Source organism: Ptychodera flava, chromosome 17, assembly GCF_041260155.1.
Source record: "Ptychodera flava strain L36383 chromosome 17, AS_Pfla_20210202, whole genome shotgun sequence".
NCBI lineage: Eukaryota > Metazoa > Hemichordata > Enteropneusta > Ptychoderidae > Ptychodera > Ptychodera flava.
This window is the reverse complement of record NC_091944.1, coordinates 39,914,486-40,202,843: the sequence shown is the minus strand read 5'-3', so window position 1 is coordinate 40,202,843 and position 288,358 is coordinate 39,914,486. Positions and strand designations below refer to the sequence as shown.

General features: G+C 38.4%; 4 protein-coding genes and 3 long non-coding RNA genes across 14 annotated transcripts; 3 read left to right on the top strand and 4 right to left on the bottom strand.

Moving 5' to 3' along the window:
- Window positions 1–4,532: 4,532 nt before the first annotated feature.
- LOC139116318 (AF4/FMR2 family member lilli-like) lies at window positions 4,533–8,050 on the bottom strand. Of its 3 annotated transcripts, none has more exons than XM_070678950.1 (3): window positions 6,618–8,050; window positions 5,533–5,753; window positions 4,533–5,432 (listed from the first exon to the last, which is right to left on the bottom strand). In XM_070678950.1, the coding sequence occupies exons 2-3, from the start codon at window positions 5,679–5,681 to the stop codon at window positions 4,967–4,969; spliced, it is 615 nt and encodes a 204-aa protein (XP_070535051.1). In that variant the 5' UTR covers window positions 5,682–5,753; window positions 6,618–8,050; the 3' UTR covers window positions 4,533–4,966. The 3 variants fall into 3 exon arrangements, with proteins under 3 accessions (XP_070535051.1, XP_070535053.1, XP_070535052.1); XM_070678952.1 differs by having other exon boundaries at window positions 6,710–8,050; XM_070678951.1 differs by lacking the exon at window positions 6,618–8,050 and adding an exon at window positions 5,933–6,577.
- Window positions 8,051–10,735: 2,685 nt separating this feature from the next.
- On the bottom strand, window positions 10,736–14,184 carry LOC139116317 (uncharacterized). The gene is made up of 4 exons (XR_011548282.1): window positions 12,694–14,184; window positions 11,892–12,129; window positions 11,615–11,790; window positions 10,736–11,037 (listed from the first exon to the last, which is right to left on the bottom strand). It is a non-coding gene; the product is annotated as an uncharacterized lncRNA (long non-coding RNA).
- Window positions 14,185–34,500: 20,316 nt separating this feature from the next.
- Window positions 34,501–35,740, top strand: LOC139116316 (uncharacterized). Its single transcript, XR_011548281.1, has 3 exons — window positions 34,501–34,583; window positions 34,685–34,861; window positions 35,440–35,740. It is a non-coding gene; the product is annotated as an uncharacterized lncRNA (long non-coding RNA).
- Window positions 35,741–36,298: 558 nt separating this feature from the next.
- LOC139116315 (uncharacterized) lies at window positions 36,299–42,400 on the top strand. Its single transcript, XM_070678949.1, has 3 exons — window positions 36,299–39,856; window positions 40,717–40,937; window positions 41,036–42,400. Exons 2-3 carry the CDS (start codon window positions 40,789–40,791, stop codon window positions 41,511–41,513), a joined length of 627 nt encoding a protein of 208 aa, XP_070535050.1. The 5' UTR covers window positions 36,299–39,856; window positions 40,717–40,788; the 3' UTR covers window positions 41,514–42,400.
- Window positions 42,401–59,129: 16,729 nt separating this feature from the next.
- LOC139116309 (DNA repair protein XRCC1-like) lies at window positions 59,130–275,483 on the bottom strand. 6 transcript variants are annotated; one of them, XM_070678935.1, is made up of 15 exons: window positions 275,342–275,483; window positions 239,407–239,499; window positions 236,825–236,929; window positions 218,347–218,505; window positions 217,812–217,892; window positions 213,936–214,047; window positions 209,129–209,211; window positions 140,237–140,417; window positions 128,136–128,295; window positions 125,723–125,839; window positions 125,139–125,311; window positions 124,681–124,774; window positions 101,438–101,671; window positions 73,968–74,043; window positions 59,130–61,964 (listed from the first exon to the last, which is right to left on the bottom strand). In XM_070678935.1, exons 1-15 carry the CDS (start codon window positions 275,390–275,392, stop codon window positions 61,854–61,856), a joined length of 1,830 nt encoding a protein of 609 aa, XP_070535036.1. In that variant the 5' UTR covers window positions 275,393–275,483; the 3' UTR covers window positions 59,130–61,853. The 6 variants fall into 6 exon arrangements, with proteins under 6 accessions (XP_070535036.1, XP_070535037.1, XP_070535040.1 ...); XM_070678936.1 differs by having other exon boundaries at window positions 125,139–125,305; XM_070678937.1 differs by lacking the exon at window positions 59,130–61,964 and adding an exon at window positions 68,852–72,388.
- LOC139116308 (uncharacterized) lies at window positions 232,311–235,485 on the top strand. Its single transcript, XR_011548278.1, has 4 exons — window positions 232,311–233,541; window positions 234,107–234,344; window positions 234,446–234,622; window positions 235,201–235,485. It is a non-coding gene; the product is annotated as an uncharacterized lncRNA (long non-coding RNA).
- A 6,132-nt stretch (window positions 275,484–281,615) lies between the features above and the next one.
- LOC139116312 (uncharacterized) lies at window positions 281,616–285,945 on the bottom strand. Its single transcript, XM_070678947.1, has 3 exons — window positions 285,648–285,945; window positions 284,885–285,237; window positions 281,616–283,250 (listed from the first exon to the last, which is right to left on the bottom strand). Exons 1-3 carry the CDS (start codon window positions 285,663–285,665, stop codon window positions 282,386–282,388), a joined length of 1,236 nt encoding a protein of 411 aa, XP_070535048.1. The 5' UTR covers window positions 285,666–285,945; the 3' UTR covers window positions 281,616–282,385.
- Between the last annotated feature and the right edge of the window lie 2,413 nt (window positions 285,946–288,358).

Genomic DNA, 288,358 nt, shown 5'->3' with positions numbered 1-288,358 from the left:
TCATATTTGGTATGATGGGACACCTTATGACAACATATCCTGTACCTCAATAATTATGTGCATATCTAATTCTGAGCCAGCTAATATAGCTGGAGGTCCGATTTTTGGTATATAGGGATAACTTAGCATAACAATTTTTTTGACAAAATGTCATGTGACCTCGATGACCTTTGACCTTTAATATACGTATATGTCCACAACTAAGTAAGCACAAGTGCTACACCCTTCATATTTGGTATGATCGGAGACCTTATGACACCACATCGTGTACCTCATTAAATGTGCACATAATTAATTCTGAGGCAACTAATAGAGCTAGAGGTGTGATTTTCGGTATATAGGGATAACCAAGCAAGACAATTTTTTTGACAAAATATCGTGTGACCTCGATGACCTTTGACCTTGAATATACCTATATGTCCATAACTAAGTACTCACAAGTGCTACACCCTTCATATTTGGTATGATGGGAGACCTTATGACACCACATCCTGTACCTCATTCATTGTGCTGATATCTAATTTTGATCAAGCCAATAGAGCTAGAGGTCTGGTTTTTGCTATGAAGGCATAACTTAGCAATACACTTTGTTTGACAAAATGTCATGTGATCTCGATGACCTTTGATCTTGAATATACGTATTTGTCCATAACTAAGTATCCACAAGTGCTACAGCCTTCATATTTGGTATGATGGGATACCTTATGACACCAAATCCTGTACCTCGTTAATTATGTGCATATCTAATTATGAGCCAGGTAATAGAGCTGGAGTTGTGATTTTTGGTATATAGGGACAACTTAGCAATACACTTTTTTTGACAAAATGTCATGCGACCTCAATGACCTTTGACCTTGAATATACGTATATGTCCATAACTATATAACCACAAGTGCTACACCCTTCATATTTGGTATGATGGGACACCTTATGACAACATATCCTCTACCTCATTAATTATGCGCATATCTAATTCTGAACCAGCCAATAGAGCGAGAGATCTGATTTTTGCTATAAAGGCATAACTTAGCAATACACTTTTTTGACAAAATATCATGTGACCTCGATGACCTTGAATATACGTATATGTCCATAACTAAGTAAGCACAATTGGTACACCCTTCATATTTGGTATGATGGGAGACCTTCTGACACAACATCCTGTACCTCATTATTATGTGCATATCTAATTCTGCACCAGCTAATAGAGCTAGAGGTCTGATTTTTGGTATATAGGCATATTATAGCATAACAATTTTTTTGACAAAATATCATGTGACCTCGATGACCTTTGACCTTGAATATACGTATATGTCCATAACAAAGTAACCACAAGTGTTACACCCTTCATATTTGGTATGATCGGAGACCTTATGACAAAACATAATGTACCTCATTGATTATGTGCATATCTAAAACTGAGCCAGCAAATAGAGCTAAAGGTCTGATTTTTGGTATATGGGGACAACTTAGCAATACACTTTTTTTGACAAAATATCGTGTGACCTCGATGACCTTTGACCTTTAATATACGTATATGTCCATAACTAAGTAACCACAAGTGCAACACCCTTCATATTTGGTATGATGGGAGACCTTATAACACCACATCGTGTACCTCATTAAATATGCGCATTATTAATTCTCAGCCAACTTATAGAGGTAGAGGTCTGATTTTCGGTATATAGGGATAACCAAGCAATACAATTTTTTTGACAAATGTCGCGTGACTTCGATGACCTTTCACCTTTAATATGAGTATATGTCAATAACTAAGTACTCACAAGTGCTACACCCTTCATATTTGGTATGATGGGAGGCGTTCTGACACCACATCCTGTTCCTTATAAATTATGCGCATATCTAATTCTGAGCTAGCCTATACAGCTAGAGGTCTGATTTTTGCTATGAAGGTATAACTTAACAATACACTTTTTTGACAAAATGTCATGTGACCTCGATGACCTTTGACCTTGAATATACGTATATGTCCATAACTATGTAACCACAAGTGATACACCCTTCATATTTGGTATAATGGGACACCTTATGACAACATATCCTGTACCTCATTAATTATGCGCATATCTAATTCTGAGCCAGCCAATAGAGCTAGAGGTCTGAATTTTGCTATAAAGGCATAACTTAGCCTGACACCTGACATCACTTCTTGGTCTTCTGGCCAGAGGTCCATATATCTTTCTTTCATGAATGTGACTTTTTTTGTGTACCGTCTATTTACTGTCTGTTCTGTGCTGTTTTGTGTCTATGTTTACAACTATTGTCTTCCGAATTCCGACCTACTGTCATTGGATTATGGATTGGTATGATTGCGATTATTTTAGCAATTCACTTTTTTGACAAAATGTCATGTGACCTCGATGACCTTGAATATACGTATATGTCCATAACTAAGTAACCACAAGTGCTACACCCTTCATATTTGGTATGATGGGAGACCTTATGACACAACTTCATGGACCTGAACAATTATGTGCATATCTAATTCTGAGCTAGCCAATATAGCTGGAGGTCCGATTTTTGGTATATATCGATAACTTAGCATAACAATTTTTTGGACAAAATGTCATGTGACCTCAATCATCTTTGACCTTCAATATACGTATATGTCCATAACTAAGTAACCACAAGTGCTACATCCTTCATATTTGGTATGATGGGAGACCTTATGAACACCACATCCTGTACCTCATAAAATATGTGCATAATTAATTCTGAGCCAACTTACAGAGCTAGAGGTCTGATTTTCGGTATATAGGGATAACTTAGCAATACAATTTTTTTGACAAAATAGCGTGACCTCGATGACCTTTCACCTTAAATATGAGTATATGTCCATAACTAAGTAACCACAAGTGCTACACCCTTCATATTTGGTATGATGGAAGACCTTATGACACACCATCCTGTACCTCATAAATTATGCGCATATCACATTATACAAGGGGGATTTTTAAATCAATTACAATAAAAAATACTGCTTTAAAGGTAATCATTTTACGAATAAAGACAGTTTTTATTGCCAAGTAAAATACTTGTAGTATTTAAAGAACATAATGTGAAAATTGTGGAAAAATTGGAATGGGAGAAAAAAGAAGGTCAGGAAGTTGGGTGATTTGCATAAATTAACTTTTGTATCATGCATATTATGATTGCTTGACAACCAATATTTAAATCTTGAGTCAACAAATTAATTAAATTAAATAAATATTCGCAAAAAAAGTGATTTTTGAGCAAAGTACGCTGTGTTTGGTGCAGCTCCCCCTCAATTACCCATCTCCGCCAACGGGGGTTAAAAGCCTGTTGCCAAGATGATTTCATTATTGCTATGGAAGGGATTTTCATGAGCTTAGACAAGGGATGGATTAGTATAAAAAAAATTGTTGCCAAATTTTATATCACTATCAAGCTTTGTGTGTGATATTCCTGCTGGAAATTTTAATGAGTGCATTTATATTTCAGTCTCAATTACACTCTCTTGCATCTATCATCGAACGCTCAACTTCATGTGAATATTGATACATCTCATGAATTCATCAGTGTGTTTCCTTTGAAACTTCATGAGTTGATAGGGAAGTTTCCTAAGAAGTTCCAGACGCCGCCGCGCTGGCGATAAGTTTATGTAAACATGTAGATACTGTGTAGCTGACTGTGGGCAATATGATGCAGTGAGATTAAAACATAAGTTTCAGCCAAGTAAAATTTATGCGTGAATTTCAATACCACAACTGAAATGCGAATATGGTACATGATAACAACAGTAGCGGTTACAAAAATAGTTTGGCTGCATAGTTGACAATTGCAACATTGTACAAGTGCCTGTCTGCATGCACAGTACACACTTCCACCGACAAAATACATTGTGGTTTTCCGATACCATTTCTGACGCGAAGGCGCATCTTAGAACTTCACTTGAAAGGTGTTTCTTATGGTGAAATTGCATCGACGACTGGAATCTCTAAATCAGCAGCGCACAGTGTCTGCTGTGAGTACGGGAGAACAGGCCCTGACAGCCGGTGATAGACCAGTGCGATTACGCATCAGAGTTGTGGACAACATATCGAGTTCTACAAAAGGCGGTAGCCAAGTATTTACTTACACGAAATCAGAAGAAAACTTTTTGATGATAACGTATGTACAGCCGAAAACGTGCCATCGTATCGCTGGCGACAATCCACCGAGCGATAACCAAATACCTGAGCATGAGTCGAAAGAAAATATCGTCTTGCCGCCGAATCAATGACTCCAGCTATCGAACAATACACACTGGAATTCATAGAAACTGTTTCTGACTACAATATAAATCAAATTCATCGGTTTGATGTGTCTTCGGTGATCCGAACTGCAGGCAATCGTCGTTTTAGACAAGCAGAAATCAGAACACCGGCAGCTGAAATAGCGATCTTTCACTAAACGAACGTGAAAAACGGACGAGAACGTCGTGTTTCCAAGCATGCCATTGGTCCGCTTTCGTCACATTTGCATGTCTCGTTGTAATTCTGCAACCGGTTGGACGGTGGCCTAATTAATTAGTAGCCGAGGAGGACTTGTCCGTTCCTTTCGTCGTCTCTCGTCTCATTATAATATTCAGACGCTGCTCTGTGTTGCCGCCACGGTAGCGCTTGATTCATGCCTTCCAATCAGAGAATAGCTTCGCGTATGACAGGTGGATGGCAGGACTGTGAGTGAGTGTCGATATTAATGCACACCTGTCCATCGTGTTCCTGTAATTCTAGGGATTTGTCATTATGAAAGCATGTGGGTGTTACAAGTATTGTAGGCTGCGCAACCTGTTTAACTCGAGTCGTCCCTTAATACATTCACGGCACCTTTAATCTCGGAAAATTACGTTGCATATCTATCACTTGTTTTAAATGAAATTTAAAAAAAATAAGAATTGTTTCTTCATTGCTATAATGGAGGGTTTTTGATATCTATTTGGTGTTCAATGGTCAATCGATCGGACGAAAATTTGATTTAAACGTTCGTCTAAGCGTTGCAGCATCTGGTCAACCAAATCCAGGGTATGTGGCAATCTGTCCATGATGTTCAAATATCGTTCGTTACACTCCCTGATTAGAGTATGGAGAGGACGACGATTCCCCTCATAACTCACGTTGTTTGGAATGGGAATGTGTCCACCAATCACGCCATCACCGTCGCCATGGTTTAACTCTTGACCAGCAATATGTTGTTGTTGTTGTTGTTGTTGTTGTTGCTGTTGTTGTTGTTGCTGTTGTTCTTGTTCTTGTTGGTGCTGCTGCTGTTGCTGTAGTTGCTGTTCAGGGGGAGGAGGAGGTCGTGGGGTTGGAGGAGGTGAGTGTGGTGTCATTCGCTGTCTTCTAGTCCTCCTTTCCTCCGGTGTACCCCTTTCAGCGTACCGCATTTCCCGCTCTCTCACAGTCCGCTCGCTTTGGAAACAAAATGAAAGAAAGAAATTAGAAATGAAAACATGGTTATCAAGTGATAATAAAAAATAAACAATGAAAATCTACAGAGAAGTGAACTCACTTTTCCACTCGAGTGCCTATAATATCTCGCACTCTCCTCCGTAGACAGGCCTCAGTGCTTCCCCTGTACAACTCCGCAGCGCTATTGTTGAGCCTCCCCGTCTTTCTTCTAAGGAATGTTACAATTCTGCTGTAGTTGTTGTCATACATTCTATATGCCTCGAAAATCAAATTTCGTTCATCTTCGAGAACTCGGACACCAGCAGCTCGCGTGCGTTGTTGCTGATAAATGAAGTAATGATTTTATTAATTTTGCTGATTACAGATTAACATACAGGTGCGACTTTAATGAAAATGGAACTCTGAATAACCAAACAATTTGAAAGATGTAAATTGATGAAACAACGTTTGATAAAGCCACAGACAAATAATTGTAAAGTTAAAATGCCTGACGTCCCGACCTTGCTGCAGCAATTTTTACGTTTGTTGAAAGATCGCTACTACAACGGCGTGCATCGAACGCTACGTACACGATCAACCCACAGGCGTGATGTTTTCTTGGTACTTTCTATGAGGTAGTTTATTCTACGTTTCGACGTTCTCTTCCGTAGCCTAATCACCAAGGTAAGAAACAGAATTATCCGGCCTGCCAAGAAAACTGCCCGTTCTAGTCCAAAAATAAACACAAATCCTTCATTGAGTTACCAAGTTAGATGCGGAAGGATCTCAGCTGTCCAAAAAACACACTCATGTCACGATAAAATGAAAACTTTCGAAGAAATCTGCCGCGTTTTGACAACATCGGCGTATCTGAAGGCCACCGTTGTAATAACGCAACTCATTATCATAATGGACGGTGTCTGCACATAGAAAGTGGTGAATCTCAGTCTGATGCCGTTGATGGCGTTGCTCACGGACCAATTATGATAATGAGTTGCGTTATTAGAACGGTGGACGCCAGAAATGCCTAGTTTGTCAAAACACGGTAGATTTCTCCTAAAGTTATCATTTTATCGTGACATGAGAGTGGTTTTTGGACAGTAGAGAGCCTTCCACGTCGAACGAGGTAACTGACTGTAGGATTCGTGTTTATTTTCGACTAGAACGGGCAGTTTTCTTGGCAGGCCGGATAATTCTGTTTCTTACCTTAGTGATTAGGCTACGGAAGAGAACGTCGAAACGTAGAATAAACTACACTCATAGAAACTACCCAGAAAACATCACGCCTGTGGATCAACCTTGCCAGTGCTACGCGCCTGTGAGGAGACAATCCCCGTTTAACCATCAGGTCAAGACCACAGCCAGACACAGGATGTCGGAGATAAACGTCAAACTTTATTACAACTGGTACAAGACTAACACAACTACAACATTGCGATGCGGAGAGAGAGAGAGAGGGAGACGCATGCGCATAACAACTAAGTAAAGAGTAAAGAGCCGACGCGAGAGGGCGACATAACAAAGCAACAACACATAGTGGCGTGACCACTTTTTTTCTCTACACAACAAGCCTGAAAGAAAAATAAAGAAAGAAACTACAAACTACGGTCAACTGCGCAAGACACAAGGGGGGAACGCGTAGAACAGAACAACTCAAAACAACTCAAAGTCAAGAGTCAAGTCACTTAAGTGTCAAGGGAACTTGTATTTGCGTGAAGATCATCTACAGTCATTGGCATCATGGGAGGTGTCACGAAAGGGACCGCAACCTGGAAGTGGTCATAGAACATTGTCGTTACAGGCTGGCTCTGATGAGGAAGGAGGTGGATCTGTCCTCTCCATTATGAGAAATGCCACAGTCCTTACGAAGCAGGTTGTCCTCGACAAATGCTGTCAAGCGTTGAAAGAGGGGTCCCCTGGCCGCTCGTCGGGTTGAAGATGAATGTCACAAAAGTCCAGAAGATGTGCTCCGGTGGACTGAAATCCATAGTGAAGACGTACAGTTTGCCAGATATGGTCCACTGATGTTGACTTTCTGACTATTTTGTTACGAGAGATGATGGGGCAATAGTTAGCGATCTGACCCAACATAAGTTCAATGGCATTGATGACCTTTTGTAGTGTTGTACGACGTGAAGCAGCAGAGGTGTCTTCGTCATCGTCGTCGCTAAATCCTCTAAGAGGAGAAGACTTGGTTTTTGCTTTCCAAGTGGTGCTCTCTCCCAAGAACAGTGCAAAGTGTAGCTGAGATTTTGGCGCCAGCTTTCTGACTTACTCAGGCGCCACTGCCTTGGAGCGCCATGCTGAGTGTAGCCTGAGAGTGTCCGAACGTCCGTGATACCCAGTAATATTACTGACTGGCTGTCCACCTATGCGTGAAGTCTAGACGGCAGCTGGTACGGGAAAGGTCGGTTCGAAAGCTTCATTATTTCGTAAATGGCGTGTAGGTCCGTAAATCGCTGCCACCACGCCAGTGAGGAGACAATCCCCGTTTAACCATCAGGTCAAGACCACAACCAGACACAGGATGTCGGAGATAAACGTCGAACTTTATTACGACTGGTACAAGACTAACACAACTACAACATGGCGATGCGGAGAGAGAGAGAAGGAGACGCATGCACATAACAACTATGTAAAAAGTAAAGAGCCGACGCGAGAGGGCGACATAACAAAGCAGCAACACATAGTGGCGACGGGTGTCGATCATTCCGATGTGATCATTGGCACACCAAACGGGTTGGAGTTACTGAACTCTTTCTATGAGGCTGTTCAATTAACGGATAATTTGGAAATCTTTGTTTGGCCGTCGGTGACTGTGTGATTATGGATACTTGCGGTTTCCACCACGTGCGATATGTTGAACATTGAATTTCATAAATCGTCACTCAACATGGCGATGCGGAGAGACAGAGATTCTGTTAAGCACGTACATTTGTGCAGGCGTGAGAAAATGAACCAGCGCGATGATGATACAAACAACTCAATTAGATTCTGTTTTGTACAAATCACTCAAGAGGAGTTTCTGTTCTACAAATAACTCAGAGTGTCTCTTGCAGAAATTACTCGATTAGAGTTTTTCTTGTAAAAATTGATGAATTTAAGTTATTCTTGCATAAATCACACAATTGGAGTTTTTCTTGCACAAATAAAATAACTCAATTATAGTTTGTCTTGTACAAATCGCTCAATCGGAGTTTTTCTTGTACAAAGTGCTGAATTTAAGTTATTCTTGCATAAATCACACAATTGAAGTTAGTCTTGGACAAATCGCTCAATTGGAGTTTTTCTTGCACAAATAACTCAGAGTTTGTCTTGCATAAATCGCTCAATTGGAGTTTGTCTTGTAGAAATCGCTCAATTGGAGTTTTTTTGCAAAAATCACTCAATTGGAGTTAGTCTTGTAGAAATCACTCAATTAGAGTTTGTCTTGTAAAAATTGCTTAATTTGAGTTCGTCTTGCATAAATCATTCAATTGGAGTTAGTTTTCTCTGCACAAATCATTCAATTGGAGTTATTCTTGAAGAAATCACTCAATTAGCGTTTGTCTTTGTACAAATCGCTAAATTGGAGTTTTTCTTGCACAAATAACTCAATTAGAGTTTGTCTTGTACAAATCGCTCAATCGGAGTTTTTCTTGCACAAATCACTCAAATTGTACAAATCGCTCGATAAGCTTTTGTTTTGATACATACTACTAAATTAGATTCTGTTATGTACAAATCACTCAAATAGGAGTTTCTGTTGTACAAATAACTCAATCTGAGTGTCTCTTGCAAAAATCACTCAATTGGAGTTTTTTTCGTAAAAATTGATGAATTCTAGTTAGTCTTGCAGAAATGACTCAATTTAAGTAAGTCTTGTACAAATCACTCAATAAGGGTTTTTCTTTCAAAAATTGCTGTATTTGAGTAAGTCTTTGCATAAATCATCACTCAATTGGAGTTTGTTTTGCACAAATGAGTCAAAGTGAAGTTTGTCTTGTACAAATGACTGTTACAGTTTGTCTTGTAAAAGTTGCTGAATTTGAGTTAGTGTTGCATGAATCGCTCAATTCGAGTTTGTCTTGTACAAATCGCTCAATTACAGATTGTCTTCTACAAATCGCTCAATTGGAGTTTTTCCTGCACAAATCATTCAATTGGAGTAGTCTTGAAAAATCACTCAATTATAGTTTGTCTTGTGAAAATTGCTGAATTGAGATAGTATTGCATAAATCACTCAATTTGAGTTTGTTTTGTACAAATCGCTCAATTGAAGTTTTTCCTGCTCAAATCATGGAATTGGAGTTAGTCTTGAAAAATCACTCAATTATAGTCTTTTGAAAATTGCTGAAATTGAGATAGTATTGCATAAATCAATTGGAGTTTGTTTTGTACAAATCGCTCAATTGGAGTTTTTCTTGCACAATTAACTAAATTAGAGTTTGTCTTGTATAAATCGCTCAATCGGAGCACAAATCATTCAATTGGAGTTAGTCTTGAAAAATCACTCAATTATAGTTTGTCTTGTTAAATTTGCTGAAATTGAGATAGTATTGCATAAATCACTCCATTTTGTTTTGTACAAATCACTCGATTGCAGTTTGTCTTGTACAAATCGATCGTTTGGAGTTTGTCTTGTCAAATCAATCGCTCAATCGGACTTTTTCTGCAGAAATGAGTCAAAGTGAGTTAGTCTCGTACAAATCACTGTTACAGTTTGTCTTGTATAAGTTGCTGAATTTGACTTAGTGTTGCATAAATCACTCGATTTGAGGTTGTCTTGTACAAATTGCTCAATTGGAGTTTGTCTTGTACAAATCGCTCAATATGAGTTTTTCCTGCACAAATCATTCAATTGGAATTAGTCTTGAAGAAATCACTCAATTAGAGTTTGTCTTGTAAAAATTGCTGAAATTGAGTTAGTGTTGCATAAATCATTCAATTGGAGTTTGTCTTTTAAACATTGCTGAATTTGAGTTAGTCTTGCGTAAATCACTCCAATTTGAGTTTGTTTTGTACAAATCTCTCAATTGGAGTTCTTTTGCACAAATCACTCAATTGAAGTTTGTCTTGCACAAATCGCTCAATTGGAGTTTGTCTTGTCAAATCGCTCAATTGGAGTTTTTCCTGCAGAAATGAGTCAAAGTGAGTCAGTCAAACAAATCACTCAGTTAGGGGCAACATCAAAAGTTCAATATAATAAATCTAACTTAATTGCTTAAGTTTGGCCCCAGACCCCCCCACCCCCCCTTCTAACTTAACTGACCTAAAATTGAAAAACATTGCGGACTCATACTCTGTACTATTTCTTTCAAACGACATACCAATGTACCATTGAATTAAATAAAAATCGAAAAACCATAAATACTTTTATTGCAACCCAGAACACAATAATAACAACAACAACAATAAATTTGCACATAAGTCATAGACTCTCCACAGACGCTATGCCTTGATTCAAGGATCAGGCAGAAATCTCTACTGGTCTTTGCAAGAATGTCAAGACGCTGAGATTCCGGTCTCCGCGTGTTCCAGCTGATACACAGGGAAGAATCAAATGGCAGGATCTCTTCCAGACTAATAAAGTCACTAAGTGCTTGGACACAGCTTCACTTCGGAATCAGCGAACCAACATCAGCCCCTGCACAATGCAAACAAATTAATATTATACAATAAATATTCAGAAATATGGTGCTTCTAAAATGTATGAATAGCCATGGAAATATGAATTAGGTTCCTAAACTTACTGTACAGTGTACTGGTAAGGAATATAATTCACAATTTCATAGCTATTAATTCATATTTTTCCCAGACATGTATCAAAATTTTGAAGGTTACATAGTAAAATTAGATATACTATGACACTGATATATCATCTAATTACGTTTAGTGTTCGCCAGCACAGTTTGAATACTTGAAGGGTACAATGTATGTCCACGCATGGACATGTGGGAAATAGAATACAGGCATTTCCCTCACCAATGTACATGTGAATTTTTTACAAGTCATTGAGCAAGTATCTAAAACTACTATTTATGTTGAAACTAAATTTCCATTAAACTTTTCATGCAAGTTACTTTTACTGGCAATTTTAAAATATACTACAATGTACTACCCTATGTTACAAATTTCAGAATCCTGAGGAAATCCAGAACACAGATTAACATTCAAATATGTCGTGTAATACTATGCCAGAGAACTGACAAAGTATAACTTACCTTGTGCCTGCTAGAAGCTTGAAATTGACATGCTCTCTCTCACTTCTGGTTTCACTGGATCATTACAGTACTTCTTTTCTTGTATTTCTTCGCTCATAATTTAGAGTGGTGGGTGGATTGTCTCTCAAAGTGTTGTTTCCTGTTTGTGTTTTCTTAAACCATAGTAGGTTTGACAGCTGAAAGAAAATATATATATATTTGAATTAGTATCAATCATGTAAATATCTGCAATAAACAGTTCTTTTTTAAAAAAACAAAGATGACAAGTTTTTCATACCTAAACTGACACTGCACTCCATCCACCAGTCTAAATTTACACACCCAGTCATGATCACTTCTGGTTTCATTTGCATTTCTCTTTCTCTCTCTTCTCTTGGTTTGAAGCTCATTCTGCCTCTCATTGTAATGAACCAGGAGTTCATGTCTTTCCCCATCAGTTTTGGATGATATTACATACATACAGCTCCGTGGACACAGCTTCACTTCAGACAGAGATGGACAACCAACATCAGGACCTGAACAATTCAAACAAATAACAATTATATAATAAATGTTTCAGAAATATGATGCTTCCTGAAATATATCAATAGCCATGAAAATATGAATTGTATGATTTTTAATTGCACTATTAAGAAATACAATTCATATTTTCATGGCTATTCATGCATTTCATAAAGCATCATATTTCTCAGACATGTACAAAAATTTTGAGGGTTGCATAACAAAATTAGATATACTGTGACACTGGTATAACATCTGAGTAGGTTTAGTGTTTTTCAGCACATTTGAAAATTAGTAGGGTATATGTACAATGTATATCCCATGGTAAATACATGTTGAATACATGCATTTTCCCTTACCAATGAACAAGTAAAATTTTAACAAGAGCAAGTATGAAGTTGAAGCTAATTTAAACTTTCATGCAACCTTTTGTGTTGTTTACTTTTACAGGCAATTTTTATAATATACTTTTGTTACAAATTTCAGTAGCGTGGGAAATCAAGCACACAAATGAACATTAATTCAAATCTGAAATGGAAACCTACACTACGCCATACAACTGAAAAAGTACAACTTACCTTGTGCCTGCTCTTTTAGGTGCTTGATATGATTGGTCACTTCAAAAAATGTCATGTAATGACCATTATGGACGGCACTGAGAGTTGGGGTTGGTAGCTTGTTCCCCATACTCTTAATGCAACTCATTAGAGTTGTAGCCTTGATAGGGTTTATTGAACAGTGAGTGCACATTGGAGAAGTACATTTTGTGAATTCCAACATATATGTTCTCCTCACACAATGTCTTTGGAGAAATATAGACTCTTTTCAAAGCCTTTCCAGAGCTGGTGTCGCTCTGATTTCACGGATTCCCTTTTTAAATACCTTTTCCACATTTTCATGATCACTGTATGGTGTGTTTGTTTTCCTTCAAGGCACAGGAACTGGTATTATAGGAAAACCATCGTGATCTTTTCTCCAAAACTTATTCAACATTGAAATGGCATTATCAAACACATCTGCATTTTTTTCCAGTTTTTCTGCCACAGATAAATGACTCTGCTGACATGAAGGTTTACTTTCTCCAGGTAAAGTATTAGGGAGAGTTACAGACACCAACATTTTAGAAAGGGGGGACCATTCTGCATAACTGGTCGTCTATGACAGTTCTCAACTGTTGGAAACATAAAACCATCTGTTTCAAAAGTGCAGCCCTTTCTACAGCTGTCTGAAGCATACCTTTAGAAATAGTATTTAATCTAAGCTTAGAAACGTTTGCAAATTGTTTTTTAGATCAGATACTGCTGTGTAGATGGCGGTTTCATTTGTTGATACTGTTGTTGAACCCTTTCTTTAGGGTAAAGTTGTATGTAGTCCGCCATGGTCTCCATGTATAGAAAATACGTCGCTGCTATTGTCCCACAATGGGGACATGAACGATTGGGCACCGACAACATCGGGGGTTAAAATTCCGATGGACCGAGTTCTAAATCTGATAGGAAACTCTGAATCAATCGCAGTCGGCTCTCACTAGTAAATGCATCCTGTCGTGATTGATCAAAACGAACGCCACTGGTATTCGGGGCTTTTAGGGGTGTACCTTCCGCATTTGAAATGGGAGACCTTCCTGACTACGCTCATCTGACTCACGATTACCAGTAGCCCTGCGTACGATGCTGTGTGTTCCGCTACAGCTAATCGCCCCGCTCAGCATCGTACGCAGGGCTAGATTACCAGCAACACGTTCATCGGAAAAATATTTCAAAATACCGGTAGACTGTTTCGGCTCGACCTCCTGGGACAAAAAAACTCAACCAAAGATCGTCGGTCATTTTGAATTTGGCATGCCACAATTTCGTTGCGCTCTCCTGTACATCAGCACGGGATTTTCCCTGTTGTTTTTTGATATTTAACTCCCAAATCTTGTTCGTTAGTTTCTGAAAGTCGTTCGTAGGGCATTTATACATTGTGTGAGGAGAACATACGCGAGAAAATTCGAACTCACCAAATGTGCCTCACTGTCCAAACCCGCAGCCGCTCAGCGTTTCTCAAGGCTAAGTTATGTGTGCGCACGTGCACGTACACACCGGAAACCACCGCGTCCAAGACCCCCATTTTGTAGCGCACATCTCAAATCTCGTATGCTGAACTTCGACCGGGTGGCTGGATCGATTTTAGTGTACAAAAAGCAGCCTTGAAATCGTAAAATTTGCCAAAAAAACGTTAAATCGTTTTTGACGGCACAGAAATTAATTTGGTCAAAAACCCCCCACCCCCAAACTTAGCAATTAAGTTTTTTTTCAAACATCGATCTTTTGACGGCGTCCCTAAGCTACCCTGGTCCCGACGCTAACATCTTTATTCACTCTCATCTGTACGGAAAATTGTCTATTCTTTATCGGATACAGCTGTCACTGATTCCGCCGTCCGACTTTGTAGTCCTCGCCACTTTTAGCGGTCAGCATTGTCAAACCTTACCGAGCATAATGTCCCCTTATTCCTGATACTCGACAACATCATCATCATCATAGTTTATTCGCTAATGTATGTTTAAAAATAAAAATACACCAGAAATCTCATTGGCTCGTGCTCTAAACCACGAAGAATACAATTAAAACATTTACAATATAAAAACAGGATCAGCAAACACCGATAAGATACAACACTCAATAAAAAAAGTTACGAACATCTGGCTAAAGGGTCCATCCCATTCAGTTGACGGACTGCTGAAGGGTAAAAACTTTTCCTATGACGTTCTGATTTTGCTGCAATAGAGCGGTAGGTACGTTTCCCTGATTGCAAAAGCGAAAACTGACCGAAGGCAGGATGGGAAGAATCGGAAAGAATAGAATTTGTTTTCTTTTGCATCCTAGATCTGTAAAGGTCATCTAATTGAGGCAGATTTACACCAATAATGCGCTCGGCAGAATGTATCACTCTGTTTAATAGGCGACGATCCGCAACAGTAGAACTCCCGTACCAGACAACAATGGAGACTGTCAACACACTCTCGACAACTGCCCGATAAAATTTTATCAGGAGATCCCTGCTAAGACCGAAGCCCGCCAGCCTTCGTAAAAAGAACAATCGTCGCTGAGCTTTCTGAACACAATGCTCGACGTGCGCGTGCCAGGTTAAATCACTGGAGATGCGGATGCTGAGGAATTTAAAGGTGTCAACTATCTCAACATCTGTGCCATTGATAGACAATGGTGTGAGAGGAGTCTTATTCCTTCGATTCCAATCATAGGCCTACATCCGTTCTGACATGACTTTGTTAGACCACTCAGGAGCAGTAAGAGACTTTATAAAGCTTTTATCAGCTCGGCCGTAAACTGCCTTAGGGAGAATATTAAAATCCCCGTATAACCGTGCCAGTCCAACACATCACTACGCATTTATCCCATTACATTTATGCTGACTCATTGAAATGTAAATTTCATTTAGAAAAAAAATCAATCTAAATTCATGTTTGCCAGGTATAGATTATTCCATCTGCGGTAAATGTAGACGCAGAACAAAATTTGTACATTTTTGTCTTCAGTTACTTTTCTAACAGGCGATTCGTAGTACTGCAGCGGCCTACTTGACGGTTTTGCCTGTATATGACCATTGAAATTGTCGTACTTTAGGTACGGAAGATAGTCAGTTGTTTATTGAGCACTTGTCACACGCTGCCCCCATAGAGTCAGTCAATTTCACGGCAGCAGATTGTCAATCCTTTTTGCGGGTAAAACTTTCACTAACTGTCCGCTGACAGTCATTCCGCTCTACATTCTTTTGGTATGGAAAATGACCACCCTTTTCCGGGCACACTTGTGGTCTGCTGCAGGTTGACAGCGATTCCAATCAAGGCGCTTCTTATACGGGAAATTTTCAATCTCTTTCACGTTATACCTGTCTCCGGCAGCAGATTCAGTGCAATTACAATCGTCGCACTTTAAGTACGTGTAATTTGTGGCATTTGAATGAGTGCATCTGTCGCCCAGTCGCCATCATCTGACATTCAAATAACCGTACTTGGGGTACCGAAGTTTGTCAGTGTTTGCCGCACAATATTAGTATCTTCCGTACCTAAAGTACGATGGTCATATACAGACAGAAGCCATCAACTATGCCGCTGCAGTATTAAAATGTATTGGGAAAATGCGTAGTGATGTGTTAGAGTGGCACGGTTCTACGGGGATTTTAATATGCTCCTCGAGACAGTTTACGGCCGAGCTGATAGAAGCTTTATAAAGTCTCCTACTGCTCCTGAGTGGTCAAACAAAGTCATGACAGAACGGATGTAGGCCTATGATGTCGAGTATCAGGAATTAGGCGACCAATATGCTCGGTAAGGTTTGCCAATGCTGACCACTAAAATTGTCTTTGACAAGAAAGTCGGACGGCGGAAATCAGTCACAGGTGTATCCAATAAAGAATACACAATTTTCCGTACAGATGAGCGTGAATTAAGATGTCAGCGGTGGGACCAGAATAGCTATTGTGCGATAAAACATTGACAAACTTCCATACCCTAAGTATGTTATTTTAATATCAGATGACGGCGATTGGACGACAGGTGCAATAATTCAATGGCCACAAATTACATGTACTTAAAGTGCGACGATTTTAATTGCACTGAATAGGCTGCCGGAGACAGGTATGCCGTGAAAGAGATTGATAATTTCCCTTATAAGAAGTGCCATGATTGGAATCGCTGTCAGCGCGTAGCAGACCACAAGTGTGCCCGGAAAAGGGTGGTCATTTTTCATACCAAAGAATGTAGATCGGAATGACCGTCAGCAAGCAGTTAGTGAAAATTTTACCCGGAAAAAAGATTGACAATTTGCCGTATCTAAGGTTCGTGAAAATGGCTGACTCTATGGGGGCAGCTTGTGAAAAGTGCCCAATAAACAGCTGACTATCTTCCGTATCTAAAGTACGAAAATTGCAATCGTCATTAAAGGCAGAAGTCATCAAGTATGCCGCTGCCTTACTACCAATCTCCCGTCAGGAAAGTAAATAAAGACAAAAATGTACAAATTTTGTTTTGCGTCTACATTTACCGCAGATGGAACACTCTATACCTGGCAAACATGAATTCAGATTGATTTCCCTCTTTAAACAAAATTTACCATTCAATGAGTCAGCATAAATGTAATTTGGGAAATGCGTAGTGATGTGTTAGAGTGGCACGGTTCTACGGGGATTTTAATATTCTCCCCGAGACAGTTTAAGGCCGAGCTGATAGAAGCTTTATAAAGTCTCTTACTGCTTCTGAGTGCTCAAACAAAGTCATGATAGAACGGATGTAGGCCTATGTTATCGAGTATCAGGAATTAAGCGACCAATTTGCTCGGTAAGGTTTGCCAATGCTGACCACTAAAATTGGCTTTGACTAGAGGCAATAGAGAAATATATATGCAATAATGGGGAGGGCTATGGTAGTGTTTGTGAAATCGAAGTCAAAGGTCATCGAAGTGATTTTGTTAAAAGAATTGAATGTCATAGTTATCCCTATCTACCAAAAATCAGACCTCAAGCTCCATTGGCTTGCAAAAAATTAGATATGTGCATAATTAATGAAGTACAGGATGTGTCGTCATAAGGTCTCCCATCATACCAAATATGAAGGGTGTAGCACTTGTGGTTACTGAGTTATGAACAAATATGCATATTTGAGGTCAAAGGTAATTGATGTCATATGACATTTTTTTAAAGAAATTGTATCCCATAGTTATACCTATATACCAAAAATCAGACCTCCAGCTTTATTGGCTGGCTCAGAATTAGATATGAGCATAATTAATGTGGTACAGGATATGTCGTCATAAGTCGTCCCATCATACCAAATATGAAGAATGTGGCACTTGTTGTTATTAAGTTATGGATATATATGTATATTTGGGGTCAGAGGGCATCCAGGCCATGTGATATTTTGTCAAAGAAATTGTATCTTATAGTTATCCCTACATACCAAAAATCAGACCTCCAGCTCTATTTTTATGCCAAGAATTAGGTATATGCATAATAAATGGGTTGCAGGAATATGCCAAGGTCAAAGGTCAATTGGTATCCCAAAAACTGTGGAGGGCAATTGGTCCCCTACTTGTCATTGTCGAATATACGCTGGTATTCTCGGACTTTAACATAGGCCAGAATAAGCCATTGCCATACCTTAGCTGCAAAGGTATAGGGGAGGTCAAAGGTCAGTGAAAAATCAGGGAGCATTCGTTTTTTACAGGGAGGGGGGTCGGTGAAAATCACGGGGGTTGACTTTTACAAAACCGCTTTTTAAGGGGGATCAAATTTTACAATCAATGATTGAAGGGGGGGTCAAATTTTACAAAGGTTTGTATTGAGTTATGGAGAACAAAATTGACTTTGGAATTTCATCGAAATGTTGCTTGTGTAACCGATGTTTCGAGACAGCAGAATGATAACCGACCAAAGCTCAGCCAAGTTTATTTCTCTAGCATGGCCAACAAGTCCGAGACTGGCGTTAACCTCTCTAGAGCAGCAACAGAGCATGTAGCCCTGAGTACAGGTCTGTGTGTTCCTGGCGTTATACGGCCTCCACCACAGCCCTGCAACGGTCTGTGGAGATAACTGGGGTCTCTGCAGCGAGATTCAAAATGGGGATCTCCATGGGTAAACAACTTGTCGAGTACGTTATGTTTCAGAAAATGAGCGAATTTCGACGTTAGATGAAGTCAATCGCATCGTTTCTGGGATTGGTTAGGAGATAAAGGTAGGCAGGGAAAGGATTTTGCCCCAATAGAGCAGAATTTCGGCCAAAAAAGACCGTTTAGTCTTCAGTGCGGTCCAGATCCAAGCCGCAGAGACCTCAGTTCTCTTCATAGACCATTGCAGGGCTGTGGTAGAGGCCATATGATGCTGGGATCACACGTGCACAGACCTGGCGCAGACGCAGGGCTACAGAGCATTGGGCATGAAATGAGGAACCAACACACAGTCATATAATGTAACAAACAACTTCTGTATATTACTATATTGTGTCAAATATCGGGGTCTACATATAAAATAGTAAAACCGTACTTCAAAACTATAAATATTACTCCATGGTAACAATAACCGTACTGATCGACCCCCGACGGCAGGAGTCGAACACACTTTCAGAACAAAAACTCTGTTCAAACCCTTTCTAAATGCTTAACAATTTCCATGGAAAACTTAACGTTAATGCAGAGGTACCTCAGACTTGACCACGCGGCTCGGAAACACAAATAGTTCTCACGCGACTTTAACTGAGAAGGAGATTTTTAAAGTATTATTTTTCCGATTTTTCATTGACCTTTGACCTCCCCTATACCTATGCAGCTAAGCTTTGGTAATGGCTTATTCTGGCCTATGTTAAAGTCCGAGAATGCCAGCGTCTATTCGACAATGACAAGTAGGCGACCAATTGCACTGCACAGTTTTTGGGATACCACTTGAACTTTGACCTTGGCATATTCCTGCAACTCATTTATTATGCACATATCTAATTCAGGGTTTCAAACTGAAGCTTTAGGTCTGATTTTTGGTACATACCGCGAACTATTGGAGCAAAGTTTTTCAACAAAATGTCACATGACCAGCCACTTCCTCTACCTTATTAATTATGCATATACCTAATTCTGGGCATAAAAACAGAGCTTTAGGTCTGATTGTTTGTATATAGGGATAACTATGAGATAGAATTTCTTTAAAAAAATATCACATGACCTGGATGACCTATGACCCCAAATATACATATATATCCATAACTTAGTAACCACAGGTGCCACTCCTTTCATATTTGGTATGATGGGACGACTTATGACGACACATCCTGTACCTCATTAATTATGAACATATCTAATTCTTAGCCACACAATAAAGCTAGAGGCCTGATTTTGGGTATATAGGTATAACTATGGGATACAATTTCTTTTTTAAAATGTCACATGACCTCAATGACCTTTGACCCCAAATATACATATTTGTTCATAACTGAATAACCACAAGTACTACACCTTTCATATTTGGTATAATGTTAGACCTTATGACGACACATCCTGTACCGCATTAATTACGCACATATTAAATTATGAACCAGACAATAAAGCTAGAGGCCTGATTTTTGGTATATAGGGATAACAATTGGATACAATGTTTTTTACAAAATGTCACGTGTCATCGATGACCTTTGACCTCAAATATACATATATGTTCACAACTCAGTAACCACAAGTGCTACACCCTTCATATTTGGTATGATGGGAGACCTTATGACGACACATCCCTTATCTCATTAACTATGCACATATCCAATTCCAGGGCAAGCCAATGGAGCTATAGGGTCTGATTTTTGGTATATAGGGATAACCATGGAATATAATATTTTCGACAAAATATCACGTGACCTTGATGACCTTGGACCTCAAATATACATATATGTCTATAACTCAGTAACCACAAGGGCTACATTCTTCATATTTCGTATAATGGGACACCTTATGACAACATATCCTCTACTTGATTAATTATGCACATATGTAGTTTTTTGCAAGCCAATGCAGCTTGAGGTCTGATTTTCGGTAGATAGGGATAACTATGACATTCAATTCTTTTAACAAAATGGCAAATCACCTCGATGACCTTTGACTTCGATTTCACAAATACTACCATAGCCCTTCCTCTTATTGCATATATATTTCTCTATTGACTCTGTTGACCAAAATGTCTCGAAACCCGGTCATTGCTGCTTTGAAGCAATATTTATTATTATTATTATTTATTGCTAATGTTGCCTTTCTTAGTTTTTCTTGTCCCACATTTAACTTCCTTCGCATTTCACATGACTTTTGGAAAGAAAATTTGTACATTTTTGTCTTTATTTACTTTTCTAACGGAAGATTGGTAGTACTGCAGCGGCATACCTGACGGCTTCTGCCTATATATGACCTTTGAAATTGTCGTACTTTAGGTAGGGAAGATAGTCAGCTGTTTATTGGGCACTTGTCACACGCTGCCCCCATAGAGTCAGTCAATTTCACGAACCTTAGGTACGGCAGATTGTCAATCCTTTTTGCGGGTAAAACTTTCACTAACTGTCCGCTGACGGTCATTTCGATCTACATTCTTTGGTAGGGAAAATGACCACCCTTTTCCGAGCACACTTGTGGTCTGCTGCGCATTGACATCGATTCCAATCATGGCGCTTCTTATGCGGGAAATTTTCAATATCTTTCACGGCATACCTGTCTCCGGCAGCAGATTCAGTGCAATTACAATCGTCGCACTTTAAGTACGTGTAATTTGTGGCATTTGAATGAGTGCATCTGTCGTCCAGTCGCCACCATCTGACATTCAAATAACCGTACTTGGGGTACCGAAGTTTGTCAGTGTTTTGCCGCACAATAAGCTACCCTGGTCCCGACGCTGTACGGAAAATTGTCTATTCTTTATCGGATACAGCTGTCACTGATTCCGCCGTCCGATTTTGTAGTCCTCGCCACTTTTAGCGGTCAGCATTGCCAAACCTTACCGAGCATAATGTCCCTTATTCCTGATACTCGACAACATAGGCCTACATCCGTTCTGACATGACTTTGTTAGACCACTCAGGAGCAGTACGAGACTTTATAAAGCTTTTATCAGCTCGGCCGTAAACTGCCTTGGGGAGAATATTAAAATCCCCGTATAACCGTGCCAGTCCAACACATCACTACGCATTTATCCCATTACATTTATGCTGACTCATTGAAATGTAAATTTCATTTAGAAAAAAAATCAATCTAAATTCATGTTTGCCAGGTATAGATTATTCCATCTGCGGTAAATGTAGACGCAGAACAAAATTTGTACATTTTTGTCTTCAGTTACTTTTCTAACAGGCGATTCGTAGTACTGCAGCGGCCTACTTGACGGTTTTGCCTGTATATGACCATTGAAATTGTCGTACTTTAGGTACGGAAGATAGTCAGTTGTTTATTGAGCACTTGTCACACGCTGCCCCCATAGAGTCAGTCAATTTCACGGCAGCAGATTGTCAATCCTTTTTGCGGGTAAAACTTTCACTAACTGTCCGCTGACAGTCATTCCGCTCTACATTCTTTTGGTATGGAAAATGACCACCCTTTTCCGGGCACACTTGTGGTCTGCTGCAGGTTGACAGCGATTCCAATCAAGGCGCTTCTTATACGGGAAATTTTCAATCTCTTTCACGGCGTACCTGTCTCCGGCAGCAGATTCAGTGCAATTACAATCGTCGCACTTTAAGTACGTGTAATTTGTGGCATTTGAATGAGTGCATCTGTCGCCCAGTCGCCATCATCTGACATTCAAATAACCGTACTTGGGGTACCGAAGTTTGTCAGTGTTTGCCGCACAATATTAGTATCTTCCGTACCTAAAGTACGATGGTCATATACAGACAGAAGCCATCAACTATGCCGCTGCAGTATTAAAATGTATTAGGAAAATGCGTAGTGATGTGTTAGAGTGGCACGGTTCTACGATGATTTTAATATGCTCCCCGAGACAGTTTACGGCCGAGCTGATAGAAGCTTTTCAAAGTCTTGTACTGCTCCTGGGTGGTCAAACAAAGTCATGACAGAACGGATGTAGGCCTATGATGTCGAGTATCAGGAATTAGGCGACCAATATGCTCGGTAAGGTTTGCCAATGCTGACCACTAAAATTGTCTTTGACAAGAAAGTCGGACGGCGGAAATCAGTCACAGGTGTATCCAATAAAGAATACACAATTTTCCGTACAGATGAGCGTGAATTAAGATGTCAGCGGTGGGACCAGAATAGCTATTGTGCGGTAAAACATTGACAAACTTCCATACCCCAAGTATGTTATTTTAATATCAGATGACGGCGATTGGACGACAGGTGCAATAATTCAATGGCCACAAATTACATGTACTTAAAGTGCGACGATTTTAATTGCACTGAATAGGCTGCCGGAGACAGGTATGCCGTGAAAGAGATTGATAATTTCCCTTATAAGAAGTGCCATGATTGGAATCGCTGTCAGCGCGTAGCAGACCACAAGTGTGCCCGGAAAAGGGTGGTCATTTTTCATACCAAAGAATGTAGATCGGAATGACCGTCAGCAAGCAGTTAGTGAAAATTTTACCCGGAAAAAAGATTGACAATTTGCCGTATCTAAGGTTCGTGAAAATGACTGACTCTATGGGGGCAGCTTGTGAAAAGTGCCAAATAAACAGCTGACTATCTTCCGTATCTAAAGTACGACAATTTCAATTGTCATATACAGGCAGAAGCCATCAAGTATGCTGCTGCCTTACTACCAATCTCCTGTCAGGAAATTAATTAAAGACAAAAATGTACAAATTTTGTTTTGCGTCTACATTTACCGCTGATGGAACAATCTATACCTGGCAAACATGAATTCAGATTGATTTCCCTTTTTAAACAAAATTTACCATTCAATGAGTCAGCATAAATGTAATTTGGGAAATGCGTAGTGATGTGTAAGAGTGGCACGGTTCTACGGGGATTTTAATATTCTCCCCGAGACAGTTTACGGCCGAGCTGATAGAAGCTTTATAAAGTCTCCTACTGCTTCTGAGTGCTCAAACAAAGTCATGATAGAACGGATGTAGGCCTATGTTATCAGGTATCAGGATTTGCCAATGCTGACCACTAAAATTGGCTTTGACTAGAGGCAATAGAGAAATATATATGCAATAACAGGGAGGCTATGATAGTGTTTGTGAAATCGAAGTCAAAGGTCATCGAAGTGATTTTGTTAAAAGAATTGAATGTCATAGTTATCCCTATCTACCAAAAATCAGACCTCAAGCTCCATTGGCTTGCAAAAAATTAGATATGTGCATAATTAATGAAGTACAGGATGTGTCGTCATAAGGTCTCCCATCATACCAAATATGAAGGGTGTAGCACTTGTTGTTACTGAGTTATGAACAAATATGCATATTTGAGGTCAAAGGTAATTGATGTCATATGACATTTTTTTAAAGAAATTGTATCCCGTAGTTATACCTATATACCAACAATCAGACCTCCAGCTTTATTGGCTGGCTCAGAATTAGATATGAGCATAATTAATGTGGTACAGGATATGTCGTCATAAGTCGTCCCATCATACCAAATATGAAGAATGTGGCACTTGTTGTTATTAAGTTATGGATATATATGTATATTTGGGGTCAGAGGGCATCCAGGCCATGTGATATTTTGTCAAAGAAATTGTATCTTATAGTTATCCCTACATACCAAAAATCAGACCTCCAGCTCTATTTTTATGCCAAGGATTAGGTATATGCATAATAAATGGTTGCAGGAATATGCCAAGGTCAAAGGTCAATTGGTATCCCAAAAACCGTGGAGTGCAATTGGTCCCCTACTTGTCATTGTCGAATATACGCTGGTATTCTCGGACTTTAACATAGGCCAGAATAAGCCATTGCCATACCTTAGCTGCAAAGGTATAGGGGAGGTCAAAGGTCAGTGAAAAATCAGGGAGCATTCGTTTTTTACAGGGAGGGGGGTCGGTGAAAATCACGGGGGGTTGACTTTTACAAAACCGCTTTTTAAGGGGGATCAAATTTTACAATGAATGATTGAAGGGGGTCAAATTTTACAAAGGTTTGTATTGAGTTATTGAAAACAAAATTGACTTTGGAATTTCATCGAAATGTTGCTTGTGTAACCGATGTTTCGAGACAGCAGAATGATAACCGACCAAAGCTCAGCCAAGTTTATTTCTCTAGCATGGCCAACAAGTCCGAGACTGGCGTTAACCTCTCTAGAGCAGCAACAGAGCATGTAGCCCTGAGTACAGGTCTGTGTGTTCCTGGCGTTATACGGCCTCCACCACAGCCCTGCAACGGTCTGTGGAGATAACTGGGGTCTCTGCAGCGAGATTCAAAATGGGGATCTCCATGGGTAAACAACTTGTCGAGTACGTTATGTTTCAGAAAATGAGCGAATTTCGACGTTAGATGAAGTCAATCGCATCGTTTCTGGGATTGGTTAGGAGATAAAGGTAGGCAGGGAAAGGATTTTGCCCCAATAGAGCAGAATTTCGGCCAAAAAGACCGTTTAGTCTTCAGTGCGGTCCAGATCCAAGCCGCAGAGACCTCAGTTCTCTTCATAGACCATTGCAGGGCTGTGGTAGAGGCCATATGATGCTGGGATCACACGTGCACAGACCTGGCGCAGACGCAGGGCTACAGAGCATTGGGCATGAAATGAGGAACCAACACACAGTCATATAATGTAACAAACAACTTCTGTATATTACTATATTGTGTCAAATATCGGGGTCTACATATAAAATAGTAAAACCGTACTTCAAAACTTTAAATATTACTCCATGGTAACAATAACCGTACTGATCGACCCCCGACGGCAGGAGTCGAACACACTTTCAGAACAAAAACTCTGTTCAAACCCTTTCTAAATGCTTAACAATTTCCATGGAAAACTTAACGTTGCTGCAGAGGTACCTCAGACTTGACCACGAGGCTCGGAAACACAAATAGTTCTCACGCGACTTTAACTCATGTTCGATGATGAGCACAATTTTAAGTCCGGTGTAATGTCTGCACATGAAAGTCGGCGACAACACATGCAATTCACTGCTAAGCAGCGTCCAGTTCAGCTACCACGGGAGCAGACATCTTAGATCTTTGTTTACTTCCGGTCGTGACATGCCAAACTGATCTGAAGTCTTTCTCTGGTAACTCCGCGCATCGACAAAAGTTCAGTGGAACAATCATAAATAATGTTCTCATGACAATCTCAGACATCTGACTGAACTCATAAACGGAATAAAGTTCGCAGTTAACACACAATTTGCTGCAGAAGATCAGCTTTGAACTTGAGGTGATACTATCATCTCAGCGTGCAGTGCGTATTGCAAATATACGGCACGGCTTTCATTTGTGTGAGCAATGTTCGTTCGATTGACTAAAGTAGAGGATGGCGTACGGTTTAAATAAACAGTCCGATCCGCATAAAGTTCAATCTCTGCCACTCACCGGTTTCTTTACATATCTGCTGACTTGAGTAAAACTCAAAGTAGAGAAATATCTGACTTAAAAAGCACACGCTGACACTCAAACCTTCCAGTGCCAGTGCAGCATGCAACGTAAAACACTCTCTGGAAAGTTCCCATCTTGGACTCCCTAGGTATACAGTGATAACACACAAGAACTCCCAGGCAAAGTAGAAAATACACAAGTCTTCCATACATAATCTATGAGAAGCTATGAATAATTTCTTTTACATACAAAACTAGCTAAATCTGTGTATTTATAGACTCTTGATTATTGATATTAATGTACTTGATCAGACTAGGGTAGTTACCAGTGCATGTGTGAGCAAGAAATTTGATTTGGAATTTCACCGAATTGTTAATTCACTATCTTGTTAGAGGAAACTATGAATAATTTTTTCCATCACAAAACTAGTTAAATCTGTGTGTTTATGTACGCTTGATTATTGATATTAATGTACTTGATTAGACTAGGGTGGTTACAAGTGGATGTTTGTGCAAGAAATTTGATTTTGGAATGTCACCGAAATGTTGATACACTATCTTGTCTATGAGGAAACTATGAATATTTTTTTCCAATATAAAACTAATTAAATCTGTGTATTTATTTACTCTTGATTATTGATATTAGTGTACTTGATTAGACTAGAGTGATTACAAGTTCATGTGTGTGAAAAAAATTTGATTTTGGCATTTCACCAAAAATGTTGATTCTCTAGTATGTGAGGAAACTTTTTCAGCCCGGGGCCACAGGGTGCGAAGGGTTAACGAATCAAATCTGATGAATTTTTTTTTCATGGAAGGGGGGTCACATTTTACAATTGATGAATTAAGGGGGGCTCAAATTTTAAAAATTTGATTTGGAGGGGGGGATCGCTTTTCACGTTTCATTTGTCGCTCAGATTCCACCGGCCCCCCTCCCCATTAAAAACAAATGCTCCCATATACTTTAAAAATCTTTTTTTTTTCAAAATTGGCAGTGCCTTTGACCTTGATATTTGGCATGAAGGAGCCTAGGCCTATGGTCTACAAAAGTTGTTGAAAGAATTTCAATTAATTTTTATGCAAATGAAAGTTTATTTGAAAGGTTATTTTCAATATGGCTGCAAGGTCACCTGACCAATTGTCATGGTAAAGAATCAAAAAATTACTTGAGAGGAGTTTTACCTATGTGCAAAGTTTGAAGTGTCTAGGTACAACAGTGTTTGCATGGCAGTTGCATGAAGAGGAGGGAAGAAGAAAAAGAATAATAAATATAGCTGCAAAGCAGCGATGAAGGGTTTCAAGAAAATGAGCAAATGGTTACAATATATAACATTATGAAGAATGATATATAAAACTGTATTGTAAAGCAAATAATTAGGTGCATAATTGATAAGGCTCAGAATATGGCATCATATTGTCTCTATCCTACCAATAATAAACAATACATCTCTTTTGGTTACTGATATATTGGTAAAAACTTATTTTTGAGGTCAAAGGTCATCTAAGTCACGTGACATTTTGTAAAAAAAATGTATTGCTAGGTTATCCCTATATACCAAAAATCAGACCTCTAGCTCTATTGGCTGGCTCAGAATTAGATATGCACATAATTAATGAGGTACAGGATGTTGTGTCATAGGGTCTCCCATCATACCAAATATGAAGGGTGTAGCACTTGTGGTTACTTAGTTATGGACATATACGTATTTTCAAGGTCATCGAGGTCACATGACAGTTTGTCAAAAAAATTATATCGCTAAGTTATGCTTATATTAGTCCAGGGTCATTTGTCGTGCTTTTGGCTTCCGTGTGCATTTCGTGAAGACTCTTGTCAACATATATCATTTTGTTCCTTAATACCGTTACAGTCCAAAAAATATTGTTGGCATTTTTTCTTTCTACTTTGTCAAGGTCAAATTCAAGGTCATTCATTGCTCAACAAATTCTATTGATTAAGCATTGTAGTTCATACAAATTGGCTATAATCATTGACCAAACTACTTTATAATACCTTCATTGGTGTAAGGGAACTCAACAGCTCATAAGAGATTTAAAAATCCTTGTTTGAGGCATTATTGGATCTGTTATTTTGCCGTTTTATATGGATTTATATACAGTTACAAGGATTTGCTTTTGTTGCAGTTTTATATCGTTTCTTATGCACTGTGTTAAAAATAATGACACAGATCAGTTTCTGATATGCACTGTGCTTGACAAACTACATCATAGACATTATTTTATCAATTTCCGTGCATTTCAACGTAATTACCGTACGCCGTCTGCAGTATTACCAGCTCTGCAAGGTTGTAAAATCCAGACCTCTGTGAAGAATCGAACGAGTGTAGACTGGATTACTGTGCAGCTAGCAGTGTATTCTTTACTTTTAGTAAGAGTAAGTCATCCCTTTTCCTCGCATTTCTCTCCAAGTCATGTAAAACGATTTGGATGTTTCCTTAGTAACAATAGCAGGGATTAGAGACTCGTTGCTAAACATAGGCTACATGTAGAAGCCATTCATCAAAACTGAGCCTCTGCGCAGCCACACTGAGAAATATAGGCTATTACCTGTGTCTTTTGAAATTCAACTGCAGTACACACAATGTTGTACTAACCAAGACACCCATTATCAAAACATCAATGCCGAGTACGAAAAATGATTCATTAACAATGAGTTGATCCTTTATTTAGACACAGGGAGTCCGTAGGTTATTTAGGGTTAAAGAGATGAGATAAGTCACATACGGTGTTAGTAGTTTCTCAGCAACCGTTATCCAAAGGCTCTATGCTAAATATTTTATTGTCACGGAAAAGTCAACATTTAGTGGTTGCGTTTCACATATAAATATTTCACATAACTGACATTGCATGCAAGTAACTTCGTCAAAATTTTCAGTATGGAGAGGGCGTTCTTAAACAGACTGCAGACTTAGTCTGTTCCAGAACGTTCTCTTTATGCCTGATACGTCAGGAAGCAAGTGGTGAGCTTGTGTCAAACCCCACTGCATATGACACAGTGCTGGAGTTTGTTCATCAGAGAGGTGAATTTGGTGATAGTGTCTTTCAAAAAATAAGTTCAAGACTCAGTGATGATGATTCTCCTTTCCCTTCGAGATTATGGTGCTAGCTGGCATAGGAAATACTATGCAAATACTTGCCACAGAGGTCGACTCAAGAGAGTAAAATTACACCATGGAAAAAGCACTAAAGCAAGGTTATAGCTCTGTATTATTAGGTAAAGCAACTTTAAACCTCATCTACCATGGAAAGTGCTGGTTCATCTGAACCTAAAGTTCCTTTCACTAGACCATCAGCTAGTACATACGACAAAAGCATGTGTTATTTCTGTCAACAATATAGTTTTTTGGGGGGACCTCTCCATTCAATGCTGGGGAAAAACTACATAGAGCAGTAAACCAAGGGAATTCAAACTTGTTAAAAGTCAGACTCAGAGGTGCAATAGATCCAAATGATGCTAGAGCCATTGATATTAAATATCACTAAAGATGTTGGACCAAAAACGTTGAAAATGTTTTGCGAAATTTAAACACAAATGCAGACTTACACCCATTATGTGAGAGTGCATCTGCAAATGTAGGTAATGACAATACTACCATGCTTGCTGCAGACATCGAATTTTTTCCTTGTTGGAAAATTCTTTCCCTGAAGGAGCGGTGTTAAACCTGGGAGAAGTACATGACTAATATTTGGCAATACATAGGGAACATGGAATTGTGTGATCGTATTACTTTTATAGCTAACCTTTCTTCAGATTAGAGTTATGGCATTAAAAGTCATTGACCTTTGACAGGAAATGTTAGGGACCGGTCAGTGTATTCGGCCTGGGGGCGGTGGATTATTTTTGCCGGTGTCAAAAAGTGGCTGACCTCCCTATTCCAACTTTTGAAAACAGGGTGACTCCGTGTGCACGACAAAGGTAAAATAAAAGGTAGTTGTCATGTTAGTTGTAAGATAGGACCTTAAAAGTCAATTCTATAGTTTGAATACAGTATTTTGAATGAGCTGTGAATATATTCCAAACTTTTATGCATAACCAGATCTCCAGAATTGTTATAAGACAAATGTAAAATTTGTGAATTTTCAGTGCATGTTGCTTTCTATAACTGAATAGAGGAAACAGAAAAGTATCAGGAAATTGTCATGTTATTCATATGAACTGCAGATTTCATAATGATTAGTACACATTGCAAAACTGACTTTCAATTAGAGACACCAAGATATTTCTGACATATATCTCTGATATATTAAAATACTGCGCCCTAAGGGCGCGCCGAAAAATATTAAACATCCAGATATCTCTGATATATGATATATGAAAGTCATGCGGATGAAGGGCGTGCTGAAAAAAATGTTTGATATTTTAAAGTAACGCACCTAAAGGGCACGCTGAAAATCTTTAAACATATATCTCTGATATATATTGTCTGATATATTTAAGTATCGCGCTTGTGGGGGGCTCTCAAAAACATGTCTTATTGTTATCAAAGTTACGCGCCTAAAACGCACTCCGAAAATGCAACTCAATGATGAAATTTATTGCTTGAAAGATGCATTTTAGGCAAGTATGACCCCTTGTCAACTCCCTATTTGGCATTTCAAAAACAGGGTGACCCCCTGAATCCACTACCCCCGAAGGCCAAAGAATCTGACCGGTCCCTTAGACATCTGATTTCCTGACACTGTTATATAAGTTTTATGAATCTGAAATTGTATACAAGATAATCAATGTGATGTTTAAGATATGGAAAATCAATGTGATGTTTAAAATATGGTAAAATTATAAATTTCATACTGACCTTTAATTGACCTTTGGTAAAGTAGTTCTATATATTCTTAATGCAATAGCCGTTTTCTTTTCAACAAACTTAAGTGTCAATGATTGTAAGGAATAATCCATAACAAAATGCATGTTTCCAAAAATAATTTTGTTGCAAACTGGACATTAAAATCTTTCTATAGCTAAGAATAAATGATTTTTGGTAATTTTAAGAAAATAACCTTGAAATGACCTTCACAGTTGACAGAAAATATGCCAAAATGTTTTTTGAAAATATTGGCCATTAAGTAAATCAATGCGCTAGGTTGGCAAAAGTCTCCACTCAAAACACACGGAATGACAATTGACCCCGCACTATATACCAAAAATCAGACCTCTAGCTCTATTGGCTGGCTCAGAATTAGATATGCGCATAATCAATGACGTACAGGATGTGGTGTCATAAGGTCTCCCATCATACCAAATATGAAGGGTGTAGCACTTGTGGTTTCTTAGTTATGGACATATACGTATATTCAAGATCAAAGGCCATGGAGGTCACATGACATTTTGTCAAAAAAAGTGTATTGCTAAGTTGTCCCTATATACCAAAAAATCTGACCTCTAGCTCGATTAGCTGGGTCAGAATAAGATATGCGCATAATTAATGAGGTACACAGTGCATAGTCATAAGGTCTCCCATCATACCAAATATGAAGGGTGTAGCACTTGTGGTGACATAGTTATGGACATATAGGTATTTTCAAGGTCAAAGGTCATCGAGATGACATGGTATTTTGTCAAAAAAATTGTTATGCTAAGTTATGCCTATACACCAAAAATAAGACCTCTAGCTCTATTTTCTGGCTCAGAATTAGATATGCACATAATCAATGGTTACAGGATTTGGTGTCATAATGTCTCCCATCTAACCAAATATGAAGGTTGTAGCACTTGTGGTTACTAAGTTATGAACATATACGTATATTCAAGGTCATCAAGGTCACATGACATTTTGTCAAAAAAATTGTATTGGTAAGTTATGCCTATATACCAAAAATCAGACCTCTAGCTCTATTAGCTGGCTCATAATTTGATATGCGCATAATTAATAAGGTAGATGATGTGGTGTCATAAGGGACGCCGTCAAAAGATCGATGTTTGAAAAAAAACTTAATTGCTTAAGTTTGGGGGTGGGGGGTTTTTGACCAAATTAATTTCTGTGCTGTCAAAAACGATTTAACGTTTTTTTGGCAAATTTTACGATTTCAAGGCTGCTTTTTGTACACTAAAATCGATCCAGCCACCCGGTCGAAGTTCAGCATACGAGATTTGAGATGTGCGCTACAAAATGGGGGTCTTGGACGCGGTGGTTTCCGGTGTGTACGTGCACGTGCGCACACATAACTTAGCCTTGAGAAACGCTGAGCGGCTGCGGGTTTGGTGAGGCACATTTGGTGAGTTCGAATTTTCTCGCGTATGTTCTCCTCACACAATGTATAAATGCCCTACGAACGACTTTCAGAAACTAACGAACAAGATTTGGGAGTTAAATATCAAAAAACAACAGGGAAAATCCCGTGCTGATGTACAGGAGAGCGCAACGAAATTGTGGCATGCCAAATTCAAAAATGACCGACGATCTTTGGTTGAGTTTTTTTGTCCCAGAAGGTCGAGCCGAAACAGTCTACCGGTATTTTGAAATATTTTTCCGATGAACGTGTTGCTGGTAATCTAGCCCTGCGTACGATGCTGAGCGGGGCGATTAGCTGTAGCGGAACACACAGCATCGTACGCAGGGCTACTGGTAATCGTGAGTCAGATGAGCGTAGTCAGGAAGGTCTCCCATTTCAAATGCGGAAGGTACACCCTAAAAGCCCCGAATACCAGTGGCGTTCGTTTTGATCAATCACGACAGGATGCATTTACTAGTGAGAGCCGACTGCGATTGATTCAGAGTTTCCTATCAGATTTAGAACTCGGTCCATCGGAAATTTTAACCCCCGATGTTGTCGGTGCCCAATCGTTCATGTCCCCATTGTGGGACAATAGCAGCGACGTATTTTCTATACATGGAGACCATGGCGGACTACATACAACTTTACCCTAAAAGAAAGGGTTCAACAACAGTATCAACAAATGAAACCGCCATCTACACAGCAGTATCTGATCTAAAAAACAATTTGCAAACGTTTCTAAGCTTAGATTAAATACTATTTCTAAAGGTATGCTTCAGAGAGCTGTAGAAAGGGCTGCACTTTTGAAACAGATGGTTTTATGTTTCCAACAGTTGAGAACTGTCATAGACGACCAGTTATGCAGAATGGTCCCCCCTTTCTAAAATGTTGGTGTCTGTAACTCTCCCTAATACTTTACCTGGAGAAAGTAAACCTTCATGTCAGCAGAGTCATTTATCTGTGGCAGAAAAAACTGGAAAAAAATGCAGATGTGTTTGATAATGCCATTTCAATGTTGAATAAGTTTTGGAGAAAAGATCACGATGGTTTTCCTATAATACCAGTTCCTGTGCCTTGAAGGAAAACAAACACACCATACAGTGATCATGAAAATGTGGAAAAGGTATTTAAAAAGGGAATCCGTGAAATCAGAGCAACACCAGCTCTGGAAAGGCTTCGAAAAGAGTATATATTTCTCCAAAGACATTGTGTGAGGAGAACATATATGTTGGAATTCACCAAATGTACTTCTCCAATGTGCACTCACTGTTCAATAAACCCTATCAAGGCTACAACTCTAATGAGTTGCATTAAGAGTATGGGGAATAAGCTACCAACCCCAACTCTCATTGCCGTCCATAATGGTCATTACATGACATTTTTTGAAGTGACCAATCATATCAAGCACCTAAAAGAGCAGGCACAAGGTAAGTTGTACTTTTTCAGTTGTATGGCGTAGTGTAGGTTTACATTTCAGATTTGAATTAATGTTCATTTGTGTGCTTGATTTCTAACGCTACTGAAATTTGTAACAAAAGTATATTATAAAAATTGCCTGTAAAAGTAAACAACACAAAAGGTTTCATGAAAGTTTAAATTAGCTTCAACTTCATACTTGCTCTTGTTAAAATTTTACTTGTTCATTGGTAAGGGAAAATGCATGTATTCAACATGTATTTACCATGGGATATACATTGTACATATACCCTACTAATTTTCAAAATGTGCTGAAAAACACTAAACCTACTCAGATGTTATACCAGTGTCACAGTATATCTAATTTTGTTATGCAACCCTCAAAATTTTTGTACATGTCTGAGAAATATGATGCTTTATGAAATGCATGAATAGCCATGAAAATATGAATTGTATTTCTTAATAGTGCAATTAAAAATCATACAATTCATATTTTCATGGCTATTGATATATTTCAGGAAGCATCATATTTCTGAAACATTTATTATATAATTGTTATTTGTTTGAATTGTTCAGGTCCTGATGTTGGTTGTCCATCTCTGTCTGAAGTGAAGCTGTGTCCACGGAGCTGTATGTATGTAATATCATCCAAAACTGATGGGAAAGACATGAACTCCTGGTTCATTACAATGAGAGGCAGAATGAGCTTCAAACCAGAGAAGAGAGAGAAGAGAAATGCAAATGAAACCAGAAGTGATCATGACTGGGTGTGCAAATTTAGACTGGTGGATGGAGTGCAGTGTCAGTTTAGGTATGAAAAACTTGTCATCTTTGTTTTTTTAAAAAAGAACTGTTTATTGCAGATATTTACATGATTGATACTAATTCAAATATATATATATTTTCTTTCAGCTGTCAAACCTACTATGGTTTAAGAAAACACAAACAGGAAACAACACTTTGAGAGACAATCCACCCACCACTCTAAATTATGAGCGAAGAAATACAAGAAAAGAAGTACTGTAATGATCCAGTGAAACCAGAAGTGAGAGAGAGCATGTCAAATTTCAAGCTTCTAGCAGGCACAAGGTAAGTTATACTTTGTCAGTTCTCTGGCATAGTATTACACGACATATTTGAATGTTAATCTGTGTTCTGGATTTCCTCAGGATTCTGAAATTTGTAACATAGGGTAGTACATTGTAGTATATTTTAAAATTGCCAGTAAAAGTAACTTGCATGAAAAGTTCAATGGAAATTTAGTTTCAACATAAATAGTAGTTTTAGATACTTGCTCAATGACTTGTAAAAAATTCACATGTACATTGGTGAGGGAAATGCCTGTATTCTATTTCCCACATGTCCATGCGGGGACATACATTGTACCCTTCAAGTATTCAAACTGTGCTGGCGAACACTAAACGTAATTAGATGATATATCAGTGTCATAGTATATCTAATTTTACTATGTAACCTTCAAAATTTTGATACATGTCTGGGAAAAATATGAATTAATAGCTATGAAATTGTGAATTATATTCCTTACCAGTACACTGTACAGTAAGTTTAGGAACCTAATTCATATTTCCATGGCTATTCATACATTTTAGAAAGCACCATATTTCTGAATATTTATTGTATAATATTAATTTGTTTGCATTGTGCAGGGGCTGATGTTGGTTCGCTGATTCCGAAGTGAAGCTGTGTCCAAGCACTTAGTGACTTTATTAGTCTGGAAGAGATCCTGCCATTTGATTCTTCCTGTGTATCAGCTGGAACACGCGGAGACCGGAATCTCAGCGTCTTGACATTCTTGCAAAGACCAGTAGAGATTTCTGCCTGATCCTTGAATCAAGGCATAGCGTCTGTGGAGAGTCTATGACTTATGTGCAAATTTATTGTTGTTGTTGTTATTATTGTGTTCTGGGTTGCAATAAAAGTATTTATGGTTTTTCGATTTTTATTTAATTCAATGGTACATTGGTATGTCGTTTGAAAGAAATAGTACAGAGTATGAGTCCGCAATGTTTTTCAATTTTAGGTCAGTTAAGTTAGAAGGGGGGGTGGGGGGGTCTGGGGCCAAACTTAAGCAATTAAGTTAGATTTATTATATTGAACTTTTGATGTTGCCCTAACTGAGTGATTTGTTTGACTGACTCACTTTGACTCATTTCTGCAGGAAAAACTCCAATTGAGCGATTTGACAAGACAAACTCCAATTGAGCGATTTGTGCAAGACAAACTTCAATTGAGTGATTTGTGCAAAAGAACTCCAATTGAGCGATTTGTACAAACAAACTCAAATTGGAGTGATTTACGCAAGACTAACTCAAATCAGCAATGTTTAAAAGACAAACTCCAATTGAATGATTTATGCAACACTAACTCAATTTCAGCAATTTTTACAAGACAAACTCTAATTGAGTGATTTCTTCAAGACTAATTCCAATTGAATGATTTGTGCAGGAAAAACTCATATTGAGCGATTTGTACAAGACAAACTCCAATTGAGCGATTTGTACAAGACAACCTCAAATCGAGTGATTTATGCAACACTAAGTCAAATTCAGCAACTTATACAAGACAAACTGTAACAGTGATTTGTACGAGACTAACTCACTTTGACTCATTTCTGCAGAAAAAGTCCAATTGAGCGATTGATTTGACAAGACAAACTCCAAACGATCGATTTGTACAAGACAAACTGCAATCGAGTGATTTGTACAAAACAAAATGGAGTGATTTATGCAATACTATCTCAATTTCAGCAAATTTAACAAGACAAACTATAATTGAGTGATTTTTCAAGACTAACTCCAATTGAATGATTTGTGCTCCGATTGAGCGATTTATACAAGACAAACTCTAATTTAGTTAATTGTGCAAGAAAAACTCCAATTGAGCGATTTGTACAAAACAAACTCCAATTGATTTATGCAATACTATCTCAATTTCAGCAATTTTCAAAAGACTATAATTGAGTGATTTTTCAAGACTAACTCCAATTCCATGATTTGAGCAGGAAAAACTTCAATTGAGCGATTTGTACAAAACAAACTCAAATTGAGTGATTTATGCAATACTATCTCAATTTCAGCAATTTTCACAAGACAAACTATAATTGAGTGATTTTTCAAGACTAACTCCAATTGAATGATTTGTGCAGGAAAAACTCCTATTGAGCGATTTGTAGAAGACAATCTGTAATTGAGCGATTTGTACAAGACAAACTCGAATTGAGCGATTCATGCAACACTAACTCAAATTCAGCAACTTTTACAAGACAAACTGTAACAGTCATTTGTACAAGACAAACTTCACTTTGACTCATTTGTGCAAAACAAACTCCAATTGAGTGATGATTTATGCAAAGACTTACTCAAATACAGCAATTTTTGAAAGAAAAACCCTTATTGAGTGATTTGTACAAGACTTACTTAAATTGAGTCATTTCTGCAAGACTAACTAGAATTCATCAATTTTTACGAAAAAAACTCCAATTGAGTGATTTTTGCAAGAGACACTCAGATTGAGTTATTTGTACAACAGAAACTCCTATTTGAGTGATTTGTACATAACAGAATCTAATTTAGTAGTATGTATCAAAACAAAAGCTTATCGAGCGATTTGTACAATTTGAGTGATTTGTGCAAGAAAAACTCCGATTGAGCGATTTGTACAAGACAAACTCTAATTGAGTTATTTGTGCAAGAAAAACTCCAATTTAGCGATTTGTACAAAGACAACGCTAATTGAGTGATTTCTTCAAGAATAACTCCAATTGAATGATTTGTGCAGGGAAAACTAACTCCAATTGAATGATTTATGCAAGACGAACTCAAATTAAGCAATTTTTACAAGACAAACTCTAATTGAGTGATTTCTACAAGACTAACTCCAATTGAGTGATTTTTGCAAAAAAACTCCAATTGAGCGATTTCTACAAGACAAACTCCAATTGAGCGATTTATGCAAGACAAACTCTAATTGAGTTATTTGTGCAAGAAAAACTCCAATTGAGCGATTTGTCCAAGACTAACTTCAATTGTGTGATTTATGCAAGAATAACTTAAATTCAGCACTTTGTACAAGAAAAACTCCGATTGAGCGATTTGTACAAGACAAACTATAATTGAGTTATTTTATTTGTGCAAGAAAAACTCCAATTGTGTGATTTATGCAAGAATAACTTAAATTCATCAATTTTTACAAGAAAAACTCTAATCGAGTAATTTCTGCAAGAGACACTCTGAGTTATTTGTAGAACAGAAACTCCTCTTGAGTGATTTGTACAAAACAGAATCTAATTGAGTTGTTTGTATCATCATCGCGCTGGTTCATTTTCTCACGCCTGCACAAATGTACGTGCTTAACAGAATCTCTGTCTCTCCGCATCGCCATGTTGAGTGACGATTTATGAAATTCAATGTTCAACATATCGCACGTGGTGGAAACCGCAAGTATCCATAATCACACAGTCACCGACGGCCAAACAAAGATTTCCAAAATTATCCGTTAATTGAACAGCCTCATAGAAAGAGTTCAGTAACTCCAACCCGTTTGGTGTGCCAATGATCACATCGGAATGATCGTCACCCGTCGCCACTATGTGTTGCTGCTTTGTTATGTCGCCCTCTCGCGTCGGCTCTTTACTTTTTACATAGTTGTTATGTGCATGCGTCTCCTTCTCTCTCTCTCCGCATCGCCATGTTGTAGTTGTGTTAGTCTTGTACCAGTCGTAATAAAGTTCGACGTTTATCTCCGACATCCTGTGTCTGGTTGTGGTCTTGACCTGATGGTTAAACGGGGATTGTCTCCTCACTGGCGTGGTGGCAGCGATTTACGGACCTACACGCCATTTACGAAATAATGAAGCTTTTCGAACCGACCTTTCCCGTACCAGCTGCCGTCTAGACTTCACGCATAGGTGGACAGCCAGTCAGTAATATTACTGGGTATCACGGACGTTCGGACACTCTCAGGCTACACTCAGCATGGCGCTCCAAGGCAGTGGCGCCTGAGTAAGTCAGAAAGCTGGCGCCAAAATCTCAGCTACACTTTGCACTGTTCTTGGGAGAGAGCACCACTTGGAAAGCAAAAACCAAGTCTTCTCCTCTTAGAGGATTTAGCGACGACGATGACGAAGACACCTCTGCTGCTTCACGTCGTACAACACTACAAAAGGTCAATGCCATTGAACTTATGTTGGGTCAGATCGCTAACTATTGCCCCATCATCTCTCGTAACAAAATAGTCAGAAAGTCAACATCAGTGGACCATATCTGGCAAACTGTACGTCTTCACTATGGATTTCAGTCCACCGGAGCACATCTTCTGGACTTTTGTGACATTCATCTTCAACCCGACGAGCGGCAGGGGACCCCTCTTTCAACGCTTGACAGCATTTGTCGAGGACAACCTGCTTCGTAAGGACTGTGGCATTTCTCATAATGGAGAGGACAGATCCACCTCCTTCCTCATCAGAGCCAGCCTGTAACGACAATGTTCTATGACCACTTCCAGGTTGCGGTCCCTTTCGTGACACCTCCCATGATGCCAATGACTGTAGATGATCTTCACGCAAATACAAGCTCCCTTGACACTTAAGTGACTTGACTCTTGACTTTGAGTTGTTTTGAGTTGTTCTGTTCTACGCGTTCCCCCTTGTGTCTTGCGCAGTTGACCGTAGTTTGTAGTTTCTTTCTTTATTTTTCTTTCAGGCTTGTTGTGTAGAGAAAAAAGTGGTCACGCCACTATGTGTTGTTGCTTTGTTATGTCGCCCTCTCGCGTCGGCTCTTTACTCTTTACTTAGTTGTTATGCGCATGCGTCTCCCTCTCTCTCTCTCTCCGCATCGCAATGTTGTAGTTGTGTTAGTCTTGTACCAGTTGTAATAAAGTTCGACGTTTATCTCCGACATCCTGTGTCTGGCTGTGGTCTTGACCTGATGGTTAAACGGGGATTGTCTCCTCACTGGCGCGTAGCACTGGCAAGGTTGATCCACAGGCGTGATGTTTTCTGGGTAGTTTCTATGAGTGTAGTTTATTCTACGTTTCGACGTTCTCTTCCGTAGCCTAATCACTAAGGTAAGAAACAGAATTATCCGGCCTGCCAAGAAAACTGCCCGTTCTAGTCGAAAATAAACACGAATCCTACAGTCAGTTACCTCGTTCGACGTGGAAGGCTCTCTACTGTCCAAAAACCACTCTCATGTCACGATAAAATGATAACTTTAGGAGAAATCTACCGTGTTTTGACAAACTAGGCATTTCTGGCGTCCACCGTTCTAATAACGCAACTCATTATCATAATTGGTCCGTGAGCAACGCCATCAACGGCATCAGACTGAGATTCACCACTTTCTATGTGCAGAACACCGTCCATTATGATAATGAGTTGCGTTATTACAACGGTGGCCTTCAGATACGCCGATGTTGTCAAAACGCGGCAGATTTCTTCGAAATTTTCATTTTATCGTGACATGAGTGTGTTTTTTGGACAGCTGAGATCCTCCGCATCTAACTTGGTAACTCAATGAAGGATTTGTGTTTATTTTTGGACTAGAACGGGCAGTTTTCTTGGCAGGCCGGATAATTCTGTTTCTTACCTTGGTGATTAGGCTACGGAAGAGAACGTCGAAACGTAGAATAAACTACCTCATAGAAAGTACCAAGAAACATCACGCCTGTGGGTTGATCGTGTACGTAGCGTTCGATGCACGCCGTTGTAGTAGCGATCTTTCAACAACGTAAAAATTGCTGCAGCAAGGTCGGGACGTCAGGCATTTTAACTTTACAATTATTTGTCTGTGGCTTTATCAAACGTTGTTTCATCAATTTACATCTTTCAAATGTTTGGTTATTCAGAGTTCCATTTTCATTAAAGTCGCACCTGTATGTTAATCTGTAATCAGCAAAATTAATAAAATCATTACTTCATTTATCAGCAACAACGCACGCGAGCTGCTGGTGTCCGAGTTCTCGAAGATGAACGAAATTTGATTTTCGAGGCATATAGAATGTATGACAACAACTACAGCAGAATTGTAACATTCCTTAGAAGAAAGACGGGGAGGCTCAACAATAGCGCTGCGGAGTTGTACAGGGGAAGCACTGAGGCCTGTCTACGGAGGAGAGTGCGAGATATTATAGGCACTCGAGTGGAAAAGTGAGTTCACTTCTCTGTAGATTTTCATTGTTATTTTTATTATCACTTGATAACCATGTTTTCATTTCTAATTTCTTTCTTTCATTTTGTTTCCAAAGCGAGCGGACTGTGAGAGAGCGGGAAATGCGGTACGCTGAAAGGGGTACACCGGAGGAAAGGAGGACTAGAAGACAGCGAATGACACCACACTCACCTCCTCCAACCCCACGACCTCCTCCTCCCCCTGAACAGCAACTACAGCAACAGCAGCAGCACCAACAAGAACAAGAACAACAGCAACAACAACAACAGCAACAACAACAACAACAACAACAACAACAACAACAACAACATATTGCTGGTCAAGAGTTAAACCATGGCGACGGTGATGGCGTGATTGGTGGACACATTCCCATTCCAAACAACGTGAGTTATGAGGGGAATCGTCGTCCTCTCCATACTCTAATCAGGGAGTGTTACGAACGATATTTGAACATCATGGACAGATTGCCACATACCCTGGATTTGGTTGACCAGATGCTGCAACGCTTAGACGAACGTTTAAATCAAATTTTCGTCCGATCGATTGACCATTGAACACCAAATAGATATCAAAAACCCTCCATTATAGCAATGAAGAAACAATTCTTATTTTTTTTAAATTTCATTTAAAACAAGTGATAGATATGCAACGTAATTTTCCGAGATTAAAGGTGCCGTGAATGTATTAAGGGACGACTCGAGTTAAACAGGTTGCGCAGCCTACAATACTTGTAACACCCACATGCTTTCATAATGACAAATCCCTAGAATTACAGGAACACGATGGACAGGTGTGCATTAATATCGACACTCACTCACAGTCCTGCCATCCACCTGTCATACGCGAAGCTATTCTCTGATTGGAAGGCATGAATCAAGCGCTACCGTGGCGGCAACACAGAGCAGCGTCTGAATATTATAATGAGACGAGAGACGACGAAAGGAACGGACAAGTCCTCCTCGGCTACTAATTAATTAGGCCACCGTCCAACCGGGTTGCAGAATTTACAACGAGACATGCAAATGTGACGAAAGCGGACCAATGGCATGCTTGGAAACACGACGTTCTCGTCCGTTTTTCACGTTCGTTTAGTGAAAGATCGCTATTTCAGCTGCCGGTGTTCTGATTTCTGCTTGTCTAAAACGACGATTGCCTGCAGTTCGGATCACCGAAGACACATCAAACCGATGAATTTGATTTATATTGTAGTCAGAAACAGTTTCTATGAATTCCAGTGTGTATTGTTCGATAGCTGGAGTCATTGATTCGGCGGCAAGACGATATTTTCTTTCGACTCATGCTCAGGTATTTGGTTATCGCTCGGTGGATTGTCGCCAGCGATACGATGGCACGTTTTCGGCTGTACATACGTTATCATCAAAAAGTTTTCTTCTGATTTCGTGTAAGTAAATACTTGGCTACCGCCTTTTGTAGAACTCGATATGTTGTCCACAACTCTGATGCGTAATCGCACTGGTCTATCACCGGCTGTCAGGGCCTGTTCTCCCGTACTCACAGCAGACACTGTGCGCTGCTGATTTAGAGATTCCAGTCGTCGATGCAATTTCACCATAAGAAACACCTTTCAAGTGAAGTTCTAAGATGCGCCTTCGCGTCAGAAATGGTATCGGAAAACCACAATGTATTTTGTCGGTGGAAGTGTGTACTGTGCATGCAGACAGGCACTTGTACAATGTTGCAATTGTCAACTATGCAGCCAAACTATTTTTGTAACCGCTACTGTTGTTATCATGTACCATATTCGCATTTCAGTTGTGGTATTGAAATTCACGCATAAATTTTACTTGGCTGAAACTTATGTTTTAATCTCACTGCATCATATTGCCCACAGTCAGCTACACAGTATCTACATGTTTACATAAACTTATCGCCAGCGCGGCGGCGTCTGGAACTTCTTAGGAAACTTCCCTATCAACTCATGAAGTTTCAAAGGAAACACACTGATGAATTCATGAGATGTATCAATATTCACATGAAGTTGAGCGTTCGATGATAGATGCAAGAGAGTGTAATTGAGACTGAAATATAAATGCACTCATTAAAATTTCCAGCAGGAATATCACACACAAAGCTTGATAGTGATATAAAATTTGGCAACAATTTTTTTTTTATACTAATCCATCCCTTGTCTAAGCTCATGAAAATCCCTTCCATAGCAATAATGAAATCATCTTGGCAACAGGCTTTTAACCCCCGTTGGCGGAGATGGGTAATTGAGGGGGAGCTGCACCAAACACAGCGTACTTTGCTCAAAAATCACTTTTTTGCGAATATTTATTTAATTTAATTAATTTGTTGACTCAAGATTTAAATATTGGTTGTCAAGCAATCATAATATGCATGATACAAAAGTTAATTTATGCAAATCACCCAACTTCCTGACCTTCTTTTTTCTCCCATTCCAATTTTTCCACAATTTTCACATTATGTTCTTTAAATACTACAAGTATTTTACTTGGCAATAAAAACTGTCTTTATTCGTAAAATGATTACCTTTAAAGCAGTATTTTTTATTGTAATTGATTTAAAAATCCCCCTTGTATAATGTGTCGTCAAAAAAATAAATGATTCTGTCACACGAGCGCCGAAAATAATACATCCGATTTTGAATATTTTGTGAATTTTGCAAATGCTTAGCGTGTGTCAAAATGCGCCCTCTACGGCGTAAGGGGCCCGTGCTTTCGCTTGATGGGGTACACGGCAATGAAAAAAGCCTGTTTTCGATTGGTTGGCGCTCCAAGAATATCGCATTTTGAACCAATCAACAGTATTTGGGATTTGAATATGACAAAGGAGTAATGAAATCTGTGAACTCTTCTTTAAGTAATCCAAAATGGATCATTTGCATATTTCCATATTAATGACTCATGTGACCACAGTTGATAAAAGCAACCATAATAGGTTAATTATATGTGCTGTCTAGCCATGTAACTTGAATTTGGAAAACATAGGGCCAAAGTCCCTGAAGTTACTATAGACATGGATACAAAATTAAGTATTTCCTGACTGTATGAAATTATCTCACTAAGGTCATCCTAGGGACCTGTAAACCAAATATTAAAGCTGTCTGACCAGCGGTTTTGAAAAAACAAGCGACTCAACAGTTGACAGAGCTCTGCTGTGTTATGTAGGGAATAACTTTTTGTGACACCTGTATTGATGAAGAAGGTGGATATCTTTGATAGCTCATTTCAGGAGGGAAAAAAAATTCCGTAAAAATACAGATTTGCATATTTCATCACAATTTTAACAAATCTAAGTTGGGTTATCCCTAGGGACCTGTATACCAAATAATCTAGCTGAAGAAGATGATTTTTTACCAAAAACGCCTTTTTGGCACCAATTTGCATATTTTCAACAATATCAAAAAATTAATAAAAAGAGTTTCTCAAAATCATATATTTTATCCACACAACAAATATCAAATCAGTACTGCAGTTCTCTAGATATTTGAGTGGATGGACGCCTCACAAACGGACATACATAATACATACATACATACATACATACTGACAGTGCACGCCGGACAGATACCCATCCCAATAGCTTCTATAAGACTATATTAGTCTATAGTAGCTAATAAACGAAACTTAATTACATTCTAATTAAAGTAAACAGACTTGCTTAATCAAGATTTTCGTCATAAAAAACAGTATATCTGTCTGTTATAAAGAATCTTAAGCTGGTTATTTTATCAGTATTTTCATCCAATTAACCAAGCACATTTTAACTTTCAAATTAACATTGCAAGTAAGTTCTGTTGAATAAGTTGAGCCTGTAGGTACTCAGAGAAAGTACACTGAAGAGACATGTTTGAAACTTGAGAAGTTCAAGGTCATCAAAAGCATCATGTAACACTTTCATTGCACTTTTTACACAGATTGCATAATTGCTATAAATAGCACATGAGGAATCTTACAGCCTAGCTTTACCATAAAAACCCTATCACTTTCACCACTCTTTTAATTGACCACTCTATTTTTTCCTCAAAAAGTAATCTTATTTTATCCTTACCAAGTCAACCATAAATGGAAATTAGAACTTTCTCTATCTCTATTTATTTGACCACCCTATCATGACACTATTATGAGCAATTTCTTTTAGATAACATACAGGGCACAATAAATGACAGTTCAGAATATGTCAAAGTTGGGATTCAGGAAAGTTGTTTTAATCCTGCAAGATGGTAAGCATTTCATTATGAACTGTCAAAAAAAGTTGAACTTTCTGATAATTCTACACTAAAATTATTTTGGCTTTGATGATTTCCTAATTAATTCAATTATTTAAAATCATATTAATTATTTTTTTCTGGGTGAATTGATAAGGTTTAAACAGTACAAAGATTACATACAATGTAAGTCAAATTTTGACCAAAAATAACAAAAAAATTCCTTAGAAGTTGAACCACGGAATAAAATGTGTGTTGTAGCAGAATTACAGAACACATCGTGTCTGCTTGTCTGTCCATCAGTCACACCAAGACGAATTTCCCTTCGCCACAAATATCGATACTAAACGATACTAGAATGACTTGCCCTGTGCCTTACAGTTCTGGCCAAACCCGACTTCAAAGGACTGACTCTAGCTTCGATACTAGACGATACTGGATTCTGTCAAATCGCAAGTAAATATCCGAATGTATCAGAGATTTCACCACCTCACACTTCTTGCCAAACCCGACTTCCAAGGACTGACTCTAGCTTCGATACTAGATGATACTAGATTTTGTCAAATAGCAAGTAAATAGATATCGGAGATTTCATCACTTACAGTTCTGGTCAAACCCGACTTCCAAGGACTGACTCTAGCTTCGATACTAGACAATACTAGATTCTGTCAAATCGCAAGTAAATATCCGATACATATCTAAGATTTTACTACCTTACAGTTCTGGTCAAACCCGACTTCTGAGAAATGACTCTAGCTTCGATACTAGACGATACTAGATTTTGTCAAATCGCAAGTTAATATCCGATATATATCGGAGATTTCACCACCTTACAGGTTTGCGTCAGGGTAGCGCCAGGGTTCAGGTGTCCGAATTTAACGTGTTCATCGGGTCGATGGCATGTTCAAGCCGAAAATACCGTGATGTAATATTTTTAGACTCATACTCTCGTCATTGCTGCATTGGTAAGGTTGAAAAAATACGCGGAGTCTTTGAGGTCGGCAGTAATGCTCTGTCTTATTTATTGTTGACAGTACAAAAAAAAAAAAAAAATAGACCCACCTTCCTTGAGTGATTTTGGTCATTTTTTGTTTTATGGTAGATTTTGAATCTGTCTAATATGGCCTTTGAGTGGATGATAAGTTTGAAACCCTAACACACTCGGAAATGAGTTAGATTTTAACAAAAATTAACATTGTAGGCCAGTTCGCGTGCCGTGTTTTTCTTATGTCTTAACGGTTTCAAGATTAGTCAACGCTATTTCAAGAGCGTAAGTAGATTACGTTAATTCCGTCCGGAGGAGTGCGCATGCGTCAGTCTTCTTCCCAGCTGCCGGCAGGAAGTATGTCGCGGCTACTGAACATGCTGAAGGTAGCCGTCGATTGCAAAAGCATGATCCTCAAAAGCGAAATATCAAGCATATGGCCAGGAATGAGAGAACAGTTAAAATTGTCAGAGTAACAGTCAGGCTTAAAACTCCAGTTTGCGATGCGTTGAAAAGGTGTAAACTGGAAATGGTCGCAAGCGAGGACTGCATGTAACGCAAAACGCTTACTCATTCAACAAGTTGCCTGTCCCGTTTTTCGAGAGGGTCTATGACTAAACTGAGCTTCGAATAAAAACTTGTAATACATCTTGCGCACAACAGAGAGGCTGCTCGTTGTAGTTTTAATTATTTTTCCTCGTTTTCCTATGACACGTATTTAATAAAACTGTTCCCGTATAAAACAAATAACGGCCGAAAATCCAAGTAGTAGGTCCTTGTCTTTACATGTTTGCAAAATAAAGTCCAGCACTAGTCAAAATTAATCGCCGCCAAACCAAAACGTACATTTGTGTCCGCTAACAAATGACGTGGACTCAATGCAAAGTATAGTCTGACATTCAAAACTGACCCCGCCCAAATCAAACTAGGCTACTCCGAAATCCAAAAATTACGTCTTTTTCTGATAACAGTTTACATGTTTGTTTGCACCTAATGAAGTCCGACATTCAAAATTGATCCCGCTCCGAACTAATTGCGACTGATGATAAAAATGTCAGATGATTTTTTACGTCTGAAAATGCCCAGCGAATTCCGGCAACTAAAACTGTTACCGGCCCCGCTTACGTTACAGTTTACACGTAAAGCATGCAATGAAGATTACGTTCCTGTACGTCACCACAAGTTTTCTATATTTTTTGTGAAAATGGTTGCGACGTCTTTTTGTCTCGACAGTTGGGCGAGCAACATTCCTCTCAGTAGAAATTAGAAATAAGGCAATAGTTCGAAATTTTATAACGAGAAAATCGCGCCGGTGTCTGCTCTGCCCGGTTTGGAAACGTAAGCCAATCGTTTTGTAAATTCTATGCGGGCACAGAGGGAACGTGATGCGGATAACGCACGTACAGTTTTGCTATATTACATTAGAATGATGCCGTGATTTACAATGTAAACACAATGTGGACCTAGCATTTGTTTTTTTTAAATTTGTACCGGAGCTAATCATACAGCTGACATAATTTGTTTCGATCAACTGAACTTTCATTTGGCGGACTGCTCATGCAGTGAGTCGAAGTCCAGGGTCGAAATCAATCTCGATTGAAAAGTATGCGATATTTCACAGCACAAATTCATGTCAGTATAGCTTTAAAATCATTGCGATTGAATTGTTATTAGGTAATTATAAACTTATGCGGTAAAGTTAAAGAAACCAAAATTGAAAATGATAGAATAATTTCCATGAACTTGAAAAAATTTAACAACCATGAACGTGCTTTGTTCGAATCAGCAACTACTTTTTCCTGTGAACATGCTGTGAATAAACTCAATCACGCTGAAAAACAGCGTGCTGCTGGTCTGTCTATCGTCGTTATTATAGTAGTTCAACGTACAGTCGCCACCGGAGAACGACGAATGCTCGTTTCCACATATCAGCCAACGCGATATTCAACTGTTTGACTGAAGTTTCACGCATTTCATTACTTGTACGAAATTCGACCGTCGCGATTTTAGAATGACGCATTCAATTTAATATCAGCGTGGTCACAGATTCACATCTGTTTTAGGTACTCGCCTCCATAGTACTCGCGAAGCCAAAACAAGTCGCTTTTTGAATTGTTCAAGTTTCGTGTCAGAATCGATTTATTTGAGTTCTTCGCCAACTTTTTATCTTGCCATTAGGAAATCGTTTTAGATACCAGATATTGTCAGGTGTTATATTTAGTTTAGCCTAACGATGGGTTAACCTGGCACAACACAAAGTTAGCCCGGCACTGGTGCTTCTGAGGCCGGAAACCGCGTTCATGTAGCTGTCCGGTTTTAGCTCCATGCCATATTGTTCAAGGCGGACTGTGGTCGTACTTCAACATGCAGTACGGAACGTAAAAGCTAACGTACACAACACGGCGTCTGAATGAACTTCATCTTTGTCGGTATGTACCACATTGTAAATTCATTGTCACGTGTCTCTCTCCGGGCAGGAAGCTGAAAACGCGGTTTGACGATTGCGCAACTAAAAGAGAGGAAAACAATGTCATCGGACTTGGCATGCAAAATCACATAATTTTTACGCAGTATATACGCAGCCAGCCATTTCTTCGCTTGATAATCAAATTAAACTGGTACACTACAGTGCACAGTTAATACGCTAGTTTGTATTTAGCAAGAAGATTATCCCCAGATTTAGCTCGGAATGACAGTTGTGTAAATAAAGCGTAACGCTTACGCCGCGAACTGGCCGTTTCAGTGTTCATTTTCTTCCAATTTTCACGTCATGTATAATTTCATTCATACCACAAATTCAGACAAATGTGTAAAAAGTCCTGTACTTCATTATGGGCTGGGAATTTCCACCGAAAATGCGATCGAACCATGCCAGAATTTTAGCTGACTTTGTGCGACTCCAAGGGTCGCATACACATTTCTGCGATTTACTCCGTTCCGTTTTTGGCAATGTATCGCAACTTCTGGAGAGTGTAACTTGGCGCCACGTTGACGGATTAGCCTCATCTTTGCACAGGTTGTAGTTAGTGACTGTTTCTACAAAACCGTGTCTCAGAATTCCGATAATGTTCCAGAAACAAAAGATATCGTGACAAACGTGGACAAAAGCCGTTAATTTATTCAGAATCCACCACTTCTCACTTTCAAGGCTAATTGTGCAAAAACAAAGCGGAGTATCAAAAATCCAAGACACGGTTTTTTACACACCTTACCCTGCTATCGATTGCAGTAAACGGCTCACCAATTGCCATCACCCTCTCGTACTTACACTTTTTTAAGTGAAAAAACTCAAAAACACACATTTTTGAGCAAAACAAACACACGCAAACAGATTTTGAAATATTTTTACAATTTTTATAATCTTCAGTTATCAAGCTACCCAAACATATACTACATGTCGGGTTAAAGATTCATTTTAATGGTGAAAAATCAGGTTAAAGATAAGTGTCTACGAATGTGGGTCTCCCCCTTAATTTTGAATGTCTGAAAATTTTCAACGGTGAGTTTTAGTTACACGTTCAGTATTTTACGCGTGCGCCCCTTCGGAAGCAAAAACTTCCGACTTTTATACAAGCTGATAACTTGCTCCAGACCATGACAATAATTAATTAAGTGTCTAGTTATGACGTTTGACAATTTCAAGATTAAACTGCAATGATCATTTCGACCACACCCGATATTGACACAAGAGAGAGGAGAGAGAGAGAGAGAGAGAGAGAGAGAGAGAGAGAGAGAGGAGAGAGAGAGAGAGAGAGAGAGCGCGAATGTTACGTATTTTACTGGGAAATAGCCACTGCGTTCAGTTGAAATATGTTTCAACACCACCTTTCTTACGATCGACTAAGTCTAGGTTGTTGTAAACGTAAATGCACAAAATGTCTTTGGCATCCTACATGCCTGTCACAGAGTTTATGTTTATCTCAAGGCTGATTCACGATGCATGCATAGGACGGTGATGCATATTCGTTTTACAGCAAGTGATTCGGTCGCGATGTGTTGCTCGCCGATAGATTGCTTGTTCTAATCATCAAGTCGTTGGCTTAAAAGTTTCAGAGCCAGACGGCACAATCATTTCCGCTACAGACAATCAACGTATGAATGTGATGCAATTCAGGTCGCAGAGCTTTCTGATTATATAGTATGAAACAAAGGAGACAGTCAAATTTCTATCTATGACTGGTCAATCGCTGACTACACAGAGATAGCTATGATTTCTGTGACAATATAATTGACCATGGGATTGATTCAGTGAACAACATTCGAGGGCTCGTTGACCAAAATGGCATTCTTTATTGAGGTAAAATATCCATCATTGTTAACAAAATGTAAAGGTTACAAGCATTCATGACCCCTGATATTCTGATGAAACCCTGATATTCTGATGAAATTGATCTTTTGAAATGATTATCAACTTTGTGTACAGAGAAAATAAAAAGCATACTGTCAGTACAAACGTAAAAAAGAATTTGTCATTTGCTGTTGTCTGATTTCTCAGTTTTAGTAGCAATTGAATTTTTTTATACTCAAAAAATCAATCATAGAAAACCAGACAAGTCTCCAAAAATACATTTTCCCATGATCTTACTTTATCTGGTGAACAACAAGCCACTCTAAAATTTCTTCAAAAAAGTTTCCTCTTTCTTCGAAAATTCTCCGGCAAAAACTCCGCATACGACGTCATGTCGGATTAGTATCAGAGTTCACGTGCCCAGGTCGTGAACTGGTTTAACTGAAGTTACATTTATCAGTCACGCTATAGTCGTGAGCTTACAATGGTACCAGAAGAAGTATCGCTCGCTTGAGTTGCATGTATTTATAATAAAAAGGATATCTGTGATATTTGAAATGCAATGACTAACAAACACGAAAAGGTTAACGAAAAAGACGGAAGTGATGTAATGGGTCATGATCTGTACGCAGGTCATTGTGTACTCGTTCCGCGCTCAGCCGTTCAACTGTTCACAGAGCTGTGCCGCGCCGCGACCTTGTTCTGGAGATAGTAAGTTTTTATTCAACGTTGAAAACGACTTTGACTCTCATTTTTCGTATGTCTGAGCCCGAATTTGATCGGTTCAAGGCGCCCCTCACTTCAAGCCCTCACATTCGCTCGCACTTCGATTGTGAGAGCCCTCACTTCAAGCCCTCACATTTGCTCGCACTTCGATTGTGAGAGCCCTCACTTCAAGCCCTCACATTCGCTCGCACTTTGATTGTGCTGGCCCTCACTTTGGCCCCGCACTTGTCGATTTCCGGCACCCTTACATACCTCTGATACATATCCAAATTATGGCTCAGGACATAACAAAATCATAACAAAATGGCCACAAGGCAGCATCGGATTGTGAAACCAATGGACATGCATATTTATGACATAGGTCAATGTCCATGTACCAACTTTGAATAAAATCCAATGATACATGTTTGAGTTATGGCTAAGGACATGGCAAAATTGTAACAAATGGCCGCCATATGGCCATATTGGATTTTGACGTGCATATGTATGATATAGGTGAATGTCCTTGTACCAACTTTGAATAAAGTTGGTTGAGATGTGCGTGAGTTATGGCTCCGTACATGAAAAAATCGCAACAAAATGGCTGCACAGCGCCCATATTAGATCATACCACAAAACAAATGAATGTGGATATGCATGACATTGGTCAATGTCCTTGTACCAACTTTGAGTAAAATCGGTTGAAACGTGCCTGATTTATGGCTCTGTACATAAAAAAATTGTAACAAAATGGCCGCCATATTGGATCATATCATGAAACAAATGGGCGTGCATATGTATGATATAGGTCAATGTCCTTGTACCAACTTTGAAAAATAGCGTCAATGATGATACTGTGCTCCTCAGTGCATTTAGCGGTAGGGATGCAAGGAGAGAGGTTTGGGGAATGTTGCTGAGAAAGATGCAAAGAAAGGGTTGAAATGTGAAACTGTAATAAAACCTATTGTTTTTTAGCAGTGAGCGTCCAGCTTGGTAAACATGCCATCTTGTACATGAAGGCAAAAAACATAATTTTCACATGTCCACCAAACTTGGAATTTGCATAGATGTACATAGATCATCCAAATTGATTTATCTGCAAGATTTTGTATGTTCCTTGCTACAAAATTCTGACCCAATTGAATTATAACAGGAAAACATGCACGCATGATTGGACAGTGTGGACTGTGTATTGCATGCACTACATCTGCCGTGATGATTGATTGCCAGACGACCACACTGCATCAAAGAACTGTAGTTTAAAACGAAAATATAATTCTAAACAAGTCATTGACAATGACATAGTAATAGGAGTATTAGTCTTGATGGGGCAGGGAAATGTGGTCATTAACAAGTATCACTGGATTGACATGTTGAGATCTACCGGCACATAGGTCTATGTCGTTGTTTCCAATTTGAAACACATGAGGCATGTCTAAGTTATGGTTCTAAATTGGGAAAAAAGATCAGACCTGTAGCTGTATTGGCCAGCCAAGAAATACATATGTGCATAATAAATGAGGTACAGGTCTTAAGGTCTAATATCCTATCAAAATTGAAGGGTATAGAACTTGTGGTTACTGAGATATGCATATATATGTAAAATCAAGGTCAAAGGTCATTGAGGTCACGTGACATTTTGAAAAAAAATGTATTGCTAATAAATCCCTATATGCCAAAAATCAGACCTCTACCTCTATTCGCTTGCCCAGAATTAGATATGTGCATAATAAATGAGGTAAAGCGTGTGTTGTCATAAGGTCTCCCATCCTATTAAATATAAAGGACATAGCACTTGTGGTACTTATTTATTGACATTAACGTATATTTTAGGTAAAAAATCAAGTCACATGACATTTTGTCAAAAACTTTCTATCCTATAGTTATCCCTATATATGAAAAATCAGACATCCAGCTCTATTGGCTTGCTCAGAATAAGATATGCACATAATTAATGAGGTACAGTATGTGGCGTCATAAGGTCTCCCATCATACCAGATATGAAGGGTGTGGCACTTGTGGTTACTGAGTTATGGACAAATATGTATATTTGAGGTCATTGAGGTCACGTGACATTTTGTATTAAAAAATTGTATTGCTAAGTTATCCCTATATACCAAAAATCAGACCTCTAGCTCTATTGGCTCGCTCAAAATTAGATATGTGCATAATTAATGAGGTAGAATATGTGGCGTCATCCCATCATACCATATATGAAGGGTGTAGCACTTGTGGTTACTGAGTTATGGACAAATACGTATATTTGAGGTCAACGGTTACCTAGGTCACGTGACATGTTGTCAAAATGTCTGAGATATCTGTGTGAAAGGATGGACGAACGGATGGACGAATGCACACAATGACCCGGACACCACAAGCCCCCTGGACTTCATCCGTGGGGACTAAAAACTGTGTCACTGCATCCTTTTTGCACTAGAATACGATGAGAAACTAAATTTTTATTTTTCTTGGCCTTATACATGGGCGTCTACGGAGAACTGACTTATACATGGGAGTCTATGGAGAACTGCTTTTACATGGGAGTCTATGGAGGACTGCCTTATACATGGGAGTCTATGGAGAACTGCCTTATACATGGGAGTCTATGGAGGTGTGAACTGAAAAGTCCTCCAAGTCTAACACGGCCAAATTTGATCGCATTGTGAAACAAATCAACGTGCATCTGTATGGGGTAGGGTAGTATCCTTGTGCAAAGTTTGAAAGAAATTGACCAGGGCATGTCTGCGTGAACGGACGGACGGATGGACATACGCACGCATGCACGGACAGACGGACATGACCAAATCTATAAGTCCCCCCAGACTACGTCCGTGGGGACTGACAAACTTTCTTTGTGTCATTGATAGCCTTGATTTTCTTTGGATATCGAATGGACACATTTATTAAAGAGTAACTTGAAACGCCTCGCCTGAAAGAAAATTTCATCCCGTTTCACAGAAACTGACTGCGTATTCGAGCGCCACAGCAATGAACGAATGGTCGGGGAATCCCCACGAAAATCGCTCTCACTACGTACTCGTCCAAAACATTGATTATTCACTTTTTAGCTGCATGATTCGCTTGCCAAAAATATTTTTATTTTGTACATAAATAATTGAATTTCTCAGTTTATTTCGTTTGTTAATGAAAAGTCATTTTAATGTTTTTAGATGCTTTAAAAATTTCAAAACCCGCTAAAAAGCGACTATTTGGCCAAAATTCAAACAAAAAACAGGAAAACCAAGCTCGAATCATGGGCTCTTTCTGTAAGAATACTCTCAGTCTCTACTCTCGCCGATGCACGATTTTTGCATCGAAATTTTTCACTCATTTTCGTTGGTATGACTTTGAAACTCCAGGAAGCGATTGAGAAGAAAGGGTTACCTTGAATTATTGAGGTTTTTCTGATAATTTGCCAAATTAAATGAGATAAAACACTAAAAAAATTTCCACACGCTTACACACTGAGTGTTTCAGAGGCCTTTCATGTTCGTGTGGTACAACATGTGATCATGGAGCCTCGGAGGTAGTAGGAGACTGAGGTTTCTTGCACGGTCGCGCCGATGAAATGGGAAGCTGAAATTTTCGCTCGTAATTTTGCAAATGAAATCGTAAATCCACTCAAGACTTAGTATTTTTTTTACATATTTGAAACCCATGAGGAACATAATTCATTCTCCCCTGCACAGTAAAAAGAGAGATCGAAACGACATGCATGTCAGACAAAGACCAAACGCACGCAAGATGTCCATCCACATCCACCAATCTCGTAATTTGCACTGACAGAACAAAAACAATTTGATCGAGCATGGACGTTCTAACGTAAATGCATCGTCTATCGCATTTTCATGTAAGCCAATACACTCACACGTACGCTTGAAGTTCAATTATATGTCAATCCAACACGATACTATTTTCGCTGATAGTGAGTGTGCAGCGTGAATGGTATGCTATAGTCGTTAGATAACACTGATCACGTGGTGTGACAAAATAGTTTTACGTTAGTGGTGATCACGTGATGTGACAAAATAGTTTTACGGAAGTTGTTGACAGAATGACGTCAACTTTGCCTCTCCCAACTCTATAAGCTACCTCAGTTATGTAACTGTCGCTATCGGTTGAGATGTGCCTGAGTTATGGTTCCGTACATGAAAAATCGTGACAAAATGGCTGCACGGCGGCCATATTGGATCGTATCACAAAACAAATCGAAATGCATATGTATGACATATGGAAAAATCCTTGTACCAACTTTGAATGAAGTCACTCCAGGCATCTCTGAGATATCTGCGTGAATGGACGAACGGACAGACAGATGCACACACAGACATGACCAACCTATAGGTCCCCCGGACGGTGTCCGTGGGGACAAACAAGGATGACAAGTGTTGGTCAATCAGTTATCTCTAGAACTTTGTTTGATATTGTATCTTTGTGATAATCCAAATTGCATCGTACATGGTACTTCTATATTGTCATATTACAAAATGTCCAGACTGGAAACAATCTATGTTTAACTATAACAATTTTTTCTATTTTCCATTGTAGCAACCAAATTTTTAGGTATTCATTAAAAGGCTTAAAACTTTTCTGAAACAAGCAAACAAACAAAAAAATAGCGTCAATGACACTAGCTCCCATCCTTGACTATTTAGTTTTTGTTCTCTGGTCAGATATTTGAACATGTGTGAAAGGGATAAAGTGCATGAAGTGAAAATACTTAAATGAAATGTACTGGAGACAGTGAAATATGTTTAATGTAATTATTCAGAATATAAATGGAAAAAATACAGAATTAGATATATCGAATACTGTGATACAACCATTAACTCAACAAGTCATTTACAATGACATAGTCCCCACTTGTAATAGGAGTATTAGTCTTGATGGGGCAGGAAAATGTGGTCATTAACAAGTATCACTGGGGTGTATATGTTGAGATCTATGGGCACATAGGTCTATGTTGTTGTTCCCAATTTGAAACACATGAGGCATGTCTAAGTTATGGTTCTAAATCGGGAAAAAAGATCAGACCTCTAGCAGTATTGGCCAGCCAAGAAATACATATGCGCATTATAAATGAGGTACAAGATGTGACATCTTAAGGTCTAATATCCTATCAAAATTGGAGGGTATAGAACTTGTGGTTACTGAAATATGCATATATATGTATAATCAAAGTCAAAGGTCATGGAGGTCACATGACATTTTGAAAAAAAAAATTATATTGCTAATTAATCCCTATATGCCAAAAAATCAAATCTCTAGCTCTATTCGCTTGCCCAGAATTAGATGTGTACATAATTAATGACGTAAAGCGTGTGTTGTCATAAGGTCTCCCATCCTACTAAATACAAAGGACATAGCACTTGTGGTTACTTATTTATTGACATAAACATATATTTTAGGGAAAAGGTCATCGAGGTCACATGACATTTGGTCAAAAAATTTCTCTCCTATAGTTATCCCTATATACCAAAAATCAGACATCCAGCTCTATTGGCTCGCTCAGAATGAGATATGCGCATAATTATTGAGGTACAGTATGTGGCGTCATAAGGTGTGCAATCATACCAAACATGAAGGATGTAGCACTTGTGGTTACCGAGTTATGGAAAAATATGTATATTTGAGGTCAAAGGTCACCGAGGTCCCGTGACATTTTGTCAAAAAAATTGTTTTGCTAAGTTATCCCTATATACCAAAAATCAGACCTCTAGCTCTATTGGATCGTTCAAAATTAGATATATGCATAATTAATGAGGTACAATATGTGGCGTCATAAGGTGTCCCATCATACCATACATGAAGGCTGTAGCACTTGTGGTTACTGAGTTATGGACAAATATGTATATTTGAGGTCAAAGGTCACCGAGGTCACGTGACATTTTGTCAAAAAAATTGTATTGCTAAGTTATCCCTATATACCAAAAATCAGACCTCTAGCTCTATTGGATCGTTCAAAATTAGATATGCGCATAATTAATGAGGTACAATATGTGGCGTCATAAGGTGTCCCATCATACCATACATGAAGGCTGTAGCACTTGTTGTTACTGAGTTATGGACAAATATGTATATTGAGGTCAAAGGTCACCGAGGTCACATGACATTTGTCAAAAAAATTGTTTTGCTAAGTTATCCCTATATACCAAAAATCAGACCTCTAGCTCTATTGGCTCGCTCAAAATTAGATATGCACATAATTAATGAGGTACAATATGTGGCGTCATAAGGTGTCCCATCATACCATACATGAAGGCTGTAGCACTTGTGGTTACTGATTTATGGACAAATATGTATATTTGAGGTCAAAGGTCACCAAGGTCACGTGACATTTTGTCAAAAAAATTGTTTTGCTAAGTTATCCCTATATACCAAAAATCAGACCTCTAGCTCTATTGGCTCACTCAAAATTAGATATGTGCATAATTAATGAGGTACAATATGTGGCGTCACAAGCTGTCCCATCATACCATATATGAAGGGTGGTAGCACTTGTGGTTACTGAGTTATGGACAAATATGTATATTTGAGATCAAAGGTCATCAAGGTCACATGACATTTTGTCAAAATATCCAAGATATCTGCGTGAACGGATGGACTCACGGGTGGACGAACAGACGGACATGACCCAATCTATAAGCTCACTGGACTTCATCCGTGGGGACTAAAAATTGTGTCACTGCATCCTTTTTGCAATATGAATACGATGAGAAACTAAATTTTATTTTTCGTGGCCTTATACATGGGAGTCTATGGAGGTCTGCCTTATACATGGGAGTCTACGGACGTGTAAACTAAAAATATGCAAATTTCACCACGATTTGCCCAAATTTGGGAAAGGTCACTCCTATGCACTTCCATACCAAGTTTCAAATCAATCGGACTTGTGGTTTCAGAGCAGGAGATTTTTTGACAAAAAATGGGAGAAAATTACAAAAAAATTCATGAAAAATAGCAAGTCCAAGATACTGACCCAAGATGTGCACAATCATTTCATATCAGCCCAAAGTACTTACATGCTAATTTTTCATGTAATCTGCTCAGTGGTTATCGAGTTTTTTCAATTTTGACTGTTTTTACATTTTTTCACTTAATTTGCATATTTTTGGCAATGACAACTTCATTTTAACAAAATTTCATCTACAGCCCATCATCCATGTACACACCAAATATCAAGATGAAATGTACAGCGGTTTTGGAGTTTTTGATGTTGACGGACAGACATACAGACATACAGACATACAGACACACAGACATACAGACATACATACATACAGACATTTCCCTAGCCTATAAGAATAGCTTCCATTGCCATATATACATATGGCTATGGGAGCTAAAAACTCAAAAGTACAAAACGGAAAACAAGCCCCTACTCATGCATCCTAAATTAGAAGTCAAAGATTTGAAGAATACTGTTCTGGACCTGTATTGATAACATCATGGAGATGGTAGTACTGTTCACTCATTTGACCTTTCTAAAATATACACTGAAGTAATGTTTTATATAATTGATACAGAGGTTTTTTACTCATGATGATACATTGTCTGTGTTGTACATAGTGCATGTGGATAATGTCTTTGTATAATTCTTAGTTGCTATATTATCTTCATGAACACACTGGTCTGGAAAGTAGCTGTATCCACGCGTGGTCACGGTCCCTCTATATAGAGGGACCGTGGGGTGGTGGATATATTGCAATATTAATGAAATGCAGTTGGAACTATAATGTTATCAGTATTCAAAGGCCAACCATACAGTTAGTAGTTTTCAGTAGAAATGAAATGTTGCCACAGTCAATAATTTAGTTTTGTCCTGGTTAAACTCATGAAAAATGAATGACACATAAACTGTGTTGTTTCATATTCTTTAGAAAGAACATGGAAACACCAAAGCTAATCAACAGATGTAAGACAAAACACTCAACACTAAAACTGCCAAAGAGAGAAAGAGAGAGAGAGGGAGAGAGAGAGAGAGAGACAACATGAATATATAAGCTTATCATATCTGTATAAATTTTATTCAAATTTCTATTGGCTATTCTATTATTTCAATAGACACTAACAAGACAGACATCTCTTCAGATTTCATAAAGAAACATACAAAAAATGCAGTATCATTCTTACCATGCATTTTTTCAAAATGGGATTTAACAAAATCTTTTAAATGTTTATGGTCAAGCAAGTCTTATCAAATCATAATAGCCTTGAGAATGCCTAAACTCAAACTGTCAGAAAAATGCTTGACAAAAGGTAAGATTTCCTGGTTCAAAAAAAGACAAGAGAATCAATAAAGGTGATCATCAGGGTAGTTACTGCTACATTCTGCCATTTTTGTGATAAAATTCTGCCTTGGTGTACAAAGATGTACCAACTATTTACATTAACATCTTCTCACATTGAGATAATAATTTTGAAGGCATACTGACAAATATAAATTTCATTAACAATTGCAACTGACTGAGGCTTTTATTTCTGCCATGGTATGGTTCACAGTACGATAAATTACCCACAATTCTCTTTGATTTGTATCCATGAAGGTTACTTTTCTAAAAACTTTTTCAGTTCTGCATGTAAGCACTAATGTTCAGCATCAGAATAATTGTTAAATAATATCCAGTAAAAGTACGTTTAGAAATTTCAGCAAAAGTTTCAAAATAACCATTAAACAACCATGGAAGTCAAGTTCTGTAGGTACTACAAATGCCATACTTTTTAGGCAGCAAGTTATGACGAACTGAAGGGGTCATTCTCCGAGAAAACGTAGAATGCAAATTTCTTTTGTCATTTCCATTGGAAAAAATCAATATCCTTTTGTTTCAAAAAACAGGTGCAACTGGTCTCCCTACTTTCCATCACATTATTCTGTATGGCTGAAGACACAATCAGTGGAAAATTTTACAAAAATGCTATCTCCTCTCTCAATCTTGCATAATTTTCCAAATCATCTAAAATGAGAATTGAGAAGAATGGTGTTCTTAAAAGTACGTTTTCAGAATTGTTACAACTAGTCTATGAATTTGTCTACACATGGGAGACCTGGTAGACTTCTCTGGGGAATCTCTGAGGATACAAATCGCAATGAATTATGGGAAATTTACAGTCCTGTGTGGTTGTCACTTCTACAGTGGAATCACAACAAAGGGCTTTTATGGATGTCACTTCTATTATGGTATCACAACATAGGTTTAGTGTGGATGTCACTTCTGTGGAATCATAACATACAATTTAGGGTTGGTATGGCTGTCACTTCTACTGTGGTATTATGACAGAACCCCATGGCCGGTGAGTGCAAGTGCGCCATACTAGCGGTATTTGCACAAGTGCTGCGGTGTATTCAGTGGCAGTCCTTTCATGAGCACAGCGAGTGAAAGGACAGCCATATGTTCTATCTTTTATTTGCATCATTTATCGAGAGAATCGACGATTAGTCGTGCGTACTACTTGTCTGTCAAAGCTTCAGGGCGACCCTGCGGAGTTATATAACATTGACATATTGTAATGAGGCATCGAATCAGCTTTCACTTTTCATTGGTCAGCGCCGTCACACCCTCAATTTTGATTGGCTAAACTATTGTTTACTTGTTTATCAAGGATGACATAAGAGGAACGTCGGAGGGCTCGAACTCTGCTTGCGATAGCTATACGTAGCCACAGATAGCCAAACGAAGAGAACTTTGAACATGGAAAGCTTTTGATTTTTTCTCATTTTGAGCTTGAAATTCTTCTAAATGATCGATACAAATAACAGTTCGAAGATTTTTACGGGAAGATACGGCAAACGTAACTTGTCAAATGACCAAATTTCAGTGTTTACCGTGCACAGCAATCACTGTTATCATTAGCGTGTAGGACACACAAGCACAGAGTAAACTGCATGCAAAAGTGACTTTCTATTGTAAACAGGGAATGTCCGGTGAGAAAACTACTGGCAAAAACGTCACTGAAAATGTTAACTGTTTAATTGGCTCTGCTGCGTCCGCAGTTACGTGTGTTTCATTGTATGATGGCCGCCATGGTACGGCGGCCACCGTGTATCCATGGAACTAGAAATGGACGTTGCCAGTTGTCAATGTTTTTGCTTTGCTGACAAACAAACTGCTCTTCCGGATAATAAAAATCATCCTCACTCTATAATAAGTACAGACAATTTTCTTTGTCGTAGATTTTAACTGGTAATGTCATACATTTTACTATAACTAGCATCGAACCAAAGTGAAATGAAATCTTGTAGACAACATTTTTTGTATTTACAAACAAAAATAGTTCCGGGTCAAAATTGGTAACAACTCATTAACATAAAGGAATGGCATAATGTTTTTGGTATTGCACTGCAGTGCAAATACCGGTAGTACGCGCCCGCTTCGATGCCAATAAACTGTGGTACATATGTAATAATATAAAATAGGGTTGGTGTGGCTGTCACTTCTGCAGTGGTATCACAACATAGGGTTGATATGACTGTCACTTCTACTGTGGAATCACAACATAGGGTTGATATGGATTTCACTTCTACTGTGGTATTATAAAATAGGGTTGGTTTGGCTGTCACTTCTACTCCGGTATTACAAAGGGTTAGTATGGCTGTCACTACTACTGAGGTATCATAAAATAGGGTTGGTATGGATTTCACTTCTACTGTGGAATCACAACATAGGGTTGGTATGGCTGTCACTTCTACTCTGGTATCACAACATAGGGTTAGTATGGCTTCACTTCTACTGTGGTATCACAGCATAGGGTTGGTATGGCTGTCGTTTTTGTTTTTCATAGCAATCATAAATCCACTTTGGAGTCACAAATGACAACGTTGCATTCTCTGATAAAGCCTGAAAATCAAAATTAAAATTGTCAACTGTGTTATGAAGTGGTACCATAATGGAAGGGATGATACAACAATTCTTCTACTAAAAATGATTAAAACCTCCAGTGTGGTTGCTTTTCAGCCCATAGAGAATACATGAGGCATATCAATCTTTGAGAAAAGGCAAAGTTCCACCAGTATATTATTGAAAATATATTTACCGCTTTACGCCATTAAAAATATATACAGTACTCTTGTGTAACAGACCTTTACAATTGTACAACTACACTTTTTCAAATTATCGACCAATGGCATAAAGCTGCTAGCTAGCTGCTTTACCAACATAATGTATCATCTCTTCCGTTGAACGCAACTAGTAGTAATGAACCCACAGTCAGTATGATGGAAACATTTGTTTTTAAACCTTCTTGCGACCATATAAAATTGATGTCACCATACTCACACCGTTTGCAGAAAGTTTGCCTAATAATGACAGCTAATTTTTTTCTAAATCTAACAGTATTAGTTTTATATAAAGGTTTAATTGGATTGAGTGAAGGGCTAAGACTCATTGCATCTGATAGGGCACATACAGTTTGGTGTGCGTGATTGATGCAAGCACATATAGCAGATTGCCGCAATTGTAACTTTTTCAAAAACGTTATTTACTTACAAATTGAATATCTGTGTCAGACTGTAAGGATGTAGTAAGCATCAGTTTTTTACATTTGATCTCTTATATTGCTTTTCATGATCATAAAACTGTGTGGAATTTGGTGTCACTGTCTGCTGTGTTAGGCATCAAATTTCAAAGATAGTGCCTGTTTGAGAAAATTCAATGCTACAGCTATATCCTTTTACCTGCCCAGTTCATATTTCACCATCAGGGTTAAGTTGGTTAAAACTAGTGAAGCAAAACATGTCTCTTAAGGTGCATTTTGACAAAGACTTGAAGATTTGAAGGTCCCTGAAGACAGAGATACTGTAAACATGATATTTACAGATTTAACCCTTTCACCCCCAGTTCCCTGTATACAGGTCCAACTTTACCATAGAAAACAATGGATTTGGGACAAACCATGGTGGTGAAAGGGTTAAGCTGGTATAACATAAGCCAAGTGGGTGAAAATATATATGGTTATGGCTCAATAGTACTAATTACTGACCTGGCAGATGGGGAAGTGATACTGTCAGGCAGGTAAAGAGATATAGTCACCACGATTGTAAATCACAATCTTAGCTAGACAAGTCTTTTACTTTACTGTTGTAATAATCATTAATTTTTGACATCTTTGTTTTTGTTTGCTTAGGTACAATCAAGTAGCAACATAGATTTTGCTAATGTTTGCTAATTTAGGGGCCTGTTGTCCTCTTTCAATATGGTCTGAAAGGTAACAGTAGCAGTTGCAGTGATTATAAATTACTTACATGTACAGTTTGTTATCACAGTTTAAACTACTGAGTTTGAAATTACTAATTTAATTTGCATTAATTTTTGAGATTCAATCTTCAGTTTTGTTTATTATCATACATGCTATGCATGTATTGCCATTCTCCTCTTGTTTAGACGCTACTGATATGAACCCGTATTTTAACTAGTTAAAATACGAATTTAATTTTCACTGTAACTGAAGTACTTACTGCTACGCATACTCGTGACCTTCGCTGGTATGTTCATTCACTGTAAAACAGCTGGGCGAATAAAACTTGTGATACTTTGAAATGTCATTGTGATTATGGTCAAACATTTGCTGTTTGCAGTCAGTTCATGGGCATTGCATTTAGGTACAAGTACAGTTGTACCACGAACGCATTTAAAATTTGTATGTTTTGCCGACACCTGTCATGATCGTTCACGGCTGGTCCCATATGGTGCAGTATTTTCATGTTGTCTATGCTGCTGACGATTATAGTCCCGGTTGACAGTGTACATGTATCAATGATAGAACCGCTATATGAGTAGTTTCCTGTAGGTGAGTTTAATTATCTAGGTGGTGAATTACATCATTTACAGCCATAATGAGCCACAAAAATCCAACCACACTGAATATCCTCGCTACAGACATGGTGCACATATCATATTTCCGATTTGTACCTTTCAGTGAGATTCACAGGGTTTTGGATACAATGTAAGATACTCGGGAAAGTCAAACTTTTGTTTAGGTTGTTAAAAGAAGTTTAGTTCTATTTTGGCAAGCCAGTAACGAAAATATATGAGCAGACGATGTAAATACCTTTGAAATGTTTTATTCATGCTGCAACAAAATCACGAAGAAGTTACGGCGCTACAGCTTACAGTGTACTCACTTCACATTTACCCTAATCCGCTGAAATTCCTTCGGCATATTTGATGTCCGAGGACATGTATAATTCTTGGAAATAAACTGACTGGTATGGCTACTAAATCCACTGTGCATTCACAGATGTCGCAAAGCTGCTTGCTCTAACTCTATGCTCTCAGCTGTTCATACTTGATCAAATTTGAAATCGAAGGCTGGCGCGGTGCGAGTATTTTGACCCGATTTTAGCGGGCCTCATAACTTTTGCAAAGGGATGACATTATGTTTCGAAACACGAAAACACACTCATTTTACACACTGCCTGTTTTACTTCCAGCGCCATTTTACACTCAAAATAAATCTTCTTCAAATTGTGAAAACCTGTGTTGACATCTTAATCCCTTGGCTACCTTGAACGCTGGATATATCCGGCGCCATTTTGAATTACCATATACCTTTAGTGTCAGAAATATCCGGCACAGTTAAATAGGCGTATTTGCTTCGTGTTTGTCCCTAAAAATCCCGTAATTTTGGCATCGGCACACAGCACGACAAAGATAAATGTATTCTGACCTGGCCTGAATGTGATTGCGCCCCTGTACGTCCGAGTACGGCCAAAATCTGGAAGTAAAGGTCGTAACCCATGACCTCGACCCTAAAAGGTCAAGCTGATCATAGAAGCGTCACGATGATTGTTAACAATTTTGCAGAAGCTGGTTGATGTCATTTACTTGCAAGATTTTTATCGTTTGTTTTTTTTGAATGAAATGAAATGTTTATTTATTGAAAACAAATGATTAATATATAAATATGTACTATTAACAGCAATATTCTGTTAATAAAACTGGAGGAAATATAATTTGTTACTATAACCCAGTGAAATTTTATAGTAGCCATACCCTTAACGAAAATTATTTCTACTGCAAATTTGCTGTAAGTTTGCTGCAAATATGCAGCAAGCATATAGCTTGCAGGAAGGAGTTACAGAAGTTTGCAGGTAGATGTGACCCTCCTGCAAACCCTTAAGTCAGTTTGCAGCAAATCTGCGGCAAACCAGATTATTGCTGCAAATATGCAGCAACACATGATTGACATATTGCCCACTATTTCATTACCAGGGAGTAAACGCTACACACTGAGTACCGTTGCACATGTGTAAGCAACATAAAATTGATCTTTCATTTATATTTTATGTTTATTTATTTCATAACAGACAATCCAGTTTTTAAATTATAATAACTGGTAATGCTAGATAATGAACAGCTTCAGTTACGCTGGTGAAAGCATTGCATGGATATTGAGTGCATCTATAGTATATACTGTAGTGACATGATGTAATAAAAGTGCCCTTTGACAATCCGGTTGGGTAAATTATGGTTGGATCGAAAACTGAATTTTTAGGGAAACAAATTTTTTAAAACAGGGACTTGTCTATCTTGCAAGTTACACCCTGTATTTTCTGCGAATGATACCAAAATGCAAACAGTTTTGAACGAAATGTGCGTTTAATGATGGTATGTAAGGACACGTCGTAGACTTTTGTTACAGTCTGTGTCCCATCCATGCCGCTGACAAAATCTCGCCTTCTGACAACATGGGTCGAGGTAAAAGGCTTTTGTCCATGTTTTCAGCGTTAGAGTTATATTGCCGAGCACAAATTTGAGGTTTAGGATTACACTCCATCCCGAGTCGCTGTACGAAAATTCAAAGCGCCACTTCACCAACGTCCAACCACAGGGTCTCGCGAGCAATATTCGTCTAGAAGTTATGAATATGATCAATAAATGTCTTGTAATAAACTATTTTTCATTATACAAGCCTTACCTGTGTCTAGTGTGTGCCTATTACTTTACCCTAGCTATCTGTGTATAGCATTTCAAAGAAAACAGTCTATACCTGTTAATTGCCCTCCCTTATCCCCTTCATTAATTTGTTCTGCCGATCACTGACGCGGGGGCTTATCGCCGAGACCAAATACCTTGTTAGCAGCTCATAAGGTAGTAGACGGAAAGGGCTGAAACTCTCAGGGTCCGTGGCAAGAGGATGGGAGTAAAGTACCTAGACACTTAATATATGCACCCATGCATAAATAGACAGGAATAAACAACGTATACTATTAGGTATGCATGTATGCGCGAACGCCATTACGAAATGCTCAATAGTTCAGCAGCGACGGTGTCCGCTTTGAATTTTCATGTAAAGTAATGGATACGAACATATTGGAGTCAGGAAGAAATATTTTATCCCCTGATGTCTTATAAAAATGTGAGAGAAAATCAATTGATTATGAAGCGTACAGGTTTCTATGTTACCTCCAAGGCGTACGATGTAGCAAGGCTTTCCAAGCTCCACTGCACAATCTACGCGACATGTCTGTGCTGCTTCTATTTCGCGACAACCTTACAACTGACGCGACAGTCTGCTGAAGTTTATTCCTGTAATTCTATTTCTCTGTTTTGATATCTAAATGCAACAGACGTCAGACTTAAGCAGGCGTAGCTACTTCCTTTCTTTACATCGGTCATTATACAGACCATGGAGGTCCCTCCTTCTTTTTACTTCCAAGCATACAGACCACGGTCCCACCAGCGGACCGTGTACAGACCACGTACAGAACAATGACGAACTATCTTATGACGGAGTGTCGCGCAAACGGTAAAGGGAATTTAATTGAATTAAAACAAAATTAAGGCTGATATTCTGTTTTTTAGTACCTCCCTTGGTACAATACACCATGGTTGTAAAAATATACCATTCTTCCCGATAGAATTTCATAACTTTTCAAGAACATTTCCCGAAGTAAACATCAACATCCATCATTCCACGATGAGTCACCGCTGAGTTTACTTCTTGACTTTGGAGCCGGGTCAATGGGGAAAGTCAAAATGGATCAAAATATTCTCGTTTTTTCAAAGGTTCATCACTTATATATATCAAACATTTCTTTGCGTAACTCTTGATTCGAAATGTATCTCCGTTCATTTATCCAAAGGAGGGAACATAATGAACGACACAAAGATCCAGTAATGTCAATGAATCTGTAACACAAGCAATTAAATCAACGAAATTGCGAAGAAAAGCAAAAATCACCAGGCAAAAAATCAAATGAACCTAGAGAGTCACTATAACAACAAGCATAGTCGGCTTCTTGGATACAGTTTCTCTCTCTCTCTCTCTCTCTCTCTCTCTCTCTCGTTGTGTATCATCTATCAGACATACTGGAATGTTTTTGAATGTTGCAACTATATAACAACGAAATTGTGGTTATTCCATTGCCACAAAGCACGCTGCCGATCATTTATTTCACGATGATGTCACAGCAAAATCTCAGACAAATCAATGTATTTTAACCAAAACATGTCTCCAGCTACAATAATTTTACTTGGGTCACATCAGACAGTTGATATTTTAGAAGGGCTGTGGCTTGCAAAGAGTCAAAAGAAAAAGTATTGTGTTTCATAACATCGACAACAAAAAGAAGTCTCGTCAAATGAGTAATTTGCAGATCCGAGTTGCTTTCACTGACATGAGAGTTTTCCTAGTGATAGTATTGGTTTTTCTATTCATGTTAATTATCACACCCTATGGCTTTCCTTCACGATAAATCTCTACAACTCAATTTACTTTTGGCCAACTTGAGCCTGCTGCAAGAAAATTCAACGGGATTCTTTCTGTTTGCTGATCAGACACGAGCAGACATCACTGTCAAGCCATTGGCAGTGGAACTGGTCTTCCACACTGCACTGTCTTTGGTCAAATCATCAACAGACAGGCGAGTTCATTTCGATCCAAGAAACATTCGTGTTTTTTTAGAAATGTTCACTAGATTTAATCATGATTTAATCATCCCGACTTTGCACAATCGGTACAAACACTGCATTTACTTCATACGGTAATTTTAGTGCTTGTGGCTTAGTAATAGTAGTGTTTAAGTTGTGTCTTCCGAATGAAAGCCTGGGAAATTTGAATTTAACCTCCCAACTTTGATGCCGGAGCATTTTAATGTACTAAAACACAGTGGGGAGACTTAATTCGAGCATGATTCGAGTAACTGATAGTATATCAATCGACCTTGACACTCAGCGAAGCTTTTGTGCGAGTATGCAAATTTTGTTTACAATTTGCCCGTTTGCTCGCTCCCGTAAACAAGATATGAGCAAGCATAGTGTCAAAGGTCGCAACTTCCGTCTTTCGGCGTTACTCCCATCCTCATGCCATCGACTGGTAGAACCACTCGATCATTGTACTCCGTCTTCGACCATTGGAATCCTGAAAATAACTAGTCAGCGTTCTTGCTTGCTTAAGTACAAAGCTGATGCCGACTTTTTTTCGAAAATTTACGCCACCTAACCCTTCGAAAATGAAGATTTTATGAAATCGGAGCCTGAGAGTTTCAGCCCTTTCCGTCTACTACCTTATGAGCTGCTAACGAGGTATGTGGTCAGGGAGATAAACCCCCGCGTCAGTGATCGGCAGAACAAATTAATGAAGGGGATTAGGGAGGGCAATTAACAGATATAGACTGTTTTCTTTGAAATACTATACAGAGATAGCTAGCGTAAAGTTACAGGCACACACTAGACATAGGTAAGGCTTGTATAATGACAAATATTTTAAAATAAGACATTTATGGATCATATTCATAACTTCTACACTAATAATTCCTGCCACGCCCTGTGGTCCAACACGCCCTGTGTATCAGCTGCGAGCAGTCGACATGTTTACACTCTCCGGTCACGGTTCATCAAGGTCAGTTCGCGCATTGATATTGATTCTTCATGCTGAAAGAATTTTTACTATCTTTTTAGTCTTTCTATGATAAAAATAACCATTTTCATTAAACTAATAAATTAAATGCTATATTAAGTATGAAATATAACGGATTGGTGCAGATGTAGAGTCAATTCCAGCGTTTAAAAACGGGACTACATTATCAATCGCGTAATGATTTATAGATCGCACTTCCGTTATCGTCATGAGGCTTGATCGGCACGAAGTTAGATTTTAGTACCATCGGCCAGTGTCGGCTGCGTACTTGTGATCAGGGAGTTTTCTAGTGGACAATTTCGTGATCTTTCTATGGAATCGCCAGCCAAACGATATCACATAGTTGCAAAAACGTGTATACAGTACCAGGGACAGGCGGAGTTCTAAATTTGTGAACGCGAGCGGCAGTAAAGATGCCGACTATATTTTCTGAGTACGGTATTTACACACAGCACGGTGAGACCTGCAACTGGGAATCGTCCAGCGTCTGCGAGCCATTCACAAATGTACGTCAATGTACCGTTCGTCTGTACATCGATCGCTATTATGTTCTGTAATCGTTGTATTGCAATGTTTACCTAAAGATAAATTTTCGTTGAGTACTGATTCATACTGAATTCACTTTCGTTTCACAACAGTTACTAAGTGCTGAGATTTTTGCAGATTGTCGCCGTCGTGTATGTAAACAACATAAGGCGAGTTGTCCGCTGTCGGAAATTTTAGTCATTATTAATTTAATTTTGATCATGAATATTCATGCATTTTCTGCTTCAATTTTTCAACTTAATTTTGTCTCATTTTCAAATAATTATTGATTTCTTTCATGAAATTTACAATGTTTGGTCAAACGGTAAAGACTTACACTCTTCCCTGAACGATTTATATTTTTCAGAATCAATTGCTGGTACACTAGAAGGGACAAGAAATTCAGAGAACAGAAAGCCAAATCGCAGCCTTTGACAGTAATGTAAATGTTACATGAAACTTCTCAAGTCAAAAGAAAATCTTGACATGATCATGACACTTATGTGGCATGAAATGAACATGGCATATAAAAGAAATTGTACCACAATCGAATTTAACCTTTTTTTTCTCTGTCATCTTTTTATTAATAATAACTTTATTTGCGCTGACCATTGTTTCTCGTGAAACTGGTATTTCAGAGTTTAGTTGGATAAAACACATCTTGTGCTGTCCACAGTCCGCCTTAAGATTTGTCAGATTTTCATTCTCAACCATGTCACTGACATTGGCCATGTCTACACAAGTGATTCTACAACTTCTGTGTACATATCTGAAATGAACTTATATTTTTGGAGAAGATAGAAATTTATAACTGGTGGTACAATACAAGAAATTTTGCTGTCACTTAATTGTGTTACTTCTTTGGTTTTCAGTTTCTCTTGTCTATTATAATGTATTTAGTCTTCTTACTATAACTGAAATTGGTAAAAGTTTATTCCAGAGCTGACTGTTGTAGTTAACTTTTGAAGGAAATTTTGTATGTGTAATTTGTAATATGCAGTAACATGCAAAATAATTTGCTGTATGGAGTTTGCGGCAAATTTTCAGTAACATTCAAATAAATTTGCCGCAAGTTTGCTGCAAGGATTGTGCCGCAAATTTGCTGCAAAGAGTTTGCTGCAACGTTGCGGCAGGGAGTTTGCTGCATATTTTCAGCAAGTTCACAAGAAACCTAATTTGCATCTGAAAAATGAACCACCCGCATATTTGCGGCAAATAGTTTGCTGCAAATTTACTGCAAAGCTTGCGGCAAATTTGCAGTAACAGTTTGTGGGAGGCCTAAAATTTCGGTAAGGGTACTGTCAATATGACTGGCCACATGACTGGTCATTTAATTGGTCATGTGATAAGTTGTTCCCTAAAATGCATTTAAAATATTGTCAATTATTTTTTGATAAATCATAATCATTTTAGATGCATGTTTCTGCAAGGAAGACATAAAGAAGGTATTTACAAATAAAATGTGTTGATTTTCAAATACAGAATTATGTCAGATGCTGATGTTTGTTGTTCATTTACTTTGCCTTTTATGAGAAAATTCTTAAACAGGTACACCTATAAACAAGTCATCGTTGATGACGCAGTCCCCACTTGTTAATGGGTACTTTGATTACAGGTCCTCAGAGAGGATAGAGTCCTCTTCATTAGGTCTGTGATAAAAATACTTTTGAATAAATTCGCTTGATACATGTGTGAGTTGTAGTTCAGGACATGGAAAAATCGTAATAAAATGGCCACACGGTGGCCATATTGGATCGTATCACAAAACAAATAAATGTGCATATGTATGACATAGGTCAATGTCCTTGTAGCATATTTGATTAAAATTGGTTGAGATATGCCTGAGTTATGGCTTGTACATGAAAAAATCATAACAAAATGGCCGCACAGCAGCCATATTGGATCGTATCACAAAACAAATTAATGTGCATATGTATCACATTGGTCAATCTCCTTGTACCAACTTTGAATAAATTCACTTGATACATGTCTGAGTTATGGTTCTGGACATGAAAAAATGTAATAAAATGGCCGCACGGCGGCCATATTGGATCGTATCACAAAACAAATCAATGTGCATGTGCATGACATAGGTCAATATCCTTGTACCAAGTTTGAATAAAATCGGTTGAGTTATGCCTGAGTTATGGCTCTGTACATGAAAAAATCGTAACAAAATGGCCGCAGAGCGGCCATATTGGATCGTATCACAAAACAAATTGATGTGTATAGCTATGACATTGGTCAATGTCCTTGTACCAACTTTGAATAACATCTGTTGAAACATGCCTGAGTAATGGCTCTGTACATGAAAAAATCGTAACAAAATGGCTGCATGGCGGCCATATTGGATCGTATCACAAAAAAAATTGACGTGCATATCTATGAAATTGGTCAATGTCCTTGTACCAACTTTGAATAAAATCAGTTGAAACATGCCTGAGTTATGGCTCTATACATGAAAAAATCATAATAAAATGGCCGCCTGGCAGCCATATTGGATCGCATCACAAAACAAATTGACGTGCATCTGTATGACATATGAAGTAATCCTTGTACCAAGTTTGAATGAAATCGCTCCTGGCATCTCTGAGATATCTGCGTGAACGGACGGACGGACGCACGCACGCACGGACGGACGCACGCACAGACATGACCAAACCTATAAGTCCCCCCGGACGGTGTCCGTGGGGACTAATAAAGTAAAGGGTAGTTATTATTACATATATGTAAAGACAATGCCATGAAAATTGCAACTGTATTCAAATTTGAGTCATTTTATGGATTCAAAACACGTCCTGATGCTTCAAATATTCTTTCCCAGCATATTCTTTGCCAACTCTGGTCCCATGATGAGTCATGTGACCAGTCACGTGACCTGAAAATACAAAACTTATGTATTAGAAAGTGGGAAATTTCATGCCGATTCAGAAAATGTATGGTTTATTGGTACTTACTTAATTTTTACTCTAAGCAGTGTTGTTGCAATGACCACACCCTGGATTTTATCAATATTTACATAAGGGGCCTGGTATATAGGAATACATTGGCCTTGGTAGTCAAGGGGTTAATGTTTAAATTGTTCGCTTTAAGAGTGTGCCACAAACCCTCCCTTGAAGTGGAATGGCCCAACAGCGGAATAATATCAAGAAGTGATATGGTTGTCATCACTTCTAGGCAATCAACCTCTTATGTGTACGGCGAGGGGCAAGCAAGGTTGATTTCAGTTGATTTCGTCACTACTTTCAGAACGTCCATAGGAAAACAGTCATAACCAAAGCAAGCATGTATGATAAACGGATTATTACACAAATTTTGGGCGATACCACGTTGTATTCTTGTGATGTATCCGTATTTTGACTTGTTGCTGTGCAACTCGTCAAAATACAGACACAGCACTCGAGTATGATGCGGTATCACCCAAACTTCCTGTAATAAACCCTAAATATTACAACAGTCTATACAGAATTTTGTGGTATTCATTGTAACTTGACCAAACTCATTTCAAATATGGTACTCGGTCGCAACATGATCAAATAAAGTCTACAGCTACAGTTGCTGTGATCTTCAATTACATAGAAGTACAGTTTGATATAACAATGTTAATATTATTTGACTTTACCATTGTAATTATCACAAACTTTTGATAACTGCAAATTAGTGTGGTTTTGTATGATTATGCACTGACGTAGATTTTGCCATACTCATTAAAACCTTGTATTTCTGAGTAATCTTTTACACCATGTCTGTTTTGTCTCTTTGTTACAACGTTTATCTATATTTTTATAATTATAATATGCTTCACTTGAATCTGGCCATCTGATTGGCCGGATCCCGGGTTTATATTCTTATATTCCTGCATAACATTTTTTGAGATCTCAACACGCCATCATATCAGACAGGTCTACGGCTTGAGGTTGATTTTGACTGTTAACTTTTGTGTGATGCAGCTCGATAAAGAGCTTGTACAAGCAGTGACAGCGATGGAATGACAATAACTATTTTTCAATTTGTTGTTGTCTGCCTTTCAAGCAGAATCTTCCATTTTGGTGATTTTAATTGATGCATCCTGTTGCCTTATTGTATGGAATCCACTCTACATGTGCTTATGTCGCTTGTACTGACATGTACTTTTAGACACTGTGCTGAAGCGTCATCCCAACTTCATGTCCAAAATAAAAACATTGTATTCAAGTTAACCATATTAAAATGAGGTTATAAATGATGCTCTTGACATTGTCACCACCCTTCGCTCACCTCCCTTCTCTCAGTGATAATTTTTCGCTAATTTTCACCCCAGAGATCTTATATTCATAACCAAATACCCAAGCGGATCATTTATAACCTCCTAATGTTCTTCTATAGATAGTCATTGGCTGGAAATAATCATTAATAAATAAATAAATAAACAAATGAATAAATAAATAAATAAATATATATATATATATATTAAGTACCTGATTAAAATTGCTATCCCATTCCGAGTAGGTCACAACAAACTGTACTTTATCACTCATGTATTCTTCAATTTTTCTGTCAGAATAACAGTTAAAATCAAGAGAGCATAAAATTAGAATGTCATCAAATACTATGTTATTGGTGAATTCTCACGAAACGACAAATACTGCAATATGTTACTAGTCAAAATATCAGTCAGCAGGTCAGCAAATGTGTATCTATACATAGTGTTTTAAATACCACAATGCACAACACAGCCCCACCTGTACAAAATGGCAGTAAATCTGAACGGAGGCATGTATGTACTGGAAACTGAAGTATGGAGCTAAAGTATGGGCATGTCACTTCACACAGGACATGGGGATTTCCACCATACCATTATTGAGACATATTTGCATAGATCAGCCTATTAATATAACCTTGCTGAAGAACAATACTCCGACTTCTGCTGTACAAATGGGTGTTCTCTGGGGAGACTTTATAATGCCAACTTTAAATAACCATGTCGTGCTGCATCAGTCGATGGCATTAAGCATAGATATGCCCTAAAATATAACTCAAGATATTTGATTGTGAAGACCTTACTTTTGCTTGAGTTCATGGAAATATTCCATTAGAAATAGAGTTTATAACAGAAAATGATCCAATATCCTGTATCCACTCTGATGCACATGTTATCTCGTGCCTACCAAACAGCATTTCTGTTGGGGGAGCTGTTGATCAGAGGCCTATTTGACTGTCTGTGTCAATTTTAAATAAAATATTTAGTAAATAATTACATTATTTACTGCTTTTACCACTGCATTTCTCAGCAATTTTTTATACCATTTTTATACCATTCAGCTTTTAAATATTTGCTGCTTTGGGTTTGTGACAAAACTTGGCTTGTTCAAGCCTAACACTTGTGAAAAAGAGAATGATGGTGTTCTCCAGTCATTCAAATCATTAGACGTAACATTTATCTCTCCAAAATCAACAAAGAGTAAGGCAACCATCTGCGACTTATTTCCAAATTTTTTACTCTTTTGCAAACAGCCATATCTTCCTTGGGGCAATCTCTTAATCACTTGACACCATTTGAGAATACTAATTCAACTGACACAAGCAAGCTGACACTTGGGAGCCTACAGCAGCATGTTGAGATATCAACAACAAGCGACCTAGCGGCCGATATAGCTCTGCTGTGTTTGTGTAGAGAATAACTATTTTTGAGACATGTTGATGAAGAAGGTGGAAATCTTTGATAGCTCAATGCAGTGGCCAGAAAAAAAGTGGCTAAAATAGCTGCAAAAATACACACTTGAAGATTTCATCATACTTTGAATATATCACATCGGATCATCCCTAAGAACATGTCAACCAAAGCTATCTGATGAGTAGTTTTTTGAGAATGAAATTTTCTGACCAAAAATGGCAACAATTGCCCCCAAAAATAAAAATTGCAGATTTCATCATAATTTCAAAAGATCACTTTTAGTTCATCTATAGAAACCTGTATACCAAATTTCAAAGCTGTTAGACCAGTACTTTTTGAGAAACATATGTTTTGACCAAAAATGGCTAAAATTGCCCCAAAAATTCAAAATTGCAGATTTCATCATAATTTCAATAAATATCATTTAGTTTATCTATAGAAACCTGTATACCAAATTTCAAACCTATCAGATGAGTACTTTTTGAGAAACACATTTTTTGACCAAAAATGGCTAAAATTGCCCCAAAAATACAAAATTACAGATTTCATCATAATTTCAATAAATATCATTAAGGTGATCTGTAGGAACGTGTATACAAAATTGAAAGCTATCAGATGAGAAGTTTTGGAAATACACATTTTTTGACCAAAAATACCAAAAATTGCCCAAAAATACAAAATTACACATTTCATCAGAAATTCAATACATTTTACTTAGTTTACCTATAGAAACATGTATACCAAATTTCAAAACTATCAGACCAATACTTTTTGAGAAATACATTTTTGACCAAAAATGGCAAAAATTGCCTTAAAAATGCAAATTTGCATATTTCTGCACAATTTGATCCCTAGGGACGGATGTACCAAATATCAAAGCTATCTGACAATTAGTTTTGAAGAAGAAGATCTTTAAAGATTTTTTTTACCAAAAATGATAAAAATTGCCTTAAAAATACAAATATGCAAATTTCACCACGATTTGTTCAAATCTGACTGAAGTTACCCTAAGTAAACTGCACATGTAAGTTCAAAGCAATCGGAGAAGCGGTTTCAGAGAAGAAGATTTTTTTACCAAAAACAGCAAAAAATGCCCCAAAATTGATGTTTAAACTTAAACTAATTTCTGTCATATAATTACCTACCTGTTTGTACTTATAGGACTTCTTCTCTTGATGCTCTCTAACCGCAGATAAGATCTTTAAATCTCGCCTAACACCCCCTTGGTCTATGAATAATTACCCACGATACACCAGTTTTAATCTGCAGCATAATGTGAACTCACTAGCACACTGCATGTATCAACCTTTCCTGAAGGTGAAAGTCACCCAGAAAATAGGGGTAATCAATCAAAATTTTACCATGAGAAAATAATAACCAATGGAAATTACACTCACGGCAAATAAATACACACAAAACCGTGGGGAGGAAGGGCGGGAGCAAACAGGTAGGTAATTATATGACAGAAATTAGTTTAAGTTTAAACATCAATTCTGTCACCAATTACCTACCTTTGTACTTATAGGACAAACAACAATATACCACGGACCTTAGGAGGCTGGGACAAATTATTTGCCTGAAACTACCTGTTGACTGACTGACAGCGGGCCAAGAGAATATAAACCCTCTAATTCCGAGGCCATGTCACGTAAATAAAAACTGATGAAGGAATTAGCTGACCGCCAAGTTCCTGCACGAATGACTTCGTCTGCAGGCACTCCAGCTGATAAAGCCCATGATGTTGACAGGGCTCTAACCTCATGAGCGGTCACATTTGAAAGTCGTAAATTAGTAGAAGAACTTTCCGAATATGCCCAACGTACAGCCGCAACTATCCACTTCGATATGTCGGCAGCTGAGCAATCTGTTTTAGGAGACGGAGGAAAAGGTAGAAACAGTCTAGTTCTACCTGCTCGAAAATGCTCAGTCCATTTTAAGTACCAGCGGAGGGCACGGACTGGGCACAAAACTCTCTCCTGTGGTTCAGGGCCTGTAAGTGTGTCAAGTGCTTTGATGATAACAGGCTGTGCTACTGAATCCAGAGCTTGGTTCTTGGCCAAGAAACCTGGTCTAGTGCGCAAAACAGCTTCCGTTTTGCTAATAGACAGCAAGCCCTCGTCCACACCAAAAGCATGAATTTCACTTCTGCGTCTACCTGACGCCAGGGCTATAAGAAACACAGTCTTATACGTTAGAGCCTTCAGGCTAGTAGTATGTAGCGGTTCAAACGGGGGCTCCTGCAGAGCCCGCAACACCAGTGACAAACTCCACTGAGGGACCAATTTTCTTCTCGCTGGTCTCTCAATCATGAAGTTTCTGATCATAGCGGAGAGAGAACTATTATGACCAAAGTCCTCACCTCCTAAGCCTTTAATGGTAGCTGAAATGGCAGTACGATAAACAGCAATCGTACGGGGAGAAAATTCTTTGTCTCTAAAGAGGAAAAGAAAAAAACTCCGCTAACTGTTCTACAGAGGCTTTGATTGGAGTAATCTTCCGTTCACCACACCAATCACAGAACTTCTGCCATTTGTCTTCATAGGTTGCCAGAGTACTGGCTCGCTGTGGTCTGGCGATAATGGCGGCAGTTGCCTTAGAAAAGCCTCTCTCAATGAGGGCTTGCTCGACAACTTGAACGCGTGAAGGTGGAACACGCTTGGTTCCGGGTGAGTTAGAAGTGTCCCCTGGGATAACAGATCTTTTCTTTGAGGCAGTTTCAAAGGGAAATCTATTATCAGATCTAATAGTATCGGAAACCAAGGCCTTTCGGCCACAGTGGGGCTATTAGAGTTATAATTGTCCTCTCCTCTGCTAACTTCTTGAGTACTAGTGGTAGCAGTGGTAGAGGGGGAAACGCGTATGCTGTTATGTTCTCCCAAGACATTGATAGGGCATCCACTCCTACTGCTCTGTGATCTGGTATCGGTGACACAAAGAGCGGGAGCTTGCGATTTCTGAATGTCGCAAAAAGGTCTAACATTGGAGTTCCCCAAATTGCAAATATTTGGTTCACAATGGTCTGACGTAGTGCCCACTCTGTTGATTGCACTAAGCAGTTCCGCGATAGGGCATCCGCTATGTGGTTTCGTTGGCCCGGTAGATGCCGGGCTTGGAGGCGAACATTGTGGTCTTTGCACCACATCAATAGATTCCACACCAGGAAACAAAGAGTGGGAGATCTCGTCCCCCCCATTTTGTTTATATGGGCAACTACCGTGGAATTGTCCGTGTTGACGACGACACTCTGGTTGGCCACTGAAACTTCGAAGCGCTGAAGAGCTAAAGAAAACGGCTTGCAGCTCCAACCAGTTTATGTGCCTCCTGCCCTCGGCCACTGTCCACTGACCTGCTGCATACAGGTCGTCCAGATGCGCACCCCATCCTGTGGTAGACGCATCTGTAAAAAGGAACTTGTCGGGCCTGACAGTTTTCAGCGAAACACACCGCTGTAAATTTTTCGTGTCTTCCCACCATAATAGGTGGTAACGCAGGGCAGGTCTGATAGGGATCGGATATGATATGGCATGCCAATTTGGCCGCCACATTGACAGGAGGTACAGCTGAATTGGGCGTAAACGAAGTCGAGCCCATGGGACGATGTCTATCATGGACACCATCGTCCCGATTATGCCTAATAATATTCTGGCAGGGACTGACGGCTGTGGGAGAATACCGCGTATTAGAGACAGGAGTCTGTCTATGCGATCTCGGGTCGGTGATACTATGCCTCTGTCTGAGTGCAGTCTCATCCCACGAAAACCATGTCCTGCGACGGTGTCAGAGACGATTTCTCCACACTTGGTATGAAACCGAGGCGGAGAAGAGTGTTCCAGGTCAACAAGAGATGCTTCAAGAGAATTTCCTTGGCCTTGTTGCGGAGAAGCCAGTCGTCTAAGTAAGGGTGTATTTTGACTGACTGTCTGTGTAGGAAAGCAACCACCGGATGTACTACTCTGGTGAAAACGCGTGGTGCCGTTGCCAACCCGAAGGGTAGAGCCGTGTACTCGTAAACTAGTCCGTTTACTATAAAACGGAAGTACCGGCGAAAATCCTCGTGGATTGCAATGTGAAAATGCAATATGCATCCTTCAGATCGATCGAAATTAGCCAATCGTATGGTTCTATAACAGCTAGGAGTGACCGATTTGTCTCCATCCGAAAGGAATCTACCTTTAAGAAACGACTGAGGTATGTAAGGTTCAGGATTGGCCTCCACCCTCCTGTCTTTTTTGGCACAAGAAACAGGTGGTTGTAAAACCCTGGACCCTCCAGGGATGGGTTTACACGTCTTACCACATTTTTGGACACTAACCCCTGAACTGCTTCGGTGAGTTGAGGGGCGAAACTACTGGAGTACAAGCCAGGGGGGGCGGATGTGTGAACTCTGGCTTGTAACCCTCCTTTACTATATTCAATACCCAAAGGTCGTCTGTTATGGCATCCCACTTGGGGCCAAATTGACAGAGCCGCCCTCCCACTGGAATGTCCAGTGATGGTAAGGACGGGAGGGGAGGGAGCCCGTCAGGACTGCTGGCTGGGGTGACCCATTCCCCCAGGGGTAGAAGAGGGGAAAGGTTTCTTAGCTTTACCCCGATTTGATTTGTTAAAAGGCCGAGTACGCGATTTCTGTGACTGAGGGCGTGCTTTGGCCCCTGTGGCTCCACCCTTAAATTTGTTAGTGGGTTTCGACACGTTAGTAGCTTTTGAACCACTCACTTTCTGTTTATTCCTTTCGAATAACCAAGCATTATTTTGGCACTCCTGGGTAGCCTGCTTGGCCAGGTCTGGTAAAGTGCCAGCAAACAAGTTCTTTGGGGAAAAAGGTGCTAATCGAGCCTTCCCTTTTAACTCATCAGACAATTGAACGGAGTGGCGACTCAAAAATGCATCGCGTTCAATAAGATGTAAGGCCACATGATTTCGGACAGCAAACTCAGAGAGATGATTCACTGAATTAGCGAGCGCCCTAAGAGACTGCTTAGCTTTATCAGGGAGTTGCAAAGCTTGCAATTCACGCACAGTTAACCCCAAAAGCCAGTCAATATATGATGCTGCACAGATGGTCATATTAACTGTGTCACCCAGCTGGCGAAACATAGGCATATCAATCGAAATGGTCTTAAAAGACGATGACTGATTATCCACAGTATTGGCGTCTGTTTATCCAAATGCGAAAGTCCCCCAGAAAAGAGAGGCATGAGTCTTATAATATTTATTTTTTAAACTAGACCTTGCCCATGGATACTTGCCGATTGGCAAAGGGTTAGAATCTTGCACTTCTCCTGTTACTTCTCTCCTAACTTTTTCGAGGTTTGAAGTGATAACTCAAGAAATGGGTAACGACCTGTGAGCAACCTGCTTCTCTGGGCCATTAGACAGTTCCGAAGCAGTGACTGACTCAATCTGGGCAGGTGCCTGAGGCTTCGGACAGTCACTACCAAAAGCTTCATATACCCAGGAAATGCACTGTGCAAAATTTGATTCCCTAGGTTTAGCTTTTGATTCTGCCACGCTAACCTGGTCCTCTGGCAAATCGGAATCATGTTGCGGTGCCTTAGCTATAGTCTCGCTAATGACTGATTGCGTGGTAATATTATCCGACTGATAACCCTCCAACTCGACATCCACTGAAGGGATTATCTCTGGATTGTGATCTCCCTCCCCCTTTGAAAGTGAATGGACTGGCCCTGAAGGCTCACCCTCACTTTCTACCGGGGAAACATAGCTCTTATGAGGGTCCCTTGAGAGCGAATTCTCAGAATTAGCATGGGGACCAGACAAGGAAGGGCGCGGCTGTAATTCGATCGACGCGTTCTTACTGCCGGATGCCGCGAAGTGCTGAGTCATTGTCCGGGCGCCATCTTGTTTTTTTCCCCTTCCTCATATCGCGCGAGAGGGAAAAATCACTAGCGCTACAAGTCTCTTGCCCCCGACGCAGAGTGGTACGTGCATCACACGACGCTCCCACTCGGCCAGAATCTTGGGGGCTATGCCGAGAAGGCATTCTCTCAGTGAAAAGAGGCTGCGTAGCGGTACCACCCAATCCAGCATTAATCAGCATTTGCTGCTGAACTGATAGTGACTCCGCTATGGCGTGCAACGCCCCGCTCAAGTCGTGGTCCCGTTCAAAACGCCTAGAGGTTGAATATCGACGTCTGGACCTCGGGAAATCATCATCGGAATCAGAATAGTCAGAATGATATAACCCTAAATTGATGATAGTAACCGGCCTCTCTCTCTGGTGAACGGAAATCGTGTCTAAAACGCTTAGGTTCGCGTCTAGATCTTTGGTGTTCGACCTTTGGGTCGAAGGTCGGACGGTCTGGAGAGCTCAATCGAGCCCCATAATCGTCATACCGATAGGGCGATTGATCACGCTCCCTGTAAGTTCTGCAAGGGGAGCGATGACGTCTACCCTCCAAACGCTGAGGCGGAAAATCATTACGACGTAAGCCTCGACTGGAACGAGAGATATAATTCGGACTAGAACGTCGCTTCAGAGATCTTTCGCGGCATAAGTCCTGTCTAACTTCAACGTTAGGTTTGCCTACACTAGGTACCGCGTGACCTCTTGGGTTTCCTTGGTACTACTGTCGGACATATCTATCGTTCTCCCTAAACCTGAACCACTTACCTTATCCGCCTGACCAATCGTCGAGTCTTCCAAATTCCGGGAAGCCGACTGCCGGTCGGAGGGATAAATATTTTCGTTGGTCAGAGTCATAGGAACTTCACCGCCATCTGAACCAACGATTCTGCGTTCCGAACTTGGTAGCGTAGATGGAGAATTCACAAATCGTTGGCTAGCAAACGCAGTGGGAGAAGAAGTATTGTCCCATTTGAAATCAGACCAATTATGACAAATGTCACAAGTATTGGACCGATTACAAGCGCGGCAAAGATGGCACTTGTCGTGCCGATTGAGGTTCGACATTTCATGTCCGCAAACACCCTCGCGTCGGACTTGCAAACTCATGACGTAAATAACAAGAAAGCTGGCCGACGAAACGAAAAGAAAAAAACGAGAATGGAAATTGGGAAAAAACGATACGTCTGATAAACCAAAAGGCGGGAACGGCACCAATTGCCGGGAAAACAATTAAGAACAAAGTCTTCAAAGAAGAACAAAGGCGATGTGAAGAACACAAAAAACGGCACAACAATAGTGAAGATACACTTAGCTGTCTAGTGAGTTCCCGAAAAAAAACACCGAAAAGCAATCTAGAGTGGATAAAATCCAAGCGGTAACGAGAGCTTCTTCAATACACGTCCAAGTGTAATGAGCACAGAGAAAAAACTGGTGTATCATGGGTAATTATTCATAGACCAAGGGGGTGTTAGGCGAGATTTAAAGATCTTATCTGCGGTTAGAGAGCAGTTAGAGAAGAAGTCCTATAAGTACAAACAGGTAGGTAATTGGTGACAGAAATACAAATATGCAAATTTCACCACGATTTGAACAAACGTAAGTGAGGTCATCCCAAGTGAACTGCATATAAAATTTCAACGCAATTGGACTTGCGGTTTCAGAGGAGAAGGCAATTGTTGACGGACGACGACGACGACGACGGCGGACAACGACGGACGATGACGGAAAATCAATCTATTTGATAAGCTCCGCGTCGCTGACAGCGGAGCTAAAAAGGGAAGGCTGTACATTAGATTTGCTTATAACACATTCATTAGGGCAATCGCTTCACTCCATGAAATCAGACAATTCACTCCTCTGAGCATGGCCTCTTACATTTTGAGTGAATGTTCAATGACCAACCAACAACAAGATAACAATATCACACCATGATGTACAATGAACATTGACAATCTCAATGACGTTCTCTTAGTCAAAATGATTAGTCATCTTTGTAATACCAACCAAGAAAATTTGTTTGCATAATTATTTCCAAAGGGCTGTGTACACTGAGGTCCTCAAAACTATTGCCCTTGTTAAAAAGTAAATTGATCATAAGCAAAGTGCATGCACCATGGTTCTCAGAGACAGAATCAACTTTGAGAAAAGATGTTCGTAGACTTGAAATGAATAGGTGTATATAAAAAAATACCGTAAAGGACACTGTGCTAACATTGGGTTTGAATTGGTCAATTCAAGAAATATTTAAATTAGAAAAAGAAGAATGACTCCAACTTAGGTACTGGAGGTCATCTTTAGGAACATGCATATCAACTTCTATAGCAATGGGACAAGCAGATCCTAAATACATAAGCAAATGTCAACAAAAAAGTCAGCCAGAGAAGGCTTGACAAAAAAGAAAAGGTGGGAGAGTAGGGGAAAAAAAAATACCGTCAAGGACACTATGTGCTCACATTTGGTTTGAATTGGTCCATTCGAGAAAAATTTAAACCAGGAAAAACAAGAATGACAAAAGCAAATAAGGTCTCCAACTTAGGTACTGGAGGTCATCTTTAGGAACATGCATATCAACTTCTATAGCAATGGGACAAGCAGATCCTAAGTACATAAGCAAATGTCAACAACAAAAAACAGAGAAGGCTTGATAAAAAAAGAAAAGGTGGGAGTGGGCAAAAATTGCACAAGGGATCTGGTAAAAAAGTAATGCTACATCATCAATCTTCTACACCCTACCCCCTCCTGAATATAAAATGTTCCACCCCTTGGTATTACATAAGACCAAATGACAGGAAGTACATTTACAACCTTGAATATTTTTTAATTAATGCCATGAGTGTTATCATTCTAATGTAAACAGCACTTAAGGTAGTAACAGATAGTGAAATGCCTTCCACTGTGGGCGGTGATTACAACATCTGGAATTATCCTGGATCCAAATTTCTCATCGGTTCTTGTACGTCTTACATAGAAAAGTTGCAAAAATTGGTCCAAAATGAAAAAAATCACCTTAGCTTTGTTTTCTGGATCAAATTTTCCTACAAAATGATACCAAACATGACAAAATTATGTTAACAGCCTTCAAAATTGTCTCACAACATATCCTGGGTTGGTGTAGGTCATTTAAGGTCACAAACTGAGAAAATTACCTGAAATATACAAATTTTGGGGTTTCCCATCACTTTGAGCAGAAAATTTATCTAATGGCATCTTTCGGGACTTTATACCAAATTACAAAGCTACCAAACAAGGGACTTTATACTAAATTACAAAGCTATCAAACAAGTAATTTTGAGATAAAGTTTTCTTGACCAAAAATGACAATATTGTCTTAAAAATACAAATTTGTATATTTCAGGACAATTTCAACATATCTAACTATTGTCATCTCTGTACGTCTGTGTACCAAATATGAAAGCTGTCTGTCCAGGGGTTTTAAAAAGGAAATACTGTTCAAGATTTTTTGACCAAAAATGACAAAATTGCTCAAAAATAGTAATTTTCCTAATTTTGTCACAATTTCAACAAATTAGAAAAGTAACACCCTTGCAAAGAGACAACCAAAATTTGAGAGCGATTGGGCTGGCAGTTTCAGAAAAGAAGAATTTTTACTGAAAATGAGAAAAATCACCAAAAAATTCAGCAAAAATACAAAATTAAGGATATTATCACAATATTTATAAAACTGTATAAGGTTCACCTAAGGTACTTGCACACAAATTTTCAAAGCAATCAAAAGAGCGGTTCTTGAGTTATTAATGCTTAAGCATTTTCACATTTTGTAAGCTCATTTGCATAATTTTGGCAACGCAGACTTCATTTGAACAAAATCCCATCTATAGCCCAGGATGCATCGACACACCAAATACCAAGCTGAAATGTGCAGTGGTTTGCGTGTTTTTGATGTTGACGGACATACTGTACATACATACATACACACATACACACAGACGCCATCGACTTCAGCCTACACGATAAACTCACATTGGTATAACCAAATGTGAGCTAATAAAGAGAGAGGAAAAAATGTACAAAGGATCTAGTAAAAATGTAATGCTACCTCATCAATCTTCTAGACCCTACCCCCTCCTGAATATCAAATGTTCCACCCCTTGGTATTGACCATGTTTACTTTAAAGAGCTACAATGGCCAGATGGCGGGAAATGTACCGTATTCCTCTGATTCTAAAACCCCCTTTTCAGAATCAAAGGTGACGGAAAAGATGTGGGGGTCATATAAACGGATGTCACCGCGAAATCGAACGTCGTATTAATTTATGCTAATTAATGCAATGTTACGCACATTTTATTCCAATGTTTTTTGATTCACGCTAGCGGTGCAGCCAACTCATACTTTGTGATATCGACTCATGGCCATGCCGTCGATACTGGCAGTCGAATCTGTACAGTATAAATTAATGGAGATCGACAAGTTTTGAAATTTAGCGTATTTGCCATACTTTATTTTGCTAAACAATACAATAGCAATAAATCTTCGTATTTCATGTACAGATAATCACCACGATAGCCTACTTCGTTTCAACAAGTACGCTCCCCAGCACAGCAGCAGCAGCTAGCTCCCCACAGCATGGCCGCAGAAGGTCAGACAGTGAGTAAAGTTCCGCTGGCTGTGATTGGTCAATTCACGCAATAGGTCAAAGGTGTCAGTGCATGAGGTCAGGGTAAAATTCTGTTCAGCACATGCACACAGTGTGATGGTGTCCGCGCAATGTTTTCTATTTACGATTTTCAATTACTGTACTCCTTAAAATAAACGATCAATTACACGTTGTGAGTATTATTTTGCTTCTACGGTAGTTTCAAAAAGTCTAACAATATCTCGAAACGAAAATGTGATCTTACAAACAGGCAGGCTCGAACTTTTAAAGTGTTGAAGCATCTGCTGGCCGAGATGAAAGATTGCTAAGCCAATCTGCTTACAATTTGATGTTCATTGAATTTTTGGCAATAAATCTTTGAAGTTTTTTTTTTATTACTTGTATAGATGAATGAAATGTATCTTGATGTGGAATATTCAGTCATATATGATCTACTGTTCGGAATATGGTACGAACATGCACGTTTTTGTTCTAACTGTAAGTGTATAGGGCCGTTTATGAAGTTAGAAATGCCGTTCAAACAATAAATACCTTTATTACATGAAAAAATAGCGTCAATGACACTGTAGCTCCCATCCTGGACTATTTAGTGTTTGTTCTCTGGTCAGATATTTGAACATGTGTGAAAGGGATAAAGTGCATGAAGTGAAAATACTTAAATGAAATGTACTGGAGACAGTGAAATATGTTTAATGTAATTATTCAGAATATAAAATGGAAAAAATACAGAATTAGATATATCGAATACTGTGATACAACCATTAACTCAACAAGTCATTTACAATGACATAGTCCCCACTTGTAATAGGAGTATTAGTCTTGATGGGGCAGGAAAATGTGGTCATTAAGAAGTATCACTGGAGTGTATATGTTGAGATCTATGGGCACATAGGTCTATGTCGTTGTTCCCAATTTGAAACACATGAGGCATGTCTAAGTTATGGTTCTAAATCGGGAAAAAAAGATCAGACCTCTAGCAGTATTGGCCAGCCAAGAAATATATGCGCATAATAAATGAGGTACAAGATGTGACATCTTAAGGTCTAATATCCTATCAAAATTGGAGGGTATAGAACTTGTGGTTACTGAAATATGCATATATATGTATAATCAAGGTCAAAGGTCATCGAGGTCACATGACATTTTGAAAAAAAAAAATTATATTGCTAATTAATCCCTATATGCCAAAAAAATCAGATCTCTAGCTCTATTCGCTTGCCCAGAATTAGATGTGTACATAATTAATGAGGTAAAGCGTGTGTTGTCATAAGGTCTCCCATCCTACTAAATACAAAGGACATAGCACTTGTGGTTACTTATTTATTGACATAAACATATATTTTAGGTAAAAGGTCATCGAGGTCACATGACATTTGGTCAAAAAATTTCTCTCCTATAGTTATCCCTATATACCAAAAATCAGACATCCAGCTCTATTGGCTCGCTCAGAATGAGATATGCGCATAATTATTGAGGTACAGTATGTGGCGTCATAAGGTGTCCAATCATGCCAAACATGAAGGGTGTAGTACTTGTGGTTACCGAGTTATGGAAAAATATGTATATTTGAGGTCAAAGGTCACCGAGGTCACGTGACATTTTGTCAAAAAATTGTTTGCTAAGTTATCCCTATATACCAAAAATCAGACCTCTAGCTCTATTGGCTCGCTCAAAATTAGATATGCGCATAATTAATGAGGTACAATATGTGGCGTCATAAGCTGTCCCATCATACCATACATGAAGGGTGTAGCACTTGTGGTTACTGAGTTATGGACAAATATGTATATTTGAGGTCAAAGGTCACCGAGGTCACGTGACATTTTGTCAAAAAAATTGTATTGCTAAGTTATCCCTATATACCAAAAATCAGACCTCTAGCTCTATTGGCTCGCTCAAAATTAGATATGCGCATAATTAATGAGGTACAATATGTGGCATCATAAGGTGTCCCATCATACCATACATGAAGGGTGTAGCACTTGTGGTTACTGAGTTATGGACAAATATGTATATTTGAGGTCAAAGGTCACTGAGGTCACGTGACATTTTGTCAAAAAAATTGTTTTGCTAAGTTATCCCTATATACCAAAAATCAGACCTCTAGCTCTATTGGCTCGCTCAAAATTAGATATGTGCATAATTAATGGTACAATATGTGGCGTCATAAGCTGTCCCATCATACCATATATGAAGGGTGGTAGCACTTGTGGTTACTGAGTTATGGACAAAAATGTATATTTGAGATCAAAGGTCATCAAGGTCACATGACATTTTGTCAAAATATCCGAGATATCTGCGTGAACGGATGGACTCACGGATGGACAAACAGACGGACATGACCCAATCTATAAGCTCACTGGACTTCATCCGTGGGGACTAAAAATTGTGTCACTGCATCCTTTTTACAATATGAATACGATGAGAAACTAAATTTTTATTTTTTGTGGCCTTATACATGGGAGTCTATGGAGATCTGCCTTATACATGGGAGTCAATGGATGTGTAAACTAAAAATATGCAAATTTCACCACGATTTGCCCAAATTTGGGAAAGGTCACTCCTATGCACTTCCATACCAAGTTTCAAATCAATCGGACTTGTGGTTTCAGAGCAGGAGATTTTTTGACCAAAAATGGGAGAAAATTACAAAAAAATTCATGAAAAATAGCAAGTCCAAGATACTGACCCAAGATGCGCACAATCATTTCATGTCAGCCCAAAGTACTTACATGCTAATTTTTCATGTAATCTGCTCAGTGGTTATTGAGTTTTTTCAATTTTGACTGTTTTTACATTTTTTCACTTAATTTGCATATTTTTGGCAATGACAACTTCATTTGAACAAAATCTCATCTACAGCCCATCATCCATGTACACACCAAATATCAAGATGAAATGTGCAGCGGTTTTGGAGTTTTTGATGTTGACGGACAGACATACAGACATACAGACATACATACATTTTCCTAGCCTATAAGAATAGCTTCCATTGCCATATATACATATGGCTATGGGAGCTAAAAAACTATGTTACAAAATGGATAAAACATTGAAGAAAGAAATTCAAAGAATTTTCATGTCATGCGTGGAAGAAACTTCAGATGTCGCGTTTGTCGATACAATTGCCCTCTTCATCGAAGTCAAACTCGTCGAAGACTATATCGTCATCTTCCCCCTCATCATCAAACAGGAGTCCTACAGCTTCATTTGATAAGTCGTCATCGAGCACCGGAATCTCCTCGGAAATCATGTTGTCTTCAGTTCTGTCGAGCCATTCGCGATACCCGTGGAAAGGAATGATTTTTTCACCACGTGAAATGAGCGAATCGTACTTGATCTACATGTTCAACAAGTCATCGTTGATGACACAGTCCCCGCTTGTCCATTTTGTTATAATCTTTGGTGTCTAGGTAGCTGTGGTCTAGGTCGCCGTGGAATGACATTGATGCAACGGGTGCATCAGGCCTGTGACTTGCATAATAAAGTAATCTGAGGAACGTTCAATAAAATTGACCTATCTCTGCCAGTAATGACCATTGAAGGAACTTTTGATTACATCACACATAACGATGCCCTCACTGCCTCTAGTGTCATGATGGCAAATACTATACACATGGTTTGGTGGAATTTTCGAAATGCTATGGGATTGGGTATGTTGTTGTAATCAGCCATCAGCCATTTCGGATCATATAATGAAACAATTTAATGTGCACAAGAATGCAGCCATAGTATTTTATCTTCCTATCACGTTTGAACAAAATCAGTCCATCGAGGGACAGTGACCCATGTTTATGTTTCAAAGACATAAAAAAATCACACCAAAATTGTAATCAAATGGCTGTCTCTTGACCATATGGATCATAGCACAAAATTAGTAGACATGCATATGTATGCCATAGTACTTTATCTTTGTACCAAGTCTCAACAACATTAGTTAAGGAATATTTGCATATAATTAAGCCTCAAAGACATGAAAAATTCAAAAAGACCATTGGGCAGAGATATTGGAAAAAAATTACAATCTGGCAGCCATATTGGAACATGTCACGAAGAAAATTGACATGTATGCCATAGTGCTTGATCTTTGTGCCAAGTTTGGACAAAATGGGTGTAATGACCTTTGAATTATGCTTCAAAGACATGCAAAATTCCAACAAAATGGCAGTTCTGCAGCCATATTGGATCCTATCGCAAGGTTAATTGATACATGCATATGCATGCCATAGTACGTGCTTTGCCTTTGTGCCAAGTTTGAACAAAATCGGTTCAAGGATGTTTGAGATACGGTTCAAAGACATGAAAAACTCGCAAAAAAATGGCCACCTGTCAGCCATATTGGATCATTTCACAAAATAAATTGGTGTTCATATGAAGGGCATACTGTTTTGCTTTTGTGCAAAATTTGAACAGAATCGGTTCAAGAATGTCTGAGTTACGGTCCAAAGACACGAAAAATTGCAAACAAAATGGCCGCCTTGCGGCCATATTGGATTGTATCGCAAACTAATTTGACATGCACATGTAGGCCATAGTGTTATGCCTTTGTGCCAAGTTTGAACAGAATCTGTTCAAGGATGTCTGAGTTATGGTCCAAAGACATGAAAAATCGCCACAAAATGGCCGCCTCGCGCCCATATTGGATTATATCGCAAAATTATTTGACATGGATATGAAAGCCATAGTGTTATGCCTTTGTGCCAAGTTTGAAGATAATCTGCTCAAGGATGTCTGAGTTATGGTCGAAAGACATGAAAAATCGCAACAAAATGGCCGCCTCGCGGCCAAATTCAATCGTATCACAAAATAAATCGACGTGCATCTGTAGGTCATAGTGCTATGCCTTTGTGCCAAGTTTGAACGAAATTGGTTCAGCAGTGTCTGAGAAACTGTTGATGACGGACGGACGGACGCACAGACGGGACCCAATCTATAAGTCCCCGCCGGACTTCGTCCGCGGGGACTAAAAACCCGACTATCTTAATGTTCATATTATGGTAGCCAAATGGCATCGAAATATTTGATTCGTATTTGATCAAGATATTCAAAAATCTGCTTATTTTGACGGTAGCAAAATGACAGTGACGAAAAGACGGCATTGTACTAGATTGAGACGCTAAAAAATCCAAGTCTTTTAATGTTCATTTACATAGCAAAATCCAAGTGGAATTTTAACACCAGAAACGATAGCACTGTTCAAGACTGACACGTTTCAAACGCCAAAAATAGTATGCCTGTTTTGAGGTTTGATATTCACTTTGACACTTGTTATTGACTTTGATAAGTAGCATAGGTGTCGCGGATATCCTTGTCTCATTACATGAAAATGGCTCTATTGTTCCAGTCAGAATTTGGGTGTACCCCCTGGGGGGTGTTATAAACAAACTGATGGCCCATTACGAATCAATAAAATAATCCTGGGGGTGTTATAAAAGGGGCGGGGTTTTAGAGTGGGAGGAATACTGTATTTACAACCTTGGGAATTTTTTAATTAGTGTTATGAGTGCTATCATTCAAATGTAAACTGCACTTAAGTTAGTTACAGATAGTGAAATGCCTTCCACTGTGGGGGTGATTATGACATCTGTAATTATCCTGGATCCAAATTTCTCATCAGTTCTTGTGTCTTACATAGAAAAGTTGCAAAAATTAGTCCGCAATGAAAAAATTTACCTCGGCTTTGTTTTCTCGATCAAATTTTCCTACAAATTGATACCAAATATGACAAAATTATGTTCACAGCCTTTGAAACTGTATCATAATATATCCTGGGTTGGTGTAGGTCATTTAAGGTCACAAACTGAGAAAATTACCTGAACTATACAAATATTGGGGGTTCACATCACTTTGAGCAGAAAATTAATCGAATAACATCCCTCAGGACTTTATACCAAATTACAAAGCTATCAAAAAAGTTATTTTGAGAACAAGTTTTCTTGACCAAAAATGACAATATTGTCTTAAAAATACAAATTTGTATATTTCAGGACAATTTCCACATATCTAATTATTGTCATTTTTGTACATCTGTGTACCAAATATAAAAACTGCCTGTCCAGGGGTTTTAAAAAGAAAATACTGTTTAAGATTTTTGACCAAAAATGACAAAATTGCTCCAAAATAGTAATTTTCCAAATTTTGTCATAATTTCAACAAATTAGAAGAGTTACACCTGCGCAAAGATCCAACCCAAATTTGAAAGTGATTGGGCTGGCAGTTTCAGAGAAGAATTTTTAACGAAAATGAGAAAAATCACCAGAAAATTCAGCAAAAATACAAAATTACGGATTTCTTCACAATATTCATAAAACTGTATAAGGTTCACCTAAGGTACTTGCACAAATTTTCAAAGCAATCAAAAGAGCGGTTCTAGAGTTATTAATTCTTGACCATTTCACATTTTGTAAGCTCATTTGCATAATTTTGGCAATGCAGACTTCATTTGAACAAAATCCCATCTATAGCCCAGGATGCATTTAGACACCAAATACCAAGCTGAAACGTGCAGTGGTTTGGGTGTTTTTGATGTTGACGGACATACTGTACGTACGTACATACATACATACATTCATACATACACACATACATACTGTCTCGAGACCTCAAGTGTCCCATTGTTTTGTAATATATAACAAGTGTGCCATGAGCTTCTATTTAACCCCTTGACTACCAAGGCCAATGTATTCCTATATACCAGGCCCCTTATGTAAATATTGATAAAATCTAGGGTGTGGTCATTGCATGAACACTGCTTAGAGTAAAAATTAAGTAAGTACCAATAAACCATATATTTTCTGAATCAGCATGAAATTTCCCACTTTCTCATACATAAGTTTTGTATTTCCAGGTCACGTGACTGATCACATGACACATCATGTGACCAGAGTTGGCAAAGAATATGAATATTTGAAGCATCAGGACGTGTTTTGAATCCATAAAATGACGCAAATTTGAATACAGTTGCAATTTTCATGGCATTGTCTTTACATATATGTAATAATAACTAACCTTTACTTTATTTATAGATGTACCTATTTAAGATTTTTCTCACAAAAGGCAGAGTAAATGAACCATAAACATCAGCATCTGACATGATTCTGTATTTGAAAATCAACACATTTTATATTTGTAAACACCTGCTTTATGTCTTCCTTGCAGAAACATGCATCTAAAATGGTTATGATTTATCAAAAAATAATTCACAATATTTAAAAATACATTTTAGGGAACAACTTATCACATGACCAAACGCATGACCAGTCATGTGACCAGCCACATTGATGTCATATGGCTGCTATAAAATTTCACTGGCTTATAGTAAAAAATTGTATTTCCTCTCGTTTCATTCACGAATATTGCTGTTAATAGAACATATTTACATATAAATCATTTGTTTTCAATACATAGACATTTCATTTCATTAAACATAGGGCCAATGTCCCTGAAGCTACTATAGACATGGATACAAAATTAAGTATTTCCTGACTGTATGAAATTATCTCACTAAGGTCATCCTAGGGACTTGTAAACCAGTAAGTTCTGTTGAATAAGTTGAGACTGTAGGTACTCAGAGAAAGCACACTGAAGACAAATGTTTGAAACTTAAGAAGTTCAAGGTCATCAAAAGCATTATAAGGAATCATGTTACACTTTCATTGCACTGTTTACACAGATTGCATAATTGCTATAAATAGCACATGAGGAATCTTACAGCCAAGCTTTACCATAAAAACCATATCACTTTGACCACTCTTTTAATTGACCACTCTATTTTTTTCCTCAAAAAGTAATTTTATTTTATCCTTACCAAGTCAACCATAAATGGAAATTAGAACTTTCTCTATCTCTATTTATTTGACCACCCTATTATGACAAACTATTATGAGCAATTTCTTTTAGATAACATAAATAGTGGTTCAGAATATCAAAGTTGGGATTCAGGAAAGTTGCCTTTACATGTTTTAATCCTCCAAGATGGTAAGCATTTCACTACGAACTGTCAAAAAAGTTGAACTTTCTGATAAGTCAACACTAAAATTATTTTGGCTTTGATGATTTCCTAATTAATTCAATTATTTAAAATCTTATTAATTATTTTTTTCTGGGTGAATTGATAGGGTTTATACAGTACAAGAATTACATACAATGTAAGTCAAATTTTGACCAAAAATGACAAAAAAATTCCTTAAAAATACACATTTGCATATTTCATCACAATTTGAACAAATCTAAGTTGGGTTATCCCTAGGGACCTGTATACCAAATAACAAAGCTGTCTGACCAGCGGTTATGAAGAAGAAGATTTTTTACCAAAAACACCTTTTTTGGCATTAATTTGCCTATTTTCAACGATATCAAAAAATTAAAAAAAATAGTTTCTCAAAATCATATTTTTCATCTACACAACAAATATCAAATCAGTAAGTACTGCGGTTCTCAAGATATTTGAGTGGACGGACGCCTCACAAACGGACATACATACATACATACATACATACAGACTGACGACGGACGCCGGACGGATACCCATCCAAATAGCTTCTATAGACTATAGTCTATAGTAGCTAAAAAACCAAACCATAAACATCTTTGCGATCGTCCGTACTTCTGAAAACTGTAAACAATCAGTGCGACGCTTCTGTGATCAGCCTGACCTTTCAGGGTCGAGGTCATGGGTCACGACATTTGCTTCCGGATTTTGGCCATACTCGGACGTACGGGGGCGCAATCACATTCAGGCCAGATCGGAATACATCAATCTTAGTAGCGCTGTGTGCCGACGCCAAAATTACGGGATTTTTAGCGACAAAAACGAAGCAAATATGCCTATTTAACTGTGCCGGATATTTCCGGCACTCAAGGTATATGGTAATTCAATATGGCGCCGGATATATCCGGCGCCATAGGTAGTCAAGGGGTTAAAGGAGAGAAACTTCTCAAATATTTTTTTTCCCTGTAATTTCCTGTGAGAACACATGGACAGATGCTCAGGACTCTATGCTGGTGCTACCTTGATAACTAACCTACAACTTGTAACGCCATTGTCTAACCTGTTCACCCCAATTTCCTGTAGACAGGTCCACACTCACCATTGATAACAATGGGTTTGGGCCATACCATGGTAGTGAAAGACTGTAACATGTGAGGTCGTGGATACTTAATCTCTGAATGTCAAAGTCTGTATATTGACTCAAGGAAGTTTACTTAACAAATGCCTATGGTCATCTCAAAAGTGAGAATCTAAACTATGAAATATGTTTTTTTTTATTGCTTTTGATGCCCAAAAGAGCATAGAAATCTCTTATACTTCGAATCAGCCATCCTGCATATTTCTAACATTCATCAAAACCTAATTTCTGTTCCACAACTCATAAAACAGTCCACAATGCAGGATTGGTGTACATTCCACAACTACATATATGAAAGACCCCTAAAATCAATTAGTTAACAAGCGACCTAGCGGCCGATATAGCTCCGCTGTGTTTATGTAGAAAATAACTATTTTTGACACATGTTGATGAAGAAGGTGGAAATCTTTGATAGCTCAATGTAGTGGCCAGAAAAAAGTGGCTAAAATAGCTGCAAAAATACACAATAGAAGATTTCATTGTACTTTGAATATATCACATTGGATCATCCCTAAGAACATGTCAACCAAAGCTATCTGATGAGTAGTTTTTTGGAGAATAAAATTTTCTGACCAAAAATGGCAACAATTGCCCCAAAAAATAAAATTTGCAGATTTCATCATAATTTCAAAAGATCAAATTTAGTTCATCTATAGAAACCTGTATACCAAATTTCAAAGCTATTGAACAGTACTTTTTGAGAAACACATTTTTTAATCAAAAATGAAAAAATTGACCCAAAAATTCAAAATTGCAGATTTCATCATAATTTCAATAAATCTAATTTAGTTCATCTATAGAAACCTCTATACCAAATTTCAAAGCTATCAGATGAGTAGTTTTGGAAATACACATTTTGACCAAAATTGGCAAAAATTGCCCCAAAAATACAAAATTACAGATTTCATCAGAAATTCAATATATATTACTTAGCTCATCTGTAGAAACCTGTATACCAAATTTCAAAGCTATCAGACCAGTACTTTTTGAGAAACACATTTTTTGACCAAAAATGGCAAAAATTGCCCCAAAATTACAAAATTGCAGATTTCATAATAATTTCAATAAATATCATTAAGGTGATCTGTAGGAACCTGTATACCAAATTGCAAAGCTATCAGATGAGTAGTTTTGGAAATACACATTTTTTGACCAAAAATGGCTAAAATTGCCCCAAAAATACAAAATTGCAGATTTCATAATAATTTCAATAAATATCATTTAGTTCATCTGTAGGAACCTGTATACCAAGTTTCAAAGCTATCAGATGAGTACTTTTGGAAATACACATTTTTTGACCAAAAATGGCAAAAATTGCCCAAAAAATACAAAATTACAGATTTCATCAGAAATTCAATATATATTACTTAGTTCATCTATAGAAACCTGTATGCAAAATTTCAAAACTATCAGACCAGCACTTTTTGAGAAATACATTTTTTGACCAAAAATCGCAAAAATTGCCTTAAAAATGCAAATTTGCATATTTCTGCACAATTTGAACAAATCTGAAATAGATCATCCCTAGGGACCTATGTACCAAATATCAAAGCTATCTGACCGGTAGTTTTGAAGGAGAAGATTTTTAAAGATTTTTTTACCAAAAATGACAAAAATTGCCTTAAAAATACAAATATGCAAATTTCACCACAATTTGAACAAATCTGTCTGAAGTCACCCTAAGTAAACTGCATATCAAATTTCAAAGCAATCAGACAAGCGGTTTCAGAGAAGAAGATTTTTTTACCAAAAACACCAAAAAATGCCCCAAAAATACAAATATGCAAATTTCACTACGATTTGAACAAACTTTAGTGAGGTCACCCCAAGTGAGCTGCATATAAAATTTCAAAGCAATCGGACTTGCGGTTTCAGGGGAGAAGGCAATTGTTGACGGACGACGACGGACGACGACGACGACGACGACGGACGACGACGACGACGGACGACGACGGACGACGACGGAAAATCAACCTATTTGATAAGCTCCGCGTCGCTGACAGCGGAGCTAAAAAGGGGGGTGAGAAATTTCCCAAAACTATATAACCGCCGCTCCCTTTGGCTCCATTGTTCGGAATCGGAACCTTGGAATTAGTCTATGTATCGGTATCAAATATCAACGCAGTCTGTTCAGCAGTTTTTGACTTTTTGTCGTTTACGGAAAATGGACGACATCTAACACCGGTTGAAACTACCCCTATATCACAACTTCCAGTTGTGATAAAAATCAGACATTCAGCTCTATTGGCTTGCTCAGAATGAGATATGTGCATAATTAATGAGGTACAGTATGTGGCGTCAGAAGGCGTCCCATCATACCATACATGAAGGGTGTAGCACTTGTGGTTACTGAGTTATGGACAAATATGTATATTTGAGGTCAAAGGTCACCAAGGTCATGTGACATTTTGTCAATAAAGTTGTATTGCTAAGTTATCCCTATATACCAAAAATCAGACCTCTAGCTCTATTGGCTCGCTCAAAACTAGATATGCACATAATTAATGAGGTTTAATATCTGGCATCATAAGGTCTCCCATCCTACTAAATATAAAGGACATAGCACTTGTGGTTACTTATTTATGGACAAATATGTATATTTGAGGTAAAAGGTCAGCAAGGTCATGTGACATTTTGTCAAAATAATTGTATTGCTAAGTTATCCCTATATACCAAAAATCAGACCTATAGCTCTATTTGCTCGCTCAAAATTAGATGTGCGCATAATTAATGAGGTACAGTATGTGGCGTCATAAGGTGTCCCATCATACCATACATGAAGGGTGTAGCACTTGTGGTTACTGAGTTATGGACAAAAATGTATATTTGAGGTCAAAGGTCACCAAGGTCATGTGACATTTTGTCAAAAAATTTGTATATTGCTAAGTTATCCCTATATACCAAAAATTAGACCTCAAGCTCTATTGGCTCGCTCAAAATTAGAAATGCGCATAATTAATAAGGTACAATATGTGGCTTCATAAGGTGTCCCCATCATACCATACATGAAGGGTGTAGCAAGTGTGGTTTCTGAGTTATGTACAAGTATGTATATTTGAGGTAAAAGGTCACGAAGGTCATGTGACATTTTGTCAAAGAAATTGTATTGCTAAGTTATCCCTATATACCAAAAATCAGACCTCTAGCTCTATTGGCTTGCTCAAAATTAGATATGCACATAATTAATGAGGTTTAATATCTGGCGTCATAAGGTCTCCCATCCTACTAAATATAAAGGACATAGCACTTGTGGTTACTTATTTATGGACAAATATGTATATTTGAGGTCAAAGGTCACCAAGGTCATGTGACATTTTGTCAAAAAAATTGTATTGCTAAGTTATCCCTATATACCAAAAATTAGACCTCTAGCTCTATTGGCTCGCTCAAAACTAGAAATGCCCATAATTAATAAGGTACAATATGTGGCTTCATAAGGTGTCCCATCATACCATACATGAAGGGTGTAGCAAGTGTGGTTACTAAATTATGTACAAATATGTATATTTGAGGTAAAAGGTCACCAAGGTCATGTGACATTTTGTCAAAAAAATTGTATTGCTAAGTTATCCCTAAAATCAGACCTCTAGCTCTATTGGCTCGCTGAAAATTAGATAGGCACATAATTAATGAGGTTTAATATGTGGCGTCATAAGGTCTCCCATCCTACTAAATATAAAGGACATAGCACTTGTGGTTACTTATTTATGGACAAATATGTATATTTGAGATCAAAGGTCATCAAGGTCACATGACATTTTGTCAAAATATCTGAGATATCTGTATGAACTGATGGACTCATGGATGGACGAACAGACGGACATGACCCAATCTATAAGCCCACTGGACTTCATCCGTGGGGACTAAAATTTGTGTCACTGCATCCTTTTTGCAATATGAATACGATGAGAAACTAAATTTTTATTTTTTGTGGCCTTATACATGGGAGTCTATGGAGATCTGCCTTATACATGGGAGTCTATGGACGTGTAAACTAAAAATATGCACATTTCACCACGATTTGCCCAAATTTGGGAAAGGTCACTCCTATGCACTTCCATACCAAGTTTCAAATCAATCGGACTTGTGGTTTCAGAGAAGAAGATTTTTTGACCAAAAATGGGAGAAAATTACAAAAAAATTCATGAAAAATAGCAAGTCCAAGATACTGACCCAAGATGCGCACAATCATTTCATGTCAGCCCAAAGTACTTACACGCTAATTTTTCATGTAATCTGCTCAGTGGTTATTGAGTTTTTTCAATTTTGACCGTTTTCACATTTTTTCACTTAATTTGCATATTTTTGGCAATGACAACTTCATTTGAACAAAATCTCATCTACAGCCCCTCATCCATGTACACACCAAATATCAAGATGAAATGTGCAGTGGTTTTGGAGTTTTTGATGTTGACGGACAGACATACAGACATACAGACACACAGACATACATATATACAGACAGTTCCCTAGCCTATAAGAATAGCTTTCATTGCCATATATACATATGGCTATGGGAGCTAATAAAAACAGTTTCTCAAAATCATATATTTTATCCACACAACAGATATCAAATCAGTAAGTACTGCAGTTCTCAAGATATTTGAGTAGACAGACGCCTCACAAACGGACATACATACATACACATACATACATACATACATACATACATACATACATACATACATACATACATACATACATACATACAGACTGACGATGCACGCCGGACGGATACCATCCCAATAGCTTCTATAGACTATATTAGTCTATAGTAGCTAATAAACGAGAGTTAATTACATTCTAATTAAAGTAAACAAGACTTGCTTAAATCAAGATTTACGTCATAAAAAAACAGCATATCTGTCAGGTTATAAAGAATCTTAAAGCCCCCACTCAATTATCAGATTTATCTAATATAAATATTATTTCCTTGATAAAATTTAAAATGGAAAACAAAAGAATGACAAACTGTTAATGGGCTGTTGACACATTCGCTAATGCGAGAACCAGGGATTGAGAAGGGCGCCTTTAAGCTGGTTACCTTTGTCATTATTTTCATTTTAACTTTCAAATTAACATTGTAAGTAAGTTCTGTTGAATAAGTTGAGACTGTACGTACTCAGAGAAAGCACACTGAAGAGACAAATGTTTGCAACTTAAGAAGTTCAAGGTCATCAAAAGCATTATAAGGAATCATGTATCACTTTCATTGCACTGTTTACACAGATTGCATAATTGCTATAAATAGCACATGAGGAATCTTACAGCCAAGCTTTACCATAAAAACCCTATCACTTTGACCACTCTTTTAATTGACTACTCTATTTTTTCCTCAAAAAGTAATTTTATTTTATCCTTACCAAGTCAACCATAAATGGAAATTAGAACTTTCTCTATCTCCATTTATTTGACCACCCTATCATGACAAACTATTATGAGCAATTTCTTTTAGATAACATACAGGGCACAATAAATGACGGTTCAGAATATGTCAAAGTTGGGATTCAGGAAAGTTGCCTTTACATGTTTTAATCCTCCAAGATGGTAAGCCATTTCACTATGAACTGTCAAAAAAAGTTGAACTTTCTGATAATTCTACACTAAAATTATTTTGGCTTTGATGATTTCCTAATTAATTCTATTCTTTAAAATCATATTAATTATTTTTTTCTGGGTGAATTGATAGGGTTTATACAGTACAAGAATTACATACAATGTAAATCAAATTTCGACCAAAAATGACAAAAGAAATTCCTTAACCCTTTCACCACTATGGTTTTTCCCAAATCCATTGTTTTCTATGGTTAAGTTGGACCTGTACACAGGGAACTGGGGGTGAAAGGGTTAAAAATACAGATTTGCATATTTCATCACAATTTGAACAAATCTAAGTTGGGTTATCCCTAGGGACCTGTATACCAAATAACAAAGCTATCTGACCAGCGGTTATGAAGAAGAAGATTTTTTACCAAAAACGCCCTTTTTGGTGCTAATTTGCATATTTTCAACAATATGAAAAAATTAAAAAGAAAAGTTTCTCATAATCATATTTTTTATCTACACAACAAATATCAAGTCAGTAAGTACTGTGGTTCTCAAGATATTTGAGTGGACGGACACCTCACAAACAGACATACATACATACATACATACATATATACAGACTGACACCAAACAGATACCCATCCCAATAGCTTCTATAGACTATAGTCTATAGTAGCTATAAATCAGTTTCTCATAATCATATTTTGCACCTACACAAGAAATATTAAATCTGTAAGTACTGCGGTTCTCAAGATATTTGAGTGGACGGATATCCTCACATACATACATACATACATACATACATACATACATACACTACATACAGACAGACTGATGATGGATGCTGGACGGATACCCATCCCAATAGCTTCTATAGACTATAGTCTATAGTAGCTAATAACACAGTACATGAATGGGAATAACCCACTCATGATTGATGGGTAAAGACATATATACAAAGATAGGGTAGGAGCTACACATAACTGACATATGTAGATCAAACTACCCGAGATATGTGCGGACCAACACAATATGAATGGGTGCAGATCTGGATTAGTTCAGACCAACTGACTTAATTAGTAAAAACTAATACTGTTATGCATACTTTACCTACCCATTGTATGCTATGATGTATCTTGTCAGTAGTCTTCGTTCTTTTTCTGAGAATGTGCCATAAAAAAAGAAGCAGGAATTAGAGAAGAAATTTGGTAATTCAGGAATTTCTAGAGAATCAGCTGATTTTGTGTTGCTTTCCACTGGTTCCTCATCAGTTGAGCCACCATACAGGTCATCATCATCATCAGCTTCTTTTTTCACATCTTTGGAAGACCATTCTTCTTGTCGTATTCTGAAGAAAAGCAATCAATAGAATTTCAATGACAAGGTACAGAATATCAGCTTCTTTTATCACATCTTTTGAAGACTGTTCTTCTAGTCGTTTTCTGAATAAATATAGTCAATAGAATTTCCATGACAAGATATGCCATTCATTTAAGTGTCTAATGAGTCATTGTTTATCGGCTCAGTCACAATCAGGGTGCTCTAGAGTGTTTCACTTTTGTCAAAATTTCATCTTGTAGACACATATCTAAATTTACTAAATTCACAAAGTTTAAGGTTTGGTACACATATTTGCTTGAAAAGTTGTGAATCAAACTTTCTCAGTATTTCCATGGCAACCAGTTCTTTATTGTGTTAACACACCGTCACGGACACTACAAAATATTATGAGTTGATGGAGAAATCACATAATAGACTATACAAATTTGTACAAATATTCTTTTTAAAAGTTTAACCAGAAAATATATACATCTGTTGTAGAAAATAAGGTGAATGTATCAGGATTTTACCCAGCTTTGCATGATTTCCTGCAAAATGATTTGTTACGAAAAAAAAGAATTTTTCATTTTTTTCTCCCCATAAACTTATGATTCCTCTAGTTTACAGAATTGCCCTTTAGCACATTTAAGTTATTTTTACTGCAATTGTTGAAGTCTTTAGAAAACAATAGTATTTGCAGCAAAATTTTGCTTTTTTTTGTTAGTTTTCTAGTCATTTTTGTATATGGTAAAAGCGTCACGGACACTACACATTCAGGAATATATGTGTGTGAAACAAAGTATTGTTTATTATAACCAGTAAACCTGTAAAAATATTAAAATTATGACAAGAATTGATTACAAATAAATCAAAAACATATTACTAAGGAAGTTTGACATAAAGAATATTTGTAGTACTGGTATTTTATCAATAAAAATAGTGTCAATGACACTGTGCTCCCATTTTACAGAGATATTAAGTACTAGTACACACATGACATTGCATTCTTTTGCAGAGTGCTTTGGTGGGTAAAGCCAGAGAAATTTACATTCAGTTGTCAGTAGAGCAGGCTTCAGATTATGATTCTGTGAAGGAATTAATTCTCAAGGGCTATGAATTGGTGCCTGAAGCTTACCGTCAGAAATTTAGGGATTGTGAGAAGGCGAGGGATCAAACTTATGTTGAATTTGCTCGAACAAAAGAACAACTGTTTGATCGTTGGTGTTCTTCTGAAAAGGTCAGTCAGAATTACGAAAAATTACAACTTGTTTTGATTGAGGAATTTAAAAGGTGCATTTGGAGTGACATCAAGACATTTATCAATGAACAAAAGGCAGATACATTAGAGGTTGCTGCACGTTTGGCCGATGATTATTCATTGACCCACAAATCTTCATTTCTCAGCAAACCATCCCAGTCCTTTTCATACAGAAACAATGCAGGTAAATTTAACTCCTCCTTTTCATCCAAGAATTTCTCAAAGGAGAGTAGGAAATCAAATGACAGCAGTTCACAGAGTTCAAGTAACACTCCCACATCATCAGATCCCAAGTCTCAATCTCCTTCTGACAAACAGTTCGGTACACTTTCTTGTAATTATTGTAAGAAAGACGGCCATTTAATGTCAGATTGTTTCAAATTGAAAAGAAAACGTGAAGGTCAAAGTGGATCTAAGCCCACTGGCTTTATTTCTTCATCAACTCAATTAGAGTCTAATAATGTGTGCAACACATTTTCTGAGGTTAAATCCCTCTCATCCCCAATTAATGAGGTCAAGGTCAATTCTTCTCAAGATAGCATTATGGGTATTTTCGAGCCATTTATTCATGATGGTTTTATATCACTTTCTAGTGATTTCTCTTCCGCTACCCCTGTCAAAATTTTAAGAGATACCGGGGCTTCCCAGTCTCTTTTGTTGGCAGATACCCTGCCGTTCTCTGAAAAGTCATTTTCAGGTTCTAAAGTTCTTATTAAAGGGGTAGATTGTAATGACTACATTCCTGTTCCTCTCCATAATGTCTATTTGTCTTCGGACTTTGTTTCTGGACCTGTGACTTTAGGTATTAGGCCGTTTTTGCCTTTTGAAGGGATTCACCTTCTTCTTGGAAACGACCTTGCTGGGGACAAGGTCATTACTAATCCACTTGTGACTGATAATCCTAGTTTAGATCAGGATCCAGAGCCAATTGAACAAGAGATACCTGATTTATTTCCATCATGTGCTATTACTCGAGCCATGTCAAAGAAAACTTCTGAGAATCAAAATACTCTCAAAAATAATGTCACAGATGTTGACTTAAATTACACCTTTCTCAGTCAGGTGTTTGACACGGATCATTCCGTTATCCCTCGTGGATTTGAAACTTCCAGTGAAACTTCTGCTGACCAAAGTCAGACATTTTCTAGATCAAATCTCATTGCAGAACAACACAAAGACCCAGATATCTTGTCTTTGTTTGACAGGGTAGATGATAAAGGTAAAACTTCAGATAGCTCTGTTTCCTATTATACAAAATCTGGTATTCTCATGTGTAAATGGAGACCTCCAGACGTTTTGGTTGATGACGATTGGGCTATAAAACATCAAATTGTGGTTCCAAAGCCCTATCATGCTGAAATATTGCGCCTGGCCCATGAAACGCCCTGGGCTGGTCACTTAGGAGTCAGGAAAACTTATCATAAAATTCTCAGTCACTTTTATTGGCCTAATCTCAGGCAGGATGTAGCACATTTCTGTAAAACTTGTCACACATGTCAAATGGTAGGAAAGCCGAATCGGACCATTCCAAAGGCCCCTTTACAGCCAATTCCTGCATTTCAAGAACCATTTAGTAGGATACTAATAGACTGTGTTGGGCCCCTACCAAAAACAAGATCAGGAAATGAGTACATGTTGACAATTATGTGTACATCAACTCGGTTCCCAGAAACCATACCACTGAGTGAGAGCTTTAGTCAAATTTTTCACTTTATTCGGCCTCCCTAAATGTGTCCAGTCCGATCAAGGCTCCAACTTTATGTCTGGTATGTTTCAACAAGTAATGGATCAGCTAGGCATTAAACAGTATAGGTCATCCGCCTATTATCCAGAAAGTCAGGGTGCTCTTGAGCGATTTCATCAAACTTTGAAAAACATGATTAGGACCTACTGTTTTGACACAGAGAAGCAGTGGGATGAAGGAATTCATTTTCTGCTCTTTGCTGTTAGAGAGTCAACTCAAGAGTCTCTTGGTTTTAGCCCATTCGAGCTTGTATTTGGACATACAGTCCGTGGCCCACTTAAGCTCGTTAAAGAGAAATTCCTATCAGACGATGGTGATTGTCTGAATATTTTACAATATGTGTCAGATTTTCATACAAAACCCTCTAAAGCATGTGAATTAGCCAGAGACAATCTTGAGTCATCTCAGCAGTCAATGAAAATCAAATACAATAAAAACACCTCAAAACGGAAATTTGAACCAGGTCAAAAAGTTCTTGTTCTACTTCCGGTTCCTGGCAAACCACTCCATGCTCGTTACTTTGGGCCATACCTAATTGATAAAAAATTGAGTGATTTAAATTACATCATAATAACACCTGACAGGCGAAAAAAAACCAGCTATGTCACATAAATATGCTTAAGCCATATTTCGATAGGGATAATCCTACTAAAACAAAGCCTGTCAGTGCAGTCAGTTCAAACCATTATGAAGATAGTGATACTGAAACTGACTTGAGTGAAAATACTCTAAACTCAAAGCTGGGCTCGGTCAAGCTTCAGAACTCAGAAATCCTGGAGAAGCTGGAGTCTACAAAGTTGGCACACCTCCAGCCAGAACAACAACAACAGCTGAAAGAACCAATCCATGAACATTTGTGCCAAGATATTCCAACAAGGACAAACATCACCTACCACAACGAAGATGTCTGCGACAGTAATCCAGTGGAACAACATCCAGACGGACTGAATTCTGCAAAAGCAGAATATCTCCAAGAGGAAGCCAAGTATTTGCCGAACAATGACTTTATCGAACTCAATAAAAATAACTGGACTCTGTCGTGCATACTTTATGCCAAATTCAGTGCCATTTCAAGTTTTCCAATACCAAATTGCAAGAGGAAAGTCATGGGACAGATCATCCTGTTTGATATTTTTCACGCAAATTTAACAAATCCCAGAGAAACTACTCTACAATTGAAAAAGAGTGTTTATCTTTAATATTAGCTTTACAGCATTTTGAAGTTTATGTTAATTCTTCAAATCAGCCAATAGTGGTTTATATTGATCACAACCCTCTTGTTTTTCTGCAGAAATTTAAAGGCAAAAATCAGAGATTGCTAAGATGGAGTTTAATGTTACAGGAGTTTTATCTTGATATTAGACATATCAAAGGCAGAGACAATTCAATTGCAGACTGTCTCTCTCGTATTTAGAGTTTATTGTCGTTCACACTTTTAAGATTACATTTGTAAAAGAAAGATTTTTCTTTGAAAAATTTTCTTTTTTGAAGAGGGGGTGTGTTATGTAGGTCATTTCCCCCACACTCATCATGACCTGAGTTCAATTAGTCTAGAACATTCTCAAGGTCACTACCCTTAATGACCTCACAACCTTGAATTCAATTAGTCATGTTTTGAATGTTCTGGAAATTTAGTTAGCTGTGTAAGAGAGATAATTTTAGAACAGTAATTAGCATGTCAATGAAAGTTCTAGATTGTTCTTATATGCCCTTATGTAAGCACATGTGTATAAAAGGGACGTGCACAGCTTCCAGTCGGACTTTTGGGATCGTGTCTCTTGTGTGTTACTAAACTCCAGCAGTAGTCACTCTCAAGACTTTTCAAGACCTTCACTGTCAACGCTGGATTTATACTGTGGACTTTGCGCAGCTTCAAGCCTGCAAGCCAAAGGACTGTTCATTCATCCGACTGACTGTTACAACTCTGAGACTGGAGCTTTGCCGTCCCAGCTGAGATAAGTAGGCTGTACACTTTTAAAGCTTGTACTCTATCCCTGACTTAGCAATTAGTTTTATTTTCGTAATAAATTTTGTTTAAACGTTAACTGCTGAGTTCACCCTTTTGCTCGTTTTCTCTGCATGTAACAGTTCATTTTCATTCAAGTTTCCTATTTTCGGACGCTTCACTTCAGTAACGCGCATTGATCATATTTGCAAATGTGATCAGAACAGCATGGAATGTTCTTTCCACGTGTCCAGCTTTTTCATGCACATGCAAACAACGTAACGTGTCCTTACTCCAAGAACTGCGCGTATCCTGTGACATCTCCGATAAAAAGAACAAAATCAATGAATTGCTAGCCAGAAACCGTTTGTAACAGTATGGCCACTCTTACATATAAGAAAGGAGAAATGGTAGTGGCAGTAGACGAGGCCGGGCGGTGGACGGTAGCACAGGTAATTGACTGTGACACAGAGCCAGAAGACAATGGAAAAATTTCTGTGACTTTCCCAGGGTGGAGTAGAAAATTCAACATGACTGTTTCTCCCAAAGTCAAAAGACAAAGTCCTACTCTGATGCAGAAAATCAAAGTTTTCAAGCGTAGACTTTCTCTTCCACTCAACCACGGCCCCTCAACAAAATGCGATGTTGATCGACTTGAATATTGACACTATGATCGACCATGGATGGATTGACGTGGCATTTCAAAAGTATGAAAAACAAGTCTTCGTTGATGACACAGTCCCCACTTGTTAATGGGTACTTTGATTACATGTCCTCAGAGAGGATAGAGTCCTCTTCATTAATTAGGTCTGTGATAAAAATACTTGAGTTACTATGAGTTCCATGGTGATGAAAACATAAAACCAATGTAGGCCACCATCCTGAGTCAACTAGGAATTAATCAACAGGATGTTGCAAAACATTTTTGCATACTATTCTAACACTTGACAGATTATCACTGGTACCATATTTCATAAAGTTTGATGCAGTATTTACAACACTATGAGATCAACATCTGTATCAAGTTTCATCACATTTGACGTTGTATTAATTTGTGGCTATATCACCCTAACTAGGAAAGTTCATTACTTATGCAATTACAAATTAATTAAAATGACACTGATAAATGTCTTTTTCAATGTTAAAGCAATGTGAGCATAACATCAGTTAACATCTGTATAAAGTTTCATGAATTTGATGCAGTAAGTATTTCTTGACATATCAGCCTACTTACGAAACTTCAATAATTATCATGTTACTGCTACATGACGTGAAACAAATTGACGAGCATAAGTGAAATGGGTCAATGTCCTTGTATCAACTTTGAATGATACTGGTGGAAATATGTCTGAGTTATGGCTCTGTACATTTGAAAATTGTAACAAAATCTCCGCCATGCAGCGATATTTGATCTTACTGTTTAAAACATAGGGCCAAAGTCCCTGAAGCTACTATGGACATGGATACAAAATTAAGTATTTCCTGACTGTATGAAATTATCTCACTTAGGTCATCCTAGGGACATGTAAACCAAATATTAAAGCTGTCTGACCAGCAGTTTTGAAAGAACAAGCAACTCAACAGTTGACAGAGCTCTGCTGTGTTATGTAGAGAATAACCTTTTGTGACACAATTGTATTGATGAAGAAGGTGGATATCTTTGATTAACATTGTAAGTGAGTTCTGTTGAATAAGTTGAGACTGTAATACTCAGAGAAAGCACACTGAAGACACAAATGTTTGAAACTTAAGAAGTTCAAGGTCATCAAAAGCATTACAAGGAATCATGTAACTTTCATTGCACTGTTTACACAGATTGCATAATTGCTATAAATAGCACATGAGGAATCTTACAGGCCAGCTTTACCATAAAAACCCTATCACTTTGACCACTCTTTTAATTGACCACTCTATTTTTTTCCTCAAAAAGTAATTTTATTTTATCCTTACCAAGTCAACCATAAATGGAAATTAGAACTTTCTCTATCTCTATCCCTATCTCTATTGACTATTTTGAGCAATTTCTTTTAGATAACATACAGGGCACGATAAATGACGGTTCAGAATATGTCAAAGTTGGGATTCAGGAAAGTTGCCTTTACATGTTTTAATCCTCCAAGATGGTAAGCATTTCACTATAAACTGTCAAAGAAAGTTGAATTTTCTGATAATTCTACACTAAAATTATTTTGGCTTTGATGATTTCCTATCTAATTCAATTATTTAAAATATTATTAATTATTTTTTTCTGGGTGAATTGATAGGGTTTATACAGTACAAGAATTACATACAATGTAAGTCAAATTTTGACCAAAAATGACAAAAAAATTCCTTAAAAATACACATTTGCATATTTCATCACAATTTGAACAAATCTAAGTTGGGTTACCCCTAGGGACCTGTATACCAAATAACAAAGCTGTCTGACCAGCGGTTACGAAGAAGAAGATTTTTTACCAAAAACACCTTTTTTGGCATTAATTTGCCTATTTTCAACAATATCAAAAAATTAAAAAAAATAGTTTCTCAAAATCACATTTTTAATCTACACAACAAATATCAAATCAGTAAGTACTGCGGTTCTCAAGATATTTGAGTGGACGGACGCCTCACAAACAGACATACATACATACATACATACATACAGACTGACGACGGAGGCCGGACGGATACCCATCCCAATAGCTTCTATAGACTATAGTCTATAGTAGCTAAAAATCAACATGTATATGTATGACGTAAGTCAATGTACATGTACCAACTTTGAACAAGTCATCGTTGATGACACAGTCCCCACTTGTTAATGGGTATTTAGATTACATGTCCTAAGAGGATAGAGTCCTCTTCATTAATTGAGACATGCCCAAGTTTTGGCTAAGGACACGAAAAAATTGTAACAAAATGGCTGCCATGCAGCCATATTGGATCATATCAAGAAACAAATTGACATACATATGTATGACATAGGTTAATGTCCTTGTACCAACTTTGAATAAAATCGGTTAAGATATGCCTTAGAGTATTATGGCCCTCGACAGGAAAAAATCGTAATAAAATGGCCGCAAGGCAGCCATATTGGATCGTATCACATAACAAATTGACATGCATATGTATGACATTAGTCAATCTCCTTGTACCAACTTTGAATAAAATCCGTTGAAACATGTCTGAGTTATTGCTCTGTACATGAAAATATCGTAATAAAATGGCTGCCTAGCGCCATATTGGATCATATCACATAACAAATTGACGTACATATGTAAGACATAGGTCAATGTCCTTGTACCAACTTTGAATAAAATCGGTTGAGTTATGCCTGAGTTATGCCTCTGCATATGAAAAAATCGTAATAAAATGGCCACACAGCAGCCATATTGGATTGTATCACAAAACAAATTGACATGCATATCTATGACATTGGTCAATGTCCTTGTACCAACTTTGAATAAAATCGGTTAAAACATGTCTGAGTTATGGCACTGTATATGAAAATATTGTAATAAAATGGCCGCCTGGCGGCCATATTGGATCGTATCACAAAACAAATCAACATGCATATCTATGACATTGGTCAATGTCCTTGTACCAACTTTGATAAATCGGTTGAAACATGTCTGAGTTATGCTCTGTACATGAAAAAATCGTAATAAAATGGCCGCCTGGCGGCCATATTGGATTGTATCACAAAACAAAATGACGTGCATATCTATGACATTGGTCAATGTCCTTGTACCAACTTTGAATAAAATCGGTTGCAACATGTCTGAGATCTGGCTCTGTACATGAAAAAATCGTAATAAAATGGCCGCCTGGTGGCCATATTGGATCGTATCACAAAACAAAATGACGTGCATATCTATGACATTGGTCAATGTCCTTGTACCAACTTTGAATAAAATCGGTTGAAACATGTCTGAGATCTGGCTCTGTACATGAAAAAATCGTAATAAAATGGCCGCCTGGCGGCCATATTGGATCGTATCACAAAACAAAATGACGTGCATATCTATGACGTTGGTCAATGTCATTGTACCAACTTTGAATAAAATCGGTTGAAACATGTCTGAGTTATGGCTCTGTACATGAAAAAATCGTAATAAAATGGCCGCCTGGCGGCCATATTGGATCGTATCACAAAACAAATCGACGTGCATCTGTATGACATATGAAGTAATCCTTGTACCAAGTTTGAATGAAATCGCTTCTTGCATCTCTGAGATATCTGCGTGAACGGACGGACGCACGCACACACGCACGCACGGACGCACACACGCACGGACATGACCAAACCTATAAGTCCCCCCGGACGGTGTCCGTGGGGACTAATAAGATCAGCTGAGACTTGCCAGAGTTATGGCTCTCGACATGAAACAACCATAACAAAATTGCTACCATGTGGCCATATTGGACCATCTCGTGAAACCAATCGACATACGTATGTATAAATAAGTCAATGTCCTTGTACCAACTTTGAATAAATTTGCTTGATACATGTCTGAGTTATGGTTCCGGACATGAAAAAATTGGAAAAAAATGGCCACACGGCGGCCATATTGGATTGTATCATAAAACAAATCAATGTGCATATGTATGACATAGGTCAATGTCCTTGTACTAAGTTTGAATAAAATCGGTGGATAAAATTAGTTGATACATGCCCAAATTTTGGCTAAGGACACGAAAAAATTGTAACAAAATGGCTGCCATGCAGCCATATTGGATCATATCATGAAACAAATTGACATACATATGTATGACATAGGTTAATGTCCTTGTACCAACTTTGAATAAAATTGGTTGAGATATGCCTGAGAGTATTATGGCTCTGTAAATGAAAAAATTGTAACAAAATGGCCACAAGGCAGCCATATTGGATCGTATCACATAACAAACTGACATGGATATGTATGACATTAGTCAATCTCCTTGTACCAACTTTGAATAAAATGGGCTGAAACATATTGTATCGTATCACATAACAAATCGACGTACATATGTATGACATAGGTCAATGTTCTTGTACCAACTTTGAATAAAATCGGTTGAGATATGCCTGAGTTTGCCTCTGTATATGAAAAAATCGTAACAAAATGGCCACACAGCAGCCATATTGGATCGTATCACAAAACAAATTGATGTGCATATCTATGACATTGGTCAATGTGCTTGTACCAACTTTGAATAAAATCGGTTGAAACATGTCTGAGTTATGGCTCTGTATATGAAAAAATCGTAATAAAATGGCCACCTGGCAGCCATATTGAATGAAATTGCTTCTTGTGTCTCTGACATATCTGCGTAGACGGACAGACGGACAGACGGACAGACGCTCGCACGCATGCATGCACGCACGGACATGACCAAACCTATAAGTCCCCCGGACGGTATCCATGGGGACTAATGAGACCCAGTAACTTTTGGTCACTTTACATTTGATCAAAAACCTACCAAACCCATCAGACAAAGCCCTACTCTTACGCAGAAAACCAAAGCTCTCAAGCATCGACTTTCTCTTCCGCGTTTGACTTTCTTCTCTGTCGCGTTTGAGAGAAACAAACGTCTACTTTATTTGGAAACGGTTGGCTATTCGTGGGCGTAACGTCAGTCCAGTGGTAAGCTACACCCGATGTGAACGTGAGAATAATTCGGGCTGTAGTTGGGAAAGCAAGGCTGACCTCGAGAGCGATTCCCAGTACAGTACACGTTCGCAGATCGCGGTACTACAGGCTGATACTAGATAGCAACAAGTTCACCGCGTATATTGCTAGACTAAATATAGCCATATCGGCACTTCTGAAATGTTATCTCCGGGTAGCAAGACAACAAAAATATCACAAGCGACCTAGCGGCCGATATAGCTCCGCTGTGTTTATGTAGAGAATAACTATTTTTTACACATGTTGATTAGGAAGGTGGAAATCTTTGATAGCTTAATGCAGAGGCCAGAAAAAAGTGGCTAAAATAAGCTGCAAAAATACACAATTGAAGATTTCATCATACTTTGAATATATCACATCGGATCATCCCTAAGAACATGTCAACCAAAGCTATCTGATGAGTAGTTTTTTGAGAATAAAATTTTCTGACCAAAGATGGCAACAATTGCCCCAAAAAATGAAATTGCAGATTTCATCATAATTTCAAGAGATCAAATTTAGTTCATAACTTCACATATAGAAACCTGTATACCAAATTTCAAAGCTGTTAGACCAGTACTTTTTTTGACCAAAAATGGGAAAAATTGCCCCAAAAATTCAAAATTGCAGATTTCATCATTATTTTTTAATAAATATCATTTAGTTCATCTATAGAGACCTGTATACCAAATTTCAAAGCTATCAAATGACTAGTGTTGGAAATACACGTTTTGACCAAAAATGGCAAAAATTGCCCCAAAATACAAAATTACAGATTTCATCAGAAATTCATTACATATTACTGAACTCATCTGTAGAAACCTGTATTCCAAATTTCAAAGCTATCAGACCACTAATTTTTGAGAAATACATTTTTTGACCAAAAATGGCAAAAATTGCCCAAAAATTACAAATTTGCAGATTTCATCATAATGTCAACAAATGTCATTAAGGTGATCTGTAAAACCTGTATACCAAATTGCAAAGCTATCAGATGAGTAGTTTTTGGAAATACACATTTTTGGACCAAAAATGGCAAAAATTGCCCCAAAAATACAAAATTGCAGATTTCATCACAATTTCAATAAATATCATGTAGTTTATCTAGGAACCTGTATACCAAATTTCAAAGCTATCAGATAAATAGTTTTGGAAATACACATTTTTTGACCAAAAATGGCGAAAAATGCCCCAAAAATACAAAATTTCATATTTCATACAAATTCATATATATTACTCAGTTCATCTATAGAAACGTGTATACCAAATTTCAAAACTATTAGACCAGTACTTTTTGAGAAATACATTTTTTGACCAAAAATGGCAAAAATTGCCTTAAAAATGCAAATTTGCATATTTCTGCACGATTTGAACAAATCTGAAATAGATCATCCCTAGGGACATATGTACCAAATATCAAAGCTATCTGACTGGTAGTTTTGAAGAAGAAGATTTTTAAAGATTTTTTTACCAAAAATGACAAAAATTGCCTTCAAAATACAAATATGCAAATTAGACCACGATTTGAACAAATCTGACTGAAGTCACCCTAAGTAAACTGCATATCAAATTTCAAAGCAATCGGACAAGCGGTTTCAGAGAAGAAGATTTTTTTACCAAAAACACCAAAAATTGCCCCAAAAATACAAATATGCAAATTTCACCACGACTTGAACAAACTTAAGTGTGGTCACCCCAAGTGAACTGCATATAAAATTTCAAAGCAATTGGACTGGCAGTTTCAGAGGAGAAGGTAATTGTTGACGGACGACGGACGACGGATGACGACGGACGATGACGGAAAATCAACCTATTTGATAAGCTCCGCGTCGCTGACAGCGGAGCTAAAAATGTTATTATCAAAACCAGAATTTCAGGGCTAGAGAGCGAAACATTGCTGAAAAGTAGCCAGCCAAAATATGGAAGTAGCCAGTCAATTTGGCCGCCATAGGACTAAAAATGAACACGCTGCAAACAGAGAGGCTTATTGCGATGGACAAGTAGCCTTTGGCTTTTTGACCAGAAAAATAAGTGAGTGTTCGTTGATAATTCAAAGACTGGATCCGTTGACACCAAAGTTTGCTCGTGACTTTCATTGCATTGAATGCACCTTTCCGCAATGCCACTCATTGAGTCTGAACTGAAATTGAAAGAGCACGTGTTAGTAAAGGTCCTGTTTTGTTGTGCTGATTTTAGCTTCCGTATTTTCTTTTATAGGGATATAAACATTCATACAAAGCAAAAAATCTTTAGTTTGTCTCCTTTCGATCATACAGAGATATTGTGTGACAGGAAAACTTTAGTTCAAAGGGCAATGATCTTTATAAACGTACCCTCAACCAACTTAAAAAGCTTTTCGTATGCAAAATCAGCGTACGTTAATCAACCGCTGGTATTGTTTAAACAGCATTTTATTGAAAGGGATTCCATAGTACCATTGTTTTTGTCAACTCTTCATGCAATTTTATGAACTAAATGATAACCTCAAAGGAACAGCAAGTGCTGGACGGCAATTTTAACGCTGGTCGGAAATCCTGAGTGCGACCGGCCTAGGCCATGCTTAAAGTAGTTTCGGCAGTGCTAATGTTTTGTTTACACTAAAAGATGATCTGTTCGCATATGTTGACATAGAGAGATTAATCCTCTGATAACCAACTCGGGTTAGTTGGGTACTTCTAAGTTAATGGAGCGTTCCCCTAATGATATCCATCAGATCAACATTTGTAGCACCTTTTATTTAATTAAATGTAATTTTAGAGTAATGTCACTAATTACAAAGTTCATTAAATATGCAAATAAACCCTAAATTAACTTGACACTGTTTAATGATTCAGAGCACAATTAAATATTTATCAAATCAATATCTGTAGCACAAAATTTGGTGCCATAATTTCAGAGTTAGATACCTAATTACAAAGTTTATTAGTCCCCACGGACACCGTCCGGGGGACTTATAGGTTTGGTCATGTCCGTGCGTGTGTGCATGTGTGTGTGCGTGCGTGCGTGCATGCGTCCGTCAATCCGTTCAGGCAGATATCTCAGAGATGCCTTGGTCAATTTCTTTCAAACTTTGCAAAAGAATAGTACCCTACCTCATACAGATGCAAGTCGATTTGTTTCACAATGCGATCAAATTTGGCCGTGTTAGAGGACTTTTTAGTTAATACCTCCATAGACTCCCATGTATATAGGCAGCTCTCCATAGACTTCCATGTGTAAGGCCATCAAAAATAAAAATTTAGGTTCTCATCGTATTCATGTTGCAAAACAGATGCAGTGACACAGTTTTTACTACCCACAAATAAAGTCCAGGGGGCTTATAGATTGGGTCATGTCTGTCCGTGAGTCCATCCGTGAGTCCACCTGTTCACGCAGATATCTCAGACACTTTGACAAAATATCATGTGACCTTGGTGACCTTTGACCTCAAATATACATATTTGTCCATAACTCAGTAACCACAAGTGCTATACCCTTCATATTTGGTATGATGGGACACCTTATGACGCCACATATTATACCTCATTAATTATGTGCATATCTAATTTTGAGCTAGCCAATAGAGCTAGAGGTCTGATTTTTGGTATATAGGGATAACTTAGCAATACAATTTTTTTGACAAAATGTCACGTGACTTCAATGACCTTTGACCTCAAATATACATATTTGTCCATAACTCAGTAACCACAAGTGCTAAACCTTTCATATATGGTATGATGCAACACCTTATGACGCCAAATATTATACCTCATTAATTATGTGCATATGTAATTTTGGACGAGCCAATAGAGCTAGTGGTCTGATTTTTGGTATATAGGGATAACTTAGCAATACAATTTTTTTGACAAAATGTCACGTGATCTCAATGACCTTTGACCTCGAATATACATATTTGTCCATAACTCAGTAACCACAAGTGCTACACCTTTCATATTTGGTATGATGGGACACCTTATGACGCCACATATTGTATCTCATAAATTATCTAATTCTGAGCAAGCCAATAGAGCTGAATGTCTGATTTATGGTATATTGGGATAACTATAGGATGGAAATTTTTTGACAAAATGTCATGTGATCTTGATAACCTTTTACCTAAAATATACATATTTGTCAATAAATAAGTAACCACAAGTGCTATGTCCTTTATATTTAGTAGGATTGAAGACCTTATGACAACACACGCTTTACCTCATTAATTATGCTCATATCTAATTCTGGGCAAGCCAATAGAGCTGGAGGTCTGATTTTGGCATATAGATTAATTAGCAATACAATTTTTTTTTCCAAATGTCACTTTGACCTTGATTATTATCATATATATATATGCATAACTCAGTAACCACAAGTTCTATACGCTTCAATTTTGATAGGATATTAGACCTTAAGATGTCACATCTTGTACCTCATTTATTATGCACATATGTATTTCTTGGCTGGCTAATACAGCTAGAGGTCTGATCTTTTTTCCCGATTAAGAACCATAACTTAGACATGCCTCTTGTTATAAATTGAGAAAAATGACATAAACCTATGTGCCCATAGATCTGAACGTATACACTCCAGTGACACTTCTTAATGACCACATTTCCCTGCCCCATCAAGACTAATACTCCTATTACAAGTGGGGACTATGTCATTGTCAATGACTTGTTAAATATGCAAATGACCCCTTAATTAACTTTACACTACTAAATGCTTTACAACACAGCTAGATATCTGTCGGATCAGTATATGCAGCAGTTTTCATCACATTTGATGCGGTTATTTCGGAGTTCCTGACTAATTATAAAACTTCATGGAATATGCAAATGAGCTAATTATTAACTTGACACTGCTCAATGCTTCTCAGTACAATTGGATATTTATCAGATCAACATCTGTAGCAAGTTTCATCAAATTTAACGCTGTACTTTTGGAGTAATATCACTAATTACAAAATTCATTAAATATGCAAATGAACCCTTAATTAACTTCACACAACAAAATGCTCTACACCACAATTACATATCTGTTGGATCAGTATCTGCAGCAGATTTCATCACATTTGGTACAGTTATTTTGGAGTTACATCACTAATTACAAACTTCATAAAATATGCAAATCACCTATTTGTTAACTTGACACTGCCAAATGCTTCTCAGTACAATTAGATATTTATCAAAACAATATCTGTAGCCAATTTCACTGACTTTGGTGCCATAATTTCAAAGTTATATACCTAATTACAAAGTTCATTAAATATGCAAATGGTCCCTTAATTTATTTCACACTACTGAATGCTTTACACTAGTTAGATATCAGTCGGATCAGTATCTGCTGCAGATTTCATCACATTTGCTGCAGTTATATCGGAGTTATATGACTAATTACAAAACTTAATAAAATATGCAAATGAGCTTTTATTAATTTGACACTGCCCAATGCTTCTAAGTATAATTAGATATATATCAGATCAATGTTTGTTGCAAGTATCATCAAGTTTGGTACAGGAATTTCAGAGTTATGTCACTAATAACAAAAGTTCATTAAATGAGCAAATGAGAAGATAATTGACATGACACTCACAGTATCATCATAATGTTCTGAGATTGTCATCTGTGAAAAGTTTCATGAAATTTTGTGCAGGATTTCTTGATATATGTCTACACTGTCATTACCGTCTCCATAGGGAAACCACTGTACGGAAAAAAAACCAATATTGCATAACTTCATTAATATGCAAGCCATACTAACGAAAATCTAATAAGTTCTTGCAAGTAGCATATGGTACCTGTGTACCAAATCTTACTTGAATCTGTTCAGGCGTTTTTGAGTTATCGTGTAAACAGACAGACAGACAGACAGACAGACATACACACACGGACAGACAGACAGACATCGCTATGACATTAGCCCACGTGTTTACACACGTGAGCTAAAAATGACTGAATAATAAAAAAAATTGGCAGAATTACAGTCTTTGTGAAGTAAAATTATGGGTTGACATCATCATGATAAGTGTTAATCTGTTTGAAGTACAAATATACTATAATTTAAAAAAGAAAAGTTCATGCAAAAACGGTAACATTACTGTCAGCAATGTAGTGTTAATTTCACTTTACATCAAAATATGCCTTTTCCGGACACCAAATATATAGGGCAAAATATTAAAATCAGCCATGTTCAGCAAAATCCACACAACAGCATTGATCCTTTTCAAATTTGATTTGATTTGATTTGCTTATGTTATCCTTGTATGACAGTCAGTACAATATGAAACTTGAACACAACACAGTGAATAAGTATGCTGTCAATGGAATGGTGTGGCTGCATCCACATGCAGCAATAGAAGTGCCTTTGTCTCTCACCCCTCATTTCCAACCTGTCCCATCCCTGAAAAATACCGTCAAGGACAGTGTGCTCACATTCGGTTTGAATTGGTAAAATCAAGAAATATTTAAACCAGAAAAACAAGAATGACAAAAGCAAATAAGGTCTGCAACTTAGGTACTGGAGGTCATCTTGAGGAACATGCCTACCAACTTGTACAGCAATGGGACAAGCAGATCCTACATACAAATATTACGCAAAAGTCAACAAAAAAATTAGCCAGAGAAGGCTTGACAAAAAGAAGAGGTGGGAGAGTGGGGAAAAAATAAAGAGTGGGAAAAAATGTACAAGAGATCTGGTAAAAAGTAATGCTACCTCATCAATCTCCTAGATCCTACCCACTCCTGAATATCAAATATTCCACCCCTTGGTAGACCATGTTTACAAAAGACCAGCTGGCAGGAAATATATTTACAACCTTGGGGATGTTTTAACCCTTTTCCTGCCAAGTCCATATTTCACCACCAGGTCAAGATGGTTAAAATTAATGAAACACAACGTATTCCATATGATGTATTTTAACATAATACTGTACATTTGAAGGCTGTTGAAAACATAATAGTGTAAAGTTGATTTTTTTGGACAAAAGATGCTATAACATACCAAGCCAAGTGAGTGAAAATAGGTCATTTTTTGGCTCAATACCGCTTTTTACTGACTTGGCTGATGGGGAAGTGATACAGTTATTACTGTCTGGCAGGAAAAGGGTTAATTAATGCTATTAGAGCTTTCATTTGAATGTAAACAGCACTTAAATAAGTTACAGATAGTGAAATGCCTTCCACTGTGGGGGTGGGGGGGGGTGATTACGACATCTGTAATTATCCTGGATCCAAATTTCTCATCAGTTCTTGTGTGTCTTACAAGCAAAAGTTGCAAAAATTGGTTTGCAATTAAAAAAATTTACCTCTGCTTTGTCTGGATCAAATTTTACTACAAATTGATACCAAATATGACAAAATTATGTTCACAGCCTTTGAAACTGTCTCACAACATATCCTGGGTTGGTGTAGGTCATTTAAGGTCACAAACTGAGAAAACTACCTAAAATATAAAAATTTGGGGGTTGCGAACACTTTGAGCAGAAAATCTATCTAATAACATCCCTCGGAACTTTTGTAGCAAATTACAAAGCTATCAGACAAGTAATTTTGAGAACAAGTTTTCTTGACCAAAAATGACAAAATTGTCTTAAAAATACAAATTTGTATACTTCAGGACAATTTCCACATATCTAACTATTGTCATCCCTGGACATCTGTACACCAAATATAAAAGCTGTCTGTTCAGGGGCTTTAAAAAGTAAATATTTTTTACGATTTTTTGACCAAAAATGACAAAAATTGCTCCAAAACAGTAATATTTTTTCGTAATTTCAACAATTAGAAGGGTAACACCCTTGCAAACACCCAATCTAAATTTGAGAGCAATTGGGCTAGTGGTTTTAGAGAAGAAGAAATTTTACTTAAAATGAGAAAATTAACCAAAAAATTCAGCAAAAATACAAAATTTAAGACATCTTCACGATATTCATTTAACTGATTTTGATCAACCTTAGGAACCTGTATACCAAATATCACAGCTATCAGATTAGTAGTTTTTGAATAAAAAAATTTTTGACCAAAAATTCGGAAAATTGCCCCAAAATTACAAATATGAAAATTTCAATTCAATTTGTATAAACTTGACTGAGGTCATCCTGAGGAACATGTATACCAACTTTCAAAGCAATCAGATGAGTGGTTTCAGAGAAAAACATTTTTTGACTAAAAACTGAAAAAATTACCCCAAAAATAGAAACATGCAAATTTCATCCCAAATTTTAAACACCTAATTTAAAATACCTAAAGGAACCTGCACACCAAGTTTCAACCCTATCAGACCAACGGTTACAGAGTTTTAGCAATTTGCAGGTTTTTTCCTTTTTTCCCTTCATTTGCATATTTTTGACACTGACAAGTTCATTTGAAGAAATTCACATCTACACCCCTAGGTACACCTGTACACAAAATACTAAGACAGTAGGTGCTGTGGTTTAGGTGTTTTTGATGTGGACGGACATACATACATACATACATACATACATACATACATACATACATACATACGTACGTACGTACATACATACATGCAAATCGGATGCAAATGAACTGATTCAGCTTATACGATTACCTCACATTGGTATACCAAATGTAAGCTAAAAAATAGTTTGGTCTTATATTTATAATGTTAATAATTTCTGTATTTGTTAAAATGTGCACATCTAAAAAACTTTTGATCATAAACATTTTCATTGTTTTTTATGGCTGACCAGTCAGTTAACCTGTTTATTTTGAATATTTGCGCATTTTCCCTCAGTATTTGACATTTTCAGAATACCTTCTTATTCAATTTGTCATTTTCTAAAAGTTAAAAATGCTCCTTTGTGTGGTCAAGCTTTCCACGAGCATCAAATGTGGTATTTCATATAGGAAGGTCTGCCTCTAGAGGGCGGGCATCATGAACAGTGTTTGTTAGTTATTTCCTCTACATATTGAAACTTCTGATTGTACTGTAAACATTGAACATGACCGACATCCGAATTTCCTGTCTAAAACTTTCACTCATTTTCGTTCATATGACTCTGAAACTCCAGGAAACGATTGGGAAGAGTTATCTTGCAATATTGAGGTAATCGCTGATATTTTGCAAATTTAAATGAGAAAAAATGCTACGAAAATGCCGACAGGCTTACACAATGACCGTTTTCAGACTCAGAGGCATAGCATATGCTTATCTGCAGGTAATGCAACGGGTCCATATCACGTGAGGCCATGAGGGGATATCCACGCAAGGCAGTACCGAACACTAGCGCACACAGAGTGAGCAAACACAAAGTGAGTACCCCTAACGTCAGCTTGGTAGTCTGTAATAGATCGTAGTCAGCTAAGAAACCTTGGAGAAAGGCTTTACACTGTGGCTATGCCGCTAGGTCCCTTGATTTTTGTCACAGCTCAAAATCGTTCTCCTACATCTCAACCTGAACCATGAACACTGCCCACCAGTTTATGATATGACCCATCACAATGGCATGACGTCAACGGATCTTGACAGACGGAAGTAGAAGTTAACAGACGGAAGTAGAAGTTGACACCAGCATACTAGTTTTTAAATCTAATACCTTCTCTCCGTCCATAAATAGACACGAGAAGGTAAAAATTGCAGATTTCATCATTTTTTCAATAAATATCATTTAGATCATCTGTATGAACCTGTATACCGAATTTCAGAGCTATCAGATGAGTAGTTTTGGAAATACACATTTTTTTGACAAAATATGGCAAAAACTGCCCCAAAATACAAAATTACAGATTTCATCAGAAATTCAACATATATTACTTAGTTCATCTGTAGAAACATGTATGCCAAATTTCAAAGCTATTAGACCAGTATTTTTTGAGAAACACATTTTTTGACCAAAAATGGAAAAAATTGCCCCAAAATTCAAAATTGCAGATTTCATCATAATTTCAATGAATATCTTGTAGTTCATCTATAGGAACTTGTATACCAAATTTCAAAGCTATCAGATGAGTAGTTTTGGAAATACACGTTTCTCGACCAAAAATGGCAAAAATTGCCCCAAAAATAAAAAATTACAGATTTCATCAGAAATTCAATACATACTACTAAGTTCATCTATAGAAACCTGTATACCAGATTTCAAAGCTATCAGACCAGTACTTTTCGAGAAACACATTTTTTGACAAAAAATGGCAATAATTGCCTTAAAAATGCAAATTTACATATTTCTGCACAATTTGAAGAAATCTGAAATAGATCATCCCTTGGGACCTCTGTACCAAATATCAAAGCTATCTGACTGGTAGTTTTGAAGAGGAAGATTTTCAAAAATTGTTTTACCAAAAACAACAAAAATTGCCTTAAAAATACAGATATGCAAATTTAACCACGATTTGAACAAATCTGACTGAAGTCACCCTAAGTAAACTGCATATCAAATTTCAAAGCAATCAGACAAGTGATTTCAGAGAAGAAGATTTTTTTACCAAAAACAGCAAAAAATGGCCCCAAAATACAAATATGCAAATTTCACCACGATTTGAACAAACTTAAGTGAGGTCATCCCAAGTGAACTGCATATAAAATTTCAAAGCATTTGGACTTGTGGTTTCAGAGGAGAAGGCAATTGTTGACAAACGACGACGCACAACGACGGAAAATCAACCTATTTGATAAGCTCCGCGTCGCTGACAGCGGAGCCAAAAACACGATGTAGCTGATAGTTTACCATTTTAGAAATATTTCAGGAATTTTCTGGTACGATGTGACCCTACTTTTTGCCAAAAGAAAGACCACATGTCAGGGGTTTAAAATTTGAAATAAAAATAAAATTGTGAGAATCGACCTTTGAATGTGAGTCATATCCTTGAGGCAATATCTACTCTCACCGTTTCTGATTAAGTTGGGATACTAGGTCTATGTACCCTTGTAATGTATACCGAATTCACCTGCTTTCTGTTTGACTTTTGGGATAATTAAATCATTTTGAATATTCTGTCTCTTGTATAAATATCTGGTAGGTGTGAAAAAATTCCGGTATCTGGTAACCTAGAACTGACTTCTGCTTGAACAAAGATTCCAAGTTGCAATTATTATAGTACATACCAGTAGTTTATAGATACCAAATATGCCTACTTTTTCGAACAATGAGGATGAGGGTCTTTTCAATTTACTATAATGATTTTTCCTACAACCAGTAATTTCTATTGAATTAAATGAATTTCATGTAAATATATGGGTATGTATTGCCCTTTTTGACAAGCCATACAACGTAATTGACGTAGCATATGACATAATTTACAAAACATGACAGTAACTCTACTCATTTTGTTTGTTTCAACCAGATTTTTGTTGAAGACCATCCCAACAAAAGATGCATTGTTGACTTTCGTAATCACATAAGGCACAATACATAAACATGCAGAGCTGCCGTTAGAATTTTCAAATCTGCGTAAGGCTGTACGCAAACGGTTTCTTATTTGCATAAAATGTATCCAAAATGCGTACAAGTACATGTAAGTACCTATTAAATAGCTGTATACTCGATATCGAAAACCGGTTCAAAAGTCAATGAATAAAGTGTTCAATAAACATCAACAGTGACAACGTTTGTCTTTTATTTGATGATTTTTACAATCTTCAAAACTCTTCTGTTCTATTCTCTGTAGACAGTACTCATTTCTTTACTTTTTCTGTCTACTACATCTGATTATCTCTTTGCTGCCTAAACTCTATCGTCGCTGCTCTGAAGTCAAATTCACCAAGTCTTCACCCTTCCATGGTTATCACCATCAGACCATTTATGACATCTTCACTCAGAAAACTACGTTTCGATGTTTTAATCCTGTTTTGGGTACTGAACTTTCACAGGGGACAGATGAGACTGGAATCATGGCTGCAATTATGGCCAACTTTGCAGTATTTGGAATGAGGTCACGATACTCTTTGTAAAGAAGCGTGCAGACCGCCATAAAACTATTATTTCTAAGTCTGCATAGCCTTAGCTTAAATTGTTGATATTCGACAAGGAAATCTTCTGGGTTTACAAGTACGCATCAGGCGCAACGGGGAAAAACATTGTTTTGAAATTATGACAAACTATTGAATATGTTACATTTCTACTGGTACAGCCTTGAAGGAAACAATTGATGTGACATAATTGGCAGGAAGTAGGGCAAAATATTGCAAAATCATGAACATATTTTATCAGAAACCATTTTATTTTTAGTCCATGATAAACTACTCATTGGAGGGAAACCACGTGTGCTCATGTCTTTGTTTCAGAGACTGTGTTTATTCAATGCGTATCAGATTACGCAGATGTCAATTTACTTTGCGTACTCCAGAGTAATCATGCATTAAATATGCAGAATTTTGCGTTAACGGAAGCACTGGTTATGAATTATGAAATTCAAGAATTCCTATAATTCCAATGTTTGCAACAACAATAGCTGTGTAGTCATTTATGTACTGCATCATAAAATTGTAAGATTTGTTCAGAAAACCACAGAAACTTTACCTTTCAATTTCATCTTCAGTGTCACTTCCTGGCGATACATCTAACAATTTCTTGTGAGATTTGGACTTCTTTTCTTGTCCTTTGTGGCTTGTATCTTGATCCATGGATAATGATGTTAAAAAGCAAGCAATGAATAAGTAAATGTTATGTAAGTCTTAATACTGTAAGTCTTAAAAAAATTATGTCCAACTGTAAGTTACAGTGCATTGTTCTTGTGCAAAGTTTGAAAGACATTGGTCAAAACTTGTTTGAGTATTGGCTGTAGACATCAAAACCTAAATCTAACATTTCCTCTTCATTTAAGACTGACTAGTTTTTTTGATGAACATGGCCAAATTAGCCCCATGCATTAAGATGCAGAGAAAACACTTAAAAAGTATAAGAGAGTATGCATGCGTCAGTGACACAATCATATGAACTCTGTACACTGTGGTATCACTCACAACATCTTGACCTACCTTTTTCTTTTAAGCTGATCTGTTCTGTCGGTGCTTTCGATTGTGTTGGTTTCTTGTGTTTGGTAGATGTAGATTGCTTATCTTGTCTACTAACTTTCACTAGAGGCTGATACTCAGAGTCAGTGTCACTGTCAGACTCATCGCTGCTGGATGAGCCTTTATCTAATCTATAACTTCATTAGTGACAAAGAAAGACATTACAATAATATAACTTGTTGGAGGAAATTTTCTAAAACAGATACACAATAGTCACACACATTTATATAATCAAACAGTGATGAAAATTTGGAAGAAATCCATTTGAAGATCATACCATGCATAGCATGTTAAAAATGCCATGGATATATAAATGCAATATTTCAAGAAGTTTTTAAAATATCTATTCTATCTTACTTGCTGGGCAAGAAGAATGACTTCTGTTGGGGACTGATATTGTTTGTTGATAGAATACATTGCATGAGTTCTAACACGCGCAAATATAAACATGATGAAATGATGATAAAAAAATGAAAACTTTGTCCCTTGCATTGACATTGCTGTTACACTGAGATGACTCTGCACATGCAAATCATTATTTCACTCACTTTTGCCATGGCAACAAGCTTTCTTTTTTGTAGCACTGCAAAATCCATTTGTTGGAAACTATTCTTCCACCTTTCTTTTTGACTTCATTATATTTGGGTGTATTTGTGAAGGCGCAGCTGTACAGAAACAGAGAATGAAACTTCATATCAACAGTATTTATGAATTCTTAAATTGACATGCATCATTTAACTTACACTGTTAATGGTTCTTTGTGACCTCCTAACCTTTTTAAAATCATCAACAATCTGATACACAGGTAACTAAAGTTGAGATACCAGAGTTAAAAAGTGTGCAGCTAAAAGCTAGTTTTGAGATGCCTTTCATCTCACAATTCATACATCTCTATCCATGACGCTGCAGTGCATACAGAATATTTTGCCACAGTAACATTGATACTGTCTATACCGATCAATCCCAACAACACCTCTTCAATGTAAACAAGTATTGCAGTATCATAGACAAATGGGGACACTTCCAAGCAAAAACCTATCAAGGAGCCTGTGGCATCACATACGTACATCTGTTTTAAAGCCCAGGTCCAACCAAATTTTAAAGCATCATTACAACTCTAACATTTCATATGTCCCTTTTAAGTAGTACAGAGTGTTATTGATTATTGGATTTTCACATTTAGTAAGATGATTGAATCAAGAAACCTGACATTGTTAAAGTGTCTATGACATGCTTTCCAAAGTGTTTATTTTTTCCTGTTAAAAACTCAGCTGGGGGACCTGTATATTGATTGCCCATTGTGTCAGTTCGGAAAAATGTGCACAAATGGTGAAATTTTACTCCTTTTTCATGCCTGGTGACGATCAGTGAGGCCTTTTCGCACCTGAGCCAAGCAGCTGTATTTGCATATTGACCAAAACGAATAATTGATGTCATTTGGTCCACACTATCGACACGAAAGTGAACTTAGTGGTCCTTGCGTAAATTAGACCACAAACAAAGTCAGCTATATAGACAGTGCTAACAGACGCCTAGGAAACACTGGCTGCATCGGCGCCTAAGTTGTCATGGACTCCAGGTACAGCGACTTGTCAAGTTGCTCCAGCGAGGACAGTGTTGATCAGAGTTCAGAAAGCGATGTAGAAGGGAATTGGTTTGAAGGCACACAGGCATACCAATTTGAACCCCAGACATCCGGGACAAGTTGCTCCGAATTAGAGTTGGAGTCTGACTCTGAGGGACAAAGTTAGTCTGGCAGAGACCCTGCGATTCGCGTTCTTCCCTGTTGGAACACGCGCGCGCCCTTCAGAGACGCGACGCGAATCCCAGGGTCTGGACGTTCTTGCAAGCGACCGGTCGGATTTCTGCCTGATCCGGGTACTTTATAGAACTCCACACATCCGTTAATCAAAACAAAAATGACAGGTAGCATAGCCAAATAAACTTAAAAATGAAAAATAAAAACATACCACGTATATAGGTCTACCGGCTACTAGTATATATTCTCTCCGCCCAGTTAGATAGGTTTTTCTTTTGACGTCACTACCCTTATGAATATTCATATACTTGCAAGAACTGACAGTCGCTGTGTCTGGCAGCGCGTGCTCACAGCTGCACAGCCTTTGAATGCAGGCCCATCGCGGCGCGCACAAAACAAGGCACAGCGACTGTGGAGAGTCTAGGACAAAGTGTGAGTGACAGATTGTAAAGTACGACGAGTCCAAGTTTCAATTCTGTGTATTAAATAAGACATTATCAGTTCTAGTTTGAACTTTTCACCGTTGATTTTATTTTAATAAGGTGGAGCTATCCCACGCCTGAATGTTTCCGTTCAATGAGTAAAACACATGCATTGAATGTTTTCAACCCATGACAGAACCATCATTACTAACATTTTATTGGAGCATGAGACAAATGGTGCAATCAGCATTTTCAGAGCAAACAAATCCCACAAAAAGTGATGCGTTAGGCCTGTTCTGTACATGTTTGGAATGACGAATAACAAAGAAAGTTTGTCGCTGCATTGTCGGGTTGCCATTTTGAATTGCTGTCTTCATGATTGTGTACATACGGGAAGCTTCCTGCCACAAATGTTTCCCGATGAATGAGGATGTGAATTTGACAGTCATCCTTCTTGTAATTTTACACTCAAATTTGATCAAGCTGTAAATCTGTCTCCGTAGAATCTGCAAACTGGTCTGCTTTCTCAATTGTTGATCTCCACTGACCTTGCTGGTACATGTAGCTATAACAAATAATTTTTTATACTGTTGTGACTTTCCTCCCAATCATTATTTACAAGATTCAAGAATGAAGCATTTCTTATGTTTTAGGTAATATACAAATTTAGAAATAATTTGCCCAATCATATCTGTACTTACATAAGTACAATCATCTGTCCAATCAGGTCTGTACTTACTTAGATGAGTCAAATCACTGTCCAATTATGTCTGTACTTACATAAGATGTGTACAATCATCTGTCCAATCAGGTCTGTACTTTGCTCCCATATCTACTGCTTTATCTCTAAGTTGTGATCTCTGTGGATTTTGATATCCGCTGATGCAAAATACCACTCCATCCATCAACTCAGAAAATGGACTTTGTTGAGATGGTTCAGCTGTAAATGAAAACGAAACAATTCATTGAATACTCCTCATTAATAACATAGGGCCAAAGTCCCTGAAGCTACTATAGACATGGATACAAAATTAAGTATTTCCTGACTGTATGAAATTATCTCACTAAGGTCATCCTAGGGATATGTAAACCAAATATTAAAGCTGTCTGACCAGCGGTTTTGAAAAAACAAGCGACTCAACAGTTGACAGAGCTCTGCTGTGTTATGTAGAGAATAACCTTTTGTGACACATGTATTGATGAAGAAGGTGGATATCTTTGATAGCTCATTTCAGGATGGCCTGACCAAAAATGGAAAAAAATTCCGTAAAAATACAGATTTGCATATTTCATCAGATTATATTAGTCTATAATAGCAAATAAACGAGAGTTAATTACATTCTAATTAAAGTAACCAAGACTTGCTTAAATCAAGATTTACGTCATAAAAAAACAGCATATCTATCAGGTTATAAAGAATCTTGAGCTGGTTATCTTTTAATATCAGTATTTTCATCCTATTAACCAAGCACATTTTAACTTTCAAATTAACATTGTAAGTAAGTTCTGTTGAATAAGTTGAGACTGTACGTACTCAGAGAAAGCACACTGAAGAGACAAATGTTTGAAACATAAGAAGTTCAAGGTCATCAAAAGCATTATAAGGAATCATGTTACATTTTCATTGCACTGTTTACACAGATTGCATAATTGCTATAAATAGCACATGAGGAATCTTACAGCCTAGCTTTACCATAAAAACCCTATCACTTTGACCACTCTTTTAATTGACCACTCTATTTTTTTCCTCAAAAAGTAATCTTATTTTATCCTTACCTAGTCAACCATAAATGGAAATTAGAACTTTCTCTATCTCTATTTATTTGACCACCCTATCATGACAAACTATTATGAGCAATTTCTTTTAGATAACATAAATGGTGGTTCAGAATATATCAAAGTTGGGATTCAGGAAAGTTGCCTTTACATGTTTTAATCCTCAATTCACTATGAACTGTCAAAAAAAGTTGAACTTTCTGATAATTCCACACTAAAGTTATTTTGGCTTTGATGATTTCCTAATTAATTCAATTATTTAAAATCATATTAATTATTTTTTTCTGGGTGAATTGATAGGGTTTATACAGTACAAGAATCACATACAATGTAAGTCAAACTTTGACCAAAAATGACAAAAAAATTCCTTAAAAATACACATTTGCATATTTCATCACAATTAGAACAAATCTAAGTTGGGTTATCCCTAGGGACCTGTATACCAAATAACAAAGCTGTCTGACCAGCGGTTATGAAGAAGAAGATTTTTTACCAAAAACACCTTTTTTGGCATTAATTTGCCTATTTTCAACAATATCAAAAAATTAAAAAAAATAGTTTCTCAAAATCATATTTTTCATCTACACAACAAATATCAAGTCAGTAAGTACTGCGGTTCTCAAGATATTTGAGTGAACAGACGCCTCACAAACGGACATACATACATACATACATACATACATACATACAGACTGACGCCGGACGCCGGACGGATACCCATCCCAATAGCTTCTATAGACTATAGTCTATAGTAGCTAACAAATACCACATTCCTTGTTTGCATTTTTGTCACATTTGTTGAAAAAAGTTTTCAAAATGAATAATATCATCATAATCTTACAGTTCATGCTGCGTAAGCAATAGTACGTGTAACATGGTTTTCATAGCAGCTCTACAACTAGTAGGGTGGTAGATAATGTCCATGTAGTAAAATCACAGTCTTTTTCACAGAGGTTTCCAATACTGACTCTCATAGAAATTGATACATGCCCATAATAAGCTTTATAAAGATGATATTTACAGATTAAAGCTAGGCTTTTATGAAGCTTGTATTCACAAACTGGAGCAAATCTTTATAAAGTTGATATTCACAGACTAGAGCAAGTCCTTATACTAGCAGCTGATAGAGCTCCACTGTGTTATGCAGAGTATAAGTATTTTTGACACAATGTGTTGATGAAGAAGGTGGATATCTGAGAGCTTGACAAAAATGGCAGAAATAGCCTCAACAAGTCATTGATAATGACACAGTCCTCACTTGTACTTTAATTACAAGTCCTCTGAGAGGAAGAGTCCTCTTCATTAATTAGGTCTGTAATTAAAAATACTGCGATACAGACGGGGCTTAACAGCCAAAAATGAGTTCCATGGTGGTGAAAACGTAAAACCAATGTAAGCCGCCATACTAATTACAAAAGGTCATTAAAATGAATCAATTAGTACTTAATCGACAGGATGCTGCCAAACATTTTTGCATCCCATCCTAACACTGACAGATTATCACCGGTACCATATTTCATAAAGTTTGATGCAGTACAATTGACATGCATATGTATGACATAGGTCAATGTCCTTGTACCAACTTTGAATAAAATCGGTTGAGATGTGCCTGAGTTATGGCTCCATACATGAAAAAATCGTAACAAAATAGCCGCATGGCGGCCATATTGGATCATATCACAAAACAAATCAACGTGCATATGTATGACATATATGAAGTAATCCTTGTACCAAGTTTAAATGAAATCACTCAAGGCATCTCTGAGATGTCTGCGTGAACAGACAGACGCACGGACGTGACCAAACCTATAAGTCCCCCGGTGTCCATGGGGACTAATAATCAAGAAAACCCAGGCTAAGGACGTGGCACGAAAATCGCATATGTTGTAAACAAATGCTCATGAATAGTATCACATGACATCAGAACACAGGGCCTGGCAAGAATTATTAGTGTAGAAGTTATGAATATGATCCATAAATGTCTTGTATTAAACTATTTTTTTTTATACAAGCCTTACCTGTGTCTAGTGTGTGCCTATTAATTTACGCTAGCTATCCCTGTATAGTATTTCAAAGAAAACAGTCTATATCTGTTAATTTCCCTCCCTAATCCCCTTCATTAATTTGTTCTGCCGATCACTGACGCGGGGACTTATCGCCCTGACTAAATACCTCGTTAGCAGCTCATAAGGTAATAGACAGAAAGGGCTGAAACTTTCAGGGTCCGATTTCAAAAAATCTTCATTTTCGAAGGGTTAGGTGACGTAAATTTTCGAAAAAAGTTGGCATCAGCTTTGTACTTAAGCAAGCAAGAACACTGACTAGTTATTTTCAGGATTCCAATGGCCAAAGGTGGAGTACAACGATCGACTGGTTCTACCAGTCGATGGCATGAGGATGGGAGTAACGCCGGAAGAAGAAAGTTGCGACCTTTGACACTATGCTGGCTCATATCTTGTTTTCGGGAGCGAGCAAATGGACAAGTTGTAAACAAAATTTGCATACTTCCACAAAAGCTTCGCTTAGTGTCAAGGTCGATTGATATACTCTCAGTTACTCGAATTAAGTCTCCCAACTGTGTTTTAGTGCATTAAAATACTCCGGCATCAAAGTTGGGATGTTAAGTTCGTTCAAATTTCCCAGGCTTTCATTTGGTAGACGCAACTAAAACACTAATATGCCACAAACACTAATAAGCCACAAACACTAAAAACACCGTGTGAAGTAATTGCAGTGTTTGCCCCGTGTCTGCAAAGTCGGGTTGATTAAATCATGATTAAATCTAGTGAACATTTCTAAAAATCACGAATGTTTCTCGGATCGAAGTGAATTCGTCTGTCTGTTTATGATTTGACCAAAGACAGCGTAGTGGACGACCAGTTCCACTGCCAATGGCTTGACAGTGATGCCGCGCCTACTCGTGTCTGATCCGCAAAAAAGAAAGGATCGCGTTGAATTTTCTAGCAGCAGGCTCAAGTTGGCAACAAGTAAATTGCTTTGTGGAGATTTATCGTGAAGGAAAGCCAACGGGTGTGAGAATGAACACGAATAGAAAACCAATACTATCACTAGGAAAATTCTCATGTCAATGAAAGCAACTCGGATCTACAAGTTTGACATGCCTTATTTTCATTGTCAATGTCATGAAACACAAAACTTTTTCTTTTGACTCTTTGCATGTCCCCACCTTTCTAAAATGTCAACTGTCTGATGTAACCCAAGTAAAATTATTGTAGCTGGAGACATATTTTGGTAAAAATACGTTGATTTGTTTGAGATTTTGCTGTGACAGCATCGTGAAATAAATGATCGGCAGCATTATTTGTGGCGATGGAATAACCACAATTTCGTGGTTAGTTGCCACATTCAAAAACTTTCCTATTATTTATAGTATGTCCGACAGGTGCACGTGATACACCACGAGAGAGAGAGAGAGAGGGAGAGAGAGACGGCGGGGGGAGATTGTATCCAAGTAGCCGACTATGCTTGTCTTTGTAGTGACTCTCTAGGTTCGTTTATTTTTTTGCCTGTTGTTTTTTGCTTTTCTTTGCAATTTCGCTGGTTTAATTGCTTGTGTTACAGATTCATTGACATTACTGGATCTTTGTGTTGTTCATTATGTTCACTTCTTTGGATAAATGTAACGGATATAGGTTTTGAATCAAGTATTACGCAAAGAAATGTTTGATTTATATAAGTGATGAACCTTTGAATAAAAAAACGAGAATATTTTGATCCATTTTGACTTTCCCCGTTGATCCGGCTCAAAAGTCAAGTAGTAAACCCAGCGATGACTCGTGGAATGATGGATGTTGATGTTTATTTCGGGAAGTGTTTTTGAAATTGTTATGAAATTCTATCGGGAAATTAGTGGTTTATACGGAATGCTATATTTTTACGACCATGGTTTATTGTACAAAGGCAAAGGAAGGCATTACAAAACAGAATAGCAGCCTTAATTTCGTTTTAATTCAATTAAATTTCCGTTACTGTTTGCGCGACATCTCCGTCATAAGATCGTCATTGGTCTGTATGTGGTCTGTACATGGTCCTGCCGGCGACACCGTACACGGAGGTAGAAAGAAAGAGGGACCTCCATGGTCTGTACAATGACCGACGTAGAGAAAGGAGGTATAGCTACACTTGCCTAAGTCTGACGCATCTGTGGCATTTAGATATCAAAACAGAGTAGTAGAATTACAGGAATTGACTTCAGCAGACTGTCGCATTAGTTGTGAGGTGGTTGAGAGATAGGAGCAACACGTACATGTCGCGTAGATCGTGGAGTGGCGTTAAGAAAGCCATGCTATAGCGTCCGCCTGAGAAACTCCAAATGACCACGGCCAGTTCATAATCTTGGAGGTAACATATCACACCTGTACGCTTCATAATCAGTTGATTTTCTCTCACAATGATAAGGAAAGTACCTCATTTGGCCTCAATTTTATTAGACATCAGGGGACAAAATATGTCTTCCTGACTCCAATATGTCCGTATCCATTACTTTACACAAAAATTCAAAGCGGACACCGTCGCTGCTGAACTACATGTACATGTACTTAGAAGATTACGTAATGGCGTTTGCGCATACATGCATACCTAATAGTATACGATGTTTATTCCTGTTTATCTATGCATACATGCATAAATTAAGTGTCTAGGTACTTTACTCCCATCCTCTTGCCACGGACCCTGAGAGTTTCAGCCCTTTCTGTCTACTACCTTATGAGCTGCTAACGAGTTATTTGGTTAGGGCGATAAGCCCTCGCGTCAGTGATCGGCAGAACAAATTAATGAAGGGGATTAGGGAGGGCAATTAACAGATATAGACTGTTTTCTTTGAAACACTATACACAGATAGCTACTAAGCTAGGGTAAAGTAATAGGCACACACCAGACACAGGTAAGGCTTGTATAATGAAAAGAAGTTTAATACAAGACATTTATTGATCATATTCATAACTCCTACACTAATAATTCTTGCCAGGCCCTGTGATCAGAGCTGTGCCTATTGGTTGAGAGGATAGACATAATAAGGTCATGCATGATGAGCTGTCATGTACTACTCGCTCTTGCTCATTCATAGCTTGACCATCGAGACACTCGAAATGCATGAAACTTGCAAAATACGGAATAACTCGTCGAATATCGAATTTTGTAGAATATCTTCATATGATGACAAATAATAATTGTTATTTATACCTTAGTGGGTGAAGCCACCCATTAAAGAAAATGGTTTCTGACATGATGTCGCACATGCCAATCAGCCTACAATACCAAATCAAATCGCTGGTACCGGCCACACCTCAAAAGTCATGATATTGTTCAGACTTATTGGTATACCAAATGTGAGCTAAAAATTGAAGTTGTCATCATAACTTGAAATATCACATGATCATCCTTAGGAACAAGTCTTCCAAATATCAAAGCAATCAGACAAGTAGTTTTTGAGAAGAATTTTTGTGACTAAATATGTCAAAAACAGTGACGATGTCACTGTTTGCTCCTATATAGTTATCAAAACAAGCCAACAGTTGTATGAAACATGGATATACATACAGACAGACTGACATACAGAGACTGGCACAGTGTGATGACATTGGCCCTCAAGTGTGCCTTGGCCAATGGAGAATCATAAAGATATAACAAACAGCTGAATGTAATGATAAAATAGTTAAATATAGGCAAACAGGCACTCAGGGTAAATATGTTACAGCAATTTGATTAGTTTCTTTTCCTTTTCTACTTCTGTGATAATTTTTAAGACAATAAATCTGCAAGGCTATTTATGTATTGACAAATATGTTATCTTTTACAAGCACACAGCAAACTGTTCTTGATTTTGCATTTACAATATTTGACATGGACTGAAATACAAAACATGCAACCAATGTTTACATTTTGCCCATACACAAGATAGATGGAGAGATTTCAACATACAATCATTAACTCAGAAACTCTACAGGGAAAAGTAAAAATACCGCAATTGTATGGTGTCGCTCAAATTTGATCAGAATTGGTACATACCAAAGATCAACAATAAGTGTTGTTTCTATCTGGTCAATGCAGGAAATTCTATGTTGATGTTATGACTATGATTTCTGCATAGTACAACCAGAAAAACAACAAGAAATATTTAAACCAGAAAAACAAGAATGACAAAGGTAACAAGGTCTGAAACTTTAGGTACTGGAGGTCAACTTTAGCAACATGCATAGTAGAAAGAGCTTGTCCCTCTTAGTTTGAGCATATACAGTCTTCCCCCCCCCCTCTACTGTCTATGGTTTGAGCAGGTTTGTTAATATGTCACAGTTCAAAAACAATGACAGGAAATGACTAATTAGCTGTTTCAGTTACTGCCACCACTCCCACACATAATAGGTACCCTGCATACAAATACGTTAACCCTTAAGACGCCATAGACTTTCATGCAATATAGCCTCCCATGCCAAGAACTTTTTGAACCAATAATCTTGACATGTTACACTTCTTTGAGATAGGTACAGTGTCTTTCCTATGATTGGAAGCCCAGCCAAACCGCTATGAAACTCAAAGATCAGGAAATGAAAAAGCTTCGAGAAGTCTTTCAATGTTTGGTTTAGCAAATCAGGGATGGGAAAATGGGCTTACAATGCACATTTTTAGTTCAAAATACATTGAAAATTATTAAAAGACTCTAAAAATAAATTTTATAGTCCAAAAACCTGCAAACTTTTACACATTTTAAATGTCATGAAAAGACACATATTTTGGTGAAAATTTTCAGCGGAGGAACTTATCAAATGTAAATAATAAACAAACAAACAATTGTTGGTATTTGTCAATAATACAAATACCACATACCCTTCAACACAGTTACACAAAAGCATATAACACAAGTGAAATATACATTAAGACACATTAATCAGCAACATGATTGAATTTCGTAAACAAGATCTTTTATTCATTTGTCATTATTTTTTTGTTTGTTTGTTTGTTTGTTTGTTTGTGTATTTCTTTCTGCATCCCAAGGTGAAACCATGTATAACCAGGAAAAATCTTTGTTTTTGTTTTTTTATTTGGATTCTGATTGCTATCAGATATGATTCAAGTTGTGGAATGAATGTTACCATACAAGTTAGAGAGGATATGTTTAGATGTTTGAGAGGTTTTGGCATTGCAAGTAAACACAAACAACAAATTTGATTGATATCATGAAGAAGCTGCCATCTTACAAGACAATTCAAATCAGAGCCTGTGTATTCAGCTACGTTATTAGCTACCCTGTGATTGGCAAACGATGAGAAACTTCACCACAAAACGCACTGCCTGAACTTCTGAGAAAATAAATTCGGTTCAAGAACTAAATAAAATAAGTTCGAGGTACAATAAGAACGACATTCACGTCTGAACGCTTTCGATAACTGTACTGGCCCTGACGTTTGATGGCAACGTCACCGTAAATCATGACAGTCAATGTGAACACATACGAAAGTTTGATCACGTATTTTGACGAGCATGCAACATAATTCGCCAGCAAATGAACAGAAACCAATAGATATGATATAAATAATTACATATCGAGTACATTTCGACAAAAGAATATGTTATTGACGTAGGAATATGACGCGAGATCAACAGTTCGGAACGTGCCGTGTTATACATTTTGTGCACACAAACCCGTGATCGGCGGCCATCTTGGCCGTCTCGATACACGGTGAAGAATGCCGCGATACCAAAGTTTACTTTACATAAACAGACCTAATCGTTCCAAAATCACATATTAAGCTAAGATTTAGTGAAAATACTTTCAAATTTCTTCACCATTAGTGTTTTCGGCCCAGAAAACCGAACTGACATAACGTAAAAACCTGATCAATTCGACCAGAAAAAAATAATTACGATTTCAAAATCGTCGATTTATTGGGAAATTAAAACTGCCGAAATAATTTAGTGGTCGAATTAATTGGAACGACGAGGATGAAATTTACGCGAGACATGTTTGCCATGTTGAGACTGCTTCAAAGCATGGACTGTGAAATTTTGTGAGGTCAACAAATTAGGTGATAAAAAACCTCAAACGCACCTGGGTGTCACATCAAAATCAAAGTGGCCGCGATTACAGACGGAGCGATCTGTGACACTGCCACCGGCCACTCGATGGACGCTGGTAAGTTGACATCGTGTGCCAGCCCTTGGAAATATATTCTAACTCCCTGACAGGCAGATGAGATAGTCTAATGGCGTTTGATGCATTGAAAGTTTGTAAAAATAATAAAAAATGACATCACCGATCATAAGAAACGTGGCGTTGAAGATAATAGTTTTTAAGAGAAGACTATGACGACCCTATTTCTGTAAGTATTGCCTAACTTTGGAAAACCAACATCTGAAGATTTACTTCAACCAACACTTTTATATTTATTCTACTCTTATTATAAGATTAGTCGAATTTCTGGAAAGTAGGTGTACATTTTCGATGTCAGTGTATCGTCTATACCGAAGTCATATCTGAAACAGTATAATCAGATCGCGACAGCGTAAACCTTTCTCTCTCCCTCTCTCTCTCCAGCATTTCGATATTTTATATTGTCGACATTTATATAATATAAGTCTGAAGTTTCAGGTCACTGCTCAATGCAAGTATGTGATGTCAATTTTCCGTATCGGGCATGGTCTCTATCGTCACTCAAATCGTTAGTTTTTTCCTGTTGTACGTTGGTCAAAACTAATGACACTGTAGGTCAGGATATAACATCGGTCAAAGTAAGATTGAATAAGGAAGACAAAAATGCTTTCATCGATTGACAAAAATGAGAAGGAAAGAGTCAGTAAATATCGAACCATAAAGGGGAGATCGAGACTGCCATCCCCCATGATTAATCAACTGGGAACAAAATATATATTTCGATCGACAGACTTACACAAACAGAGACAGCATTTTATTCAGCTTTACAATAAGTCACCGCCTTTCCTATAATAACACCCCGTTTGCGTTTCGATCTACTCTGCTCTGTCCCCAATCGGTATGGCCGTCCGGGTTTCGCCTACCGTCGGCGTACTGACTGGCATGGTTATTTCTTCAGCGATCTTTTCATCGCTTGGCATAAAATACAGCATCTCTTTTGGTGCACAAGGCTAATCAACGTTTAGAGGGAAAGTCACAGGAGGTTAGGATATTATATAGGTGAAATTAGAATGGAATATTGAAGATGAAAAGACTTATCGGTCGACAAAAATTGCCATAAACCAAAATTTGAGATTGTCTATGATTTATTAATTGGGTACAAAAATATTCGATTGAGTCATTAAAACAGCCAGAAAGAGCATTTTCTTTAGCTTGAAAAAATAAGTCGTCGTCTTACTCTTTCCTTGACACTGTCCCCATTTGCGTTTGAAAATATTAGTCTGTTCCTAGTCAGACAGAACGCACGCGGCGCGGCGGCCGTATTTACCGACATGTAACATCGATTTTTCCTCAGCAATTTTTTCAGCGTTCGCAAAAGATTTCGCAAACTCGTCCTTTTAGTGCACGGGGCACATCTGTCTATGTGTTTTAGGAACAAGCAACATGTGGTTTAGAACATAATATCTGTCAAATTAGGAAGGGATATTGATTCACACATAGAAAGAGTCTGTAAATTTCAATCGACACGGGAAGGTAAGAATTCGGAAAAGACAATGAGAAAGGGAGAAAGTACGTAAACGCATATTTCGAAAGCAGTGACTGAGATCCAGCTCACTATAAATCACTGAGGTTTCCCACTCAGCGAAAATAATCATGTGACCCAATGAAAACCAATCTGAAAGCCGTTTACAAAGCCCTTTGTTGTTCTCATTTCTGCCTTTTTGTCTGACCCGTGGTTCATCGTATTCGTAACGGTGGTTTTCGATGTCTTGAAATATCGTTCATTCACCAACTGAAGGAAGTTTTTGAAAGGTATGTAAATCGGTCGAATTAATAGAGATCGAGAAAGTCCCAATTTTAGTCGGTGGTCGATTTGAAAGGGCCCAAATAAAATTATGTTTTGTGCAAAAAATAGGGTGGTCGAATTAATAGGGCAGTCGAATTGATCAGGTTTTTACGGTACTCAAACTTGAGCTTTCAGAGAGGCTGGTCACCGCGATGCTCCGTAGTGACGCCATTCGAGCTGCTGTTCAACTTCAAAATAACATTCGACCGATCAAAAAAAGTCTTCATTTTCTCAGAAAATATCCTCAAAAAATACCAAACTATGCCATTTCTATAAAGAAATGGACGATAGATTGTCACAAAACCATCGTCTTTAGGATATACGGCAGAAAAAAGCGTTCAGAATGTCTCTCACTTCGGTGAAGTCAGCAACCAGATCTGATTAGATATTCACGGTAAAAATAGTCGACATGATTTCCTCGAAAGGTCGCTCAAATTACTGGAAATTGCCGTAGCTACATAAGATGATGTCATTATTTTAGTCCTTATATGGGCCTGAAGTGGGTTCAAAGGGTAAGGAATGGATTTATTTGACAGGTGACTTCTTAATCGTGGGAAATCAAGTTCCAAACTTTGCCTTAGCGAACCTCAGGCCGTGTACAGTTATATCCATGCGTAGCGCTGACAGTGAGTTGGGCATGTACGGATATATAAGGGCATGGCGTTTTCAGGGTTAAAGGTCAAAATCTCTTACTCAGATGTGTGGCCTGTTTCAGTTACTGCCACCACTCCTGCACATTTGCAGGATTTCCCCCTTTTCTTACCTCATTTGCACATTTTTGACACTGACATGTTCATTTGAACAACGTCACATCTCAACCCCTGCATCTACCTGTACACCAAATACTGAGATGGTAGCTTTGGCGGTATGGGAGCCTTTGCGTGTGACCGACATACATCTGCACATACATACCCACATACAAACAGACATACAGATGCCATCGACTTACCATATAAGCTCTTTTTGGTATTTATATAATACCAAATATGAGCTCAATATTCTGGCTGATTTCATTGTAATTACAAGATATCACATTTTGATCATCCCTATGTACCTGTATAGCAAATACCAAATATCAAAGACATCATGCAATTACACAGTGACATGATGCAATAATGCAACATAACTTCAAACCTTGATACATCAACTTACATTTCCTTTTCTTCTGAGATGGTACATGAATCTCTTGTGCCATGGCCGGCTTTTTCACAACGGCCTTGAAGTTATCTTTTCTACTTGAGGCAACATTGCTGTCATCACTGGCATGCATTCTCTTGTTTGTAGATATTTTGCTTTTATCTTCACCAGTGGATAACTTTTTCTTGTTCTCACTCTAATTAGAGAAAAATCACATCAGCAAAAGGACAACCTAATCACATTATGGGACGGTGCACCCAACACACTGATTTTGCTAAAGTCACTTTTTTTGCAAATATTCATTCAATTTTCATTAAGTTGTTAACCCAAGATTAAAATACTGGTTTGGTTCATGTTTTAGCTTGTCACGTAGTTGTAAGTTGCCTTATACAGAAGTATTGATTTATGCAAATGTATGCAAATCATCCAATTTTCTGGTTTCTTTTTCCTCCCAATATTAAAATTCTAAAAGAATTTAACATCACTCTAGTTGGGTCAAATTTTCTGAAATTTTCACATTATGTTCTTACATGCTACACAACAAAACTATTTCATTTGGTAATAAAGTTCTTACATTTTGAATAAGAGGCATTTTAAATTTGCTTATCATGATTTTAATCACTGTTTTTGAGTATCAGTCTTTCAACCCTTGCCATTTTAGAATGAGGATAGATAATGCAAAATAAAATGGTCATTTTTTTCTACATATACTCTTCTTTCAAGTGAAATATTACATTTTCGAAAATAGCATCAAGTTTTTGACTTAAATTAATTTTTATCATTAATACCAAAATTGAGGTTTTTTACCCAAAATACACACCCTCTTCATCCTTCAAGTAAACTACTGCTACCATACTAAACTTTAGAGTCTCTGCTTTTTATACTATGCGGGGGTTTCCTTGTCATCTTTGATGAGAAATATTCCTTTGAAAAAAGTGTGTTGGCAACATGCAGCTCCACCTTTACAATAATAACTTTCACTCTACACAGATACATTGATGGCCTTTCCAAATTCTTTCACAGAGGTTGTCAATGTACACACTAGTCCAGTCCCCTGCCCCATTTTTATCTAGCTGTGCTGCTAATGAAAATAGGGTCATGTATGGGCTACACGTGGGCGCCATTTGAGTCAGAATTTGATTGCATATTAATGAGCACAGTCACCTGACAAGATCATGTGATCAGCACATCTGTACAGTAGCAAACATAGAGAGACGAAACATTGAACATTTAAGTTATTTGCACAGCTTCAATTTTAAGTCTCCGACTTTGTACTTCTATGATGGCATTTAGTGGTGAAATGACATTATTGTCTATGGTTTTTTCTCAGACGTGACAGACTATCCCTCCTTTGGCATGTACAGCAGTGATCCAAAAATAAGTGATTTTTCGTTTTTCATTAAATGTTGACATAGGAATCTTGGTTTGGGAAACCATGGATGATAAAATTACTTCATGGGCAAACAAATGTAAAATTAAAGGCAACACCAAGTTGGAAATAAATGCAATGAAATCACCGCAGTCGTTCCACCTAAGACAGCCATGTTCACAATGACAACCATGTTTACAATAGCCCATACCTGACCCTATTTTCATCAGCAGCGCAGCCAGTGGTTGAAACGGGTTAGGGAACAGGACTAAGTACACACTTAAAGGGCAAAGTCCAGTGCCGTGGGTGCACAATAGGCAACGTGGTAGTGACGTTGGTTGTTGGCAAACACTAGGTTGGATGGGGAAAACACTTGCTTAGTCGTTGGCTTATCAGAGAAACATAAACTATCTTTTACAAAAGGGCCTACCGATTATCACCTGTGCCTGAATATTATGGAAGTGTGCAGGGTTCACACAATTTGAGCCTACCTTCTAACTAGGGTTTGTGGAGCGGCCAATGGGCTGTAGTCTGGGCGACAGACCTTCCTAAACTGTGATTTCTTCGCTACTAAGGTGACTGTATGCCATACGTTGTGAGTTTGAATCCCATCGAAAATTTACTGAATTCACAGTCATTTGTGGTTCAATAGACAGCAATGACAGCTGTGGTATGCAATAGAAATATAGGAAGTTGCGGAACAGAATGGCCGCTCACGTATCGCCGAGTTGGGAGACGAATTTCCCTTATACAATTTTCTCAATAAACAGCAACGATGCATGGCTTTCAATACATCTATGAATTCCTGCTAACCTTTTTGCGTCTAATAAGTAGATGTGTGCATATTCAAACGGGACCCAGTTTTCAACCCCTGGCTTTCAACACGGAATGGATACTTTCTCACAACAGCAGCGGGTGATTTGAATGTTAAGACGCTGTGATGGAAGCCAGTTGTCAAAATGGACATATAACGAGCTTCTGAAGGAAGATAGAAAACGAAGGTCTTGACTTAGTTCAGGAAAGAATTTCCTCGGGCACTGTATTTAGTTCAAATCTAGCCCTGAGCATCTCGTGCTCAGTACAAGCGCACACACTAGACATAAACAATAAGGGGAAAGTCTAGCAAATAGATTATATTCTCTAAGGACGGCAGCAGATTGTGATCGTAAGCAATCGTAAGTTAGAACTTTCTACTGTTAGTAATTTCATGGCTTTTTTTGTAGGCAAAGATGTAGATAATGGCCGGTCACTGGTAAAAAACGTCAGGTTACACGCAGCCTGCAACAAGCTATAAGACGCATGGGAGAAAACCTTGTGAATTTGAAAAACAAATCTTCATCAATTTGTATTTTCAGTGTAAATTTAGGTATTTCAAAACAAATCACAGAAAAGGGTGAATAAATTTTGAGTAAAACTGATCTAAAACGTTACGATCCCCACTTAGAGTGTGGTATGCAATGGCAAGACACGAAATATAGTAAGCACAGGTTGCATATTCGGTTACCTCGGATAGGTAACCTCGGAAAACATCGACGACCATTCGTAATATGCAAATGACATGTGACTGAGACGAAGTGGAAAAGTTGTCCATAGTTCCATAGATGAGCATGCATATTTGAATACTATATGCGCTGCTTTTCACGATATGTAAGCCAGAAAACTTAAACTAAGGGAGGAGGTCATTTTCAAACAGGCGGTACCTCGCGCGGAGTCCGCGGTGTCCCTCTTACCCTGCCGGGACGTGAGGTAAAGCAGTTAATGCCTTTTAATGAGTTCGCATGCATAAATTGTCCCCTGGAAAACCGCACCATTTGACATGTCATTAAAGCTTGTGACGTAGTCTTCTGATCTTGCCGACAGTAACGCCGATGTGTGACAAGTCCAGCGAAGGAGCAAGGACTCACACACGGTCATCTGACAGTGTTCAACTTGTCATATCAGTAATGGCTTTTACCGGGGTCTGAAGAGGTCGACAGCAATTTAGGTTGAGTGACATTAGCGTCCATTGTTGAACAAATCAGATTGCATGCCCTCCTGGGGTCCTGAAACAGTCATCTGGCAGGTCCTAAAATGCGTTCTTAAATTAGAAATCGCACCTGGGACTTTTCAATGCGTACTGTCTGTCGAAGTGACCTAGAAAAATTACAACACACACCCACACAAAAATGTGCAAAAAAATGTCTGCAACAATGTAGTATTGCCCCAAGGGCATGTGGAAGTCTTATGTAAATATTTTCGGTTACACCAATAAATGTATACGCCGATTAGAAAGATGCACGCAATTTTAAAACTTTACTATTTTCCAACTGTAACATCGGGCAGTTGATCATATTTCTAAAATAAAAATGACATCACTGATCACAAAGAAACGTGATGTTGAGAAGAAAGAGACCATGGTATAACTTGACGTAAAAATACTGGTAATGTAAGTATGTTTTCTTTCTTAAAGCTTAAGGTCTATTTGTTGAACAATATTTAAGTTTTGAAGCAATAAACATAGGGCCAAAGTCCCTGAAGCTACTATAGACATGGATACAAAATTAAGTATTTCCTGACTGTATGAAATTATCTCACTAAGGTCATCCTAGGGACCTGTAAACCAAATATTAAAGCTGTCTGACCAGCGGTTTTGAAAAAACAAGCGACTAAACAGTTGACAGAGCTCTGCTGTGTTATGTAGAGAATAACCTTTTGTGACACATGTATTGATGAAGAAGGTGGATATCTTTGATAGCTCATTTCAGGATGGCCTGACCAAAAATGGAAAAAAAAATTCTGTAAAAATACAGATTTGCATATTTCATCACAATTTTAACAAATCTAAATTGGGTTGTCCCTAGGGACCTGTATAAAAATAACAAAGCTGTCTGACCAGCGGTTATGAAGAAGAAGATTTTTTACCAAAAACGCCTTTTTTTGGCATTAATTTGCCTATTTTCAACAATATCAAAAAATTAAAAAAAAAACTTTCTCAAAATCATATTTTTCATCTACACAACAAATATCAAATCAGTAAGTACTGCGGTCCTCAAGATATTTGAGTGGACGGACGCCTCACAAACGGACATACATACATACATACATACATACATACAGACTGACGCCGGACGCCAGACGGATACCCATCCCAATAGCTTCTATATACTATAGTCTATAGTAGCTAATAAACACTACAGCTTACGTTAAATTTTTTCCCCAGTGCGAAACTTTACGTCATGGTTTTAGTAATGCATAAGCTTACCAACTTGATTATGTTACAAACAATAATGTAGACAAACACGGGTTATTTATTTGAACATCCGAGATCGGAGCTATCTTTTTCCCTTTCAAAAATTTGAACACAGAAGCTTGTTTGGGTGGCGAGGAACATGTTGTGATAGAACTTACAAGTATGGTCCCAAGAAAATTTCTCAGAATCGGGAGCTTGCGACGTGGTATATAAAAATGACATGCAGGAACTTTGAACTTTGAATGTACGTTACATCGGTCCAACAACTCAGGCTCCCGATCCCCTTCATTCTGTTATGTTTCTACACATCCCAATGTTATTCAAAGATTCACGGGGTTGTATTTAGATGCCACTAGAATTAATAATGTTATCAGTTTTCTGTGATCCCGTCAAATCAACCGTAGGCGCTCTGTGCGTTTCTTCGCGATGCCGGTGTGTTGCACTTGCAGCAAAGAGAGAGAGAGAAAACCCCAATATCCGGATCACCCAGCGATCTACAACAAATGTTAAAATGGCAATTTCGCAGCTTAAATTTCATCAAAACTTAGCGACATATTTTATTTGGCACGAGACTAGATGCGAACAGACGGTTTTTGACTACGTGTGACGGCGACATCGGGTTTGGGATATAGTTCCTCTGCAATTCAGAGGTCAAGACAGGACAACCCTAGATCTCCTCTGATTTGTCGTAAGATCCGAAAATATCGCGACAAATATTGGTTATTTTGACTATCTGCTGATGTTTTTTGACGGTAGTGTAATTATTAAATATTGTAGTGTTGTACTGTTATGGTAGCGACGTTATTTTTTTAACTTATCAGATACATGGCTGAAATATTAAACCGTGGATATGTTTCTTCAGATTTTGCCGTCGAGCTTCGCGAAAACCTGCCCGCTTTGTGCAGATTGCTTTTTAGCTCCGCTGTCAGCGACGCGGAGCTTAGCAGATAGGTTGATTTTCCGTCGTCGTCCGTCATCGTCGTCGTCCGTTGTCGTCCGTCAACAATTGTCTTCTCCTCTGAGACCGCAAGTCCAATTGCTTTGAAATTTTATATGCCGTTCACTTGGGATGACCTCACTTAAGTTTGTTCAAATCGTGGTGAAATTTGCATATTTGTATTTTTGGGGCATTTTTTGGTGTTTTTGGTAAAAAAATCTTCTTCTCTGAAACAGCTTGTCTGATTGCTTTGAAATTTAATATGCAGTTTACTTAGGGTGACTTCAGTCAGATTTGTTCAAATCATGGTGAAATTTGCATATTTGTATTTTAAAGGCAATTTTTGTCATTTTTGGTAAAAAAATCTTTAAAAATCTTCTCCTTCAAAACTACCAGTCAGATAGCTTTGATATTTGGTACATATGTCTCCAGGGATGATCTATTTCAGATTTGTTCAAATTGTGTAGAAATATGCAAATTTGCATTTTTAAGGCAATTTTTGCCATTTTTGGTAAACAAGCGACCTAGCGGCCGATATAGCTCCGCTGTGTTTATGTAGAGAATAACTGTTTTTGACACATGTTGATGAAGAAGGTGGAAATCTTTGATAGCTCAATGCAGTGGCCAGAAAAAAGTAGCTAAAATAGCTGCAAAAATACACAATCGAAGATTTCATCATACTTTGAATATATCACATGGGATCATCCCTAAGAACATGTCAACCAAAGCTATCTCATGAGTAATTTTTTGGAGAATAAAATTTTCTGACCAAGAATGGCAACAATGGCCCCCAAAAATAAAATTTGCAGATTTCATCATAATTTCAAAAGATCAAATTTAGTTCATCTATAGAAACCTGTATACCAAATTTCAAAGCTGTTAGAGCAGTTATGTTATGCTATGTTATATCAATTTATTAAAGTGTCATGTGTGGTCTTAAACAGCTTGGTTGCCTCACCCAGCCCCAAGGGCTTACAAGACACGAAAACAGTATATTTTGAGAAACACATTTTTAACGAAAAATGGAAAAATGGACCCAAAAATTCAAAATTGCAGATTTCATCATAATTTCAATAAATATTATTTAGTTCATCTATAGAAACCTGAATACCAAATTTCAAAGCTATCAGATGAGTAGTTTTTGGAAATACACATTTTTTGACCAAATATGGCAAAAATTGCCCCAAAAATACAAAATTACAGATTTCATCAGAAATTCCATATATATTACTAAGCTCATCCGTAGAAACCTGTATACCAAATTGAAAAGCTATCAGACCAGTACTTTATGAGAAACACATTTTTTGACCAAAAATGGCAAAAATTGCCCCAAAATTACAAAATTGCAGATTTCATCATAATTTCCACAAATATCATTAAGGTGATCTGTAGGAACCTGTATACCAAATTGCAAAGCTATCAAATGACTAGTTTTGGAAATACACATTTTTTGACCAAAAGTGGCAAAAATTGCCCCAAAAATACAAAATTGCAGATTTCATCATAATTTAATAAATATCATTTAGTTTATCTGTAGGAACCTGTATACCAAGTTTCAAAGCTATCAGACCAGTACTTCATGAGAAACACATTTTTTGACCAAAAATGGCAAAAATTGCCCCAAAATTACAAAATTGCAGATTTCATCATAATTTCCACAAATATCATTAAGGTGATCTGTAGGAACCTGTATACCAAATTGCAAAGCTATCAAATGACTAGTTTTGGAAATACACATTTTTTGACCAAAAGTGGCAAAAATTGCCCCAAAAATACAAAATTGCAGATTTCATCATAATTTAATAAATATCATTTAGTTTATCTGTAGGAACCTGTATACCAAGTTTCAAAGCTATCAGATGAGTACTTTTGGAAATACACATTTTTTGACCAAAAATGGCAAAAATTGCCCCAAAAATACAAAAATACAGATTTCATCAGAAATTCCATACATATTACTTAGTTCCTCTATAGAAACCTGTATACCAAATTTCAAAACTATCAGACCAGTACTTTTAGAGAAATACATTTTTTGACCAAAAATGGCAAAAATTGCCTTAAAAATGCAAATTGGCATATTTCTGCACAATTTGAACAAATCTGAAATAGATCATCCCTAGGGACATATGTACTAAATATCAAAGCTATCTGACTAGTAGTTTTGAAGAAGAAAATTTTTAAAGATTTTTTTACCAAAAATGACAAAAATTGCCTTGAAAATACAAATATGCAAATTTCACCACGATTTGAACAAATCTGACTGAAGTCACCCTAAGTAAACTGCATATCAAATTTAAAAGCAATCAGACAAGCGGTTCCAGAGAAGAAGATTTTTTTACCAAAAACACCAAAAAATGCCCCAAAAATACAAATATGCAAATTTCACCACGATTTGAACAGCCTTAAGTGAGGTCACCCCAAGTGAGCTGCATATAAAATTTCAAAGCAATTGGACTTGCGGTTTCAGAGGAGAAGGCATTGTTGACGGACGACGACGGACGACGACGACAACGGACGACGACGGAAAATCAACCTATTTGATAAGCTCCGCGTCGCTGACAGCGGAGCTAATAAAACACAGCGGAGCTATATCGGCCGCTAGGTCGCTTGTTAATTAGACAAGTTCTTGTCTTGTTTATTCGGTAAGTTTAACTGGAATTTGGCCTGGCTGCATAATAACCGTTGGGCCTGGGTTTCAACTCTGTCTTGTTTTCTAGTTCAACACACGGGCCTTGCGAGGCACTGCATCAGGGGACACGTGAAATCGACTTTTCTCTGTTGAACGTGAGACTGACTGCAGAGACGGTGTTGAACTCGTCAACCCTGCAACACTAATTTGTATCACTGATATCTACGAAGTCTGCATTAGTGCATTGCCAGTATTTAGAAGTGACATACGTTGAATAGTCTCAATTAATCACTTGTAGCCTACATTCTGTTTAAACGCCCCGACTCTTTGGATACTGCCTTCATGACAGTCAAAATACTGTGAATACTTCAGCATCCTTCCTCAGAAAAAATATGAATGAAACCCTACAATGATTATCATCTTTGCGTTCAGCCGACCCCCCCCCCCCCCTCGCGTTGTCAGGTGGCCTGTCTTCTTCAGCGTATTGTTATGTAGGTCATTTCCCCCACACTCATCATGACCTGAGTTCAATTAGTCTAGAACATTCTCAAGGTCACTACCCTTAATGACCTCACAACCTTGAATTCAATTAGTCATGTTTGGAATGTTCTGGAAATTCAGATAGCTGTGTAAGAGAGATAATTTTAGAACAGTAATTAGCATGTCAATAAAAGTTCTAGATTGTTCTTATATGCCCTTATGTAAGCACATGTGTATAAAAGGGACGTGCACAGCTTCCAGTCAGACTTTTGGGATCGTGTCTCTTGTATGTTACTAAACTCCAGCAATAGTCATTCTCAAGACTTTTCAAGACCTTCACTGCCAATGCTGGATTTATACTGTGGACTTTGTGCAACTTCAAGCCTGCAAGCAAAAGGACTGTTCATTCATCCGACAGACTGTTACAACTCTGAGACTGGAGCTTTGCCGTCCCAGCTGAGATAAGTAGTCTGTACACTTTTAAAGCTTGTACTCTATCCCTGACTTAGCAATTAGTTTTGTTTTCGTAATAAATTTGTTTAAATGGAAACTGCTGAGTTCACCCTTTTGTTCGTTTTCTCTGCACGTAACAAATTGGGGGCTTGTCCGGGATACGAATATTTTGAGCCGTTTGACAACATTTCGCCTGCCTTTTTCAACACTACTGTATACTGTGAACTCAACGAAATTTAATCATGGCGGAATTCAAGCCAGACGAATTTATGGATGACCTTGATCAGGACACATTTAATTCCCTCAGAAAAGACAACCTCATAGCACTGGCAAATTTCCTTAAAGTAGATGTCAAAAGCTCTATGCGCAAGCGAGAAATACAGTTCAAGATTGCAAAACATTTAGTTAATTCTGGCCATTTTGAGGAGTCTGCCTTAAAAGATTATGAGCCTGAGTCTTCCTTCGAACTCAAAAAATTAGAATTAGAAATACAGGCAGATTTGGAGCTTAAGAAATTGGAATTAGAAAAGGAAAAGTTACAAATGGAAGAAAGACAGAAAGAAAAAGAAAGGCAGGAAAGATTAGAAATGAAAGAAAAAGAATTGCAAATGGAAGAAAGACAAAGGGAGAAAGAAAGAGAGGAAAAAGAAAAGGAAAGAGAATTAGCAGAACACCGACTGCAGTTAGAAATGAGACGTTTAGAGCTTGGTTTTAGAGCTTGGACAGTCAGGAAAATTCTTCCCTTCAGACAATTTTGACATCACTAAGCATTTCAGGCTAGTTTCCCCTTTCCAAGAAAAGGATGTTGATAAATATTTCCTTCATTTTGAGAAAATTGCTCAGAGTCTGAATTGGCCTAAGGAGTCCTGGTCTATGCTTTTGCAGAGTGCTTTGGTGGGTAAAGCCAGAGAAATTTACATTCAGTTGTCAGTAGAGCAGGCTTCAAATTATGATTCTGTGAAGGAATTTATTCTCAAGGGCTATGAGTTGGTGCCTGAAGCTTAACGTCGGAAATTTAGGGATTGTGAGAAGGTGAAGGATCAAACTTATGTTGAATTTGCTCGAACAAAAGAACAACTGTTTGATCGTTGGTGTTCTTCTGAAAAGGTCAGTCAGAATTATGACAAATTACGACAGCTTGTTTTGATTGAGGAATTTAAAAGGTGCATCCCGAGTGACATCAAGACGTTTATCAATGAACAAAAGGCAGATACATTGGAGGTTGCTGCACGTTTGGCCGATGATTATTCATTGACCCACAAATCTTCATTTCTCAGCAAACCATCCCAGTCCTTTTCCTACAGAAACAATGCAGGTAAATTTAACTCCTCCTTTTCATCCAAGAATTTTTCAAAGGACAGTAGGAAATCAAATGACAACAGTTCACAGAGTTCAAGTAAACACTCCCACATCATCAGATCCCAAGTCTCAATCTCCTTCTGACAAACAGTTCGGTACACTTTCTTGTAATTATTGTAAGAAAGACGGCCATTTAATGTCAGAGTGTTTCAAATTGAAAAGAAAACGTGAAGGTCAAAGTGGTCAAAGTGGATCTAAGCCCACCGGCTTTATTTCTTCATCAACTCAATTAGAGTCTAATAATGTGTGTAACACATTTTCTGAGGTTAAATCCCTCTCATCCCCAATTAATGAGGTCAAGGTCAATTCTTCTCAAGATAGCATTATGGGTATTTTCGAACCATTTATTCATGATAGTTTTATATCACTTTCTAGTGATTTCTCTTCCGCTACCCCTGTCAAAATTTTAAGAGATACTGGGGCGTCCCAGTCTCTTTTGTTGGCAGATATCCTGCCATTTTCTGAAAAGTCATTTTCAGGTTCTAAAGTTCTCATTAAGGGGGTAGATTGTAATGACTACATTCCTGTTCCTCTCTATAATGTCTATTTGTCTTCGGACTTTGTTTCTGGACCTGTGACTTTAGGTACTAGGCCTTTTTTGCCTTTTGAAGGGATTCACCTTCTTCTTGGAAACGACCTTGGGGGGACAAGGTCATTACTAATCCACTTGTGATTGATAATCCTAGTTTAGAGCAGAATCCAGAGCCAATAGAAGAGGAAATTCCCGGTGTTTTTCCTTCATGTGCTATTACTCGAGCCATGTCAAAGAAAACTTCTCAGAATCAAAATACTCTCAAAAATAATGTCACAGATGTTGACTTAAATAACACCTTTCTCAGTCAGGTGTTTGACACGGATCATTCCGTTATCCCTCGTGGATTTGAAACTTCCAGTAAAACTTCTGCTGACCAAAGTCAGACATTTTCTAGATCAAATCTCATTGCAGAACAACACAAAGACCCAGATATTTTGTCTTTGTTTGACAGGGTAGATGATGAAGGTAAAACGTCAGATAGCTCTGTTTCCTGTTATACAAAATCTGGTATTCTCATGCGTAAATGGAGACCTCCAGATGTTTTGGTTGATGACGATTGGGCTATAAAACATCAAATTGTGGTTCCAAAGCCCTATCGTGCTGAAATATTGCGCCTGGCCCATGAAACGCCCTGGGCTGGTCACTTAGGAGTCAGGAAAACTTATCATAAAATTCTCAGTCACTTTTATTGGCCTAATCTCAGGCAGGATGTAGAACATTTCTGTAAAACTTGTCACACATGTCAAATGGTCGGAAAGCCGAATTAGACCTTTCAAAAGGCCCCTTTACAGCCAATTCCTGCATTTCAAGAACCATGTAGTGGGATACTAATAGACTGTGTTGGGCCCCTACCAAAAACAAGATCAGGAAATGAGTACATGTTGACAATTATGTGTACATCAACTCGGTTCCCAGAAGCCATACCACTGAGAAACATAAAGACAAAGACTATAGTGAGAGCTTTAGTCAAATTTTTCACTTTATTTGGCCTCCCTTAATGTGTCCAGTCCGATCAAGGCTCCAACTTTATGTCTGGTATGTTTCAACAAGTAATGGATCAGCTAGGCATTAAACAGTATAGGTCATCCGCCTATCATCCAGAAAGTCAGGGTGCTCTTGAGCGATTTCATCAAACTTTGAAAAACATGATTAGGACCTACTGTTTCGACACAGAGAAGCAGTGGGATGAAGGAATTCATTTTCTGCTCTTTGCTGCTAGAGAGTCAATTCAAGAGTATCTTGGTTTTAGCCCATTTGAGCTTGTATTTGGACATACAGTCCGTGGCCCACTGAAGCTCGTTAAAGAGAAATTCCTATCAGACGATGATGATTGTCTGAATATTTTGCAATATGTGTCAGATTTTCGTACAAAACTCTCTAAAGCATGTGAATTAGCCAGAGAAAATCTTGAGTCATCTCAGCAGTCAATGAAAATCAAATATGATAAAAGCACCTCAAAACGGAAGTTTGAACCAGGTCAAAAAGTTCTTGTTCTACTTCCGGTTCCTGGCTAACCACTCCATGCTCGTTACTTTAGGCCATATCTAATTGATAAGAAATTGAGTGATTTAAATTACATCATAATAACGCCTGACAGGCGAAAACAAAAACAGCTATGTCACATAAATGCTTAATTAAGCCATATTTGGATAGGGATAATCCTACTATAACTCAGCCTGTCAGTACAGTCAGTTCTGGCCATTATGAAGATAGTGATACTGAAACTGACTTGAGTGAAAATACTCTAAACTCAAAGCTGGGCTCGGTCAAGCTTCAGAACTCAGAAATCCTGGAGAAGCTGGAGTCTACAAAGTTGGCACACCTCCAGCCAGAACAACAACAACAGGTGAAAGAACTGCTCCACGAATATAAACACCTGTTTCAAGATGTTCCAACGAGGACAAACGTCATCTATCACGACGTTGATGTTGGCGACAGTAAGCCTGTAAAACAACATCCATACAGACTGAATCAAACAAAAGCGAAATATCTCCAGGAAGAAGTCAAATACCTGCTGGACAATGACTTTATTGAACCCAGTAAAAGTAACTGGAGTTCGCCGTGTATACTTGTTCCCAAATCAGATCACAGTTATCGTATGTGCACGAACTTTAGGAAAGTCAACACTTTAACAAAGACAGACACTTTCCCAATCCCGAGGATTGACGACTGCATTGACTGAGTGGGAAAAGCCAAGTATGTGACGAAATTTGACCTACTGAAGGGATTTTGGCAAGTCCCTCTGACGGATCGTGCTCGTGAAATATCTGCCTTTGTTACACCAGACGGATTGTTCCAGTACAAGGTGATGCCATTCAGAATAAAGAACTCTCCGGCAACGTTCCAACAGATGATCAACGACGTCATATCCGGGCTAGACGGATGTGAAGCTTACGTTGACGACGTCGTCCTGTATAGTGACACCTGGGAGGAACACATCAAGCTCATGCGGAAGTTCTTTGAGAGACTGAGCAAAGCAATGTTGACTGTCAACCTTGCCAAATCTGAATCTGGTTGGGCGAGGGTGACTTACCTCGGACATACTGTAGGACAGGGTGAGGTAAAACCTGTTGATGCCAAAATCAGTGCCATTTCAAGTTTTTCCATACCAAACTGCAAACGACAACTGATGCGCTTTCTCGGTATGGCTGGTTACTACAGAAAATTCTGTCCAAATTTCTCCTCAATTACTGAGCCTTTGACTAACTTACTTAAAAAGAAAGTAAAGTTTGTTTGGTCAGAGCAATGCCAACAGGCATTTGATACACTTAAAGCCATACTGCAAAGTGCCCCAGTGTTGTCTGCACCAGATTTCACTTTGCCATTCAAATTAGCTGTAGATGCTAGTGATACGGCTGCTGGTGCTGTTTTATTGCAAGAGGATAGTCATGGTGTAGATCATCCTGTTTGCTATTTTTCACGCAAATTTAACAAATCCCAGAGAAACTACTCTACAATTGAAAAAAGTGTTTATCTTTGATATTAGCTTTACAGCATTTTGAAGTTTATGTTACTTCTTCAAATCAGCCAATAGTGGTTTATATTGATCACAACCCTCTTGTTTTTCTGCAGAAATTTAAAGGCAAAAATCAGAGATGGCTAAGATGGAGTTTAATGTTACAGGAGTTTAATCTTGACATTAGACATATCAAAGGCAGAGACAATTTAATTGCAGACAGTCTCTCTCGTATTTAGAGTTTATTGTCGTTCACACCTTTAAGATTACATTTGTAAAAGAAAGATTTTTCTTTGAAAAATTTTCTTTTTTTGAAGAGGGGGTGTGTTATGTAGGTCATTTCCCCCACACTCATCATGACCCTTAATGACCTTACAACCTTGAATTCAATTAGTCATGTTTGGAATGTTCTGGAAATTTAGTCAGCTGTGTAAGAGAGATAATTTTAGAACAGTAATTAGCATGTCAATAAAAGTTCTAGATTGTTCTTATATGCCCTTATGTAAGCACATGTGTATAAAAGGGACGTGCACAGCTTCCAGTCAGACTTTTGGGATCGTGTCTCTTGTGTGTTACTTAACTCCACCAATAGTCATTCTCAAGACTTTTCAAGACCTTCACTGCCAACGCTGGATTTATACTGTGGACTTTGTGCAAAAAAAATAATTGCAATCATACCAATCCATAATCCAATGACAGTAGGTCGGAATTCGGAAGACAATAGTTGTAAACATAGACACAAAACAGCACAGAACAGACAGTAAATAGACGGTACACAAACAAAGTCACATTCATGAAAGAAAGATATATGGACCTCTGGCCAGAAGACCAAGAAGTGATGTCAGGTGTTTCGAAAATAGTAAGCGCATCCTGCCCCACATGTGGCACCCGCCATATATCAATCTGTAAGTCAGATAGGTAGTGGTCACTAACTAAGGCCCAATGTCACCGATGCCATCAGTGATCATTTGTCGAAGAGAGATATTGTATTTATCTACCAGCTTGCGATACCTGCCAAAAAAGCGTTTGAATGTAGAGACAAGTCTTGCTCTGGTGTAACCTTGATTTAATAGTTTGTAAGACAGATGGCTATGTCTCTCTACAAAATCACCATATGAACTGCATGCTCTAGCATATCGAATCACCTGGGAAATGTATACCCCATAAGCTGGTGAGAGTGGAATATTACTTGATTGATGATACTAACGTTGAAATCATCTCTCTTTTCATATAGCCTACTAGAAAGGTGACCATTAGAGTCAAATTCAAGTAAAATGTCCAGATATGAAGCAGAAAAGGCCGTTTCTGTAGTTTCTTTAATCTCCAATTCTGGAGGATAAATCATAGCGAGATATTTACTGAATTCAGAGTTATTCATAGAAATAACATTGTCTATGTATCTATATGTTAGATTGAAAGTTTGAGCTACAGAGACCTTTTTCTGTTTAATTAACACTGCAGCGACTGCTTCCTTTCTACTAAGGTTTGCATGACCTCGCTCAGCCGTCGGATCGCGCGAACATCTGGTTTTTATCAATAACCAGACGATCTGTTCTCTTGAGAACGATGCATGAAATATTGGGAAAAGTGAGAAAATACCTCAATGTGTAGCAACCTGGGGTGTTCGTTATTTACATATCAAAGAAAAAATGCATTTCATGAATTTATTATCTGAATAGAATCATGAAATACATACGAAAAATGAAGTGCGAGTGAATGTTATTTGTCATCGGCGGTGTTTACTGTTTCTCTGCCTGGGAAACATGCGTCCGTTCGTGTGACCTCAAAGTGTTTACACTGTACGCAAACATTAGAAATTTTAGACGGCACATCTATTGCCGCTGACGTCAAACATTGGTTCGTAAAGCTCATTTCTTTCTCTTGCTTGTATATTACAGGCAGTGAGAAACCACGATGCAACAAGAAATAGAGCGTAGACAGGAATACTACGAAACGAGTATTGCCGGTGGTACAGTGAACAGACCATACACAGACCTACGAACTGGTAATTTCGATCTTTTACCGGAGTTCATTTGTCCAGAGCCGGGGCTTATCAACCCACTGACAGACGATGCTTCAGAAGTCGAATGGTTTTTGCAAATATTCGACGAGGATCTGATAAGATTCATTACCCGATGCACTAATCGTTACGCTAGACAGAGGAGAAGGGCAAATGCCAGGGAACGGCAAAGATCGGCCTGGACACCGACGACAGTTGTCGAAATGAGAGCATTCATTGGAGTGATGGTGCTATTCGGAATTTGCTGGCAGCCTGAAATCCAGCTGTATTGGTCGGACCATGTTTGCTTCGGTCATAATTTCGTCAAGAGGTCTTTTTCCCATGATCGCTTCAAGCTACTGATGCGATATTTACACTACAGCACACAGCCGTACTGTGCTCGTAACACAGCCATGTATACAGCCCAAAAAATAAGTGAGAAACGGGATAGGATGTTGAAAGTACGAAATGTCATTGATCGAGTGAATGCAAACAGCCGAATGCACCGGAGCCCGATGTGCGAACTGGCAATCGACGAAGGAGTCATCCCCTACCGGGGCCCCACAAAGAATGTTCTCTACAATTCAGCAAAACCGCACAAATATGGAATGAGAGTTTACACTCTCAGTGAGTCCGCCACGGGTTACGTTTTCAACGACGAAGTCCATCAACCTGTTGCTGATAACTGTCATCACCCGCTTGATCCTGATGCTGCAGACGACCCCCGAGTTTTCAGGGGAAATAGACCTGGGAAAGTTGTTTCCCGGCTGATTCGACTGTACTATGAGTTAGGACATCATGTCATTATGGACTCATATTACACTTCTGCCCCGTTGTTTGACCATCTCTACGTGCATAATATTGCTGCCACGGGAACCTGCAAAATGTACACCTTAGGTTTACCCGATGAAGTAAAGAATGCCGCAAACTATGATCCACAAGTCGTACCGCCTGATGCTGATGACGAAGAGCGATGGCCACGTGGTAGTTTCTCGGTATTTCAAGACGGCGCAATGACAGTATGTGCCTGGAAAGACACAAAAATGGTGAAATTTATGAACACGGCAGTCTCTGCATGAAGACCGAATTGAGCGCTAGTGAGGCGCCGATGTAAAGATAAAAGAACCGGTGCTTTTGAACGAATTGAAGTACTATGCCCAAACGTGGCTGTAATGTACAATCAGTACTTCAGAGGTGTTGACTTGACTGATCAACAGCTGGCTTACTACACGCCAGGACGATCATCGCCACGGTGGCACAGAGCTGTGTTTTACCACGAGCTGAACAAGGCACTCATGAATGCTTTCCACAACATGGCATCAGTTCATGGATACGGTCAAAGTGGATCGAGATACAGACGTCAGCTCATGTTTCGCGCCCAAGTAGCAAAACAGCTGATCGGTAATTTCTCATCTCGGCAACGTCCCCCAAGAGGAACTAGTCTGAAGGCACCACGTCTCATTCCTACCAATGTGGAAAGAGTTGGTCATCGAATGGGTCGCAATCCGGACGGAAGACGTAGTTGCGTGATGTGTCGACGTGCAGGACGGATAGTAGGCCATGGAACTCGTCCCAATCGTGTTCATGAGACAATTAACTGTTGCCTCACTTGCCAGTTACCACTGTGTCACCCATGGTACAGACAAGCGTGCTGGCGAGAGAACAATGTGTGAATGCCATTTGCAGAGGACCGCAGAACTTGACTATGCACGGACTGAACATTTGTCGGTATTACAACCCTTTATTACACAGTTGACATGGAAATAAAAAAACATTCACTCGCAAACTATTGGTGAGTACGATGTACTTTTGTGTGTGGTTGTGTGCAGTGAATGATTGAGTCTAACACGTTTGCGTTTGGGGTAAAGATCAAGTTACAACGATGATTGCATCGGACGATCGCAAGACAAGGTCTCAGCCAGAGCAGTTCCTGTTTTGACAACATATTCTACAAATATGTTGTCGATGAGGAAATCAAGCATACTGATAATGTCTTTCTCGGTATAAAACACTTTAGCATTAGTAGTATTTTTAACAAAATATGTAGAATTATACCCTAATACTACATATTTGTAACGGCGTGAACCGTTTTTGTAGAAAAATGCTTGGTTGATGATGTTTTTCAAGCGTTCTTTCAATTTATTATGTGGTATTGTGGTATACAATGTGGAAAAATCGAAAGTTTTAATAGATGTTATTTTTGAAACAGATCTTGATTTCAAATTTTTCAAGAGTTCCTTCGAATTTTTTAATAACCACATTTGATTTATACCACTCCGAGAAAAGACAACATCACAGTATGTTTGAAGTCCCCGTTTAACAGTACAAAGAACAGAAGTCCGTATCTTTGATAACTCTATTGTTGAACATTTTGAAGATCCTGCGATAAAACTAGCTTTGTAGGGTGTTTTGTGGAGCTTTGGTATCCAGTATAAGCTAGGCAACTTATTATGGTCATCCTTTATTGTAACATTAAAATTATCCATGAATGACTTATGGTTTGCCAAAATTTCAGATTTGCTGAACATTGATTGTCTGTAAGTGGAGTTGGTGGAGGTCTTAGTTACACCAAGTTCGTCTATAAGACATTCAAAATAATACTTCTTACAGACAAATACAATGTTATTGGCAGCTTTATCAGCAGGAACGACAACATATTTGTCATGGATATCATTCAAACACTTAACAGCATCAGGATCTTTAAATACAGAATATGGTCTTCTGCAAACATGTGATCTTAGTCGACCAATACGGCCACGAACTATTTTCCTCACAGATTTGACCCATTCTGATAGTGTGTCCAGCTCTACATCCTCCCTTTTAGCCCATTTCCTGGCATATTCTTCAACAGAGTCCATAACGATCTTAAAATTATGGTTCCAGTTGATCCTGCGAGGTTCTCTGAACTTGGGTCCACAAGATAATATCTTACGAAGGTGATGATGTTCAACCAAGTTCAGATCACCAGTGATGACATGGCCAACTGGAGTGTATTTGAAGGGAGATGTAGAGCAGTCACAGGATGCTGCTGTTTGAAGGAATTCATCAATTTTAAGTGCCGCAATGCCTTATTGTAATTGAATATTTTATTGGAGATTGTCTTGGTGTATTGATATGACAGAATAGGTACAGACTGGTTCTTAAAGTATACAGGTATAGTTGATGTAACCTTTTTGTTGTGAAGTATATTGCTGATATTAATGGCATCAATTCCTTTGTTATTAAATGGAAGATGTATGAAATGACGATGATCATCAGTCATAGGTTCAGCACGAACAGGCTTGTATAGTCTGTATAGTGCAATATCAGCAATAATACTGACCAGTCTGTACGGTTGTTTGTTCGGATCTGTCAAAGACAACCCCAATGCATAGGCATGCAACCTTCTCAAGTCCTTGATGGAAAGAGCAAATAATGAAGTACGAATGTGATGGAGACCTAAAGGCTTCTGCAATAAAAGAAGCAGTTCATGAAATGTGTCATGGCAGTTGGAGGTAGATGTATCCAATTTAGGCCAATGGTAACGCCTATGTCCATGACTACGTCTTCTACGGACAGAAGACTCAAATAGGCCCATCACATTCACTTCTGAACAACCAGGGCTTGAGAGATTGCCTATATCTTTGATATTGTCATTACACCCATAAGGCATTGCGGTACCTAACTGTCTAATCCAGTGGTATTCTCTCTGTCTACGGAATGGTGAACTAAGTGTGGGGCTGTTGGTTGGATGGTATATTTTTTCAAGAATACGGACACGCATAGATAAAGTGGAGTGATCGTCCTGGTTAAGCTTATAAAGTTGCACATCCAAAGATCGATTCACTCCACTGCGATGTCCGTTCATTCTAGATCGTAAGCTGTTTCCTGTTTCACCAACATAAATGAGCCCACACAATGAACACTCAATTCCATAGATTATGTTTTTGCTAGTGCAATTCAGAGGTTCCAGACATTTGGTAGAATAGGTCTTCCCTGTCAAACTACTACTGAACTGTTCTGTAGTGATGAGCATACTACAAGTTTTGCAGTTTTTAATACCACACTTTGTAATAGAACCTGTATAATGACAAGCAGGAGATGACTTTAAACAGTCCGTCAGTAGCAATTTGCATGGTTTAATTGTCTGGTAGCTTTCTCCATTTCTGTGATAAAAATTGCCCTCTGATTGCACGTATGAGGTCTTAGTAACATCCCGAAGGATAATCCGAGGGACACATGGTTTTTGAGCTACTGTGTCCCGTGTAGCTGGTCGGGACCTTGTTAACCCGGGCGACGTCCCAGCTGGTATGAATATATCTCTTATACAGGCATTCATTATCATGTACAAGTACCAGGTGGATGATGCCCTCGGGGACAATATGTCCACCAGCAGGAGCATCGACCTGGTCGTAGTAAAATAATCGCAATCGTACCAATCCATAATCCAATGACAATAGGTCGGAATTCGGAAGACAATAGTTGTAAACATAGACACAAAACAGCACAGAACAGACAGTAAATAGACGGTACACAAACAAAGTCACATTCATGAAAGAAAGATATATGGACCTCTGGCCAGAAGACCAAGAAGTGATGTCAGGTATTAACTTCAAGCCTGCAAGCCAAAGGACTGTTCATTCATCCGACAGACTGTTACAACTCTGAGACTGGAGACTGGAGCTTTGCCGTCCCAGCTGAGATAAGTAGTCTGTACACTTTTAAAGCTTGTACTCTATCCCTGACTTAGCAATTAGTTTTGTTTTCGTAATAAATTTGTTTAAACGGAAACTGCTGAGTTCACCCTTTTGTTCATTTTCTCTGCACGTAACAGTATATATTGTTTGGCAATATAACACTTTCACTTGTTTTTTGTTCAAAACGGGATAAACGCTGGTCACACCTATAACATCGTTAACAGTTTGTCAAATATCAAATGTGTGAAAGCAACTTATTGACTTCCACACTCCCGTGCGCCACTCTCCCTTTTTAGCGGACGCGTGGGTTCGTCAAACAGCGTACGATCTGATGAGAGTTTTCGCTTCTTTCTTTCCGATTTTCCAAAGACGTCACGTCGACTTTCTCTTCCGTGTTTGAGCGAAACGAACATCGGCTTCATTCGGAAATGGTCGGCTATTCGTGGGCGCAACGTTAGTCCAATGGTAAGCTATACCCGACGTGAATGTCGGAATAATTCGGACTGTAGTCGGGAAAGCAAGGTTGACCTTTAGAGAGATTCCCAGTATACATGTTCGCTGATGCGGTACCTACACTGATAGCAACAAGTTCGCCGATTACATTGTCTGAACCACCGTCGTCTGAACTGTTCGTGCCAGGGCAGTTATTGTTGTTCAGTGAGACGCGTCTGCTTTACCGGAAACGGCAGCATATTGCGGTGGTTGTGCGGGACCCTTCATTGATACTTCAGATTTCGTCACCATTTGTCGTAATATATCAACTAAAAGCAAGTCCCGTTCCGTTGTTATCAGAATACTTAGCTTGCCTTATGACTGATCGAGAGGAAGCGTTCAAACAATACACTTCCTTTGGTGGTAAGATAGTCTAGAAGGCCATGTTCCGGTCACTATTTCAGACAGAATAAATATGTATCGGAGCGTATTTGCGAGGGAATCTAAAAAATACCGTCAAGGACAGTGTGCTCACATTCGGTTTGAATTGGTAAATTCAAGAAATATTTAAACCAGAAAAACAAGAATGACAAAAGCAAATAAGGTCTGCAACTTAGGTACATGTACTGGAGGTCATCTTTAGGAACATGCATATCAACTTCTATAGCAATGGGACAAGCAGATCCTACATACATAAGCAAATGTCAACAAAAAAATTAGCCAGAGAAGCTTGACAAAAGAAAAGGTGGGAGAGTGGGGAAAAATAAAGAGTGGGAAAAAATGTACAAGGGATCTGGTAAAAAGTAACGCTACCTCATCAATCTTCTATCCCCTACCCCCTCCTGAATATCAAATGTTCCACCCCTTACATAAGACCAGCTGGCATGGCAGGAAATGTATTTAAAACCTTGGGGATGTTTTAATTAATGCTATGAGTGCTATCATTCGAATGTAAACAGCACTTAAATCAGTTACAGATAGTGAAATGCCTTCCACTGTGGGGGGATTACGACATCTGGAATTAGCCTGGATGCAATTTTCTCAGCAGTTCTTGTGTGTCTTACATGCAAAAGTTGCAAAAATTGGTCCGCAATGAAAAAATTTACCTCAGCTTTGTTTTCTGGATCAAATTTTACTACAAATTGATATTACATATGACAAAATTATGTTCACAGCCTTCAAAACTCTCTCGCAACATATCCTGGGTTGGTGTAGGTCATTTAAGGTCACAAAAGAAAATTACCTAAAATATAAAAATTTGGGGGTTTCCCAACACTGAGCAGAAAATTTATCTCATAACATCCCTCGGGACTTTTGTAAAAAATTACAAAGCTATAAGACAAGTAATGTTGAGAACAAAAGTTTTCTTGACCAAAAATGACAAAATTGTCTTAAAAATACAAATTTGTATATTTCAGGACAATTTCCACATATCTAACTATTGTCATCTCTTGACATCTGTACACCAAATATAAAAGCTGTCTGTCCAGGGGCTTTAAAAAGAATATATGTTTTAAGATTTTTTGACCAATAATGACAAAAATTGCCCCAAAACAGTAATATTTCCAATTTTGTCGTAATTTCAACAATTGGAAGGGTAACACCCTGGCAAACATTAAATCCAAATTTGAGAGCAATTGGGCTAGCCATTTCAGAGGAGAAGAAATTTTACTTAAAATGAGAAAAGTAACCAAAACATTCAGCAAAAATACAAAATTCAAGGCATCTTCACGATATTCATTGAACTGACTTAGATCAACCTTAGGAACCTGTATACCAAATATCAAAGCTATCAGATTAGTAATTTTTCAATAAAAAAAGTTTCCACCAAAAATTTTGAAAATTGCCCCAAAATTACAACTATTAAAATTTCAATTCAATTTGTATACACTTGACTGAGGTCATCCTGAGGAACATGTATACTAGCTTTCAAAGCAATCAGATGAGCGATTTCAGAGAAAAACATTTTTTGACTAAAATTTGAAAAAATTACACTAAAAATAGAAACATGCAAATTTCATCCCAAATTTTAAACACTTACTTTAAAATTCCTAAAGGAACCTGTACACCAAGTTTCAACCCAATCTGACCAACGATTGCAGAGGTTTAGCAATTTGCAGGGTTTTTCCTTTTTTCTCCTCATTTGCATATTTTTGGCACTGACATGTTCATTTTAACAAATTCACATCTCCATCCCTAGTTGCACTTGTACACCAAATACTAAGACAGTAGGTGCTGCGGTTTAGCTGTTTTTGACGTGGACGGACATACATACATACATACATACATACATACATATATACAGACATGCAAATGGCATGCAAATGAACTGATTCAGCTTATACGATTACCTCACATTGGTATATAACCAAACGTGAGCTAAAAAACGCACATATGATTCAGAAACGACCAGGAGCAGACAGAGAAAGACATCGAAAATAAATCACTAGAAAGACGGTGAAGCGTTATTCAACATGATGAAATCAAATGCAAGTTCAGGGAGATATGACACAGAAAAGCCCTTCAAATTGCTTGAAACCTCCGGAAATTGAGCAAAATTCAAATAAAATGCTGAGTGGTACATACCAGAAAGCCATTTTATTGCAAAGTAAAAACGTAGCAAGACTACAGATCGTAGCTGTATGGCATAAATTTCGCAAGTGTAGGAATCGGGAGCATGTCAGTGTTCAAATTTTGCCCTAACAATGACATTACCCTGAAAACTGACGTTAAATACTTGTCATAGGCAAAGGATACGTATTAAACATGTTTGTCTACTGTTGATATCAGTCAGCATTACACTACAGCATGAGCGATCATGAATTTGATCAGTTTGCCACTGCGGCATTTTGCAGAGCTTGTCAAATTTTATGCATAGAATCAGTAAGGTATTTGAATGGCTCTAGACCAGATCCGTAAATAAATTACAAGGCAGTCACGCTAGCTGGTATGTTAAATTTATCAATCGTACTTGGAAAACTACAATGCAAACAACGTAAAAAAACACTAATTTCCAATTAGAAAATGAAAAATATTTCGAGGTTATTTTGTAAAACACATTTTTCTGTTTGCTCAACGTTTAAAACCTGGCGCATACCTACCTTGTTCTGTAAAATCTTGAACACAGAGTTTCAATCCATTGTTTTGCTTCAGTTAATATTTTATTGACAATTTTATTTAACATTTTATTGAGCATTTCCGTGAAATGTGGTAGGTACTATATGATCAGTTACGATAGTAATTTGTATGCGAAAATGTAGAGATTGCAGTAAAATATTGCTACAAGTTTCAACACTTTGACCTTTGATCTTTTGTTTTGAAATTTGAGACCCTTCAACTAGTTTTGAACGTCTGCCACTAAAGATAACCAGCACGTCGCTCCAACTATTGCGCAAAGTAGGAAAAAAATCAGGCTGATTTTCGTAAACTGCAGCACAGCCGTCACCCCTCCCAGCTTTTTAATTCCCGCGGACTTAACGGACGTTTTAATGCCGCGGAGATACCTCGATCATTAGAGCAAAAGGGGCTAAAATAAAGGTGTGAATGGCCCAACTCCAACCTGCGGTAATGAGTTTGTCATGAATATTCACGGCACCTGAGGTGGGGTAAACGGATAAGTGGGATACCCCGGAATCCGCGCGAGGTACCACCTGTTTGAAAATGACCTCCTCCCTAAAGGAAACTACTAGTAATCTGTAGTAAATGGTCAGCGAAGTATTTTGAAATACATTGGTAAAGAAAGTAAATGAGGCTGATGAGTCCCCAGGACAGCTGTGCAGGACTGCAGCTGTCGTCGATGATGAGTGTAGATGATTGATCTAACAACGCAATGTTGACGTAGCCAGTGACGGTGGTAATGATGTAATCGACACTGAAATTTCAAGTCCACTCAGCTCAACTTAATTGAATCAACTGATATAAACAATGGACCAAACTTGTCACAATGCCAAAGGTACTTCCTCAAAATGTGAGAGAAAAGATTCAGTTTTGATGCCTGAAGGAAGAAATGAATTTTGACTGCCTTCCAAATGAAGTGTGAAGACTCTCAATGTTCATAACCTTTACAGGAACACATAAAAAACGTTTTTTTCAAGACCATCAATCACTCTAAAAAGAAAATGCCGTTTCTTGCGTGTTCATTACATATGTCTTATCGTGTATGTTGTATGTGGCTGTGTATGCGTATGTTTAGGTACACAATGGGGATTTTAGTGATAAGTCAGTACGCTTTGTTAATTGTGCTCCACAGGGATCAAGGTCGCCAAGGCCGCAATTTGAATTTGAGTAATCATGATTGGCAGCATACATAAACATGTAAAACAGAGGTCAAATGGACATTCTGGACCCTAGCTTTGTGAAAGTATGCGTTCTCTGTATTAAATAACAGTGTTTTTCAACATTTTTTCAACTTAAAGGCAGTCGCTATACATTAACAGGTATCAAGTATGAGATTGGACAGCCATTCACACGTCAAATTTCTGGAAATCTCGGAGCAAATCAAGTGCGTCTTACCCATAGCGTGGTTTTTTCACATCTGCATAGTCTTACCATAATCCCCCTTTTGTAGGGTACTTTGGCGTTTAACATTGACAACATTTATAAAAATAGTGTCAAAGTATACACAATAATTAATATGACAGAACCCCATGACCTGTCAGTGCAAGCGCACCGTACTAGCGGTATTTGCACGAGTGCTGTGGTTTTCAATACACCACAGCACTCGTGCAAATACCGCTAGTACGGCGCGCTTGCACTGACAGGTCATGGGGTTCTGTTATCATTACATATTTTTCATCTTTCATTTGCGTCAAATATGAGAGAGAATCAACGATTACGAACGTACTACATCTCTGTCAACTCACAACACAACCTGGATCACACGTCAGCGTTATCGTGCGGAGTTATATAACATTGACAACACTGTAATGAGGCATTGATTCAGTTCTTACTTTTCATTGGTCAATGTCGACACACCCTCTATTTTCATTGGTTAAACCATTGTTTACTTGTTTACTGACCTCAGAGGAACGTCAGAGAGCTGGGGCTGTACTCAACACACATACGTCTCATGCAAAACGCAAAGGCAGCCAAAATAAACTTTGAAAACGGAAAAATTTATTATTATTTCGCAAACATTATGCTTCAAATTGTTAGGAATTGTCAAAACAAATCACAGGAAGTTCAAGAATACGATACGGCAGACGTAACTTGTCGAAAATGATTAAATTTCAGTCTTTGCGGCCAAGGCAAGCAAGCAGTGAGTCTCACGTTATATTTGTATCGTGGACGAAACATAAAAACAGAGTAAACTGCACCATGCATAAACATAGGGCCAAAGTCCCTGAAGCTATTATAGACATGGATACAAAGTTAACTATTTCCTGACTGTATGAAATTATCTCATTAAGGTCATCCTAGGGACATGTAAACCAAATATTAAAGCTGTCTGACCGGCGGTTTTGAAAAAACAAGCGACTCAACAGTTGACAGAGCTCTGCTGTGTTATGTAGAGAATAACCTTTTGTGACACATGTATTGATGAAGGTGGATATCTGTGATAGCTCATTTCATGATGGCCTGACCAAAATGGAAAAAAATAGCGTCAATGACACTGTAGCTCCCATCCTGGACTATTTAGTGTTTGTTCTCTGGTCAGATATTTGAACATGTGTGAAAGGGATAAAGTGCATGAAGTGAAAATACTTAAATGTAATGTACTGGAGACAGTGAAATATGTTTAATGTATTTATTCAGAATATAAAGTGGAAAAAATACAGAATTAGATATATCGAATACTGTGATACAACCATTAACTCAACAAGTCATTTACAATGACATAGTCCCCACTTGTAATAGGAGTATTAGTCTTGATGGGGCAGGAAAATGTGGTCATTAAGAAGTATCACTGGAGTGTATATGTTGAGATCTATGGGCACATAGGTCTATGTCGTTGTTCCCAATTTGAAACACATGAGGCATGTCTAAGTTATGGTTCTAAATCGGGAAAAAAGATCAGACCTCTAACTGTATTGGCCAGCCAAGAAATACATATGCGCATTATAAATGAGGAACAAGATGTGACATCTTAAGGTCTAATATCCTATCAAAATTGCAGGGTATAGAACTTTTGGTTACTGAGATATGCATATATATGTATAATCAAGGTCAAAGGTCACCGAGGTCACATGACATTTTGAAAAAAAAATTATATTGCTAATTAATCCCTATATGCCAAAAAATCAGATCTCTAGCTCTATTCGCTTGCCCAGAATTAGATGTGTACATAATTAATGAGGTAAAGCGTCTGTTGTCATAAGGTCTCCCATCCTACTAAATACAAAGGACATAGCACTTGTGGTTACTTATTTATTGACATAAACATATATTTTAGGTAAAAGGTCATCGAGGTAACATGACATTTGGTCAAAAAATTTCTCTCCTATAGTTATCCCTACCGTACTCGTCCGAGTATAAGCCCCCGGTTCGGCAACACTAAACAGCGGTAAAACTAGGGGAGGGGCTTATACTCGAGCAACCCCATGTTATCTGGCATGGACGCTTAATTTATGCTAATTTTATGCACGATTTTTTTCGACACCACTCGATCATTCTATCGCTTTCAAAATCGACTTACACATCCAAAGAAATTGATTGTACAATCTCTGAATACAGAAGGGACATTTTGGTGAAATTCCAGCGTCGAAAAAAACCACAAACTTGAAACAAAGACGTCATGTATGCTCCTGATCAACAGTACTATTATGTGAACAGGCATGCATTGCCCACATCGAAAGGCAACTCAATATTCCAATATCAAACTGTCTACATCTTGTGAAAACAACAACATAGCAGTGAAAATTGTAATAGTCACCAGGAAAAGTCTTCACAAATGAAAGGATAACTGCTTCAAACAAAAGAAACTGCATGTTTCAAGCTTGAAAACATCGTGGCCGTGAATGAAAATAAACAATGGCGGACGTGAGTGAGACTATTCTATTTAGGCGACGGGGGTGAGCAGGGTCAAAGAATCAAGATAGTACTGGAAAAACGTGTCATTTTCCTTACGATATTGTCAAGGGAACTCCAGTTTCCCATTGTTTTAACATCTTTTAATAGTTTCTTTATTATCTAAAATTAATTTTACCACGTTAAATGACCAAATATACTCTCCTAACCTTTCTGTATTTGAGTTACACTAGGGTAGGGGCTTATACACGGATGTAATGCATTTTCTAAAATCCTCTAAAATCAGTAGGGGGGCTTATACACGAGCAGGGGCTTATACTCGGATGAGTACGGTATATACCGAAAATCAGACATCCAGCTCTATAGGCTTGCTCAGAATGAGATATGTGCATAATTGTTGAGGTACAGTATTTGGTGTCATACGGTGTCCAATCATACCAAATATGAAGGGTGTAGCACTTGTGGTTACCGAGTTATGGAAAAATATGTATATTTGCGGTCAAAGGTCACCGAGGTCACGTGACATTTTGTCAAAAAAAATTGTATTGCTAAGTTATCCCTATATACCAAAAATCAGACCTCTTGCTCTATTGGCTCGCTCAAAATTAGATATGCACATAATTAATGAGGTACAATATGTGGCGTCATAAGGTGTCCAATCATACCATACATGAAGGGTGTAGCACTTGTGGTTACTGAGTTATGGACAAATATGTATATTTGAGGTCAAAGGTCACCGAGGTCACGTGATATTTTGTCAAAAAAATTGTATTGCTAAGTTATCCCTATATACCAAAAATCAGACCTCTAGCTCTCTTGGCTTGCTCAAAATTAGATATGCGCATAATTAATGAAGTACAATATTTGGCGTCATAAGGTGTCCCATCATACCATACATGAAGGCTGTAGCACTTGTGGTTACTGAGTTATGGACAAATATGTATATTTGAGGTCAAAGGTCACCGAGGTCACGTGACATTTTGTCAAAAAAATTGTTCTGCTAAGTTATCCCTATATACCAAAAATCAGACCTCTAGCTCTATTGGCTCACTCAAAATTAGATATGTGCATAATTAATGAGGTACAATATGTGGTGTCATAAAGGTGTCCCATCATACCATATATAAAGGGTGGTGGCACTTGTGGTTACTGAGTTATGGACAAATATGTATATTTGAGATCAAAGGTCATCAAGGTCACATGACATTTTGTCAAAATATCCGAGATATCTGCGTGAACAGATGGACTCACGGATGGACGAACAGACGGAAATGATCCAATCTATTAGCCCAGTGGACTAAATCCGTGGGGACTAAAAATTGTGTCACTGCATCCTTTTTGCAATATGAATACGATGAGAGACAAAATTTTTATTTTTCGTGGCCTTATACATGGGAGTCAATGGAGATCGGCCTTATACATGGGAGTCTACAGACGTGTAAACTAAAAATATGCAAATTTCACCACAATTTGCCCAAATTTGGCAAAGGTCACTCCTATGCACTTCCATACCAAGTTTCAAATCAATCGGACTTGTGGTTTCAGAGAAGAAGATTTTTTGACCCAAAATGGGAGAAAACTACAAAAAAATTCATGAAAAATAGCAAGTCCAAGATACTGACCCAAGATGTGCACAATCATTTCATGTCAGCCCAAAGTACTTACACGCTAATTTTTCATGTAATCTGCTCAGTGGTTATTGAGTTTTTTCAATTTTGACTGTTTTTACATTTTTTCACTTAATTTGCATATTTTTGGCAATGACAATTTCATTTGAACAAAATCTCATCTACAGCCCATCATCCATGTACACACCAAATATCAAGATGAAATGTACAGCGGTTTTGGAGTTTTTGATGTTGACGGACAGACATACAGACATACAGACATACATACATACAGACATTTCCCTAGCCTATAAGAATAGCTTCCATTGCCATATATACATAAGGCTATGGGAGCTAAAAATTCCGTAAAAATACAGATTTGCATATTTCATCAGATTATATTAGTCTATAATAGCAAATGAACGAGAGTTAATTACATTCTAATTAAAGTAACCAAGACTTGCTTAAATCAAGATTTACGTCATAAAAAAACAGCATATCTGTCAGGTTATAAAGAATCTTGAGCTGGTTATCTTTTAATATCAGTATTTTCATCCTATTAACCAAGCACATTTTAACTTTCAAATTAACATTGTAAGTAAGTTCTGTTGAATAAGTTGAGACTGTACATACTCAGAGAAAGCACACTGAAGAGACAAATGTTTGAAACTTAAGAAGTTCAAGGTCATCAAAAGCAATATAAGGAATCATGTTACACTTTCATTGCACTGTTTACACAGATTGCATAATTGCTATAAATAGCACATGAGGAATCTTACAGCCAAGCTTTACCATAAAAACCCTATCACTTTGACCACTCTTTTAATTGACCACTCTATTTTTTTCCTCAAAAAGCAATCTTATTTTATCCTTACCAAGTCAACCATAAATGGAAATTAGAACTTTCTCTATCTCTATTTATTTGACCGCCCTATCATGACAAACTATTATGAGCAATTTCTTTTAGATAACATAAATGGTGGTTCAGAATATATCAAAGTTGGGATTCAGGAAAGTTGCCTTTACATGTTTTGATCCTCAATTCACAATGAACTGTCAAAAAAAGTTGAACTTTCTGATAATTACACACTAAAATTATTTTGGCTTTGATGATTTCCTAATTAATTCAATTATTTAAAATCATATTAATTATTTTTTTCTGGGTGAATTGATAGGGTTTATACAGTACAAGAATTACATACAATGTAAGTCAAACTTTGACCAAAAATGACCAAAAAATTCCTTAAAAATACACATTTGCATATTTCATCACAATTTGAAGAAATCTAAGTTGGGTTATCCCTAGGGACCTATAAACCAAATAACAAAGCTGTCTGACCAGCTGTTATGAAGAAGAAGATTTTTTACCAAAAACACCTTTTTTGGCATTAATTTGCCCATTTTCAACAATATCAAAAAATACCGTCAAGGACACTATGTGCTCACATTCGGTTTGAATTGGTCCATTCAAGAAATATTTAAACAAGAAAAACAAGAACGACAAAAGCAGATAAGGTCTCCAACTTAGGTACTGGAGGTCATCTTTAGGAACATGCATATCAACTTCTATAGCAATGGGACAAGCAGATCCTAAATACATAAGCAAATGTCAACAACAAAAAACAGAGAAGGCTTGATAAAAAAAGAAAAGGTGGGAGTGGGCAAAAATGCACAAGGGATCTGGTAAAAAAGTAATGCTGCATCATCGATCTTCTAGACCCTACCCCCTCCTGAATATCAAATGTTCCACCCCTTGGTATTACATAAGACCAAATGACAGGAAGTACATTTACAACCTTGGAGATTTTTAATTAATGCCATGAGTGTTATCATTCTAATGTAAACAGCACTTAAGTTAGTTACAGATAGTGAAATGCCTTCCACTGTGGGTGGTGATTACAACATCTGGAATTATCCTGGATCCAAATTTCTCATCAGGTCTTGTATGTCTTACATAGAAAAGTTGCAAAAATTGGTCCAAACTGAAAAAAATCACCTCAGCTTCTGGATCAAATTTTCCTACAAATTGGTACCAAATATGACAAAATTATGTTCACAGCCTTCAAAATTGTCTCACAACATATCCTGGGTTGGTGTAGGTCATTTAAGGTCACAAACTGAGAAAAGTACCTGAAATATACAAATTTTGGGGTTTCCCAACACTTTGAGCAGAAAATTTATCCAATAACATCTTTCGGGACTTTATACCAAATTACAAAGCTATCAAACAAGGGACTTTATACCAAATTACAAAGCTATCAAAGAAGTAATTTTGAGATTGAGTTTTCTTGACCAAAAATGACAATATTGTCTTAAAAATACAATTTTTTATATTTCAGGACAATTTCCACATATCTAACTATTGTCATCTCTGTACGTCTGTGTACCAGATATGAAAGCTGTCTGTCCAGTGGTTTTAAAAAGGAAATACTGTCTAAGATTTTTTGACCAAATATGACAAAATTGCTCAAAAATAGTAATTTTCCCAATTTTGTCATAATTTCAACAAATTAGAAGAGTAACACCCTTGCAAAGAGACAACCAAAATTTGAGAGCGATTAAGCAGGCAGTTTCAGAGAAGAAGAATTTTTACTAAAAATGAGAAAAATCACAAAAAAATTCAGCAAAAATACAAAATTAAGGATATCTGCACAATATTCATAAAACTGTATAAGGTTCACCTAAGGTACTTGCACACAAATTTTCAAAGCAATCAAAAAAGCGGTTCTTGAGTTATTAATTCTTAACCATTTTCACATTTTGTAAGCTCATTTGCATAATTTTGGCAATGCAGACTTCATTTGAACAAAATCCCATCTATAGCCCAGGATGCATCCACACACAAAATACCAAGCTGAAACGTGCAGCGGTTTGCGTGTTTTTGATGTTGACGGACATACTGTACATACATACATACATACATACATACACACATACATACAGACGCCATCGACTTCAGCCTATACGATAAACTCACATTGGTAAAACCAAATGTGAGCTAAAAATTAAAAAAACTAATTTCTCAAAATCATATTTTTCATCTACACAACAAATATCAAATCAGTAAGTACTGCGGTTCTCAAGATATTTGAGTGGACGGACGCCTCACAAACGGACATACATACATACATACATACATACATACATACATAAAGACTGACGCCGGACGGATACCCATCCCAATAGCTTCTATAGACTATAGTCTATAGCAGCTAAAAAGCGACTTTCTTAAAATTGTCAAATATCAAAATCGGGAAATGTCTGGTGATAAACGACTATCAAAAGTGTCACTGAAAACGTTGAAAGTTTACTCATCGTCTGAATCGTATATAACCATGGGGCGGCGTCTCTTCATGGCAGGCATTTCTATGGCGTGCACATCACTGACACTAGATTGGTTACGGTTGCCTTCTACGGTGAAGTTGAAATTGAAAGTCCCACCGTTTATTGTTGCATTCGCAAACATACCTGCGACAGCACTCGCTTGTTGAGATGTTATGGCAGGCTGATGTTGAGAAACTTCGGCAGAGAGAGAGGTGTTACCAGTCGGCAATACTGCGAGGTTGTGATTCGAGTAGGGCTCATACTTCGGTTGTCCGCCGGTGAGAATGTCGCTCATTTGTTTTTGTTGGTCGTTCGAAGCTACGGCGTATCTGTTCAGACTGCTAACGTTTTTATGGCCGCTAAGTTGAGCCATGGTGTTTGGTGGTACACCTGCGTGAAGCAAACATGTAATTGAAGTCTTCCTTGCGCTGTGGTTCGTAAGTTTTCCATCCAAACCTGCTGCTGTACACATGCGTTTCATTATGGTGTCGATTTTATTTCTGCCCATTGGCTGAGCTCGCAACCATATGCCCCTTTCGAGGATTGCCGTTGATGTCTGTATGCTGAGATAAAAGGGCGAAGTTGGACATTTCATCGATTGTGGCCGATGAAGCTCGTACTCCCGGTGAACTTGCACGGGGCATATTTTTTTATTGTCCGGTACCGCATATGCCTTTGGTGAAAATTTCCGTGTGTTTCCCAGTTCACCTTTGTGCGTCTTCGTGACTCTTTCATTATACTCCAAATATTCGCCGCGTTGATCTTGCTTAATGACGACGTCACCCCCATATTGGTGGTGTTTGTTACTTCCACGAAGACCGTACAGCTTCGTCATATTAAACCAAACTGTGTTGATGATTGCATCTGGCGATGAAGTGCCAAGTTGGGCGCTTTCAATAAGTTTGGTCTCGTCGCTCTCCGTCAAAGCGGATGCCTTGCATGGCATGTTTCCTTTTCCTTCGGCTTTTAATTTCTTGCGCTTGGCAGCGAGTGATTCTCTGCTTCTTTGAAACTCGTCGTCTCGAATTATGCTCTTATTGTATCTCATTTCTCGGAGATGTCTATCTATACTTTTCTGGTAACTTGACAGTGAGTCTGGCTCGTACTCTTTTCCGTTCTTCATTTTCACTGACCAGAAGAACAATGCCAGTAAGTTATCAAGGTCTGCGGGTGGTATTTCATGCAGAGGCCGTCATTCAGCTGTCATATTTATTTTCCACTCGTTGAAGACAGCTACCTCATGCCTGGTCTTGTTGGAGGTATTTGTGTTTTTTTTGAAGAGCAATTTGATGGTTCAATGCATCTTCAGTTAAAACATTTGCGAATCTTTGCTTCACAGCTACACCTGACATTGTACTTGTACTCGGACCAGGTAGTGGCTCCGTTGAGCTGACGCCTTGTGTTGTCAGTGTCGATTTTGCTTCGCTGACGACGGACTGCTCTTCCGGATAATGAAAGTCATCCTCACAGTGAGATAAATAAATGCACTTTTCTTTGTTATCCATTATGGGGTAACTAATAACTTGCAACAGCCTCCGAACTGATATGAAATCATGCAGACGACAAATTTCGTGTTTACAAACAAAAGTAGTTCCGGGTCAAAATTGGTAAATACTCATTAACATAAAGGAATGGCATGTTTTTGGTATTCCACTGCAGTGCAAATACCGGTAGTACGCGCGCGCTCCGATGCGAGTAAACTGTGGTACATATGTAATAATAGCTTTTATGGACCTAGAGCTTGTGATATTCATAGTCAAGTGCATTTGAAAATTTTTTGATGCACTGTCCATTGAAGTATTGAAAAGGTTGGCAACTGTTCAAACTGTTGATCACACACACACACACAATACCATGCAACCTTGCAGGGATAGAAATACTTTTTTTATTTCTTGTGGCAAAAGTTTGCCACCGGATATGAAATCACGTGGCAATTATGAAAAATCTGGTGGCAGTTTAACACATCATGTGATCAGTATAATAAAACATTTTGTCATTGCCACATACTCATTCTAATTTATAAATTCTTCAAAATATGCTCAGTACACGTTACAACAAGTCATCGTTGATGACACAGTCCCCGCTTGTCCATTTTGTTATAATCTTTGTTGTCTAGGTAGCTGTGGAATGACATTGATGCAACAGGGTGCATCAGGCCTGTGACTTGCATAATAAAGTAATCTGAGGAACGTTCAATAAAAGACTCATCTCTGCCGGTGTTGACCACTAAAGGAACTTTTGATTACATCACACATAACGATGCCCTCACTGCCTCTAGTGTCATGACAGCACATACTATACACATGGTTTGGTGGAATTTTCGAAATGGTATGGGATCGGGTATGTTGTTGTAATCAGCCATTTTGGATCATATAATGAAACAAATAAATGTGCACAAGAATGCAGCCATATCACGTTTAAACAAAATCAGTCAATTGAAGGACAGTGACCTATGTTTATAAAATTGAAATCAAATGGCTGTCTATTGACCATATGGATCGTAGTACAAAATTAGTAGACATGCATGAGTATGCCATAGTACTTTATCTTTGCACCAAGTCTCAACAACATTGGATAAGGAATATTTGCATATGATTAAGCCTCAAAGACATGAAAAAATCAAAAATGACAATCTGGCAGCCATATTGGAACATGTCACGAAGTAAATTGACATGTATACATGTATGTGTGCCATAGTGCTTGATCTTTGTGCCAAGTTTGGACAAAATGGGTTTAATGACCTTTGAATTATGCTTAAAAGACATGCAAAATTCCAACAAAATGGCAGTTCTGCAGCCATATTGGATCCTATCGCAAGGTTAATTGATACATGCATATGTATGCCATAGTGCTTTGCCTTTGTGCCAAGTTTGAACAAAATCAGTTCAAGGATGTTTGAGTTATGGTTCAGAGACATGAGAAAATCGCAAAAAAATTGACACCTGTCGGCCATATTGGATCATATCACGAAATAAAGTGGCGTTCATATGAAGGGCATAATGTTTTGCTTTTGTGCCAAATTTGAACAGAATCGGTTCAAGGATGTCTGAGTTATGGTCCAAAGACATGAAAAATCGCAACAAAATGGCTGCCTCACGCCCATATTGGATCGTATCGCAAAATAATTTTACATGCACATGAAGGCCATAGTGTTATGCCTTTGTGCCAAGTTTTAACAGAATCTGTTCAAGGATGTCTGAGTTATGATCCAAAAACTTGAAAGATCCCAACAAAATGGCTGCCTCACGCCCATATTGGATCGTATTGCAATATAATTTGACAAGCATATGTAGGCCATAGTGTTATGCCTTTGCGCAAAGTTTGAACAGAATCGGTTCAAGGATATTTGAGTTATGGTTCAAAGACATGAAAAAATCGCAAACAAAATGGCCGCCTTGCGGCCATGTTGGATCGTATCGCAAAATAATTTGACATGCACATGTAGGCCATAGTGTTATGCCTTTGTGCCGAGGTTGAACAGAATATGTTCACGGATGTCTGAGTTATGGTCCAAAGACATGAAAAATCGCAACAAAATGGCCGCCTTGCGCCCATATTGGATCGTATCGTGATATAATTTAAGATGGATATAAAAGCCATAGTGTTATGCCTTTGTGCCAAGTTTGAACAGAATCTGTTCAAGGATGTTTGAGTTATGGTCCAAAGACATGAAAAATCGCAACAAAATGGCCGCCTTGCGGCCATATTGGATCGTATCACAAAATAAATCGACGTGCATCTGTAGGTCATAGTGCTATGCCTTTGTGCCGAGTTTGAACGAAATTGGTTCAGCAGTGTCTGAGAAACTGTTGATGACGGACGGACGGACGGACGGACGGACGGACGGACGGACGCACAGACGGGACCCAATCTATAAGTCCCCGCCGGACTTCGTCCGCGGGGACTAAAAAGTCAACCCATACTGCAAGCCTTGCAAAACAATTTTCAAACTTACTAGCTGTGGGACACGTGAAGTTTCATTTTTACTTGCCCGAGGGGAAAAATTACTTGCCCTAAATTTCTAATAATTGTACCAGTAATTTGTAACAGAGAGCAAGAGTTTAGGCATATTAAGTAAATCCAAAGAGGAAAAAGCAGATTCAAACATGAACTACATCTTGTTACCAGATATGACATGAAAATGCTCACGTGTTTAATTATATGTTGCAGTTATGTGTAAATTTGAACCTTTGCCACACGTTTGCAACTTCATTTAAAGTGTTATGATCAACATAATGAATAATATTCACCACAGATTAATTTTAAATCCAAGTATACCCCAATCAGGAAAGTTCATTAAAGTATGCAAATTAGGAATTGACTGAAATGTTCTCATTAAATATGCAAATTATGAATAGGCTGAATTAAAAATGTTAAATGACTTTCAATAATGTCCTATCATAGTATCTTTAATGTACAAAGCAGTTCATCAACTTTGGTCTAGTCAAGACAGATAAATACCCTTAATTTGGAAAAATCATTAAATTTGCAAATACGGAATCGGCTAAAGTAACCAGATATGAACTGAAAATTCTCACGTGTTTAATTATATGTTGCAGTTATGTGTAAATTTGAACCTTTGCCACATGTTTGCAACTTCATTGAAAGTGTTATGATCAACATAATGAATAATATTCACCACAGATTAACCCCTTGACTACCTATGGCGCCGGATATATCCGGCGTCATATTGAATTACCATATACCTTGAGTGCCGGAAATATCCAGCACAGTTAAATAGGCGTATTTGCTTCGTTTTTGTTCCTAACAATCCCGTAATTTTGGTCGCAGCGCGACTAACATTGATGTATTCCGATCTGGCCTGAATGTGATTGTGCCCCTGTACGTCCGAGTATGGCCAAAATCCGGAAGCAAATGACGTGACCCATGACCTCGACCCTGAAAGGTCAGGCTGATCACAGAAGCATCGCGCTGATTGTTTACAGTTTTCAGAAGTACGGACGATCGCGAAGATGTTTACGGTTTGTTTTTTTAATGAAATGAAATGTTTATTTATTGAAAACAAATGATTTATATGTAAATATGTTCTATTAACAGCAATATTCGTGAATGAAACGAGAGGAAATATAATTTTTTACTATAAGCCAGTGAAATTTTATAGCAGCCATATTATCAATATGACTGGTCACATGACTGGTCATGTGTTTGGTCATGTGATATGTTGTTCCCTAAAATGTATTTTTAAATATTGTGAATTATTTTTTGATAAATCATAACCATTTTAGATGCATATTTCTGCAAGGAAGACATAAAGCAGGTGTTTACAAATATAAAATGTGTTGATTTTCAAATACAGAATCATGTCAGATGCTGATGTTTGTGGTTCATTTACTCTGCCTTTTGTGAGAAAAATCTTAATAGGTACATCTATAAATAAAGTAAAGGGTAGTTATTATTACATATATGTAAAGACAATGCCATGAAAATTGCACCTGTATTCAAATTTGCGTCATTTTATGGATTCAAAACACGTCCTGATGTCTCAAATATTCATATTCTTTGCCAACTCTGGTCACATGATGTGTCATGTGATCAGTCACATGACCTGGAAATACAAAACTTATGTATGAGAAAGTGGGAAATTTCATGCTTATTCAGAATATATATGGTTTATTGGTACTTACTTAATTTTTACTCTAAGCAGTGTTCATACAATGACCACACCCAAGATTTTATCAATATTTACATAAGGGGCCTGGTATATAGGAATACATTGGCCTTGGTAGTCAAGGGGTTAATTTTAAATCCAAGTATATATCCCCAATCAGGAAAGTTCATTAAAATATGCAAATTAGGAATTGACTGAAATTTTCTCATTAAATATGCAAATTATGTTGGCTGAAGTAAAAATGTTAAATGACTTTCAATAATGTCGTATCATAGTATCTTTAATGTACAAAGCAGTTCCTCAACTTTGGTCTAGTCAAGACAGATAAATATCCTTAATTAGGAAAATTCATTAAATTTGCAAATACGGAATTGGCTAAAGTAACCAGATATGAACTGTAAATGCTCACGTGTTTCATTATATATTGAAGTTATGTGTAAATTTGAACCTTTGCCACATGTTTGCAACTTCATTGAAAGTATTATGATCAACATAATGAACAATATTCACTACAGATTAACTTTATAGGTCATTAAGTATTCAAATACGCAATTAGCTGAAATAGAAATAGTTAATTTCTTTGACTGCTGTCATTGTGTCACCACTTTATATAGCAAGTGTAATTGCATGCCTTTGGTCAAGTCCTTCAAACTATATATTTCCAACTTTGAAAGCTCATTAGATATGCAAACTATAAATTAGCTGACACGAAAACTTAAGTGCGAAATGACTATCAATATTGGTATAACCTGGTATAATCATCAATGTACATAGCATGTTATGCCAACTTTGATTAAATAAATCCAAGTATATATCCCTAGTTAGGAAAGTTCATTAAAGCCGCCGTTCTCAATCCCAGGATCGCGCATTAGTGTGTACTCCACCCTGTCAACATAGTATCGTTTTCATTGTTTTGCGTCAAACACCGCTATATTACTAGTAGATTTACAAACATAAATTCACGTCGAACGTCGATGAGCACGTCGGAGTACGTACATTTTGGCATGAGGTGTTTTCACCATACTTGGTTCGTTCCAGTTACAGATTTCACCGATTCCAGCAGTGTGTCGCTTGGCGCCGGATGCGGACAGTGTCCTCGACCATCTTCCCCCCATACTGTCTATGCCTCGATCCACAAAATTACAAGTCAATATACTGGTATGCAAAAAACACGATCTGTATCGTTCGAATCTCTCAAATTCTTAGAAGTAATGTTTTATTAAATTTGGAAACATCGGTGTCGAAATAAAATAAAATGAGTATTTCCTGAAGATTGAACCATGATCCCGACGTACTCAAGCAGCCCAACGTAAAACTTTTATGAGGCCAAGATGGCGGTCAGAAGTAAGAAAACAAGTCCAGATCATCTTGCATTACATTATTTGCCAATTTGTGTACCGAGACTTCGTTTGAATTGTAACCAAAAAAGTACAAACATGGGGCCCGGGGGCACCGACGTCCTTTGTACCTCCTTACTGTTTATTAATTGCCATAAATGTGAAATTTGGCAAAAAGTCAAATTGTTTTGACATAAATGAAAGTTGTTTGAACTGGTTGGTTACCGCTCCAGCATAAGTTCAAGTGTGGATTCTAAGTATCAACAACCTTGATATGAACCATTGACTAAAAAACATTTGCTTGTTACACTCACCACACTTGTACTTAGTATTTGGAGTGTACACCTATCTACAATACAATGATAAAAAGTTTGGACTCTGTAGGTCAACAGTGCATCTTTAATGTATGAGACTAAATAAGCTTACCCCTCAAGTATGTATAGGCCAAAAACAATATTTAATTTTGAATTATGTAGTGCAGGGAAGGACATACAATATGGTGAAAAGCAAACTAAATATAAAAACTGAATATACAATTATATGGAAATGTTGTTTTACAGTCATGAGTATCTGGTGTGTGCGGAGAGACAAATATTAAAATCGGACAGTATCATCCTGACCACACTTTGTCTGACTGGTTGTTTCCTTCTGATTTTCTGACACGGTGATAGGTACAAAATATTATGCTATTCACGATAGTTATACAACATAGCTTGCATTTTGTTCACAGTAGAACTGAGTTTTACATGAAGGATAACTTTCTCGTAAACTGTAAATTCTGACTTCTGGCAGCTCAAACGTCGCAATACTACATTTTTTGATATGATATGGAGTGATTTGCACACATGCAGTGACAGTCGATATATTCATAGTATGAGAGTCTACTGTACATTAAAGCATAGTGATGTTGACAACTACATGCATGCCAGTGCACGATTTCAAAGTAGCCAGGAGGAAATTCTAATGGTCTTTTAGTGGAAATATAGGTATTAAACGACAGTGAAACAAACAACATTAGTTATCGTGACCTTGCTAAAGTGCAATCTCGGATCATGTATGATCTGATGATCATGCCAAATTTAACCATGTCGGATTTAGCCCTGCGTACGATGCTGTGTGTTCCGCTACAGCTATTCGCCCTGCTCACCACAGCCCTGCAAAGACTCGTACGTAGGGTCGGTGACTTCAAATCCACTTTGGGACTTGACGTAAAAAGCCAAATTACTGCCGAAATTCAGCGTTCTTGGGCCCAAGTCGTATCCCTGCCCACCTCAGCTACTCGATCGCTTCCAAAAATGCCAGTCTTTTATTCACTTTTCGTAAATAACCGTCGATGTCGGCAACTCTCTCGCTAGCCCTGCGTACGTACGCAGTGTACGCAATGCATTCCCTGTGTGCGTTCCTAACACACAGCATCGTACGCAGGGCTAGCAAGAGAGTTGCCGACATCGACGGTTATTAAGTAAAAGATGATGTCAAAATCAATGCACAACAGTCGAAATTACCCAAAATAAGCAACAGAAAACTAAAAGTTATCGCTGTGTCGAAAGGACAGTATATCAACATAAAAAGACGCTAGTTTGTTATGACATGGAGGCCGGAGGTAGAAGGACAGAGCATTCTCTCGCTCTCACCCAGCTATTAGTACGGGCCGCCGGTGGATTGCCTCGCTATTAAAAGCAATGGATTCGCCGGTACTGGGGAGTACGGAGGCCATCATTCTTCAGTCTATCGAAGGAGCGGTTCGTGCCAAAAAATACATGACAGCAATCAAATATACGCTAAAACCTTTAAAACGTCAAAATCCGCAACTGACCGAGAAACATGATGGCAGGCCTTGAAAAACAACGCTAACTTGTTATGTGCGCATGCGCATATTAAGGGGAGATCCATTTGATTTCGGGGGGGGTATGCAGGAAGTGGGTATGGGAATTTTTTTTTGTTAGAGAGACAGCATTTTTTTATTTCTACAGTCAGACCTGCATCAATTTTTTTTTCAAATGGAGTAGCAGTGCAATTTTTCAAATTTAAGCCAGTGTTTCACATATCACAGGATGTTTTTATTTATTCATTTTACATTCCAACAAATGACAAACAAAATGGAAAGTCTATTATATATACAACTTTAAATTATAGAACACTTTTTTTGGCAAATCAACTGTGATCAGTACTATACCTGCTTTTCTTTAAAACAGTCAATTCCTTTTAAGTTCTCAGGAGAGATGTTATCTTTTGTAGTCAGAGAAACAAGGCTCACACATTGTATTTCATTATATTTGTTGTTCCTCAATTTTCATCGTCAACTTGTAATCTTTCTAACATATTTATATTGAGAGAATAATGTATTGGTTTTAACACTAGTTTATTGACTCCTATCTTGTGTTTTAAATTTTCACGATTTAGAGAAGTCAAATAGTCCCATCTAGATATTGCCTATACCATTGAGATATTGCAACAGAAATCCTGAAACATGATTTCTTGGGTCAGAAAAGGGAAGGAAAACATCAAGTGCACCGAGGTGTACAGTAGTGAATGCTTATATCATAAGTGCTGGAAAAAAAACACATACGAATTACTTGTGGTAAAAACATTAGCGTGCCTTTGGCAGCATGCCAGCAAAGAATACATGAGAATGAAGTTTCCAAAATTTTGCTCATTCCAACAGCATTGTGACAATTCCTTTTTTATTTCTGTCTGTTATGAGAATATTTTTTTCTCAAGCCATTACAGGCTTAAGTTTTTTCTTTTATTTCACCTGGTGACAATTTTTTTTCCTCGAAATCCTCCATACCTCCCCAGAAATCAAGTGGTTCTCCCCTAAGTGAGCCCTGACCTATACGGGCCAGTGGATTACTTCCTCAGTAGAACTGATATGCCTGCCAGTACCGGTGTTTATCGCCTACGGAGGCCATCATTCTTCAGTCGATCAAAGGCGCCTTTCGTACCAAAAAATACACGACAGCTGCAAAAGTGCATCACTGTCAACTTCATAACTATAGAACATGTTGAAAAACACAGTGAAACGTTCACAATGTAAAAAATGTGCCCAAACCGAGAAACAAGATGGCGTCCGTTTCGATTCTTCAACTCAGATTTTGTCCTACAGTTGTGCGCATGCGCAGACGATAGCTTTAGCGAAAGTGAGGCAAAATCAAGTAAATATAAAATAAAATGGATAAAAATATTGTTTAAAAATAATGTAAGGCATGTATCACCAAATTTTGAACATTTCTGACGGTATTTCAACTATACGAACACCATGCCAAACATCACAATAATCAAATCAGTGGTTTTGAGGAAAAAGTGAAAATAGTGGTTTTCAGAAAAAAGCTAAAAAAGTGACTTTAAAATGATTCAATCAAAAAAAGAAAAAAGACCGTTTGAGATACATGCCCAAGTGACCACCAGACCAAATTTCAGAAAAAGTTACTGAAGCGTTTCTGAGATACCTGCGTCCACAGCATACGGCCCACTATGTTGGCTGTATTGGGCCGCGCCATCACATTAGTACCTTGTGCCCACAGGGCACAAAGTACTAAAATCAGATGCATTTTGAAAACTCGGACAGGGAATCTCGTAAATTTCTCAGACGTAATGAACTTTGATCGATATGCAGCGGAACTGCATGGGGTCGGTTATCGATAAGATGGCACTTGCTCACGAGGCTACTGTTATGTAGGTCATTTCCCCCCACACTCATCATGACCTGAGTTCAATTAGTCTAGAACATTCTCAAGGTCACTGCCCTTAATGACCTCACAACCTTGAATTCAATTAGTCATGTTTGGAATGTTCTGGAAAGTTGATTAGTTGTGTAAGAGAGATAATTTTAGAACAGTAATTAGCATGTCAATAAAAGTTCTAGATTGTTCTTATATGCCTTTATAAAAGGGACGTGCACAGCTCCCAGTCAGACTTTTGGGATCGTGTCTCTTGTGTGTTACTAAACTCCAGCAGTAGTCATTCTCAAGACTTTTCAAGACCTTCACTGTCAACGCTGGATTTATACTGTGGACTTTGTGCAGCTCAAGCCTGCAAGCCAAAGGACTGTTCATTCATCCGACTGACTGTTACAACTCTGAGACTGGAGCTTTGCCGTCCCAGCTGAGATAAGTAGTCTGTACACTTTAAAGCTTGTACTCTATCCCTGACTTAGCAATTAGTTTTATTTTCGTAATAAATTTTGTTTAAACGTTAACTGCTGAGTTCACCTTTTGTTCGTTTTCTCTGCACGTAACAAATTGGGGGCTCGTCCGGGAGACGAATATTTTGAGCCGTTTGACAACATTTTGACAGCTTTTCAAAACTACTATATACTGTGAACTCAGCGAAATTTAATCATGGCGGAATTAAGCCAGACGAATTTATGGATGACTTGATCAGGACACATTAATTCCCTCAGAAAAGACAACCTCATAGCACTGGCAAATTTCCTTAAAGTAGATGTCAAAAGATCTATGCGCAAGCGAGAAATACAGTTCAAGATTGCAAAACATTTAGTTAATGCAGGCCATTTTGAGGAGTTGCCTTAAAAGATTATGAACCTGAGTCTTCCTTTGAACTCAGAAAATTAGAGTTAGAAATACAGGCAGATTTGGCACGTGAAAAGTTAGCAATGGAAGAAAGACAGAAAGAAAAAGAATTACAAATGAAAGAAAAAGAATTACAAATGGAAAAAGAGAGACAGGCATTAGAAAAGGAAAAAATACAAATGCAGTTAGAAATGGAAGAAAGACAGAAAGAAAAAGAATTGCGATTAGAAGAACAGCGATTGCAGGTAGAAATAAAACGTTTAGAGCTTGGACAGTCAGGAAAATTCTTCCCTTCAGACAAGTTTGACATCACTAAGCATTTCAGGTTAGTTCCCCCTTTCCAAGAAAAGGATGTTGATAAATATTTCCTTCATTTTGAGAAAATTGCTCAGAGTCTGAATTGGCCTAAGGAGTCCTGGTCTATGCTTTTGCAGAGTGCTTTGGTGGGTAAAGCCAGAGAAATTTACATTCAGTTGTCAGTAGAGCAGGCTTCAATTATGATTCTGTGAAGGAATTAATTCTCAAGGGCTATGAGTTGGTGCCTGAAGCTTACCGTCAGAAATTTAGGGATTGTGAGAAGGTGAAGGATCAAACTTATGTTGAATTTGCTCGAACAAAAGAACAACTGTTTGATCGTTGGTGCTCTTCTGAAAAGGTCAGTCAGAATTATGACAAATTACGACAGCTTGTTTTGATTGAAGAATTTAAGAGTGCATTCGGAGTGACATCAAGACGTTTATCAATGAACAAAAGGCAGATACATTGGAGGTTGCTGCACGTTTGGCCGATGATTATTCATTGACCCACAAATCTTCATTTCTCAGCAAACCATCCCAGTCCTTTTCCTACAGAAACAATGCAGGTAAATTTAACTCCTCTTTTCATCCAAGAATTTTTCAAAGGAGAGTAGAAATCAAATGACAACAGTTCACAAATTCAAGTAACACTTCCACATCATCAGATCCCAAGTCTCAATCTCCTTCTGACAAACAGTTCGGTACACTTTCTTGTAATTATTGCAAGAAAGACGGCCATTTAATGTCAGAGTGTTTCAAATTGAAAAGAAAACGTGAAGGTCAAAGTGGTCAAAGTGGATCTAAGCCACCGGCTTTATTTCTTCATCAACTCAATTAGAGTCTAATAATGTGTGCAACACATTTTCTGAGGTTAAACCCCTCTCATCCCCAATTAATGAGGTCAAGGTCAATTCTTCTCAAGATAGCATTATGGGTATTTTCGAACCATTTATTCATGATGGTTTTATATCACTTTCTAGTGATTTTTCTTCCGCTACCCCTGTCAAAATTTTAAGAGATACCGGGGCTTCCCAGTCTCTTTTGTTGGCAGATACCCTGCCGTTTTCTGAAAGTCATTTTCAGGTTCTAAAGTTCTTATTAAGGGGGTAGATTGTAATGACTACATTCCTGTTCCTCTCCATAATGTCTATTTGTCTTCGGACTTTGTTTCTGGACCTGTGACTTTAGGTATTAGGCCTTTTTTGCCTTTTGAAGGGATTCACCTTCTTCTTGGAAACGACCTTGCTGGGGACAAGGTCATTACTAATCCACTTGTGACTGATAATCCTAGTTTAGATCAAAATCCAGAGCAAATAGAGGAAGACATTCCCGGCCTTTTCCCATCATGTGCCATTACTCGAGCCATGTCAAAGAAAACTTCCGAGAATCAAAATACTCTCAAAATAATGTCACAGATGTTGACTTAAATGACACCTTTCTCAGTCAGTGTTTGACACGGATCATTCCGTTATCCCTCGTGGATTTGAAACTTCCAGTAAAACTCTGCTGACCAAAGTCAGACATTTTCTAGATCAAATCTCATTGCAGAACAACACAAAGACCCAGATATTTTGTCTTTGTTTGACAGGGTAGATGATGAAGGTAAAACTTCAGATAGCTCTGTTTCCTATTATACAAAATCTGGTATTCTCATGCGTAAATGGAGACCTCCAGATGTTTTGGTTGATGACGATTGGGCTATAAAACATCAAATTGTGGTTCCAAAGCCCTACCATGCTGAAATATTGCGCCTGGCCCATGAAACCCCTGGGCTGGTCACTTAGGAGTCAGGAAAACTTATCATAAAATTCTCAGTCACTTTTATTGGCCTAATCTCAGGCAGGATGTAGCACATTTCTGTAAAACTTGTCACACATGTCAAATGGTAGGAAAGCCAAATCAGACCATTCCAAAGGCCCCTTTACAGCCAATTCCTGCATTTCAAGAACCATTTAGTAGGATACTAATAGACTGTGTTGGGCCCCTACCAAAAACAAGATCAGGAAATGAGTACATGTGACAATTATGTGTACATCAACTCGGTTCCCAGAAGCCATACCACTGAGAAACATAAAGACAAAGACTATAGTGAGAACTTTAGTCAAATTTTTCACTTTATTTGGCCTCCCTAAATGTGTCCAGTCCGATCAAGGCTCCAACTTTATGTCTGGATTTTTCAACAAGTAATGGATCAGCTAGGCATTAAACAGTATAGGTCATCCGCCTATCATCCAGAAAGTCAGGGTGCTCTTGAGCGATTTCATCAAACTTTGAAAAACATGATTAGGACCTACTGTTTCGACACAGAGAAGCAGTGGGATGAAGGAATTCATTTCTGCTCTTTGCTGTTAGAGAGTCAATTCAGGAGTCTCTTGGTTTTAGCCCATTTGAGCTTGTATTTGGACATACAGTCCGTGGCCCACTTAAGCTCGTTAAGAGAAATTCCTATCAGACGATGATGATTGTCTGAATATTTTGCAATATGTGTCAGATTTTCGTACAAAACTCTCTAAAGCATGTGAATTAGCCAGAGAAAATCTTGAGTCATCTCAGCAGTCAATGAAAACCAAATATGATAAAAGCACCTCAAAACGGAAGTTTGAACCAGGTCAAAAAGTTCTTGTTCTACTTCCAATTCCTGGCAAACCACTCCATGCTCGTTACTTTGGGCCATACCTAATTGATAAGAAATTGAGTGATTTAAATTACATCATAATAACACCTGACAGGCGAAAACAAAAACAGCTATGTCACATAAATATGCTTAAGCCATATTTGGATAGGGATAATCCTACTATAACTCAGCCTGTCAGTGCAGTCAGTTCAAACCATTATGAAGATAGTGATACTGAAACTGACTTGAGTGATAATACTCTAAACTCAAAGCTGGGCTCGGTCAAGCTTCAGAACTCAGAAATCCTGGAGAAGCTGGAGTCTACAAAGTTGGCACACCTCCAGCCAGAACAACAACAACAGGTGAAAGAACTGCTCCATGAATATAAACACCTGTTTCAAGATGTTCCAACGAGGACAAACGTCATCTATCACGACGTTGATGTTGGGGACAGTAAGCCTGTAAAACAACATCCATACAGACTGAATCCAACAAAAGCGAAATATCTCCAGGAAGAAGTCAAATACCTGCTGGACAATGACTTTATTGAACCCAGTAAAAGTAACTGGAGTTCGCCGTGCATACTTGTTCCCAAATCAGATCACAGTTATCGTATGTGCACGGACTTTAGGAAGGTCAACACTTTAACAAAGACAGACACTTTCCCAATCCCGAGGATTGATGACTGCATCGACCGAGTGGGAAAAGCCAAGTATGTGACGAAATTTGACCTACTGAAGGGATTTTGGCAAGTCCCTCTGACGGATCGTGCTCGTGAAATATCCGCCTTTGTTACACCAGACGGATTGTTCCAGTACAAGGTGATGCCATTCGGAATGAAGAACTCTCCGGCAACGTTCCAACGGATGATCAACGACGTCATATCCGGGCTAGACGGGTGTGCAGCCTACGTTGACGACGTCATCCTGTATAGTGACACCTGGGAGGAACACATCAAGCTCATGCGGAAGTTCTTTGAGAGACTGAGTAAAGCAATGTTGACTGTCAATCTCGCCAAATCTGAGTTTGGTTGGGCGAGGGTAACTTACCTCGGACATACTGTAGGACAGGGTGAGGTAAAACCTGTTGATGCCAAAATCAGTGCCATTTCAAGTTTTCCATACCAAACTGCAAACGACAACTGATGCGCTTTCTCGGTATGGCTGGTTACTACAGAAAATTCTGTCCAAATTTCTCCACAATTACTGAGCCTTTGACTAACTTACTTAAAAAGAAAGTAAAGTTTGTTTGGTCAGAGCAATGCCAACAGGCATTTGATACACTTAAAGCCATACTGCAAAGTGCTCCAGTGTTGTCTGCACCAGATTTCACTTTGCCATTCAAATTAGCTGTGGATGCTAGTGATACGGCTGCTGGTGCTGTTTTATTGCAAGAGGATAGTCATGGTGTAGATCATCCTGTTTGCTATTTTTCACGCAAATTTAACAAATCCCAGAGAAACTACTCTACAATTGAAAAAGAGTGTTTATCTTTGATATTAGCTTTACAGCATTTTGAAGTTTATGTTACTTCTTCAAATCAGCCAATAGTGGTTTATATTGATCACAACCCTCTTGTTTTTCTGCAGAAATTTAAAGGCAAAAATCAGAGATTGCTAAGATGGAGTTTAATGTTACAGGAGTTTAATCTTGACATTCGACATATCAAAGGCAGAGACAATTTAATTGCAGACTGTCTCTCTCGTATTTAGAGTTTATTGTTGTTCACACTTTTAAGATTAAATTTGTAAAAGAAAGATTTTTCTTTGAAAAATTTTCTTTTTTTTGAAGAGGGGGTGTGTTATGTAGGTCATTTCCCCCACACTCATCATGACCTGAGTTCAATTAGTCTAGAACATTCTCAAGGTCACTGCCCTTAATGACCTCACAACCTTGAATTCAATTAGTCATGTTTGGAATGTTCTGGAAAGTTGATTAGTTGTGTAAGAGAGATAATTTTAGAACAGTAATTAGCATGTCAATAAAAGTTCTAGATTGTTCTTATATGCCTTTATAAAAGGGACGTGCACAGCTCCCAGTCAGACTTTTGGGATCGTGTCTCTTGTGTGTTACTAAACTCCAGCAGTAGTCATTCTCAAGACTTTTCAAGACCTTCACTGTCAACGCTGGATTTATACTGTGGACTTTGTGCAACTACAAGCCTGCAAGCCGAAGGACTGTTCATTCATCCGACTGACTGTTACAACTCTGAGACTGGAGCTTTGCCGTCCCAGCTGAGATAAGTAGTCTGTACACTTTAAAGCTTGTACTCTATCCCTGACTTAGCAATTAGTTTTATTTTCGTAATAAATTTTGTTTAAACGTTAACTGCTGAGTTCACCCTTTTGTTCGTTTTCTCTGCACGTAACACTACGTACACTCGAAGTGACGGCGGAACGAAACAGAGGAAGTCAAATCATGCTATTTTAGCTCCATGGTCAAATAAACATTTCGTTCATTAGTAGACTCACAGAGGTACAAACGACACTCCATGGGAAACTATCGGGGAAACTATACACGGATACAAACCTCTGTGCCGGGGTATTGAACATTTCTTGATTTGTCATTCTGAGTTTAGCATCATTTGTTTGGCAATGACAACGCGTCTATCTGACTCCGACTCTCTCGGAAGTATTGGGATATCCTTGACCGGACACACGCTTGGCGTGATGAGCGACTTTTGGCCCGAAAACAGCATCTGATGCAGGCCGATGACGTTCTCGTCAAAAGAAGAAAACTGATATGCCATTTTGCGTGACTTTTGTTGTCCGATCGTTGTATCCAAATTTGGGTATCTGCTAAAGTGCGGGCTGCGGGTTGCGGGCTGCGGGTTGCGGGCTGCGGGCTTTTAGAATTATGGCTAGATTTCTAATATATGTAATATGGCATTTTAATATACGAAATAAAACCTTTAGAAGGTGTCTATTATCAATAATCATGATCAGGTCTATCGTACAGTATCCCTTTTCCTGCCAAGTCCATATTTCACCATCAGGTCAAGATGGTTAAAATTAATGAAACACAACATATTCCATATGATGTATTTCAACATAATACTGTACATTTGAAGGCTGTTGAAAACATAAATGCTGTAAACTTGATTTTTGGACTAAATATGCTATAACAGACCAAACCAAGTGGGTGAAAATACGTCAAGTTTCTGAAAAAAAATCAAAATCTGCTAAATTAAAAGCGGCGATTCCGAGGACCACTTTATTTATTCCGAGCTGCCTGGCCATTACAAATAATTTCGGATCTGAATCACTTTTCTTTCTTGCCATGGATGTCAGTGAGAAATAATACCAGACTGACAAAAAAAATTCGCGCCTCGGAAATGTCGCCACTTATCGCGGAATGAAAATTGTTACATTTCTAGTATCAGGCCATAGGAAGTAAATTCTTTGTAATGCATCCATTCACAATTCGGTTCCAGGGCAACACATACAGAAAATTAAACAATGCCTACTTAAATGCAATGTGTAAGGAATAGAAAGATTTGACTTCAAAAAGCGTAGAAGTGATGTGTATTTAAATGCCTTGTATTTTTCATGAAATCTTTAAAAAGAAAAAGACGTACAACAAAGGACTTAGTTTACTTTGCCGTTTCTGTTCAACCGAGGTCGCGACCGCAGAGAACGACATTCCGCTAACATTTTACGCGAGAATTTCAGCAGGAAAAACACACCGGTGCGTTGACTTATTTTCAGGAATCGATCTAATAGGAATATTTGTGAATGAGTTTGTGTTCTGTAGCTCTGAATAATTGTGTATCTCTTAATATCATGAACGTGGTATGACTTGCACCTGCAGTATGATAGTCGCTCCATGCATTTGATCTAGCGTGACTATGAAAAGTTTCCTAGGACTATTATCGTGTTCACCACAATAGAATAATTTTAAACGGCATTGAAAACGATTTTGAATATTGTGCTTTTATCGGCGGTTGAACTAATCTGAAGTGTGAGAAGGGCATGGCATTCTATGAAAAAGTAACAAATTATTAGGCGTGTCCAGTTTCAACGAACTGAAGTTCATCTCCCAGTTCATCTGTGCTGTCAACGATCCGAAACTTACTTTTAAACTATCCATCCTAATCATAACATAAAAAGTTAATATAGCGAGTTGTTGTGAAATCTGTCTTGTGCTCATATTGTTACTCATACGTGTTCACTCATATCATTTCGAAAGCTTCGATCGGCAGTGCACTGTGCAACGGCAAATGTTGGACGATGCTGAAGTTAAACTCGGTTTCGGATTCGGTTTCGGATTCGGTTTCGGATTCGAATAACTGAGAATAGTTTTATATTTCCAGCTTATGTTATTATTTTTTCGAAAATATGATAACTACTGATATACACAAGAAGATATTTTAACTAGATCACGTTACTGCACATGTAGTATATATTTCATGACATAAATATTTCGCACATAATCATAATTTATACAGTTTAAAATACCAAAAACTGTAGGCAGTAGAGCAAGAAACTATAGTGCATGAATACACCAGACAAAACTGCTGGAAAATTAGTCAAAAGTTACAACTCATGAGCAATTATGGGTATTATGCAGTTTAGACTATTCAAGCTAACAGTACTTCGCACAATACAAAGAAATGCATTCAATGCAATCTTTATTATACAACATATTAACTGATAGTTTAGTCCAGGTTTGGTATGGTACATTCAAAATGAAATCTATGCAGAACAACATCAACCAAAACAGCAAAGTAATACAGTGCATTAGCATTATACCATGTGACACACTTTGTGACATATAAACAAATTAAAGAATAAACGTTTTTGTAAATGTCGTTGTCCTTGCTCGACACTTCCTTTCAATTTCGAATTAAAAATGCTTCGAAGTTTTCTGTAATTTCTATTTATTACCATTTTGATTGTGAACATATGCACACAATTTATGCTTTAAAATATATACTACATATGTTGGTAGGTAATCCAGTAAAAACTTGTTCTTGACGACAAGTATTTATCTTTTCATACGAAAGTACTGAAGACTATTTTATTTTCACTGGAATTTATTTTAGCTGAAAACAGATTTTCATTGTTTCACTGTCTTATTTTCACTTTGTCTAGTCTGATTGGATTTTATTGTAGCAGAAAAACAGGTTCGGCGAAAGAAATGAAAATAAATTCCAAGTGAAAATAAAGTATTCCACAGTATAACTAAATCAGCTGAAAATATAAAATTTCTTTCAGTCACTCGAATCCGAAACCGAATCCGAAACTGAATCCGAAACAGAGTCTAACTTCAGCATCGTGAATGTTGGATGGGAAATGAACTGTTCTGACGTTGGTGGAGCTTTACCAGATGTAAGCTGAAATAACGGCATTATTCAAGAAGTTCACAGCTTTTATTCCATAAACAAATACATCTAGATACTATTTGGCATTTATTCTAACTACTAGCGAAAATGATACCGAAAATCACGCATTTTTTTATGCCCGCAACCCGCAGCCCGCAACCCGCAACCCGCAAAATAGCGCATCCGCCAAATTTGCCCGGCGTACCATACACATTTGCCATTGTTGGGTGTACGGCAGAAGCCACAAAATCAAACCAAACGGCCCTTTTCAGGGCCATCAAACTTTCCAGTAAGAGAGAAGCCGATAATACATTTTCTTCTTCACGGCACGGTTTGTGGAGGGACCGTGTCCACGGTTACTAAGGTGTAATCGACTTGAATGTTGTCTGATCAGATCACGTTTTTTATCGCCAGAAATATTAATGCGGCGGGTAGGTGCAAAAGTTGGAGAACTGTGAAGAAACTATTGCGCACGTCTTTCGCCACTGGAAATCTTGACACATATTTTATTTATTTCAGTCACCATTAGCAGATAAGGCGAATGCTAATCGACATTAGGTACACATCCAGCTGACTCGTGTCTGACGTTGCACAAGGTTTGATTGACAGTGATATTCGAATCCCAATCGGCGTCCCCTGGGTCGACGTTCTCACTGGCCACGCACAATTACTCACTAATATTGTCCCGAAAACTTATCGGTTTAGAAAAAATGGAGTCGTTATGTATTGATCAGGTATTTACCCTGCTGTAGAGCATTCCCATTTCATAAATTTTCATAAAAAAACACGCAAAAAACCGCAATCTGTGGAGCTCTCAGTTCAAGTTACTCGCACGGCGTCTCTTTGCATAATGAGCGTCCTCTCATGTAATCCAGTATTTATAACCGATGGGCGTCACACAAATTAGGAATTGGTTGAAGCAAAAATGCTTAATGCCTTTCAATAATATTAGCCTACATAATAGTATCTTTAATGTACATAGCAAGTTTTATCACTTTGGTCATGTAAATTCAAATATATATCCCTAATTTCAAAAATTAATTAACATGGGGCCCGAGGGCACCGACGTCCTTTGTACCTCCTTACTGTTTATTAATTGCCATACATGTGAAATTTTTGCAAAAAGTCAAATTGTTTTGACATAAATGAAAGTTATTTGAACTGGTTGGTTACCGCTCCAGCATAAGTTCAAGTGTGGATTCTAAGTATCAACAACCTTGATATGAACCATTAACTAAAAAACATTTGCTTGTTACACTCACCACACTTGTACTTAGTATTTGGAGTGTACACCTATCTACAATACAATGATAAAAAGTTTGGACTCTGTAGGTCAACAGTGCATCTTTAATGTATGAGACTAAATAAGCTTACCCCTCAAGTACCGGTATGTATAGGCCAAAAACAATATTTAATTTTGAATTATGTAGTGCAGGGAAGGACATAGAATATGGTGAAAAGCAAACTAAATATAAAAACTGAATATACAATTATATGGAAATGTTGTTTTACAGTCATGAGTATCTGGTGTGTGCCGAGAGACAAAAATTAAAATTGGACAGTATCATCCTGACCACAGTTTGTCTGACTGGTTGTTTCCTTCTGATTTTCTGACACGGTGATAGGTACAAAATATTATGCTGTTCACGATAGTTATACAACATATAGCTTGCATTTTGTTCACAGTAGAACTGAGTTTTACATGAAGGATAACTTTCTCGTAAACTGTAAATTCTGACTTCTGGCAGCTCAAACGTCGCAATACTACATTTTTTGATATGATATGGAGTGATTTGCACACATGCAGTGACAGTCGATATATTCATAGTATGAGAGTCTACTGTACATTAAAGCATAGTGATGTTGACAACTACAAGCATGCCAGTGCACGATTTCAAAGTAGCCAGGAGGAAATTCTAATGGTCTTTTGGTGGAAATATAGGTATTAAACGACAGTGAAACAAACAACATTAGTTATCGTGACCTTGCTAAAGTGCAATCTCGGATCATGTATGATCTGATGATCATGCCAAATTACCATGTCAGATTTAGCCCTGCGTACGATGCTGTGTGTTCCGCTACAGCTATTCGCCCCGCTCACCACAGCCCTGCAAAGACCCGTACGTAGGGTCGGTGACTTCAAATCCATTTTGGGACTTGACGTAAAAAGCCAAATTACTGCCGAAATTCAGCGTTCTTGGGCCCAAGTCGTATCCCTGCCCACCTCAGCTACTCGATCGCTTCCAAAAATGCCAGTCTTTTATTCACTTTTCGTAAATAACCGTCGATGTCGGCAACTCTCTCGCTAGCCCTGCGTACGTACGCAGTGCATTCCCTGTGTGCGTTCCTAACACACAGCATCGTACGCAGTGCTAGCGAGAGAGTTGCCGACATCGACGGTTATTAAGTCAAAAATGATGTCAAAATCAATGAACAACTGTCGAAATTACCCAAAATAAGCAACAGAAAACTAAAAGTTATCGCTGTGTCGAAAGGACAGTACATCAACATAAAAAGACGCTAGTTTGTTATGACATGGAGGCCGGAGGTAGAAGGACAGAGCATTCCCTCGCTCTCACCCAGCTATTAGTACGGTCTGCCGGTGGGATTGCCTCGCTATTAAAAGCAATGGATTCGCCAGTACTGGGGAGTACCGAGTACGGAGGCCATCATTCTTCAGTCTATCGAAGGAGCGTTTCGTGCCAAAAAATACATGACAGCAATCAAATATACTCTAAAACCTTTAAAACGTCAAAATTCGCAACTGACCGAGAAACATGATGGCGTCCGTTTGATTTTTTCAAAGGCCAAGTTGATAAACAACGCTAACTTGTTATGTGCGCATGCGCATATTAAGGGGAGATCCATTTGATTTCGGGGGGGGGGGGGGTATGCAGGAAGTGGGTATGGGAACTTTTTTTTGTTAGAGAGACCGCATTTTTTTATTTCTACAGTCAGACCTGCATCAATTTTTTTTTCAAATGGAGTAGCAGTGCAATTTTTCAAATTTAAGCCAGTGTTTCACATATCACAGGATGTTTTTATTACTTCATTTTACATTCCAACAAATGACAAACAAAATGGAAAGTCTATTATATACAACTTTAAATTATAGAACACTTTTTTGGCAAATCAACTGTGATCAGTACTATACCTGCTTTTCTCTAAAACAGTCAAGTCCTTTTAAGTTCTCAGGGGAGATGTTATCTTTTGTGGTCAGAGAAACAAGGCTCACACATTGTATTTCATTATATTTGTTGTTCCTCAATTTTCATTGTCAACTTGTAATCTTTCTAACATATTTATATTGAGAGAATAATGTATTGGTTTTAACACTAGTTTATTGACTCCTATCTTGTGTTTTAAATTTTCACGATTTAGAGAAGTCAAATAGTCCCATCTAGATATTGCCTATACCATTGAGATATTGCAACAGAAATCCTGAAACATGATTTCTTGGGTCAGAAAAGGGAAGGAAAACATCGAGTGCACCGAGGTGTACAGTAGTGAATGCTTATATCATAAGTGCTGGAAAAAAACACATAAGAATTACTTGTGGTAAAAACATTTGCGTGCCTTTGGCAGCATGCCAGCAACGAATACATGAGAATGAAGTTTCCAAATTTTTGCTCATTTCAACAGCATTGTGACAATTCCTTTTTTATTTCTGTCTGTTATGAGAATATTTTTTTCTCAAGCCATTACAGGCTTAAGTTTTTTCTTTTATTTCACCTGGTGACAATTTTTTTTCCTCGAAATCCTCCATACCTCCCCAGAAATCAAGTGGTTCTCCCCTAAGTGAGCCCTGACCTATACGGGCCAGTGGATTACTTCCTCAGTAGAACTGATATGCCTGCCAGTACCGGTGTTTATCGCCTACGGAGGCCATCATTCTTCAGTCGATCAAAGGCGCCTTTCGTTCCAAAATATACACGACAGCTGCAAAAGTGCATCACTGTCAACTTCATAACTATAGAACATATTGAAAAACACAGTGAAACGTTCACAAAGTAAAACATAGGGCAAAAGTCCCTGAAGCTACTATAGACATGGATACAAAATTAAGTATTTCGTGACTGTATGAAATTATCTCACTAAGGTCATCCTAGGGACATGTAAACCAAATATTAAAGCTGTCTGAACAGCGGTTTTGAAAAAACAAGCGACTCAACAGTTGACAGAGCTCTGCTGTGTTATATAGAGAATAATCTTTTGTGACACATGTATTGATGAAGAAGGTGGATATCTTTGATAGCTCATTTCAGGATGGCCTGACAAAAATGGAAAAAAAATTCTGTAAAAATACAGATTTGCATATTTCATCAGACTATATTAGTCTATAATAGCAAATAAACGAGAGTTAATTACATTCTAATTAAAGTAAACAAGACTTGCTTAAATCAAGATTTACGTCATAAAAAAACAGCATATCTGTCAGGTTATAAAGAATCTTGAGCTGGTTATCTTTTAATATCAGTATTTTCATCCTATTACCAAGCACATTTTAACTTTCAAATTAACATTGTAAGTAAGTTCTGTTGAATAAGTTGAGACTGTACATACTCAGAGAAAGCACACTGAAGAGACAAATGTTTGAAACTTAAGAAGTTCAAGGTCATCAAAAGCATTATAAGGAATCATGTTACACTTTCATTGCACTGTTTACACAGATTGCATAATTGCTATAAATAGCACATGAGGAATCTTACAGCCCAGCTTTACCATAAAAACCCTATCACTTTGACCACTCTTTTAATTGACCACTCTATTTTTTTCCTCAAAAAGTAATTTTATTTTATCCTTACCAAGTCAACCATAAATGGAAATTAGAACTTTCTCTATCTCTATTTATTTGACCACCCTATCATGACAAACTATTGTGAGCAATTTCTTTTAGATAACATAAATGGTGGTTCAGAATATATCAAAGTTGGGATTCAGGAAAGTTGCCTTTACATGTTTTAATCCTCAATTCACTATGAACTGTCACAAAAAGTTGAACTTTCTGATAATTCCACACTAAAATTATTTTGGCTTTGATGATTTCCTAATTAATTCAATTATTTAAAATCATATTAATTATTTTTTTCTGGGTGAATTGATAGGGTTTATACAGTACAAGAATTACATACAATGTAAGTCAAACTTTGACCAAAAATGACCAAAAAATTCCTTAAAAATACACATTTGCATATTTCATCACAATTTGAACAAATCTATGTTGGGTTATCCCTAGGGACCTGTATACCAAATAACAAAGCTGTCTGACCAGTGGTTATGAAGTAGAAGATTTTTTACCCAAAACACCTTTTTTGGCATTAATTTGCCTATTTTCAACAATATCAAAAAATTGAAAAAAACAGTTTCTCAAAATCATATTTTTCATCTACACAACAAATATCAAATCAGTAAGTACTGAGGTTCTCAAGATATTTGAGTGGACGGACGCGTCACAAACGGACATACATACATACATACATACATACATACAGACTGACGCCGGACGCCGGACGGATACCCATTCCAATAGCTTCTATAGACTATAGTCTATAGTAGCTAAAAATGTGCCCACACCGAGAAACAAGATGGCGTCCGTTTCGATTCTTCAACTCAGATTTTGTCCTACAGTTGTGCGCATGCGCAGACGGTAGCTTTAGCGAAAGTGAGGCAAAATCAAGTAAATATAAAATAAAAATGGATAAAAATATTGTTTAAAAATAATGTAAGGCATGTATCACCAAATTTTGAACATTTCTGACGGTATTTCAACTATACGAACACCCATGCCAAACATCACAATAATCAAATCAGTGGTTTTGAGGAAAAAGTGAAAATAGTGGTTTTCAGAAAAAAGCTAAAAAAGTGACTTTAAAATGATTCAATCAAAAAAAGAAAAAATACTGTTTGAGATACATGCTAAAGTGACCACCAGACCAAATTTCAGAAAAAGTTACTGAAGCGTTTCTGAGATACCTGCGTCCACAGCATACGGCCCACTATGTTGGCCATATTGGGCCGCGCCATCACATTAGTACCTTGTGCCCACAGGGCACAAAGTACTAAATATGCAAATTAGGAGCTGGATGAAGTAAAATGCTTAATGACTTTCAGTAACGTCGTATCATAGTATCTTTATGTACATAGCAAGTTTCGTCAACTTTGGTCTAGTCAATACAGATAAATATGCCTGATTATGAAAGTTCATTAAATATGCAAATAAGGAATTGGCTAATGTTCAAATGCTTAATGACTTTCAATAATGTTCTATCATAGTATCTTTTATGTACATAGCCAGTTTCGTCGACTGTGGTCTCGTCAATTCAGATAAATACCCCTAATTAGGAACGTTCATAAAATATGCAAATTAGGAATTGGCTGAAGTAAAAATGCTTAAGGACATTTAATAATGTTCTATCATAGTATCTTTAATGTACATAGCAAGTTTCATCAATTTTGGTCATGTAAATTCAAATATATATCCTTAATTTCAAAAGGTCATTAAATATGCAAATTAGGATTTGGATGAAGTAAAAATGCTTATTGACTTTAAGTAATGTTAAATCATAGTATCCTTAATATGCATACCAAGTTTCGTCAATTTTGATCGAGTAAATTCAGATATATATGCCTAATTAGTAGATTTCATTAAATATGCAAATAAGTAATTATCCTTCACGTCACCCCTTATTAACTTGCACAGCTGATATATCAGGATGTGATCAACATTTGTAGCAAATCTCATCAAATTGTGTGCAGTCGTTCTCAATGTATAGCCGTTTTTTCTAAAATCATTAATTATGCAAATGAGCAAAAAGTAAGCAAGCCACACCCACCAAAAACTAATCAGTTCTTGCCATTTGCAAACTAAATCTATGTATCAGATTTGATTCTGATCTGAAGAGCCGTTTTTGAGATATTGAGCACACAGACAGACAGACAGACACACAGACAGACAGACAGACATCGCTGCGACATATGCTCACGTGTGTCAACACGTGAGCAAAAAATGCTTAATGACTTTCAATGCTGTATCATAGTATCTTTAACGTACATAGCAAGTTTTGTTAAATTTGGTCAAGTCAATACAGATAAATATCCCTAATTAGGAAAGTTCATTATATGTGCAAATTAGGAATTGGCTGAAGTAAACGATGACTTTTAATAATGTTGTTTTATAGTATCTTCAATATATGTTGCAAGATTCATCAACTTCGGTCAAATCAATTCAGATATATATCCCTAATTAGTGAAGTTCATTAAAAATGTAAATAAGGAATTGGCTGAAGTAAAACTGCTGAATGATTTTCAATAATGTTATATCATAGTATCTTTAATGTACATATCAACTTTCATCAATTTTGGTCAAGTCAATTCAAATAAATATCCCTAATTCCAAAAATTCATTAAATATGCAAATTAAGAGTTTGATGAAGTAGGAATGCTTAATGACTTTCTATAATGTTAAATCATAGTATCTTCAATATACATACCAAGTTTTGTCAATTTTGATCAAGTCAAATCAGATATATATCCCTAATTATGAAAGATCATTAAATATGCAAATTATTCATTATCTTTTATGTCACCCCTTAATATCTTTCACAGCTGATATATCTTGGTGTGATCAACATTTGTAGCGAATCTCATCAAATTGTGTGCAATTGTTGTCAATATATATCATTTTTTTCTAAAATCATTAATTATGCAAATGAGATAAAAGTAAGCAAGCAACACCCACCAAAAACTAATCAGTTCTTGCCATTTGCAAACTGAATCTATATATCAGATTTAATTCTGATCTGATGAGCCGTTTTTGAGATATTGAGCACACAGACAGACAGACAGACAGACAGACAGACAGACAGACAGATGGACAGACAGACAGACAGACACACAGACATTGCTGCGACAGATGCGATGCGATGGAGGACTATTATCAAATCTGAAATGTATCAGTACTTTAGTGTTTTCTGTAGACTTGGCCAACAAGAAAACATCTTTGAATTTGGAATTTTTCCACAAACTAATCCAAATTAAACTCTTTGCATAAGATTAATAAGGTTGTGTGATTTACAATGTGCATGGCTGGCTGCAAGCTGAGATAAAAAAAAACTGCTCTGCTAGTGTTTATCTCCCAATGCATATGCACATGTACATCTGCAACCCTTAAAGTTTGCTTACTGAGCATAGCTGTCTTTCAGAGTTTCATTTGCTCACGTGTTAACACACGTGGGCATATGTCGCAGCGATGTCTGTCTGTCTGTCTGTCTGTCTGTCTGTGTGTCTGTCTGTCTGTCTGTGTACTCAATATCTCAAAAACGGCTCATCAGATCAGAATCAAATCTGGTACATAGATTCAGTTTGCAAATGGCAAGAACTGATTAGTTTTTGGTGGGTGTGGCTCGCTTACTTTTTGCTCATTTGCATATTTAATGATTTTAGAAAAAAATGATATATATTGACAACGACTGCACACAATTTCATGAGATTCGCTACAAATGTTGATCACACCAAGATATATCAGCTTTGAAAGATATTAAGGGGTGACATGAAAGATAATTACTAATTTGCATGTTTAATGAAATTTCCTAATTAGGAGTATATATCTGAATTTACTCGATCAAAATTGACGAAACTTGGTATGCATATTGAAGATACTATGATTTAACCTTACTGAAAGTCATTAAGCGTTTTTACTTCATCCAAATCCTAATTTGCATATTTAATGAATTTTTGAAATTAAGGATTTAAATTTGAAGTAACATGACCGAAATTGGTGAAACGTGCTATGTACATTAAAAATACTATGATAAAACATTATAAAATGTCATTCAGCACTTTTACATCAGCCAATTCCTAATTTGCATATTTAATGAACTTTCCTAATTAGGGGTATTTATCTGAATTGACCTGACCAAAGTTGATGAAACTTGCTATGTACATTAAAGATACTATGATAGAACATTATTGAAAGTCACTGAGCATTTGAACTTTAGCCAATTCCTCATTTGCATATTTAATGAACTTTCATAATCAGGGATATTTATCTGTATTGACTAAACCAAAGTTTACAAAACTTGCTATGTACATTAAAGATGCTATGATACGACATTATTGAAAGTGATTAAGCATTTTTACTTCATCTAGCTCCTAATTTGCATATTTAATGAATTTTTGAAATTAGGGGAATCAATTTGAATTTACATGACCAAAATTGATGAAAATTGCTATGTACATTAAAGATACTATTATGCAGGCTAACATTATAAAGCATTTTTGCTTCAGCCAATTCCTAATGTGTATATTTAACCCCTTGACTACCTATGGCGCCGGATATATCCGGCGCCATATTGAATTACCATACACCTAGAGTGCCGGAAATATCCGGCACAGTTAAATAGGCGTCTTTGCTTCGTTTTTGTCGCTAAAAATCCCGTAATTTCTGCGTCGGAAGGCAGCGCGACTAAGATTGATGTATTCCGATCTGGCCTGAATGTGATTGCGCCCCCGTATGTCCGAGTATGGCCAAAATCCAGAAGCAAATGTCGTGACCCATGACCTCGACCCTGAAAGGTCAGGCTGATCACAGAAGCGTCGCGCTGACTGTTAACAGTTTTCAGAAGTACGGACGATCGCGAAGATGTTCATGGTTTGTTTTTTTAATGAAATGAAATGTTTATTTATTGAAAACAAATGATTTATATGTAGATATGTTCTATTAACAGCAATATTTGTGAATGAAACTAGAGGAAATACAATTTTTTACTATAAGCCAGTGAAATTTTATAGCAGCCATATTAACATTATGACTGGTCACATGACTGGTCATGTGTTTGTTCATGTGATATGTTGTTCCCTAAAATGTATTTTTAAATATTGTGAATTATTTTTTGATGAATCATAACCATTTTAGATGCATATTTTTGCAAGGAAGACATAAAGCAGGTGTTTACAAATATAAAATGTGTTGATTTTCAAATACAGAATCATGTCAGATGCTGATGTTTGTGGTTCATTACTCTGCCTTTTGTGAGAAAAATCTTAAATAGGTACATCTATAAATAAAGTAAGGGTAGTTATTATTACATATATGTAAAGGCAATGCCATGAAAATTGCAACTGTATTCAAATTTGCGTCATTTTATGGATTCAAAACACGTCCTGATGCTTCAAATATTCATATTCTTTGCCAACCCTGGTCACATGTGTCATGTGATCAGTCACGTGACCTGGAAATACAAAACTTATGTATGAAAAAGTGGGAAATTTCATGCTGATTCAGAAAATAATGGTTTATTGGTACTTACTTAATTTTTACTCTAAGCAGTGTTCATGCAATTACCACACCTAAGATTTTATCAATATTTACATAAGGGGCCTGGTATATAGGAATACATTGGCCTTGGTAGTCAAGGGGTTAATGAACTTTCCTAATTAGGGATACATGCTTGGATTTATTTGATCAACGTTGTCATAACATGCTATGTTTATTGATGATAATGCCAGGTTATACCAATATTGAAAGTCATTTCGCACTTAAGTTTTCATGTCAGCTAATTAATAGTTTGCATATCTAATGAGCTTTTGGAACATATAGTTTGAAGGACTTGACCAAAGGCAATTACACTTGCTATATAAAGTGGTGATACAATGACAGCAGTCAAAGAAATTAATTATTTCTATTTCAGCTAATTGTGTATTTGAATACTTAATGACCAATAGAGTTTAATCTGTGGTGAATATTGTTCATTATGTTGATCATAATACTTTCAATGAAGTTGCAAACATGTGGCAAAGGTTCAAATTTACACATAACTGCAATATACATGTACAATGAAACACGTGAGCATTTACAGTTCATATCTGGTTTTGATAAATGTATTCGTGAAGAGAGCAGATTCGAGTTTCGTTTTTGTTACTCTTCAGTGCAGATTTGTTTTCTGTAAGTGAAAGCCGATCCCTAACAACCAATTTCACGTAATTTGAAACTGTCTGCATCTCACGCACTAGGTAGCTGCAATATGTGGCCTCCTAGGTTGACTGAGGCCATTTCGACTACAATGTAAACTTGTCCTTATTCAACCGGGATTAATGCGTTGAACACTAAGCATTGCCGAGATCCATGGCTCCGTATAAGTTTACATCCATTACAAAGCACATGGTGCAATTACACTATCGAGTGAAGCCAACCATCCTATACTTGTACAAACAGAATGGCAACCACTGTCAAGGGGATACCACTTTACGGCACACATACAAAACAGTGAGTTCACTCTGCTTATGTCAGGTAGAACATGTCGCAAAACTAGATTTTTACGACTTTGCAATACAATTTTTTTTCAAAATGTCACATGACCTCGATGAACTTTGACCTTGATTATACATATACATATATATGCATAACTCAGTAACCACAAGTTCTATACCCTCCAATTTTGATAGGATATTAGACCTTAAGATGTCACATCTTGTACTTCATTTATTTTGCACATATGTATTTCTTGGCTGGCCAATACAGCTAGAGGTCTGATATTTTTTCCCGATTTAGAACCATAACTTGGACATGACGACATAGACCTATGTCCCCACAGATCTCAACATATACACTCCAGTAATACTTCTTAATGACCAAATTTCCCTGCCCCATCAAGACTAATACTCCTATTACAAGTGGGGACTATGTCATTGTCAATGACTTGTTCACAAAGGAAGGAACCATAAAACCTCTCGACCGGTATTTGTCATCTGCATAACTCATGAAATAGTACTAGGTACAGAGACAGGCAGATAGGTTAATAGATAGATAGATAGATTTTTTGTGTGACAGCGACTCTGTACATACAAACAGAGAAGACAGAGGGACAAGGAGACTAAAAGAAACAGGTAGAAAGGAAGCGATCATTATTCACCGAGTTCGTTCTGTGAAGTTTAAAATTGGTCTAACCTTTTGCCAAGGGAAATAGGCAGCCCAGACCACGTGATCCACTGCCGTGACAGTGGTTTAATGACCTGTTTAGTAAATACCATAGTCATGAGCACTTCTTGTACCCTTTTTTGCCCACGTGTTGACACACGTGGGCATATGTCACAGCGATGTCTGTCTGTCTGTCTGTCTGTGTGTCTGTCTGTCTGTCTGTGTACTCAATATCTCAAAAACGGCTCATCAGATCAGAATCAAATCTGGTACATAGATTCAGTTTGCAAATGGCAAGAACTGATTAGTTTTTGGTGGGTGTGGCTTGCTTACTTTTTGCTCATTTACATAATTAATGATTTTAGAAAAAACTGATATATATTGACAATGACTGCACACAATTTGATGAGATTCGCTACAAATCTTGATCACACCAAGATATATTAGCCTTGAAAGATATTAAGGGGTGACGTGGAAGAAAGCTACTAATTTGCATGTTTAATGAAATTTCCTAATTAGGTGTATATATCTGAATTTACTCGATCAAAATTTACGAAACTTGGTATGCATATTGAAGATACTATGATTTAACCTTACTGAAAGTCATTAAGCATTTTTACTTCATCGAAATCCTAATTTGCATATTTAATGATTTTTTGAAATTAAGGATTTAAATTGAACGTTACATGACCGAAATTGATGAAACTTGCTATGTACATTAAAAATACTATGATAAAACATTATTAAATGTCATACAGCATTTTTACATCAGTCAATTCCTAATTTGCATATTTAATGAACTTTCATAATCAGGGATATTTATCTGTATTGACTAAACCAAAGTTTAAAAAACTTGCTATGTACATTATAGATGCTATGATACAACATTATTGAAAGTGATTAAGCATTTTTACTTCATCGAGCTCCTACCGGTAATTTGCATATTTAATGAATTTTTGAAATAAGGGATATATATTTAAATTTACTTACATGACCAAAATTGATGAAAATTGCTATGTACATTAAAGATACTATTATGTATGCTAACATTATAAAGCATTTTTGCTTCAGCCAATTCCTAATGTGTATATTTAATGAACTTTCCTAATCAGGGATACATACTCGGATTTATTTGATCAAAGTTGGCATAACATGCTATGTATATTGATGATTATACTAGGTTATACCAATATTGAAAGTCATTTCGCACTTAAGTTTTCATGTCAGCTAATTAATAGTTTGCATATCTAATGACCAAAGGCAATTACACTTGCTATATAAAGTGGTGATACAATGACAGCAGTCAAAGAAATTAATTATTTCTATTTCAGCTAATTGCGTATTTGAATACTTAATGACCGATAGAGTTTAATCTGTGGTGAATATTGTTCATTATGTTGATCATAATAATAATAATAATTTATTTTTCTATACCGTAAATCCATAAAATGCTCTAAACGGTTCACAAATGTAAAAAATAAACAAACCTTTGACACTAAAAATACATGCAGACACAGGAAAATGTATAAAATCTTAAAAAGACAATTAATTAAAAGCTTTGCGGAAAAGATGCGTTTTTAGACGTTTCTTAAAACAATCGATGGTATTGCACATTCTAATATCAGCTGGTAAATCGTTCCATAAACGCGGAGCGACATGGCTGAAGGCCCGTTTGTATATGAATGAAGACCTCGTAAACGGAACCTCAAGCAAGCCCGAATCTGAAGAACGTAGACGGCGCGTATTACTCTTGGTTGTTAAAAGGTCAATGATATAGATAGGCGCAAGACCATGAAGTGCCTTAAAAACCAGTAATAAGACTTTGAATTCAATTCTACGCTCGATTGGGAGCCAGTGAAGTGATCTTAAAACAGGAGATATGTGATCATACTTGCGGCAGCCAGACAATAGGCGAGCCGCGCTATTTTGAACTAACTGTAATTTCCGTAGTAAACATAAGGGAAGCCCAAGAAACAATACATTGCAATAGTCCAACTTAGAAAAAATGAAAGCATGAATGAGCCTTTCAAGTGACAAACGTGGGAGAAATTTACAGATGCGAGCTATATTCCGTAAATGGAAGTATGCACTCCTGCATGTGGATGTCACATGCCGCTCCATCGTCAATTGGCTATCAAGAAGAACACCAAGATTTTTGACAACTAGCGCCGAATTCACGAGGGAGCCGCCTATTGCAACATCCACAGGCCCGAGACGGGAGAGGGAATGCCTCGTTCCAAAGCAGATGACCTCCGTCTTACTGTCATTCATCTTCAAACGGTGACTCAACATCCAATACTGCACACCCCTGATACAATCAGAAATCTGAGCAATGGCGGGTGCCGAGTCATCAACCTCAAACGAGATGTAAATCCCCGTATCATCCGCATACAATTGATGTGAAACACCGCGATCAGTGAGCAATTCAGCTAATGATGATGTGTATAATGTAAATAAAATGGGACTGAGTACACTTCCCTGGGGAACCCCACATTCCAATTTTTTGGTGGCAGACACAGCACCATTGAGAATTACACATTGATCATGGTTCGAGAGATAGAAAGAAAACCATGATAGCACTTTCAATGAAGTTGCAAACATGTGGCAAAGGTTCCAATTTACACATAACTGCAATATACATGTACAATGAAACACGTGAGCATTTACAGTTCATATCTGGTTAATACATGCTTTGGTGAAGCAAATACTAAATCTGAATCCCTAAGAATTAAAGTAAATCAAAGTCTGAATCAAAAATATGAACTGCGACTGAAATGCTTCCATTCGAGGCCCTAGCCCCTCATTACCACCAGAACAAGAAATCGGCGTTACCCAGAGATTTTCAATTAGTATTTTTACATTTAGTAATTTGGAAATAACTTTATACCTACACTTGGAGTATTTAAAAATTGAATTTCGTTCTCTACATCGAGCAACAAACGTCTTTTTCTAGCTCTATATTCTTTACAGCTTGATATATTTTGCTGGATGTGTTTGAAGAACGCACATGAGACACAATCACAATTATCGCATGTGTTGTTTGCTGAATTTGCAACCAAAGAATGGTACAAATTTTCATGACGGTTTTCTTGTGACGAAAGTCCTTGTCTGATTCAAAACATTTGATCGTACTGTTAGTGATTAGCAAGGCTACATCAAGTGCGATGCACTCGTACACAGATAATATCTCAGTCTTTCTCGTGGAATGAGGTGATGTGAGGTGAGGTCTGAAGTATACCGCTGCAGCTATGTCATAAGTACGGGCCAAATAGGAGTTATGCTTGTAATATGTTCATTTTAGGATCAGCCAATATGGCAAGCTATCTAGTCATCAATCGAGGGAAGTGAAACACCAAGGTTACTCCACTCTTTTGACGAGTGACATGCTTACGTAGAACTGCCTTTGACTATTTTCAGCTTATGTGCCAGGTGTTGGCCCAACAAAACGTCTTTTCAGTTCTGTCGTACCGATGTCGCATCGCAATTGGCAAGTGGTGTCAGACTTTGAAAGTACCAACAACATTCACGAGAGCACATTCCTACAAGGAGGGACTATGATGAAACTAATATTCAATCAAACTTGACAGGGAAACACTATGCGGCTTTGCATGCAAATGCTGCTTGAGTCGTTAGATTTTGGTATTATCAACTTCAATGTGATTCACACCTCCCGACCGGCCAAGCATATTAACTAACCAAGAAATTTTGGGGTTGCATACATGGGGAGTTAGCATCAGCAAGTTGTAATGCTTTGCATATTTTTGACATTGACAAGTTCATTTGAACAAATTCACATCTCCACCCCTAATTGAACCTGTACACCAAATACTAAGACAGTCGGTGCTGTGGTTTAGGAGTTTTTGACATGGACGGACATGGTACATACATACATACATACATACATACATACATGCAAATGGATGCAAATGAACTGATTCACCTGATAGGATAACCTCTCTTTGGTACATTTCCATATACCAAATGCGAGCTAAAAACTCATATTTTGATGTTACAACACTGATTTCTTTTTCATGAAGAGACAGTGTCTCTAAGAATCTGCAGTGTTATGTTCCACCAAGATTTTGCTATAAGGTAAGTGTACAGTACATTGAAATTGTACAGGTTGTATTATAGAAAATAGGACCATCTTCACTTTACATGGTTTTATCACCAGATTTTATCGAAATCTGTCAGTCACTGAAAAAAAATGGCAACTGTAAGCCGTACAGTCAGATTACAATGTTCCTTATGAAATGATCTGTTAGGACCAGGATGTTTGAATTAAATGTTACTTCTGAATAGAATCACCCACCTGAATTGTCTGTGGAATTGACTGAGATGCAGATGGACAAGCTGATGTTGCAATTGTTGCTGCAGCTCGTACAGCAGCTGCACCTAAAATACACAAAACACATATTGGAAAATTAAAGACTTCATCACCCTCAAATTTTGCGACATATGCTGTTGAACTCCAAATACAGCTTTCGATGAATATGTAACTTTATTTCAATCATCTAATGCATCTGCAAAATGTTTGTGCTGTTATGCTATATGAGAGACTACTATTTTATAATGCATACCGGTACAATAGTCTCAAGTTCTCTGCTTGACATAACATTCAGCAATTAACTAAAATCAACTACTGTAAAATTCCCAATTGAAGCCGCGGCTTGTATTAGAAACATTTTTGAGGGACCCCTGGGATCCAGCGCTGAAGTCCGGCTTCAACAACATATATTTCCTGTGTTTCGATATTTTTCTCCCTGCTCACCAAGCATTACAATCGCTATTGTTATGCAAATGAGCACCACTGAAGTCTAAAGACCAGCTTGCACTGTCAAGTTTCCACTATCAAGTTTCTACCGGTACTTCTTTCTTCAACATTCTCTCTGAAATAAATCTTTTTGATTTTTAAAAATTTTCTGATCTTTTGACAAGATAAATAAGGGAGCATTCGTAATTTACGGGGAGGGGGGTCGGTGGAATTTGAGGGACAAATGAAATGTAAAAAGTGACCCCCCCTCCAAATCAAATTTCTAAAATTTCACCCCCCTCAATTCATCAATCGTGAAATGTGAACCCCTCCAAATGAAAAAAAAAAATCATCAGATTTGATTCATTAACCCTTCGCACCCTGTGGCCCCGGGCTGAAAAAGTTTCATCACATACTAGAGAATCAACATTTTTGATGAAATTCCAAAATCGAATTTTTTGCACACACATGAACTTGTAATCACTCTAGTCTAATCAAGTACACTAATATCAATAATCAAGAGTACATAAATACACAGATTTACCTAGTTTTATATTGGAAAAAACTTATTCATATTTTTCTCATAGACAAGATAGTGAATCAACATTTCGATGAAATTCAAAAATCAAATTTCTTGCACAAACATCCACTTGTAACCACCCTAGTCTAATCAAGTACACTAATATCAATAATCAAGCGTACATAAATACACAGATTTAACTACTTTTGTATTGGAAAAAAATTATTCATAGTTTCCTCTGACAATATAGTGAATTAACAATTGGGTGAAATTCCAAAATCAAATTTCTTGCTCACACATGCACTGGTAACTACCCTAGTCTTATCAAGTACATTAATATCAATAATCAAGAGTCTATAAATACAAAGATTTAGCTAGTTTTGTATTTAAAAGAAATAATGCATAGCTTCTCATAGATTATGTATGGAGGACCTGTGTATTTTCTATTTTGCCTGGGAGTTCTTGTGTGTTATCACTGTATACCTAGGGAGTCCACGACGGGAACTTTCCAGAGAGTGTTTTCCGTTGCATGTTGCACTGGAGGGTTTGAGTGTCAGCGTGTGCTTTTTAAGTCAGATATTTCTCTATTTTGAGTTTTACTCAAGTCAGCAGATATGTAAAGAAACCGTCGAGTGGCAGAGATCGAACTTTATGCGGATCGAACTGTTTATTTAAACCCTACGCCATCCTCTACTTTAGTTGATCAAACGAACATTGCTCACACAAGTGAAAGCCGTGCCGTATATATGCAATATACGCACTGACAGCTAGATGATATATCACCACAAGTCGAAAGCTGATCTTTCCGCAGCAAATTGTGTGTTAACTGCGAACTTTATTCCGTTTATGAGTTCAGTCAGATGTCTAAGATTGTAATGAGAACATTATTTATGATTGTTCCAATGAACTTTTGTCGATGCGCGGATTTAGCAGAGGAAGACTTCAGATTAGTTTGGCATGTCCCCGGAGCCGACCGGAAGTAAACAAAGATCTAAGATGGCTGTGCCAGTGGTGGCTGAAATGGACCCTGATTAGCAGTGAATTGCGTGTGTTGTCGCCGACTTTCATGTGCAGACATGAAAGTCGGACTCACAATTATGCTCATCATCGAACATTTGTTAAAGTCGCGTGTGAACTATTTGTGTTTCCGAGCCACGTGGTCAAGTCTGAGGTACCTCTGCAGCTCTGCGGTAACGTTAAGTTTTCCATAGAAATTGTTAAGCAATTAGAAAGGGTTTGAACAGAGTTTTTGTTCTGAAAGTGTGTTCGACTCCTGCCGTCGGGAGGTCGATCAGTACGGTTATTGTTACTATGGAGTAATAGTTATAGTTTTGAAGTACGGTTTTACTATTTTATATGTAGACCCTGATATTTGACACAATGTAGTAATATACAGAAGTTGTTTGTTACATTATATGACTGTGTGTCAGTTCCTCATTTCATGCCCCATGTTCTGTAGGGTAGCCCTGCGTACAGGTCTGAGCACGTGTGTTCCCAGCATTATATGGCCTCTACCATAGCCCTGCAATGGTCTTTGAACAGACTTGAGGTCTCTGCGGCCTGGATCTGGACCGCAATGAAGAAACAATCTTTTTTGCCGAAATTCTGCTCTATTGGGGCAAAATCCTTTCCCTGCCTACCTATACCTCCTAACCAATCCCAGAAAAGATGCAATTTTAAACTTCTCCTAATGTCCAAAACCGCTCATTTTCTGAAACATAATGTATTCGACAAGTTGTACCCATGGAGATCCCATTTTGAATCTGGCTGCAGAGACCCAAGTTATCTCCACAGACCGTTGCATGGCTGTGGTGGAGGCCGTATAACGCCAGGAACACACAGACCTGTACTCAGGGCTACATGCTCTGTTGCTGCTCTAGAGTGGTTAACGCCAGTCTCGGACTTGTTGGCCCTGCCAGAGAAATAAATTTGGCTGAGCTTCCGTGGGTTATTCTTCTGCCGTCTTGAAACATCGGTTACACAAGCAACATTTTGGTGAAATTCCAAAGTCAATTTTTTTTTTCCATAACTCAATACAAACCTTTGTAAAATTTGACCCCCCTTTCAATCATTGATTGTAAAATTTGACCCCCCTCCCCAAAAAAGCGGTTTTGTAAAAGTCAACCCCCCTGATTTCCATTGACCCCCCTCCTGTAAAAAACGAATGCTCCCTAAATAAAGATTATAAAACATATGAAATATTTTGTGTCATTATCGGACACGAGTCTGTGTTGTTGTATGTCAGGGTAGAGTTCCCTTGACAGCATCGTAAGGAAAAATGACACGTATTTCCAGTACTTTCTTGATTCTTTGACCCTGCTCACCCCGTCCCCTAAATAGAATAGTCTCACGCACATCGGCTATTGTTTATTTTTATTCACGACCCCGATGTTTTCATCCTCTAAACATGCAGTTTCTTTTGTTTGAAGCAATTATTCTTTCATTTGTGAAGACTTTCCTGGTGACTATTACAATTTTCACTGCTATATTGTTGTTTTTACAAGATGTAGAGTTTAATACTGGAATGTTGAGTTGCCTTTCCGAGTAGGCAGTGCATGCCAGTGGACAGTACATTTGATCAGCAGCATGCATGACATCTTTGTTTCAAGTTTGGGGTTTTTTGACGCTGAAATTTCAAAAAAATGTCACTTCTGTATTCAGAGATTGTACAATAAATTTCTTTGGATGTGTAAGTCGATTTTGAAAGCGATAGAAGATCGAGTGGTGTTGAAAAAAAAATTGCATAAAATTAGCATACATTAAGCGTGCATGGCAGATAACATGGGGTTGCTGGAGTATAAGCCTCTCCCTAGTTTTGCCTCCGTTTTGTGTTGCCAACCGGGGGCTTATAGTATACTTGGACGAGTACAATACATAATTCGTGCAATAAAGGCAAGTGAATGACCTTTGTAAGTACCTTTGCCGGCATGTTTTTGTGAACTGCTTTGCGGTCAAACTTTACTTACTCATGATCAAAACAGACCGTGTACAAGTTCATACCGGTATGCACCAACCATGGCCATTCAGTGGCCACAGTACAGTATAGGCCGTTAATTCATGTCAATATCTGTGATGCAGGTGGTGTTGTTGTATGTCGGGTAGGGGTACGTGGGTATTGAATGAAAACTACGTGTTTGAAACATTTTATCTCAATCTCTCAACTATTTTAACTTGTAGACAAAACACCGTTGCATCAAAATTGTTGCATCAAGTTATTGACTATGGCGGTGTTTACCACACTGACAAAAACTTCCATAGTTATTCTGTGTCATTCATAACAAGACCAAGATTGAATTGTCAATACTGGCACTTCATCATTCAAACTGCGGCCGCACATATACACAAACATACCGATACATGCGGCATTGTTTGTACTTTTGTTACTATCAATGACAAAATGCACAATAGTACATGTAGTAGTGTTAAAAAAGAACTTTTTATTGTGTATTTTTCCTGTAAGAAAGATACCTGTCAATCATTGGTACAAGTCAACGATGCAAGCTAGCTGGTGTGAATTTCAGCCCGCATTGTTGAAGGGGGGCTTGGGGTGGGCGGCTTCTATAAAGGTACAATTCAAAAACCCAAAAGTGGCGAACAATGAGCCAGGACAGTGTTTCAAAGTTGCGGTGCGGCTTCAATTAGACGTGCAGCCTCAATTGGGAATTTTACGGTACCTGGCATTTATTAGACTAAGTATTTTTTTTATTAGTATTAATATGGCATATCAGAGATGATCCTTATTCAATAAAATTATGTAGAATCCTAAAATTCATATCATACCACTATTTCAGAAATATAACATATGTCTATATCTCCATCCTCTAAAGACAAAATTAGAATACCCACCCTTTAATGGTATTGTCTCTGTTTTCTTTCCAAGTTCTCTGAAAAGACTTCCTGGTTGAATTTTGGAAGGAGATTCATCTCTCAGGGTAAATGCTCCTAGCTTTGCTGTGCCCTTTCAATCACAAAGCATAACACCAATCAAAATCACAGTAAGTGAAATGAGTAAGCTTAGTAGCAGACCATTGGCTGATCTGCTCAATCCATAGAGGATTAGTATGAACTTCCACGATTTGGAAACAAACTTGTAAATATTGGGGTTCAACATGTAAAACATTCAAGCACTGGACGTACAACCATTCACCTGGTTAGTATAATACATAACACATACATGAGGATCATCTTTTTGAAACATTTCAAGAAATCTTTTCGATGATTAAAAATGAGCATAGATACAGGGCTTGACAATTTTTTTTCCAGTTCACTTGTCCGTCGGACAAGTGGATTTTCAATTTCACTTGTCCTCACAAAAATTTTACTTGTCCTCCATTTGCAATAGTCAGGACCAAAATACTTGCCACGAATTCTGTAGCGGCTTTAAGGGCTTTCTTATTTTGGTAATTTTCGTCAATGTTGACGCCGCTTTTTCTCCAAAGTTCACATTGAAGTTGCCCTGCATACGGTCTGTGTGTTCCGGCGTTAAACGGCCTCCACCACAAGAGCCTGTATAACGCCGGGAACACACAGACTGTACGCAGGGCTAACATTGAAGGTACATATCATACATCGGCTTCCCGTGTTTGGCAAGCATAAATGCCATCGTAAAAAGATTGGTCAGTTTCTGTTGCTGGTCGTAGTCATTCGGTTCATGCATTGCGAGTGCATGCGATCGGGGTGTTGGCAAGTGAAACCGTATCGGGCTCAGCCGGACCCACAAAATTTTGACAATCATTGTCCCCGTTACGATGTCATTTGTGATACGCCAAACAGTCCAAATGTGGTTGACTAAACTCGTGAGACCTTATTGATTCAACGCGAAACATGTCGCATCCGTCAAGAAAAGCATTTCGCTTTCCCAGTGGTTTGGCAATGGTGGGGTACAGTACGAGGTATGAACATTTTGGAACTGTCATATTTCAACCAAGGCCACTGTGCTTTCTATTTTGGGAGATAACATCTACAGCATTTTTCCTCATCATAATGCTTATGTTTAGATCTTTTGTCAGAAACATCATTTAATCGTAACATTGAGTCGTCGATTCTCAGATGATCCCACTCACCCTGGCCCTCATAGCCGTGTAAATCATCACGATGTCATTTTTCAGAGTTACACAATGCCCATTGTCGTAAACAACGCGCCTCTTTATGTCAACAACTTTGCTTGATTTTTGCATAGGTCTGCTGAGTGGAAATTATGCCCTGGCTCGCGAAAATGCACAATGCCTTGCTTGTGTTAGTGGAAATATTACTGTAAAATACTCATATTTACAGCGATCACTCCACAAACTATCTGCCAACAATGTTCATCTACCTCGCAAGGCCGCATAAATGATTTTGAAGAACTGAACCGTCGATCGTCGATAAGCAATATGATTGGGTTTTGCAATTTTTTACTTAATTTGTTGGGGCGCAGCAGTCAGCATACAACAAAGAAATGCTATTTACGCCAAATGTTAAGCGATTTTTTTAATTGGATGATGAAACAATTTCATGTCGATCATCAAAAAATTGCAACATTCTGTGAGTCGGCAAGTGAATCTCAGAAGAAAGTCACAATTGTATCTAAAAAAGTCAGTGATTGACATTTATTTTGTCTGAACGACAACACAAATAGGGCGATACTTGCACAAACCGCAACTTAGGTTCGCGTTGATTGCGCCAGAAGTTGTAAAAACAACTTGTCCGGTGGGCGACCAGATTTTATTTTTGACTTGCCCGAACGTAAATTTCACTTGTCCCGGGCGCCGGGTGATAGGAATTGTCAAGCCCTGAGATATTATGGAAGCAGGCAGATTACTGACAGATATCATCAGGTGCAAAATCAGTAAACTTTACAATATTTACAAAGTCTTACTGATCAATGCAAGAAAATTTGGTAAATATCACCATGTTTGTGTGCAGTACTTTGTTTTAAGGTAGTATGCGCCTCGAAAGTGGAAGCCCTTAAACCTTTGCTAAAACTTTCCTCAAGGATTATTTCAACCATTCTCTTTCAAAATCAAGCAAAAAATTTTGGGTCAAAGTACAAATTTTACTAGAGACAAATTGCCGACATTTACTAATATTTGAAATTCAAAATGGCCAGTGAGTGTTAATAACTCTATGGAGAAAAATATAAAATTCCATTTTTGAACACTAGAGTTTTCTTATGTACATGCTGAGAGCTGGGTACCAGATTTGCATAAATTCAAGGCATGCAAATGATATTATAATGAGGGACAGCCTCTCTTTGAGATGCAGCCTTGAGAAGCATCATGGCAGCCCTGCCGACCGTAGGATACGGATCACCTGAAATGTCTTGCTCTATTAATCCGTAATCGTTCCTTTTCAAACAAACGAAAATCATGTATAAGCATTTTGAAGAGTAATGAACCACCAGGTTCCTTGTTTGTGCAGTTTTATAGCAATAAAGTAAGCGAAACAGACATTTATTTTCCCCGTAGCATTGTGGCCTGGTCCATAGCAACGTCTAAAACATAGGGGGATACGCATCTGTAGATTGATTGGCTAAGAAACAAGGGTTAAAGGCTTTGAACCCCATTCAAACTCTGTATACATATTCATGATTGATTTTCCCGCGTTCTGCATGAATTGGAACAGTGTAGGACTATGTTAACGCGAACAACGCACTTTTACAGCGCTGTAACTATGCGATGACCTCACCCCAGCGTTCAGAAAGCTCCACGTATTTGATACCCGGTGGTAAGATGTTTAATGCTTTCATGAAGTTTATCTCGTGTATAAAGATTCTGTATACATTTCTTTTGAAATTTTTAGTGTTAATTGTCGATTAAAAATGACGTGTAAACCCGGACGTTGTTTTGCCGTATAAATAACTACACCGTGCCACAGACGCTGCACAGACATACATGACACTGTGCACGGAGGGACATTACGTACAGATACCCACGTACCCTGTAACTGAAGTGGTACGTCCACGGTCAGTGTATACGTGCGTGTAAACTGGCGGCCATCTAAGTATGAATAGGGAGAGGCGAAGTCAGATCTAGAGCAAAGTTTCGCCGGCGATTTTTCAGTAACTAGACCTTGAACACCAAAAATAATTAGTTACACAAAGTAATGCAGGTCTGGTCTTGGAGAAAATACCCAATTGGGGTCGTCAAAGACTTGTTAACGAAAAGGACGCACTTTTTAAGAGGACCTTGCACTGGCCGCGGTCAAAAATAACATCGGGGATTCACGAAAAACTACTCCACAGAAGTTGATTTTTTTCCCTCCAGACTATGATAACAGTTGTTAGGAACGAATAGAACGGACAACTTGAAAATCTATGGAGCGCTTTAACGAAAATCTGTATTTTCCCACTATGGAGAAAACCGACCAACCGTCACTTGTGAGCGCTGGGTGTGTGTGTTGGTTTGAAGCAAAATCCTCATTATGCATGCAAATTAGGTACCCAGCTCCAGCGTGTACACCAAGAACTTTAAAAAGAACCCCCACAATTTCTGGATCAGAAAAGAAATGAATACGTTTGAGAGTCAGAATACTTTTCCTTAAGGCGAATTCTACATTAAATGCTCTTAAAATGGTCACATTACAGGGACATGCAAAGTAAGCTGATATAGATCATATGAAATAATTTATACTTTACCTCATTTCACTAACTTGATGCGCTAAGAAACAGTAAGTAGGAATGAAAATTACTAACGTCCACACCCATTGATATTGAATGAAATCAATGGAGACAGGTATAAATACCGTTGTTTTTGAAGTCTTTTCTGATTCTTCTGAACTTGGCGGTGAATGGAACTTGATGAAAGACAGTCCAAAAGTTGTGGTCTGAAAATAAATAAACACTGAAATTTTTGTGAGGAAATTCTGACCTGATAATCTGGTTTATTTATTTCATTGACCATTTTAAACTGGATTTCAGATGGAAATCCAACTGTACATTACATTTATAAGGAGATTTGCCTAAATATTATGGATATTACTGACAATTACAAGTAATAGCTAAATATTTAAACAAACCGCGGCAAAAGTGCCAGTAAGTTTGACATCAGCACTGAGTAGTCTTGTGTATTTCACTACTTCATGCTTATACCGTATGATCTGCCATTGAAAATCTAACACACACCAAAATCTATATTTTTAGTTCCTACCACAAGCCCGATCATCTATATTTCACAGCTACTTAGTGATAATACTAAAAACCTAAAAAACTCCTAAATGCATCTGCCATGACCATTATTTTCCCCTTCTGTTTGGGAAATGAGGAACGTTTCTACCTTACCTTGTTAAATGGTTGTGTACATACAATTTTCACTCTGTCCCACTTCTGGTTACATACAGTTTTACTAAGTTTTTCCGGACCAAACATTCGAACTCTGTTGGTGTTTGTATTATTCTTACTTTCCACTGGACTCATGAAGGATGATGCAACCAGAATGACCTGCAAACATCATAAATGAATTGGTCTTCTATAACATATTGGATCAAAAGCATCATCAGTGAAATTTGTAAGCATTTATACAGCTGTTTTTGCTAAGGGCGGTAGGCAGGTGAATGTTACCTTGGTTCCCCAGTCATTTTACTGGAGCTCTCCTCGGTACATCAATGCAATCAGATTAAGGTAGAACGCGCCTCGGCAACAGACAATCGGACTCTCAACTTTCTACAATTCTTTTCTGATCTACCACTTGTGGGGGCTCATTTTAAAGCTCTTGAAGAAAGAAAAACTTTAACCGTCTTAGTTTTTCAAAAATCCAAATTTTAGTTTTCTCCCATAGAGTTAACACAGGGATGGCGGCCAGTTTGAATTTCAAAAATTGCAAAATGTTGGGCAATTTGTTTCGCAAGTTGCGAACTTTGCATGGTGACCCCTGATTTTTATTGTTGATTTGGTGAGAGAATGGTTGAAAGTTTTGTTTGAGAAAGTTTGAGCAAAAGTTTAAGTCTTTCACTTTCGAGGTGCATACTACTTTAAAGGGACTGCAGCAATGTAATACAAATATTATCTAACCTTAGCAAAAACACTAGTGAGTAACTGTTAGGTATTGCTACAGAAGCAAAATGGGAAAGCAAAAACACTTGAATCAACAAAGATCTTAATCATGTAATAAGATGGGTGACCACATTGTAGATTACAAGACAATATTACTTTATCTAATTGTAACTAAATTTAAAACAAAGCAATCTTACATCTAGAGTTATAAGACACGTCTTCCCTATGGAGACTGGTTATAAAGGATCAGTGAATTGCGGATTAGATTCAGAAAGAAACAAGTAAATTTAATCATGTTTTTGTTGCCATTCATATTGATGAAGACGTAAGGTCGAGTAAAATGTAAGATTCAGCAAGAATGTTGCTGTAAAGCTTTCCATGAACAGTCTTTTGCTTCAACGGACAGATAGTTTGTGGGTTGAAGTTGGTAAGCCAGTACTTGGTGTGTTGTTGATTAGTTAGAAGTGAGTGTGATTGACCAGCCAGTAACTGCTGTCTTGACTGACTAGTACAGGGTCTGTGGTGGATTACTCGGTAATCATTGTGTTTGCATCATATATCCTTTAGTTTACATCCTTTGTCAGAGTAAGTTAAATGGACGGTAAAAAAAGCAAGATTAAATGGATGATTATCACAGCTATTTGAAGGCATTTAAAGCATGTTTAGCATGTTTTACGCTTAATGCACATGAGCTGTATCGTTGGTAGATATATCAAAACATTATCACTGGTGAAGAAGGCATAATGAGAGAGACCATGACGTCGTCAATTGTCTCATGTCGTTTATGGTAAGCCAGTTTCTTTCAAATTCATCAAAGACAACTTTCAGCTTCAGTCCAGGATGCGGATTATTACATGCCTCGTATATTGAATGTCATGCGCTCCATAGGATTTATTGCCATCGCTATAATTGTTGGTACACCCAAGCCCCAATATACTTAGGGAAACTGCAGGGAAAATATCTATATCGCAAATTAATTAGCCAACAGTATTGCTAGTGCATCAGATCATCTTGCAGTTTGTTTATCGAAAACACTGCAGGGTGCGTATGCGGTGTCCCCTAGACAAAACACTATAGCAGAGGCTGTTCATTTAGCGTGAACGATGGTACAATAAAGGATTAACTTTTACAAGTAAAGTTACATTGCTTTTGCCAGTTTTTGTTGAATTGCTGTGGTAAATTCCATTGCCTAGGGAACATGTTGAAGCAACCAAATTCAACAGACTTTCCCTGAAGAAAAAGTGCAGGAGAGAAAACGGTATGCTATCGTTTGACTTCATTTCGTTGTACAGGCGTTGTCATCTTAAATGCCGTTATTACCACTGTCTCACAAATGAATGAATACTTGTCTAATTTTGCAAGATGCTAACGTATATGGTGTGAAATATATAAATAAAATTGAAAGCAATCTCAGTATAACTAATACAGAATATGTATCCATTTTGTTTTTTGTTGTTAATTTGCCAATAACCTATTCCTTATTTCACATTAAAAGCCATCGGCTGAACTTACGCATTGTTTAAAACATTCGTCCTATAAAAGGTGGGCGGTTTATTCATATCAAACACAGTTAACCTGGTTTGAAGTCTAGTTATATCTAGTGTGGTGATATTGTGTTACCAAGGTACACTGGTTGTCACCACAGTTGTGAAACTCAACATGCCCGGTTCAATACTAGCTTGTAATTGTAAAATTACCAGTTTCCCAAATGCTGTTCATTTTACCCCAAATTGTAGATAAACAGCCGCGCCTGAATTGACAGGGTGTGCCAGCGCGGGACAGTTGAGCTAAGGGAGATAGGGTTTAAAGTCTCCTGGAAGGTGTACAGATCACTCGGGAATTATATAGTATTTGTAGTAAAGGGAAAGCAACTCCATACATCGTTCATATTTGGGTTGTTTGCGTTTTGTGTATGATATTGTGTATCATATAAGTGTATATCATGTTTGGCTGTTTTATGTAAAATGTTGCTTAGCCATGGCGAGACGTACCCGTGATCTACGTGTCTTGTGTTAATTCGCACTGGAGCGGAGAGATTGCTGTGACACTATGATCCTTTGGCGCTACGTTTCGAAAACAGAGTTCTTCTACGTTTCGAACAGAGTTTCTTCATCAGTCGCTCAAAATTCATTTTTGATTTGTGAGAAGTGTTGAACGGTTGATTGTTTTATTTGATAATATGTTGTTCCACTTACTTTTGTTGTTCAACTAGGGAAGCTAGAATGTCTACTGTTTGATCTCTTTGTGTTTGTGTAGGTTCGTGTAAACCTGAGTTTGAGCTATTGTAGTTTATGTGAAGTCTGGCGCTTATAAGTGTGTCGCTATATTTCTGTTCCTTCTATGTGTGATTATTGGTTGGTTTTGGAACAGTTTTTTTAGTGTTTCATCTTTTTTCAAGTTCACTCTAGTTTTCTGTTAGGGCTTGCTTGATTTTTGTCGTTTCTATGTACAAATTATATGTTGTTATGAAGACTATTGTATTGTTGGTGGCGATATTTTTATCTTTTTGTTGTTCAAGCAGTCTTTTTCTTTTTATATGATGTCTCTCTGATAATGCATTCTATTTCATTTCTTTTGTATTGTCAGTCTTGTAATTTTTTCACTAAATTGTGTGACTTTCTATGTAAAATCACTTTCGTTGTTACATGTTATGATGTATCGTAATGTTTCACGTTTGATCAGACCTTTAAATGTTGCTGCCGGATGGCATGAGTTTCTTTGTAAGAATTGGAATGTATCTGTTGGCTTTGTGTGTGTCTTGATGTCGAGAATATTCTCTTTGTTGTATCGACGACCTTTGTAGATAGTCAGATCTAAATATGTGATTTCTTAAGGGGAGCTTTTAAACGCAAATTTGAAAGGAGGATACATTTTGTTGATGTTTGGCATGAATTCATTGAGTTCGTGTTGTGTTCCGATGAAAATCAGAAAAACATCATTCCTTAACCTCAGCCAGGTCGATATTTGTTGTTTGTGTTTCTGTATTATTCTCGTTTCTGTCTTGTGAAATGTAATATCTACTATTTCTGGAGAAGACGGGGACCCCATTGAGCATCCCCATATTTATGGTAGAATTCACCGTTGAATTCAAATGTGTTGTTTTTCAAGATTATTTCTAGCAGAACTATCATGTGCTTCGTTGATGGTTGCTTGATTATGTAATTATTTGATGATCTTTCCTGATTTAATGCTCTGCCGACTGAATGAATTGCCTTGAGCATCATGTGGTGTATTCATGTACATGGAAATTACATCCAGTGTCACTAGTGTCGCTTTGGCCATAACTTTGATTGTCTCAATTTTCCGTATAAAGTCTGTTGTCTTTGACGTATGTTGGTTGTCTTGACGATTTGTTTGAGAAAATGGTCAATGAATTCTGATATGTGAAATGTTGGACTGGAGCATCCACTTATGATTGGCCGTCCTACGAACATAACTCCTGGTGGCGGCATTTTGTGTATTTTCGGTAGAAGGTACCAAAGTGGTGTTCTTATTTTCTATTGACTGGATTCAAATATTCACATGTGTGATGGTCAATGTGTTTTTCATTGTACATTTCTGTTATGAGATTGTGTATATCTTTTATTGTATTTTTTGTGTCATCTGTTGCCAATTTTGTGTATATCGTTGATCGTTAAGTTGACGTTGGCATTCTCTTATGTAATCATCAGTGTTTAAAATTGCTGTCCCCCGTCCTTTATCAAACGGTTTGATGGTTATCTTCTTGTTTTTTGATAGCGTTTTCAACGTTATTTGTTCTGCACGTGTCATGTTGTTTCTTGTGTTTCGAATAGGTGTGTTAACAATAGCCAATTTTGTCGATTCCAAATAATTTTCTAGTTTTGTGTTCTCGGTTGTATGTGGGATCCATTTCGAGTTCATTTTGAATGGGTGTTGTATGGTCTGTTTGTGTCTCATCATATATCGGAGTCTAATTTTCCGAATGTATTTTTTTATGTCACCTAACAGGTGGATTCTGTTAGGACGATTTCATGTGGGAATGAATTTTAAGTCTTTGCTAAGTACGTTGATTTCAATGTAGGTGAGTTTGTGTGTCGATAGGTTCTTAATGAATCTAAGATTGTTGTTTGATACAGTGCTCAATTTTGTTCTATTGCGACGTTTCGTTATTTTTGTCATACTATGATTCTTGTTTCTGTGCTTCCTTTTTTTGACTATGAACTTGGTCAAACTAAGACACAATAAAAAGCTGTCTCCGGCCATTCTGTCTTTCTCTAACCCAAACCTATCTCCAAGTGTGTACCCCAGAAAACTCTGTTTTCGAAACGTAGCGCCAAAGTATCGTAGTGTCACAGCAATCTCTCTCCGCTCCAGTGCGAATTAACACAAGACACGCAGATTATGGGTACGTTCGTCATGGCTAAGCATTATTTTACGACAGCCAAACATGATATACACTTATATTATACACAATATCATACACAAAACGCAAACAACCCAAATATGGACGATGTGTGGAGTTGCCTTCCCTGTACTACCAAAGACAAAGCAACAACTGATGAATAATTTTGTATTTCTTGTCTCTCTCATTTATCTATTTATTTATTTATTTATTTATTTATTTATCTCTTTATTTATCTATTTATTTATTTCACATTACAGACATTTGTATCGTATAAAATGAAAGAAGTATTGATTACAAGGCAGTGTGTGTGAGAATACTATTGTTTTACCGTAAAATTCAGATTTATGTTCCTGTTTTGATGGAATTATCGTTAACATGCCTAAAATATGAAGGGAATGTACAAGGTATATGGAAATTAAAAAGAATTATTAAAATCGGACCAATATTGGGCAGTAAGTGGCCAAAAGCGTTGAACCTATAATACAGCGGCGGCCATTTTGGATTTATGCAAATTAGGCGGTTTTCCACATCTTGGATTTTGGAATACTTTTGATATGTTTTTATATGGGTTTTTCTGAGATGAATGGTGAAAATATAAATTCTGTTGCAATTTGTGATGGGTTACGCCCTTTTTTGGCATAAAATGACTGGACTAAAATATCATTAAGATGATCTGTAGAACTCTGTATACCAAATTGCAAAGCTATCAGATGAGTAGTTTTGGAAATACACATTTTATGACAGAAAGTGGAAAAAATTGCCCCAAAAATACAAAATTGCAGATTTCATCATAATTTCAATAAATATGATTGTTCATCTGTAGAAACCTGTATACCAAGTTTCAAAGCTATCAGATGTGTACATTTGGAATTACACATTTTTTGACCAAAAATGGCAAAAATTGCCCCCAAAATACAAAATTACAGATTTCATTAGAAATTCCATACATATTACTTGGCTCATCTGTAGAAACCTGTATACCAAATTTCAAAGCTATCAGACCAGTACTTTTGGAGAAACACATTTTGTGACCAAAAATGACAAAAATTGCCCCAAAATTACAAAATTGCAGATTTCATCATTATTTCCGTAAATATCATTAAGGTGATCTGTAGGAACCGGTATACCAAATTGCAGAGCTATCAGATGAGCAGTTTTGGAAATACACATTTTTTGACCAAAAATGGCAAAAATTGCCCCAAAAATACAAAATTACAGATTTCATCAGAAATTCCACATATATTACTTAGTTCCTCTTTAAAAACCTGTATACCAAATTTCAAAACTATCAGACCAGTACTTTTAGAGAAATACATTTTTTGACAAAAAATGGTAAAAATTGCCTTTAAAATGCAAATTTGCATATTTCTGCACAATTTGATCAAATCTGAAATAGATCATCCCTAGGGACATATCTATCAAATATCAAAGCTATCTGACTGGTAGTTTTGAAGAAGGAGATTTTTAAAGATTTTTTTACCAAAAATGACAAACATTGCCTTTAAAATACAAATATGCAAATTTCACCACGATCTGAACAAATCTGACTGAAGTCACCCTAAGAAAAACTGCATATCAAATTTCAAAGCAATCGGACAAGCGCTTCCAGAGAAGAAGATTTTTTTACCAAAATCACCAAAAAATGCCCCAAAAACACAAATATGCAAATTTCACCAAGTTTTGAACAAACTTACGTGAGGTCACCCCAAGTGAGCTGCATATAAAATTTCAAAGCAATTGGACCTGCGGTTTCAGAGGAGAAGGCAATTGTTGACGGACAACGACGGACGACAAGGGACGACGACGGAAAATCAACCTATTTGATAAGTTCCGCGTCGCTGACAGCGGAGCTAATAAAGGACGTAGCACTTGTGGTTACTTATTTATTGACATAAACGTATATTTTAGGTAAAAGGTGATCAAGGTCACATGACATTTTGTCAAAAAATTTCTATCCTATAGTTATCCCTATATACCAAAAATCAGACATCAAGCTCTATTGGCTTGCTCAGAATTAGATATGCACATAATTAATGAGGTACAATATGTGGCGTCATAAGGTCTCCCACCATACCAAATATGAAGGGTGTACCACTTGTGGTTACTGAGTTATGGACAACTTTGTATATTTGAGGTCAAAGGTCATGAGGTCACGTGACATTTTGTCAAAAAAATTGTTTTGCCAAGTTATCCCTATAAAGATAAAGTAGAAGAGAAATTTTATGCAAAGCAGGCATGGAATGGGCTTAATGTCATGATGGGGAGGGGAAAACGTAAACAACATGTTAACCCAGATAACAATGTATTATTTGTAAATGATTTGAATAAGTTCTATGGCAGGTTTGATACCCACGATTTTAGTAGTCAGTGTCACAGGGTGTGTGAAAACATTTCATTGGGTCAAACTATACAGCTGACAGAGGATGAGGTTGTCAAATGCCTCACATATGTCCAGCCAAACAAAGCACCTGGACCTGATGGTCTAGGTGGAAAGGTGTTAAAAGCTTGCGCCAATCAGCTGAAATATGTGTTGACCACGCTGTTTCAATTGTTGCTGAATAACAGTATTGTTCCAAACTCTTGGAAAGAATCAACCATTATACCTGTACCAAAAAGACCAGGTGCGCAATTATTTAATGATTTTAGGCCTGTAGCACTCACCTCTGTGATGGCTAAATGTATGGAAAGGGTAATTAGCAAACACCTAGTAGCCTCAGTGGCTGAGTATTTAGATCCCTTTCAGTTTGCATATAAATCACGTAGGGGAACCGAAGATGCTAGTCTCACATTACTCAATACCATACTGAATCACATCCAGCATCCAAAAACATATGCGCGCATTTTGTTCATTGATTTTAGTTCAGCTTTCAATACGATGCAAATTCACATTCTATCACAACGACTTTTTGATTTAAATGTAAACGGATGTATCATTCACTGGATTCGAGATTTTCTTTCAAATAGACCCCAGAGAGTAAGGATGAATGGAACTTTTTCAAATGAGCTTATATTGAACACGGGCGCACCACAGGGCTGCGTTTTAGCACCAGTTTTGTTCTCAATTTATACTGATGAAATGAGAATTAATAATCCAGCTGCAAGTTTGTTTAAATATGCCGACGATATGGCACTTGTCGGCCTCATGGTGAAAGAAAAATGCTTGAATGAACGCATGTATTTTGATCATGTTGCAAACTTACAAGACTGGTGTAAACGCAGTTTTCTGGAAATGAATGTTGCCAAAACGAAGGAACTTGTGATAGATAGTTATAGATGTGCCGACACTGTTGAGCCTGTTACACTGAATAGTGAATCTGTTGAAATTGTCACGTGTTTTAAATATCTAGGTTTGCAGTTACATCAGAAGCTGAATTTTAATGAAAACATCAATTGTATTGTCAAAAAGGCCACGCAGCGCATGTTTTTACTGAAACGGCTTCGAGGTTTTAATGTCAGTCAAGATGTTTTAGAGAAGGTATACAAGAGTCTCATAGAAAGTGTGATAACTTTCAATATCACAGTGTGGTATGGTAACTTGAGTGTTATCAACAGGAATAAGTTGGAAAGAGTTGTGAATATGGCCGGAAAAATAATTGGCAAGAAACAATGCCAGCTCTGTAATTTGTATAGACAATCTGTACATAGGAAAGCCAAGGCTATTGTAAGTGATGCCTCACATCCATTGTATTCTCAGTTTGATCTGTTGCCTTCAGGGAGACGCTATCGAGTGCCCATAACTCGCAAGAATATTTTAAAGAAATCTTTCATACCAAGTGCAATAAGCATACTAAATTCCAGTCTGTAATTTGTAAGCTTCCACCCATTTTAGATTACACATTACATGGTGTCTTTATTTTTATAAGTCTGTATCAATTTTTAACGTTTACGTTTGTAAGCTTTTATTGTGTTTTCTATGTGAATCTATTTGTGTGTCTTATTGTATATATGTAGGTGAAGCGAAAGAAAAATTTCCGCTAAAGGACAATAAAGTACAATCTAATCTAATCTAATCTAATCTAATCTATATACCAAAAATCAGACCTCTAGCTCTATTGGCTCGCTCAAAATTATATATGCACATAATTAATGAGGTCTCATCATACCATATATAAAGGGTGTAGCACTTTTGGTTACTGAGTTATGACAAATATGTAAATTTGAGGTCAAAGGTCACCGAGGTCACGTAACATTTTGTCAAAATGTCTGAGAAATCTGCATGAACAGATGGACTCACGGATGGAGTCACGGACGGACATGATCCAATCTTTAAGCCCCCTTGACTTCATCCGTGGGCACTAAAAACTGTGTCACTGCATCCTTTTTACAATATGAGAAACTAAATTTTTATTTTTCTGGGCCTCATACATTGGAATCTATGGAGAACTGCCTTATACATGGGAGTCTACCGAGTACTGCCTTATACATGGAAGTCTATGGAGAACTGCCTTATACATGGGAGTCTATGGAGGTATAAACTAAAAAGTCCTCCAACATGGCCAAATTTGAACACATTGTGTAACCAATCGACATGCATCTGTATGGGGTAGGGTACTATCCTTGTGCAAAGTTTGAAAGAAATTGACCCGGGCATGTCTGAGATATCTGCGTGAATGGACGGACGGAGGCACGGATGGACGCACGGACATGACCCAATCTATCCCAATCGTGGGGACTAAAAAATACACAATCGAAGATTTAGTTATAATTTGAATATATCACATCGGAACATCCCAAAGAATATGTCAACCAAAGCTATCTGACGAGTAGTTTTTTGAGAATAAAATTTTCTGACCAAAAATGGCAACAATTGCCCCCAAAACTAAAAATTGAAGATTTCATCATAATTTCAAAAGATGAAATTAAGTTCATCTGTAGGAACCTGCATATCGAGTTTCAAAGCTATCAGACCAGCACTTTTCTAGAAACACATTTTTAACCAAAAATGGAAAAATTGCCCCCATTGCAAAATAGAAATTGCAGATTCCCTCATTATTTCAATAAATATTGTTTAGTTCATCTATAGAAACCTGTATACCAAATTGCAAAGCTATTAGATGAGTAGTTTTGGGAATACACATTTTTTGACCAAAAATGGCAAAAATTGTTCCAAAAAAACAAAATTACAGATTTCATCAGAAATTCAGTATATATTACTTAGTTTATCTTTAGAAACCTGTTTACCAAATTTCAAAGCTGTTAGACCAGTACTTTTTGAGAAATACATTTTTTGACCAAAAATGGAAAAAAATGCCCCAAAAATTCAAAATTGCAGATTTCATCATAATTTCAATAAATATCATTAAGTTCATCTATAGAAACCTGTATACCAAATTTCAAAGCTATAAGATGAGTAGTTTTGGAAATACACATATTTTGACCAAATATGGCAAAAATTGCCCCAAAAATTTAAAATCACAGATTTCCTCAGAAATTCAGTAGATATTACTTAGTTCATCTGTAGGAACCTGTATACTGAATTTCAAAACTATCAGACCAGTACTTTTTGAGAAATACATTTTTTGACCAAAAATGGCAAAAATTGATTTAAAAATGCAAATTTGCATATTTCTGCACAATTTGAACAAATCTGAAATAGATCATCCCTTGGCACATATGTACCAAACATCAAAGCTATCTGACTGGTAGTTTTGAAGAAGATTTTTAAAGATTTTTTTAACAAAAATGACAAAAATTGCCTTAAAAATACAAATATGCAAATTTCACCACGATTTGAAAAATCTGACTGAAGTCACCCTCAGTAAACTGCTTATCACATTTCAAAGCAATCGGACAAGCAGTTTCAGAGAAGAAGATTTTTTTACCAAAAACACCAAAAAATGCCCCAAAAATACAAATAGGCAAATTTCAACAAACTTAAAGCCCCAGTATTTGTAACTGTTAACAATTTTTTTCATATTTTTGATTAAAATGACATCCTCAGTATGTGAAAGTAGACCATAATTAATACTGAATCGCATGGTTTGCATGCCCAGCCCGCCTCACGATTAACAGTAAAAGGAGTGAAAAATGACTTCTTGTCCGGACCAGAAGTCAGCTTTGTTGACACACGAAACGAAACGTAATCACACCACCGCGCATGCTCAACCACATCTACGCAAGTTTTACTGTGGCGTCCGTAGAAACCATACGCTCTTCGAAAAGGTCTGGTCCATCGAAACTGGAGACTCAGCAAAAACGCGCGAAAGTTTGGGTGAAATACCGGAAAGATATAAATAGTAGTGTTTACAGATTGTTCCGACTATAATGAGCCGTGCAAACAAACGTCTTGAACAGCTAAACTAACGACGGAGGCAGTCGATTGTAAGCTTCATGCAAGGCAATGCACGTTGTCACCGATGGTACGGAGATCAAGTTGGCTGAATGAATTGAGAGAGAAAAACATATATGAATAAAAATTCAACACTTCACCATTGTAATCATTGAACTAGTCGTTTCTTCCATTATGGAGTATAATGAAAATTTCGTTGAAAATAAATGACGGGACTGATTCTGCTCCGTCTACTCAAACGAAGTTTTGTGTACGGCCAGGCTACGCTGTAGGCAACACAGCCTATCAACTTCGCATATCGTTGCCGTAACTGAAAACGCTCAGAAAGGAACAGATTGTATCTTGAATGCAGTACAAAGTCTTACTTATTAAATTTAAAAGTATTTCAAAATAATATCGAACGTAACGGGTATCTAATCCTCACAAGGACTACAGTAGTACAACAAGTATCGGCTAGCTGCGATGCGATGGAAGTTCGAACACAAGAGAGATCCCGGCCTCACTACAAAGTCGTCCCCTGCGCACCCGCCCGACAGCAAACTAACCTCTTGGTTTGATTCTGTTGTTTATATTTTTGTATAAAATTCATGATACATATCTGACTTTCACAACTGTACAATATGCTCAGGCTGTAGTCTACAGACGATCGGAGGGAGCTAAGGCAGGCCCCAAATTTACATGGACAATGCCGGGACAATTATGGACGCAGCTCGATGAGAAAGTCATTCACATAAACCTAAATGAAGTGATCAATACAAAACTTTTAAACAGCACTGGTTCTGAAAATTTATGATCAACGGTTCTGACCTGCGGAATTTACACTGCGACGTTGTTTTTGTGTGTTTGGCATGATACTAGACCTGTAAAGGCTGTACTACATGGAGGTAGTAGACTGTACAAGTGCAGCGGGGCCGGGCCGAGATTGGTGTGGGGCCTGCAGCAAGGTAAATTGACAGCGTCCATTGCAGAATGCCCGCGTGTTATCCTTTGTCGTTTTGGAGGAAATTTACCGCTGTATTCAGAATGCCTTTTTACCAGTATAAAGTTCAGTAACTGATGCATCAAGAGCCACGAGTCTGTAAATTTCTTAGCAGTAGCTCCATTGTTTTTTTCTAAATTTTCGCTGAGATACAGCAGTGCGTATACTGGTCCCGATCGTTCTGACTCAGGCGTTCACAGCTGTTTAGGGAGCCGTCATTATTTACGATCTGGGGGTCGGAGGAATTACATTAGAAACTCCGAAATTTTGAGTCGCACCCCAGCCAACCATGATGACTTTGAGTAACCCCCTCTCTAACAGAAAGTTTGGCTTACCTGAGCCCATGTAATAATATGTAGATATAAAAGCTCACCTAATAAGCAGTCTCCGACCATATAGTATTGTTAAATTTGGATGGGTAGCATGTCATTATGGTATGGTTAAATGTCCAAATGGTTGTTGAACTCAAGTCAAATAAAATATACATTTCTATGATAATATAAAGGATGAATTCACAACAGTTCAGTTTTGTCCTAGATCCTGTGCACTTATAGTGATATCTGTCGAGAACATTTCTCCATGACCCAGCCTCTCCTTCCAACCCTGGTAACGACTGCAGAAAACTACTGTGTGACATCATCATCACCACTGTTGATCCTCATCTTTAATGTCGCTGGTGCCATTGCGTACATGAACAACGATATCATTCTCATCGTCACTATCTTCTCTTTCATAATAAGTATTGCTAGTAGTAGCACCTACTTGTAGTTTTTTGCCTTGCTTCATCTAGTTGATATTTATTTGTACTGTTAGAGTATTTATTTTCTTTTTATTTAATATGTATCAGAGTAAAATATATATAATCAACTAATCATTATGTCATTGAGGACATAGTAAGACAAAGAAAAAACATTTTGAGCACCCCCTTATAAACTTTCAATTTTTGAATGACCCCCAGGTCGTAAATACTGACGTTCCCTTACTTGCTGCCAAAGGCCATCGCGTTCACTGCATTCGACAGCGTACCATACATTGCCAAACTATGTTGCTTCGATTTCACAATCACCTTGCCGCTAAAGCAAACAATCAGCTGAAATTTTAGGGACGCCGTCAAAAGATCGATTTCTTTGAAAAAAACTTAATTGCTTAAGTTTGGGGGTGGGGGGTTTTGACCAAATTAATTTCTGTGCCGTCAAAAACGATTTAACGTTTTTTTGGCAAATTTTACGATTTCAAGGCTGCTTTTTGTACACTAAAATCGATCCAGCCACCCGGTCGAAGTTCAGCATACGAGATTTGAGATGTGCGCTACAAAATGGGGGTCTTGGACGCGGTGGTTTCCGGTGTGTACGTGCACGTGCGCACACATAACTTAGCCTTGAGAAACGCTGAGCGGCTGCGGGTTTGGACAGTGAGGCACATTTGGTGAGTTCGAATTTTCTCGCGTATGTTCTCCTCACACAATGTATAAATGCCCTACGAACGACTTTCAGAAACTAACGAACAAGATTTGGGAGTTAAATATCAAAAAACAACAGGGAAAATCCCGTGCTGATGTACAGAGAGCGCAACGAAATTGTGGCATGCCAAATTCAAAATGACCGACGATCTTTGGTTGAGTTTTTTTGTCCCAGGAGGTCGAGCCGAAACAGTCTACCGGTATTTTGAAATATTTTTCCGATGAACGTGTTGCTGGTAATCTAGCCCTGCGTACGATGCTGAGCGGGGCGATTAGCTGTAGCGGAACACACAGCATCGTACGCAGGGCTACTGGTAATCGTGAGTCAGATGAGCGTAGTCAGGAAGGTCTCCCATTTCAAATGCGGAAGGTACACCCCTAAAAGCCCCGAATACCAGTGGCGTTCGTTTTGATCAATCACGACAGGATGCATTTACTAGTGAGAGCCGACTGCGATTGATTCAGAGTTTCCTATCAGATTTAGAACTCGGTCCATCGGAAATTTTAACCCCCGATGTTGTCGGTGCCCAATCGTTCATGTCCCCATTGTGGGACAATAGAGCGACGTATTTTCTATACATGGAGACCATGGCGGACTACATACAACTTTACCCTAAAAGAAAGGGTTCAACAACAGTATCAACAAATGAAACCGCCATCTACACAGCAGTATCTGATCTAAAAAACAATTTGCAAACGTTTCTAAGCTTAGATTAAATACTATTTCTAAAGGTATGCTTCAGACAGCTGTAGAAAGGGCTGCACTTTTGAAACAGATGGTTTTATGTTTCCAACAGTTGAGAACTGTCATAGACGACCAGTTATGCAGAATGGTCCCCCCTTTCTAAAATGTTGGTGTCTGTAACTCTCCCTAATACTTTACCTGGAGAAAGTAAACCTTCATGTCAGCAGAGTCATTTATCTGTGGCAAAAAAAACTGGAAAAAAAATGCAGATGTGTTTGATAATGCCATTTCAATGTTGAATAAGTTTTGGAGAAAAGATCACGATGGTTTTCCTATAATACCAGTTCCTGTGCCTTGAAGGAAAACAAACACACCATACAGTGATCATGAAAATGTGGAAAAGGTATTTAAAAAGGGAATCCGTGAAATCAGAGCGACACCAGCTCTGGAAGGCTTTGAAAAGAGTCTATATTTCTCCAAAGACATTGTGTGAGGAGAACATATATGTTGGAATTCACAAAATGTACTTCTCCAATGTGCACTCACTGTTCAATAAACCCTATCAAGGCTACAACTCTAATGAGTTGCATTAAGAGTATGGGGAACAAGCTACCAACCCCAACTCTCAGTGCCGTCCATAATGGTCATTACATGACATTTTTTGAAGTGACCAATCATATCAAGCACCTAAAAGAGCAGGCACAAGGTAAGTTGTACTTTTTCAGTTGTATGGCGTAGTGTAGGTTTACATTTCAGATTTGAATTAATGTTCATTTGTGTGCTTGATTTCCCACGCTACTGAAATTTGTAACAAAAGTATATTATAAAAATTGCCTGTAAAAGTAAACAACACAAAAGGTTGCATGAAAGTTTAAATTAGCTTCAACTTCATACTTGCTCTTGTTAAAATTTTACTTGTTCATTGGTAAGGGAAAATGCATGTATTCAACATGTATTTACCATGGGATATACATTGTACATATACCCTACTAATTTTCAAAATGTGCTGAAAAACACTAAACCTACTCAGATGTTATACCAGTGTCACAGTATATCTAATTTTGTTATGCAACCCTCAAAATTTTTGTACATGTCTGAGAAATATGATGCTTTATGAAATGCATGAATAGCCATGAAAATATGAATTGTATTTCTTAATAGTGCAATTAAAAATCATACAATTCATATTTTCATGGCTATTGATATATTTCAGGAAGCATCATATTTCTGAAACATTTATTATATAATTGTTATTTGTTTGAATTGTTCAGGTCCTGATGTTGGTTGTCCATCTCTGTCTGAAGTGAAGCTGTGTCCACGGAGCTGTATGTATGTAATATCATCCAAAACTGATGGGGAAAGACATGAACTCCTGGTTCATTACAATGAGAGGCAGAATGAGCTTCAAACCAAGAGAAGAGAGAGAAAGAGAAATGCAAATGAAACCAGAAGTGATCATGACTGGGTGTGCAAATTTAGACTGGTGGATGGAGTGCAGTGTCAGTTTAGGTATGAAAAACTTGTCATCTTTGTTTTTTTAAAAAAGAACTGTTTATTGCAGATATTTACATGATTGATACTAATTCAAATATATATATATTTTCTTTCAGCTGTCAAACCTACTATGGTTTAAGAAAACACAAACAGGAAACAACACTTTGAGAGACAATCCACCCACCACTCTAAATTATGAGCGAAGAAATACAAGAAAAGAAGTACTGTAATGATCCAGTGAAACCAGAAGTGAGAGAGAGCATGTCAAATTTCAAGCTTCTAGCAGGCACAAGGTAAGTTATACTTTGTCAGTTCTCTGGCATAGTATTACACGACATATTTGAATGTTAATCTGTGTTCTGGATTTCCTCAGGATTCTGAAATTTGTAACATAGGGTAGTACATTGTAGTATATTTTAAAATTGCCAGTAAAAGTAACTTGCATGAAAAGTTTAATGGAAATTTAGTTTCAACATAAATAGTAGTTTTAGATACTTGCTCAATGACTTGTAAAAAATTCACATGTACATTGGTGAGGGAAATGCCTGTATTCTATTTCCCACATGTCCATGCGTGGACATACATTGTACCCTTCAAGTATTCAAACTGTGCTGGCGAACACTAAACGTAATTAGATGATATATCAGTGTCATAGTATATCTAATTTTACTATGTAACCTTCAAAATTTTGATACATGTCTGGGAAAAATATGAATTAATAGCTATGAAATTGTGAATTATATTCCTTACCAGTACACTGTACAGTAAGTTTAGGAACCTAATTCATATTTCCATGGCTATTCATACATTTTAGAAAGCACCATATTTCTGAATATTTATTGTATAATATTAATTTGTTTGCATTGTGCAGGGGCTGATGTTGGTTCGCTGATTCCGAAGTGAAGCTGTGTCCAAGCACTTAGTGACTTTATTAGTCTGGAAGAGATCCTGCCATTTGATTCTTCCCTGTGTATCAGCTGGAACACGCGGAGACCGGAATCTCAGCGTCTTGACATTCTTGCAAAGACCAGTAGAGATTTCTGCCTGATCCTTGAATCAAGGCATAGCGTCTGTGGAGAGTCTATGACTTATGTGCAAATTTATTGTTGTTGTTGTTATTATTGTGTTCTGGGTTGCAATAAAAGTATTTATGGTTTTTTCGATTTTTATTTAATTCAATGGTACATTGGTATGTCGTTTGAAAGAAATAGTACAGAGTATGAGTCGCTCGCAATGTTTTTCAATTTTAGGTCAGTTAAGTTAGAAGGGGGGGTGGGGGGTCTGGGCCAAACTTAAGCAATTAAGTTAGATTTATTATATTGAACTTTTGATGTTGCCCCTTATTACTTCAAGTTACTCAATTTTGATAGCTATTTGCCTAAAGAAGAAAGCCAAGTGTATATAGTGTCGTCTTGATTTTACATCGGTACCCGGAGTTCTAATTGACCAACTGCAGGGTGCGCATCGGTGCACTGCCGACTGCAGTTTGAATAATCCGTATATACGCACACGGTACCAGAATATAATGATAGCCTCCTCTGCCAAAGTTCTGTATCCTCTGAAAACACAGTAGCACTACGTATTTGAGCGGAGAAGAACAGAATAAAACCCTTCGCAGGTCATTCCAGCCGGCGACCATGGACGATTACCCGGGCCGTGTGGCGTGGCATGGCAAGGCCCCAGGAATGTTGCAGGCTCGATGATGTCATCAGTATCGGCGTTCTCGATCACGTGCACAGCCTACAAATTGTCAACAAACCCGCGCGGCAATCCAACTCGATCGGGCAATATTTAGCGTTTGTATGTCACTACAGGAGCACAAATTTGGCTTATTTCTTTACTGAACAACATTTCACGATGGATGTAAGAGAATAATATGTAATTTCGAACATAAAAAAAGGTTAAAAGTTACAAATACTGGGGCTTTAAGTGAGGTCACCTCAAGTGAACTGCATATAAAATTTCAAAGCAATGGGACTTGCGGTTTCAGAGGAGAAGGCAATTGTTGACGGACGACGACGACGACAGTTGACGACGGAAAATCAACCTATATGATAAGCTCCGCGTCGCTGACAGCAGAGCTAACAAAATCGGTTGAGATATGCCTGAGTTATGGCTCTGTACATGAAAAAATCGTAACAAAATGGCCGAACGATGGCCATATTGGATCGTATCACAAAACAAATTGACATGCATATGTATGACACACGTCAATGTCCTTGTACCAACTTTCAATAAAATTGGTTGAAACATGTCTGAGTTATGGCTCTGTACATGAAAAAAATCGTAACAAAATGGCCGCATGGCCATATTGGATCGTATCAGAAAACAAATTGACGTGCATATGTATAACATAGGTCAATGTCCTTGTACCAACTTTCAAAAAAATTGGTTGAAACATGTTTTGAGTTAACTTTGAGCAGCACTAACCCTGTGCCAGCGTTCTGTTAGTGCTGCGTTAGCGAATTGGAAAGTGGGTTTTAAGCTGTACTGACCTGATAATTATCTGTAACATCAGTTGACTTTCCAACTAAAACTTCAACAAATGCAGATCCCTCGTTACCAATATCAATGGAATGTATTATGCTTGCCTTTTCAAACTGTGAGAAAAAATATCAGTAACTAGAAAGCATTTGCAAACGAAAGCGAAGTTCCAGAGACCAGAGCAGCGGAAGAAACAAGAGAATGTGTGACGAAGATAGGTGCAGAATGAAAGAGTGCTTGGGATTTTAATATGCAAGCATGTACCTATAGTTAGGGCTGATAGCAGTAACAACAGAATACAACTGAAAGCAAGGCTGTACGGGGAACTAGTACACAGATTACGAATGCCTACATGTACGGTAAAAACACAACAGATACATACAGGGGCGACAACGCACAGAAATGTATATCAGATGAGAGGAAACATTGGACCTAGGCCATTGAACTTGAAAACCAATGCCACATGCATTTTCATTTGATTAAAAGCACTGACTAAAACAATTTTCATTGGTATGTCGCTGTTTTCACAAGATACTGACTGTTTGATCTTGGAAAGTTGAGTTGCTTTTACATGCAGCCAACGCATGCCGGTGTGGTGACAGACAGTTCATATGCTATGCCTAGCTCTGCATGGCAGGACTGTGTGTTACTGGTGTTAAACGGCCTCCCACCACAGCCCTGCAGACTGATATAGATAAAACTGCTAGTGGCTCCTCAGAAATACGGCGGGCAGTTTCTCCGCTGAAAACAGCCGATTTTGAATCCAAAACTTGCATTGATCTTTGTTTTCGAGCACATCCACCTCGCCTAGGTACACAATGTGCCCAGCCACGCTTGTAAACTTGTACACAAAGCCTACTTTACTCTCTCAATGCGAGGGAAGCGTTCGTATCCACCGCCATTGTTAATCTCATTCAACCCATGAGCACTCAGGCTAACACCAGCGGTCTAGGGAAGGGAAGGCGTATGACATAACAGTATAGCGCCACGTACAGAGAGTATTTAGAGAAAAATAAAAATCAAAAAGCAACAAAAAACAAAGCGAAAGAAAGCTAGAATTATTAATAGCTGAATGCAATATGATAGTTGTGCAATGCAAAATAAAAAATAAATAAATAAACAAACAAGAAATGCCCGTAAAACCCGTCCAAGCTGAGCGATGACATCATAAGCGTGTTGCAATGCATTCTGGGTAATTAAACATTTTTTTAATGCCAACGGTCGATATTTGACGAGGCGACTGCGCGCGGATTGTGAGATATCGATCAAAACATGTCTTCAAAAAAGTAAAAGTTTGAATTCCGGTGGCCAACCTGAATTCAGCTTCCGAACATCGAACGTTCGGCACTGGGGCCATTGTCAACAAAGCTATGGAGTACGAGTCTACGCTGACACTGCTGTACGCTACAGTACCACTGGCGTCGGTGATCGGTCATGGCCTGTGGGAGAAAGCTGAGTCTTACTGACTTGGCGTATAAACAAAAAATAATTTTTGCTGATTCCACCAGAATTGGCAAAGGTGACTAGCACAGTTACGTGCGGTTGATACATTGCGGCCGCCGCATGATATGCATAGACGCATGCCACGCGTGCATACCAGACGACAAAATGTAGTCATCGGAGGCGGCTAATATTTGACATGTAAAAACTGATGCTTATGTGATATTGGTTAAAAATATAATACAACCGATTTAGAATAGTGAAAACGACAAAAACTAAGGAGAAGTGTTTAAAAACTTACCTGAGGTAAAGGCATAATGCTGTATATAAAGTCTTTGCAGTGGGAAGTAAATTAATTGCGTCGTTCGAACTTATTGTAGACTCCCTAGAATATCGTCAATCAGCACAAAAACAAACCGTCGGGGATTTCGAGTCAAAATTAGAACGATCGTAAAACTTCGGGATGTGAAAAATACGCTCGGGAAATGACATGTTTTTATCGATATCTTGCGATCTGCGCGCAGTCGCCAAGTCAAATATCGACCGTTGGCATTAAAAAAATGTGTTTTAAAAATGTTACAAAGTGGGAGTGCCTCTTTAAGGTAAAATTTGTGTATAGCATGTTCTATGGTAGTAATACCAGAAATAGAGAAAGAAAGAAAGAAAGAAAGAAAGAAAGAAAGAAGGAAGAGTGAGCAAAAACTAACAGTTCCAGAGCTGGTCTCTGGAACTAAATATTCATGAAATTCTTGGCAGCAATAATAAACAAACCAGTGACCTGTTGAATCACCTCTTATACAGACTGTGAAACGATGCTGAGGAACTTGGTCGTTATACCGATATACATATGTACTCCCATACACAGTGGAGCTCTCCAACTCCACTCTCTATGGTACACCACACATTCAACTTGTGATTCAATCCTATATCAACATTAGAAATAGAGGTCAGTCAAGAAAAGAGAACACTTCATGACTGTTTGAGTGCAATTTCTGCTTCTACATGTATGATACTTCCCTTACTGCTGCATTCCTTACATTCTCTGATGCGGATGTCAATCTTAAAGTTGATACATGTATGATTCCAAACTTTCACTTGGTAATTATCACAAACTAAGATGAAGTATGAAGCTTTGAATCAGTGTTACACCAACCTGCAAGATAGCTGAAACATTTCTCTCAGATGCAGACGAACTCTTCCATTTCCTGTAAGATTCATCTTTTAGCAGATTATCAGCTTTATGATTCTAAAAGAAATAAAATACCATAATAAAAGGTCAACTTTGAATTTACCAGTCTGTCTTTTATTCGTACTTCAAAAGATGGAAGGTTTGGTTGACATAATCTGTTTTAAGTTACCTGTACCTGTACAGTGCCATCCTTCATTGTAGTCAACAGTACAAGGCCTCCACTTGTATTTTCAGTTTCGGTGTATCACATTTGTCATTATTATCATTGACATTTTAAACAAAAGGAACACAACAGAACAAATATTTGGTCAGCCCTCATTCTCTACTTTCCTACAGTCACAGTCAATTGCATTCAATAAACATTGAGCATGTTTCTGGGAGCCGCCATTAAAATACCAGACGTTTGTAATGGCGACAACGTTGCAAAACCAAATGGCTTGCATACAGTGTATGCAAGCCATTCGGTTTTGCATTGAGTCTGAACTGAACATTGAAGAGTACATTTTAGTAGAAGTCCTGTTTTTTGTGCTGATTTTCGCTACAATACTTCATTTTTATAGCGTTATAAACCTTGATACAAAGCAAAAAATCTTCAGTTTTTCTCCTTCTTTCGATCGTACAGAGATACTGTGTGACAGGAAAACCGTGTCTTGTTAATGGGCAATGATCTTGTGAACGTACCGGTGTGTTCAACAGCTGAACAGCTTTTCATATGCAAAATCAGCGTACGGTAATCAACCAGTGGTATTGTATAAATAGCATTTTATTGAAAGGCATTCTATAGTACCATTGTTTTCATCAACTCTTCATGCAATTTTATGAACTGCTTGACCTCAAAAGTGTCATAGACATTCATGTTGATTGTTCAAAGCATTGAACTGCAAGTGCCGGTCGGTCACTTGTCAATGCTGGTCGGAAATTCTGAGTGCCGGACGGGCCCAACCAGCGCCGTCCGGCGTGGGCAGAACCCTGCATACACACATACATACAGACGCCATCGACTTCAGCTTATATGATAAACTCACATTGGTATAACCAAATGTGAGCTAAAAATAAGTCTGTGGTCAAATAAACACTTTTACCGGTAGGTAAACATTGAGCCCACTACGGTGAAGCAAGATTGTCCTCACGCTGACCCTTTGTATTTAGCGTATCATGGATACAAACCATTGTTTCATTCATTAATGACAGTGTTCACCTGTAACTGCGTGGTGATCAAGAGAGGTACTAACGCAACCCTTACTTCTTGTCACCTAAAATTCTTTAGAGCTTATTTGTGCTGGATAGGTGAGCTCTTTCCCATCAAGAACCGATAGAATTCAGTGTAAATAATACTTTGCCTGCAAGGCCATCTTTACCCCTCTCAAAATAACGCTTGCAAACTCATAATACTGTTTAACCCTTTTCCTGCCGAGCGCCCCTGTCCGTTATCCTGCCAAGTCGGTCAAAACCGGCCCCCTTTTCCGTGTCTACAGAAGATAGGCTCTCCTGCACGCTTTCCTGCCAGGCATTTGGCGGGAAAATACCGCATTTTCGGGGTACGATTACCGACCATATACGTGTTAGACTTCAAAAATTTTTGCATGCCCGTATAGAGGGGCAACCGCTGATGAGGTTGTGTCCAGAAAATGACGAGGTCACGGGCGTTGTTTGCCCCGGGGGACGTGCACTTTTATGCCCTTTTCTAGCTTACTTTCGCGGAAGTAAAGCTCGTTCGCCGGCACGCACGGCCACACCGGGGAAACGTCACCTCTCTCGTGGGTTAGTAGAAGACCCAGGGGTTAGTGCTATGAGTGCGGTAGCACCCTCAAACCTGTCCTGTTTCCCCTGGGTTGTGTCACTTGGCCACGTACTTTGAACGACTTGGAAGAGTCGCACAGTGCAGTCTGCTTTGACGTAGTGTCAACGACATAGTTCCGCCATTGAAGGAAGGCGTGTACGTAGTTTGGCCAGTTCAGTGCACACTTAGCTCGTTAGTGTTACCGTTTCCTAACAGGTTAGTTGTGCAGTTGTTACTAAGGTGCAGTTTTGTACCACCTTAGCTCTGGACAGTGCAACTGCTCTATGCACTAACCCAAACGACAGATGGTTGGTACAACGTCTACGTCGCACGAGCACAGCCTCCGTTGGGCTGTGCCCCTCCCACGTGATACAACGCACGTTCATCCATTACTATAGCGTCCTTACGGATCTGCCAAAAACGAAAGTGGGGGTAAAAACAAAACAAACGAAAATATGCGATCATAGATAGTATTTTATTCGGGAATAATTTACATTATGCCGAACAATAAATCTCGGAGTCTGTCTCGACGTCCGAGTGCATGGTCCGTGTTTCAAAAATTACAATCGGGTGGCAGATCCGTGTTTCAAAAATTATAATGGGGGAATTGTACAAAATAATCCGTCTAAACAAAACAAACGAAAATATGCGATCCATAGATAGTATTTTATTCGGGAATAATTTACATTATGCCGAATAATAAATCTCAGAGTCTGTCTCGACGTCCGAGTGCATGGTCCGTGTTACAAAGATTACAATCGGGGGATTGTACAAAATAATCCGTGTTTCAATTTACAATCAGCGGGATCGTAAAGCACAAACAAACGGCACAACCGTGCTCAAAATGTGATCATGGTCCGTGTTAAGAATACAGTCAAGCCACTGTTAGGCGAAGCTGTCCCCTGTCCGTTATTTACGTCGGGTTCTCTTGCTGATGGGTGTCGTCGGGGCTGTGTGAGTAGAGGTCTGCACGCCAACGCTCCTCTTACCTCGTAGCATCATGCGATGATGAAAAGCCGCAAAAAACTCGCCCTCGTGAAGATGAACCCCGCACAGACTACATCCTTTGGACGTCTCAGACAGTCGTCCGCTCGCAGTGGTCTTACCCTCTCTGCTGCATACTTTACAGCATTTCTGCCGCCCCTCCAAACGGCTGACAACGTGCATCGGCTGATTTTGTGGATTTATGTACGAGGCAAGAGAAACGGTGGCCTCGACCTCTCTCACACTGGGCTGCGATCGCCCACAATAACCGCCAATGAGTTGTTTCCCGACACGCAGATGAAACATCTTATGGGTCAGCTTACTATCAGGGTGTACATGCTTGAAGCATATATATGCATTTACCAGGGCAACATCAATCAGGTAACATGCCAGATATGTCCACCATCTGTGGTTCTTGCGCCCAGTGTGAAAGTACTTGCGCTTCTGGTTGGCTCGGTCGACGCCTCCCATGTACCGGCGATAATTATACAGTGACAGAGGCACTTGTCGCTGCTCGTCTCCCTCCCCCACTGGCACGCACTCCAAGGGTGGATAGACCGTATTCAAGATCAGCACCCGAGCGTTACTATCCTGATAAGCAGTGATGTTAAGACGAGAGTCCGTTCTGGTCGTGGCTTTCATATCCCCAACAGACAGAGGAAGGCGCTTCCTCTTACCCGGCGGAATTAATTGAGGGGGCATGGTGCGACGATTACGGCGGTTAAAACTCCCGACCATGTAGATCCCGGTCTCCATCAGCTCTCTAGCAGTAACGACCGTGCTAAACAGGCTATCACAGAATAGGCTGTGATTATATCCACAGAATGGCTGGACCAGCTCCATCGTAATTCTTTTCACCACACCTCGCTCCTGCCGTCTCCCATCAGTCCGATCCCGAAATTTCACACCTAGGTACAGTTCAAAGCAGAACTAACGCACCAAAAGGCTCGCCTCGGGCTCGCCTCGGACTCGCCTGAGGCGCGCCTTGGGCGCGCCTCAGGCGTGCCTCAGGCGAGCCTGAGAAGTGGTTTCCCCTTGGAGACCTGCTGTACTCGTATGCAAATTTATTCACGTGCATGACAAAGGGCAGAAATATTGACAATCAGTACTTGAACAATAGGCCCGTCAAAACGATCTTGCTAACCTTTACATACAATGTTGCAACTCTCAGAAACTATTGCTACATGTAAAACCATCTGGAAGGAAAATTGCTACACTTGATAGGATCTGTATTCATCTGGTGTATATCAGGCTGCTATTGCACCCTACGTTATTTTACTATTTACACTTCTAGGATTCGTGATTAATAAAGATGTTTCCGTAATGAACTTCTTGCCTTGCTTTTATTTAGGATACGTATTTACTAACAAATGCTCCCGTTTTGTACTTACAACTGCCGAAAATCATATATTAATGCTTGTTTCTGATGATGTTTCACATGATATGTATGTGTTTCACTACCCAATCAACGTCCTTCTCTACTCCCCATTTCGAAGAAATTACGGCCAAGAAACAAAATAATTCGTCCATTTCTAAAATGTTGTACATTTGTCAGAACTGTTTCCACTCCAAAAGTCACATACATTGCGGCCAAAAATTATGTCTTTTGCCAGGTGTGTTTCACGTCTGTCCATCCACCTGATGATGTCAGACATTCAAAACTGTTCCCCATTTCAACTTATATTACGACAGAAAGCCAAAAAATTACGTCCGCTTCTGTTAACATTTTACAAGTGGGTCGATACCCCTCAACAAATTCCAACATTCAAAATTGTTCCCGATCCGAATGAAATTGGGGCCAAAAAAAAAAACTTAACTCAAAAAGCTTTCAAAATTCCCGGTTCGTTTCTGATAGTATTCTGTGCATGTGAGTTGATACCTGATAAAGTCTGATATTCATAATAAATTGTTCCCGCTCCTAAGTAACTGGAGACGGAAAAAACGTCTTTTTCTGATGGTATTTTACATGTAATTCAAACCCGTGATAGAGAGGGCCCGTAGTCAAACTCGGTTATGCTTATTCCTGAAGTCTGTGGTATTAAATATGAACCGTTCTCCAACTTTGAAAGTTATTACACTGCATAAAGATTACGTCCAAGTACGTCACCACAGATTTCTCATGTCGTTTATGTTTTGAAAATGGTTGCGATATCTTACAATTATCCAGCTCAGAACTGTTGCCGCCCCACATGTATTGCGGCCAAAAACTATGGCGTTACGTCTTTTACCAGTATTGTTTAACATAACTGTCCATACCCGATGAAAGTCTGACTTTCAAAACTGTCCCCATGCCAAATTATTACAACCGAAAACCAAAAACGTAAGTCCGCTTCTGTCAATATTTTACAAGTGAGTTGATATCCACATTCAAATTCTTCCTGCTCCGAATAGCAATTGGGCCGAACATAAAAAACCTCCGTCTTTTTCTCGTAACGTAATGATTCCCACGTGGAACTAACTGGTGCAAAAAAAACCCACAAAAAACAGGCATCTTTTTCTGTCAAACTCAGTGAAGTCCGAAGTATCAGAACTTAATGAATTTCACGCGACTGATCAATCTTGTGATTAGCAGCTACATGATGTTAAAGGTCATAGGTGACATATTGCAAATCATTCCTCTTTGTCGAATTGTGAAACAGCGAAAGTCTGCCTTCGAGGAATCATGCTCCCTTTTCTCGGAAAACGGCCAGTTTCCATAGCAACAATGCAAATTTTAGACTTGACCGTCGAGAATAACTCGGAGCTGCGGAGCTGGACGGAGGTCTGAATTTTTCGTGTACAAAATGACGGAGGCACTGCTAAAGTTTCTTGTTATACGTTGAATAATAGAACACGGGCTAAAATGCTCACTGGAGAATGAAGTTTTCGTTACTCTCCGGCCCTCTCTTGCACTGGCGATGACAAAATTACGCCGAGTCAATAAGCCTTAGACCGTGTAGACTAGTGTATTTGATGTCATCTGGTGCAATAAAACTAGGAACATCACAGTCCCAATATACATGGGAAACCGCTGGGAATATCCATATATCGACAATTGATCAGCGGACAGCAGTACTGCTCTGTCCATGATCATCTTTTAGTTTGTTTATCAAAACCGCGGGGTGTGTCATAAAAGGCTTGCATAGGCCATTCATTTTGCATGACCGATGGTGATAACCCAAATAAAGGATTAACTTTTTATGAATAAGTTACATTGCTTTTAGCTATGTGTATCACCAAGTCTTTGTTGAATTGCTCAGTAAATTTCATTGATTTCCTATTTTCCTGAAGTTTTGATGACCGTTTTGCACGAATGACTAACTTGCACTTTTTCCAACTTGAACCCGCCCAGAAGCAACTCGCCGGATCGCCCTATTCCCACTGGGCCAAAACCAACTCGCCCGTTGTTTGAGATGTACACATACGACACGTACCGCGTACATCGCGTTGTAAATTTTATATGCATCTTCCATTGTCGATTTAGTCTGTCGATTAATTGATGGTAGAATCGAGACTGTCTATGATTTTATCAATTGGAACAAGAAATAATTTCGATTGATTAACTAACACAACCAAAATTTTGAGCATTTTCTTCTACTTTAACCCTTTGCGCCCCATTGCAACAATGTTGCAACATTTTTGCAGAGCCCAGCAGAAAATTTGCATACCGGGGTCCCCAAATCCCAAAACTTTCACTCACTGAACACCTCAGTGGAAACACAGTGAACGTATTTTTTTTTAACTTCGCTGTAAATTTCTTGGTCGGTGTTTTTATGAAATGATTTCTTTTACAGGCAGGAAGAACTTGAAAAATAAAAATAAAATGATTTTCTTATGATAAATATCGCTGTTGTTTTTTTTTTAATGTGTGACAGAAATGACTTAGTTGAATAGTTAGAAAATTGTTGAACGTCATGAAACTTTCCTGTGTAAAATTTAAATTTAAAGACCTTATCAAAATAAACAATTTGGACCAAAGGCGAGACTTATTATGTTATATCTCGGTAACGTAGTTCAATTTTATCATGAATTCTACACTCTGAATTTCTTACCTGAGGCAGTGTGGCACGTCGGTTACCCTGACGGTAAAGTACTATTTAAAATTTTCTAAGACTTCAGAAACAAGCAAATGTCACGAACGTTCATGAACGCAAAAGTTTTGGCGACAAAAATAGCCAACGTTTTAAAGTCATTTGAAAGTATAAACGTTTCGAAGCAATACTATATATACAGTACATATCTCCGTGTGAAATCTAGACGGGGTTCCCCTTCAAGGTCATCAGAGTTCACGTAGACGTGTTTTGTCTTCATACCGGAAGTCACTCAACGCCGCAAAATTGACGCATGGTACTCCAAGAAACACTCGTTCTTACACAGATGCACGTTGCACTGCTTACATCCCCAAGTTGTTTCAACAGGGTAGCCCTTCTGTGTTTCTTGCCAGTCTTGCTGCATTGCCGACAACATTTCTTCTTACGCTTCGCGTTCGGAGAGAGTACTTCGCAGATGTGGTTCGCGATGTTGTCGGCGTTGATGCTATTCTCGACTTCTGTGACTTGACTTTGCGGCCCGCGCTTCCGACGACTTGTAAAACCACCAATCAGCTGACTTGCTAGATCAAGGCGATAATCTTTCTGCCGATATCTTCGTCGGGGTTTGGTGAATGTGCAATGCTGTACAATATAAAGGCGTTGATGATCATCCGATCGACAAAAAACCAGAACAAGTACTTCCAAAACTTCATGTACTTGTTGTTGATCGGGTAGTACGAAGCCATCTGGTCACTGAGGTCGACGCCGCCATGTACTTATTGTACTCCCTCACCACTGTTGGGACGAATATCTCCTTCCCCTTCCTCTGAACTTCCAGGCCGCCAGGATTGCAGTTGGAACTAAGCAGGGTCACATCACGCTTGTCGTGCCACAAAGTAGCTGTGATTTCACCGCTTGCTCGGTAGACGTAGTCACCTGGTTTCAGCTTCGTCGCTGGCTTTGACACTGCAGCCGGAAGTCCTTTACTGTTCTTGCGAACTGTGCTGCAAACGTAGGTTTGCCTGTTCAACAAGTCGACAGCAAGGCGAAGGGAACTGAAGAAATTATCATAGTAAATATGATGTCCTAATCCACAATATCTGCTGGTCAGATCAACAACGACACTGTAGCCAAGACCATGTTGCGTGTGCTCTCCCTTTCCAGCGTACGGGATCATATCGAAGGTATAACCAGTGCGTGGACATGCAGCTGACCAGATTTTAAATCCCCACTTCACAGGCTTCGCTGGCATATACTGAATCATCGGTGATCGCCCGGCGAATTTACACATAGCTTCGTCGATGGAAATTTCTCTGAAAGGAATGAACTTCGTGGGAAATTTAGAACGAAGTTGATCGATCATCGGCCGAACTTTGTACATCCGATCTCTGCCTGGGTCTTGTCGGTCGGGTTCGCCATACGGATCGTTGACATGAAATACTGGTTCAACTTCAGGAAACGATTTCGGGACATGACTTTCGCTATCCCCGGTACATGAAGACGGTCGTCCGTTGACCAGTAGTCGCGTATTTCGGGCAATGAGTGAATACCCATCAAAATGAGAACACCAATATACGCTTTCATCTCATTTCTGTCAACCGGACTCCACTCAGTGTCGACTTTCTGTGAAAGATCCTGTCTGAACTGCGCGTATTTGTTGGTTTGCGGACGAGATGATCGAGAAAGTCGTCTGTCATGAACAGTTGGAAAAAATCCAACTGATCACCCGTACACCCCAGATTGTGAAATGGGCCAGATTCGTCGCCGTTGAAAGGAAATAAAGTTATTTCGTCATTTGAAGTTTCTGACCACTCCAGATCGGCTACAGTAACGTCGTCTGCATGTAGATCTTCGATCAAACGCTGGGCGAGTTCAGCAGGATCGATGTCACTCGCGCTGCCATTTTCCTGTCGATATGTTTCCCTCGCAATCTCCACTCGCAGTTGTTGTTCAGATATTTCCTCTGCTGTGAAACCTTCAAAATCGCTGTCGGAATCAGAGTCCCCAAAGAAAATGTCCCAAACGGTGTTGTTTCTCACTTCCGGGGTCGACATATCAAAACAAACTTAAATAAATGAATATTTAAATCTGTAGAGTTTTCCCACGGTGCGGGGTCGCGTCACTCAAAGAAAAGTTCAGGTCGTCTGTGTGTGTGGGGCGGGAAAAAATCTTTTATTCATGAAGGGGGCGGGAAAATGTATTCATGTATGTGTGATGTCGTAGGCAAGATGTTGTTAAACGTCATTGAGGCATGTGTAGTCGTCACGACAAAAACTAACGATGTAATCAATCCTTGTTTACTAATTAAAAATGCAGGCCTATTGAGGCCGTAACGGGATCACTGTACTGCGTTTACACAGGCCGTGTCAGGCCTAACCGGGCGTACGTGAATACAATTAGTGGGGCCGTCTCAGGCCGAATCGGAGCGCAAAGGGTTAAAAACTAAGTCATCGCCTTTCATTCACAATGCCGTTTTCGTTTGAAAATGCTCTGTCCCCATTGTCGGTATGAACGCCCAAGTTTGCCACGGCCGCACTGACTGAGAGATGGCTATATCCTCAGCTATGTTTTTCAGTTTCGGAAAAGACTTGCCAATTATTCCTTTCAGTGCAAAGTGCAGGTCTTTCTACGTTTGCAGAAAAAATTTACTATCGTTGCCTCGCCCAACATATTCATGAATTGAATTCGGGCGACCTGAGCTGTTGGTTCTTGATGGCTTGAAAAGGTAGGTACGCTATCAACACCATTGTTGCCATGCCTTTTTTCTCGCCAGGTTTTCTTATTTCCCGAAATTTTTGGTGATAGCTATTTGAAAATAATAATTTTGCGTCCGCTGATCGTGGCAATTTGATGTGGCTCTCAGAAACTGAAGTCCGGAAACGTCACTGGCTTCGAGCCGGAGACCAACCAAAAATACATTGTCAAACTTTCTATAAAAGGTCAAACCAAGTTTACTTGCTCGATTGGATGCGCTGAATGCAAAAAACAAACTATGCCATTAATTAGCGATTAAAAGCTGCTGCAGTTCAGCATTCTATGCAATTGATCTTATGCTTGAAATATTTTCATTTACAGTTCAAAGCAGAACTAACGCACCAGCCGGGCTCGCCTCGGGCTCGCCTCAGGCTCGCCTCAGGCACGCCTTGGGCACGCCTGAGGCGCGCCTGAGGCGCGTCTCAGACCACACAGGTTTGCCCTCAATAGCTCATTATCTCCAACTGGAAATGGTCATTATGTTGACATGCATAAATTATGCATCGGTAACTGTCCCAGCCACAGTGTGGTTACACTGAGCACGAGTAAGACAAGTGTCGACCTAACTTTTCAGACGTAAATTTCTGGACTGTAGACCGGCCAACAATTTGTTGCACTTGCAGTTCAAGCATATAAATCTACACACCTTCACATCAAAGGAAAGCTTGTGACCCACTTTGTTGAAGGGTCAAATTTCTGTACAACTTTGTAGCAAACAACGTAAACTTAGCAAGTGTCTTGTGTACAGTGATCGCCATCGATCGTTTTACGATGCCACAAAACGAATTGGTAATAATTGCCCTCCAATTTATTTAGCTTCGTTCGCCGTAAATTTCTCTGAGCCAGACCATGATCACTGACTGTGGCCAGACTTCCTTTTCTTGTCTGGAGCGACAATATGAAGGCCAATTTGCTGTGTGGCTCACGTAAATTATTTGACAAATGTATCGCCTACATTTAAATTGGCTCAAAGTCAAACAATGATTTGATCACAAATCTCGGAGAGTTACGAAGGCAACCTGTTGTAAACGATGATTCAGTGATTGTGAATCGGTGACCATTTAGAGAACACGTTATTCTACAAACACCGACTACGTTAGTTTTTGTACAAGTAATGAAATACATCTATTTCAGTTCAACAGTAAAACATCGCGTTCTTCGACATGTTGAAACCAGAAGCGACATCGTTCTTTTTTGACGACCATTGGCATTGTGTTGAAGTAGTGCGGTATGACAGGCCACGCCGTATTCAGCGTGGTTGTGTTCAATTTTTACATGACCCACCAGTTGTATATTCGAAATGGCAAGTTTGGCGATGGTGTAATTTTTCAAGTAAAGTAGAGCTTGTCAAAATCTTTCTGGCACTTTCTTTCATTTCCTGATGCCCGCATCGTATCAGTGTGTCTCAATATCCTCGACATCAATAAAAAAAACGAGTATCTCTTGAACCCTCTTTCATTTTCCAACCATCGTATCAATGTGTTTCATTTTCTATCCCCATCATTTCAAGCTCCTGGTTTATTTAGACAAAATAATGAGTCATAGACGTAGGAATATGACGCGAGGTCAACAGTTTGGAACTTGGAGTGACCGTTGCGTTGGAACATGTTGCAGTGTGTTGTAGTTGTACATCAGACTCCCGTGACCGGCTGCCATGGCTGTCTCCGTATCAAAGTTTGAATACCTCACATAAACATTCATTGATCGCTCCAAAATAACATATTAAATTAAGATTTGGTAAAAATCCTTTTAAAATTCCTCATCTTGAGTGTTTTTGACAGAGAAAACCTCAACCACAGATCACGATATTGATCGAGCTTTCATTCAGAGTGGCCGGTGCAGTCAACGCGATGCTCCCGGACGGGCGGGCGATCCATTTGAATCGCCGTTTCAACTTCAAATCACTTTCAAACGATAAACGTAAGTCTTTATTTTCCCGCAAAATACCCTCAAAAAATACCGAAGTCTGTCATTTCTGTCACGTGGTGGCACATAACCTGTCACAAAAAACATCGTGTGTTGAGGAAAAAATGCTTACAGACAGGTCTGTCTCCCTACACACGCGATTGTGCAGAACCTTAGTCCAAGCTTGGCGGTACTCTAAGCTTGGGTGAAGGTTTGCCAATGCTCTTCGGCCAAGCTTGTCGTCGATAAAGATTAATCCAATCTTGTTTGCAAATCTTGAGATAAGGATTGTGTCCAAAGCTTGGAACAGGGTTATTACCAAATCTTAAATCAAGCCTAGCTGGGATTAAGCTTCAGTGAAGCTTGGCATTTAACCTTCACCTTAGGAAAAACAACGGAGCTGTTACGTACGGCGGAAAATGCAGATACTCAGTTTGGTCGATATCGTATTGTATTCGAGTGATGTGTCCAAAATGCAAACGCATTATGTATAATAACCCCTTTATCATACATGCATACATTGGTTTTGATCATTTCCCTGGCGGCATTTCGATACTCGATAAGAAATCGACAGAAATGGGCCCTTCTTTATTCATTATTCGCGCCGTACTCATATAGAAAGTTGGTTGCGAAGGAGTGATGGCAACCGTTTCACTTGTTGATATTATTCCGCTTTTGGGCCATTCCACTTCACTGGGTGGTTGTAGTAAAATTTCAAATTAAACGATTTAATTATTAAGATGTCAATCCGGGTTTCCATAATTTGAAGGATGTTAATATTTATATGAAATACCGAATTAAATGTGAAACATAGGCTGGAGTGTGTAAAGTGAGTAATTTTTCAGCTCTGAAAAATACTCAAAGCCCTTCATGAAAGTTACGAGGCCCACCAAAATCCGGCCAAAATCGACCTCGCGCAGCTCCCGGAGGAAAACCTACAGATATCTGTACGGCCTCGCCTGAAGTTGTACGAATGCAACGTGGATGTACATTTAATAGTATAGTTGTGCCAGTCAGTTCATCTTCAAGAATTATCCATGTCCTTCCTAACACGTCCAATATGCCGAATTTATCATCTTAGAAAGGAATTTGTGAGCGGATTAGGGAATACTTGAAGTGAGTACAGCTTCGTAACTTGTATATACTGATTACTGTGAGTGTGTACATTTTGTTGCAATATACGAATAAACCATTTCAAAGGTATTTACATCGTCTGATCGTATATTTTTGTCACTGGCTTGCCTAAATATGACTGAACTTGTTTAAACGACCTGCATTAAAGTTTGTTTTTCATGGGAGTATCTTTACTACGTAATATGATTTGTGTCAAAAACTTACAAGGAACAGGATCACGAACTTTCTGAGTCACTATGAATTGTAAAGTGTGGTGTGTGCATCTCTTCGCTGTCGTGTATTTTCAGAAGTGTAGTCGGATTTTTGTGGCTCATTTTGGCTATACTCGATATAATTCAGTACATCGGTATTAAACCTTGTCAACAAGAAACTTGTCATATAGCGGTTAATTCATAAAAGTCGTGATGCAGTCGATCAAGCCGCACTCTTCAACTGTGCAGACGACATGAGCACCGGGCGTACAGTGATGACAAGAGGTGTTCCTGTCGCGATGTCAGTCTCAACGCAAACATATTTCAACGCGTTCGTGGTTATTTTATCCAAAGCCCGCCTACTGGTCTATATTTTTACTTAAATGTGGATCATAACTTTCAAACCAATAATTTGGCAAGACTCTGCAGCAAAATCAGCTAAACTGAGCAAAAAAATAACCCTTAGGTCAAATGCTGGGTCAAGGGACCCAAAAGCTACAGTAGATAAGGATGATAAAAAGCTTATCCGTAAAGTTCGGCCCAAGCTTTACTGCCCAAGCTTGGAACAAGATTTGGAAGTTTAAGCTTTTATAAAGGTTAGTTTGCCCTAAGCTTCAACAAAGGTGTGCAAGGATAAGCTTCAGCTAATCTTGGGCGTCCCAGTCTTAATTTAAGGTTGGCACGCAAACCATTGTTCTAAGCTTCGGCGCCAAGCTTCATATAAGCTTTGACTAAGCTTGGACTAAGGTATTGCACAATCGCGTGTGTACCAGCGAACCAGACCTAATTAAGTATTCACGACAAAGTTGTTGACCCGGTTTCATCGAAAGGTCGCTCTAATCATATGCAAATTTCCGCTGCATGCTGTGCTACATAGATGATGTCATTATTTAGTCCTTACATGGACCTGAATTGGGTTCAAAGGGCAAGGAATGAATTATTTGTCAGTGACTTCCTAAGCGACTTGTGTAGTTTACATTTAGGCACGGTCCGCAGAGGGGAGATGGCAGAGGGACCGTGAGTTAGCCCAAATACGACATCGGATTGTGGGAAGTTTTTTTAAAAGACGTCAATGCCGTTATCGGTGAAGTTCACAGTAGAGAAAGTCGCGAATCGTAGCAACAATATGTTACTTCAAGTCTTGAACACCGAACACTGTGTCCCCACCGTTTTGAATATCCCTACGAAATATTGCCAAGTGATTAGCCGACGTAGTATCGCAAAGTGCATCAGATCATTGTGCAGTTTGTTTATAAAAAACACAGTGGAGTGCGCAGTCAGAGACAAAACACCACCACTAGCAGAGGCCGTTCATTTTGCGTGAACGTCGCGATAGTAACTATTCAATAAAGGATTTACATGTACTTTCTATGAATAAAGTTACATTGCTCTTGCCCATGTGTAGTCTTGTTGCATTGCTGAGTTAAATTCCATTGACCAGGGAACCTATCACGGTTGAAGCAACCTGATTTGACAGACTTTCAAAATTGAAGAAAATGTGCCGGAGAGAAAACGGTACGGTAGGTACTGTTACAGACGCCTGTCATGTAGGCCTACTAGACGTTGTCATAATTAATGCCGTCATTTCCAATTTCTCACAAAAAACTTTTTAACTCTTATTTTAGTATACAGTTATCGTCGAGGTTTACAATGTGCGTCTCATTTCTAGTTGTTGTATATGAACCCTTTTCACATTTTAAGCTTACATCCATCGCACGGTGTCATCTGACCTCGAGCAGTTACTTCGGCAATATTTCCGATCTAACCGACTGCAGTGTTTCCTCGAATGAAATTCAAAGTCACTAAATTTCTAATTTGCCAACTTGTGACGAAATTACGGTTGATGCATATTCTTAGATAGCTGCAGTACCGTAGTACCGTACGTACGTAGCAAAACCAGATCTGGTTTTGCCGTTTTGCCGCCCGACCCAAATACCCAGGCAAAACCTCGAGCTACTGTACTGCAGCGAATTCTTAGAGTGACAGTGGGGAATTGCCAAAAACTTCCAGGCCTCGCTGTTCTTTTATCCAACATGTGTAACGAAATTCTGTACGGAGAATGCACACAAGGTTTCGGTTTTCCGACAGTTTCAGTGTATTAGCTCATATACAGTATGAATGGTTGTTGCGGCTGGCAGGGAATCAATGTCACAAATCACGTTGTTCAAACTGTCGGCCGGCCTAACCTGTAGTGCTAGCTGCCAGCTGTCGTCGACGGCTTTTGGTTGTTAGTAATTCTACGTCCGGGCGAGCTCTCATTCAGGAACGGCGAGTCAGAAAACCCGGACCGAGACGAGTCGAGACGAGACCAATAGACCTCCTATCTTACTGATAGAAAAGTTACGGTTTTTTTTTGCACAAAGGCAGCATCTGTACCAATGCCACGGGAAAAAAAGGACGTTGATCCACTTCTGTCTTAGTCAAAGAAGTGATATCCCACCCCTACCATCGACTAATGCTTGTTCATTTTCGTACATTCTAGTCAGTGGTTACATAGTTCTCCGAATTTGAATCTTAATCTGAGGCTGCCTCAGATTCCACACACATAACATACATGTACTATAGTATCGGTAATGTAGAAAAATGGTGCAGAGCCACTATAGGTGCCTGTCAATAGACAAAAGTTGGCTATTGACACGCGGGACGTTTTTCTTCATAATTCACCACATTTTAGTGAAATAAACTGCTCTTCTTCCACGTAAATGAAGAATACATTGTTCTGCCATGTAGTAATTACAAAATAAGTTCTAAATAGGTCGGAAAATCAATATTTTGCAATGCTAGCGAAAACCGTCACGCACGGTACGTCGTACGCGTTCACCGTGTTACTCTAGCATAACAACGGTTCTACATACGCGTATTTTTGCCGATTGGTGATACTTATTTGGTACACCCTTTAGTGATGACGAGGTCCGTTTTGCATTGTAAAAGTCGGAAAATCTTAGTAGTTCACGTCAGAGAACTGTCATGACAGGCATCGGTGATTTCCGATGGCCGCGACATTGACAGCTTGGTCGCTTTCGACATAACTCCGCATGCCTGCATTGAGAAACGACTATTACCATGGTGACAACATTCTAAAGCTTCGTCAACTAATCCAAAATAGCAAGCAAAATGCACCCGAAGCGTAACTTCACGGCCTAGAACAGCGCGAGGCAAGAGCCAGAGAGAAAGATACAAGGAGTTTCAACACAGGGAGCCGACATTTTAACCTTGACCTCCAGTTCGGGTCAGCACTGGTGTGCTGCCTCCATGGTATAGTAAAGCCAATGACCTTGGGTACGACAAAACTGTACCCTGAAATTAAAACATTTTGGTAAAAAATTTTTCTCGCTTAAAACATCGTAGTAAACATTGCTATCACTTTCAATATCATGTCTTTCCTTTTCAATGTGCAAAAAAGTTTTCAATATGGATCTATACTTGACAAATAGGTTTGCAGGGGAAGCAAAGTCGCCTTGCCCCCACAAATTGATTTTTTTACCTAATAAACGTTTTGTTTACTTTATAACATTATTCTCAGAACTATTCTTAAAAGATGATGCCATTTAGGAGAAATTCCTGACTCTCCAATTGCAATAGCATTACCTCTTATCCTCATATTTCGGCTTTCCTTTGCAATTAAAAGAACCGTGGACGACGACTTTGTTCATTCTGACGAACAAAATGGCAGAGGAAAACATTCTGAGAAGCATGAGGAAGTTTATTTCGCTAAAATCCGGTAAAATTTGGCTAAAAAAGTCCCGTGTGTCAATAGCCAACTTTTGTCTATTGAGAGGCGCCTGTCAATAGCCACGGCATAAAATTAAACCTATGAGCTTCCAGTTTACTTTCCTATAATGTGTTTATAAATGGTGAATCTAATTTCTAAAAAATGATTACTTAAATCTCCTGTATGTCTGTTTCTAATGCAAGGTTACCTATTTTGAATTCACAGTAGATATCATAGTAGAATCTGAATCTGGCGCTTATCGCCTAGGCCAAAATGCCGACGTCGCGTCGCAGTTCGCATGTTTCGAGCTCGCCTTGAACTCAAGTTGAAAAATCCTCAACAAATCTTTTTTCAGTTGTTCCAATCGTTGATTGTGCTATCTCTTGCTTTGTGCATCGATCTTTGACACTCACAACAAACTGCAAGCTTTCTGTAGTATTGTATATATGATGTATTTACAACGCCCGGCCTGAGGGGTCATTATGGTCTCGTCTCGACTCGTCTCGGTCCGGGTTTTGAGACTCGCCTTCAGGGACGTCCCGAAATCGATTTTCAAACACATGCAAGGCTAGTGTTCCTGTATTTTTGTAAGAATATAGTAAATTGTAGATAAAGCCAGACCCTTTTTATTGCCTACAATGTCGCCTTGTACGTCGTGTACGAGTCTCGGCCTTGACATGGCACAAAACATATTTGCGCGCGTCATACAGATGATACCATTATTCATCTGGGGGCTTTCCGACTGAAGTGAGCACATAGTAGATTTTTCTCGAGAAACCTACGACGAAAAAGACAGTCTAAATGAAAATATTTCAAGCATAAGATCAATTGCATAGAATGCTGAACTGCAGCAGCTTTTAATCGCTAATTAATGGCATAGTTTGTTTTTTGCATTCAACGCATCCAATCGAGCAAGTAAACTTGGTTTGACCTTTTATAGAAAGTTTGACAATGTATTTTTGGTTGGTCTCCGGCTCGAAGCCAGTGACGTTTCCGGACTTCAGTTTCTGAGAGCCACATCAAATTGCCACGATCAGCGGACGCAAAATTATTATTTTCAAATAGCTATCACCAAAAATTTCGGGAAATGAGAAAACCTGGCGAGAAAAAAGGCATGGCAACAATGGTGTTGATAGCGTACCTACCTTTTCAAGCCATCAAGAAGCAACAGCTCAGCTCGCCCGAATTCAATTCATGAATATGTTGGGCGAGGCAACGATAGTAAATTTTTTCTGCAAACGTAGAAAGACCTGCACTTTGCACTGAAGGGAATAATTGGCAAGTCTTTTCCGAAACTGAAAAACATAGCTGAGGATATAGCCATCTCTCAGTCAGTGCGGCCGTGGCAAACTTGGGCGTTCATACCAACAATGGGGACAGAGCATTTTCAAACGAAAACGGCATTGTGAATGAAAGGCGATGACTTAGTTTTTAAAGTAGAAGAAAATGCTCAAAATTTTGGTTGTGTTAGTTAATCGAAATTATTTCTTGTTCCAATTGATAAAATCATAGACAGTCGATATTCTACCATCAATTAATCGACAGACTAAATCGACAATGGAAGATGCATATAAAATTTACAACGCGATGTACGCGGTACGTGTCGTATGTGTACATCTCAAACAACGGGCGAGTTGGTTTTGGCCCAGTGGGATTAGGGCGATCCGGCGAGTTGCTTCTGGGCGGGTTCAAGTTGGAAAAAGTGCAAGTTAGTCATTCGTGCAAAACGGTCATCAAGGCTTCAGGAAAATAGGAAATCAATGAAATTTACTGAGCAATTTAACAAAGACTTGGTGATACACATAGCTAAAAGCAATGTAACTTATTCATAAAAAGTTAATCCTTTATTTGGGTTATCACCATCGGTCATGCAAAATGAATGGCCTATGCTTTATGACACACCCCGCGGTTTTGATAAACAACCTAAAAGATGATCATGGACAGAGCAGTACTGCTGTCCGCTGATCAATTGTCGATATATGGATATTCCCAGCGGTTTCCCATGTATATTGGGACTGTGATGTTCCTAGTTTTATTGCACCAGATGACATCGAATACACTAGTCTACACGGTCTAAGGCTTATTGACTCGGCGTAATTTTGTCATCGCCAGTGCAAGAGAGGGCCGGAGAGTAACGAAAACTTCATTCTCCAGTGAGCATTTTAGCCCGTGTTCTATTATTCAACGTATAACAAGAACTTTAGCAGTGCCTCCGTCATTTTGTACACGAAAAATTCAGACCTCCGTCCAGCTCCGCAGCTCCGAGTTATTCTCGACGGTCAAGTCTAAAATTTGCATTGTTGCTATGGAAACTGGCCGTTTTCCGAGAAAAGGGAGCATGATTCCTCGAAGGCAGACTTTCGCTGTTTCACAATTCGACAAAGAGGAATGATTTGCAATATGTCACCTATGACCTTTAACATCATGTAGCTGCCAATCACAAGATTGATCAGTCGCGTGAAATTCTGATACTTCGGACTTCACTGAGTTTGACAGAAAAAGATGCCTGTTTTTTGTGGGGTTTTTTTTGCACCAGTTAGTTCCACGTGGGAATCATTACGTTACTAGAAAAAGACGGAGGTTTTTTTATGTTCGGCCCCAATTGCTATTCGGAGCAGGAAGAATTTTGAATGTGGGATATGGACTCACTTGTAAAATATTGACAGAAGCGGACTCACGTTTTTGGTTTTCGGTTGTAATAATTTGGCATGGGGACAGTTTTGAAAGTCATACTTTCATCGGGTATGGACAGTTATGTTAAACAATACTGGTAAAAGACGTAACGCCATAGTTTTTGGCCGCAATACATGTGGGGCGGCAACAGTTCTGAGCTGGATAATTGTTAGCCCTGCGTACGATGCTGTGTGTTCCGCTACAGCTAATAGCCCCGGTCACCACAGCGGGGCTATTAGCTGTAGCGGAACACACAGCATCGTACGCTGGGCTAGATAATTGTAAGATATCGCAACCATTTTCAAAACATTAACGACATGAGAAATCTGTGGTGACGTACTTGGACGTAATCTTTATGCAGTGTAATAACTTTCAAAGTTGGAGAACGGTTCATATTTAATACCACAGACTTCAGGAATAAGCATAACCGAGTTTGACTACGGGCCCTCTCTATCACGGGGTTTGAATTACATGTAAAATACCATCAGAAAAAGACGTTTTTTCCGTCTCCAGTTACTTAGGAGCGGGAACAATTTATTATGAATATCAGACTTTATCAGGTATCAACTCACATGCACAGAATACTATCAGAAACGAACCGGGAATTTTGAAAGCTTTTTGAGTTAAGTTTTTTTTTGGCCCCAATTTCATTCGGATCGGGAACAATTTTGAATGTTGGAATTTGTTGAGGGGTATCGACCCACATGTAAAATGTTCACAGAAGCGGACGTAATTTTTTGGCTTTCTGTCGTAATATATAAGTTGAAATGGGGAACAGTTTTGAATGTCTGACATCATCAGGTATGGATGGACAGACGTGAAACACACTGGCAAAAGACATAATTTTTGGCCGCAATGTATGTGACTTTTGGAGTGGAAACAGTTCTGACAAATGTACAACATTTTAGAAATGGACGAATTATTTTGTTTCTTGGCCGTAATTTCTTCGAAACGGGGAGTAGAGAAGGACGTTGATTGGGTAGTGAAACATATACATATCATGTGAAACATCATCAGAAACAAGCATTAATATATGATTTTCGGCAGTTGTGAGTACAAAACGGGAGCATTTGTTAGTGAATACGTATCCTAAATAAAAGCAAGGCAAGAAGTTCATAACAGAAACATCTTTATTAATTACGAATCCTAGAAGTGTAAATAGTAAAATAACGTAGGGTGCAATAGCAGCCTGATATGCACCAGATGAATATAGATCCTATCAAGTGTAGCAATTTTCCTTCCAGATGGTTTTACATGTAGCAATAGTTTCTGAGAGTTGCAACATTGTATGTAAAGGTTAGCAAGATCGTTTTGACGGGCCTATTGTTCAAGTACTGATTGTCAATATTTCTGCCCTTTGTCATGCACGTGAATAAATTTGCATACGAGTACAGCAGGTCTCCAAGGGGAAACCACTTCTCAGGCTCGCCTGAGGCACGCCCGAGGCGCGCCCAAGGCGCGCCTCAGGCGAGTCCGAGGCGAGCCCGAGGCGAGCCTTTTGGTGCGTTAGTTCTGCTTTGAACTGTAGACTGTCTTTTTCGTCGTAGGTTTCTCGAGAAAAATCTACTATGTGCTCACTTCAGTCGGAAAGCCCCCAGATGAATAATGGTATCATCTGTATGACGCTCGCAAATATGTTTTGTGCCATGCCAAGGCCGAGACTCGTACACGACGTACAAGGCGACATTGTAGGCAATAAAAAGGGTCAGGCTTTATCTACAATTTACTATATTCTTACAAAAATACAGGAACACTGGCCTTGCAAGTGTTTGAAAATCGATTTCGGGACGTCCCTGAATGAGAGCTTGTCCGGACGTAGAATTACTAACAACCAAAAGCCGTCGACAACAGCTGGCAGCTATAGTACTACAGTCGGAAAACCGAAACCTTGTGTGCATTCTCCGTACAGAATTTCGTTACACATGTTGGATAAAAGAACAGCGAGGCCTGGAAGTTTTTGGCAATTCCCCACTGTCACTCTAAGAATTCGCTGCAGTGCAGTAGCTCGAGGTTTTGCCTGGGTATTTGGGTCGGGCGGCAAAACGGCAAAACCAGATCTGGTTTTGCTACGTGCGTATGGTACTGCAGCTATCTAAGAATATGCATCAACCGTAATTTCGTCACAAGTTGGCAAATTAGAAATTTAGTGACTTTGAATTTCATTCAAGGAAACACTGCAGTCGGTTAGATCGGAAATATTGCCGAAGTAACTGCTCGAGGTCAGATGACACCATGCGATGGATGTAAAGTGTGAAAAAGGTTCATATACAACAACTAGAAATGAGACGCACATTGTAAACCTCGACGATAACTGTATACTAAAATAAGAGTTAAAAAGTTTTTTGTGAGAAATTGGAAATGACGACATTAATTATGACAACGTCTAGTAGGCCTACATGACGGGCGTCTGTAACAGTACCTACCGTTTTCTCTCCGGCACATTTTCTTCAATTTTGAAAGTATGTCAAATCAGGTTGCTTCAACCATGATAGGTTCCCTGGTCAATGAAATTTAACTCAGCAATGCAACAAGACTACACATGGGCAAAAGCAATGTAACTTTATTCATAGAAAGTACATGTAAATCCTTTATTGAATAGTTACTATCGCGACGTTCACGCAAAATGAACGGCCTCTGCTAGTGGTGGTGTTTTGTCTCTGACTGCGCACTCCACTGTGTTTTTTATAAACAAACTGCACAATGATCTGATGCACTTTGCGATACTACGTCGGCTAATCACTTGGCAATATTTCGTAGGGATATTCAAAACGGTGGGGACAGTGTTCGGTGTTCAAGACTTGAAGTAACATATTGTTGCTACGATTCGCGACTTTCTCTACTGTGAACTTCATCGATAACGGCATTGACGTCTTTTAAAAAAACTTCCCACAATCCGATGTCGTATTTGGGCTAACTCACGGTCCCTCTGCGGACCGTGCCTAAATGTAAACTACACAAGTCGCTTAGGAAGTCACTGACAAATAATTCATTCCTTGCCCTTTGAACCCAATTCAGGTCCATGTAAGGACTAAATAATGACATCATCTATGTAGCACAGCATGCAGCGGAAATTTGCATATGATTAGAGCGACCTTTCGATGAAACCGGGTCAACAACTTTGTCGTGAATACTTAATTAGGTCTGGTTCGCTGGAAGGGAGACAGACCTGTCTGTAAGCATTTTTTCCTCAACACACGATGTTTTTTGTGACAGGTTATGTGCCACCACGTGACAGAAATGACAGACTTCGGTATTTTTTGAGGGTATTTTGCGGGAAAATAAAGACTTACGTTTATCGTTTGAAAGTGATTTGAAGTTGAAACAGCGATTCGAATGGGTCGCCCGCCCGCCCGGGAGCATCGCGTTGACTGCACCGGCCACTCTGAATAAAAGCTCGATCAATATCGTGATCTGTGGTTGAGGTTTTCTCTGTCAAAAACACTCAAGATGAGGAATTTTAAAAGGATTTTTACCAAATCTTAATTTAATATGTTATTTTGGAGCGATCAATGAATGTTTATGTGAGGTATTCAAACTTTGATACGGAGACAGCCATGGCAGCCGGTCACGGGAGTCTTGATGTACAACTACAACACACTGCAACATGTTCCAACGCAACGGTCACTCTGGACAAGTTCCGAACTGTTGACCTCGCGTCATATTCCTACGTCTATGACTCATTATTTTGTCTAAATAAACCAGGAGCTTGAAATGATGGGGATAGAAAATGAGACACATTGATACGATGGTTGGAAAATGAAAGAGGGTTCAAGAGATACTCGTTTTTTTATCGATGTCGAGGATATTGAGACACACTGATACGATGCGGGCATCAGGAAATGAAAGAAAGTGCCAGAAAGATTTTGACAAGCTCTACTTTACTTGAAAAATTACACCATCGCCAAACTTGCCATTTCGAATATACAACTGGTGGGTCATGTAAAAATTGAACACAACCACGCTGAATACGGCGTGGCCTGTCATACCGCACTACTTCAACACAATGCCAATGGTCGTCAAAAAAGAACGATGTCGCTTCTGGTTTCAACATGTCGAAGAACGCGATGTTTTACTGTTGAACTGAAATAGATGTATTTCATTACTTGTACAAAAACTAACGTAGTCGGTGTTTGTAGAATAACGTGTTCTCTAAATGGTCACCGATTCACAATCACTGAATCATCGTTTACAACAGGTTGCCTTCGTAACTCTCCGAGATTTGTGATCAAATCATTGTTTGACTTTGAGCCAATTTAAATGTAGGCGATACATTTGTCAAATAATTTACGTGAGCCACACAGCAAATTGGCCTTCATATTGTCGCTCCAGATAAGAAAAGGAAGTCTGGCCACAGTCAGTGATCATGGTCTGGCTCAGAGAAATTTACGGCGAACGAAGCTAAATAAATTGGAGGGCAATTATTACCAATTCGTTTTTGTGGCATCGTAAAACGATCGATGGCGATCACTGTACACAAGACACTTGCTAAGTTTACGTTGTTTGCTACAAAGTTGTACAGAAATTTGACCCTTCAACAAAGTGGGTCACAAGCTTTCCTTTGATGTGAAGGTGTGTAGATTTATATGCTTGAACTGCTAGTGCAACAAATTGTTGGCCGGTCTACAGTCCAGAAATTTACGTCTGAAAAGTTAGGTCGACACTTGTCTTACTCGTGCTCAGTGTAACCACACTGTGGCTGGGACAGTTACCGCTGCATAATTTATGCATGTCAACATAATGACAATTTCCAGTTGGAGATAATGAGCTATTGAGGGCAAACCTGTGTGGTCTGAGACGCGCCTCAGGCGCGCCTCAGGCGTGCCCAAGGCGTGCCTGAGGCGAGCCTGAGGCGAGCCCGAGGCGAGCCCGGATGGTGCGTTAGTTCTGCTTTGAACTGTACGGTGCAAAGTTAGCGATGTATGCAGTGGTGGAGTCGCACAGCTGCCATATCTTGAAACCGTCTCGATCAGGCTTATGCGGTAATCTCTGCTTAAATTTAGAACGGCCCTTAAATCGCACCATGCCCTCGTCGATGGAGATCTCTCTACCCATCTTATAATTATTTACGCACCTGTCAACTATGGGCTCCATCCATGGATTGATTTTATAAAGGGGATCCTCCTGACACCGACGTCGGCGGCGTGCCTCATCAGGATCACGACGTGGATCGTTCTCTGGGTCTGCCAGATGAAAGTATCGCATAAGCTGCTGAAAGCGACTGCGAGTAATCACAGTAGAAATACCCTGGTTTCTCAGAAAGGGATCGCTAGACCAATAATCCTCCACTGATGATTTACGGTCGCTACCCATACAGACTAAGACGCCAATGAACGCCTGCACCTCTCGGTAGTCAGCGTTACGCCAGTATTTATCTATTTTCCTAGCGATATATCGCTGGTGGAATTTGGCGTATTTATTAGTCTCGTCCTTGGCCAATCTGATCAGTGTAGCTGGAATAAACTTAAAAAAGTAATCGAGCTCACGGGAGTGGCTGGGCAAGGTGAAAGTCGGTCCTCTCTCATGGTCAAAATCGGTCTCCTCAAATATATTAGCATCGGTAGTCTCCGACATACGCCAGACAGGAGGGGTGTCGTCCTCCGCCAACACAGCAGCAACGTCATCATCGTCGTCAGAGCTTGCCTCACCTACATACTGCCTGTCATAAAAGTCATCGTCCTCTGCCGCATCCTCGTCAACCTCCAAGTCGGACTCAGCGGTGATATCACCGTCGTCTGGGCGTCTGGGCCTGAACTCGCCGTAGCGGCATCAAGGATCATATCTGGCTCAAAATCAGGTGGGCTATCCTGATAACGAACCCTCCGCACTATCTTTTTCGGCGGGGACATCGCAGCACACGAAACTATGGCAGGAGCGGGCTGGGCAGCCTCTGCTGATGACGAGGACTCAAGCTCTTTCGCACTGGGCACAGGAACCTCTCCTGACGCAGGATGAGGGCTCATGGTGCACGCAACAGGTGGTGTCTCTCCCGGAGCAGCCGGGGGAGAATCAATGGCATCAGCAGTCTCGTTACTCACTGTCTCACTAGCAGCAGCAGACGTAGTCTGTGCAGGTGAAGTATCTCCCACAAGAGCAGATGTAGTCTCTGCAGGTGAAGTAGTCTCTCCCGGAGCAGCCGGGTGAGAACCACTGGCAACAGGTGACCCGTCATCATCCTCATCGGCAGAACGATCGGTCTTACGTTTACGCTTACCACTGGGTTTTTCAGCCGGAAATAGCTTCGCCTTACGGGAGCGTTTCTTGCCCGACTTCTTATCTAGAACGTTTACTAGGGACATCACAACGATCGCTACCATTACCGCCCGGAGACTCTGCATCTTTGAGCTTCAGTCGTCTGCTCGCCTTCAGAAAACTTTTGCGGTCCGTCAAGCTCATGTCTGGAACAGTGTCGACAGACTAGCAGGTCCCTCCCTTTTAAAGCCACAGGGAAACAAAGCCCTGGACATGATTGGACGCAGGGGTGTTAATATATGCATCCACCTGTTATTATAATGGACCTACGGCAATCAGTCCACCAACCGGCGCTGACATTCCTACCCGTCATGTAAATTGCCTGTCCGCACCATTTGATATGCTAATAATACTCATTTGCGATGCAAATCCCTCGAGCACTTAGCATAACATAGTCAATGTCATTAGCATCTCAACTTGACATTCTGTCCAGCTGGGTACGTGGCATGCGCACCTGCCACCCAAGGACGTTGGCCAAGCCCATGTTTAGTACGGGTGGGAAACCCGTATCTTTAACCTCATGTCCCTTCTAAGTACGCCTGCGCAGGGCGTATTGTCATCCAAGTCGGTGACAAGCCAACCCGACAGATCGCCCATTAAGCAGTAATGGACTGGCCGTCTCGTTCTTTACGGCAACGAACAGTGCTTCAGCGGCTTGTTTAGGTCATAACCGTCGCCTGCCGAGCGGCTTACCCAACTAAGGCGGTCAAAGATGAAGGATGCCAAAATTGTCAACAGCTGTCTCGGCCTCGTCCGTTGGGCAAACATGGCTCCTTCAAATAACGTGGCCAGCACGTCTACGTCATCAGCGGTGATGACGACCCGTCATTGACGCCCGAGTGCGTAAAACTCGGAATATACCGACAGGTACCTCTACCTGAGTCGGTCATACTACGGTATAAACCAAACACAGGTCTGCCAACTCCGTTAGACTCGGCCGTTAGCCGAACTTCACAGGGACAACATAGGCGTAACAAGTCGGTGAACAACGGTTCACGCACCTAACCGCAGCGCCAAGTCGGTGAACAATGGTATCAAATTTTGAGGCCATGTTCGTGAATGGCAAGGCTGAGGCGGTGTGTTTCGTTGCACGGCTTGAACGTCTAGAGCCAAGTGCAGCCGACAACGTCCGACATCTGAGTGAGTAGTCTTTTCGAGAAGGTAACAAGTCGGTTAAAAGCGGTGGTTACCCTTCACAAATGTCGCTCAAGTCCGTTCGGATCAGTTCCATGTCAGGGACTAATCAAGCCGAGTCCGTCAAATCCGTCCGCACTTCCCGTCAATCAGGACCAAGTCCGTGATTTTCGTCTCGCACCATTGGCAAAAAATTGCACCGCCAGCTGAGGCGGGTCTTAGGCGGTTGCCTTACAGATTAGCGTTGCCGAGACGGTCAATTTCGGCCGCAATCTATGTAGTGCCTCAGAGCCAAGTTAACCCAAACTCCGCTAGAATACGTCAACGTGCTAACCTGCCAAGTACGCTACTCGTCCCCCCCAAAAAAAACAGTCCCCCACCGGGGTGGGGGACTGGCTGGGTAGCTTCCGCACCTTTCCCTGTCGTTGGACTCTCTGTGAACCCATTTCGAGAGCAAACGCCGTTCCTCGCCCAAAACCTGTCCTCGAACGACCCCTAGCGCGAGCAAGGGTTTGCTACACGTAGTTCCGTCGACTAGGCAGGAAAGGGGGTACCAAAAAGTAGCCCGATTTCCACCGCCTTGGCAGGATAACGGCCGTGGCTGCTCAGATTCTAGCTACACCGAATTTCAAGCGGATTTTCACTGACTTGGCAGGAAAAGGGTTAAAGAGACAATTTCACCAGTTGTTCAACGAAAGAAAAATGGGTTTATCCAGAAAATTTTGTCCCCAACATTTACTTTACTGTTAGGACAATGTTCACTGTGAAATCAAACAATTTCCAGCGACGCCATCTCTCCGACAGCGGAAATACGTGAGAATGTTGGCGATGGCCAAGATGGCGTCTGTTGTCGAAAGTGGCTTCGTAAACTTCGGAGTTCTTTTGTTCATAGACATAAATTAGCATGGCTGTGGCATAGTTTGAAGTAATTTCTAAGAGTAGTGATTAGTTCTAACTAACTTCATGCTTTGGATTTTGAATATGTTCATTCAAGATTTTTCGTGTTACCCCGCTGTTAATAAGGAATAGGAAGACCTCTCGATTGGACACCCTAACTACGGATTGTCGTACATGTAGTTCTGATATGTATCAGTATGTCAATGTAAGCAGTTTCTCCGGCACATTGGCGGTTTCGTTTTGTTTTAATTTTTCTCAATCTACTGTTTAATGGTTTTGTGCATCAATTATGGTTCATGGTGGCCTAGCTGCAAAATTGTAGCGCTACATGTATGGTGAGGCGGTCGGTGATTTTTGGTTTTTGCGACTTCGCTCACAAGTAGTGCTACAATGACGATGGCCCTGTAGAGGGTAAAATAAGCACATCCCACTGGACCAGGCGTGTTGATGTGAAATGCTACATATATACTGCATTTGGTCGTACCAATTTATCATTACTGAAGACTAAACAGTAGACTGCTCTAACCTTGTCGTTTATGGGGTTTTGAAATTGTTGAAACACGTCTATCGTGTTCCGAAAACATTTCTGGGAGCCGCCATTACCAACTTCCGGTAATGGCGGCTCTAAGAAACACGGATGATCCACGCTCACATTTTATGGAACGCAATCGACGTGTTTGAACAATTTCCAAACCCATAAACAACAAGGTTACATGTAGATCAGTTTACTGTTTAGTCTTCAGTAGTGATAAATCGGTACGACTGTTGTATTTGGGCAATCATCGGTGCTGGAGCCCTCAACGATGGAAGTCGTCAAGAGATTTCTATGGGCTGGTTGGTATTTGTCACATGACCTAGCTAGGGGTATAAAACCGACTGTATAGCTGGTCTAAAGCGCGTTTGATATGATGAACCCTGGTCCTGTTGTTTACAGTCAACTGTTGTTATTGTTTCTGTAGTTGCTGTGCTTTACCGTATTTGTACATAGCTTTCTACTCGCTACGGTACGGTGCCGCTGCTGCAGAGTTAGCCTGCAGTTTCCTGTGGAACTCAAGGACTAGACGTCATGTTCACTGAACTTAACTTCGGTGAGAATGACGTCCGGTTTCATCAAGCGACAGCCATACGTACGTCAGTGAGCCTCCGCTGTTGTGTACCCAAAAATACAACACGACCAAATGCAGTATATGTAGCATTTCACATCAACACGCCTGGTCCAGTGGGATGCGCTTATTTTACCCTCTACAGGGCCATCGGCATTGTAGCGCTACTGGTGAGCGAAGTCGCAAAAACCAACCAGATATGAACTGTAAATGCTCACGTGTTTCATTATATATTGAAGTTATGTGTAAATTTGAACCTTTGCCACATGTTTGCAACTTCATTGAAAGTATTATGATCAACATAATGAACAATATTCACCACAGATTAACTTTATAGGTCATTAAGTATTCAAATACGCCATTGGCTGAAATAGAAATAGCTAATTTCTTTGACTGCTGTCATTGTATCACCACTTTATATAGCAAGTGTAATTGCATGACTTTGGTCAAGTCCTTCAAACTATGTATTCCAAACTTTGAAAGCTCATTAGATATGCAAACTATAAATTAGCTGACACGAAAACTTAAAGCCCGGGGCGAAATGGACCGGGATCCGGATTAATGCCAAGTTTGGGTGGGCATTTTTGGGCACGGCTCTGCATAATGAGTCTGTTGGTAACGGTTGCTATCGTTCGCATTATCTGCGTAATCTGTTTGCTCTCAACTCACGCTCTGACTATAAGCTTAGGTACAGCCTTCGCAATATGCGAAAGAAAAAAGAAAGAAGGAAAAAATATCAATTTCCTAAAAACAGGAGCGTGTTGAGTTGATGTACTGACGTTTTTGCTGAGTTGATTCACTGAAGTTCTGGGTCATCGTTCGAGAATGATTCTGCTACTGACTGCCATATCTACATACGGAATTGGCGCCGTACGTAGTACGCGTAGTGGAAATAATCATCAAGAAAGTAATAAACATAAACATTAAAAATAATCCGAAGCTGGCAATTTCGTATGTTGAAATCACGAATTACCGATCTAAACATTGACTGAGAAACACGGTCAGGAAAATGGTAGGAAACAGGTGAACGACGCGACGTCATGACCGATCGCTAAAATAAAAAAATAAGTTCACTACATCACGGAAGGATCGAGATTTCCATGAATCTCGCGTACCACGATATCTGTAAGCGATCGAGGTCGGCTGCTCGGTTGCTTTGTCCCCGTACAACTCATCACGATCACGAGTTATGTTTATTTTCGGAGCAATGGGATGAACCGGGGACTGGGTTCATAGATATCTTCGCGATTGAAGAAATTGAAGTCCAACCTTGGTCGAAATCATACGATGTAGTGCCAACTCAATGAGCCGATCTCGGACACACGTATCAATAGCCCTAAGCCTTTCAAATAGAAGATCGGGTGATGACGCGTCGACGCTCACTTGCTCACCTTGAACTGACATTGACAAATACTGTTTTGATGTCTTTACAAGCTTTGTTTAATTCTCATAGCAGAAGTCCAAACGTTACTGGGGCAACCGGTATGTCAAAACCTTACCAGTGTTCTCCCCAGGCCGTTTAACAGGATCGGCCCCGATCCTTTATTTTTTTCGCCCGATCCTTTATTTTTTCGCCCGATCCTTTATTTTTCATGCCGACCCTTTATTTTTCATGCCGACCCTGTTTCATGTCCGCTGATTCTCTTTAAATGTGGCTGAAGACCTATTGTTTCTCGGCGGCGATTTTGTCACTTTTATTTCAGCGAGCGTATCAAGTGTGAAACGGTTCTAATGTGGCGATAACACGACGTGCCCGATGATTAAAAGGTTTATTCCATCGCCAAAATGTGTGAAATGGTTAGACTGTTCTCCTTTCATGTCGATGCTTTAGGTGTTTTACACACAATGAGGCAGGGTTATCGGGTGCAAAGCACCCAAAGTCGCGCTTGTCCGCTTACCGCTCGCGCTTGTCAGGCTTGTCTGTGAGGAGAATAAATAGGCCGGCCGTATTGCAAATAAACATCGGCTAAGACGGGTGAAACTTAAATTCGAAAAGCATGAAATGTGTTACGCTGCCGATCGTACAGATAACGGCCATTTTATACAACGGACATCGAGTATACTCAACGAAAGGCTCGGTGTTGCATCTTTGCCAGCGGGCACTCAGTCAAAGCATGGAGGTAGTTCGATGGTCAAAGAATATACTATAGGCAACTGGTTGAACTGCCGTTGCCTCCAATGTCTCGCACTGGTAAGAATCCGAAGGTCAGGAAAAGTGATTTCGATCAGAAGTGGCTGAAATCGTACGATTGATTGAGACAAAAATCAGATGCAAAAATGTATGGTACTGCCGTGTGTTCAGATCGTTGCGTGTCCGAGTTAGCCATTTCGAGATCTTTGTTGCAGTACGTCAACATGACGTTGAAGCCATGTGTGTCACCACGTGTCACGCATTCGTAACTTGCATGGATTTGTTCGATTGACTTTATGAAACAATTGCACTTGATCCAGTTTCAAAACCCATGACCCGTTTTACAATATTCAAGGTACCATGAAATGAAAGAAAAAGGAACTACATGAGCTAAAATAATCGTTCGTGTGGTCATCTGAATACAGCAGCTATGTACGTACGGTTGGGGTATACAGTATAGGTTCAAAGGTCGCGTGTGTTCAAGAATGCACGGCCGCGGCCGACTCCGTGCAGTTGTCAAAGTTTCGTATGTTTGTCGAAGTAGAAGTCGATGCAATTTCAAATCTTGTTCTTGAAAATACCTGGTATCAATATTTTCGGGCTTCTCTTTATTATGAATTGAGTTTTAAAGTCAACATATTTCTCTGCAGGCATGCTCCTCTGACTCAGAATTGTAAGTGCAATATTCAGTCCCGTATGAACTTGTCCGTGTGACTGTTTTGCCATGGACGTTTAAAAAGACGTCCATGGTTTAGAATAGCAATCTGGCTACAGACAAACATGTACCGGTAGTAACAGAGGATCACATAAAAACGTCTGATTTTGAATGTTATTCAAGAGAGAACTGGAAGACTTTGAATGAAAATATGGATGTAATATATGAAGTGCTTAAAGTGCATGAAAGATCTTACTTTATCCTTTTATTATGGGATTTTTTCTGATGCTATGGAGTGATGTGTGTATTGCATAATTAACATAAAAATTACATAGTTATTGTTATGCAAATTAGCCGATCCTGTTTCAGAAATTTCTGGGGAGAACACTGCTTACCAACCCTCCGAACACGACATGTCATCGTGAGAAGACGTGTACATGTACAAACCATACGGCCGTTTTCAGGGCTAGCATTTATATCAAAAGCGACTGTAGCGTACCGGTATTTTCGGCCGTGGATTTGGGGGGGGGGGGGGGGGGGGGGCTGTTTAAAAAAGTGACTCTCTTTGACTGACTGTAATTAAATTGATCATGGAGGCTACCGCCATGCTTTAATATTTAGTTGTTTTCGATGTCATTGTAAACTATGGACTCTGCCTGCAGTTCTGTAAAATACAGTGTACGCACTTTTCGCAAGGATACATCGTACCGGTACTGACTCATCTCTTGCTAAGTCACGACCGAAAATGGCTCACTTTCGCGATGTCATTGCATCATAAACGCTTGTTAGTATAATAGTAAAATAGTTTATGACAACCACGAAGTTTTCATCCTGTGTGCACGCCAATATACATGTAACTCTGAGCGTACACATGGTTTATTTACATCGTAATTATTCTCGTATGCACAGCAAATGTTTGACCAGTTTACACCTTTGCGCGTCACTGCATGATTGACAATTATTTGAATCGCGGAACGACTGTTCCCTTGGGGCCATTTCCTTTGTTACGAAAGCGATTTTTCCCCAAATCGTCGTAATTTTGAAAGGCTTTGTGAAACTTTGCGGATACCTGTATGGCCTACGTGTTTATGAAACAGTCTATGTTTATGGTATGCCAATAATGTTTGTTTGAGAATTGCTTAGGCTGATTTTCACGGAGCGGTCTACCTTGCTGTTGCCAGTTGTCACTCAAGCGCCATTATGAATTTTCGATGAGTTAGGGGTCTTTTATACCCCGCACCGGGGTTTAAGTGCGAAATGACTATCAATATTGGTATAATCTGGTATAATCATCAATGTACATAGCATGTTATGCCAACTTTGATCAAATAAATCCAAGTATATATCCCTAATTAGGAAAGTTCATTAAATACACAAATTAGGAATTGGCTGAAGCAAAAATGCTTGATGCCTTTCAATAATGTTAGCCTACATAATAGTATCTTTAATGTACATAGCAAGTTTTATCAATTTTGGTCATGTAAATTCAATATATATCCCTAATTTCAAAAATTCATTAAATATGCAAATTAGGAGCTGGATGAAGTAAAAATGCTTAATGACTTTCAGTAACGTCATATCATAGTATCTTTATGTACATAGCAAGTCTCGTCAACTTTGGTCTAGTCAATACAGATAAATATCCCTGATTATGACAGTTCATTAAATATGCAAATTAGGAATTGGCTGAAGTAAAAATGCTTAATGACTTTCAATAATGTTCTATCATAGTATCTTTAATGTACATTGCCAGTTTCATCGACTGTGGTCTAGTCAATACAGATAAATACCCCTAATTAGGTAAGTTCATAAAATATGCAAATCAGGAATTGGCTGATGTAAAAATGCTTAATGACTTTCAATAATGTTCTACCGTAGTATCTTTGATGTACAAAGCAAGTTTCATCAATTTTGGTCATGTAAATTCAAATATATAGCCTTAATTTCAAAAGGTCATTAAATATGCAAATTAGGATTTGGATGAAGTAAAAATGCTTATTGACTTTCAGTAATGTTCAATCATAGTATTCTCAATATGCATACCAAGTTTCATCAATTTTGATCGAGTAAATTCAGATATATATGCCTTATTAGTAGATTTCATTAAATATGCAAATTAGTAAAATAAATCTTTCACGTCACCCCTTAATAACTTGCACAGCTGATATATCTTGATGTGATCAACATTTGTAGCAAATCTCATCAAATTGTGTGCAGTCGTTCTCAATGTATAGCTCAAAGCTGTATTAACGGCCATCTTGGAAATCGCAAAGGATTATGGGGCGACCGCAGTCCTGTTGGAGGGGCAAACCCGGAAACATGTCACTCAAGCCATAGAGTTCCAGCATACACATCGTATCAGATACTCCGCTATTTCCGATCATATCGTCTGCAGAACTATTAATTAAAGTTCAGATTTAAGTTCTTTTACTTGTTTTCTGTCGTGAAAAGTATTATTATTACCGTCCAGCTGTTTTAGAAGATTTTTGAGGACCCAAACGACATCGTGTGTTGCTCCATTGCCAGGGATGCCCAGGAAAGGCGCCGACTTATTTTTTTAGTTTAATAAAATGTTCGTTTTGTTTGTGTTAGTCAATTAATCGAAATATCACGTTTCCAATTGAGTAAATCATAGACAGTCTCGATTCTTCCGTCTATCATTCGATATTGACTGACTTATTCTTTCTCTTTTTTGTGTTCGAAAAGCCTTCTTGATTAGGCCTACATCTCTCAACACGGGGCAATTGAAAATTCAAAGCCAAATACTTGGCCAGGTTGTATATTTTACGAGTTTGCTCTCATCAACGGTCGCGATGAAAAAAATTACAGTGTCTCTGAAGTCGGTATCATTGCTCCGTCATGTTTACTGTTGGTTGTACGACTAGTTTGACAGTCAGATATTTTCTAAACGATAAAAATTATATTGCTATTCAATATTTTACGCACGAAGTTGCATGTGCATTTAAATACGTCCATTCGGAAGCAAAAACCTTAAAATTTTACAGACTTTTGATAGTGATGACTTGCTCCAGGCTGTGAAATGTCTCCAGTTGGCGTTTTCCCGCTAAAAGATGCGATGTTACCAGCATTCGCGTTTAAAGGATAGACATTTAACACGACTGGAGTAATTAAAACAGAGTGATGGCATCGACCTGAAATCGACATCATTATCGAGCGTTAACCGTGAACCGTCATCAAATAGCTAGACTTGTCACGAGGGAGAGGGGGTTACACAGTCGCTAAACAGATATCAAAAATGTACATGCTTTCCCGATATTTGATTAATGTGATAACGAGAGTAGAACAAAACCAAGACTGTTGAAGTTACTCTTCATATGTTTGTTTCAGAAGTTTGCTAAAGTTAGAATTATACTTACCGAAAATGGTCGCCCTAGTCTACTGTTAAAAAAATATGTTCTTCAACACCATGTTTCTTATGATCGGTGATGTCAGATTTTATTATTTTCGTAAGTACAGACTAATAAACGCCTTTGGATTCTTACCTGCTTGTCAATACTACATTATAAACAATTATATATTTCCACTTACTCGTAGTTTGAATGACAAATTTGTCGATCTCAAAAATGTTACCGTTCATGCAATAAATCTGTCATCACATAAAAACTCATGTTTCGCTTAAATTTCATGATTATGGTCCTTTTTATTAATTTGACGATTGAATTGTTTTAGCGGTGTTAATTTCCGATTTATTAAACGATTTCAAATCGAAAATATTTTTTCTGGTGGAATTTAGAGCTGTTTTAGTAGTTCTGTAGAAGAAATGGTCGGAAATAGCGGAGTATCTGGTACGATGTGTATGCTAGAACTCTATGGCTTGAGTGACATGTTTTTGGGTTTGCCCTCCAATAGCACTGTGGTCGCCCCATAATCCTTTGCGATTTCCAAGATGGCGGTTAATACAGCTTTTAGCTATAGCCGTTTTTTCTAAAATCATTAATTATGCAAATGAGCAGAAAGTAAGCAAGCCACACCCACCAAAAACTAATCAGTTCTTGCCATTTGCGAACTGAATCTATATACCAGATTTGATTCTGATCTGAGGAGCCGTTTTTGAGATATTGAGCACACAGACAGACAGACACACAGACAGACAGACACACAGACAGACAGACAGACAGACAGACACACAGACATCGCTGCGACATATGCTCACGTGTGTCAACACGTGAGCAAAAAATCACCGACCGCCTCGCCGTAGCGCTACAATTCTGCAGCTAATGGTAGCCTTGCGTACAGGTACGGCTGGTGGAGGCCGTATAATAACGCCGAGAACACACAGACCCGTACGCAGGGCAAGGTTCATGGTGGCCAAATGTTTCGACACAGTATGCTGCCAAGTTGCACGTAAAAACAACACTATGATACATCGTGGCCGTGGTAGCTACTAAGCTAGTATGACTATGATCATGGAGGTACCAGCTAGGATGTACCTCCATATTTTAAGCGTGTCGGGACGAAGTTGCATTGGGAGGTTTTGGTGCGAAGCGTCTGGACCAGTACCCCTAAATCATTGTTTACATGTTCAGATCAGAATTGAATGACGAGATGGTATGTTATTGTCATTACCTTGTCTTCAGTGCTACATGACAAGACGTGTTGAATCGTGATCACAGGCATGTTAATGGCGCAGGTGATGATTGCGGGCAATCTTCTTCATCTGAGAACTTTGCCTCTCCAGAGGGCGCCGTCTATGACCTTTGGCTTTCCAGAGACGCGGTCAAAACGTCTCTCCAAATCCACTTCAACTCGCGCTCTGATTGGCTGTAACCAAGTAGACGCTGATTGGCTGATACGCCCGGTAGAATTAAAAACACGGAAGTACTACATGCTACAGGCTGCAGTCACCGAGCGCACAGTACAGCACAGACGACAGACGGAAAGCGCTGACGATTTAAAGATTTTGTTTATTTTCCGTGCGAATGGCTTATCTTGGTAGAGTTTGCACTGCTTGCCGTAACATTGTCGACGGGAAACATTACGTTTCTGTTTTTGGTAGGCGATCTGGCGATATTGATATTGCCCGTCGTCTGCATGAATGGGGAGGTTTGAAAAACACCGAGATACAGAGCGCGAGCGATGTCCACAAAATCATTTGCCAGGGGTGCCATCGCAAAATTGTCCGAATAGAAGAAAAAATACAGGAATTCAAATGCATTGTCAGTGCAAAGGTGAGTGTTCAAACAAATTTTTTTGGAAGTTTGAAGGATCTCCTAGTAACAGGGCTGTTTTCGCGTAGACCCTCGAGGGTCTACTGGTGGTTTACGTTATGACTGAGTGCGCGTGGAGTACAAATTTTTTGAAAGTTGCTTTTGCTTTCCAAAACAACAATTTTTTTGTCCTTTTGTTGTTTGTATGTCAAGATTGAATAGAGCCTTCGTGTCCGACATTTGAATATTGTTTCATACCACGATAATTTCAGAGGAAAGCATGGTTGGTGGACTTCACCTAGAACCGGTTGATATGGCGATTCAAACAAAACCTCTGCGGCCGATCTTGGCAAATAATTATAATGACAACAACAACAACCAGACCAATCAACGTTGTGGTGAGAAGTCTATCTTGGAAACATCTGGGTTGTTGAACCCAGAGATGTCAGACAAGAAGCTGTCTGTGCCTTTGCGACAAGTAAGAATTAAAATTATATTCCAAACTAGTCGAGGTAAACTTCATCTATACAAAATTTACTTGATCATAAATAATACTTATTCTATTAATTTTCTTAAAGAATTAACAATCTGAATCTGACTTATTTATGCATATCAGTGACTATTAACAAGTGTAGGAGTGAGTTGTGTTTTCTCCATGACTGTCATTAACCTTGGACCTCAATGTTTCTCACACCTTGATGCCAAAGCAAATACTCTTGTACCCTGATGTATTTCCCATTCACATTCAACTTTGACAAAAACTTAATATAATGCAGGTTTATGGTCTATCTAATTTTTTGTGTCTACAGAGTGAAATAGATGAGATGAAACATGCAATAGATACTGGCCTGCCACAGATGATTGCATCAAGTGCAATGAAAATCACTCCGCTGAAGTATGCTCTAAAAAAGATGATTTTGTTACAACTAAACTATGACTGTGAAAAGTTAACTAAGAAAACTGGAAAAGAGTGTTCTATTCTTAGGTAAGTCAGGGCACATTCAATGCATTGATCAACGATAATATACTAATTGTCAGCAGATGGCTTAATAAGTGATCACAATTCCAGCATTTTGTTGCTATCTAGAATCACATACATTGATAAAACACAGCATTATGTGGCAAGTCAGAATATTGACTTTGAGCTTGACTTTACACAATGTGCAATAGAGGTTACCTTTCAACTTGGTGTTTGTGCTTGAAAAGTAATCAAAATTTGGCAGTATGAAAAAAAGCAAATTTTTGCTTTAAGTTTGGTATCATATTTTAAAAACATTTTGTTGAAATATGTTTCTATAAGGATTTTGTGTATTACTTTTTCTGCAGGAGTAAAATGGCATCTCACATGAACAAATTTGAGTGGGAAGCCATTTTGAAGGAAATGAAGGACCGAGTTCCAGACTTGTTGGATGTTTTAGTCACAACCACTGTCCCAGTCCATAGGGAAAGTGTTAACCTGAGTAGATGTGGTAATGCTAGGATCTACCCTATATGTACTGTGTACGGCATTATGATGCAACAGCGGAATCGTGAACTCAGTCTGCTTCAACGAATGAATACAATGCTAATGAGTGCTGGCAAAGTAGACTCTAAGGTATTTACCAACAGTTTTTGAATTTACCAAACATTTTGTAGAGCCAAATTTCTAACAATCAATTAGAGTCCGCCATTCGACTGATTGTCATAGTTTCAATGAACTTGATAATTAAGAATAGTAAGAATTCTATATGAAGAAACATAGATACTACATCAAGCAATCACATTCTTCTGCATAAATATCTTACATTTTATTATCTTATTAGTAATTGTGTGCACATTTGTTTTAATCTTGTACTCTTACTTTAGTGAAACTTGGTCAAAAAAGTTTCATATAACCCTGGATTGCATTTGAGATGTAAAACATCTGTCTGAATAAATAAATCAATTTTTGTATTGACAAATTTGATTATCACTACCACCTATAGACATGGATGTAGTCAGAAACCTTGGTCAACATATGCTTACTAAAACACCATGAGTATTGGTCATAATCTCTGGGCTGTATTGACATCCAGGAACAGAAATGTCTTTTACTTCAAACAAGTGATGTTACTATTTCATCTTGACATAATGTATATGGCCAAAATACATTGAATGTTGCATGTAAATGATTACTCATCCTTCGGTGGAATTCAAAATACCTAGGTACTCAATCTGTCTACCCTCAGCAGGCACAAAGAATATATCATCGTGATTATAAACTCATGGTGCCAAAGTACGGTAATCCCTTTTAACAGGTTTGTGTCTGCCCTGATTGTTGTTTTGTACAAATGCTAGTCTTTGATAGTCCTTCTAACAGACACTATGGATTAAATTTTGCTGAATAGTTCAAAAGTCTGAAAATTGACCCAAACTCAAAGTTATCAGAGGGATTAACTTATGAAGCTGCTTTTGATCATTAACAAAATGCATGTGTACAGCATATATACAAGGGTGCTCTGTTGCTATAATGTCCGGCATCTGCTATATGTAATTGTCCATTTCCTTTGATTGCAGACTTATGAACGCTTCAACAGAATGGGTATAAGCCTGAGTCATCAGCAACAGCTAAATATCCTGGAAGAAATTGGAGGAAGATACCAAGATGATATCATCAATAAAGTCTCACAGGGTGAAAAATTTCAGATTACAGGTGATAATCTCGACTTGAAAGAAAATGTCAGGCAGATGCTGGTTAACAATAAAATTCGAGATCATCACTGGTTTACACAAATTTTGATATTTGAAAGAATAGATTTTTCATCTTTGTCAAATAATACACCACAAGCTAACTTGAAAAGTATGCCTCCTTCATCATTCATACCATCAACAGAAGAGAAACAGATCTTCAGATCAAATTTGATTGTTCTTGTGTCAAGAATTATTGTGAAAAATTTGCAAAAATTCAAATGTCTTTCCTCTGTTATTCCTGGCCATATAATTCATAGATATTCAAGAGAAATGGAGAAACGATCTAGCGTGTTTAATCTCCCTATACAGTTTAAAGATGAGAAAAAGTACAGTGATGTGATTGATATTCAGGTTATATTGAAGAATTCCTTTCTACAATTTATGACAAGGCAGGCCAAGATCTTGCACAGGTACCATTTGGGGGAGATGAATTGACAAGAATTCGTACTTATAAGAGCAAACATATCCGTGCTGGAGCCCATACTCCTACTGATAGGTTAGAGCATGTAAATCCAGTTGTATTGAAAATGAACATGTTAAACGTGCATTCTTGTCCATTGTTTGGGAAGAGTTGTACAAGCAGGATTCTTCAAGGGATGCTGGTACCTTTAAGTACTATAAAGAACTCCTGCAACGAAACAACTTACCAGCTGATGTCACCAGAAACTATGATGCAGCCAAGCAGTTTCTTATCCTAATGGTGAATGCCTTCGTTACGGAAGCTGCTCTTGAGTTCTTCAGCATGGAAAATACTACCAGCCAGCCACTTGTATATCACCCTCCAGTAGCATCTGCATCCGTACCTGTGAAAAGAAATTACATTGACACAATAATTGGAAGGTTTGTTGATGAGCTTATTCTCCCAAATACTGCCACTGAATGGGACTTACAACGTAATGGAGGAGCTACGGCAGGACAGCCAACTTTACCAGAAAGAGAAGATGATATGCTAGACCATGGGTACTGTATAACACACCATCCATCCCATGTTGATCATGAAGATGAACACCAGCCAGTTCAAATGATGCATGATCACAATTATACAAGTGAACATCCTATTGGAGTTACACAAATCCCAGATGGTGATGTTGATAGAGTTCGTCTCTACAGTAAGACAGTTCTTGAACTTGGCATGATGTTTATCCAACTAGATGACACACATAAGGAAGGTGATGGGGACAGAGACATAATCAACTGGAAGTACCTGCTGATGTATTTTAAATCCAGGAAGGGTCATCACTCCAATTACGCCATCGAAGCTGTCAATAAAATAGCTCAAGTTCAAGCACTGCTATCTGAGCAAATGGCACAACGTGTGTTATGGGGGCGTTTTGTCAATCAGAGAGGAGGAGCTGGTAATAACTTCCCTTCTGATTTACGGAATGAACTTCATACAACTTTTTCAAGTCAGTTGTCAAGGCTATGGGGGCTCAGAAGACCAAAAGTGCCATTCTAAGAGCTTCAAAGGCAGCTACTGGTCTCTATGACATAGCCTGTAATTTTGATGACGTCACCAATATCAAACCAGAAAAAACAGACCATCCAATGAAATGTGACACAGCAGACTTAAATCTTGTGCTTGATGATCTACGGATGTTGAGACCATACAGGGTGACACCAGGGAGGAGGCATGAACACTTTCCGCACATTGGTCTGAGTCCCTTGGAAAGACTCAACATGCCTGATCTGTATGCTTGGATACGGAGGAAAGCAAATGAAATTGCAGATGACCAAGGCATTCCCTGTGATGACAGCAGTGACAATGACACCTGAATAATTTGGCACATAAATCTATGTTGGGATCATTTTAGAATTGTGTTCTAAATTAATAATCTTAACAGAGGAGTGCATAAGCATATATAATCACAATATTTATTGGATGTTTTTGATGTTATGGGACCAGTGCCTAATTCCAAGTACATGTATGACTGTGTGGTCATGATTTGGCTTATATAAACTTCCTTCCTCTCTAGTAGATGTACCTGTGTGGGAATACTTGGCTTTTGAGTTATATTGTCAAGAAAGTGATGACATAACCCCAGGTTATTATGACATAACAAGGTTATTAACAAGTGAACATAACTGCAAACAGTTTAATCAGTAGTTTTGTTTGGATGTTGGAACATAGAGTGACTTTCTTGGTCTTTCAATGTCAAAACTACCATGCACCATTGTATTTTGTCACTGTACAGTAATTTTGTCAATTTTTGTTTATGGTAATCCATATCTTGTGCAACAATACAGTATAGGTAGTTAACTCAATTTACCACTACTTTCACATAGATGATATTCTATAGAGACTTAATTTTCATTATTTTTGTAGGAGACTGTGCATACCAGATTACCCGAACAAACATGCCAACTGTGAAATGCAGTTACATTTACCAGCTAATATACTGTGTCATTAATTTTACACATAAATGAAACTATCTTTTATGTAAAAAGTATTCTTTAATTAATATTTCACTCTAGAGTATAAAGAATTTCATGTACAACGTAATGATTTGCTCAGTATCTAGAGAATTACATTATGATAGCTTCAAGTGTAAAAGGGTAAGAAAACACCTAGGATAAAAATTAAATTTGGATGATGCTATAATTTTTCAATATTTGGTGCAATTATGTACACAATAAGGAAATGACATTTATTTTGTTTGATCACCAATTCAAAAGTTAAAAAAAATAATTAAGTTCACATAGTATAAGCTAGCTTTTTACATGTTTTTATAGTTCAAGTGACAAAATCAATTTATATATGATTGATATCAAAAAGATGTACAGAATTCTCATACATTAATATGTTTCAAAATGTACAACAAGTATATATCTTTAGCCAACTGTAATCACTTTGCTTTTTAACAATAAATGTACAATTTTTTACAAATAGATCAAACAAAACCCTGCTCACAATTTTTTATTTTAATTTCATAGGATATCTTTACAAAGTATGACACTGCAATGAAAAAAAACAAATTTTTGGACATACACAGCTCAGTACTTTTATTCTAAAAATATAAAGTATCAAACAAAACACATTCATGTAAGTTCCCAAAGTTGTCTGCTGTCAACATATTTATCACACTTTCACGATATTGCACAACAACACACTTCGGAAAGTGAAGTATAGCATGAACAAAACTAAACATTGCACAAAACATTGTCGTCAATGTCTTTACCTGCAGCTACTTGGGGAAACATGTTTGTAATATATTTTATGAGAGACAGCTTATCATCTGAACTTAAGATACATGTACAACAACTTATCTTTTTCATTTAAACCATCCTCACTGGAGCCAAAAGTACCCGGAAGGTCATTTATGTTAATATTAATTATGTCATACCAGTATATTGATGGTGCAAATACAGCAATCTGATTGTTCGAGACGCGAAAAGAACCGAGGTATATTGGGCGATATACCACGGCTGGCATACGCGCAAGCTCTCAGCTTGAGCAAAACTCCGTTTATGACGTTCAACTCCAGAATTTCAATATACTGTTATGATATAATAGCAATAAATCACACCCAGCGACGGTATACCACTTGATTTTGACCAGTTCACTTCATATATGCACTCGCTATCGCTCGTGCATATATGTCGTGAACTGTTCAAAATCTCGTGGTATACCATCGCTGGGTGTGCTTTATTGCTTAAATAAAGTAGGGCTCAGATTACAGCCCTGTTTAACTCCAACTTTTGATTGATTACAGCATCATGAGTTCAACCAGGCAATCAATATATGATAATCAAATGGCTAAACAGCTTCCATTTCTACATCTTCATGTGAGGAACAAGACCAGCATGTACATGAATTTTTACAAACAGAACAACATAAATGCTTTGGTGAATCTGATGGAGGCTTTTCAAAATCAAAATAGCTCAATAAAAATTCTCGCAAGCAGGAAGTGGAATTTTGACAATATTGTCGCATAGCATTTGACATGTCCCTATTTGATGCAATATCACTGTTGTTATAGTACATCACTGCCCTTGCAAAATTACCATCCCTTCCTGCCCTACCTGTTTCCTGAAAATAAAACTCTACTGTCCTTGGCACCCCAATATGTATCACTTGTCTAACCCGCTGACAATCAAGACCCATACCCAAAGCTACAGTAGCAAAAACAACTCTGAGTGGAGACGAAGAATCCATGAGAGATGAAAGAATTTCAGTCTTCATTGCTTCAGTTTGTGGAGCATGATACTGATTGAATAAACGGTGTTTAGGAAGAGGTGATGAATTGATTGGTTGATACTGATCTTTGCCAAGAATGTGATCAAATAATACATATGCATATCCACACCATTCTAATGGAAGATAAATAAAAGTCAAAGGAAAATCCAACTTTCTTAACTTCAAATCTTCAGCAATTGGTGATAAAACTGCGCTGTAACTGTCCTTGCCCCTTAAATTTGGAAGACGCTGATATTTCTCATAGATGATATTGGGTCGGTCTGGGTTTTCCCTGATCCTCACAGGATTTCGCAGGCAGAGTGAAGAAATAATACCCTCTTCGTACTTCCGAGTAGCAGTAGCCGTCAATGCTAAATGAGGTACATCCGGAAACAAAGAGGCCAAAACACAAAGCCGTGAGTAATCTGGACGAAACTCGTGTCCCCTGTGAAAATATTCAAAGAAAATTGATTTTTTGCATGATTTGAATGTTGAAATTGCTATTTCTTCACAAAAGCACCACCATGTTGTACAGACAATGCATGTATCTTCAAGTATCAATACATATCAAGGAATGCAAGGAATAACCCAGTCACCCTTCTTAACAATATCAAATCTTACACCCTATAAGCCATTATGAACTAAAATTTGTGGAGCAACTGCTAAATTTTTGGGTGTTTTTTAGACTGAATACATACCAAGCTTTTGGAAATAGTTTGTGAATATGAAACAAAAATTAATTACATTAGCCTTAATGTTTGGTGCAATAAAATTCTGTAAAATCCAACAACTGATCAAAGTCATTCACACATGCTACAAAAGTAAGTCCCCTGTCACATACAGTATTACAGCAAAGAATTACAACACTTAAAGGGATATAGTCGTCGGAACTGCGCTCAAAGGTCGTATGGGACCCATACGACCCATGGCAACAATGTATCCAAGCACAATGGTGATTGATGACAGTTAAAACATGGTCTGTCATAATCTATCATCGTATAATTTAAATGTTGCAGGTATGATGATGAGGTGCATCTTCACATCGTGCACGAAATACATTGTTTGTAAACAAGAAACTCGCACAGGCGCAGTTCCGACGACTATATCCCTTTAAGTGCTGTCAGTTTCTGCAGCAGCCTGGAGAATAGATTCCAGGGGATATTTTCTCTATTTTTTATTTTGATGGCGAGGGGTTACCGTGTTTGGAAATGGTCAGTATGGGACAAGATGTCAGTGTGTTTTGTGTGTGACAATGGCATACCAGTACATGCCTATATAAAGTACATAAAATGCATTATAAATTGTATCATCCAGTTGAAGATTTCAGTGCACCCTTCAAGTATATAATTACAGTGAAGATATCAAAATCTTGTATGCACATTGCACTCCTCAAGTTGCAATCTGCTCTTTATATGATAAAAGTCTACATCCCATTTTGTGTTGATGTGTGAACTCAGTATGGGAAAGAATATTAACAAAACATTTATGATAAATTGACATTCACATATAGAACAAATGAAAAACATTACAGGACATTTTTCATTTCTATGGATACACCTAAAGGGGAAGATCTGTCTTTCTCCATATATTTGGTTTTCAAATTAAAGATGAGTATCTCATGTGTAACTCTGCTGATATCATAGGTAAGTTGGGACGGTCAGTACAAAGTATTGAAGAAGATATTTCACAAGTTTTTAAATCTTATTTTACCTTTGGCATTGAGGTTGGGGACCACCCTGTTTTCAAAAGTTGGCATATGAGAGTTGCCCTGGTTTCTTTTCTCCAAAGACTAAGATCAAGCAATTTCGTATGTGACCACCCCCTTCCCCAAGGCAGAAGAAACAAACTAGTCCAGAACTAACCAGTCCCTCCAGAATGAGGGCAACATAATCATGCCACTGAAGCATTTATTTTTCAACATCAATGTCATAAACAATTGACCCTTACACAACATCCCTGACGTCTTTATATTGTACTTGTGTTAATGAGTGTGCCTCTGGCTGTCAAATTGTCTATCAACCTAGTACTAATACTAATAGCACTATCTCAGCATACATTATGTAAGTTACATATACTTACCAGTCAATGCAACAGTGTGCTTCATCTACTGCGACGGCTACTAACTTTTCTTTGAAGCGCTTCCGTAAAAGGAACCTCCGCCCTTCCTTACTCGAGACTATTGCTTCCGGGTGTGCATATAAAACATGAACATCTTCGGTTTCTGAGAACGCAAAGTCTCCATCCCTCTTCAGTTCAACATCCGGAGCTTCAGACTCGTCTGCACCACTACCTGAATCGGCACTTGGCTTGAAATTTACATCTAGCATTGCCGCTGCCATCCCCCGTGCTCTCAGTTTTTTCACTTGCTCGAAAATTAGAGAGTTTAAGGGGGAAATGACAAGAACTGTTCTTACTGTGTTGACGTCACGGTGCTTCAGAGTAAAAATATATGGCAGTAGCTGGAAAATTACAGATTTGCCATATCCCGTGGGTAAGACCACTAGCGCATCTTGACCCTCGTAAACACTACTCAGTGCCGCTATTTGTTTCTCACGGAGATGTAACTGGTGCTCGGGAGAGAAACGGCGTGTCGCAATATCCAAAGCGGTCTCGAAATCCATACTGACATTAATTGAAGGTCACTGGAAGTTTGCACGCTTCTACTATAGTATGCTGAGATGTGACGGTCAGCCACCATCGACAGCTGCATCAGGAGTGATAATTCTCAAATCACTCTCTCTCACTGTAAATCCACAAATGTATCAAAATCAACTCAACATACCTGTCTGCGTACCACCGTACGTTTGAAAACTGAGCTAGTTCCCAAAATTTTGACACTTACCTTCAAATTTATGATCATACAATCTGTTCTTCATGCATTTACAAGAAAATGTCATCAAAATTGGGCCGAATATACAGGTAATACGATGGTACTATCAACGAATCCATGCTGGAATAATGCCAAGTTCGTACATGTCTACGTCGTCTGCTGGCGGCCATTCCGAGGAGAACGCTGTCGACGAATTTCCCTCACTTCGAACACGACTTCAGCAATGTCATTGGTCGCCCGAAGTGGATTTGGAGAGACGTCTTGACCGCGTCTCTGGAAAGCCAAAGGTCATAGACGGCGCCCTCTGGAGAGGCAACTGAGAACTCTGCTGAAGTTAGACTCGGTTTCGGATTCGAATTCGGTTTCGGATTCGACTAACTGAGAACAGCTTTATATTTTCAGCTAATTTTAATCATTGTTTCGAAGGATATGATAACTCCTGATACACAAAAAAGTGTTTTTTAACTGGATCGCCTGACTATACATATAGCATGTATTTCATGACATAAATTTTTCGCACATAATTATAATTTATACGGTTTAAAAGACAATTTTCCTGACCACAGCGAATTACCTCAAGAGGGCGGTATATAAATCGCGAGAGGGCGCAAATGATCACTGCAGAGAATCTAAATCTCACTGACAGTTACAAAGCTACTCTACTCAGCCGTCTTAATTCAACAGGAATTGTCAGAAATTCAGTAAATGATTTAAATTGGAAGATTTTCCATCGATGCCTAGTCACAGGAAGCTTGGCCAAAACTTTCACTTTAAGTGATGGGAAATGCCATATTTGTGGCCAAGAAGAAACACTGGAACACATCTTATTTGAGTGTAGTAAATATGTAAAAGAAATCTGGCAAAAATGTATTTGTTTCTTTGTCAGAAAACACAACTTTGATAATAATAATAATAATAATAATAATAATATCAATATATTAAAAGATTAAAAGATTAGCAATTCCCTTCAATTCAGTTAAAAGTTTCACGCTTAAAAACTCAACCTGAGGCTGCAATTACCCCATCAATCAAATTTTGAAAGAAATGTAGTTCAGTTTAACTACCGGGGATGCAACTCATGAATTTAAATAAATATTTTCTTAAACGTTAATTTCCTGCTTATTGAGGGAAAATAACATTAAATATCCTGAACAGATGACCAGGCATATGCATGCGCATATGAAAAGGTGTCTGGAATGAATTTATTGGCCAAGTGAGTTTCTACTATAACCATGCCCTGCAGTGTACTATAATGAATTTTGCTCGTACAAGCATACATAAATTCAACCAGCAAGTATCTTTAATAACAAAACTGTTCACTAGATTATTCATGATTTAAATTGACAACAGAAAGTTCACATTATAATACAAGCAGGGCAAACATTTGGGTGGGGAGTGACCATTGGAAAATTTGAAATATGAGCAGCTGAAGTTGACTTTTAAGTGCTTTTTAACAGCTTTCAACAGGAAATCAGACAGTATGGATGTTATGGCAACCACAATGATGTCACCAAATATCAAACTTTTAACATGATGGGGGCAGCAATATGGCAAATGAAAAAAGTGTCATTTTCATCCCACTTTTTGATAGTTTCTTAAGATTTCAATGGCACACAGTCCACTCACACACACACATACACACACATTAGAACAACATTGACTCCTGTCTTTAAATACAAGATCTAAACATACCAGTGCAAATTTATTTTCATTGTTTTTATTTGATATTCAGAAAAATGTGTCAAAAATATAACAATTTAACAGCAACATAATTAAGTGGAATTTTAGGAGCTGTGACATCACGTTTTACAAAATATAGTTTTCACCTCATACTACAAGTTTTTACAAAATATAGTTTTTACATTGCACCAAGAATAATACATTTTTGTCAACAGTATGTATAGCAGCAATTTCTCACTTGTGGTATAAATTAAAGGTTCATTTTCATCAACAGAGATCATCAGAATAGTATCAAACAGAATGAATACGATTGAAAAAATACATAGCTTGTAAGAACTTTGACATTCTAATCTTGCAATCTCAGCAAAGATTAAAGGTGCAACCCATGAAAATGACAACATGCATGGCAGTAAAGTTGTAATCAAAGAAGCTTAGTAATTGAAAAAAATTGTTTATATAAATGTATCCGTTGGCATCTGACATCCTTAAAGAATATGACATCATTTGAATTTTGCATTATTATTGAGATATCCTGTAATGAATAATTTCAGTTTAAATTAATTTAATTGCAACCAATGAAAGTAGACCTTATCAAAACCACAGAGAAACATAGCAGAGTGGCAACGCTTGCATGCCTTTTGTTCCATGGTCGTCTCGGTAGACTATTGGCTTTTCATATTAAAATGAGCTTCAAAGGTGTTAAACTTTTTGGAGGCTTTGTTTGTGGTTGATAATTACACGAGATTATGCGAAAAATACGACGAGATGGCATCGTACTGCTAGTCGCGTAGCAACCATATTTACTTTGTGAGCTCTCAGGCCAGAAACACTGCTTCACGCCAATGAAAACATAACACGCCAGCAGTTTCAAAAACATGTCCGTCCTTGACGCACGTGTAAAAGACGGTATGACTGACCGTAAAACATTGAGTAAAACCAGACAGTATTGATAAAAGACTTTCAAATTTGGTTAAAAAACACTCATTATGTATTTATAAAAATATGAGAGGAATTTTTAAAACGGTAAAACTCACTTTCCTTAC

What these genes read in the sequence shown, in the direction of transcription:
- LOC139116312 (XM_070678947.1), bottom strand. An exon ending in GCACACTGTTGCATTGACTG is followed by an intron (nt 283,251 to 284,884) that starts GTAAGTATATGT and finishes ATATTTTCACAG; the next exon opens with GGGACACGAGTTTCGTCCAG.
- LOC139116315 (XM_070678949.1), top strand. Translation starts at nt 40,789, where the DNA reads ATGTATGACAACAACTACAGCAGAATTGTAACATTCCTTAGAAGAAAG. An exon ending in ATAGGCACTCGAGTGGAAAA is followed by an intron (nt 40,938 to 41,035) that starts GTGAGTTCACTT and finishes TTGTTTCCAAAG; the next exon opens with CGAGCGGACTGTGAGAGAGC.
- LOC139116318 (XM_070678950.1), bottom strand. Translation starts at nt 5,681, where the DNA reads ATGTATGACAACAACTACAGCAGAATTGTAACATTCCTTAGAAGAAAG. An exon ending in ATAGGCACTCGAGTGGAAAA is followed by an intron (nt 5,433 to 5,532) that starts GTGAGTTCACTT and finishes TTGTTTCCAAAG; the next exon opens with CGAGCGGACTGTGAGAGAGC.
- LOC139116309 (XM_070678935.1), bottom strand. Translation starts at nt 275,392, where the DNA reads ATGCCTGTGATCACGATTCAACACGTCTTGTCATGTAGCACTGAAGAC. An exon ending in CAATTCCACAGACAATTCAG is followed by an intron (nt 140,418 to 209,128) that starts GTGGGTGATTCT and finishes TTCTCTAATTAG; the next exon opens with AGTGAGAACAAGAAAAAGTT. An exon ending in GATCAGCTTAAAAGAAAAAG is followed by an intron (nt 124,775 to 125,138) that starts GTAGGTCAAGAT and finishes CCATGGATCAAG; the next exon opens with ATACAAGCCACAAAGGACAA.